This window comes from Cyprinus carpio, chromosome A9 (genome assembly GCF_018340385.1).
Source record: "Cyprinus carpio isolate SPL01 chromosome A9, ASM1834038v1, whole genome shotgun sequence".
In the NCBI taxonomy this organism is placed as follows: domain Eukaryota; kingdom Metazoa; phylum Chordata; class Actinopteri; order Cypriniformes; family Cyprinidae; genus Cyprinus; species Cyprinus carpio.
Window position 1 is genome coordinate 684,340 of NC_056580.1, and position 288,358 is coordinate 972,697.

The 288,358-nt window shown below is 38.4% G+C and overlaps 5 protein-coding genes, 1 long non-coding RNA gene and 1 pseudogene across 9 annotated transcripts; 4 read left to right on the forward strand and 3 right to left on the reverse strand.

The window, feature by feature from the left end:
• The first annotated feature begins 11,687 nt into the window (after positions 1-11,687).
• Positions 11,688-69,268, forward strand: LOC109089726 (activin receptor type-1-like). 2 transcript variants are annotated; one of them, XM_042763103.1, is made up of 9 exons: positions 11,688-11,870; positions 42,689-42,943; positions 46,992-47,194; positions 48,274-48,373; positions 49,737-49,883; positions 50,064-50,339; positions 52,562-52,759; positions 62,252-62,382; positions 68,455-69,268. In XM_042763103.1, exons 1-9 carry the CDS (start codon positions 11,804-11,806, stop codon positions 68,587-68,589), a joined length of 1,512 nt encoding a protein of 503 aa, XP_042619037.1. In that variant the 5' UTR covers positions 11,688-11,803; the 3' UTR covers positions 68,590-69,268. The 2 variants fall into 2 exon arrangements, with proteins under 2 accessions (XP_042619037.1, XP_042619038.1); XM_042763104.1 differs by lacking the exon at positions 42,689-42,943 and having other exon boundaries at positions 11,694-11,870.
• A 4,200-nt stretch (positions 69,269-73,468) lies between these two features.
• Positions 73,469-148,648, forward strand: LOC109065484 (activin receptor type-1C-like). Of its 2 annotated transcripts, XR_006160732.1 has the most exons (10): positions 73,469-73,633; positions 85,676-85,906; positions 133,405-133,647; positions 133,771-134,001; positions 139,151-139,318; positions 140,006-140,162; positions 140,958-141,082; positions 141,702-141,832; positions 144,547-145,995; positions 148,498-148,648. XR_006160732.1 is itself a non-coding variant. In XM_042763105.1 (9 exons), exons 1-9 carry the CDS (start codon positions 73,570-73,572, stop codon positions 144,670-144,672), a joined length of 1,476 nt encoding a protein of 491 aa, XP_042619039.1. In that variant the 5' UTR covers positions 73,469-73,569; the 3' UTR covers positions 144,673-146,407. The 2 variants fall into 2 exon arrangements, 1 of the variants encoding a protein (XP_042619039.1); XM_042763105.1 differs by lacking the exon at positions 148,498-148,648 and having other exon boundaries at positions 144,547-146,407.
• Positions 148,649-150,476: 1,828 nt separating this feature from the next.
• LOC109101791 (uncharacterized protein C14orf93 homolog) lies at positions 150,477-160,371 on the reverse strand. Its single transcript, XM_042763106.1, has 4 exons — positions 160,278-160,371; positions 151,492-151,583; positions 151,252-151,370; positions 150,477-150,888 (listed from the first exon to the last, which is right to left on the reverse strand). The coding sequence occupies exons 2-4, from the start codon at positions 151,553-151,555 to the stop codon at positions 150,511-150,513; spliced, it is 561 nt and encodes a 186-aa protein (XP_042619040.1). The 5' UTR covers positions 151,556-151,583; positions 160,278-160,371; the 3' UTR covers positions 150,477-150,510.
• Positions 152,348-156,380, reverse strand: LOC109055576. The gene is made up of 7 exons (XM_042763061.1): positions 156,060-156,380; positions 155,896-155,948; positions 155,708-155,776; positions 155,466-155,534; positions 155,260-155,328; positions 154,812-155,151; positions 152,348-152,373 (listed from the first exon to the last, which is right to left on the reverse strand). The coding sequence occupies exons 1-7, from the start codon at positions 156,136-156,138 to the stop codon at positions 152,348-152,350; spliced, it is 705 nt and encodes a 234-aa protein (XP_042618995.1). The 5' UTR covers positions 156,139-156,380.
• A 13,632-nt stretch (positions 160,372-174,003) lies between the features above and the next one.
• Positions 174,004-175,793, forward strand: LOC122146229. Of its 2 annotated transcripts, XR_006160893.1 has the most exons (5): positions 174,004-174,299; positions 174,535-174,591; positions 174,704-174,807; positions 174,927-175,068; positions 175,280-175,793. It is a non-coding gene; the product is annotated as an uncharacterized LOC122146229 (long non-coding RNA). The 2 variants fall into 2 exon arrangements; XR_006160892.1 differs by having other exon boundaries at positions 174,927-175,793.
• A 16,570-nt stretch (positions 175,794-192,363) lies between these two features.
• LOC109058600 (cytohesin-interacting protein-like) lies at positions 192,364-197,016 on the forward strand. Its single transcript, XM_042763107.1, has 8 exons — positions 192,364-192,914; positions 193,180-193,229; positions 193,318-193,372; positions 193,778-193,880; positions 194,682-194,775; positions 195,490-195,556; positions 195,785-195,851; positions 196,264-197,016. The coding sequence occupies exons 1-8, from the start codon at positions 192,738-192,740 to the stop codon at positions 196,680-196,682; spliced, it is 1,032 nt and encodes a 343-aa protein (XP_042619041.1). The 5' UTR covers positions 192,364-192,737; the 3' UTR covers positions 196,683-197,016.
• A 44,091-nt stretch (positions 197,017-241,107) lies between these two features.
• LOC122146039 lies at positions 241,108-262,132 on the reverse strand (annotated as a pseudogene).
• Positions 262,133-288,358: the final 26,226 nt, after the last annotated feature.

Below are 288,358 nucleotides of genomic sequence, written 5' to 3' on the forward strand. Positions count from 1 at the left end.
TTGACGAAAGGTTTTCCACCTGCCGGTAGGGGGAAAAAAACGAAGCCTAAGACGGCTGGTGCTCAGGGATACTTCAAAGAGTCAGAACCCTTTGGAGATCGCTGGACTCCCGAATGTACGGAGGCGTTTAGGGAAATTATTTGCAGATTGACCCATGCACCAGTTTTGGCCTTTGCTGATCCGTCCAGGCCATACATCTTGCATGTAGATGCGAGTATGAATGGTCTTGGGGCGGTTCTTAATCAAGAAAGCCCGGACGGGTTGCGCCCAGTCGCGTACGCCAGTCGTAAGTTGAGTGAAACAGAACAGCGCTACACCATCCATCAGCTTGAATTCCTTGCCCTTAAATGGGCGGTGGTCGATAAGTTTCATGATTATTTGTATGGGGCAAGGTTTACTGTCCGTACCGACAACAATCCTCTCACTTACGTACTGAGCAGTGCGAAACTGAACGCCACCGGACACCGATGGTTGGCCGCTCTTGCCACCTATGAGTTTTACCATTCAGTATAAGCCAGGTCGCATTAATACTGATGCTGATTTATTGTCCCGCAATCCGCACGATGACACAGCTCCCATTAAGTGGGCTGAGATCTCGCCATCTGGCGTCAAAGCTGTATGCAAACTCGCTCAAGTTGATGTCCCTTCCAGTACTTCTCGCAGGTTTGTCGATCAGTTAGGAATTCATCCTGATGATATCCCTGTGGCATTCATTTGTCCTGTACAGTTAGGTGGTGAGTCCTTGGAACTCTTATCCTCAGATGACTTAAAGGAGGCTCAGGGTACCGACTCTGTAATTGGAGTTGTGAAGAGGGAACTCGACACCGGTAAGGTAATGTCTACTGTGAAAGGAGATAACCCAGCTGTTATCCTACTTCAGCGACAAAGACAAAAATTACGCCTTTTGGATGATGTTTTGTATCGCGTAACGCAGACAGATAATGGTGAAGAACGTAGACAGTTAGTCTTGCCTGAAGTGTATCGCCTGAAAGTTCTAAGGTCTCTTCATGATGAGTCAGGCCATTTAGGTATTGACAAGACCAAGGAATTGATTAAGGACAGGTTTTACTGGCCAAAAAATGGATAGTGACATCGAGTCCTATGTGAAAAACTGTGGTAGATGCATTGCTCGTAAGACTATCCCACAGAAGGCTGCCCCGTTGAATCAGCTAACCAGTAGAAGCCCTTTGATTTAGTCTGTATAGACTTTTTGTCCCTAGAGCCTGACAGCAAGGGATTTGCAAATGTGTTGGTAATTACCGATCATTATACCCGTTACGCTCAGGCGTATCCCACTAGGGATCAAAAAGCGACAACCGTGGCAAAGGTCCTGTTTTTTGAGAAATTTTTCGTCCACTATGGTCTACCTGCACGGGTACACTCTGACCAGGGGCGAGATTTTGAGTGCCGCCTGATCCAAGAGTTTCTTCCGAATACTAGGCATCCGAAAATCCAGGACCACGCCCTACCATCCTCAGGGTGACCCACAGCCGGAGCGGGTGTTCCGACCGCACATTGTGGTGCTAACAATTGCCTAATTTGCCTGTATATCGTGTGGAAACCCAAATGGTTTGGGCCGTGAGAGAACGTTGCAACAGAGATCATTTGCTCCCATCGGAGGATTTTGTTCGGCCTTGGGTAACTTCACTTGAGAAAGAAGAGTCTATCATAAACCAGTGACAAGGTTTGTTGGTTGAACGAGCAAGGAGAGCATACACAAAAAGCATCAAAGAACAGAGGCTGCTTCAGTGTACCTCCTGTATCTGTAGATTTTTCAGGCAAGTCTTATATAGTTCTGAGGATTGATGAACTGTATTATGGGTGAGTCAGCAAATTTGCAAAGAAGAGATAATGGATTCCTTCAGAAGAAAAGAGCCTGAACATGGTTGTATGCAAGCCGGATAGGGTGGGCGGATGACCTTTTGTCCTGTCCAGTGACGCAGAGTGAGTGTGTAGAAAGAACCACTGTTGATACCTGATGAAATGTTTGGGGAACGATGCTGAGTATGGCGTTACTTAGTTGAAGCAGTTGGACGTCAGAGTCCTGAATGGGGGGGAGACGGAGACGATCCTGTTTCATATGTACTCTGGTAAAGCTGAAGAAAGTAGGCATACTTATCGACTCAGGTAGCTAGGGGAGAACCCGTCAGGCGGCTCGTGTAGAGAACAGCCAGGGGAGTACCGACAAACCGGCCTATTACCTTAGTAAATCGTGGCTTGTCATTCCGTATAAGTTACGAAAAAAACTCAAGATGTTAAAAGCATTTGAAACAGGTTGTCAATGTGTACCTGGCCCCCTCTCGATAAAAATGAGCATACGTTTTAAGCATGGTCTTAGGGGGCATTTGAAAGACTGCATCCTGAAGGGGGGAGAGTGTAACCCTGAATGTTATTTTTCATGGTCTGTATGATTTACTGAGAGTGAAATTATGATAAAAATGTTTTATTTTATTTATTTTTCATTTATGAAATATGGTTGGTTCAAATATGTATTGTTTTACCTTGTCTTTATGTAGAGTTTGGTTGGGGGTATGAGTACATGCGAAAACAAAACGTGGGCAAACATCCTTTTGGGGTTGTAAAGTTGATGTAAATGGACAGATAAGAGACTGACAATGTTGTGAGCCATTCAGAATTTTTCCGAGGAGGGGAAAGAAAAGGAGACGGGAGGAACGTTTGAGGGAAAAAGGACAGCGAGAAGACGGGTTGAGAACAGGAGAGGGAGAAAGACGCGGAGAGTTTAATGATTACCTTTGATTGTTTTAAAAACGAGGGGAAGTTTCCTGTAATCAGAAGTAACTGCTCGCATTTCTTCACTAAGGAGGCGGCTGTATTATGACTGTTGGACTGTTTCATGTAAGTTTGCAGTTTGCATGTTTGGTCGGCAGTAGTTGAAACGCTGATGCATGTTGGCATCTTTCTAGAAGGAAACTGTGTTGTAATCTGGCTAAAAACTGAGCGGGCGTCTTCAAGAAATTATAACGCAGACCTTTTGTTTCCCGGGAAAAATGTTGGTGAGCATCGGGTTTCGAGCGCAAACAGCCACCGCACTTGTTTTTTGTATCGGGCATTTCGAACACAAGAAGCAGACGTTATCGAAACCAGCTTGAGACAAAACCAAGTTGGAGTAAGGGGCAGTTTCACCTTTATCGGCCACTACGCACTCTCAAGGCTAATGGTGGAAAATTTGACTGGTGCTACTAATGATATTGTGACAGTTTTTCTTCCTTTTCCATTTTGAGGGTATTTTGAAAAAGGGTTATTAGGGCTTACACAAGTTATACCAGAGTTAAAGGTTGATGATAGTCAGCACACACAACGCCTCCAATAACTTAGTTAAAAGGGGCCATTCGAACAAGCAAGCTTAAAAATTGGTGCACTAATACTGGTTTTTTCTTCCTTTTCATTTTGAGTACTGTAAAAAAGGTGTTTTAGTAGTCACTGTTAAAAGTAAGGCAATCACAGAGGGTTTAACTGTTTTGATATATATTTTATTTGTTTTTTGTTTTCATTTACATTGTCAAATTCAAATTCTTGATTTATTTCATTTCATTTAAATACAAAGTTTCAATTTCATTGACATTTAATACAACATTTATTGGTTTAATGTTTATTTGTGAGTGTGTGGGTTATTGCAGTTTTAAAAGTAATTTAAACAATTCCTGCACTATAAGTAAATAGACTGCTTGCATAAAGTGATTCCTTGGAGGTTAATTTATATTAGAAGACAGGGTTAAAAAGATCATTTAGAAGTAAAAGAACTTCAGGTCCTTATCAAAAAAATCTCTAGCCTATGCAAAAGAAATGGTTGGTGGATATAGGGGTTACAATAGAATATAGAGCTAGATAACATAATCACAATGGTTAAAAAGTGAGACATTTTAAATGTCATGCCAATATTGGCTCATTTTGATTCATGAGAGCTACACATTCCAAACAAGTTGGCACAGGCGGTCGCAGTAAGAGTCTGGAAAAGTTAAATTGTACATATAAGGAACAGCTGAAGGACCAATTATGCAAAATTTATTAGATCAATTGGATCAACATGATTGGGTATAAAAAGAGCCTCTCCAGACTGGCAGTGTCTTCTCAGAAGTCAAGAGATGGGCAGAGGATCACCAATTCCCCCAATGCTGCGGCGAAAAATAGTGGAGGAATTTAAGAAAGGAGTTTCTCAGAGAAAAATTGCAAAGAGTTTGAAGTTATCATCATCTACAGTGCATAATATCATCCAAAGATTCAATCTCTGTGCGTAAAGGGTCAAGGCCGGAAAACCATACTGGATGCCCGTGATATTTGGGCCAAGGCTCATTTAAAATGGACTGTGGCAAAGTGGAAAACTGTTTCGTGGTCAGACGAATCAAAATTTGAAGTTCTTTTTGGAAAACTGGGATGCCATGTCATCCGGACTAAAGAGGACAAGGACAACCCAAGTTGTTATCAGCGCTCAGTTCAGAAGCCTGCATCTCTGAGGGTATGGGGTTACATGAGTGCGTGTGGGACAGTGCGATGGGCATGGCAGCTTACACATCTGGAAAGGCACCATCAATGCCTGAAAGGTATATCCAAGTTCTAGAACAACATATGCTCCCCATCCAGACGTCGTATCTTTCATGGAAGACCTTGCATTTTCCAACATGACAATGCCAGACCACATACTGCATCAATTACAACATCATGGCTGCATAGAAGAAGGATCTGTGTTCTGAAATGGCCCGCCTGCAGTCCAGATCTTTCACCCATAGAAAACATTTGGCGCATCATAAAGAGGAAGATGCGACAAAGAAGACCTAAGACAGTTGAGCAGCTAGAAGCCTGTATTAGACAAGAATGGGACAACATTCCTATTCCTAAACTTGAGCAACTTGTCTCCTCAGTCCCCAGATGTTTGCAGACTGTTATAAAAAGAAGAGGGGATGCCACACAGTGGTAAACATGGCCTTGTCCCAACTTTTTTTGAGATGTGTTGATGCCATGAAATTTTAAAATCAACTTATTTTTCCCTTAAAATTATACATTTTCTCAGTTTAAACATTTGATATGTCATCTATGTTGTATTCTGAATAAAATATTGAAATTTGAAACTTCCACATCATTGCATTCTGTTTTTTATTCACAATTTGTACAGTGTCCCAACTTTTTTGGAATCAGGGTTTGTAAATATATGTTACAAAATAAGATGTCCGTTTAATTTCTGCAATATTGACCATCATCTGCCGTCTTACAGCATTGGCATTGGCTGTTGAAAATCTTTATTAACAGTAATAATTTCTGAACTGTTTATGAGGCCATTATAAGCAATTCATAGTTGGACTTCCTGAACAGTGTGAGCAGTGACTATGGCCATGATTACACTTGGCGTTAACATCCAAAACACGTTTAGTCATTTAAAAGCTTTATATAGTAACTTATAGGCTATGTACATATTTAAATTATTTAAATTAGGGCCCTATGAAATCCATTTTATTTTTTCCCAAATTCCATTTTTTCCATTTTAAATTTTCTGGATTCTGTTTTTTTTTTTTTTTTTTTTTTTTTTTTTTTTTTTTTTAGTTTTTCTGGACTACTTTTTAATGGTAAAATTACATTTTATTAATAAAAAAGCATGTCTAATTAATTAAAATCATGAAACTTATACATTTTCACATCAATTTATTAAAAGTTTAACAAAAATTACAGGTTAGTAGCCCTATGAAATGTTTTATTTTTTCTTCACCATATGTTTTATTCTTACCTAATTCTGTGTTTTAGCATGTCTTATTATTTAAATGCATAAAAACAAAATAATTTATTAAATGTTTTCTTAAAATAGCCTTATGAAATGTTTTTTTTCCCCCCTGAGAATTTCTGTTGTGTATTTACATTTTTCTGGTTATCAAATGAAGGCAAACAATATTAATTTAATTTATCTTTTATTTATTGAAAATTAAGCAAACTTAATTTTTTGGTAAACAAAGGGTATTTACTATTAAAATTAAAACATGGAAGAAATGTTGTGTGAGTATACCTTGAAAAATTATGTTTGTTTCTTTTTAGTAGTAGTACATTCTGCTGAACAAAAGTAATACATTTCTGGCAAATACTTGTCTTTAAATTAAACCGGACTTTTATTTTGATGGGTCGCCGTGAATACCTTTACAGTTCTGTGTATGTGGTATCACACTAGTTTTACTCAAATCAAGCTAGGGCTGTGCGATATTGAAGAAAAATTTGATGTGCAAAACCTTATTAAAAATGCGATATTCGATATGCGATACGATATTGCTTAAAGTGTTTTAAAAAAAATTTTAATGAAAATTTTATAACCAATTTGTTTCACATTCTTTCTTTTGAAAATCAGAAAATGTAATTTTAACATCAAGGTGAACATATAAACAAATCCATTTATGACACTAATTTTATATCATTGTAACGTTGCTTTCATACACTATAAGTACTTCTTTATTTACCACAGCAAAAACTATAGTCTGAGAAAGTTTAAAAATGATTAAAAGCAAGTGAACAATCAGTAAAAGAAAGAAAGAAAAATGAAAAAAGAACAAATACACAATTTACAAGCATAGGTAAAATAAATAGTAGAATTCAGATACAAAAATTCAATAATTAAGTGTAAAATAATACTGCATTGTGATCACTCTATGAATTACATTTAGATTCACCTTTGTTAAAGCTGTGTTTTGTTGTTTGATTAACATTAGTGACATATTCAGCAGCAGGTGTTTATAAAGGGCTGCTGTCCCTTTAAAACTAACTGCACGGATCCAGTATAATGATACACATCCGATTTCTTTCTCAGCTGTTTACATTCATTTAAAATATAACTGACTGCGTTTACGAGATTTATTATCGAGATGGGTACAATTGACATAATTCTGTGTGCATGTGTATGTTCAAACCGGTTCGAACATAAGGAGGAGATGCGAAAGACGAAACAACTCGGTGTGTGCGCACTTTGCACGTGTGCGGTAGAACTGAAAAGACGCTGTGCAAGATGTGGCTTGTGCGTGTGTGAGTAAGACTGCAAGACGAGACGGCAAAGAGTTGTTTTCTGTAACCTATTGCACTTTATTTTTAACTACAAGCAATTCTCTTCTCTATGTGTCAAAGTAAAACTTTGACCTTTTGCAACGTTTTGATTTAAGTAGCCTATTATTAAAATGATTCAGATATCGCACGCCATTGCGATATGCATATCACGGTATTTACAGTCGCGATATTCCAATAATTTCAATATATCGTGTAGCCCTAAATCAAAAGGTCAAATGCTCATGAAGTCACTCTCAGAGCAGTTCTGGGGATGTTGTTCATGTGTTTACGTCCTCAATTAGTGAGATGGCAGATGCTGAAATCGCCGCGAGTGTCATGCGTGCTTTCATATATGTGTAATAAACAAACCTCACTTCTGCGCCACTCATTAACAGAGACACGCAGAACATGCAGGATTCATATTTAAATAGACTTTTCCATCTTAATATTTTCAGATATTAATCCATTTCGCAATTTGATTTAAGTGTAATGACTTACTTTTGATGAATTCATTAAAAATTTGACAAATTCCCTGACATTCCGCGTTAAACTGTAAATTCCATTTTTATGACTGGATTCCCAAATTCCGTCCGTGTTTTACGCATCGCGGAAATCATAGGGCCCTATTTAAATGCAACGTTTAAATAGTCAAAAAGCACATTATTTTCCACATACTGTACATTATTGTTTCTCCTCTATGCCCTGCCTTTCTGAAATGCATAATTTTTTAAAAAGCTCATCCTTCTGAAAAGCAAGGTGTGCACTGATTGGCCAGCTATCCAGTGCATTGTGATTGGCCGAATGCCTCAAGCGTGTGATGGAAATGTTACGCCCCTTGCCATACTGTGATGCGTGTCCCGGTCAGAACACCAGCGTGACAAGACAAAACCAATAAAACCATTACAAATGAAGCATTTGTTGCATCCAGTGTGGACATAATTACAGATTATAATGACTTATACTGTGTTTTTACGCGTTGCGTTGCATAGCTCCGTGTAAACATAAAACCATGTCTGCATTTGTGATCGGAGAAACGACAAACAACAAGCACTTACTCTGCACCAGCGATTCTCAATTCCTGTCCTTGCGCCCCCCAGCTCTGCATATTTTGCATGTCTCTCTTTGTTAACACACCTTATTCAGATAATCAGCTTGTTAGAAGTGAGCTCTGTGCATGAACTGTTTTCCCATTGACATGGTCCCTACACAGTTCATTGCTCCCTTCTCCCTGAGCAGGGGAATCTGTTGAAGTTTACCTCACTTCAGAACATTCATACACGGATTTGCGCTGCGCAACGTCTTCACACACGGGCAAGTGTGACATCATATACCTCTGTAAATAAATACAATTTAAATTCATGTCTCGCACACTTCAATGCACTTTAAATGGAACATATACATTCGCTTTGAACTGGAATCATGGCGGAATATACTGTGATGTCCACTTACTTTCAAGTAGATCAAACGTCAGAAGCAATAAGAGAAACATACAAAATTTGCAGAGCAGGGGGGTGCGAGGACTGGAATTGAGAACCGATGCTCTACACTGCTCAGAACTCCCGTTTGAATCATCAGTGGCAAATCCTTTACATATGTAATCGTACTTACAGACTGTGAGTCAGAACAGCCGGCATTGTAGTCTTCTGGCCCAGAATCAGGAAACAGTCCTCCATAAAATGCATTGCCCACATCTGTAGGCCTATATTTGGGTTGGACTGTTATTGAACAGTGTTGTAAATACAACTTAACCACTGATTTCTAGTTGTGTTCTCTTTTGGAAGGGCAAACAAAGTATTTTCGCTTTCACATCTTCACAACATGGTGCCGGCGGCAACAGCGAGAATCAAAGTTACACGTGAACATTTGTGCGGTGTTATGCAAATCTTCCCACATCGTGACATAGATATGGGGGGGGCGTGTTTTAACGAGGCATTTTAGGAGGGTGTGGACAAGTCTTAACTTTTATAAAGAATATCTCTTTGGGTTTGAGACTTCAGACTTTGCAACTTTAGGGATCTTATCTATTCATGAACAGCTTGTAACACTCCAAAGAGAAAGGAAAATATGAAATTGCATCATATGACCCCTTTAATTGCTTATATAATATTAATAAGTTTATATAATAATTATTTGAATATATTACATGCATTATGAACAATTATTAATTCATATAATAGGAATATAATTAATAATTAGCTGCAAAAGACGGGCAATTTTGTCTCTAAAATTCTTTCACTGTAAACTCCTTTAAATTGGTACGAGAGATACAGGGCAGTAGCTTTATTGCATCAAATATATGTCACTTGCTCATAGCTCATTGGTCCAGTTTGGTCTTGTGATCTCTAACCCAGAATATAACCTGGGGAGTAGGATGGCCATATATCATATATATATATATATATATATATATATATATATATATATATATATATATATATATATATATATATATATATATATATATATATATATATATAATGTATGTTTTAATCATGGTCCACATTTCCACAGGGTCCAAGTGCATTCAGACTAAATTTCTAGTGTGCAATAACACAGTAGACTCAAAATACTGAGAGCCCCTTTACTTTTTGCACATTTTATTGTTACACGAGACAGTCGTGAATAACAACTTTTACCATCTAGAAGAGCGAATTCACAACATGAGTTACACATACTGACTAGCAAGTCATTTTGTGAAATAGGTGTGATATTACATTTGTGTCTTCATCTGTTCTTTTTATCTGATCTCTGTATTTATCTTGTATAGGATGCATTTAGTTGAGTTAACCTGCTACCAAAGCGATTCAGTATACCGGTTCATTCTCTCTTCAGCTACAGCTCACACAGCTCAAATGGTAATGCCTAATACTCAAAATGATTGGATCATTTGAAACAGTCATATTCCTTTGAGATTTCTTTTTTCAAAACCTTGCATTATCAATAATATAGCTGAGTTTTTTCTCATCATATTTTCGTCTACAGTATGTTTTTATTGGAAAAAATTAAATTGTCATCATGATAAAAAACAAATAATCCAAATATCCCCCAAACTACGGTGGCCGAGAGAGCTCAACGAGCTGCAACTTCAGAAAACACATGCAACGTTTCTATGTTTGGTTGTGTTGTGAGCATTTGCAGTGCGTGTGTTTTCAAATTGATGAAGTTGTTTTCTTAATTTGCAAGTGTTTTTTCTATTTGCAGCACATTGAGCTTTCTTGGCCACCATACCAAACACTATAATTTTTACTCATTTGACATTGATTGCTCAAATGGACAAATGCCCATCCCTACTGGCAAACATCATTATTTCTATTTCTAATGAGACAAATTGCTTTCTTGTCCATGCTCAAACGACAGCAAGAAATGCACGTGCAGCTATCCCATGTGATTACCATTGAATATATGTAGCAGATATTTCAGCTATGCACTGATATGGCGTTGTTTGTAATATACATATCATAAGCAAAATTATAACTTGTATACCAGATAAAAAACCAAGATGGTATAGTGTATACATGCAGCAGCTACTCCAGAGCCCAGCAGTAATGCAGCTATGAGTCTATACTGGTTTTACTTTTAAAATTGTTTTGTCGTTGTTTTCTGTGTTAGTGAGATACAGTCACCATCACTTGGGGTAATTATTAACTGCATAACAATATCATATCACTAGCTTAATTAGAACATAAAAAAAATAAAAATTGAATTAGCATACTCTGAAAGTGTAATTACTATTCACCACATAACATACATCATGAATAGTGAATTCTGATTCCTAAGCTAATGTGTCTTATTAGGTGGTTCTTTTTAGTGGACAAAACACTTATGAATCACTTCAAAAAGGTTTTAATCTGACTCACTTGCAAATTAATTTCTTCATGTCCGACTCCTCAAATACAAAGGAATTTCAAATGGAACTGGTAAGAAACTGGAATTGTTCATTTCGTTCTCATCCCTAACGATGAACTATTGATTTTGGTATATTCAATATATGTCCTTTCCTTTTTGTGTCTCACTTGTGGTTTTGATAACTGTGAGATTTCAGAAGTGCATGCTTATTTATGTTGATTTATGTGAGCTATTCAGTGCAGTTATCATAATTGGCAGGATGTTTATAGTAGAATCGCATAACAATAACAGACCCAACCCTTCATCTCCCTGAGTTTACCCTACTGCCCCAACTCTCACCCTTCTTACCCCATGAGTGCCCCTTTTTGACCCCATTTTGTTCTCTTATTTTTGCAGCAGCATGCAGTCTCTGTGTAAATAAATATGCAGCTGGGTTATTTACTATCAGAGCAGTTGTTGACCGGACATGAGGGAGCTATTAGCAATGTGCTGCAGATTTTGAAAGGCATTTCATCTGGCTGTGAGAGTGTTGTCATCATTGTCTGTTTGGCTTGAGAATGCTTCTCTCTTGGGTATGCATGTATCTCCCTTCTCATCCCTCCCTCTCTTTTATAACCAGTAAGTAGGCTTTAGTCCAGTGGATGTGATCTAAAAATTATCTTCTCTTATTGGCTCATGTACCTCATAAAAAAAAATAATAATAAAAAAAAATATATATATATATATTATAATCTTGTCAGCTAATGAATAATGATCATTCAGTGAGCATTCAGTTGTCGGTCATGAACAAATTCAAAATGAGCATCCCTACGTGAAACACTTTATTTAAAAATACAAAAAAAATTTGTGATGCTTCGTAGCACTGTAATGATGTTTTGCTGATTGTTTTCTTCTAGGTCAGTGATGATGTCTGTTTTTGTTCAGGTCTGTAATGTTAAGAATTGAGATGATTCTGCTGTTGGTGGTCATGTTGGCTTCACCTGCTGCCTGTATGGAAGGTAAGACTGACACACAGTATATTGGTGGTTTCACAGTATATTTTCTGTGTATGACTGGACCTTTAACCCTCTGGGGTTCTTCGGTCACTTCTGACCGAAAAGTTTTACAATAAAAGTTTTTTTAAATCGTAGCTTCATCAGAATGGTATGAAACTTTGTGACTTTTATGGTACTTGGTATATGAGCACACAAAACAATTGGGGACAGGATTTGACAAGGCTAAGTGGTCGTAAAAAAAAATTGTCACATTTAGGGTATTTGCGATCAAAAGTGACCACCATAGGAAATGAATGGGAAATTGGCAAAAATACGAAAATACAGAGATTTTTTTGTGCGTACAATCTACAAATCAGCCACGATGCCTAAAAAAAGTACACAACAATGAAGGGGTGAATCTCTAAAACATCAAGAGTACAAAACAGACAAGAACACACACACACACTTATACACACATAAACATACACACAAACAAATGAACGTGTGTCACTGTAAAAGCTAATTTTGGAAAATGTGTGAAATAAAATCAATTATTTTACCACAAAGTAAGAAAAAAAACACACGGCAATGAAAGCATGAAAGCATAAGACTGTAAGCCATCAAGTCAAGTCATCTTTATTTATATAGCGCTTTAAACAAAAAAGATTGCGTCAAAGCAACTGAACAACATTAATTAGGAAAACAGTGTGTCAATAAAGCAAAATGACAGTTAATGGCAGTTCATCACTGAATTAAGTGATGTCATCATGCAGCTCAGTTCAGTTTAAATAGTATCTGTGCAATAATTTGCAGTCAAGTCAACGATATTGCTGTAAATGAAACAGCGATATCGAAATCAAGATTGCAAAACAGACACACACACACACACACACACACACACACACACACACACACACACACACACACACACACACACACACAGAAATATAAGACTGTAACAAGGAAAATTGAGAATATGTGCAATAAAATCAATGAATCAAAAAAATGGGGAGACGTAGGATCCAAAATGCAAGTCTCACACTGTGTTTCTCTCTTGAACACACAGGCATGTGCGCACACACACACACACACACACACACACACATAGAGTAATGTGACACTAACAGAGAAAATTGAGAATATGTGAAATGAAATCAATGGATCAAATAAAGGGTAGACATTGGGTCCAAAATGCAAAAGCCACACACTGTCTCTCTCTTGAACACATGTAAACACATACACACACACACACACACACAAAGAAAGAGAGAGAGAGAGAGATGTGAGACTGGTAAGACTGTAACAGAGAACATTGAGAACTGTGTTTCTCTCTTGAACACTCACACACACACACACACACACCACACACACACATGCTTGCCGAGGGATGTGAAAACAAGCATCATTTGCACAAAGTGCAATCATCCAATTTGCAAGAGACACTCAGTTGTGATCTGTGACATGTGCAACAAACACAAATTACAGTTAGTATGTAAATATCAGCAAATGGTAACTGCAGGGTGGCACAGCGCAAAACCACTTTCGGTCAGTCATCATTTTCTGTAAAAGGGATACATTTTTGGAATGTCCTACCAACAGAAATAAAAACACTAACCAATCTGAAACCGTTTAATGAAAAAGGTGAAACACTGGCTGAAATTAAACCAAATCTTTGATCACTGATTATTTCACTGGGCAGACACACTTATAAATGGACATATACATACGGATAGAGAGATAGATACACGCACACACATGCACACATACACACACATACAGATAAATTGATATATTTGTTATGTTTTTGTTGTTTTTGGTGTTTGTTTCTGTTCTTTTGATAATGGTGATGTATGTAGCCTAACCAGGGACAGGGGTTGCAAATTAGCTTCAGCTAGAAACCCTATATGCAACACATCGGTTCAAGTTATTGTAACCTGTTACAATGTGTCTCTTTTGCATTGTCCCTGACAAATAAACAAATAAATAAATAAATAAATATGCAGATAATATGTAAATATAGTTAGGATGATATTTAAAACACTTATAAATTTTTTTTAATTGTTTCATTTACCATTTACTGAGGATATGTGCAAAAACAATTAGGGAATTCACAAGCCTTTCTATAGAGAGCTGTACATCAATCTAGTGGTTAACTATGGTATTGCATGACATTATTGCTCACTACTCCCACCAGGAGGCACCAATCTGACTTAAAAAATGGATTTTAAAGGCCTAGTCTCTATTTTAACCTGAAATACAGCATTAATTGAAAAATAATGAAAATTATTTATATATAAATAAGTATAAGTATTATTTTCAATGGGGAAAAATAGATCATAATTATTGCATAAATATTAATTATAACCATAAAATTCTCTCAAAATTCAAAAGAAAAAAGAAAAAATATTATTGAATAAAAATATATTACATTGATTTTACTGGGGGGGAAATATTTGATTTCAGGGGTCCGGTCACTTTTGACCGCGAAGGTCCTGAGTGTGACTCCTAAATGAAGAACCCCAGAGGGTTAAATAAACTGCTGGTCAAAAGTTTGGAATAATTAAGATTTTATTATTTTTGTAAGCAGTCTCTTATGCTCACAAAGGCTGCATTTATTTGATCAAAAATACAGTAAACTGTAGTAAAGGGATACTCCATCTTAAAATGAAAATTTATCATTAATCACTTACCCCCATGTCGTTCCAAACCCGTAAAAGCTCTGTTTGTCCCCGGAACACACTTTAAGATATTTTGAATGAAAACCTGGAGGCATGATGTTGTGAAGCATCAGCAGAGGCGGGATCCATTTGCAGCTTTATTTGGATAGTCAGACAAGACAGGGTCAATCACCAGTAGATACAATGGAGAAGGCAAGGCTGAGACAGAACCAGGTACAGGCACAAGATCAGGGTAGATAGCAAACAATCACAGGAACAGGTCAATCCGAGTCAGGGCAGGCAGAGAACAATCGATAAACGTTAAACAGTCCAGGTCAAAACAAGAAGGCAGAATAAATGTATACAAACGCTCAGTAGTGACAGCCGGTGCAAATCAAGACTTCGCGGTGAGTAGGAGTGAGTGAGCTGCTTATATGTGTGTGTGTATATATTAGCTGCAGGTGTGTGTGTAATTAGTCCCTGGGATGAGGCAGGATGGGAATTGGAGTTCAATGGTTACAGTCAATATTCAGGTGAGAGTTCCCTCTGGTGGTGGGAAGGAGGCAGCACGGGAGCCTCCTTTGTAACAGAGCCCTCCCCCTGCGAGCGGCTCCTGACGCGAGGAAGCAAACGACGCCGGGGTCTACCACGAGGTCGAGGGGCCGGTTTTCCCGGATGTGTCCGATGAAACTCCTCGGTGAGTGTGGGGTCGAGGATATCTCCAGCTCTGACCCAAGAACGCTCCTCCGGTCCGTACCCCTCCCAATCGGCCAGATACTGGAGAGTGCCACCCCAGCGCCTGGAGTCAAGCAACTTGTGCACTCGATACGCCTCCTCGCCGTCCACCAGAATAGGCGGGGGATTCTGCAGTCTGGCTCCCTCCTCCAGCTCTCCTCCCGGACCACCAGCGGGTTTTAGAAGTGATACATGGAATGTTGGAGAGATACGGTAATTAGTGGGCAGCTCTAAACGGAACGAAACTGGAGTTATTTGTCTTAAGATTTTGAAGGGACCAACATACCTGGGACTGAGTTTCTTGCATGGCAGTCTGAGGTGTAGATCTTTAGTGGAGAGCCAGACCCACTGCCCTGGGATGTATGCGGGGCTGAGGCGTCGGTGTCGGTTAGCCTGCTGTTCCTGTCTTCTTACTGCATGAAGTAAGTGGGTATGAGCTCGGTCCCAGACCTCCTCACTGCGTTGCAACCAATCTGTGACTGAGGGGAGGTCGGTGGGCTGGCCAGCCCAGGGGAACAAGGATGGTTGGAAACCCAGCACGCATTTAAAGGGGGTCTCCCCCGTGGCTGGTTTCATGAGAGAATTCTGTGCATACTCCGCCCAAAATAAGTACCTGCTCCAGTCCGCCTGTCGTCGTTGGCAATAGGATCGCAGGAACCGAATAATTTCCTGATTCAGGCGTTCAGTCTGTCCGTTGGACTGAGGATGGTAGCCAGATGTGAGGCTGATGTTCACGTTCAGATGTTTGAAGAAGGCAGTCCATACTCTTGAGGTGAACTGAGGACCCCGGTCCGAGACAATGTCCTCAGGTAAACCGTAGAAACGAAATACATAATTGCACATTAGTTTCAGCTGTTTCAAGGAGGAGGTGGGAAGTTTCGGCAGGGGAATTAGACGGCAGGCTTTGGGAAAATCGATCGATAATAGTGAGTATAGTAGTATTACCTTGTGAGTTGGGAAGATCAGTGATGAAGTCGATGGCGATGTGAGACCATGGGCGTTGTGGTGTGTGGGCAGTGGTTGTAACAGTCCTGCTGGTAGCTGTCTGGGGGTTTTAGACGTGCTGCAGATGGTGCAGTTCTGGACGAATTTGGTGGTATCAATTAACAGAGTGGGCCACCAGAATTGGTTCTGGAGCAGATGCGCTGTGGCAGTGATTCCGGGGGTGTCCTGAACTGGGTGGAACATGTACCTGGGTTAATAGGCGTTCTCATAGGGATTCTGGAACATAGGTGAGATTTGCGGGACATTCAGGAGGTGGCAGGTTCTGAAGATTCAGGTTGTTTATTTCAGTCATGATGTCCCACTGCACAGGGGCAATGAGAAGTTTCGCGGGAAGAATACTGTCATTGACGATTGAGCAGACCATTTCTTCAGTTTGACGAGAGAGGGCATCGGCCTTGGTATTTTTTGAACCAGGTCTATACGTTACAGTAAACTGAAAATCTTGTGAAGAATAATGCCCACCTTGCTTGTCTGGGGTTTAGTCGTTTGGCCGAGCGGAGATATTCGAGATTCTTGTGGTCGGTGAGAACTACAAATGGGTGTGATGCTCCCTCCAGCCAGTGGCGCCATTCCTCTAGTGCTAATTTCATGGCCAGAAGTTCACGATTGCCCACGTCGTAGTTCCGTTCTGCTGCCGTTAATTTGCGAGAAAAGAAGGCACAGGGATATAACTTCGCTGGTGATCCATGGCGTTGAGAGAGTATAGCGCCTACCCCGGTGTTAGAAGCGTCGACCTCGACAATGAATGGACTGGCCTGGATCCGGATGTCGGAGGATGGACGCTGAAGTGAACCGAGTCCTTAGTGCATCGAAGGCCTGTTGCGATTCCGAGGACCAGGTTAATTTGGGGGATTGATGTTTAGTCATGGCGGTCAGAGGAGCGGCGATAGAACTAAAGTCTCTAATGAATCGCCGGTAGAAGTTTGCGAATCCTAGGAAGCGCTGTAACTCTTTGACCGTCCGATGAAGCGGCCATTCCAGGACTGCCTTTACCTTTCTCTCATCCATTGCTACCCCCTCCTCGCTGATCACATACCCCAAGAAAGTGGTGCTTGTTTGATGAAACTCGCATTTCTCAGCCTTTGCGTAGAGTTGGTACTGAATTAGGCGTTGTAACACCGCTCTGACCTGACGAATGTGTTCCTCGAGGGAATTTGAGTACACCAGAATGTCATCGATGTACACGATTACTCCTCTGTTGAGCATGTCCCGAAACATATCATTCATGAAGGATTGAAAGATCGATGGACTGTTAGCTAGGCCGAAGGGCATAACCAAATATTCATAGTGCCCACTAGTGGTTGAGAATGCAGTTTTCCATTCGTCCCCCTCTCGGATGCGAATCAGATTGTAAGCATTGCGCAGATCCAATTTAGTGTAGTACTTAGCCTGGCGGAGCTGTTCTAGGGCTGCTGGGACCAACGGCAGGGGATAACGGAACTTAACAGTGATGTCATTAAGGCCGCGGTAATCAATGCACGGCCTCAGTCCTCCGTCTTCTTTACAAAGAAAAACCCGGCCGAGGCAGGAGACGTCGAGGGTCTAATGAATCCTTTGGCCAGTTCTTCTTCGATGTAAGTTTTCATAGCTTCTGATTCTGGTTGCGATAACGGGAAGATCCTCCCCTTAGGAGGAGTGGCGCCAGGCATCAGATCGATGGCGCAATCCACTGATCGGTGGGCTGGGAGCTGTGATGCTTTCATCGTACTGAAGGCTTCTGCTAGGTCTGCATACTCGGTGGGCAGACTTACTTTCTCCGTGTTCTGAACAGGTAGAGAAGAGTCAGGAAGGGGCGTCCGTGTGATCCTCGCCAGGCAGTGATTCTGACAGGTAGGGTCCCATTGAGTGATTTGCCCCTCCCTCCAGGAGATGTGTGGATTGTGTCTGCGCAGCCAGGGTAGTCCCAGAATGACAGTGTGATTGGGTGAAGGGATGACGTTAGAAAAGTGATGTGCTCCGAATGAAGGGTTCCTATTTGGAGTTTGACCTCCTCTGTGACAGATAAAAACTCTCCCCTCTCCGATGGGTCGGCCATCTAGCGCCTCCACTGCCAAAGGAAGATCACAAGGGGTCAGTTTGATTTTATGTTGCAGGGCAAATCCATGTGACACAAAGTTACCAGCTGCCCCAGAATCTAATAGTGCAGTAGTGGGAATAGCATCATCATGAACGGTTATGATAACCGACAACCTTATGCTCGAGGAAGAGGTAGTGACGTGGGTACTGACACTCACCGTTCGGGGCTTAGATGATGGACGAATCGAGCAAGAGGAGAAACCGCAGTAAAGGCATAGTTGGTTCTGCATACGGCGTTCCCTTTCCTCGGGAGTGAGATGAGTAAATCCGAGTTGCATCGGCTCTGCTGCCGCGCTGGTGTCCGGCGGGAATCGGGACAGGGCTCGGGAAGGACGTCGTGAGCGGATTTAAATTATCAATTTGGATGGTGAGATCAATGAATTCACTCAGGCTTCTCCCCTCATCTCGACAAGCCAGCTCTGACTGGAGTTCTGAGTTCAATCCCCTTCGGAACAAAAGTTTCAGTGTGTCCTCTACCCAACCTGTCTGGGCGGCGAGAGTTCAGAACAAGAGAGCAAATTCAGCCGCCGTACTCCTTCCTTGTGCCAGTGTTAACAATTGATCCCCTGCACTTTTTCCCTCCCTCACCAAAACCGAAGACCCCCAAAAAATCTCTAACCAAGTAAGTAAAGAACACACAAAGGCAATCCGTCCGTTCCCCAAACTGCGGTGGCCCAATCCAGCGCTCTCCCAGTAAGTAGTGAACACACAAAGGCAATGCGGCTAGAGTCTGTGGGGTATAGTGAGGGTTGCTGATTAACGAACAGCGAGCACTGAAGCAAGAACCCTTTGCATCTGGCAGGATTTCCGTCAAATTTCTCCGGGAATGCCAATCGTAGGCTTACTGGTGAAGTTAGGGGGGATGTGGTGAGATTGGAAGCCGGGGCTTGGGAGGCAGCGGTTGCGCTGGTGTTAGTTGCAACCCCTGCAGTGCCTTCACTAACTCATCGGTGAGGGTGGTAAGCCGATTTAGTTGGTGATGATGCAGGGCGAGCTGGGTCCCCTGTGCAGATAGCTCAGTGGAGAACTGCATTAATGCTGCTGGATCGCTTTGTGGCGAAGTCTTCTGTTGTGAAGCATCAGCAGAGGCGGGATCCATTTGCAGCTTTATTTGGATAGTCAGACAAGACAGGGTCAATCACCAGTAGATACAATGGAGAAGGCAAGGCTGAGACAGAACCAGGTACAGGCACAAGATCAGGGTAGATAGCAAACAATCACAGGAACAGGTCAATCCGAGTCAGGGCAGGCAGAGAACAATCAATAAACGTTAAACAGTCCAGGTCAAAACAAGAAGGCAGAATAAATGTATACAAACACTCAGTAGTGACAGCCGGGGCAAATCAAGACTTCTCTCTTATCAACAGTGAGTGAGCTGCTTATGTGTGTGTGTATATTAGCTGCAGGTGTGTGTGTAATTAGTCCCTGGGATGAGGCAGGATGGGAATTGGAGTTCAATGGGTACAGTCAATATTCAGGTGAGAGTTCCCTCTGGTGGTGGGAAGGAGGCAGCACGGGAGCCTCCTTTGTAACACATGAGACTGTCCCATAGACTGCCAAATAAATAACAGTGTCAAGGTCTATAAAAGGTATGAAAGTCGTTGTCAGAATACTCCATCTGCCATCAGACGTGCAATCTGGGTTATATGAAGCAACAGAAACACTTTTTTTAAACAAAGGAAACAAAAATAATTATCACCGTATACTATGTATGCTCTTCTGTATCATCCGCGCCACAAGTATGCACTGTTTCTATGTGTATTTGATTTGAAATAAAACAGAGCATCCATGTGGCGTGGATGAAGAGTATAGAAGAGCATACACAGAAGAGCATACACTCTTTAGCATACAAAAAGAGCATACAAAATTTTAATTTTGGGATGGAGTATCCCTTTAATGTGAAATATTAAGTATAAAAAATAACTATTTTCTATGTGAATATATTTTAAAATGTAATTTATTCCAGTGATGACAAATCTCATACCAGTCTTCAGTATCACACAATCCTTTAAAGAATCATTGTAATTTTCTGATTTGATGCTCAGTTGCTATAGTTTTAATTATTATCAATTCGTTTGCTGCTTAATATTTTTGTGGAAACTGTGATTTATCACAAACCTTTGGGGAATAGTAGTGTATCATGATGTTTCCTCAAACATATTAAGCAGCAAAAACGGTTTTCAATATTGATATTAATAAGAAATGTTTCCTAAAATCTAAATCAACACTTTAGATGAATGACGTATCTGCAGTGTATCACCTGCCTGTGCATCACCGTCATAAATCCCTGACAAGGAATAATAGCTGTGATTAAATATGCATGCATTTTGTTATTCTATTCTAAATATGAATAACTACAGATTTATTTTTTCATCTTGATGTTGCACAAAAATAAGAAATTAGTGTCACTGTAACTGTTATTATCATAAATGATCAAATATCAGTGCTAGAGTTATAAATCTTTCTAATGATACAGTTTGTCAACATTAAAATGCATGTACGTTCGAATAGAACAAACGTCTGAAGCAGTAAGAGAAACATACAAAATGTGCAGAGCAGGGGGGCGCGAGGACTGGAATTATGAACCGCTGCTATACTGCTCAAAACTCGCGTTTGAATCAACAGTGGCAAATCCTTTACATATGTAAACATACTTACAAACTGCAGGGCATGCAAAATCGCTAGCCCGACATCCCGGGACTATTGTGTTTTCCACTTGGGCTACCTAAATGTATCAGCGCCCTGCCCGACAGGCTAACTTGAAAAGTGATATAAAATTGTGTTGTTCACACGCTTGTAGGGGGGAAACGGAGCGTAGTTGATCATTTGCACTTGTTTCTAAGTCTTGCCGATTTAAACATTCAAGCGTTTTAAACCATTTGCACGCATTCGGAGCTTGCGCACTCTCATTCAAAGTGCTCACACAGAGCCGCATTTCAGACAATGCGCATACACAGAATTGATTCCTCTTCCGCGTATCCTTGCTTCTGAATGAACACATATACACAAAATTATCTCAAAATAATTGTCTCTGCAAGTATTCTTGTAAACACAGTCGGTTATGTGAACGTATACAGTGGAGAAAGAAATCTCCTGTGCATTATTACACTGAACAAAATTAGTGGACCAACATTCCACAGGCCACAATCAACAACCTGATCAACTCTATGCAAAGGAGATGTGTTGCACTGCGTGAAGCAAATGGTGGTCACACCAGATACTGATTGGTTTTTGGTCCCCCCCGCCCCCGGACCCCCCAATACAGTGAAACTGTACATTTTAGAGTGGCCTTTTATTGCAGCCAGCCTAAGGCACACCTGTGCAATAATAATGCTGTCTAATCAAGTCAAGTCAAGTCATCTTTATTTATATAGCGCTTTAAACAAAAAAGATTGCGTCAAAGCAACTGAACAACATTAATTAGGAAAACAGTGTGTCAATAATACAAAATGACAGTTAAAGGCAGTTCATCATTGAATTCAGTGATGTCATCATGCTGCTCAGTTCAGTTTAAATGGTATCTGTGCAATAAATTGCAATCAAGTCAACGATATCGCTGTAAATGGAGTGTCCCCGACTAAGCAAGCCAGTGGCGACAGCGGCAAGGAACCAAAACTCCATCGGTGACAGAATGGAGAAAAAAACCTTGGGAGAAACCAGGCTCAGTTGGGGGGCCAGTTCTCCTCTGACCAGACGAAACCAGCAGGTTCAATTCCAGGCTGCAGCAAAGTCAGGTTGTGCAGAAGAATCATCTGTTTCCCTGTGGTCTTGTCCCGGTGGTCGTCTGAGACAAGGTCTTTACAGGGGATCTGTCTCTGGGGCTCTAGTCCTGGTCTCCGCTGTCTTTCAGGGCTGTAGAGGTCCTTTCTAGGTGCTAATCCACCACTATGCATTCCGTTAGTTTTTCAAATTGGTATGTTTCGCCAGGCCGTGATGAAATATAGAGCTGAGTATCATCAGCATAACAGTGAAAGCTAACACCGTGTTTCCTGATGATATCTCCCAAGGGTAACATGTAAAGCGTGAAGAGTAACGGCCCCAGTACTGAGCCTTGCGGTACTCCATACTGCACTTGTGAACAATATGATACCTCTTCATTCACTGCTACGAACTGATGGCGGTCATATAAGTACGATTTAAACCATGCTAATGCACTTCTATTAATGCCAACAAAGTGTTCTAGTCTATGCAAAAGAATAGTGTGGTCAATAGTGTCGAACGCAGCACTAAGATCTAATAGCACTAATAGAGAGATACAACCACGATCAGATGATAAGAGCAGGTCATTTGTAACTCTAAGGAGAGCAGTCTCAGTACTATGATACGGTCCAAATCCTGACTGGAAATCCTCACAGATGCCATTTTTCTCTAAGAAGGAATATAATTGTGAGGATACTACCTTTTCTAGTATCTTTGAAAGAAAAGGGAGATTCGAGATCGGTCTATAATTAACTAGTTCTTTGGGGTCAAGTTGTGGTTTTTTGATGAGAGGCTTAATAACAGCCAGTTTGAAGAATTTTGGGACATACCCTAATAACAATGAGGAATTAATAATAGTCAGAAGAGGATCTATGACTTCTGGAAGCACCTCTTTTAGGAGCTTATATGGGATAGGGTCTAACATACACGTTGTTGGTTTAGATGATTTAACAAGTTTATACAATTCTTCCTCTCCTATAGTAGAGAATGAGTGGAACTGTTCCTCAGGGGATCTATAGTGCACTGTCTGATGTGATACTGTAGCTGATGGCTGCATGGTTACAATTTTATCTCTAATAGTATCGACTTTAGAAGTAAAGTAGTTCATAAAGTCATTACTGCTGTGATGTTGAGAAATGTCAACACTTGTTGATGCTTTATTTTTCGTTAATTTAGCCACTGTATTGAATAAATACTTGGGGTTATGTTTGTTTTCTTCTAAAAGAGACGAAAAGCAATCAGATTTAGCAGTTTTTAATGTTTTTCTGTAAGATAGGTTACTTTCCCTCCAAGCAATACGAAATACTTCTAGTTTTGTTTTCCTCCAGCTGCGCTCCATTTTCCGGGCTGCTCTCTTTAGGGTGCGAGTGTGCTCATTATACCACGGTGTCAGACTGTTTTCCTTAACCTTCCTTAAGCGTAAAGGAGCAACTGTATTTAAAATGCTAGAAAAGAGAGAGTCCATAGTTTCTGTTCCATCATCAAGTTGTTCTGAGGTTTTGGATATGCTAAGGAATTGGGATACATCAGGAAGATTACTTACAAAGCAGTCTTTTGTGGTAGAAGTGATGGTTCTACCATACTTGTAACAAGAAGTGGAATTTACAGTTTTAGCTATATGAAGTTTGCAAAAAACTAAATAATGATCTGAGATATCATCGCTTGGCTGCATACTTTCAACACCATCAACATCAATTCCATGTGACAGTATTAAATCTAGAGTATGATTTCGACAATGGGTAGGTCCTGAGACGTGTTGTCTAACCCCAATAGAGTTCAGAATGTCTATAAATGCTGATCCCAATGCATCTTGATATGCCACACCTTTGAGGTGGATGGATTATCTCGGCAAAGGAGAAGTGCTCACTAGAGCCCCTTTCACACTGCACGTTGGACCCGGAAAATTGCCGGAACATTGCCGGGTCGCCTTCTGTGTGAACGTAAACATGTCCCGGAATTAATTCCGGGATTGATCCCGGGTCGGGGACCTAGTAACATTGCTGGGTTCAGTCCCAGAACGAGCGCTGTGTGAACAAAAGCCAGAACTAATGCCGTAAAGGGTGTGTCGTAGTGATGACGCACGTTATCGCGCGACTCTTTTACCGTGTGTTTTGAAGGCAGATCAACATTCGCGACAAAACAAATATGTGCAAAATGTAACGAAGCAGAGATCAGTTAGTTCCTCACTTTTTGTACTGAAGCTGAGATCGTTCGCCAGCTTAAGTGAACGTTAACGTGCCTAGCATTTTTTACTCGTACATTACACGTCACACCCTGATTATCACGTGTCTTCACGGGACCTTTACTTCCTGTTAATCAACACAAGCACAAAATCCGCAAAATCAATCGAACCCTGAAACAACCAAAATCAAACAACACTTTAACAATCGCAGTAACAAATTACCCGTGTGGCTCTGGACCCTTCTGCTGAACACTTGCTTAACACAGATATAGACAGATTTGTGAACAATATTTGAGAGAAATAGGCGTTTTGTGTACATAGAAAAAAAATAATAAAAATAAGTACATCTCAATAAAAAATACAACAAAAAAAAAACCCTTAGACTAGGAATTTTGTTCAGTATATATTGGATCCGTGCATTTGGTCTTACAGCCTTTAAGTACCTGGTGTTCCATCCAGTCTGGTGCCACCTGTTGTCAGAGAGTGATATTTGAGTATATAAATACATTTTTATTCTGTATTGTGAATTTTATTGCATCGTAAATTTGTTGAATCGTTACATCCTGATATGCTACTATTTTTTGCTGATATTGCTGATTTGTCCATAGTAAAGTTCAGCCGATTCATTTTGGGCTACCAAAACCTGAAGAATGCCTGCCTGAAGGTCTACCAGGGATTTTGAAATTTTGCAAGCCCTGAGACTGTGAGTCAGAACAGCTGGCATTGTAGTCTTCTCTCCCAGGATCAGGAAACAGTCCTCCGAGCGCGCTATTGATATTACAATCATCTACGTGAAGCTTGCGGCGGGTAAACGCCCACTTCACAGCAAACAAAGCAGAGAGACTGTACTTCATGTTTTTTAAATGTTACTGTTCGCTTCGCGCTGCGTGGAATAAGATTTGGGTTACCTCAGAAAGAATAATGAAGCGGCTTGACCCAGCAGAGAACATTAGTAAGTCTTTTTTATTATTAATCTACTTGTATTAGTTTTCATATAACTTGTACACATTTTACTAGTTAGAATTTTTCCAAAATATAATTCCTGACTAAATGTATAATCAAGTGAAACTTTATGAAGTTTCATTTACATCATCTCAATGTTTCACGATGCCAGGATGTTTTTGTTGTTGTTGTTTTTTTATGTTCTAACATATAACATAGACAGCAATAAGATATAAAAGTAATATGAGGTATGTGCCAGGTATATGATGTTCATTTATATATTTCAACATTACACATTACCAGTCAAAACTTGAACAGTAAGATTTTTAATGTTTTTGTAAAGAATTCTCTTCTGCTGACCAAGCCTGCATTTATTTGATCCAAAATACAGAAAGTTGCATTTGCTAAAGCAGTAATATTGTGAAATATTTTTACTATTTTAAATAACTGCTTTCTATTTGAATATATTTTAAAATTTAATTTATTCCCGTGATCAAAGCTAAATTTTCAGCATTATTACTCCAGTCTTACTCCAAGTGTAACAATATACACTATACCATTCAAAAGCTGGGAGTCAGTATATATAGAAATTAAAACTTTTATTTAGCACACAATTGATGATAAATACAACAATCATGTTACAAACTATGCTGTTCTTTCAATTAATCAAAAAAATAAAAAATAAAAAACAATAATAAATATAGCTGCAAGCAGCGATTACCGGGGTTCAAGCACTTTAAGACCTACGGGGTGGTCTCGGCCAACCTGGATGTATGGCTGACAAACTTTGACTCAATGAGATTTTAAATGTTATAACAGTGATTTTATAATGTTTTGGCATCAATCCATAAAACCTTTGAACAGTACTGTTTAAGTTAGCTGAATGAGCTCATTAGTGGTCTTCCTCTGCCATCTAGTGGTTATAAATGGCAATTTCTCATAGAATACTGTGTTTAAATTTTATAACTATTATAGTGTTATTTTTTTGCCCAATCCCTCTTAAATTTTGCATGCTTCTCTAGAATGAAAATATCCATTATTTTACACAGTTCTGATAATTTGTGGGCTGTCTGTTTGTATTAATAGGCCTTTGGGTACACTATGTAAAGAACATATTATAAAATGACCGGTTTATAGTTGTCCAAATGCAATTGTTCAACATTTTTTTGATAATTATTGATCTACAGACTCTAGAGAATTGTACTTCAGTGGTTTTATTGATTTTCAGCTTAAACCCTTGGACTAGTTTGCAAAAGTAGCTTTTTTAAATAATCTTGAATATTTAATTAACAGTTTTATTGACAACATTGGTCCCAGAAGCAAAGTTGTTCAGAATGAGGAGATCTATCATATGATATGAAGATCTAGTGTTTGCGTGAATATATCAACATGTTCTACAATTTCAGGTAATTTTCCATAGAAATCTTGTGTTTTTGAGGCCTTTTTAACTGTTATAGCGCCACCTATGGTCCGATCTCCATGAAACTGTGCATGCTTTTTAAGAGTCATCTGAGATATCTTTTCACCAAGTTTCGTAAAGTTTTGAGTTTTCGTTTAGGTTTTATAGGCTTTTGGGTATAATTGGCCACACCCCTTTAATAAATGACACTGTTACAAGTAACCAAAGGACAAAAATCAACATTTTTTTGATAATTATTGATCTAGAGAATCCAGAGAATATTACTGCAGTGGTTTGGTTCTGATCGGGTGAAAAACCTAGGACTAGTTAGCAAAAGTAGGTTTTTAACATATTTGTGAATTAATGAACGATTTGATTGACAGCAATGGTTCTTGAGGCAAAGTTGTGCATTATGAGGAGATCTATCAAATGATAGGCATACTGTGTGGATATTTGAAATACCACGTGATAACTGAGCCATAAAACTCGTTAGCGCCAACTAGTGGCCGATTTCTTTCAAAATTCTTACAGACCTTTAGGGCCATGAGTCGAACATACCCACTGAGTTTCTTTCTGATTGACCTCCATTAACCTTGTCAAATAGGTGCTCAAACTTCATTGTCCAATGGCGGCCATTTTTTTTGAGATACGCTAATATCCTCATAGACTCTTGTGTCACATTTGACAAAGACGCTGCATACCAATTTTCAAGTCGATCGGACCAACGGTTGCGTAGTTATAGCCATTTTTATGTTTTTACCTCTTATAGCGCCACCAAGTGGCAGAGCTGTGCAATTTTTTTTATTTGACCAAAGTTTTAGCTCCTACAAATGTCCAGCAAGTTTCGTTAAGATATCTCATTTCATTCACAAGTTATAGCCTGTTGCGTAAAATTGGTCCTCGACTTTCGAACGTTTTGGCATCCCATTACAACAGTGAGTCGAAATTTCTACTTTTTTTTTATAATTATTGATATTCACTGTCCAGAGAAAACTTCTGCAGTGGTTTGGTTCCCATTGGGTGAAAAACCTAGGACTAGTTCACAAAAGTAGGTTTTGGACAAACGTCAAATTTGCGAAAAAACGAGGCCTCCTAGACCCAAAATCAGAGTGACCGTTTTTAATTTCGCTTGACCCAAGGATTCCAGAAATGTTAAATTTTTGAGTCTACACTTTCAGCACTGCGTGCTTGAACCCCTAATAATAATAATAAATGTTATTTATAGCAAATCTCATTGGATCAAAGTAAAAATTTTGCGTCAGCTTGTTACATCTAATTACTTTACTTTTTATCAACTTAAAATTTTTACTTAAAAAAATTAACGATCCATTACTTAGCCAAAGCAAAAAGTATCTTTGAATCAAATAAAGTTTTTAAGTTTAATGAAATCTAAAGTTATACTAATGTTTTCTCTTTTTATTAACTTTACTTTACATCTAACCAAATATCCAACCAAATACAATTTAAAATATTAATGTAATATAAAGAAATTTATTTACTTTCAGAATGTGAAATTTTATCATCTAAGATGAATGACTTCAAGCATCAAACTTTTAACAATTTATTTTGTCATAATACAAATATTTTTTACAATGTGTACAGTATACTGATACAAATACACACTGTCTAACAATGTAAAAACATCGTAAACTTGACAATTTTTGTCATAAAACATTTCTACAATGTGTATAGTATTGTTATAACACATACTGTATAACAGTTTTTAGTGTCCTTATACATAGACACATTGGATACAATGTAAATTCAACATAAGAATCAGTTATGGTTTCGAAGAGAAACATGCAATCTTTCCATGAAGTCTTTTCACCTTCATGGAATAATTTTCATTTTTGGGTAAACTATTTAACTTACCCTAGATAAAACACAACTTAACCAAGATAAAACAAATCAGGTTTAGTAAACAGTAGTAAAGTTAAATTTATATAAAAGGCTTTATACAGTACAACATCTTCAAAGAAATTTACCCTCAGCAGAACATTGTAGCTGGGTAAAAGGAATCAAATTTACTCCTGCAGCTTTAAAGAGAGGTTCTGCACCCTTCGGCTCATCTGCTTACTCTCTATGTCCATGATTATTTTTTGAAAGGCCTCAAAGGTGTATTTGAGTACTTCAGGATATTTAAAGTTCAGTGCATAAATGAGTCCAAACATCATGACACAGGAACATGCAACAGAGGGCAACTCATTTAGTACTTCCAAACCGTCAATGACAATGAAAATGTCCAGTGCACGACTAAGAGCATCAGTTTCACGGATCACAAAAAATGCCATGGTGGTCTTTTCAAATTCTCTCTCCGCTTCCTCCCTCTGTTCAGCCTAAAAACATACAAGAACAGAATAATTGGGGGACTGTGGAAGAAAAAAAAAACCCTTCATCTGAAAATGTATTACAAAATTTAGTTAGCTTTCCTACTATGGATGTCAATGTAGAGCCCAAACGTCTGTTGCAAACTTTCATTAAAATATCTTCATTTGTGTGTAGCGTAAAAATAAAATTTATATGGTTTATTACAAGAGTAGAGTAAGTGATGACAAAATTTTGGGGTGAAGACGTACTTTTACACTCTCTTTGGCTTTGAAAATACTTTTAAACACTTGTACAATCAAACGCTCCCATGTGTTGACCATTATAGACAATCACAGACATATTTGTTAAGTGCAGTACCACAATGGCCAATCAGAGACATTTATCAATCTACTCAACAGTGTTCAAAATGCATTTTTGGGTGAACCAACCCCTTTTAAAGGAGCAGTTCACATTCACAATTCTGTCATCATTTACATGCCCTCTTGTCATTTCAAACCTATATGAATTATTGTCCTATGCAGAATTTTGAACAATGTTGGTAACAGAACAGCACAGCCCCCATTCACAAATATTGTATGGACACAAAACCAATGCAAGTGAATGGGGGGCTCTTAACAACATTCTTCAAAATATATTCTTTTGTGTTCTGTGGAAGAAAGTCACACAGGCTGATGTGTAAATGATAACACAATTACTTGAACTACTTTAAAGCGATGTGTCACTACCAAATCAAAATTTCCCCACGGTTTACTCACCCTAAAGGCTAGAGAAGACCTTTAAGACCACAGAGCCATGTCGAGCAGTTCTTTGATTGATGGATGTACTATTTGAAGCTACAAAAAGTCAACAATTCACTCCCATTCTAAATAAATTACAAAACTGACCCTCCAAAGCAATAATTAAAAGGTGCAAATTACTTAAATTTTTCATGTGACTGGATTATTCAAGCTTCATAATAAATCAATAAAAATCATCATAATAATAAAGCTTCATAACAAAGTTAAGTCTATACAAAGCGTCTGAAGCGTACATGTACTTTATATATGGCGCTGTACAGTATAGCACTCCAGCATACCCGAAACAGTCTGTATATTACGTGTCAATGTCAATCCATCTCACCTCAAGCAGTTTAACATTACTTGTATTGTTATTATTATATTTCCACTCGGTTTAACATTGTGATAAGGGAAAGTTGTAAACCTTCTAGCTGAGTTAGAGCCGTCAAACTAGTAATACTAACCGTATGTAAAACAACAGTACAACATAACATTTTGTGAAATCATATATGTATAATGTTAATAATACACCCAAACGTATGTTTAAAATTACTTACCAATTTTCTTGATTCTCGTTTTACCACGCCGAGTTCCATGAGGTGTAACAAGATGAAGGTAAGCTGAACGTCCTCACGCATGACCACGGATGACATTAGAAGTCACGTGACAATGGGAACCAACATTTTACATTTAATTTACAGAAATGTATACTTTACACTAACAAGACTTTTAATTTAAATAAACCAAACTTTTTACATAACACTGATGGCTAGACAGAAAATTAAATGTTTTGAGTTAGATCAAGTAGAACGACTTGACATGACATGCCTTGTGCACTTTTTTCAATGTATTGACTCAAATCTAATTTACTCCCAAAAGTTTACATTCTCTTAAGTCATAAGTCACTGTGTTATGTTAAAGCTCGTTAAGACGAAAATTTTCGACATATTTTGTGTATATATTTTAATATTTAAACGGCAGAAGACAATACTGACACGGGACTCGTGTGCTTGCCTCGGGGGCGCGAGCACAGAAAGCCGTTGTACGATTAACAATTTCAGTTCTGTTTCGTGGCTAATGGCGCTTTTAAAATATCAAGCTCTTCATTTTTCATTGCTTCTTTGATCACTCTAACATGTCAGTAACTGTATGCAATCCGCCCAATGAAAGATGCGTGGGTGTATGTACATGTGACAAAACACACCCATTAAACAGTTAACTTACTCAAAATCATCATATAACGTTACATATTTATCAACTGTAGTAACAGCAAATTAAAGCTTATTTGTATAATTACTCACCGATATTGTGGAACTGTCTGTCATCCGCAGTCTGGATGCGAGGAAAACAAGATGTCCGTCAATCAGAAAATTCTCAAACCCAAAGTCGATTACATCAGCGGTTACTCGGTTTTCACAGAACGCAAAATTATTGATTTGATGTGTAGCAAATAGTTTAAATTAAACCAACAAAACTTAGATTTACTTCCAATTTAGTAAATAATTTTCTTTAGCTCAATAACAAGACAGAAAATTAAATAATTTAAGTCGGATCAAGTATAAAATGTGCTTTAGAGTAACGACAAGGCAGTTGCACTTTTTTCAGTGCAGAATATCAGAATGATTTCTGAAGGATTATGTGACTGGAGTAATGATGCTAAAAATTAGGCTTTGAAAGTCAGCTTTGATTGTTCCTAATAAACGGTTTAACTGCACTCGCAAGTGAATCTCAAGTAATTTTGTGGGATAATATATTCTAAATAAACTACAAACATAAAAATATATACATTTATTTTGTCCTCACATTCTTTCTTTAACTCTTCCCTCTTGGTCACACACCTGGCTGAAAGGCTCATTATGCAGCTCATTATGCGGGCCTTTGTCTTCTCAGGTGTGAATCACACATATATTCATGGTCAATCACACCTACTCGCATATGCCCTTTGGAAACAAAAAGTGTCTTAGAAAATTTAAATCAATCTATTGTTTTCTGTGAGTGAGTAAACAAGATGAATTTTAAATAATTTTGAAGCAAAAATTCTAGGCTACAGGGTTCATGTTTGGCAGTCTTGTGAATAAATGTTTTGTATGTGTTTTATGACCTTATTTCAGTGACTTCAAAATTGTAGTTAACTTTTATAAAGAATATCTCTTTGGGTTTGAGATTTTAGTCTTTGCAACTTTACAGAAGGTAAACTTGAAATCACATCATATGACCCCTTTAAAAGAGGGAAACAAGATACAATTCTGATTTCAACATTATTTATTCTTCAGACAATGTTCTTTAAATAAAATAAGTACTGGCAATATACAAAGTGAACAACATTTGGTTTTTACCACTGAAAATGGGTAATATTCAACAACCTGAATATGGAGCATCATTGAGGTCCCCATATCTATGGGGCTGGATGATACAGGGCCTTGAAAATGTAGATTCAAAAAGAAAAATAATAAAAAATATCTTTAAAATTTCTTAAGTTATAAGCATGCAAACTTTGGAAAATTACTATTTATGCCACTCAGACAGGTATGATCAATGTAGTTGTTTTAGCAGAAGGAAACAAGATACATTTCTAGTTTCAATATTATTTATTCTTAAGACATTCCCATTTAAAAGAAAAGAAGTATCATATCTATGTGAAGTGACACATTTGGTTTTTGACAACTGAAATGTGTACAATTTAACAATTTTCTACTGGAGCCATATTGAAATTGTAATATCTCTGGAACTGAACCATATAGGGCCTTAAAAATGAAGATGCAAAAAGGAAAGTTTGTTAAGACCCAATATTTAAAAGGGCATTACGATATCTTCAATACTTCTTGAGTTACAGGCATGCAAACTGTGTAAAAATAACATTATTATGCTGCCATCTTTCTGAAGTCATTTTTACCCCTTGTAATTTGGCTCTGAATCTCAGGTGAAAATTGCCATTTTGACCCAACTCTACAAAATAGTGGATTACTCCGTAAATATTCATCCATGGCATTTAATATTTAGTCTTTCATCACTATACATGTTTTTTTTTTTTTCCAGAAAAAAATATTAGAAAAAAAAAAATAAAAATTCCAGGGGCCCTCTGGTTGAGTTGACACTTAATGACCCTGCTCTGAAATGGTGAAATATTCAGAATCAGAATCAGAATCAGAATCAGAATCAGAAAGAGCTTTATTGCCAAGTATGCTTGCGCATACAAGGAATTTGTTTTAGTGACATAAGCTTCCAGTACACAAAAAGACAACAACACTGACAACAACACACACACAAAAAAATAAAAAATAAAAACCCTTTGCAGATAAATAAGTGTATAAACAATTGTGCTATAAATGATAATGGAATTGGGATTGAGTAAGATGCAGGGATGTACTAGGATGAAGGGGTAACAAATAAATATAAGGATATTGCACATTTTTATGTATAAGTGGGGAACATTTAACTGTTCATGAGGTAGATTGCCTGGGGGAAGAAACTGTTCTTGTGCCTGACTGTCCTGGTATTTGCGGCTCTGAAGCGAAATCAGATGGCAAGAGTTCAAAGATTGGGTAACTTGGGTTTGAGGGATCCAGAGTGATTTTCTGAGCCCTTTTCCTCACTCTGGATGTATACAGTTCTTGAAGGGTGGGCAGGGGAGTACCAATAATCCTTTCAGCAGTCCGAACCGTTCTCTGTAGTCTTCTGATGTCTGAAAAGTCTTCTGATGTCTGAAGACTTTTAAATATTTAAATATTTAGCAATAAAGTGTCTGCCCTAATATATGCTGAGAATATTCATTGCTGTTGTCATCATCGCTGTCTACATCTCCCCGAGTGCTAAGGCTGACAATGCATTGAACAGACTTTGACAAAAAACTGGCAACTCACAGAACACTACAAATTATTTTTCATGATAGCAGCAGTTGATTTAACCACACCAACCAAAAACCTTCCCCTGTCTCCACTTAGGTCGTGACCACTCTACTATTATGTTAATGCATGCATACAAACCTCTTCAGAAATGGAAGAAACCAGTTTCTAAAGGCATCAGAAGGTTGCCAGATCAGTTTTGATCACACTGATTGGAACATGTTCAAAGCGACTGCCACATGTGAGGGGCCACATAGACCTAGTAGAAAATGAGCACGTTAACATGCACACGAGTAAGCTGATAACTCACAAATATTAGCTTATTAAAATAATCATATAAAAGTTTTCACTGTTTACATGCACATCAGTAACCTGACAAAGCAAGTAAGCTGCATTTACATGACTTCATTAATAAATCAGGTTATTTCCCTGTAGTGACGTCAAAATATAATCCTTTTTTTTGCGTATCTGACTCTGAGTATTCCACACATTCGTCAGTTGTGATTAGGGGTTGCATGACTACTGATTTCTGCTTGTCGATTACTTATTTAAAAAATACTCGAGTTACTCGACTACTCGTGGTTCATGCTACTGTAAATGAATAGACATTAAATAGTTAATTAATAAACGTTTACTGATAAAAACAAATTAATTAATAGCCTAATGCAACAATTACATAACATATGTAAAATGTCAAAACTTTTTAATTATGACATTACATATTTTAATTTTCATGTAACCAGTATTTGTATCTTTAAGTCACAAAATTATTAGTATCTGTTTTCGGATAAAACCATGTGTCGTACAGTTACTTGATAAGACCGTTATGACTATCTTTTTTTCCGTAGTTATCACTGAACAAATATGCTGCGTTAAAGTAAAATAATTATTAATTTCAAAAAATAAATTAATCATATAAGCAGAGATGTCATGACAAACGTTTAGTGATCATTTGAACACAACTGAATGAATTCAAGGCGCACATTTTCATTACGCAGAATTCTCTAAGCGAGTCTTTTTGAACTTACTAAACAAATGTGCGTGTGCCACGCAAACCAGCAAAAGATAAAGAAGCACACAGAAAATATATCTGCAGCTAAGCTGATTATTAGCCTACTTTTAAGAGAGAGAACTGGCTTGGTTTTTGAGAGACTGGGGCGCGCAACGCGGCTGTTTGATTGGTGAGCGCGCTGTTTATTCCATTGATTCATGTATCATTTCGTAGCCTACGGTTTAAATCATTGCCTTTTAAATATATACAAATAATAGACCGTGTACGATGTACTATTATGGGTGATATTACTCTCGCCAAGCTCTGATTTCTGAGAGATGCACGGAGAGGCAACGTCAATGCGGTATTTGATTTGTGCCCTTTTCGTTCATAAAGTTTATATTCATTCACTTCACACACTCTGTTGCGTGACTTTAGAGGTCTGTGTATAATATTGCGCTTATCCCCTGACTCTCCGCTTATCCCCTGTTATCTAGCAAACAGCAGACTGTGCCAGCCTTTAAGTTTTTTAAGCCATTATCCGTGCCATTTGGGCTTTGGGCACACCTCTAATTATTAAATTACATATTTTAATTTGACATGTAACAGAGAGAAAGTGATAGAAAGTAACAGCTACAAGCAATATCGTTGTAGGGAAACTGTGCATGCATTATGGCTAATGCACGCTCGAGTAGTCGATTGTTTCCGACAGCGCCGACTAGTGGTTAAAGTAGTCGATCACTCGACTACTCGACTAGTCTATGTAACCCCTAGTTGTGATGTTAAATTAAGCTTGCAACATGTCAACTTGCAACATGTCGGTAAACTTACAGCTCATATATTATCCTCTCATGCAGTTATAAAAAAAGCATCATTACTAAACAACCACTACTACTTCTGCACCACAAGATAACAAAACATTATCATCATCTTATTAATAAAAAAAAAACTTCACCACATCACTTTATATCACTTTTGTGATATATTTCCTTCTTTCTTTACTGCAAGATGTTTGCTTGGTCTAGATGTGCTTAAGTCTGCACTAACGATGCGTTCCTGTCACGTATCACACATGCACACTTCAATAAGCCAACAGAAAGACGTTTACATGGCGAGCAAAATCGGAGTAAGAGGCAAAAAACTACCTGTTGCGACTGGTTTATGCTTATGCTGTTTATGAGCTTACTCTGATAAAAGAAAACGGGTTACCGCGTTTACATGACCAAGTGTGTTTTTGGCTTATTGAAGAGGTCATATGATGCGATTTCAAGTTTTCCTTTCTCTTTGGAGAAGGGGTGGGCGATATGGAAAAAATATCATATAATGGTTCCCTTTCAAGGGAACTTCGAACTGCGTCCTCTAGGGGTCGCTATGGGGAACACCTCGTCGTGACCCGTGTCTGAAGCATACATTGAAAAAACACCAACGAGTTGGCCGGCGACGGCCTCTGACGTCACTACCGGCACGACTATAAACAGGCACCGGGATAACACGTCATTCTCTTCAAAAACAGTTTGAAGCGTGCATCTGAAAGAACCGGTAAGAGTGCTCTATACCATTCCATCAACCCTGTCGGCATCAATCGACAACACAATACACACATACCTTTCCGCCATATTTTACACCCAATCACACACAATATCTATCCTTCATTCAATTAAATAAAGAGCACGCACGCGATGTCTTTGAGGAGGCGATCTGCGTGCATTGCAAGCGTTTTTTCAAGGAAAAAGCTCTGCTCTCGTTCGTCTCTCTTTCCGAGAAAAAAAAAAAAAAAAAGGCAGCTATCTGCTTCCCGCGGTTCAGGACCCGCCGCTGCTGAGGCACGGAGGAGAATGAGCTCGTGAGAATTTCAGGTGGATCTGTCTGAATGGTTTAAAGAGGGACTTTCCCTTTCGTGCTCATAATGGCGGCGGACGAGAGAGAGCCTCGGGAGGATGATGTTATATCTTTAACACTTTCTGAAACTGAGGTTAGTGCTCTGCTGGGTTTGAGGATGGTGAAGAAGCTGAGGCTGAGCCTTCTCAATTCTCCTGCCCTGCGTATGTAGAGCTGTTGGAGTTTATGGATCACGCCTCGATGAGCTTTATCTTTCTGACCATAGCCCTCCAGCTCAGGTGAGCCTTCCATTTCTGCCTGATCTCCTTCTTCTCGCATCCATCGGTTTCGGAATATAAGAGTTTTGCCGACATCGTGGCGATGCGCGAAAATGGCTATGAGAGGATGCCCCCTGTAGAAAGAGCTTTCATTCTGCGGGGGAGACATCCTCTCTTAATCTCCCTCCTTGCCCTCCATCTCGCTTAAATGGCAAGGCATACGCAGCAGCAGGTCAGGCTGTGGCTTTATTACACACGATGGTGGTGCTTCAAGCATAACAGACTGATCTGCTTAGAGACCTGGATAGAGGCGAAGGCCTTTTTCCTGATCAGGTAGCCGAGTTGCACCACACCACAGATCTCTCTCCAGGCTACCAAGCAGGCCGCCTCTGCCAAGCGCAGGACTATGGCGGCCATGGTGGTGGCGGAGAGACTTCTGTGGATGAACCTGGTAGACATCGGGAAGAAAGAAAAGGCTTTCTTCTCGATGCTCAGGTTTCGCCTTCTGAACTTTTCAGTATTTCCGTTGAGACGGTGATCGAGAGGTTCTGGGAGACGAAGGCGCACTCTGCTGCTTTCAGATCCTTCGTTCCACGAAGGTCCAGGTCTGAGCCCGAACAACATAGGGGTCCTGGCCTTTCTCGATCTGAGGATCAAAGACGGGCACAGAAGGCTAGTGTCGTGACTCGCGCTCCTCCCCCACCTGCGGGCAAGGGTAAGAGGAATTGTGGGTCACAAGGAGGTAAGCAGAACCTAAGGGATGTGATCCAGATGAGGCAGCGTTCTTGTCTGAGTCCGAGTGATACTGAGGTATCTACTTGTTCCCTTTAGGGATTTTTAACTTCTGCTTTTATCCTTCCCTTCCTAATTCCCCTGTAACCACCAGCTCTCCACCTGATCGAGGTTAGGTGGAAACCTCTAACGCATAACAGTCTCCTATGCTGGACCTATAATGTTTTTGGCTGGTTCTATGTTCATAGCAACCACCTTACTGATGGTCCGGACTAAAAGGAGGCGCCCCTTAAGGGGGGCTCCAGCGCAGGGGGGTGGGAGTATAAAAATAACCCTTTCTGTATATACTTATGTGTAAATTGCTGGTGGTTATGTGTCTACTAATAAACTCTGTGAGTTTCCTTTGCAGTGCTCAGTTACAGTGTTTACTAAACACTCATCAGCACCAGCCATCCGGCTTCATGTTCCGGTATTAGGCGGCTGAGATCACAGGTTTCTGCGGGAGCCTCCTTGATCATCAGGCCTGGCACAGCATTGCAGGGAATTTCATGGATGTCCAGCCAGGTCACCCTGAGGGGTCTCCTGGCCGCTTAGGTGCTGTCGCATCCAGTGGGAAGTGAAGGTGGCAGTTACAAAAGTCTTCTTGTATATGCTGCCTCAGGTGATGCTCCCCTCGCTAGAGGTTTGTAAAATTTGAGCTTGCCTCTCCTGTGCGGTTCAGCGCCTCTGCGATGCTTAGGAACGTTTAGGTACACATGCTAAGCTCTGTGTACTTTCTGAAAACCACATGGTGGTCAGTGTGCACGTGAACACTTTGCGCACTTTCTAAAAATCCAAGTATTGGTAAGTGTGCACGCAAGCTCTGCGCACTTTCTGAAATCCTGTATGGTAAGGGTTACGCGCTCCGCCTCATTCCCTTTCTTGAGATGATTAGACCTTGGTTCCTTGGGCTCCATTCAGCCAGTGTGTATTCGTTTATACACTTAAAGCATCACTTCCCTCAACATGAGGGGCTATTTGGGCGATTCTCGTGGTAGTTTAGCAGCGCTCCCCTTTTCCAAGAAGGCTCGCCTATGAGTGCGCTACTCTGGATTCAGGAGTTCTCCTCTCATATGAGACTGAGTTCACTGTTTTCCCAGAGCGCTCCAGCATTATTTCCACAGATCGAGTTGATGACTCTCAAACATACTGTTTTGAGATGCACCATTCCATCTATGAGCTGCTCTATCAGAGTGCCACGAGAGCCCTTCCTTAGAACAGTATTTGAAAATCCATGCTATGGTAAGTGTGCACGTGAAGTCTTTGCACACTTTCTGAAATCCACACTGTGGTAAGTTTGCACGCTAGTATTCTGCATTCTTTCTAAAATCCTATATGGTGAGGGCTTTGTGCGGTTGCTTCGTGCCCTTTCTTGAGTTGGTAAAAGCCCCGTTCATCTTGGGCGCCACTCCACCTATGTATCCTCGGATACCTATCTAAACAGGCTGTTGCTACTGGAGATCTGTTGAGACAGCTCCTTCAGCAAGCTTTTGCAGAAGCAAGCGGTAGCCCCTGTGTGACAGGCAAGATTTAGTATAAAATGCTAGGTTCCTAGCCGTATCCCTTTAAAGGAATCTTTCCTGATTCCAAGCCTTCAGCTCTACCCCGGGCCGATGCCCTAACAATTAAGTTGGGTATGTAGCTTAGGCCTTTGGCCGTAAGGGGTACTGTCACAGACAGCCGTCTAAACGTCCCAGGGGCAACTCCCATGGAAATGGTAGAGTTGGTACTTAGTGGTCGCCATGATTCTGGCCTGCACTCCCCTCAGCATGGCGGCGTGGGTATACTGCTCCCCATAGCGACCCCTAGAGGACGCAGTTCGAAGTTCCCTTGAAAGGGAACGCCTCAGGTTACGAATGTAACCATGGTTCCCTGAGTAGGGAACGAGACACTGCGTCCTCTAGCTCCCTGCCATGCTTCAGACGCAAGCTTCAGACGAAGAAGTGAATGACGTGTTATCCCGGTGCCTGTTTATAGTTGCGCCGATAGTGACGTCAGAGGCTGTCGCCGGCCAACTCGTTGGTGTTTTTTCAATGTATGCTTCTGACACGGGTCATGGCGAGGTGTTCCCCATAGCGACCCCTAGAGGATGCAGTGTCTCCTTCCCTACTCAGGGAACCATGGTTACATTCGTAACCTGAGACGTTTCTTTTAGAAATATCATGATTCACGATTTTATCACAATTCTTTGTGATGTTGGTTTTACTGTTTTGCAAGTTGTCTGAGCATCACAGCCAAACTAATTTCCGTATTATAAAGACAAAGCCTTTCAATGTAACAAAAAAAGGCAGATATCTAGGCCAAAGAGGGCGAAGATAAAAATCTTTGTTCTTATTTTTTAATAACAAAGATAAAAGAATGTCAAAGATACACATTACAACTACACAATATATACAGATAAAACAAACAGTGCTTTATTTTCAGGTACAATAGGTGTATTTAGCAGGAGCATTCAAGAAATTGAATGAACAAATATAAAAATAAAGCACAATATAAACAGATTCCTAAAGCAACTGTATTCAATTTCTTCAGTCAAGAGCAGCAAGTGATTTTTTTTTCTTTTTGTGTTTTGTTGTTTTATTAATGTTAAATGAATAGTTCACCCAAAAATAAAAATTATGTCAGCTGTCTGTCAATTCTGTCACAGATCTTGTTTATTCACCAAGAGCTTGTAACACTCCAAAGAGAAAGAAAAATGTGAAATCGCTTCATATGACCCCTTTAAGACCTGCTCGCATCTAATATACAGGCAAGTATACGTTTTTCTCTCAACTTTTTACTTTAATTTTAGACAACCAACCTACATGTGTTTTGTCAGTATTAGCACAAAAAATAACTTAGCTCAATAAGCAGGCGCTGTTTGACAGGCTTTAGCGCGTGCGCTTTGGGTGTATATGGCGCTCAGAAAAAGCACAGGTCAGACCAGCGTGCGAATGAAACATTTAAAAGCACATGCGAATAATGAAAGAGTAACTCCTGTGAGAGTAACTCTACCACTGAGTCAACACTGATGTGAATGCATGTGGTGTTGTACAGTATATGACGGAGGCACCAGAAATGTAGCTGATAGAATGTGTGCTGTAGAACGATCCTACAATATTTCTTCAAAAGCAGTTTGTGGAGTCATTTTTATCTTCCACAATCAAAAATAATCATATCGCACACCCCTTCTTTGGAGTCTTACAAGCTCTTGGTGCATAAAGAAGATCTGTAAAGTTGCAAAGACTAAAGTCTCAAATCCAAAGAGATATTCTTTATCAAAGACTCTTAAAGACTCTGCCACGCCCCCCTAACATGGCTCATTCAAACACGCCCCCACATAATCTACGTCATTATGTGGAAATATTTGCGTAATGCCACCAAAATGTTCACGCAAAGAAAGAAGGTGTGGTTTCAGTAACCACAGTTAGTGTTGAAGCAGCCATGTCAAGGAGATGCTGTGTGTATCTAGGAGAAAGCAAAACCACTTTATTTGGTCTTCCGAAAGTATATGCATTAAGGAATCTTTAAGAATTAACAGAACAGCAACGCATTTTATGGATGACCGTTTTGTGAACCTAGGGGAGGAGATAATTCTGACTTTGCTACGACAATCTGGTGCTTCTGAATCAGCTACTGTAAGTTTGTTTTGTTATTAGTTTAAGTATTTGCTATTGACTGTTCAAATGCAGAGTTTTGTGTGTTGTGTGTGTGTGTGTGTGTGTGAGCGAGAGAGAGAGACAGGGTCACACAGTGGAGTCAGTTGTCTTAACCATCCATGGCTTGTGTACTGCAAACACATACTAGCTTCATCACTGTGTCTGTCACGCTACTCTGTTCCACTTTCGGGCTTGAACTGATGTTAAACCTAAGGACATTATTAACTGTCTTTACATTTATTTTGAAAGATGAAGCTCATGATTATGGAAAGGCACGTTACATTTCCGATGAGTGCTTGTGGTGCTCGGCCAATCACAATGCACTGGCAGTTGGAAGGAGGGACTTTGTAGAAAATTACTCGTTTGAGAGAGGCGGGGCATAGAGGACCTACAATAATGTACAGTATTTGAAAAAATAATGTGTTTTTTGAACATTAAAGCATGTCAACATATTCTGTTACACCAAATACACAAAATAATGATCTTTAAAAAAACATCATATGACCCCTTTAAGCATAATCAGCTTAAGAATGTACATGTAAGCACACTCAGAGATTTGTCTTTTATGTTACATATTTAAGTGTGTAGAACAGGGGTCTGACAAGAGACATATACATGTATGTGCATTGCTAAAGATGCTACAAGAGCTGCAGATTACGTGGTTATTTTAACAATGGTAGCAGAAACACAAAGAGTGGCAAAATCTATTTATACTTTCGTTAAAACACTGCAGATCAAATGTTTGTGACATTTCTTCAACTATATTTAGAATGATTGTTTTTTTTTTTTTTGGTGAAAAATTCTCAGGTATCACTGGTTTGGCTCTCTGGATTTTGACTGTTTATAGGATTTTTTTTTTTTTTTTTTTTTTACAAAGTTCTAATGCTGCCCAGATGAAAGTTTATACTATTCCTAAAAAGTATTGTCCAGACCTTCATTGAGAAGAAAATATAGAAACCGGACCTCTTGGTAATTTAACTGAATACCCTGGTGATGTAGAATGTTCCAACCTTAAGAAATATAACAATTTGGACGTTTCACTCACAAGATAAAGACCAATTAGTAGTTATGGGTCTTACACAAAAATGTCCTACCATATCTGTCAGATGATAAATGAATTAAAAATTTTTTTTTAACTTTATTATATTTTTTGTCACTGATAAATAGTTTTTTAAAAATTCTGAATAACAGAAAAATTTCAGAGACTGAAATGAAATCATATGATTTTAATTCTAGCCCACATGATTACAATGATACAAATAATAATAAAAAAATCCTTATTTTAGCATCACCTAGTGTCAGACAGATGTTGTATGATGCTTGGACACCTAATAATAATAAGAAGAAAACCAGCACAAAAATAGTAACAGAGTAGTAACAAAGGTGCTTGGACACCTAATAAGCTGCTATTTTCTTGCAGCTTTAGAGTCATTAGTCACTTGGCATTTAGATTTAGGTGACTGGTTCAAAACTGTGTGGCAGCAGAACTGAGTACCCATGAGCTAGCATGAGCAAAGATGATGTCACATTATAAATTGCATACTTCCAATGAGCCCTGTGTCAGCTGAGCAGCTACCATTGAGATACAATGGGCATGTTGACATAAAAGTGCTGTAGTTGAAGAAAGAGGCATATCTAGGTGTCTTGGCTAAGCATCTCATAATTGTAGATGGAAGGAAATGTCTTTCTTGTGTGTTTTCTGCAGATAAAGGCAGCACTGGTGATGTTGAGTGTGTTTGCGAGGGGTTCTCATGCAATGGTGACCAGCACTGTTTTGGCCTGCAGTGTTTCTCCTCCCTGTCTGTTGAGAACGGGATGGCCCTTCAGCACAAAGGATGCATTGTTGGTAGTGAAGAAGTGGCAGTGCGCTGCAAAAACTCCCAGACTGTGGACTCACTGGTGCACTGTTGCCAGGAAACATTGTGTAATATGAATGTTACCGTGGAGATGCCAAGTACAGGTGAATCACTGAAACAATAATTGTTCGTTTTTTCAAACCGCACACCTTAAATGTACAAAAGTGTAATGATGAAAGGGTAAGTAGTCCACTTATGCTATTTAAAATTGGTGAATATCACAAAAATGGACAGACCTCCAAAACAAATGAAAATTTGCATTAATACAATAAAAAAAAAAAAAAAAGCTTTTTATGGTCCTTTCTTCAAATTATTACATATGACTCAGACCATGTTCCTGATAAGTTTTTGTGAGATTTGTCCATGTTGCAGCATGATATTAAAATAGGCTATCTCTTGAATTTTTGAATGATTTACTCTTGGAAGGTTTGTAATCATTCAGACCCATGCAGTTATATCTGTTGCAAAAATGTTATCTTATCATTCATGATTCAAATTAAGAAAGTAGAATGTGTTACGCCTAAGATTCACACACACAAAAAAAAGTACAAATTTAAAAAATTCTCTCTGCATTAAGAAAGTAAAATTGCAAATACAGTTTCACATTGACTTAAATCATTAAGGTAATTTTTTAATTTAATGTTCAATGCATTTAAAAACACATAACACACACACACACACACACACACACACACACACACACACACACACACACACACACACACACTAATTATTACTATTTTTTTTAATCTTCTCTTCTATCTAAATGAGGAGTTAAGGGTGGCCCCTACAGAGCATGAGTGTGTGTGCGAGGGTCGGTCGTGTGTAACAGGGGACCGCTGTATGGGTCAGCAGTGTTTCTCCTCTTTGACACTGAATGATGGGACACCAGTGTCTCAAAAAGGCTGTTTTAAGGTGAACTATAAAAGCACCACAACCTGTAAAACTCCTCCGTCACCTGACCAGATAGTAGAGTGCTGTCAGGCTCATCTGTGCAACATGAACTTCACTGTGAGACTTCCTGTACGAGGTGACACTAAGAGATTAACCTCTCACACCTTCACATCTACAGGTGCATCTCAATAAATTAGAATAATTTAATTCAACTCAAATTGTGAAACTCGTGTATTAAATAAATTTAATGCACACAGACTGAAGTAGTTTAAGTCTTTGGTTCTTTTAATTGTGATGATTTTGGCTCACATTTAACAAAAACCCACCAATTCAATCTCAACAAATTAGAATATGGTGATATGCTAATCAGCTAATCAACTCAAATCACCTGCAAAGGTTTCTCAGCCTTCAAAATGGTCTCTCAGTTTGGTTCATAGGCTACATAATCATGAGGAAGACTGCTGATCTGACACTTGTCAAGAAGACAATCATTGACACCCTTCACAAGGAGGGTAAGCCAAAAACATTCACTGCCAACGAAGCTGGCTGTTCACAGAGTGCTGTAACCAAGCATGCTAACAGAATGTTGAGTGGAAGGAAAAAGTGTGGAAGAAAAAGATGCACAACCAACCAAGAGAACCGCATCATTATGAGGAGTGTCAAGCAAAATCGATTCAAGAATTTGAGTGAACTTCACAAGGAATGTACTGAGGCTGGGGTCAAGGCATCAAGAGCCACCACAAACAAGACGTGTCAAGGGATTTGGCTACAGTTGTCGGATTCCTCTTGTTAAGCCACTCGTGAACCACAGACAGCGTCAGAGGCGTTTTATCTGGGCTAAGAAGAAGAACTGGACTGTTGCCCAGTGGTCCAAAGTCCTCTTTTCAGATGAGAACAAGTTTTGTATTTCATTTGGAAACCAAGGTCCTAGAGTCTGGAGGAAGGGTGGAGAAGCTCATAGCCCAAGGGCCCTATTTTAACGATCTAAACACAAAGTGTAAAGCGCACGGCGCAGGTGCACTCAGGGCGTGTCCAAATCCACTTTTGCTATTTTAACGACGGAAAAACAAAAAAAGAAAAAACCGGTTGGCGCACCCGGGCGCATGGTCTAAATGGGTTGTCCCTATTCTCTTAATGAGTAATGTGTGTTTTTTGGGCATAACGTGCAATAAACCAATCTGAGTCTCATCTTCCATTCCCTTTAAGAGCCAGTTGCGCTCGTGCCATGACGGATTTGCTATTTACACGGCGGAATTTGGCAAGCGTAAAGACAGAATGCGTCTCCAAGATGAAATGGAGCTGCTCATGTGCGAGCAAATAGATAGCCTAATTCTGATACATGCGATGACTATCCATTATGACATGTAGGCATTTCTATATTTAATTAGCCTACAAAAAATTCTTATGCATTGCAATCCTTTAATTTTTAATATTTGGCATGTTTGTGTGCTGCTGTGCATCCTTGTGTTTGATAAGCAGCATGTACGCGCGTTGTGGACCCGCCTATACTAACACGCTCTTTAAATAACAAAGAAAAAACATTGCGCCAGACTTTAGACCAGGTTTGAGTTGGTCTATGGCGCAGTCTGTTTTCAGCTCCTTTAAAATAGCAATGCGCCAGCAATGCGCCTGAACACACCACTTTTTTTGACCAGCACTCCCATGGGCGCACAAATGGGCGCAAATGCATTTGCTAATTAAACGACATGGCGCTGGATGGGAAAATGCGAACAGCACCGGACTGAAACTAGCAAACACACTTGCGCTGCGCCTTGCGTCGCATTGCGCCAGTTGTATGATAGGGCCCCAAGTTACTTGAAGTCCAGTGTTAAGTTTCCACAGTCTGATGATTTGGGGTGCAGTGTCATCTGCTGGTGTTGGTCCATTGTGTTTTTTGAAAACCAAAGTCACTGCACCCGTTTACCAAGAAATTTTGGAGCACTTCATGCTTCCCTCTGCTGACCAGCTTTTCGAAGATGCTAATTTCATTTTCTAGCAGGATTTGGCACCTGCCCACACCGCCAAAAGCACTAAAAGTTGGTTAAATGACCATGGTGTTGGTGTGCTTGACTGGCCAGCAAGCTCACCAGACCTGAACCCCATAGATAATCTATAGGGTATTGTCAATAGGAAAATGAGAAACAAGAGACCAAAAAATGCAGATGAGCTGAAGGCCACTGTCAAAGAAACCTGGGCTTCCATACCACCTCAGCAGTGCCATAAACTGATCACCTCCATGTCACGCCAAATTGAGGCAGCAATTAAAGCAAAAGGAGCCCCTACTAAGTATTGAGTACACGTACAGTAAATGAACATACATTCCAGAAGGCCAACAATTCACTAAAATGTTTTTTTTTTATTGCTCTTATGAAGTATTCTAATTTGTTGAGATTGATTGGTGAATTGGTGGGTTTTTGTTAAATGTGGGCCAAAATCATCACAATTAAAAGAACCAAAGACTTAAACTACTTCAGTCTGTGTGCATAGAATTTATTTAATACACGAGTTTCACAATTTGAGTTGAATTACTGAAATAAATGAACTTTTCCATGAAATTCTAATAGGGGACATAAAGAAAGAAAGATCCATATTTATACTACACACACACATAAAGTATATATATATATATATATATATATATATATATATATATATATATATTATATATTTTTTACATATACTCACACATTAACAAAACGATTTTCCTGCCATTTACATCTTCACACATATTGTATGTGGGTAGTTGTAGTGTCAGCAGCATCCTGCAGCATGACATGCATTTTGTTAATATGTAATTAGTTTGCATGTACCTTTTATGTTGAGCTCCATCCCTTTTCAACCACATCTGAAAAATCTAACCAAAGCAATCAGAATTGCTTGAACAGTACATACAGGGTTAATTAGAGGTGGATCTACTTGTTTAACTCTACAGGACAATGGCCCAGGTCCCCATTCCTGATCTAGCCATATGAAATATATGAAATATCTATGAACTGACACAATTTTAAAACTCTTTAATATTTCTGGGTTTTCCATGACTTTTGAAACCTTACCATTTTTTTCATTGTTTTTGACAATATGGAAAAATTAAATTGACAATGCTCAAGAACTCATTGTGAAAAAAAGGGGATTTTTTTTTTTTTCACACATTATAATGCAAGTTAGGGGCTTAAATGTGCTTAATGTCATGAGAATGTCACATGAGCTGAAATTTGCAATGTAAAATGGTTTCTTTTTAAATCTCTGTATGTCTCTTAGTGGTGGAGGGCCCCAACTATAGTGTGACAACACTGACCATTGTGATTGTGGCTCCAGTCATCGTTCTGATTCTGTCTGGTGTGGCTATCATGATCTTCCGTTGTATTCACCATCACCAGATGGAGCATCTGACTGCTCATGATGCGGAGTATGGCACCATCGATGGTCTGATTGCATCTAATGTGGGAGAGAGCACACTCGCGGTGAGGAAAACCTACACACACCAAAGTCTGTTATCAGTCTGTGATTTAAACACATTGAGTTTATGCTGAAAATTCAAGTAAAAGGTCAAATAAATTTCAAGTATTTTTTTAAGTTACTTGAAAAGGCTTGGGCTCCATTTAAAGGACTACAATAAATAGTTCATATGTGGTTACACTACCAAAAAAGTAAGGACATTTACAATAGTAAAACCGTGAGTGTGTGTGTGTGTTTTTTATATAAGCATAAATGCTTTTTAGCTTATTGATTGAAATGAATGAAACGTCTCATAAATCCATGCAAAAATGTACATCAATTTAACATCTGGAATCCATTTAAAAAAAAAAAATTATAATGGTTTCTAATAGCAACAGGATTTTGTTTATGCTGACATATGATAAAATGTTTTATGAAACTTACAAACACACCATGTCAGAATCCCCAGCATTTCTCTCTGTGTCTAAACACATTTTGTCAGAAAAGTTGCATTGTTTTGGTGAGTTTGTGAGTATTGTGATGTGTTTTTGCTGAGCTGGCTCTTTAGTTGCTGTTGTTGGATCTTTTTCAAGCTCTTTTCAAAGATCTCTGTGGAGAGCTTGGCAACCAAAGCAAATATTCAGCGTTCTAATGTTTGACTGAGAATAATAAAAAGTCTGTGCCAATGCTGGGAGTGAGATTTATTAAAACACTTAAAATCTGTTTTCCAAGGCCTATGAGGTGACTGTCCTGAATCTGATACACTAAAAGTGTTGATTAATTTGTTCAGACAGTGATTCTAAGGACCAGAAAAGTGAATAATTCTGAAGTTCAGTTTTTTAGGATCATGCAGTAATTGTTCTGTGTGTTTTGGAATCCTGCTCCCTAAAAGTCTCTCTTCATGATGCAAACATATGGTTATCATGGTTTTTGTGGTTTTGGCCTCTGGTGCATTTTTTCCTCATTCCCTCATATTGGAATGTGGCTGTTCAGTGAGTGCTCTCTTGTGTATAAGTGTGTGTATTGCAGGGTCCAAATGAACAAATGTAGCTGTACTAGGGTAAATGTACGGCTGTATTTTTCTTTATTTTTGTCTTTCTCTCAGGATCTGTTGGATCATTCCTGTACATCTGGTAGTGGCTCTGGACTACCTTTCCTGGTCCAGAGGACAGTAGCCAGACAGATCACTCTCAGCGAGTGTGTTGGTATGTCCCCACACCATCTTTACATTGTTCTTTCTTATGCATAAGGTGTTTCTTAGATTTTTTTTGTACAGGTTAGTAGCTCATTTAAAACTGATTTAAAGGGTTGGTTGACTGATTTTTTCCTTGGCTTGATTGTGTTTATGGAGTGGAGTGTAAAAAAATGCCTTATTTTTCATTTCGCCGCTGTGTCCATTGTCATTTGAACGGCCAGTTGACTTCCTGTTTCTATGATACTCAGATAGGTTAGCTGGCCCAGTGTGTTGTGATTAATTTACCACGTACTGCACGTTGTCCGGAAACTTCTCTAAAGCCACGCAACATGCACATTTATTGAATGTTCCCGTGGGTGGGGTTTGTGTAAATTTCCCCATCCAGCTAGGTCCTTCTAAAATTACCCCATCAACTTCAGTCAGAAATCTTGGTGTAATCTTTGATGACCAGCTTACCTTCAAAGACCACATTGCAAAGACTGCTCGATCTTGCAGGTTTGCATTGCACAACATCAGAAAGATCAGGCCCTCTAACGGAGCATACTGCACAACTTCTTGTCCAGGCCCTTGTCATTTCTAGGCTCGACTACTACAATGCTGTTCTGGCTGGACTTCCATCAAGCACAATCAAACCTCTACAAATGATTCCGAACGCAGCGGCACGACTGGTCTTCAAACTGCCCAAAAGAGCCTACGTCACACCTCTCTTCATCTCCTTGCACTGGTTACCGGTTGAGGCTCGCATCAAGTTCAAGACATTGATGCTTGCATATAGAACAGCCATGCCTATTTCCACTCACTGCTATGAATCTACATCCCCTCCAGAAGTCTGAGATTCGCTAGTGAGCAATGCCTTGTGGTACCATCACAGAGAGGCTCAGAATCACTTTCTAGAACATTCTCGTTCACCATTCCTGGCTGGTAGAATGTTCTTCCCACCCCTATCCAGCATGCTGAATCCCTGAAAATTTTCAAGCGACAGCTGAAAACTCATCATAAATAATAATAAAAAAAATGTATTTATTCCTTCCCTTTCTAGCTTGTACTTATTTGAACAATGCCTGTGTCTGTTTGCCTCTTTATGAAGAATCGCTTTATGTATTCTCCAATTGTAAGTCGCTTTGGATAAAAGCGTATGCAAAATGACTAAATGTAAATGTAAATTTCTGGGTTTGTGACATAACGAACCCGGGAAGTAGCTTGTTGTAGTACCTACGAGCCGTTTTTGTAGGCATTAAACTGCCAGAATTTTAAAAGATGGTATCTCCGTTTGCACAAAATGACACTGTTACTATAGGGTAAAATTATATATATTTAACAAAACCTTACTTTTGAGAATATGTCCTCAAACGTGTATGTGTGTTTTGTGTCAGGTAAAGGTCGGTATGGAGAGGTCTGGAGGGGTCAGTGGCAGGGAGAAAGCGTGGCTGTGAAAATATTCTCATCTCGAGATGAGAAATCTTGGTTCAGAGAGACAGAAATCTACAACACTGTCCTGCTTCGACACGAGAACATTCTGGGTAAATCATTTAATAATGAAACCTTTAATAAAACCCCTAGATATTATTGTGCTTTGCTTTCATTAGTGTACCTCAGTTTTGTAACATAAAACAACAAATAAAATATAATAATTTCAATAATTTCACTCAACCATAACTTTACCTTAAATAAAGTATACCTTTTCTTTTTTTTTTTTTCAGGCTTTATTGCATCTGATATGACATCGCGTAACTCCAGCACTCAGTTGTGGCTAATCACACATTTTCATGAGATGGGCTCTCTCTACGATTACCTGCAACTCAGCATGCTGGATGCTTCTGCCTGTTTGCGGATGGCACTGTCCATCGCCAGTGGCCTGGCCCATCTGCACGTGGAGATCTTTGGCACACAGGGCAAACCAGCTATCGCTCACAGAGACTTAAAAAGCAAAAATATTTTAGTCAAAAAAAATGGCCAGTGCTGCATTGCAGACCTCGGTAAGAATAACAAAGCAAAATCATTTATTGTATGCATGCTGTTGTTTCATATGCCATTCATATTAGAATATTTAAAATATTACTGTGAAGTATATTTTGGACAATGTCAGCAAACATTAAAAAACCATCATGCGATCTACGGTTATGTGATGTAACTGACAGCAGACAGTTGAATTATTGCACATTCAATTTAATTTCATTTGTGCATTCAATTGTGAACTGAAGGTATAATCAAAAGATAACACATTATGGTAAATGTATGCACGTTCATCTCAAATACGCTTGTGTTAGAAATTCTTTCTCACAGCACCGATTTAAACAACTGTCATTAAATCAACCCTACAGTCTTTCAACCTAATGAATCATTGGTCTTTACACTTGAACGAACCTCAGATTTTTATAAAAAAAAAAAAAAAAAAGGTTAACATCAAATCTTTGTGTTTATTTTTGTATATAGGTATTTTTATATTCATTCAATGATTCATAAATCAAAGAGGGTCGATTAATGGACTTATTTGACTGTTAAAATCTCTAAATATTTTGTTGCTTACTTCCGTCCATCACTCACTTGTTGTCCAGTTTCTAATAGTGAAAATCATTTGTTTGTTCCCTCAGTATTTACCTGTTGAACATGTTGCCCTTTATACGCAAATAACTATAAAGCAGAAGCGGGCTATTTGCTCATGGAGGATGGACACTTTATTTTAGTTGTCTTTATTAAATACACTTCACTCCCTTACTCACTTAGTTTCTGAGTCCATTTCTGCAATACCAGGCTGTTATTAGAAAAAAATCGCAGTTGTTTCCCCCTAAAACCCTAACGAAAAACCCATTAGGTAGCTTTCAGCTAACAAATTCTTCTCTACACAAGTGGAACACGAGATGTGTTTTTGTATAGCTCTTGAAGCTACATACAGCACATTAACAAAATGAACGTTCTTTTTAGTCACCGGATTTGAAAACATGTTGTCTGCATGGGACTAGATGTTTTCACTTAGCATTGCTTTTTCCCCTTGATGTTCAGCCAAAATGTTTTTCAGAACTTAGACGTTCTGAAACTTGTTCATATTTACTTAATGTCTCATGTAACTGAATTGTTGTATATCCCCTCAAGAGGGTGCAATACAACATTTAAGAAGGAAATTAGATTTCCCCATATTATAAATTTCAGCACATGCATCTCAAATACATCTCAGCTTTCACAAATCATAAATACAATCTGGAAATGATTGATTTTGTTTGTCCCCAATTTCCAGTTTCAGTAGGAAGGACATCAGCAAAGGGAAGAAAACTGGATACGTCAAACCATTTTGTGGGATCTTTTAAATCTAAAATGCACACAAGAAAAAAGGGCTGTATAAATACACAAGTGTCTAACCCAGGGACCTGTGCAGAATTCATTGAAAAAGAGTATGCCTTGCTCGGAAATGGTTATTAGTGTAACAAACCTGGTTTTTAGTCTTCTGTCCGATCGCCACCAGAATGTGCCTGTGCTTTACATTGACTCTTGCACCACACAGACTGTCACAGATCACCCTGGGCTACAGTTCCCAAAATGCATCTCACTGATTACATGCACATCTGAGGCCAATTCACACGCTCTACAAAAGGCTCACTCTCTTGCTCATCTGGGCCAAGTGTTGTTAACGTTTAGCACTCAAAAGCGTTAGCTACTTTGCAGAGCCGTTTCCCTGTCTGAGTTTCATTCCGTGTCTTAGCCTTAGTTCAACCATTCTAGTTCCCTGCCTTGGTTCTTAATTCCTAGTCTTAGTTCTACTATTCTGGTTATTTCGTGTCTTAGCTTTAGTTTAATCATTCTAGTTTAGTCCTGTGCCTCGACCTTCTGCCTGCCTTAGTTTATCTCTCTAGTCTTGGCCCTGTTGGACATTGTCTACCCCTTGCCTGGATACGGATGACCCCATTGGACTACCCTATTGGATATTGTTCGCAGATCACAGATCCATGCCCGCCTATGCATCACTCTTTGTCTTGTCTCCTCTGTTCCTATTTGCTGGTGTCTGATCTTAGCCTGTCTTACCATGTGGTCTAATAAAGCTTTGCCTTTGGATCCGCATGTTTCCTGTTCTGTCAGCTCCGTTACAATTAGATAGCACAATGGAACACTGTTTAACCTTTCTTAATGTGTGTCGCGCAAAGCTACTATAGATCATGTACTATGTGATAATGGTTGTCACATTTGGTCACAAATTTGTGTTCTTCAGGTCTCGCCGTGATGCATTTTCAGGACACAAATGAGCTGGACGTAGGGAATAATCCTAAAGTTGGGACCAAGCGCTACATGGCCCCCGAGGTTCTCGATGACTCCATTCAGACAGATTGCTTTGAGTCTTACAAACGAGTCGATATCTGGGCCTTTGGACTTGTGCTGTGGGAAATTGCTAGAAGGACAATAAGTAATGGTATGTATATCTTTACACCTGATTCACTATCACACCTGGCATTCACTTTTTTATGTATCCCTTAGAATAATGAACCGTGGTTTTACTACAGATTAAACCAACAAAGCATTGTTACTATGGCTAAACCATGGTAACCACAAATTAACCAAGGTTTTGTTACACTAACCATAGATATTTGTAGTGGTTACTACTGTATACTTATATTTAAATCATGGTTAACTTTTCGTATGGGGTCTCTGCTTTTGCGCTTGGCTAAGTTGCTTTCAATATGGAGAGTCACGTGATGCAAGGAGGAAAAGATGGTGCTCTGTGTCACTGAGAGAAAATTATCCTGTCAAACAATTACAAGTCAGTCAATTTTAAATAGTGATTTGCATCCTGAATAACACCAAATAAGTAAAATGTCAAAGTGGCCTAAACACTGAACTGTACAGTACCAGAAAGCGAAAATGAAGAAATGGTTGTGAGATGGGTGATTGTGCCCACAAAACGAAGGCACAAAATGAACACATGCTAAGTGCCAAAAGCAAGTAAATGTTCTTTTTGGACAGATCACTATGGTGGTGATAATGCCATTATCAATTAAAATGTAAATGACGGTTACTGTTTTTAGAGGATAGATTGTATGTGTTCCTGCAGATGACATTTTAAAATAGATTGCTTTTGTTTTTTATTAATTATAATTTAATTTAACCCTCTGAGGTCTAAGGGGGTTTTGGGGGTCTGGAGAAGTTTTGACATGCCCTGACTTTTGTGCTTTTTTCAGTTGCTTATAAACATATACATGGCTAAAGTCTGAAAACACTGTATTCAGTACAAACTGGGCTACAATAATATGTAAATAGCATGTATGTACATGATTGTGTTTTTGAGAAAACAATATTTATGCGTGGTTATTGAAAAACTAAAAACTTTTTAGTGACCTCTTTAAATGCTCTGGGGTCTCATTTATAAAACTCTCCGTAGATTTCATCCTAGAAGTGTACGTATGCACAAAAGCTATATTTTGCGTACGCACAAAAGTTTTCAGATTTATAAAACCATGTGTACGCCAGAACCTGCGCAAAAATCCCTTTATAAATCCCAGTCAGGGGAAGATGTGCGTACGTGCATCTCCACCCCGACTCCTCCCCGAAATCACCATATATGGAACTTACAATGCCTAGTTTTACTATGCATAACCTCATCTGCATATAATTTCCATGCATATTCCCATCTACGTGAGACCATATTTAACACCGTTAAAGGTACAAGACATCAAGGAAATATGAGATACATAGTATAAATGCCATTTGTGCCATACACAATTTTTATTGCTAAAAATCAACCAGTATTCTTATGTTTTAGCATAAATATATCAAAATCCATAAAACCAAAACTGTTTAAAATAGTTCTCAGATAAATATTTAAGAATAGAGTTGATCTCATTCTTTTCCACTGTCCAAGTAGTATTTTAATTGTTTTAAACAATTCAAATCAAATGTAATTTCTGGAGTTTTGCTGATAAGGTGAACATCTTTTAGCTATTTTAAGTGTATGAATTGAAGTGAAGTGAAGTGACATGCAGCCAAGTATGGTGACCCATACTCAGAATTTGTGCTCTGCATTTAACCCATCCAAAGTGCACACACTTTTGTTACTTTCAAAAAGTAATTAATTACTATTACTTATTACATCATCAATATTATATTTAAATTACTTTACTAATTAATTACTTTACTAATTACTTTACTAACTACTCAATAAGTAACTTAATTATTCAAATCGCTAATTAGGCTACATCTTAAAATCCCTATAAACCTTAATAGAAATTAAACTCTTTATTCTTTCAATTTGAGTCAAACATAGAATAGTTTAGCCTTTTAGCTTTAAAACAACTGTAATACTTAAACATTTTTATTTAAAAAAGTAACATTCTTTAGTTAACAAATAGAAGTACTCTGAATAATAACATATCTAAATAACAAAAAAGCTTAAGAAAAGTTAAACAATACATTTCAGTTTGGCAAGATGTTCAGGAAAAGCCCAACTAGTAAAATCCATACAGGTTAATCTAAAAATAACACGTTAACTAGTGTAGTGTATAAATTACATAAATTATCTTCTTTGCTGAATAAAGCCGTTTTTCTTCAAAACGCGCTGTTCTTCTGAAGTAAATTCCTTATAGCAGGACTTCTTTCAAAAACTATGAAAATTAGACGAATCTTGTTTTTTTTTTTTTTTTAATCTATTTTTTGTATCTAGATGAGGGTGTTTGCGCACAGGTGACTGCATATAATGAGCTCAGATACGGAAAAAGACTGCACGTTGCTTTAGTTTCATACTGATTACATAATCAGAGAATATTTGTTTTCAATTTGAATTCATTAATTTAAAAGTAGACACTTCAAGCTTTCAGATACGGGAAAGACTGTATCTCGCTTTAGTTTCATACGGATAACATAATCAGAGAATATTCATTTTTTGATTTGAATTTGTTCATTTAAAAGTAGACACAAGCTTTCTATAGACATATTTCTCATGTCTCTGTGCCAAATATTCGCTGAGTTTATGACATGTAGAAAGTTGCTCACGGAGAAATAGACGGCAGAAATCACACCGTTTGTTTTGTTTATTTTGCAAAAGCACAATGTTTTGCTGTTATTGTCAGTGTACACAAATAAAAGTAGGCCCTTTTTAGATTCGAATGATTTTAGTCTTATCTCTATCTGAGTACTTAAGGTTTCTCTGTGAATCAGAAAAAAACTGAAAGTGAACGCGCTGGCATGCAGAGGGTTAAAGACACTGCATTCAATTTTATCTTTAGAAGTTAATTTTAGATTTCAAATTCAATATTGATTTTAGAACTGTTGAAATAATGTACTGTATGTAATGCAAATACTTTAAAAGTAACTGTAATTAAATTACCTAAAAATGAGCAGTAATCCCTTACTTTACCTTTTCAGTGGATAAGTAATTTAATTACAGTAGCGTGTTACTTAGTAACGCGTTACACCCAACACTGCCCACAACCTTAGGGTTAGGAGTCAAACTCTCTAACAATTAGGCCACGACTTCCCCTTTATATTTATCATAGTGTAAATAGAATTGTCTGACTCAGCGCATCACTGACAAAGTAGCCTATTTTAAAAATAAAACATGCAATTATCATTTTCTTCACGTTGTATCCTTCAAATACAGTGGTATTTTTCATAATGTTGTGGAGATGCCTTCACATGGCATCAACACCTCTGTGCAGCTGTGGTTGTACAGTAAGATATTATCACTGGACCTATTCAAACCAGACGATATAGACCGTTCCACCACTGTGCATTCCGCAACTGTGCACTGATTAATGCGCATTTACCATTGTTCTCACTAAAATATTTTCTCGTAACATGAGATATGCAGTTTAGTTTGAAGATGAATTATTGTGCACCTATAGCACTCCTCGCTGTGATTAAAACAGCATGCCACAGGAAAAGTGATCAAGCACATCCACTAAACATGCCTAAATTCATATAATTTTAACTTCTGCGTAATGGCTTTATGTAATTTCAGTTATTATCATTGGCAGGCTAGCTTTGGTGGCTAACCCTGGGCTAACCCTGCCCTCAAACGCTTCCGGGTCCTCGCTGTTTTTCTAGAATTTCTGCGAATCGGTCCACATATACTTAACGGGACTCTTGGATTACTTAATGGATTACACATTGCTTCACCAGAACAGTGCTGTGTCAGGAGAGATATGCTTGCGGTGTGTTGGTGTTGACGTGGGACCCTGTGCGCATGCGCAACGCTTGGCCAGTGATCGCACTGGTCCGGTTGACTGTTTTATGCTGCCTACAATATCAGTATGTCTCGCTCATTATTGCTATTGATCTTTACCATTGCACTACTCCATTGTAAATCTTCCATTCATCATGTACCAGGATCATCTGTTTTTTCAATTCCCCTCTTCTCTATAACCTCATCTGATTTAACTGTTTTTTCTAGAGACACAATTGCCTTTATTGTCACACAATGCTTAGGTTCACCTCCTTTTCATATTCAGGCAGTGATATCATTGCTCGTTCCTAAATCTCTGTATTCACTGTACTATGTTCATAATCCTATCCCTTTATTTTATTTTCCTAAGTGCACTAAACGGCCAGTTTTCATAGCCATTATCCGGGCTCTTATCCTCCTCCTTTTATTTTCCTCAGGCGACGTCAAGTTAAATCCTGGCCCTGTAACCTCTGTTGAAAGCGTAACGCCTCACATATTTTCATTTGATGACTTCTGTAATCGTAAAAGCTTCGGTTTCATGCACATTAACATTACAAGTCTCCTCCCTAAAACTGACTGCACTGACACACTCAGCTAACCCTGACATCTTAACTGTGTCTGAATCTTGGCTTAAGAAATCCACAAAAAATTCAGAAATATCTATCCCAAACTACAATATCTTTCGTCAAGACAGATCTGCAAAAGGGTGCGGAGTTGGATTCTATTGCAGAGATAACCTACAATGTTCCATTGTTCTATCTAGGTCTACCCCCAAAATGTTTGAGATCTTAATTTTAAAAATCCACTTTTCCAAAGATAAGTCACTTACAGTAGCTGCTTGTTATAGACCTCCTTCAGCTCCCATTTGTCTTATAGAATGAATTGATTGCCCCATATTTATCTTCTGAGTTCTTACTATTAGGAGACTTAAATTTGGACATGTTAAACATCCCAAAAAATATACAGTCTAAGCTGGATGCACTCAACCTTACACAAATGATTAATGAACCCACTAGATATAATTTAAAATCTGCAAACAAAAGCACTTTAATTGATATAGCTCTGACTAATGTGCCTTCAAAATATACTCCAGCGGTCTTCAGTCAGGATCTAAGTGATCACTGTCTCATCGCATGTGTTCGTAATAGGTCTGCAGTTAAAAAACCTCTTCTTATCACCATCAAACGCTCTCTAAAGCACTTCAGTGAACAAGCCTTTTTAATAGATCTTGCCCAGGTATCCTGGAAGGACACTGACCTGATACTATATGTGGAAGATGCCTGGTTCTTTTTTAAGGATGCTTTTATTTCTATCCTGAATAAGCATGCCCCTTTTAAAAAGTTCAGAACTAAAAACAGATATAGTCCTTGGTTTACTCCGGAATTGACCGCCCTCAGCAAGCACAAAAACATTCTATGGCGGACTGCACTTGCCTCAATTAATTCTCACGATATGCAGCTTTTTAAGGAAACCAGAAATCGATACACACAGGCAGTGAGGGAAGCTAAGGCTAGCTTCTATAAACATAAATTTGCTTCTTGCAGTACCAATTCTAAAAAGTTTTGGGACACAGTCAAATTAATGGAGAACAAGAACATCTCTGCCCAACTGCCCACGGCTTTAAAGCTAGGAGACATCGTTACCACCAACAAGTCCACTATAATAGAGGGATTCAATAAGCACTTCACTATGGCTGGCCATGCATTCCACCTGGCTGCATCTACCCAATTCTCTTTTGCTGAAATTCAAACTGAAGATGTCTTGAGAGAGCTACAAAACCTCAACCCACACAAATCAGCTGGACTTGACAATCTGGACCCCTTCTTTTTGAAAATATCAGCTGCAATTATTGCTTCACCCATTACCAGCCTTTTCAATCTCTCAAGTGTTTCATCAGAGATACCTAAAGACTGGAAAGTTGCTGCAGTTGTTCCCATATTCAAAGGGTCCCCTATAGACCCAAACTGTTATTGACCCATCTCCGTCCTACCCTGCCTTTCAAAAGTCTTTGAAAGTCAAGTCAACAAACAGATAATAGGTCATCTTGAGTCACATCATTTCCTCTCTGATATGCAGTCTGGCTTCAGAGCTGGTCATGGGTGCACCTCAGCAACACTAAAGATCCTAAATGATGTTATAACAGCTCAAGGCCAAAAACAACATTGTGCTGCTATTTTTATTGCCACAGCTTTTGATTCTGTCAATCACAGTATTCTTATTGGGAAACTTAAGGCCCTGGGTTTCTCAAACACATGCCTTTCTTGGTTTTCTAATTATTTCACTGATAGATTTCAGTGTGTTAAGTCTGAGGGTCTGCTGTCTGAGCCTCTGGCTGTATCTATGGGGGTGCCCCAGGGCTTGATCCTTGGCCCGATGTTATTTTTCTGTTTACATCAATGATGTTGCTCGTGCTGCGGGCAACTCTCTTATTCATCTCTACGCAGACGACACCGTTCTGTACACTTCAGGCTCAACTTTGGAAAACGTTTTAGAAAAACTCCAAAAGAGTTTTGAAGACATTCAATTAGCCTTCTGTGATCTTCAATTGGCTTTAAACTCTAATAAAACAAAATGCATGATTTTTAATCGGACACATTCTGTATCTTCGTGCCCAATAAACATCACCACCCTGAATGGGTCTAAGCTGGAATATGTGGAGAAATATAAATACCTAGGGGTCTGGCTAGACCCCTCGCTTTCCTTTCAAACCCACATAAACCATCTCCAGTCAAAGATCAAGTCCAGGATTGGGTTTCTATTTTGAAATAAAGCTTAATTTACTCTTCCTGCAAAACAGGCCCTTGTGAAAATGACCATCATCCCAATGCTTGACTTTAGTGATGTTGTCTACAGAACTGCTTCTAATTCTTTACTCAAGAAATTGGAAGTTGTTTACCACAGTGCTATTCGCTTTATTACTAAAGCCCCATACAACACCCACCACTGCACTCTTTATTCACTAGTTGGATGGCCTTCGTTACACAGCCGGTGCCTAAATCACTGGTATCAGTTAATTTACAAGTCCATATTAGGCAAAACACCATCTTACCTAAGTACTTTAATAACCATATCAGTGCCTGTATTTAACCTGCGTTCGAGTAAATATATCTCTCTAGACCCTACAAAAGCCCGCACCTCTTTTGGCCACTCTTCTTTTAATTTTTCTACTGCAAATGATTGGAACACTTTACAAAAGTCTCCCAAATTAGAATCTACTGTTTCGATCACTACTTTTAAAGTTTTACTCTCAAATTTACTGACGGACCACTGTACATGTTGATGCTCTTTGCGAATAAAGTCTTATGTATTTTTTGCACATATTCAACTGAATAGCTGTCATTGCATTTATTTGCACATTATCAATTTACCCATGTTGGACTATACTATTATCCTGCTGCTATTTTTCTTGCACTGCCATTTTACATTTTTAAACTATTGTACATTATCCAGTACTTTTAACTGAATCTGAATGTCTTCTATATTTATGACTGTGTATTTGAATGTCGGTATGTCATGTGTAACTTCATGTTGCCTTGTACCCTGTGTCTTATCTCGGCCAGGTCGCGGTTGCAAATGAGAACCTTTTCTCAACCGATTAACCTGGTTAAATAAAGGTAAAATAAAAAAATTAAATAAATAAAAAAAATCTCCATAATTGAGAGTGGAATATTTAATGTAAATGTGTATATCAAAATGAAAACAGATTTTAAAATTGTTGTTTACTTCATTACTTTTCTCACTCCAGGAAAAAGAGTACGCATGGTCTAGAATGTCCGTACATTGCATACATATTTACGGCAAGTTTATTTTTTATCCCGATATGTGTGTGGAAAATTGCATACACATTTTCTATGCCCATTTTGTGCATACCCAACATTTATAAATGAGAACCCTGGTCTTTAATGGGGAGTTTTGCTCAGCTCGTCTCTATGGAATCCCCCACAGCTGCTCAAGAGCGTTAAGATTGAGTGAAATACATGTCCACTGAAGGATTTTCACCTTGGGAGAATGAATATATTCATTGTCATGCTGAAAAATGGCCAATAATGCAGGGAATGAGAGTAGGGTAGCAACTTCTGTTTCAAGTTTTTGTATTACATCACACAGTAGTGTGTGAATTCATGCCAGCATTGATAAAACACAACTCCCTCACACCTTCAGCACTCATTCATCCCTGTATTAACGCTTTACTACAACTGAACGCCACTGTGGGTACCAAGCACTTCTCACTGTACTCCTCCTCTAGCAACACCAGAACATTTTGGATGCTTTTGGATCCAAAATGATTGACTTGGTCTCTTGAGACCAGAGTATGGATTCCCAGAAGTCTCAATTTTATAAATATGGGCCCTGGAAGAGGTTAAATAAGTTTATTTTGCTTTGGCTACAGTTGGTAGTTCTGGTGTGGATAAACAACCATGTCACTTCTGCAGGCTGCGTCATACTCTGTGAGATAAAGATGTCACTCTTTTCATAGCTTTTGCCGGCTTTGAGACACTTGCATGTTATTTCTCCTGCTCTTTTTCTAGCAAAAATTCACTCATCAAACTTAAAGTGAAGACCTGATTATTTCAGGAGCCTTATCACAAGTCCATTGTTTTTGAATGTCGGTGATACTTCTACTATATTTTTACACTTAAAACAATAATTTGGTATTCCTCTTGTACCAATGTCCTCTTTTATGCTAAGAAATAAGTCACCTGACAGTTCTCTCCCAAGTGGTTCCACTACTGCCAGCATTAAGTCTGAGTATGATTCAGTGGGCTATATAAAAAAATCCAAATCCAAAAATAATATGTCTTTAAAAGTTTTGGTTTAATATTCTTACCTGTTGATAAAAAATAGCCTTAAACCTATACACTTTTTTTAGTTTTATTTAGTAACTTTCAGGAGGGTTTACTCATTTTTGCAACACACAATTTTATCACTTTGATAAGAAAATCTTATTTTGGTGAATAATTTTGGCATTCTTTTTTGGTAATTAATCAAGCAGACTTGTTGGAACATTACAGCTCCAAAGAACCCTAACATGTCTTCTAAGTCAAGAGTAATTGCTGAATTTATGTTTTAGAGGGTGTGTACTCATTTATGCTGTGCACTGTAAATCTCAGCGATAAATCATAAACTATTACTTCGCATACACAGGTGCAATACAGGCAATTAAAGTTACAGTTATAATAACATAGGACATTAAAGAGACCTTTCTACTGACTCTGAAACACACAGAAATTGGCTAGAAATAAAAGCAGTTGAATGTGAGAGGATTTTTTTTTTTACGTCTTTGTATTATCCTTAAAATGTAGGGAGACTGCAAATGGCATAAGGTTACTTCGGTCCATCACTTCACTATTAGTGCAAAGTTGAATAACAAAACTGCACGTTTTAGTTTAACTTTGTCTGTGTATGATTGTGGGTGCACGTTACTGGGTTTCTACTGCCTTTACATTGAAAGGGTTGTTACAGTAATGTCTTCAGAGGCCTGTCTGATTCCCTCTGTGTCTCATCTAAAATGGATCCCTATTGCTCTCTTTTGTCTAATGGCTTCGGTACTCTCTATATAATCAGCACTGCTTGCGTTCTTGATGAAGCTGAATTTTGTATTGACAGACACATTACAGTTAGCACAATTGGTGCTCAGTGATTATCTGTGTAATTTGATAACCAGTGTAAGTTCTGATAATAATGGCTGTTCATTTTTTTTTTTCATGGGGGAGTTCCAAATGTGTTTCGTATTCACTGACTGTGCAGGTATTGTTGAAGATTACAAGCCCCCATTCCATGACGTAGTGTCGAGTGACCCAAGCTTTGAGGACATGAAGAAGGTGATTTGCATAGACCAACAGAGACCAAACATCCTAAACAGATGGTTCTCAGACCCAGTAAGTACCAGCTCATATACCTTTACAAATCAAGTTAATCAAGTCATAATCTTTGAAGAACATTACCTAACCAGATCAAGTGGCGAGCAATGTATTCCCTCATCGAAAGTAAAAATGTAATCAGTCAGAACATACTGAATAGAAAAGTCATAGTTAGGGTTGGTTAGGAATAAAAAAACTCATAACAAGGACAAAATTGTTTTATTGCTTTTTGCTTTGTTCTTGTATGATATCTGGACAGAGTGTTAAGGGTGGGCCATATTAAAGGTATGAATCTTCACTGGATTTGATTAATTCTAAACATAAAAATTAAAATAAAAAAACTATTCTCAATGGAACTTGTCCTTCCAACTAGGGGTTAGCATTGTCACAATATTAGAATTTTAGTAACCATTACCAGTACCAATAAAATGCAATCATTGTTGATGCCAATTTTAATACCAGTTGTATGTAATCAGGTAACATTACTACTAAATATAGCTTCAAAATAAACTAAAGCCAGTATTATGAAGAACAAAGAAACACATAAAAAATGTAACCCCTCTCTCCCGGATCCTCACCGCCACACCTCGTTCTTGTTCCGAGTGGGCCTTGAACCCAGGTCTCCGGCATGGGAGGCGGACGCACTAACACGGAGGCTAAAAACTGCAGCCACTAGCACGTCTCTTGAGATCAGGCGAGTGAGGTTTACCTGCACAGCACCTATTCGCTGGCCTCCGTTACACAAGCAATAGTCAAAGAGTGTTTTGAAGTATATATGAGTGCTTCAAGTATCTAAAACAGGGACTTTGAGATCCACTTTCCTGCAAATTTTAGCTCCCACCCTAATCATACACCTAAACAAGCTAATCAAGGTCTTCGGTGGCCTGTAGCACGAAGCGAGATGAACAAATATGCAGAGTAAGTTTTGAGTTGACAAAACCTGACAAACCCAACCCGGTTGTACAACCCTCAGTGTAAACTTCCTCTGTCAACTCATGTTTGACCCAGAGTTGTGAGGCGCATGCACCTGAAAGTGTGACATGTGCAGCAAACAGCCAATCCCACATCAGTTTGATTGGAGAGTCAGCGTAATTCACGTCTCTGTTGAAGATGAAGAGAATGTTATGAAAAAATACTATGAATAGAAACACATTTAAAAGGCATGAATAAACACTACTGTAGTGAAAGTTTGAGAAGGCAGCTACTGAATACAGGTGCATCTCAATAAATTAGAATGTCGTGGAAAAGTTAATTTATTTCAGTAATTCAACTCAAATTGTGAAACTCGTGTATTAAATAAATTCAATGCACACAGACTGAAGTAGTTTAAGTCTTTGGTTCTTTTAATTGTGACGATTTTGGCTCACATTTAACAAAAACCCACCAAATCACTATCTCAACAAATTAGAATATGGTGACGTGCCAATCAGCTAATAAACTCCTGCAAAGGATTCCTGAGCCTTCAAAATGGTCTCTCAGTTGGGTTCACTAGACTAGGCTGCACAATCATGGGGAAGACTACTGATCTGACAGTTGTCCAGAAGACAATCATTGACACCCTTCACAAGGAGGGTGAGCCACAAACATTCATGGTCAAAGAAGCTGGCTGTTCACAGAGTGCTGTATCCAAGCATGTTAACAGAAAGTTGAGTGGAAGGAAAAAGTGTGAAAGAAAAAGATGCACAACCAACTGAGAGAACCGCTGCCTTATGAGGATTGTCAGGCAAAATCGATTCAAGAATTTGAGTGAACTTCACAAGTAATGGACTGAGGCTGGGGTTAAGGCATCAAGAGCCACCACACACAGACATGTCAAGGGATTTGGCTACAGTTGTCGTATTCCTCTTGTTAAGCCATCCCCGAACCACAGACAACGTCAGAGGCATCTTACCTGGGCTAAGGAGAAGAAGAACTGGACTGTTGCCCAGTGGTCCAAAGTCCTCTTTTCAGATGAGAGCAAGTTTTGTATTTCATTTGGAAACCAAGGTCCTAGAGTCTGGAGGAAGGGTGGAGAAGCTCATAGCCCAAGTTGCTTGAAGTCCAGTGTTAAGTTTCCACAGTCTGTAATGATTTGGGATGCAATGTCATCTGCTGGTATTGATCCATTGTGTTTTTTTTTAAAAAAAACGTCACTGCACCCGTTTACCAATAAATTTTGGAACACTTCATGCTTCTTTCTGCTGACCAGCCTTTTGAAGATGCTTATTTCATTTTCCAGTAGGATTTGGCACCTGCCCACACTGCCAAAAGCACCAAAAGTTGGTTAAATGACCATGGTGTTGGTGTGCTTGACTGGGCAGCAAGCTCACCAGACCTGAACCCCATAGAGAAAATGAGAAACAAGAGACCAAAAAATGCAGATGAGCTGAAGGCCACTGTCAAAGAAACCTGGGCTTCCATACCACCTAGGCAGTGCCACAAACTGATCACCCCCATGCCATGCCGAATTGAGGCAGTAATTAAAGCAAAAGGAGCCCCTACCAAGTATTGAGTATATGTACAGTAAATGAACATACTTTCCAGAAGACCAACAATTCATTAAAAATGTTTTTTTTATTGGTCTTATGAAGTATTCTAATTTGTCGAGATAGTGAATTGGTGGGTTTTTGTTAAATGTGAGCCAAAATCATCACAATTAAAAGAACCAAAGCCTTAAACTACTTCATTCTGTGTGCACTGAATTTATTTAATACAAAAGTTTCACAATTTGAGTTGAATTACTGAAATAAATGAACTTTTCCACAACTTTTTTTTTTAGATGCACCTGTATATCAATGCGAGTGAATCAACTGAATTTAAATAATTTATATTACAAGGAGCTCAAAAGAAAACAAGCTTCATCAGTTTAAAAAGCTTTATATAGTGAACCTTGTATTTATATCTATATAGTTAGAGCCTATTCATTTAAACGCTAAGTTTAATATTAACTAATGTTAACTCATAATTAATTATATGAATATATTATATGAATTATACATAATTATAATCTATAAAAGATAAATATAATAAACAATTAGCAGCAAAAGATGTGTCTCAAAAATGTTATCACTATAAACTTTAATTTTTAGTGAGAGATAAACGGGGTGGCTTTATTGCGTCAGATATGTTACTTTGCTCAGAGCTGATTGGTCCATCTTTGGTTTGCGATCTCTAATCCAGAATAAAACCTGCTCAGGAGCAGGGGAGCAGGGGAGCAGGGGAGCTGTGTAGCATAAATTACCATGTTGACTAAACTCGCTCAAAACCAACCATCAAACCCACTTTCTTGAGCCCGAAAACTCAAGAGTTTGCTCAAACTAAATGCAAACTTACCTGGGTAAAAACTGAAACCGGCTTTGTGCTACAGGCCACTGGATTACCACAAAGTTTCAGGTAGGTGTGTTTAATACAGGTTGGAGCTAATCTCTGCAGGAAAGTGGATCTCGAGCTCCAGAGTTGACTACCCCTGATCTAAAAGTTTCCAGGCAACATCAGTAAGTGGTTTTCTCTTCACACATATACATATACAGTGGGTACGGAAAGTATTCAGACCCCCCTAAATTTTTCACTCTTTGTTATATTGTACACATTGTACTCATTAATGTACACACAGCACCCCATATTGACAGAAAAACACAGAATTGTTGACATTTTTGCACATTTATTAAAAAAGAAAAACTTAAATATCACATGGTGCTAAGTATTCAGACCCTTTGCTGTGACACTCTATATATAACTCAGGTGCTGTCCATTTCTTCTGATCATCCTTGAGATGGTTCTACACCTTAATTTGAGTCCAACTGTGTTTAATTATACTGATTGGACTTGATTAGGAAAGCCACACACCTGTCTATATAAGACCTTACAGCTCACAGTGCATGTCAGAGCAAATAAGAATCATGAGGTCAAAGGAACTGCCTGAAGAGCTCAGAGACAGAATTGTGGCAAGGCACAGATCTGGCCAAGGTTACAAAAAAAATTCTGCTGCACTTAAGGTTGCTAAGAGCACAGTGGCCTCCATAATCCTTAAATGGAAGACGTTTGGGATGAACAGAACCCTTCCTAGAGCTGGCCGTCCGGCCAAACTGAGCTATCGTGGTAGAAGAGCCTTGGTGAGAGAGGTAAAGAAGAACCCAAAGATCACTGTGGCTGAGCTCCAGAGATGCAGACGGGAGATGGGAGAAAGTTGTAGAAAGCCAACCATCACTGCAGCCCTCCACCAGTCGGGGCTTTATGGCAGAGTGGCCCGACGGAAGCCTCTCCTCAGTGCAAGACAAATGAAAGCCCGCATGGAGTTTGCTAAAAAACAAAGAAATAAGATTCTCTGGTCTGATGAGACCAAGATGGCCTTAATTCTAAGTGGTATGTGTGGAGAAAACCAGGCACTGCTCATCACCTGTCTAATACAGTCCCAACAGTGAAGCATGGTGGTGGCAGCATCATGCTGTGGGGGTGTTTTTCAGCTGCAGGGACAGGACGACTGGTTTCAATCAAGGGAAAGATGAATGCGGCCAAGTACAGGGATTTCCTGGGTGAAAACCTTCTCCAGAGTGCTCAGGACCTCAGACTGGGCCGAAGGTTCACCTTCCAACAAGACAATGACCCTAAGCACACAGCTAAAATAATGGAGTGGCTTCACAACAACTCTGTGACTGTTCTTGAATGGCCCAGCCAGAGCCCTGCCTTAAACCCAATTGAGCATCTCTGGAGAGACCTGGAAATGGCTGTCCACCAACGTTTACCATCCAACCTGACAGAACTGGAGAAGATCTGCAAGGAGGAATGGCAGAGGATCCCCGAATCCAGGTGTGAAAAACTTGTTGCATCTTTCCCAAAAAGACTCATGGCTGTATTAGATCAAAAGCGTGCTTCTACTAAATACTGAGCAAAGGGTCTGAATACTTAGGACTATGTGATATTTCAGTTTTTCTTTTTTAATAAATCTGCAAAAATGTCAACAATTCTGTGTTTTTCTGTCAATATTGGGGTGCTGTGTGTACATTAATGAGGAAAAAAAAACTTAAATTATTTTAGCAAATGGCTGCAATATACTGTAACAGAGTGAAAAATTTAAGGGGGTCTGAATACTTTCCGAACCCACTGTATATATATAAAATGAATACAATTTACTCACCCTCAGGGCATCCAAGATGTAGATGAATTTGTTTCTTCATCAGAACAGATTTGGAGAAATTTAGCATTATATCACTTACTCACCAGTGGGCCATCTGCAGTGGATGGGTGCCGTCAGAATGTACTCAAACAGCTGGTTTTAAACATCACAATAATCCACAAGTAATCCACAATACTTCAATCCACTGATTAATGTCTTTTGAAGTGAAAAGCTGCATAAAGCTACATAGAACTATTTTGACACAACATGTCACCTGTTTACAATCCCTTAATTGATCTCACAGTCTTGTACAGCTGACTTTGAAGCAGCCGTCTGTCAGTAAGTGAGTTTTGTGGTGGTTTCATGATGGTTTCATGATGGTTCAGAGAATAATTGTTTTCTCCAACCACTAGGTGGTATGTCATCATGAATTATGGTATGAGTAATATTATGTCCTGGTAAATGTACACAAAATAGTAAATTTTGCTGGAAATTCAATGTGAAAATAGGTTTAATTTAATAAACATGCAGTAATGTTATTATTGGATATTCTAATTCAATTTATTGCATGTGAAAGATATTTAATTTCATTTCATTTTTTAAATCATTCCACTGGACACAAAAACAACATTATTAATTGTAACAAATGTATGTGTGTCATAATTTAAATATAACAAATAAATGTATAAAGTAAAACTAATATTATATATTAAAAAAATATATATATTATTCCTATAGTGATACTGTAAGTTCATACTCTAAATTCTAATTTAGATTCTGAAATGCTGAAGTTCACACCACATTTTAATCTGTTATATGAACATGTGTGATGTCGTGTAAAGAAAGGATTGCTCTCTAATGGCCTCAAGGATATATCCAGTGCAGTATAAATATTATTTAGCAAAATCTCTATTTTCCTCTATTTACCTCCATTCCTTTGTGTTTTTTTATCCCTCCCTTCGCATGATTCAGTCTCTTGTTTTGTTTTTGTTTTTCAGACTTTAACATTAATCGTTAAACTCATGAAGGAATGCTGGTACCAGAACCCATCAGCCAGACTTACAGCATTACGCATCAAAAAGACTCTGACAAAAATGGATCATTCTTTGGACAAAATAAAAGAGGACATATGAACTACTTCTTATGGAAGACCTTAAAGGCCTTTTACCCTGCCTAGTGGATGTCTCATCTGGAGAACAAACCCGAAAAGAGATAATCTTGGTTTAGTGCTCTTATAGAGGCACATCATATTTATTTTGAATTTAAAGTGGGGCATATTTTGGCATCCAAAGATGTTGTAGCGGGCATTTAAAAGACTGCAGACTGCTTTTCATATGGGAGTTATTTCTTATAGCACATAGGATTTTCCTTTCTCGTTCTGTCACATACAGTAACTACAGCTGGGCATTTGAAGAAACCACTTTAATGTTACAATTTACTTAAAAAATATGTAACCTTACCAACTTACAAATCAGACAGTTCTAGTTCATAATACAGCTACACCATATTCAACTGCAACTCTACAAAGAAAAGAGATATTGCTTTTTCATCCTGGCTCTTTATCATTGTCATTTTTAGTGTAAGTAGACAGTAAACATTACTCAGTCAATCTGTCCTGAACAAATTATGAGTTTTAAGGTTGCAACTCAGTGTCTTTATGCACCTTCTCTTGTGTAATGTGTTAAATCTGAAAGGTTTTGTATATCACTGCACATTTAACATTATGTATTTGTTTTTTGTAAGTTTCATATTGTTTGTAAATACAGATGCTGAAAGAGTAAAACAACCTAAATAAACCAACAAGATCCTGAATTCAACGGATATCTGTTAAGTGTTTTTGTTTATCAAATAATTCAAATAATTATTTAACAGATGAGAAACAGACAGACATGTACTTGGATCACCCTAGAATCTTTATTTATAGATCATTTAATAGAATTTTAAAGAAATAGTTATTTAAAACAACTAATAAATAAAAAGAGGAAGAATGGTTAAGAGGGTTAAAGATTTAGCCTAAATTAAGTTGTAACTAGTTTGTTGCAGAATGTTTGTTTGTTTGTACTTATTAATCATGTATATAAATATACTTCATGCTGTAGAAAGGCTCGAAGTGTTACTCGTTGGGTATCACTTTTTTTTTTTTTTTTATATGTGGAAAATGTGAAACAGGCTTGCACCCAGTTAAACATTGTTAGCCCAGTTAAACGTCTCAATTACTTATGGTAACCCTCATTCCCTGAAGGAGGGCTCTAAGGCTGTACCGTGTACTATACACATACGAATACCGCTTAGGTCTCAGCCTTACACAGTTCTCACGGATTTATCGTGAAGGCCTGGTGCCGGACATTCCGCCGCATCCGGCTATCGAGGGTGATGGAGGATCTCAAAAGGGTCTACAGTATGGACACTCTGGAGCAGTTTTAGCAAGCCGACACTAACCGGGGCCTCTCGGGGCCACTACCCGTTTGAGGTGAGAACACAGGAGGATACCGCTCCACACGAACGCTATAGAATCTAATGAACATGTTAGGGGTCGCCCTGCCCCCAGCTCTACACATATCTGCCAGCAAGGCGCCATGAGCCAGCGCCCAGGAGGATGCAACACTTATAGTTGAGTGAGCTCGCAACCTGAATGGGCAGCACACACCCTGTGCCTGATAAGCCAGGGTGATGGCATCCACAAACCAGTGGGCCATCCTCTGCTAAGAGATGGCAATCCCCTTCTGCCGGCCTCCGTAACAGTCAAAGAGCTTGTCTAAGGTCCTGAAGCTTTGTGTTCGGTTTGTGTAGCATCTCAGTGCTCCGACGGGACAGAGCAAAGCCAGGGCTGGGTCTGCCTCCTCCAGGGGAGGGAGAGGTGCCTTCACCATCCCCCAAAAAGCAGCTACCTCTCTCTGGGTTGCCCGTCCCGGGGCCTCTCGCTCTTCCGCTCACCACCAGGTTTGACGGGGGCCAGGACAGGTAGGGGGGCGCACATCGCACGACCCAGAGAACTCGTGGTGACTTTTGTCGCTCAGAGCGTGAGGTCAGTGGCTGTTCAGAGTTCTGTCAGAACTTCCGTATCGTGACCACCCTCGTACAGGTCCTTCAGTGCCTTGGCCTGGTGCACCTGCAGTAATGCCATAGCGTTTAAGGCAGAAGCAGCTTCCCCAGAAGCCGTATAGGCACTGCCAGTTAGACCAGATGAATGCCTACAGGCCCGGGAAGGAAGCACCAGGTCTCCCCACCAGCAGGCAGTTTTGAAGGCAAATGGGGATCCAACCATATTTCTCTCTAAAGCCACCGGGTGGTAGTGGCTTAAGTGCTTGGACCCATTATTGCTGCTTCCAATTATGTTTAGTTTTATTATTGAACCTGCATGGATTTGCACTCTCTATAGCATCCCAAAGATTCATAGGGTAAAGGAATTCTATCTTTTGTTTTTGTGAACGCTAAATGTGGAGGGCAAAATCAGCAACAACATTTGATAAATGTGACACCCCTTCAAAACAGAGTTGTTCTGAGTAAGCTAGTGTGGTTGTGGCTTTACACATCTAATAGTTCTCCTCTTAAATAAATAAATAAAGAATATGGGTGTGTATATATATATATAGCATATTTTAATCGAAACCATGAACATCTAACATGTCTGTTACTGTAGGTCCAACTTTATATTAGGGGTGTTTAAATTAGGGCTGTCAGTTTAATGCGTTAACTTAATTAATTAGTTATTTAAAATAACACAATAATATATTAGATAAAATATTTTAACGCAGTTAACATAACACACTGGCCCCACCCCCAGACCTTTATGTCTTCTTACATTTCATACAGTTGACTGTTGACAAACTTGACGCAAGGCAACAACTCCATAAATGCAATTATGCCCTAAAGTTCAAGATTTTGGAGGCAATTACTGTTTTTGTCATGAATAGCAAGAGTGCAAATATTATTTTATGCAACAGTTAAGTAAATAAGTTAATATTGGGTTATATTAAAAAAAAAACATTGTGTGTTTTTGCCAACGGAAATATTACCTATGAAGCCACCACAGAGCTGTTGTGCATCTGTGAGTGTGAGCAACAGAGCGGTGTTTAGTTTCTGAATTAATCCCCGTTTTGAACGAATCAAGTGAACCAATGATTCAAAGGCACATTCACAAAGAGAGCCATTTACTTAATTGACCATATGCATGGAGCGCTATTTAGAACTTCCGGATAAAGATAATCCAGCTCGTAATCTTCCAGTGAAGCTCATTTTATATGTGCTATATTAAGGTAGAGACTCTCACAGAAACCTCTCCTGCCTCATTCTTATCAGAAACTGAGAAACAAAATAATTCAAACCCCATAAATAATGATTGCGGAATTAACATGCAGTTTCATGTTATTAAATAACATATAATTTTATATCCAGAGTCTGGTAATCCCAGGAAAGTACCCAGACACATAACTGTACATTTAAATGCTGACAAATAAACACTATCATAATTGTTAAGGCAGTTAGGCTAATCTCTTAAAGGACATCATAATGGTATTCTTGATAATCAATATCTTACCTTCATAGCCATGAACACATTTTTCAAATCTTTATTATTTTTCAACTCTGTGCAGTAAAATTCACTTTTAGTAACGGTCTTGGTACGGTTACTGCTGCGTAAATTTTTTTTCAGTTAACAAAATACAATCAACAGCATATCTATCTCACAAATGACCAGTCGAAAATTACCACAGTGACCGTAAGCCTAAGAAAAGTAAAAAAATAAATAAAAAATTGAGATTCTTTCTGTGTTTAAATCATGTTTGAATGGCAGAAACTGCTGTGGCCAAAGGCTTGTCATGTTTTCTGAAGAATAATCTTGACAACAAATTCAAAGACTGTCAAGATAAAGACAGACACAAAAAAACTCTTTACTTGCATGGGAAAATTGAAAATTGTTTGACTTGATATGCCATACTGAATGTAATGTAAAGAGACTGTCTCCATTATTCTGTGATCTGCTGAAACTCCTCACGGGTTGTCAGGCTATACCAAATTTTATCTCAATATGCCAAAGCATTGTGGAGATACTCACAAAAAAAAGCTAAAGCTAATATTTGTAATGTCTTCTTGATATTTTCTCATTTAACACAATAATAGCTTTAAATAATCTTTTGTGGATATTTTCACAGCCAAATTTAGTTTGGGATTAATTTGATTAATTAATCACTGCACTATGTAATTAATTAAATTAAAAACTTTAATTGACTGACAGTCCCAGTTTAAATAATATATACTTAATGATAAAATTTATTATTATTGTTCAGTGTACCTGTTGAGTTCATGTTGAGTAGAAAAACACTTTTCTGTTATTGGGATAGGAAACAGATAAGGTTAGGGACAGGTTTGGTGGCATGGTTAGGCTTAAGGGTTAGAGGTAGGGTCACTAGTGTAATTATACAGAAATTAATTACAGATGAAATTACAGGATGGTATTTTCAAATATAAGTACAATGTAAAAACATGTATGTACACATGTACATTGTATCAAATGATTCTTGCAGCATTGTTGACTTGACTGCACAGTCACTATCGGAAGAGAACTAAACTGAACTGGACAATGACATCACTGAATCAACAATGAACTGACTTTAGCTGATAAACTGACTGTTTTCTATTGTCCTCTTGCATTATCAGCACACGTTTTTCCTGTTTAACACCGTAAAGCTGCTTTGACACAATCTGCATTGTGTAAAGAGCTATATAAATAAAGGTGACTTGACTTGATTAATTTAAATGTAAGTACATAGTAGTTAAGGACACTAAATATAAAGTGGGTCCATATGTTATCATTAAAAACAATAAAATATATATAAATATATAGCCATTCTATAGTTACTTTACCAAGGTTATTGGTGCTTCACAGTCATGGCGTCTCTCTCTCTCTCTCGCTCTCTCTCTTTATCTCTCTCTGTAATCCTCTTACAATAAGCCACAAGAGGCGGAGCAAGTCTCTCTCTACGTGTGTAGTTGCTTTGGGGTTTTATTTTGAGTGGAGCAATGCGAGCAGTCACTGTGGAAATGCAGCAGAATAGAGTCGTGATGATTTTGTCTATAAAGGTGGATGTATTGATGCACGGAGAGTGACAGATGTCATGTCTTATCTCAGGTGCTCAGAAGCGGTGCTTTTACTCTTTGCATTTGTGCAACTCACTGCAGGTACAGTTTCTGCCTTGCTAGTTCACTCTGTACTCTATTAAACTTGTTTTTAGACCAAAGGTAGAAGTATATTTGCGGCTTCAACATTAAGTAAAGCTGAGTTCATAGTCATAATAATATGTTCTGTTATCATAATATTTAGATGACATTACACTGCTGTGAACCTATTGACTGCCTCATTCTGCTATGATTGTGCTTAACTAAGTTTTTTTAGACTGATTCAGAGCATTATCTAATGAACTCGTTATGGTCAAAAGATCAGACCAGTGCCTAGGGAAACAGGTGTTCACAGGTGTGTCCAGTTCACTTTAAAGAATTTAAAGGCTATTTACTTAGGAAAACACGTCTCTAAAGGCTAATTTACACTGCACTGACAGACACTTACCAACGGAGCTTGTTTTCACTGACTGAACATGTTCAATCTGCATTTATGATGTTCTGTAATCTGGTTATTGTCTGGTTAGCATCTGTCAGTGGAGTGTGCGTTAGTTCTAAGAAAGCATTTACATTTTACAGATATAAGTAAATGGCCAATTACAGTATGATATATTTATTTCAGTGCAGTTGGAATGAGAAGGAGCAAATACATGAAAAGAGTTATTTGACCTTTGTGAGGCAAAGTATTAGTGAATATTCAACCTAAGTATTTCGATATTTCGATATAGATTGCCATAAAAAATTAAGATTAAGGTAGCAGTAATAATAATGACAACAATGCAGTGTAAATTACGATTATAAGTCTTGTTTGTTTGCCTTCTGCAGTTTGTCTAGCACAAAAGAGGCAAATAAGCTAAACAACAACAACAAAAAACTTGGCAGGGTGCCTCAGACAAACAAAAACTCTATAAAATACAAAAAACACTTTAAAACCACTTTACCACAAATTTGTGATGATGATCTTCAATAAGTTTTTAATAGCATTTTACCAGTTTGTTGTGATAATTACAAATGAAAGTGAAAGTGAAAGTGACGTGACATTAGATTGCACAAACCGTCTAGAAGATTCAAATGAAAGTGAAAGTGAAAGTGACGTGACATTCTAAGTATGGTGACCCATACTCAATAGTGCTCTTTTAACCCATCCGAAGTGCACACACACAGAGCAGTTTGTTGGGCAGCCATTTTATGCGATGGGTTCTGCCTGCTCAAGGGCACCTAAATGGTCAAGGTGGAGAAGAACTTGGTGGACAGACAAAAGGCTGACTGTCGAAAAATGTATGGACCAAGGCCACGACTTCCCCAAATAGATAGTTTTGGACTTTGGTGGACAGACAAAAGGCTGACTGTCGAAAAATGTATGGACCCATCCTACAGGCGATACAGGCAGTTGCCTGGAACCCTAAAATGCCTGGATGATCTTGCGGTGAGAAATACATGTAACAGTCTTAGTACGGTTACTGCTGCGTAAAAAAATTTTCAGTTAACAAAATACAATCAACAGCATATCTATCTCACAAATGACTAGTCGCAAATTACCACAGTGACCGTAAGCCTAAGAAAAGTAAAAGATAACAGTATTTAAAAACAGTGTTTTAATCTGTATAATTTATTTAAGTTGTGTATCATTGCTGAAGTATTGATATTATTATCCACAGATTCTAAATCTTCCTCAAGTTATCAGAAAATCCACAAAATAGGTAACAGAATGGATTGCTTTGCAGCTATTTGAGATTCTTTCTGTGTTTAAATCATGTTTGAATGGCCAAATTCGTTAAAGCATTAAATGAGAATGGTTTGGTCTATCAAAAAGCTCTTGATACATTTTTTGGCAGCATAGTCTGGCGATAATCTGAGTCAATTTTCATGAAAATTAAAAAAACTTAAAAACTTAAATTAAAAAAATTAAATAAAATCATGTAAAATGATGTCATAGGATACATTTGACTTGGCATGAGCCAGCGAATCAGAAATTAAATTATTAAAAAATTATTTTGTTTTTATAAACATTATCATTGTCATTTAGCAGTCACTTTTCATCCAAAGTGACTTACAAATGAGGACAATAAAAGCAATCAAATGGACAAAAGAGCAATAATATGTAAGTGAATCCTACACATAAGTGCAACTCTGATAAGTGGCATTACAGGGTTTGAAATAGAGACTCCACTCACTTGCTATCAAGTCAAGTCAAGTCATCTTTATTTATATAGCGCTTTAAACAAAAAAGATTGTGTCAAAGCAACTGAACAACAATAATTAGGAAAACAGTGTCAATAATGCAAAATGACAGTTAAAGGCAGTTCATCATTGAATTCGGTGATGTCATCATGCAGCTCAGTTGCTATGGTTAATGATCAGACTTTCCTCTATCTGTGTGCTTCTAACTTTCCTATGAACTGTTCAATGGCTGCCATAGACTAAAGAGCAAAAAAAGAAGAACACTTGCAGTACAATAACAATAGGTGCCTACATAACTGCTGCTTGGCCCCTAATAATTTGATACATTTCTGTAGAGCTTTTCTTAGAGACTCCAAGCATTTTACATTGTCAAAGCACTTTAAAAGAGTCACAGCATTCAGACCTGATACTTAGGTCTTAGAGTCTTTTAGTTTAGTGGTTAGTGATCCAAACTCCTAATTCTGAAGATCAGAGTTTGGTTCGTAGAGGCTGTTGCATTGCATTGTAACTATTACATTGTAAAGCTTACTAAACCTCTCCTCTGGGATAAATAAAGCACGCTTGTTCATCCCAGATAATACCTTGACATAAAATGCAATAAAGAATATGTTTGAATGTTTGTTTTTGCACATTTCAGCTAACCACAGTGATGTCTTCTGCTTATATTTTTTTCTCTGTTTAATGTTTCAGTTGAGGTATTTGTCATAGTGTATTATAAATGGAGACATTTGCTTCATATTTATAATTCTATACCATCAGCTTGTTATATCAGAACCCTTATGTCAGTAGACCTAATCTATTTCAACAGCTAATTGATGGAATTAATTAATTCATTAAATAATTATTTATTTATTTACAAGTGTGTTCACATACTGAACAGTACCTATAGCTGTTATGTACAAATGTTTATCTGTATTTGTAAGAAATATTCTCCCCTTTTATACTGAGCATATTTCAGATTATAACTTCAGATTTATGAGCTTGTTTTCAAGAGTAGGCTACATTTAGCCTACATTTAGCCAATGATTGTGTCTGTGCTGTATTTGGCATCTCTATGATGAATGAATTGGTTGACTGGTATATTAGGCTTGTAACAATTTTATAACAGAAGTTCTGTCTAAAATGAATTAGTTTACATTCTGAAAGACTACATGGAGGTGATCATTTTTTGTCACAATGCATCTTAAATTAATCTACACCACAACAATTAGATTAGAAATAAGTGATACATTTTTACAGTTACTAAGAAATTTTTATGTACTTTATATATCAGTCCATAGACCTAGATTACATCTGTAAACCTTCGGTTGAAAAGAAATGCCTCAGAAAGAGGCAGCGCACACATATACAGCCATACAGGTGTGTTACAGACACCCTTAGACTTAGATTATACTAAGCTGCATTATAGAGCTTTTCACTGCAGTCTGAGAGTAAGAACCTGCTTACATAACCTAAAAACCTCCTGTCACACAACACAAATAGCAACTGGCCATGGGTTCTAAAAATATAGGTTAACAAGATTACTTGTATCACTACTTGTATTCCACTGGTTTATTTAAGGATGTTTTTTGTTAGGCAAAAAAAGAGTCAGTATCCTCACTGATCTTGGTGTTGGGGTGTTGGATACACCATTGCAATAACACTTCAATGTCAAATGACTCAAAATTGTATAATTTTGAGTTTGTATCACCTCTCATTATTTATAAGTTGAACTGTGGAGTTTTTGCTTTTACGTAAAATTAAAAACTAATAGTTTAGATTTACTGTATTAAAAACACAGGCCCCAAAGTCACTCGTTCAGAAGATGTGTAATTGTGCCCCCGATTGTATAACAGTGAAAACATGAAAAGCAGTAAAAACTTGTCTTTGGCGGGGAAGCATTGTCTTCTAAAAGATGAGATAACTCGTCAATGGTGGGGAAAAAGTTAAGACCAGACCACATTTTATGAGTAATAAATGCAGAGATCGCTAAATTTTCAAATTATGGGGGAAACTAATGGGAGTACTGGTGTATATTGAGCAGACATAAATCATCCTGGCAAAGATGAAGAATCCTTAATGAATGCTAGTACTTGAGGGACATTACTGGCCTGTTGTTTCATATTAAATCCTCCTGTGGCTACGAGATTTTGTTAATTTGGATGATTTTGCCCTGGCTTCTTCCTGGCAACTGAAACACTAAAGTAAGTTGTCCACACAGAATGGTTTTTTATGCTTTCTCAGACATATTCACTTGAGTGACTAGAGAACTGATCTCGATCGAGGTCTCTCCAGAGGAATCGTAAGAGTAGGCTGTCCTCTGGTAGGCTGTGCTCTGGTAGCACCTGCACATTATGAAACATGCCTCTAATGTCACTATGACAGTATGTTCATAAAACCTCAGGAGGGCAGACATCAGAGAAAAGCCTATTATGGGACCAGGGAGGAGCAACTGGTTGATATTCTTTCCTTCATGTTGAAATGAACAGTTGAACATGACTCTGTTCTTGATGTTATCCTGCCTCAAATGGTGGCACTCTTAGACCACCATTCTTTAGAATGATCCACTTGGTTAGGAGGTATCTCTTGTGCATATTCTGCCTCCTTTAACTTGTTAATCTCCAACTGGTTGGCTGCTGCCTTTGGATCTCTGGCTAACCACTGCCCTATTCCTCTGAGAAAAGGCAGAGTGGTATCTGAGGAGGCTGGTTGGAGAATCATTTTTCACTCATAACAAGGGTGTGGCATATCTGGCTTCTCCATCTACCGTAACACTAGTAGTCTTGGACTCGATCAGATAAATAGCCTCTTGATTTTGCTTCAAGTAAGCAATGACTTTCTTACAGTGGTAAGGGTATCTTGTTGCAATCTCCCAACTTGTCTGTACAGGTCAGTATATGAGCCTGAAGTAGCTGTGAAGACACTCCTGGCTCCAACGGTGATGCTTAATGTCTTGGGTAGGACTTGGTTGTTTACCCTAGGCGGGTCTTGATAGATGCAGGGCTGTTAGGCAGGCCTAGATGGACTGGCGTTCTGGGGTAGAAAGTTGAGGATAATCCAACCCTGTAAAGAAGGAGTTATTGGACGGCTTCTGTCTGTGGCAATTGTAGACCCTGTAGATGGTTGTATTTAAGATGATGTGATGAGGTCTTCGCAAGGTATATGTCTCTGGGGCACATCTAGTTGACGTGGTCTCCGCTGACATTCAGAGCTGTAGAGGTCGTCTCTAGGTGCTGATCCACCATCTGGTCTGGATATGTACTGGATCTGGGTGGCTACAGTGTCCATGTGATCTGGATACAGACTTATCTGTGTGGCTATGGTGACCTCAGAATAAGAATGAAATAGACTAATATTAGCACAGATGCCATTCTTCTTACGCTGTAACAAGTACATTGGGTGTTATGGGAATTGTTCCCAGTTCCGATTGATCTAATTAATGAAGCCTAACAATCATTTAATGGATTTGAATTATAGTAAAGTGATGGGTCTTTAATCTGTATTTAAACTGACAGAGTGTGTCTGCTTCCCGAACAAGTAGATTGTTACAGGGTTTGGTCGCTAAGTAGGAAAAGGATCTGCCACCCGCAGTTGATTTTGATATTCTAGCAGGGAGGGATTTTGACTTGCAAAGGCCCCGGGACCAATTATCTCCAAGGCCCCCCATCCCACCATACAATTCCCCCCCCATTCTTTCTCTGCACATTTGCAGTAATAAAAAGTGGAAGTTACGATCATGAATATTCAAACCGCTATCAAAAAAATATTTGCCACTAAACAACTCTGTGACAAACATCACATAAAGTTTAAACATTAGATCATCATGTATAAGAAAATGCAATTTAAGAAAACACACAATTACACACAATTGCCCTTTTTGCAGGCCCTGACAATTATACAAACCAGCATGGCTACTGAAACAATTTCTTACAGGAATTTCTTTCTTGTCTTCCTCCTTGCAAAGTCATCCACCACTTCATCGAAACTGAGATCTTATAAGAGTTCGGACTCCATGGCCATGAGCGACAGAAAGCTGAGATGTTCTTGGTACATTCCCGTTCTCAGATCGTTTTAAACTCGAGACATTTTAGAAAATGAGCGCTCTCCCTCGCAATTCGTAACTGGCAGTGTTAGGAAAAGTCTTAACGCAATGTACACGTTTGGAAAAGTTGATTGTAAATTCAGATTAATCATTGGTGTTGTTTACAGTTGGTCTAAAGATTCTAGTCTTAGAATTTAAAAAACAGCTATAGCCAGTCGTCCAGACAAAGATTTTATTAAACGTTTAATATTTGCACCAGCAACTATCGATATATTCTGGAGATGCATTCCCTAGGCTGTCAAACATCATTCATCCTTATTTTTCTGATTTTGTCAAGCACATCTTCTTTTTTTAGTGTTTCCTTTGTAATAGGCGATGCGTTAACATTGCAAGTTAATTGTTTTAGGCTATTCATTTTGTTCTGCAGATGGAAAAATGTGAAACTGCATTCTGTAAAAATCCGGAATATGATGTGATTTATCTCTTTTTTTTTCCAATAACATTAAGCATCCTTTTATTTCAACCTGGAGTCTAATAAATGTTAAACAGGAAGAATAAAATCGTAGCTTATAAACTGTACTTTTAATTATGAATATATAGGCTTCCTAGACTGTTTTAAATAGGTCTAGTCCAATGAATAAAAAATCAAACATTTGTAAATAAAATAATTTTACTATATATACACTTTAATTATATCAAATATATTTGAGGATATATGATGAGGAAGTATCTCTACAACTCTCAAATGAAGTCATAGAGTTTCCGGTGTTGGCTGTTGGGAGCGTTATTTACTGTAAACTGATCAAATTAAAATGAAAATAAATACAATTTTAAATTATTTTTGTTTTCGGAATAAATCAAGCAGTATTTTATATTTTGTTCTAACAGGTAATAAAGAAAATTAGCATTTTTGCCCAGAACGAACTAATTAGTTTTTAAGGCCTGATTTGACAATAACAGCCTACATTATAGTTTGATTTATAGCAAAAAAAAAAACAAACAACAACAACAACAAAAACCCCCCTAGAAATGTGCTACATTTAGTTACATTAACTAAATTAATCAGGAAATTAATGACACATTCACACAGGGCTGCATTTCCCAAAAGCTTCGTAAGCCTAAGAAGTTCGTAAAAATAAGACTGATCTTAAGTCGTGGCCTAGTGGTTAGAGAGTTTGACTCCTAACCCTAAGGTTGTGGGTTCGAGTCTCGGGTTGGCAATACCATGACCGAACCCCCAACTGCTCCCCGGGTGCCGCAGCATAAATGGCAATGACTTGCTGACGTGCACGAAAAACAGCAATGTATTGGACCCAGAAATAAGGCTACTACAATTACGAGCCATGCAGACAACTGCATTTTCTACTGCAAAATATAAGTAGATCAAGCTAGCCTATATAAATACCCTAAAACAAATGTGTTCATTATCAGCAAAACAGCATAAATTAGATTTTTTAAAAACCATTAATATAACCTATTATTTGGTCAGTGTAAAAGAATGAATCAACTAATTCTAAAAGTATTTTATACAATTTTGTTTTTATGGATTTTTTAATATATTTATTCTAAAACATAACAAGGATATTGGATGATTTTTAGTAAGGTAAATTGAATGGCAGAAATGGCATTTATAGTCCGTATCTCCTTAATGTCTTGTACCTTTAACGGTGTTAAAGATGGTGTCACGTGGATGGGAATATGCATGGAAATAATATGCAGATGAGGTTATGCATAGTAAAACTAGGCGTTGTAAGCTTCATATATGGTTTCGGGGAGGAGACGGGGTAGAAATGCACGTACACACAATCTTTCTCTGACTAAGATTTACAAAGGGATTTTTGCGCAGATTCTGGCATACAAATGGTTTTATAAATCTGAAAACTTTTGTGCGTGTGCAGAATCTAGCTTTCGTGCGTACATACACTTTTAAGATGAATTCTATGTAAAGTTTTATAAATGAGGCCCCTGGTCCTGGAACTATACTCTGATTACTATTTTGGAAATTATTATGTGTTAAATTACTCCTTTACTAAAAAAGAAATCAAATTACAGTAACACATTACTAAGTAATGAATTACTGCCCAACACTGATGGCAAAGTGGTTAGGAACAGGATTTGAAATTAACACCCGCCAACCCGCCAAATGCAGGTAAAAATCAGCTGTGGCTGGTAATGTTGTCAAATCACTAGCCAATATGTAGGGCTACTTTTCTTCACTCTTTAAATCCTTGGGGAAGTTAATGTAAGCCAAATCTGCGCAGATTTAGTGCAAATACTGAACTTGTGAGTCATCATGATATATTAAATACAGACTAATTGAGCAGCATCTGCACATACTTAGCTTACTTGAACATACACATGCTGGTTTCCTTTGCATTGAAGCAATATCGAAGACTCCAAAAAATGACTTAGACACTCTGTGATTTTCTTACTGTCCAGCTGAACTGTCCTGATATCATGCACGTTGATTCCAGCAACGTCTTAAATTTGATCATATCAAATCTAAGGCCATAAAAGTCTTAAACGGTACAACAAAGTCTTAATTATGATTTCAAGAGGTCTTAAATTTGGGGATGGAAAGACAATAATTGCGATATAGCTTAATGTGACGATTAAACTTCAAAAGGCTATGATTTCATTTTTTGTGATCAACTTTTTTTATTGTTTTTTATTCAACAAAACATCCATTCAAACAAACAAAACAGGGAAGGGGGAGCAACAGACATATTCATATTTTTACAATCTGAAAAAAAAACCTTTTATGGTACTTCTTTTATATAATCAAAAATTTTGAAAGAAAAACATTGCCATGCATCGATGGTACTAGGTTTAGCCTTGTTCATTCATGCTATTAAAAGGATATGATTTCATTGAACAAATATGAGCACTGCATGTTTCAAAGTCCAACGGCAGGACACTAGCGAAGTCCCAGTGCATGTCCTGTGAACGGCATCCTATGAATACTAAACTGTTAAAGGAAAATGCATCTTGCACGGTACTGCATCTTAAAGTGACAATATATGTTTCTTAAAGTCAATATATGCATTCATTTTGGTAGTCCTAGCTAGGTACATGGCAAACAGGCTAGACCCTACAAAAATGATCCTGCAAAAAAAAAAAAAAAAAAAAAAAATCTAAACATATTTAGACAAGGAAAATGTATTTATGTAACACAATTCTTACACAATGGTAATTAAAAGTGCTTTACACAAAACGGGATTAAAATAATCATAAAATAAAAACAACAGATACATAAAAAATACAAATAGCATTATAATAAATAAAAATAATAAAAGCAAAGAATAAAAATAATTTGTCTGGATTTAATCGTGGCTACTCTTTTAGCACATCTGAGCTATTCTGGAAGCTGGTTCCAACTGCAGGTGGCATAATAGCTAAAATTGGACTAACCTGGCTTTGAGTGTTGGCATGATATTTCTAACTGACTTGATTCTAATGATCTGAGTGGTCTTCTAGGTTTCTATTTAGTGTGCATATCTGCACTGTTTTGAGGTCCTTGGCCATTGAGTAATTTATAAACAAGTTTTAATGATTTAAAATCAATTCTTAATGTAACTGGAAGCCAGTGTAAAGACCTGAAGACTGGTGGGATATGCTCAGTCGATGGGGTGACAAGGCTAGGTAAATCTATTTTACAAACAACCTGTAAATTGTACAGTTTAAAATGGTAAAACAAATAAATTAACAAACAAACAAATAAAAAACAAACAAACAAATCTGTCCTTTTCTGTAGATTTAATAAGTCCACACTTTTTCTAAAATCTGTTTTGTACGTTTACTCACAACATCAACCATGGCCATATTGAAGTGCCTGATCCAAACAAGATTTCAGCTGAAACGGACCATTTATCTGGTCAACATGTTGTGTGACAAAACATTTATTCCCTGATATGTGCAATGCATTTTCAAACCAGACATAGACATATTTATTTTTCTATACTGTCAAAACAAGCAACACAACTATCAATGGAGGATTTCATTTTGCCATACAACACCGCAAAATGGCTTGATTTTATGTAAAATATTTTATATGAATGATATATTCATTCATATATTTATGGATAATAATGATAATAATAATAATAATAATAATAATAATAATAATAATAATAATAATAATAATAATAATAATAAATATGCTTTTTTCAATTCATTAATTTTATATAATAATGGTTACATATAATTGTTTTCACTGTATGGAGGGCCAAATTACTCAAAATCAAATAGTTAAATAAATGTTGAATTATATAAATAAATCGTTAAATGCTTAATGAAATATTTAAACACACAAATAAATGCATAAATAAATGCAGAAATGCATAAATAGTTAAATACATAATGAAATATTTAAACAGAAATAAATGCAGAAATGCATAAATAAATATTCATTCATTCATTCATTCATTCATTCATTCATTCATTTCTTTATTTATTTACGTATTTATTTATCCATTCATTCATTTTTTTATTTATTTGTTCACTTGTTTATGTATTTATTTATTCATTTATTTCCTCCCTGCACATTTCATTGTGGGCACGTCACTCAGTGGGCGGCGTCACCTTTCAAACTCGATTTATTTGGTCTTTCTAATTTGGGCGCCTTTTTTTTGTTTTTCGCATCACGAGCTATGGCCGAGGATGTTACGGTAAAAGATCTGTTGTTGAGTTTTGCAGATGAAGTTATCAATCAAAAATGACAATTTTAATACAAGTAGAAAATATCTGGGAGATGTTGGCTGCCGGAGTAAACAGAGCGTAAGCAGCGCATATTTTTTTCGGCACCCTCAGAGTATTCACACCGCATGTAGAGGTGGCGAGGCAGTATTGTTTTTGATCAAAACTGACCTGATTAACATGAAAAATAACACATTTTCGAGTAATAAATACATTCATGTTTCACAATCACCATATGCAAAAATAAAATGCATGAAAACACATCACTACTACAAGTTTTCTGCCCAAACTTCAAAGGCCTGTTTAAATTAATAAAACTAGAGGCATTTGTTAACTTTAAGATTACTTTTTATAATGTAAACTACCTATATGCAGCATGTTATTTACATATGTGTGTAAGACAGAGGGGCACAAGACGCATCACAACAGAGTATACTGGCCATATCATACAGTACATCAAAGCACATGGCACACCGTGTTCGGAGGAGAATGCTGGAAAATATGACAGCTCGCGCATCCAGTGTGAAACAGGTGCATAAAGCCAACGTTACTATCGTTGACAGCACTGATTTCAGCCAACATCTCCCAGATATTTTCTACTTGAATTAAAATTATGTCATAGTCAATGTTTTGATTGACAACTTCATCTGCAAGAGTCAACAACAGATCTTTTACTGTACCATCCTTGGCCATAGCTTGTGATGTGAAAAACAAGAAAAAGGCGAGTTTGAAAGGTGACGCCGCCCACTGAGTGACGAGCCTACAACCATAACCCTGAAAATGAAATGTGGAGGGAGGAAATTAATGAATAAATAAATAAATGAATGAATAAATACATAATTAAACACATAAATAAATGAAGAGATGAATGAATGAATAAATAAATAAATATTTATATATTTATTTAGGCATTTATGCATTCATGTATTTAATTATTTCATTATGTAATTCATAATTTATTTATATATTTCAACATTTATTTAATTATTTAATTTAGAGTAATTTGGCCCTCCATATTACTGTGCCTAAGGAATTTTATCTAAATAAAAGGATATATATGTATATATATATATATATATATATATATATATATATATATATATATATATATATATATATATATATATATATAAAATTTATTTTATTATTATTTTATTTTTTATATTTTTTTTTGCCAAACATCAATCTGTTAATCTTTTTTTTCTCAGCCTTGAAGTGTGTGTGTCACTTGTGTGTAAACCACACCTGTGAGACGGAGGCAGAAGGAGCATGTTGGAACTCAGTAATGCTTATAAATGGGAAGGAGAAGGCAGTGAAGTCTTGCATGTCCCCATCACAGCTCAAGGGTCAGGTGTTCTGCCACAGCTCCCGAAACGTCTCCAAACGCAACTGCTGCTTTACAGACTTCTGCAACAATGAGACGCTGCACCTCAGTCCAGGTATGACAGGCCATTTTCATCTCATTCTGAAAATGTCTGGTTCTAAAGAGTGCTATATAGATTTAAGCATTGTTAATAGTTTTGTTTTGACTGTAAGGCTTTTGTGTGCAGAATAACAAATCTTTTTTGCTCAGTAAATGGAAACCAGCAACGTCTTAAAACCATCATGTCTTGGTCTCTCAATCACAACACATTTGAAGTGTTTATCCTTTTCTTCCACCAACATGACATAACAAGGCTGGCTGGGTTACTAGCGGATAGCCGAAAGTTATTAATACTGTGTGTATCCTAGCAGGGCAGTTGAAATCCTCTGTGTGTGCAGCTAACAGGTTGAGTCACACAGGACTGTTGCCTTGAGATTGGTGCACCAGAGTAAAGGTCAGCAAAGGCAATCCTTTAAAAAAGGACCATTTTTTTTAAATGGTCCTTTTTAAAAGATTATCATATTTTCCAACTTTAAAGTAGCAAACGTAGCATAGCCACAAAACATCATGACTACATTCAGGGACTCCAGTATTCATATTAGTGGTTTCTGAATTTTGAGGTTTTCATTGGGTGAACTATTGACTTATTTTGAACTGGAATGACTCTGATGATGTCATTCCCACAAAAGATGGGGAATTGTCAAAGACTAAAAGTTTTAAATTGGAAGTTAGGATAGTGAGCAGACAGTGTCTAAGACAGTGAGACAGTAGGCTCATGGATCAACTATGGATCAACAGTTTTAATGACATCATACTGCGCTTCAGCTCATCAGATTTTCATCACACATACATTTATATGTATATCACACACACATTCATAAAAAAAAAAAAAAAAAAAAAAATATATATATATATATATATATATATATATATATATATATATATATATATATATATATATATATATATATATATATACTGACGACGGCGATGTTGATGACATAGAGGCAGCTTGAGATCCAAATGCTAGAAGTATCATAGATGAAGAGACAAGCAGATTTTGTGCAAATGTGAGATCAGTCGATTACCATGATGGTGGTGTAACCGTTAGAATTGGGCAGATCTGTGATTGAGTCTATTGATAAGTGTGACCAGGGTCAATGCGGGATTTGCAGGGGCTAGAGCAGGCTTGCTGGAAGTTCGCAAGGGGTTTTCAAACAAGCACAGACTTACAAGCCTTGGCAAAATTAACGGCACCCCTGTTGATATTCAGCCATTAGAATGCATTACATTGTGGTTCGGTGGATTCCAGGATGTCTAGAGCTTAGTTGTTCTTGTTCTTTTTTATTTTATGTATATGAGGTTGTTTGGTTTAGTACCGATTGAATAATTAAGGTTAAACTACTGTTACTTGTCTGTATGTTTACATCAGGGATAGGCAACTTCGGTCCTGGAGGGCCACTGTCCTGCAGAGTTTAGCTCCAACCCTAATTAAACACACCTGAACAAGGCAATCAGTGTTTTCGGGATTACTTGATAGATACAGGCAGGTGAGTTTTATCAGGGCTGAAGCTAAACTCTGCAGGACAGTGGCCCTCCAGGACCGGAGTTGCCTATCCCTGGTTTACATTATCCTTGCCTGTAAATCGATATTATTGATACATTGCTTGTCATATTGTCTGACAGTCAGATTGTGTGTGTATGAGTGAGCTGGTGTTTATTCTTGTTGTTGGTTCCATGTATAGCATAACTGGTAACACTTTATAATAACTGCACACTATTAATCATTAATTAAGCATTAGTAAACAGATAATTCATAATTTATAAAGCATTAATAGACATTAATAAGTAGTTTATAAATACAGATATAAACGCTGTATTATTGATTTAAAAGCATATCTATAATGTGTTTAATAACTTTATTGTCATACTTTATTCATGATCAATTTATCATTTCTCAATGAAGTATAGCATTATTTACAAACCAGTTATTTAGGAGTTGCCAGTGATTCATAAGATCACAAGAAATTGTAAGTAAATGTAGTACATTCAGGTAGTTATAAAGCATTTAGTAGTGGTCAGTTAACTATTTATGTGAGCTCATCTAAAGTGAGGACTAGTTATGCCTTGTAAAGCATTTATAAAGGATATTTAAAGGCTCAGTTATCTTCTAAACAGGAAAAAGGAAACAAACTCAACACAGTGATACAGAACATAGAAATATTAACAGCCTTTAAATCTCATTTGTAAATGCTTTACAAGGCATAAATAGTTCTCACTTTAGATGAGCTCACAAAAATAGTTAACTAACAACTACATATGTTTTATAACTACCTGAATTAACCCTGAATTACAGTAGAAATACATGTTAATAAACTATTTATTAACACTCTATAACTATATGTCTGAATAATATGTATGAATGCACATTTAAATAGAAAAACAATCATTTACTTACAATTTCTAAGTGATCTTATGAACCACTGACAACTCCTTTATAACTGGTGTGTAAATAATGCTATACTTCATTTAGAAATGATAAATTGATCATTAATAAAGTATGAAAAAACAATTATTAAATACATTATAGATATGCTTTTAAATCAAGTATAAAGCATTTATATCTGTATTTATAAACTGCTTATTAATGTCTATTAATGCTTTATAAATGATGAATTAACTGTTTCCTAATGCTTAACTAATGATTAATAGCATGCAGTTATTATAAAGTGTTACCGCATAATTTTTAATTGAATGCTGATTTTTTATTTATTTTTAATTTTTTTTGTATTGGGATAGAACTATATGTATTAGATATAGCGTAAATTTATATGTAGTTTAGGGCATGTATGCATTATTTATAGATTATTTATTTTATATTTTTAGAGTGACAATTTTACCAGCAGTCCAGGGACTGCATTCTGGCACATTGTAAATGTATGTATTATTAATGTGCATTGTCCCTGTCAAATAAACCTGGAATAAAGATTAAATAAATAAACCCTTGAGCAGCTCACTCTTATAGGTGAACGCTGCTTGCAGTTGAGATACTTCTGCTGAATCCATGTTAGGCGAAGTATTCTGTGACGATGATGATGGTGACGACATGAAGGCAGCATAGGATCCAAATGCTAGAAGTTTAATAGCACTCAGTGAGCCAATCCAAATCACAAGAACATATTGTAGATGATGAGATTTTGTACAAACATGGGATCAGTCCAAACAAACAAACAAACAAACAAAGCAGTAGGTGTAATCCAGCAAGCATTAGTCAAGCAAGGCAGGCACAAGGGTCATAACGATAGGGCAAAATACACAGAAAATAATGCTCGGTAAGCCAGTACTTCGCAATGAAAGAATGCAACAGAATGGTTTAAATAAGTTGCCACACAGGAAGTAACTAACGAAGAAACAAACAGTTCAGTATTCGGGAGAGGGCTCCCTTAGGTTTTCGGAAGGATGGCTATATTTGAATATACACCTCTATCTGAATTTGTTTTGAATTTGTTATATGTACAGTGTGTGTGTGTGTGTGTGTGTGTGTGTATAGTAATAGTATATTAATACACACACACACACACACACACACACACACACACACACACACAGTACATATAACAAATTCAAAACAAATTCAAATAGAAAACAGTTCATTTAAATTGAAAAATATTTCACATACTGTTTTTGCTGTATTGTGGATCAAATAAATGCAGCACTGGTGAGCAGAATAGACTTCTAATAAAAAAAAAACAACAACAAAAACAAACAAACAAACAAAAAATCTTACAGATCTCAAACTTTTATATATATTTGGCTTACACTTTATTTTAATAGTCCATTTTTAGATGTCCTACTCACAATGTGTAACTTTGCCACTAAATTTCATTGTATCCAACTCATTTTATGACTTTAAATAATCTAGAAACTCTGATTAATGTTTGTTGCAGAATTCTGAACAAATTTACATGTTGAATGTAGGTCTGATTTGATGGGGCACTACCCCACCTGGCTCTATATTAGCCACAGCTGCTGAAAAGTCAATCTCACAATTGTGCAGTAATTTACTGCATTTCACGAGTTCACATTTACTTATAATTAAATAAAGGTTATGCGTATTTGGCGTGATGTCCGGGGAGAGAGCTCCGAGCCCGGCAATACTCCCGCGCCCGGGGAGTCCGGCCCAGCCCAAAGTGCTCCCCTGAGTGCTTCTACCTGAGCTGGGGTAGAAACTTGGCCGAAGGTGTGAGATCGGGTTGTCGGAGGGATTCTGAATGTCGAGCGATAACGAAGGTAGGACGTCCTCTTGAGCTGATTGGTAAATGGTGTAATCACTAATGATGAACTGGCCGTGTTAATTATCCGTGCATGCTCCTCCTGAAATTTGTTTATGAAACATCACTTCACGAGTTCACATTTACTTAAAATTAAATAAAGGTTATGCATATTTGGCGTGCTGTCCGGGGAGAGAGCTCCGAGCCCGGCAAGACTCCCGCGCCGGGGCATCCACCCCCCCCCGTGTGGGGAGAGGGGTCTGAGCTCGGAGTCCGGCCCAGCCCAAAGTGCTCCCCAAAAAGCAATTAGAACAGATACGCACATTTACTACTCCCCAAAAAGCAGGGCTTAATGTTAGATGGGTGCTGGACGTCCTTTGGTATATAATTGTTGCGGCAGTGTCTAGGAAAAGAATTTGACTTCCGTGGAAGCGTCCACTTGAAAGAGAGAGATGACAACTCCTGCACAATAAGCAAATATTGCGGCAGTAGGGAAGATAGAAAAGGCTCCTGCGGGAGTTGACACTGCTGCACCAGTGGGGAAATATGGAAGAGCTCCTGTGGGAGCAGGCACTGCTACGGCAGTGGGGATATATGGATAGAGGCTCCTGCGGGAGCAGCTACTGCTGCGGCAGTAGGGAAACACAAAAAAGGCTCCTGCAGGAGTGGGAACTGCTACGGCATCTGAAAAGAGAAAATAGCTTCTGCAAAAGCTAGCACTGCTGCAGCAGATTAAAATACAGACAAAGGCTCCTACTGGAGCGGGAACTGCTGCGGCAGTGGGAAAATAATGGAAGAGCTCCTGCGGGAGCAGATACTGCTGCAGCATCTGAAAAGAAAACTCCTGTGGGAACTGCTACGGCATCTGAACAGAGAAATTGGCTTCTGCTGAAGCGGCTGCTGCTGTGGCATCTGAAAAGAAAAAATGGCTTCTGCGGAAGAGAACACTGCTGCAGATTCAAATAAAGTTGAAGGCTCCTGCTGGAACAGGAACTGCTGCGGCAGTGAGGGAATTTAGGCAAGGCTCCTGCGGGAGTGGGAACTGCTGTGGCAGTGGGGAAATATGGAAGAGCTCCTGCAGGAGTGGACACTGCTGCGGCAGTGGGGAAATACGGAAAGGCTCCTGCGGGAGCATACACTGCTGCGGCAGTGGAGAAATATGCAAGAGCTCCTGCGGGAGCGGGCACTGCTGCGGCAGTGAGGAAAAACAGAAAGGCTCCTGCGGGAGCTGACACTGCTGCAGCAGTGGGGAAATACGGAAAGGCTCCTGTGGAAGCATACACTGCTGTGGCAGTGGGGAAATATGGAAGAGCTCCTGCGGGAGTGGACACTGCTGCGGCAGTAGAGAAAGATAGGAAAGGCTCCTGTGGGAGCGGATACTGCTGCGCCAGTGGGGAAATATGGAAAGGCTCCTGTGGGAGCATACACTGCTGCGACAGTGGGGAAATACAGAAAGGCTCCTGCGGGAGCATACACTGCTGCGGCAGTGGGGAAATATGCAAGAGCTCCTGCAGGAGCGGGCACTGCTGCGGCAGTGAAGAGCTCCTGCGGAAGCAGGAACTGCTGCAACAGTGGGGAAATGGAGAAAAGCTCCTATGGGAGCGGGAACTGCTGCAGTGAGGAAATGGAGAAAAGGCTCCTGCGGGAGCGGGAACTGATGTGGCAGTGTGGGAATTAGGTAAGGCTCCTTTGGGAGCAGGAACTGTGTGGTAATTAGGTAATGCTCCTGCTGGAGCTGCAGTGGCAGTGGGGAAATCTGTAAAAGCTCCTGCTGGAGCGGGCACTGCTGTGGCAGTGTGGGAATTAGGTAAGGCTCCTGTGGGAGGTGGAACTGCTGCGACAGTGTGGGAATTGGGAGGGGCCCCTGCGGGAGCGGGGTGCTGCTGGGACAGCGGGAGTGGGGATGGGCCGTTATAGATGGATTAGATGATGTTAACCCTCTGGAGTCTAAGGGTATTTTTGGGGCCTGGAGAAGTTTTGTCATGCCTTGACATTTGTGCTTTTTTCAGTTTCTTATAAATATCTAAATGGCTAAAGTCTAATCTCACTGTAATCAGCACAAACTAGGCTATAATAATATGTGAGCAGCATGTATGTACATGATTGTGTTTTTGAGAAAAAAAAATGGTTATGCGTGGTTAGTGAAAAACTAAAAATGTTAAATCACTTGAATAAGGCAATAAAAAAAACACATACAGAAAATTGGTTCCCGGGAATTTTGAGAACTGGAGCTTGTAGCCTAGAATTTTTTTTTTCTAAATGATGTGAAAATCATCTTGTTTACTCACTTACAGAAAACAATAAATTGATTTAAATTTTCTAAGACACTTTTTGTTGGTAAAAGTCATATGCGAGTAGGCATCAACTATCATGAATTCACACCTGAGAAGACAAAGGCCTGCATAATGAGCTGCATAATGAGCCGTTCAGTCAGCTGTGTCACTGAGAGGGATGAGTTACAAGAAAGAATGTGAGGACAAAATAAATGTATATAATTTTATGTTTGTAGTTTATTTAAAATATATTTAATTATCCCACAACATAATTTAATATTCACATGTGAGTGCAGTTAAACAGTTTAATTAGGAACAATCAAAGCTGACTTTCAAACTGAATTTTTTGCATCATTACTCCAGTTACACAATCCTTCAGAAATCCCTTTTAACAATCTTATTTTCTACAAAAAAAAAAAACATTTATGTTATTAATATTATTATTATTATTATTATTATTATTATATTATTATTATTAATGTTGAAAAGAGCTGAGAATATTTTTTTTTTTAGGTTTTTTAGGGGGGATAAATTGAAAGAACAGCAATGATTGTTACATTTGTTTACAGTTACATTTATTGTTACATTTATATTATTTACATCATCAAGCTTTTGAATGGTATAGTAGGTGTATATTGTTATTGAAACTTCATAATATTTCACTTGATGATACATTTACACAAAAAATATATTTTAAAAAAACTTCTTAAAAAGTCTAACTAGTAAAATGTTTACACGTTATGCGAAAACTACTAGTACAAGTATATAAATAAATAAAAAGAGACTTACTCATGTTTCTGATCTCTGCTGAATAAAGTGCTTCATTCTTTTTTTCTGAGGAAATCCAAATCTCAAATCCTCAAACCACATCACATATTTTTGGGGTGAATTATGTCTTATTCCTCTCATCGCGAAGCAAACAGTAAAATAAAAAAAACTTGAAGAACAATCTCGCTGCCTTGTCTTCTGTTGTGTGGGCGTATTCAAAAGCCGCGCGCGCTTCAGTGAAACATTTGAATCTCAAAAGCGCGCTCGGCGCGTGGGGCGTGTGGTCGCATTAGAAGATAATGAAGGGAGACATGAAAAACGGACATCGTGTGTTTTCATATGGATTACTTTATCACAGAATATTTGTTTTCGGCAGCACTTATTTAGTTTAAAAGTAGACATGTCAGGCTTTCTATAGATATCTCTCTCATGTCTCTGTGTTGAGTATTTACTGAGTTACAGTTCATTTTAATGACGCATTTGTAACTGAAGATCAGCGCAGACAAAGGCTGCAGACAGCACTCCTTGTTTGTTATCTTTATTTTATAAGTGCACAAAGTTTTGTTGTTATTATGTCTGTATACAAAAAATAGTAGACCCTTTACAGATTCGATTGATGTATTGCTCTTATCTGTACGATCAAAACTGAAAGTGTAATTTAAGTTCTTTTCGGGGTTATCAGGAGAAAATACCCCAAAACGCGTATACGCGTTAATCGACTTCAGAGGGTTAAAGGTTGTTAGCTATGGTTGTTCAGGAGTTTGAGTGAACAGGGATGGACGGGTGTTAAAGTGGTCAGCTGTTGAGGGTTCGGTGAGCTTCTAGATCTTCAAGGCCTCTGCCCTCTGACAAAATCTGTGTCCTGATGTTGCTGGCTACAGGGGGTGGTTCCAAGGCGAGAGTGTTCGGAGGGATGGGCAGGGGTGTAGCGGAGGATGGAGAGAAAGAGGGGCAAGCATGCGGGGGGGAGGAAGGATAACTGCCGGAGCCGCTTGCGGGGGCATGCTCACACTTGGGACCAGTGTTAATTTAGTCAATGAAGATGAATAAAAAAAATATTCATCAACTAACATATTTTCATCCCAAGATAAAGATAGACTAAATCAAGAATGCCTGTCAAGGTTAACGCTGCTTGGGATGGCTCCAGGGGTGGAAGAAAGGGGAGGAAAGAGAGGGGGAATGGCGGGGCCTGCGCCATTAGCGGAGGCATGCTCATACTTGGGACGGCTCAGGGAGGGAGCGCTGAGGGGAAGAGGTAGGGGGGAGGGGAATGGCGGGCTTCAGGGGGAGGGGAATGGCGGGCTTCAGGGCCTGCGCCAGGAGAGTTTAGAGGGATGGGTGGGGTGTGGGAACGGAGAGGGTGGGGGGAGCATGAGAGGAGGAGGAAAGATAACTGCTGGAGCCGCCTGTGGAGATTTGCTCACGCTTGCGGAGGCGTGCTCACACTTGGGATGGCTTCGAGAGTGGAAGAGGGGAATGGCAGGCATTGGGGGCCTGCGCCATTAGCGGAGGCATGCTCACACTTGGGACAGCTCTGGGAGTGAAAGAGAGAGGGAAAAAGAGACGGGAATGGCAGGCATCGGGGCCTAAGCCAAGAGTGTTCGGAGGGATGGATAGGGCAGAACAGAGAAGGAAGGGGTGCATGAGAGGAGGAGGAAAGATAGTTGCTGGAGTTGCCTGCGGAGACATGGTCACGCTTGCGTAGGCGTGCTCACGCTTGGGATGGCTCCGGAAGTGGAAGAAGAGAGGGGGAAAGAGAGGGTGAATGGCGGGCATCAGGGCCTGCGCCATTAATGCAAGCAGCCTCACACTGGGGTTAGACTGTAGGGCTGCAGGCCATGAGTAGGGGAGGGGGTTGTGAATGGGTCTGCACCGCTATCGGAGGCATGCTCACGCTAGTGTCTGCTACGGGAGCTGGAGGCCACTGAAAAGGAAAAAGGGGTAAGTAGCAGCAGGAGGAAGGTCTGAGATGTGAGGGTCTGTGTTGCAAGCGGAAGCAGCTTGCCACTTGCTTCACGTGCTGTAGGCCACAGGAAGGGAATCCTAAAGACCCTGTGTGCAGCCTGTGTGCAGTTTACTACGGGAGCTGGAGGCCGCTTAACAGAAACATGGTTATTAGTAGCATGAGGGAGCAGAAGAGTTCTGGGCATGTTTACAAATGGAGGCTGCCTCACATTTGCTTCAGCTGCTGTAGCTGTAGGCCGTGGGAAGGGCTTGGGGTGTATGATGACTTGAAGAACCTGTGTAGCCTGCACTGCTAGCAGAGGCAACCTTATGCTAATGTCTGCTACGTGAGCAGGAGGACACTGAAAAGAAAGGGGGTTAGAAGTAACAGGATGGAAATACTTGGATGTGCGGGCCGGTGTTGCAAGTAGAAGCAGCTTCATGCTTGCTTCGGCTGCTGTAGTTGTTGGCTGTAGGAAAGTAGAAGGGTTAGTAACATTTGACGGGGCAAGCTTAAAATGCCTGGGTAGCCTACTGTGTAGCCGGTTTAGCAATTGGTTGCCTGATTTGACAATTCCTCAAGCCTTGTCCACATTAATATGTTCCTGTTGAAAAGCATCTTTTCCTCTCGTTTTGGCCTTTCAGCCTTTTTAAACACTCTCCAGAGCAGATAAATTTGAGAATGCTGTTTTCACGTTGTAGTATGGACTGTGGAAACAGAGGCTTTTGAAAACGATGAAGCATGTTTAGTCTTGTAACACATCAGGGTTTCCCACACATTGATTTATTTGTGGCGGGGCGCCATAGCATCAAAACTTACCGCCACAAATAGATTTCCCAAAAGGCTTTGAATTTATTGAATAAACATGAGCAAAAACCGATAAACATGAGCAAAAACCGATGCGGGTGTTTTTATATCACTGTATTTCAGAAGGAAACCGACTGTATTTAGAAAATTTTTGATTTCATTCTCATTTCATTTTGCATGTAATGCTTGATAAGGCAGCGTTTGTGAGCTCAGCGCTGTTTTGCAGCCGTTACCGGAGAATCCTGTATCTCTCCTGCTCTTAATGCGCCTCCTGCTGGCAGAAAATGAATTTGCATTTATATGTATATATGGGGGCGGGGGAGTGCCGCCACAAATAGAGTGTAAGGCTGTGGGAAACACTGCACATCGTACCAATAGACATATTTGTAGCAGTAACGTTAATTTGTAGTTATGTGCTATTCACTTTCATGCTGTTTCTAAAGATATTTACTTTGTACTCTTTTCATATTGCAGTCCTAAAAAGACAACAGAAAATGTACTCACGATTGCTGTCCTGCGGAAAACACGAGGGCAGTTGCGTTTAAGATCAATTCTGAGTGAGTGCGCCAGTTAATGGTGAAATATTTCCATAAATAAATTGATCCTGCCAGAAGAATTGCATGAAACTTATGTCTGTATCATCTTGGTGAGGTTTATACATGCACAGTAAGGCAAATGTAATGCCTTCGGACATTTCAGTGTGGATGACAACTCTAAAAATGTATTAAATTGCAACACACGGTCTGCGCCGCTAGTGGAGGCAGCCTCAAACTGCTCTGCGGCCGAAAAAGCTGGGGTTGAAATGCTGAGCCGCGGCAGGAAGCGAGTGAGGCTTTGCTGCCGTGCGATCTGGGGTGCGGCCCAGGCTCGTTGAATGCCTGCTGCTGCCGCGATCCAGCGCTCGAGGAGAGCCGGGTCTTTGAGCGGGACAATGGTGGTGTTGAGCGAGGCGAGCTCGGGGCTTTGCACGGTCTATTGGCCACAGCGTGTGGCTGGTCAAGAAGAGCAGTTGTCGCGATAACGCCTGGTGCTCGGTGGCCTTGTTTGGCGGGGTAGGAGTTATCATGAGGCCGGCAAATGCGGCAGATCTGAAAAAATCCCCTGTATAGATCTCTTCGTTGGACGGAAAATTGGGTCTGTGATAAGATGGCAACAGAGCGCACCGAATGCTGAAAGTCGAGCCATAACGAAGGTAGGACGTACTTGATTATTTATAGGTGTTTCCTCTTGAGCTGATTGGTAAACGGTGTAATCACTAATGATGAACTGGCCGTGTTAATTATCCGTGCATGCTCCTCCCGAAATTTGTTTATTAAACATCACTTAATGTGTGAAAGTCACATCATATCTTGTAGCCAAAATCTAAATCAGTAACTTATGTTCTTAATTAGCGCTTATGTTCTTAAATATATTATATATTATATATTACACTGTTATTTAGAAAAATAATATTCCCACAGTTATGTTTTTTTAGGAGTTATGCCATATTATGACAAACATTTAAATTAATTTTATACAAATGAATTATTACAGTTCATTAATATTTATTGACTAGAGTGAAATCAATGTTATGTAGTGGGTGCATTCTGAAATGTAAAGGTTCATTTCCATTATCTGCTTGTGCATAAGACATTGCTTGTGTTTCTCCCAATGAAAGAATTGGCTAAAAATTAGATTTTCCATGAAACTATTCCAGTCTTGGACAATGGACAGTGAATGTTCTGCCTCTGTTGTTGTGCAAATACATTTTCACAGTTATTGGTGCTGGAGTTCATTAGGTTGCAGGTCAAGCATTGTGAAACTTAAGGCCCTGTTGAAAATATGACACACAGCATCTGTAACATCGCAGGGCACAGAACTACAATTTCTGTTACCATGGTTACTGCTATTACTGCATCTTAAGGCCTTGCATAAGATCTGAAAGCCTCTATAATAATAGAGGAGGTTGTTTTGATGCAGTTTCCACAAGCAAGTTGTAAATTTTCAATAATCTTAGTACTTATCTCACTATCTCAACAGATCATTAAAATTAAAACTTTCAAACATTTCAGTAATTTCATAATTTTTTATTAATTTAATTTATTTGCATTAGTACAAAACAAAATCACAAAGTATCACAAAGAGTTTCACAGTACGAAATAAATATTAACTGTAATAACTGTAATGAAAGAATGAGATCAGGTTTTGAAAGATGTGAAAACTGCATAAGATGTAATTCAGCTGAAAAAAGGGAAAAATTATGCAATTGCTTGAACAAATGTGTGTGTGTGTGTTTTTTTTAAATTTAGGGTAAGATTTAGTTTAGGTGGTACATTATTTTGGAACACGATACAGTATTAACTTTAGTGCCACTCACCAGACATTTACAATAAACAACATAAGAAAATTCTGCCATATTCACGTTTATCATTTAGGATAAAACTGAATGCAGTTTTTAGTACCACTCACTGGACTTTTCGCTTTGAAAATGTTGCAAAACATCTAAGAAACAATGTAATATCTTTTTGTAGAAATGTCGACACACACGTTTCTCGTTGCAAATTATGAATGTCTGAAGATTTTAAACATGGGGTTCCTTTGGATTTACTCGTATCGGACAAATCTAAAAAAAAAAAAATTATTTTTCTTTGGTGAGTGTGTCTTTATGGTCATGACAACGCACTGACCAACTGATTGATTTATTTATTTATAAATAATATAAGCTTGGGTTCACATGTCAGGGATGGCCAACTCTGTCCTGAAAAGTTTAGCTCCATCCCTAATCAAACACGCCTTTAATTTTCAAGCAGTCCTCAAGACTTTGCTTACATTTTCTCCAGGACCAGAATTGCCCATTTCTTTGTTAGACATAGAGAGCATTTGGTGGCACACTGAAACTGGTCCAGAATATAGTTGTTTGCATAAAACATTCCGCATTCACACATTCATACATTAACTCTGTGTGAGACACAAAATTTATAATATAATACAAATCAAGGGTTGTGAAAGATTAAGGCATTTTTTTACACACATAAGAGGTCATTGTGCTATAAAAAAACCTACATGGCTCCATTGTTGTTTCCTCTCCTCAGTTTGTCAGTGCTGTTTATAATGTTAAGGTTTTCTAACTTTTTGAGATGCTTAATTCCTTCTATAATTCTTAAAAATACAACATTTTGTTTAGAAATCAAATGGGTTGGATATGTTTTGTAGTCTACACCAACTAACACATATGACCTCTGTACTGGAGCACACTGTGTGCATGCTTTCACTATCCCCTATTTCCTTTGTATGAGGGGTGCCCAGTGTTCCTGGTAATCTACCTTCCTGCAAACTTTAGCTCTAACCCTAATCATATGAACCTCTATCCATCCATCTATTCTCTAATCTTGTCCTCTCTGGGGTCGTGGAGATGCTGGAACATACCCAGCATCTCGGGCCACAGGCGGGGAAAACATCCTGTACAGAGGAGATGACCAGTGTATCATATGCCCGCACATAGAAAATCTGATAGAAAGATTAGAAAGAATTAGAAAGAAGCTGAAGTGCAGAATGATGTCATCAAAGTTTTTCATCCGTCATGGTGCTAGAGATTTACTCTAATTTTCAAAATTTTGGACAATAAGAATTCTTTGTGAATAATGCAGAGCAATGCTCAGTAACAGATGACATAAATGCATACTAGACATAAATACAACCATATACAGGCAGAGTGATACAACCAATGAAAACTACGAGTACTAATAGATGAGATATCAGCACTCAAATAAGACCATTAGTTTACTTTTGTATAAGAAAAAATATGCAAGGAATAATTGACAGTGGACCCCTGAATTATGGTAATGCAGCCATGCCACAAAGTGGAGAGAGAGAGAGAGAGAGAGAGAGAGAGAGAGAGAGAGCAAGAATGACAAAGATAGCATACTCTCAAAGTGGACATTTTTGGTCATTTTTGTACTATTGATTATCATATTTATTTGCTCAGCCAATGCAGTTATATATTTATTTTTATTTCATGTGAGTGGTTCTTGACCAGAACAAGATACAGTATAGTAGACCTTGACATGAACTGATAGCTCAGTGCTTTTCACTGAGCCCAAAACATATTTGTTTCACACTTGTGAATATATAATTCGGCATTGATTTGTTGTGCTGTTTTACATTGCATTTGGTTGTGAAAGGACCTAAAATATGAGCAATAGCAATAGTGATTCTTTCTTTCCTTAGCAGAAACCACTAAATATCAATATGACAGTTATAAATTACTGAATCCTTAAAGCCTTGTATGAATGTGTATTTTGAAACTATCTGGTGTTTATTAATCCTGCAGGCAGCTGAGCTCATCTATGAAATGCACCTTTCTGAAATACTGTATGTGCTGCTCTCTATGTATCTCTACAGAGACTTTATGAACTTTCCTTCACTGGTGAATAGTTACTTTGTGTCCCAAGTCAACTGACTTACTGGCTGTTTTAGTAAACAGGGAGGCAAAAGGGAAAATGTATTTTGAAATACCTTACTCTGGTTGTTGTCACTGGTGACTCTGTACAAATGTGGTCAGGTCATGGCCCACTGGCCAATTTCAAAAACTTTTTAAAGACTCAATTAATGCTCACATAGTCTGCATAGTGGCTTATAGTACTAACTGTAATGCATTTATGACAAAGTTTTGACCCAATATATAAAAAGTATAATTCTATAGACATAGACAGCTGAAAACTACAAAGTATTTGTGCTGGTTTTCTCACCAACTCTGTGTCTCAAAGACTGTAGCTAAAAGTTATCTCTGATTCTTATTGTTGATGGCATCTCACTCCTCAGCCTGCAAGTAACGTGTTTCTAACAAATAATTTATTTCAGTCTTACTAATAAAATTAAGTGTTGAGTGTGAGTTTGTGATTTGAATAATATGATTTGAATAAATTCTGTGGTGCTGAGATGCAGAGGTTTAGATGATGATTAGTGTCATTCACTATTTGGCCTGACTGGAAAGAGGTCAGATTTCATATCCAGTACATTTCACAACCAGTTGTCTAACTTTTCTCCCCAGAGCCTATGACAATCAAGCAGAGGTTGTGATCAGACAGAGTCATATTCGTCTGGGATGGATTGGCCATAGGGAGCTTTTGCCAAAGTTGTCAAAAATATTTATTTATAATCCTTTTTTTATATTGGCTTGTCTGTCCTTCTATCTGATAGACTGTGCAATGAACAGCACATTCCAGGCCACTCTCTGAAAAAGTGGAGAAAGGATTTGGTTTGGTCATTTTGATTGGATCTTGTTGGAGAGCACAGTGGCTTTCAGTTTTTTTTTAAGAGCAACCTTTTTAAATTGACGCAACCCATATATGCAACCATGTACATGTAGTGTAAAATAATACAAATATATGTATAGCTCTGGGAGCATCAGGCCCGATCAATCACCGATGGTGCTTCTGAAATTAGTGAGGGTGCTTTAGCCTTCATGCACATCTATTTTGACTCTCGAAACTTACAGCATGTATGTGGCTATTGATCCTCTTATTATCATAAAAAACAAAACTTTTATTCAAATTGTAAATGGATTTATATATAGCCAAGAAAGCTTCCTTTATAATCAGTGGAAAGCTGTCACTCAATTCAGTTTATTGCGAAGTTTGTGAATCTTTCCTGCCTTGCCTTGAGTCTTGAACTTTGTTACATACATATATATATATTTTCTTAAATCATCATGGTGACCAATTTTTTAAGTCTTGTAACCCAAGGTTTAAATACCTGTGGACTAGCATAAACAAATTTCCAACTCCATCAGATAAGTGTGCTGCGACATCTGGCAGGCACCTTTTAGAGGGCAAGAAGACGATCTGTGGCGTCTGCCTTTTACTCATCTCATAACTGAATCCTATGCTTTTTGCATTTGACTGCCATAAAAAGTCCTTAGCACCTCCAGCTGCAGCAGCAGTGACTAGAACAGAGAAAGACAGGATTTATCTATGTTTAACTATGTTTGGAAACCTTAAAATTGATGTCAACTACAACACATTCATACTTACCCAAATTCACCTGGTAACATACAAATAAATTCAGTTTTTTCTTTATAATGTTTGTACTCTATAACCTCCAAGGCATTCCCCCAAGAACTAAGTTTTCCCTTAGGACCATTTTCTTGGTGGCATTTGCAACAGCAGTAGGAACTCTGAAGTGATGTAAGCCATATGACTACTGTTGTCACGATAATGGGATTTCTAAGTTTGATACGATACCTTGAAAAATATTGATATTTTTAATACCATTTTCAGTACCACTGGGAAAAACTGACACAACATTAAGGGCATAAATTTTTAGATTTTTATTAAAAGATAAATATAGCAAGGCTAGAACATTTTTACATTGTGTGCACCAGAAGGGCTGCCAGTTTTGCATAGTTTGTGCTCGATGTTTAATAATGATTTGAAACGTAGCAAACTGGCAGTAGTAATGAAAATATTTATCTTAAACTCTGTTAGGAAAACTAGCAGGTACAAACCTTAATTAAAAAATTTAACAATCAATTAAAAATAAATGTATACCTGTATTACAGTATACCCACATTTGACAAGCGGTTTGGAAATGGATGAATGGATGATTAAGCTGGTGAGACGGGGGAATTCATTCAGCACAACTTTCTAAGGGCATTATAAGTAATCTCTAGCTGTTGAGTGTACATTGGTTTTACACTCTTTATTGCAATGCATTATGGGATTCAATGAGTGCACTTGATTTTCCACTATTCTTTCAGACACTATTATAAATGACTGGCACCTCAAACAGTGTCCTATTTAAGGTTGTAGGGGGCGATTTTGGACACAACATCAGTATATTACTCACGGCAGTAATATAACATATGACTTTGCAGGAAATCCCTAATATGGACAAAGGCATCCAGCTATTGCTGAATAAAAATAAGGTACAAATGCTTTGACTGAAACGCTTCAAACATGAAGATAATAAACACACGACTGCAACAATATATGGTTTACCTGTGTTCTTCAAGCCATCTTGGGCATTCTCAGAAGATATGTATATGTATATATGTATATATATATATATTTAAAATGCATTGCTAATAGCCATAGCATTTATTATAGTACACTATAAAATAATATATTTTCTACCCCATTCTGTGATAAGAAGCCACATTGGACCACAAAATAAAGATATGTTATATAAAAACCTGTTATTAAATGTGAATTTGGTTGTGCAACAGGTTTATGATTCTTATTACACTGCAGTGTGCATGAGCTCACTGTCAGAGAGAAGAGAGAGAAAGCACAACTGATAGTATCGGTGTATTGATACTGCAGACAAGGGGTATTGTTTCGGTTACTTTAGTAATGATATGTATTGAACAAATTTGTATTATTGACAATACTATGACCAACAGACCATCATTTAAGCATGTCATTCAACAACATCAGCAACTGGAGAATGGAGAGAGAGAAGTGCCTGGACTTCAGTGTTGGTCCATCTATCACGGTTTTCTGTTTTCGTGGAGTTAGTTAATTGAGTAAGTAAATATAAACTGTGTGTTTACACAACATTTTAAAATGGTGTCTGTGTTTTGTATGGCATGTTTTTGCCAATCTGAAGTAGGAGCTAATTTAGTTCCCCCAAATTTACAGGTGTTCCTGTAGCTAAAATCATTACTAGTTCCTGCGAGCCAAACACCCCCCCCCCCACACACACACAAAAAACAGGCGCTTTATTTGAACCAATAGTTATAGGAACTATGAAAAATGTCCCTGTGGTGTGAAAATGGAAAACCATCATTGCTAATGAGCATAGCAAGTCAAGTCAAGCTGTCACCTTTATTTATATAGTGCTTTATACAATAAAGATTGTGTCAAAGCAGTTTTACAGTAGTAAACAGGGTCGATAATGCATGAGGATGAAAAAATGTTAGCCTGAATGCACTGTAAGTTGCTTTGGATAAAAAGTGTCTGCTAAATGCATAAATGTAAATGTCAATTTTGGGTCAAGTAAGCAAGATTGATGGTCAAAGAGATGCATAGCATGACCATCACATGTAAACCAATGATAATAATCATGATCTCAAGGTCTTTGGATTGGTTTCCCTCACCCAGGACAAAGACCAGGCTCCTTCTAGACCTTTTGTCCTTTTGTTCCTCACAAAGCACACTCACACGTTCACAGAATGACAGAGAGACTGCCTTTTTCATACGTAGATGCAACTAAAACCATCTTAAAAGGACTTATAAACATATATCAGTCCATTGCATAACTTCATAGCATGTATGTAACCCACACATTTGTCTGTAATGTTCTAATCACTCATTGTGTATGTATTTTGAATAACTATTGAATAGTTTATAGGATTATATTCATGTTGGGTATGTATGAGTGTGAAAATGCATGCTTTAAATGTTTCTATCAATCAATACTTTGTCAAATGTATCATATTGTTGTTATAGAAATTATGTCCAAAATTATACTCTGCAAGAGCGGGAAAATTTGGACCACGTGACTGATAAGATAACATTTGATTTATGAATTGGGAGGAGAAATATACAACGCCCGGAGCAAAGACAATATCTAATTGGTTAAGACACCATTTGGGAGGTGTCCCACAGCACGGTTTAAATACTCAGGACACCATCAAATTTTGCCTTTTAGCTCTTTAGCTTTTTGGTCATGGCTTGTAGTCGTGCTTTTAGCTTTTTAGCTTTTAGCTTTTGCTTTTAGCTTTTTAGCTTTTAGCTTTTGCTTTTAGACCACTTTTTAGTCATGCTTGCTTTTTAGGTTTTTCATCCATGCTTTTATATCATCCCGCCTGGACTATTGTAATAGTCTCTATGTAGGCATTGGTGAGGCATCTCTAACACGTTTGCAGAGGGTACAAAACGCGGCTGCACGTTTATTAACAGGGACACGCAAACGAGACCATATTACACCTATATTAGTTTCCCTTCACTGGTTGCCAGTTCGTTTTAGAATTGATTTCAAGATTTTACTTTTAGTTTTTAAATCATTAAATAACACTGCTCCTAAATACCTCTCAGATCTATTACAGCCATATGCTCCATCCAGAGCACTTAGGTCTGCTGGGCAACTGCGTTTAGTGTCCCCCAATGCAAGATTAAAGAGCAGAGGTGACCGTGCCTTTGCAGTAGCAGCCCCGAAACTCTGGAATGATTTACCTTTGTACATTAGGCAGGCACCTTCACTTGCTGTTTTTAAATTACATTTAAAAACATATTTGTATAGTACAACATATAACACAGTATGAGAGTTACCTGTTAGGAGTCCTTTTAAGTGTGTGTTATAAATCATTATTGTATTTATTGCATTTATTTTATTGTGTTTTTATTTATTATATTTTATTCTTTTTATGCTTTTTAGTTCTACTGTTTATTTTATATTGTATGTACAGCACTTTGGTGAACACCTGCTGTTTTAAAAAGGTGCTCTATAAATAAACTTTGATTTGATTTGATTTTGCCTTTTTGCCACCGCCTTTTGACGCTGCTTTTTAGCACTCTTTGAGCACCAAAACCATGAGGAAAAATGCCACCTAGTCTCGTCAAACTTTACTTCTATTCTTTTACTTTAGTTTATTTTCTTTTCCATTGAGAGTTTCGTGTTCTGAGTTAAGTTTTGTAATGCTGTGTCTATGAGTCCGACCTCGAGTGCCCGCCTAAAAACTACAACCAGCCCACAACGCTGCATCTTCAGACAACTCCCAACCACAGGCTTCCCAAGACGCCACTTCAACGACTACTGAACTTCCAGCCAATCAGTAACCTCGGGAAACCCCTTTTTCGATGACAACAAAGGGAACCCCCTTTACACAGGCAATGCAAGTAACTTACCTCCAGTTTCTGAGCTGAACTGGTGCATCCAGCTGAACTGGTGCCTGCACTTAACCAACTAATACTAGTACTTACCTTTTCTTTTTCTTGTCTATCATATTTATTAAAAAAAAAAAAAAAAAAAAAAAAAAAAAAAACCCTGGCTACGTGTTCTGTACTAGACTAACTGAGACTTGTCATAGCACTTGTATACTGTTGTTGTTCTCTTGTTGATCTGATTGTTTCTACTGTTCTCATTTGTAAGTCGCTTTGGATTAAAAGCGTCTGCTAAATGATTAAATGTAAATGTAAATGTAAATGTAAATCTAATATAATTTTAACTTCCTGGAGGAACTCAATGTTAATTAAGTGATTGATGGTTGTTCATTTCTATGCAATTTCACATATTGCTGTAAAGGTCTCAGGTTACGCATGTAACCATGTATCCTCGAAGGAACAAGACGCTACGTTGGAGAATGCTTTGGGAATGCCTCCAGCATGACCGGCTCTTAACCCTCTGGAGTCTAAGGGTATTTTTGGGGCCTGGAGAAGTTTTGTCATGCCCTGACATTTGTGCTTTTTTCAGTTTCTTATAAATATCTAAATGGCTAAAGTCTAATCTCACTGTAATCAGCACAAAACTGGGCTATAATAATATGTGAGCTGCATGTATGTACATGATTGTGTTTTTTGAGAAAAAAAAAATGTAATGCGTGGTTAGTGAAAAACTAAAAATGTTAAATCACTTGAATAAGGCAATAAAAACACATACAGAAAATTGGTTCCCGGGACTTTTGAGAACTGGAGCTTGTAGCCTAGAATTTTTTTTTTCTAAATGATGTGAAAATCATCTTGTTTACTCACTTACAGAAAACAATATATTGATTTAAATTTTCTAAGACACTTTTTGTTGGTAAAAAGTCATATGCGAGTAGGCGTCAACTATCATGAATTCACACCTGAGAAGACAAAGGCCTGCATAATGAGCTGCATAATGAGCCATTCAGTCAGCTGTGTCACTGAGAGGGATGAGTTACAAGAAAGAATGTGAGGACAAAATAAATGTATATAATTTTATGTTTGTAGTTTATTTAGAATATATTTAATTATCCCACAACATAATTTAATATTCACTTGTGAGTGCAGATAAACAGTTTATTAGAAACAATCAAAGGTGACTTTCAAACTGAATTTTTTGCATCATTACTCCAGTCACACAATCCTTCAGAAATCCTTTTAACAATCTTATTTCTTATAAAAAAAAAAAAAAAAAACAATTATTAACATTTATTGTTATCATTATTATTATTATTATTATTATTATTAATGTTGAAAAGAGCTGAGAATATTTTTTTTTCAGGTTTAGGGGGGATAAATTGAAAGAACAGCAATGTTTGTTACATTTGTTACAGTTACATTTATTGTTACATTTATATTATTTACATCAAGCTTTTGAATGGTATAGTAGTGTATATTGTTATTGAAACTTCATAATATTTCACTTGATTATACATTTAGTCAGGAATTATAGTTTGGAAAAAGTCTTTGGAAAAAGTCTAACTAGTAAAATGTTTACACGTTATGTGAAAACTAGTACAAGTATATAAATAAATAAGAGACTTACTCATGTTTATAATCTCTGCTGAATAAAGTGCTTCATTCTTTTTTTTTCTGAGGAAATCCAAATCTCAAATCCTCAACCACATCACATCTTTTTGGGGTGAATTATGTCTTATTCCTCTCATCGCGAAGCAAACAGTAAAATAAAAAAACTTGAAGAACAATCTCGCTGCGTTGTCTTCTGTTGTGTGGGCGTATTCAAAAGCCGACGCGCGCGCTTCAGTGAAACATTTGAATCTCAATAGCGCGCTCGGCGGCGGGGGGGCGTGGTCACATTATAAGATAATGAAGGGAGACGTGAAAAACGGACATCGCGTTGTTTTCATATGGATTACTTTATCACAGACTATTTGTTTTCGGCAGCACTTATTTAGTTTAAAAGTAGACATGTCAGGCTTTCTATAGATATCTCTCTCATGTCTCTTCGTTGAGTATTCACTGAGTTACAGTTCATTTTAATGACGTGTTTGTAACTGAAGATCAGCGCAGACAAAGGCTGCAGACAGCACTCCTTGTTTGTTATCTTTATTTTATAAGTGCACATAAGTTTTGTTGTTATTATGTCTGTATACAAAAAATAGTAGACCCTTTACAGATTCGATTGATGTATTGCTCTTATCTGTACGATCAAAACTGAAAGTGTAATTTAAGTTCTTTTCGGGGTTATCAGGAGAAAATACCCCAAAACGCGTATACGCGTTAATCGACTTCAGAGCGTTAATCATGTGTGTAATCAGTCCAATGGATGGGCGAGACGCCATAGGCGGGTGACATCAGAGACCAGGAAGCTTAAAAGCACGTATGGCGAAGCCTAGCTAGGGCGAGAAAACAGAAGAGCCTGGAGTGGCTCACATATCTAGGCCGTAGAACCTGTCAAAGGTTAAGGGCGTGGACCAATCCGCAGCATTGCAGATGTCCTGCATAGGGACACCTGCTAAGAAGGCCTTTGAGGTCGCCACACTTCTAGTGGAGTGAGCCTTGACCCCCAAGGGCGAGGGGAGGGTCCCCAACTCTCTTAAGAAAAAGATATCACCAGCAGAAAGGCAGTCTTTATAGTGAGGTGGCGATCAGAAATCTCCTCAATTGGCTCGAATGGAGGATTACAGAGAGTCTCTAACACCACAGCCAGGTCCCACGTAGGGACACAAGAACGTACTGAAGGCCTCAGCCTCAGTGCACAATGGAGGAAACATGTAACTAGGGGGTGTATTCCAACAGATTGGCCACCGAGAGGGGAGTGGTAGGCCGCAATGCCTGCCACATAGACCTTCAGGGTGGAGTGGGTCAACCCTGCAGAGAAATGGGCCTGCAGGAACTCCAGCACTGTACCAATCGGGCAGTTAACTGGGTCGAGCTGGCGGTCTCCGCAACAAGATGTGAAAAATTTCCTCTTCAAGGCATACAGTTTCCTTGTGGAGGGAGCTCTGGATTGGAGGATGGTCTCAATATGTCCAAGGCACGTAGGCATTGCTGCGTGACCTTGATCATACGAAGTGGGTTTGCCCTCAGGGATAACCCCTTGGTCTTGAGCCACCACTGTAGGGGTCTCATGTAAAGCTGGCCAAGAGGTGTCATGTTGAAAGCAGCTGCCATCAGACCCAGCAGTCTTTGAAACTGCTTGACAGTGAGTGACCAGCCTTCTATCACTCTTGCAACTGCGGTCAGGATCAACTCGATCTGAGCAGGTGACAATCGTGCCTGCATCATGGTTGAATCCCACACCACGCCCAGATAAGTGGTCCTCTGTAATGGAGAAAGCACACTTTCCAAGGCGTTTAGTCTTAACCCCAGCACTCTCATGTGGGCGAGAACTACATCTCGATGTTGAACCACCGTCTGCTCTGATTGAGCTAAAATCAACCAATCGTCGATATGCGGATGCCCTGGTGTCGCAGTGGAGCCTGAGCTGCATCCACACACTTTGTGAAAGTGCGGGGTGAGAGTGCAAGGCCGAAGGGAAGAATATTGGTACACTTTGCCCCCAAAAGCGAACCTCAGGACCTTCCTGTGAGTGGGAAGGATGGAGACATGGAAGTATGCGTCTTTTAGATCAATCGTGACAAAGCAGTCCTCGGACCTGATCTGAGACACGACCTGCTTGAGAGTGAGCATCCAGAACTTCAGTCGCATGACTGAGCGGTTCAGCTGATGCAGATCTAAAATGGGACACAACCCTCCATCCTTCTTTGGAACTATGACGTACCGGCTGTAGAACCCAGACTCCCTGTCATGAGGAGGGACCACCTCAATGGCCTCCTTCCTCAAGAGAGTGTCTACTTCCTGTACCATGACCAGAGCCTGCTCTGGGCCCACCAGTGTGGGAATAACCCAGTTGAAACGAGGCGGTGGAGAACCAAACTGGATTCTGTAGCCTCTTTCTACAGTGTGCAGGACCCACTGAGACACATTTTGCTTTAGTTTCCATGCTGCTAAATAGTCTACTAAGGGAATCAGTCTCTCGAGACTGACCTCTGGTATACTCAGAGCAGCTAGCTTGGTGCCCTGTAACGTCTCTCCGCTGCCACCATAGGTGCCATGGACCGGCCAGTGGTGCGGGCAATCTCCTTGGTAGCACGGAGAGACAATCATCAGTCCTCCTGAGCTCCTTAATATCCTCAGAGTTTACGTGCTCACGCTCATCTAATTCCTTGAGCAAGTCAGCTTGGTATGCCTGTAACACTGCCATGGTGTGCAGACAAGCACCAGCCTGACCCGCTGCCGATTACCCCTTGCCCACCAGCGCTGAAGTGGTACTCAGCAGCTTGGAGGGCAGCGCTGGAGCCTTTAAAGACGATGCTGCGCTGGAAGACAGATAGCTCGCGAGCATCTGTTCTAGCAAGGGCATCATCTTATAACCACGCTCACTCATCTCCACTACATTGCCATAGTAATCGGAAGCGGGAATGAAGAGGCGGGCCGAAAATGGCTTTCCCCATGATCTCCACACCTCGGTGTGCAAATCGGGTTAAAAAGGCAGGGTCCGTTGTGGAGGTGGTGGCTTAGTGTGCAGAAAGCACTCATCTAACTTGTTTTTCTGCGGTTCAGCCTTTTTCTCGTGGGCCAATCGATGTTCAACTTGGCCACAGCGTGAGTTACCACCTCCAAAAGCTCCTCTCACTGGTGTGACTGAGGGGGTGAATCATCATTGACGCCCACCACGTCAACCTCCTCCTCGGTGGAGCGCAGAGCCTGCTCCCCGGGGGGGAAGTAGCACCAGAGCGTGCTTCTGATCCCAGAGAACGGGTGCTGGATCTGGTGGGTGAGGAAGAAGATAGGGACTCGTCTTCAGTGGAAGCGGGGGACCAGCTGACACTTCAAAGTTTACTGTTCAAGAACCAAAATTATTTAGATTGTTATGATAATAAAGACATATAAGCTCAAACATGAAAACAAAAATAAAAATATTAAAAACATTTTTTAAATGTATAAAAAAAGTTGATGTAGGATATGATTTTAGAAACATAATGAAACTAAAGCCACAAGTCTACTAATGCTTCATTTGAAAATTCATAATATAATCTGTAAAACTGTGAGTTTTCTAAAACATTTTCTAAGGCCATCCTCACTTTCTCTCTTCCTGCAACTTGTGTGAATGTGTTAGTGCGTGTGCTTATGTGTTAGATTAGTTTATATGTCTTAGATTTATCCAATTAAGCCTTATTCATATTGAAAAGAGAAGTATCTTGTGTTTTGTGCTTACAAGTTAATGTCTTAAACTGCCGATCTTGTTACTGTGCTAATTAATAGTGTTTTCACTATACTTTGGATATTAATATCCATTGCAGAGTTGATATTATACAGCTCGTTCAGTGAATTGCTGGCCGTCTCAGTGATCAGCTCTAAAACAGTGATTCTGTCCAAATTTCCTATAAAATCTTTAATTATTCCCATTAAGCTAAATTGACCTGTTTCTCTTATATGTATTGGTGGAGAATGCAGGCAGCTTATCTTAATTGTGAGCATAAACCAAGTAATCTTTTCTATTGCTGCTGATGAAAGATGAGAAGGTTAGTCGAGACGTGTGTGTGATGTAATTAGTTAAACTGCTGTAAGTGAACTTAAAGTTAACATCTAAGATCGTACAATAAGGTTGAAACTGAGTGTGTTCCTCGTTTTCTGTAATGCCTTGTTTATAGCTGAACTGATTTCATTGCGTGTTCCAGTGCCATTCAATAGCTATACTCCCTGCAGGGAATCTCAGTCACCATTAGCTGAATGGAGCGAAACAGCAGTAATTAAAAGGGGAATAAATCGGTGGATAAAAGAATAGTTTTGAGTGGGTTCCTCAATCTATTTATCAAAGCTTTTTTTATTCATAGTTTGATTGCCAGTGCGTGTTCCATTGTCACATCATGCTATGTTATTCGACTCCCTAGGTTAAACCTTTGATAATAATGCTTGCCTGTATGTGTCTGTTGTTCAGTAAGTGATTTTAAGATACATGTAACACTGCGGGTGTCCGAGTATGATGGGAGTGTTTTAAAAGCTTGATCAAGTAAATTTTAACTTTGTACCAACAGCGAAGAAAACCTGTTGTGTTTACGTGCCCAGAGAAACTGGCACAGAGATCTAAAGATCCACTGAGATCACCATCACCATTTCCCTTAACGGTGGCATGAATCCGCTATTCTGAATTAAGTTAAATTTAACTCTGAATGAACTGAGAGTTTAAGCACCACATCGCAAAACCAACTAAAAGTGGTGTTGTTATTTGTACAGTGTTGAAATGCGCCGACATTTCATATAACATGCTTAACTGTACTTGCAATGCAACGATTTACATGCTAGCAGACTAGAGCTTATTTTGGTTGCCATAGTTACGATCGTGACATTGAAGTCTTAACCCACTTCCGGAGCAACTCTGAACTGCGCATGCGCAGCACATTGACGGTATTGTAAACAGACTCCACGGTGTTGCTGAGCTAACGAAAAGGTTGTGTTTACATTGAAGTCTATGCTCAAGCCAGTTGCCTCAAAGGTTAGTGGTTATCATTAACATCCAGTGCTTGAATACAGTATCTTTTTGGGCAATGCTTAAGTGATTTAACCCTTTAAACACCTAAACTAATACACTTTTGTCTCTTTCTCTTTCTTATTTCTCCCTTTTCTCACTTCTTACCATTTTATCTGCATTTTACTAGAAAGGGAAATACTGACTCACAATTATTAATTGTGTCAAATTCAAATTTAATTAAAACATTACATTTATTTGGAATCATTCAAATTTTCCCCTCAAATCATTTCATATGATCGTTATTTATTGTATTCCCTCTTATACCTAATCATTTTAGGTAAAAATGAGCCTTAAACTTTGAAAGTTTAAGTAAACTTATACTACCTAATTGATTTTATTACCCTTATAAATAAATTATATTCAGACTTATGCTTACTCATTATTTTATTGTGTTTTACCCCTTTTCTTCCTGTTTTGGTTATACACTCAGCCACTATTTATTTATTGATTTCCTTCTTTATTTAATTTCATTTTTACTTATTTTGCCCATTTATTGCTTTTTAATTTTACTTTGTCTTACCATTTCCTTTCTTCTGTGTATCTTAGCTTGGGAACGACACACCTGAGCCCTTAATAGGAGACATGGTTATCCCTCACTACGAGTTCAAACAAATTAAAAAGACAACTCTCTTTCACATAAATTTTATTTTTGTTTGATTTTTGCAACTAAAAACAATTCTCTACTTGTAGTAGGGTATAACAGAAACAGAGCCTGCTAGTGGACCCAATCCACTCAGTTTACTGAGTCTCCTTCCCTTCTCTCCTATTCTATCCTGCTTTCTTTCCTCTTCTCTTTTCACATGTGTAGGGACTTTTAAGAACCATCTATCAATTCTAAATGAATGGAATACACAATCTTGTCAAAGAAGACAAATCATTTGAATGAATTTGATTGTAAACAACCCATCCTCCGTTCTTCCTAACCTCCCTACATTTGGAAACGCAATCCAAATTTTAGCATCTCATCCAACGCTGAGATCAATTTAATAGAGATAAGTGTTGAACAACTGTAACCTTCGTAGCCTCCCCGGTGAGCGGTCCAACTGTAAGGTGCACGGTGACAATCCTGTCAGACTAAGCCAGAAAGCCTGTCAGCCAGAACAACAACCACGAGGAGCTAGTCAAGATCACCAGCTCCAGTTATGCCTTCACAACCCAGCTGAAATTGAGAGACAAGCACATCACCCACATTCAAGAGGAGCTGACATGTGCTCAATGCTGCATAGACAAGCTGGAAGTGAAAGTTCAAGATCAACTCAAGCACCCAACGAGTGGGAGCAGGAAACAATGGAACAAGTAAAGAAGCTCCAAGCAGCACTGGCAGTAGCTCAGCTCGACCAACAACTTGCAAAGGCTGCCCAGAAAGACCTAGTAAATAGACTACAGTATGCTGAACAGCTACTAGAGAAAGCCAAGAATCACATCAGAGACAAGAATGCTGAAATCAGTACCTTGAAAGACCACCTTGAAAGGTACAGAACTGAAATGGACAATCTGACCCAACAACTAGATTATACTAACAATGAGCTCTACATGGTCTGAAAAGAACTTGAAGATGATTATGAGCTGAAACAAGAACCAAGAAAAGAGAAGCATCTCTCAGCCTCACCACTGCTGAGCAGAGCAGAGTCCCATATCCAAGAACTGGCATATGACGAAAGGTGTGAAGGGCCACAACCCAAAACCTCACCTGCCTTCGCCACACAACCCTTTCCTGCCAACTAAAGAAAACCTCCCATCCAAGCAGACCTTGGATCTGCACATGGGATGACCGTTAAAAACCTCAACAAGCTGTCTTAAAACATCGGCAAATTCAACCCCAACTCCACAGAGGGCCACAAGATCCAGGCTTACCTGCAAGATATCGAATTTCATCTGAAAATGAGACCTCATGTGACCGACAGAGACAGGTTATACCTTCTTAGTGGCACATCCAGTCCCGAGGTACGAAACTTCGTAGATCGACAGCCCAGTCAAACAAAGTCAAATTACCAGCGACTTCGTGAGGTCCTGATTAAAGAGTTTACAGACCCTGAGTCTAAACATGGACTGTTACCTGCCTTTGAAACCAAATAAGGTCAACAAGAGACTCCACAGGCTTACTACAACCGACTCCGACAAGCCTACTTTGGTGTACACAGCAAACCTGACCTTGAAGAGGATGTGAACTTCAAAAACCTCTTCCTAAGAAATCTTCCCCTGGAGTCAGCCACCATCTAGGCATCATGGCCTGTCCGTGCTCCATGACCATCCAACAGTTGCGTAACCTAACAAAGAAGGCCCACAGCAAGCAGAAGATGGCATCAAAGAAAGGTAACAAAACATTTACATTTACATTTATGAAAGCTGTCACCAAGGACTCAAGCTTTGCGTGAGAGAGGAGGGGCACTGTAAGAGCCAGGGCTGGCGGCGTGTGATGGGGCACACCTGATTCAAATGGAGCCCCATCACCGTCGCTGTTTAAATGCAGAGCGCGCATCTCCTCGAGAGACCGGTCTATTCCCCGTGCATGCACACTGGTGTCCTCATGGGTCCAGGAAGGGTGCGTAGAGGGACTCCCGCGCCACCAGAGACGTGAGCTGCTGGACCCACGATCTGGATGAGAACCGCACCCGTTACACTGCCGTCGGGCCAGGATGCCGGGCCTCTAGTTCCTTCAAGCGCCGCAGCCAACGAGATGGATGCAGCTGCTGGAAGAAGCCCCTCCCGCCCTGGACCAAAGAGGGGAGCGCGTGCGGCCGCCGGACTCTGCCCCTTTCCTTGACCCTTCCTTCCTGAACACTACCTGTCCTTCATATACTCCGCAGCACGACGAGGACACCAGATTCCCTGTTTATTTTGGACACCCTTCCCCTTTGGACACTTTTATTCCCTGTTTTTGGTTATCTTTTTGTTAATAAAAGCCTCTCCGAGGCCTGATGCCACACCCACTGTGTCTGTCGTTTGCTCCTCCTGCCACAATAAGAACAACTGGAAACCTAACCAGACATCCAAAGGTAATCGTCTGACTCATCTAAAACCAATTTGTTTGGGTAAGTGACAACAAAACCCACCTCAGTACCACTCAGACATGCACAGTGATGAGTATGCACAAGAACAAGACAGCTTTCCATCAAAAGACATGGAACAAGTCATGAGACAACTGAAAGAGTTCCTTCAAGAGCAGTTTAACACATATGACCACAAAGTTGAGTCATGCTCGCTGTGACCAGCGACAGAATGGAAGGGCAGTGATCACCTGGTATGCCACCGTATCAGAGATGACAATCACCTGTTCAACCACCGAGAAGAGCAAGTTTCTCATGGCCAACTGTTAATGAAAACTCTGAGGTACAAAACCACATCACCTCAGTCACCCATTGCTCACAAACAAACTGTCAAATGAACTCCAACTCCAAGAACCACATTCCCGTCTGTGCAACAGCAAAAAACAAAGCACAGAAGGTCAGAAAGTCTGCCACAACCAGAAGGCATCACAAGAGGAATGCAACATAGGAGAGAAAGTTTGCACCCCAGCTTCACACAGCCATGCCGAACTACCTCCAACTGTCTGTTAAAGAACTTCCTGCCTTGCTGGACTGACCCCCATTAGATCATGGACACGCCCTCATCCAAGCCAAGGATGCAGAGAGCCAGTTTTCACTAACATACACGAAAAGGGGGGAGACAACACAGACTGAAACAGATCTGACCACACATACACTACACCATTAACACACATAACATTACCCACAGCCACATCTACTGATAACACATTAAACAACATTTTCTTCCACTTTTTTTCATCTATTAACTAAATCCTTGCTTGATCTCACAGGGTTTCATTTAGTTCTTGGGGCCAATTTCAATGCGGTGTGGGACAGCAGCATGGACAGAACAGGTGACAGCGAGACTAGGGAACATCATCTTGTGTCTGAGGCGTTGCGCCACTGGGCATCCGAAACAGGCATGGTCGACATCAGCCATTTGTAAAACCCTTATTTAAAAGACTTCTCATTTTACTCAGGGAGACATAAATCCTTCTCGAGATTAGATTTTATCTTTGCCTCAAAAGATTTATTTCAAAATATTCAAAATGCGCATTACATTCCGGCTACCTGATCTGATCACAAACCCATATATTGTTCGGTCACTGTCCGCCCATCTTCCACTAAAGCCCCCAGGTGGCGTTTTAATGCTTCCTTACTGTGAGATGAAACATTCAAAACTCAGTTTGAAACAAATTTTAGTGAATTTTTTGGAATTTAATGTCCGCTCTCTTGTTGATCCAAGGATACTTTGGGAGGCGGTAAAAGGCTTTATAAGGAGTAACACCACTTTATACGCTTCAACACGAAACAAAGCATGTGCAGCCAAATTGGAAGCTTAAGAATTAAAATATGCAACCCTTGATGCTTCCCTGCAACATAATTTTAACGATTACTCAGCCCTACAGAAGGAAATGATTAAAAAAGAGATTAATTCTCTTCTGAGGCGCCGTTCAGAATTCCTCATGCACAAAACAAGACAAACTTACTATTTTAACTCCTCAAAACCCAGTTGTTTACTAGCAATGAAACTCCAGACGGATGAGCAATTTGCTGATGTTTTTTGCATTAAAGACAAAGACAGCACTATACAATGTGACCCAAAGAAAGTAAATGCTTCTTTTGCCTCCTTTTATCAGGAGTTATATAATTTGGAAGGTAATTTTGACAAACATGTCTGCAATAATTTCCTGAATGACATTAAACTATCCCGCCTTAGTATTGATGACTCCATAAAGCTTGATCATCCTGTCACATTGCAGGAGTGTGAGGCAGCTGCTAGGGTCATGCGCAAAGGTAGATCACCAGGGCCAGACGGAATTCCACCTGAATTTTACCTTACCTTTTGGCCCCTGATCGGCCCGCTGTTATTGGATATGATCCATTACTCAATCAGAGTGGGATCATTTTCTAGGGATGTTAATTCTGCATTAATTTCTCTGCTTCTTAAAAAAGGAAAGGATCCAGTTGAGTGCTCCAGCTACAGGCCTCTTTCACTTTTAAATGCAGATTTAAAGATTTACGCAAAATTACTGGCCCGACGGCTTCAAGGTCATATGACAGAACTGGTTCATATTGACCAGACAGGGTTTATAAAGTCTAGACTTGCTGCAGATAATGTTAGAAGACTATTACACATTATAGATGGTGCTCAAGGCTTAAGTTCCCCTGCTGCTGTCCTTTCACTAGATGCAATGAAGGCCTTTGACCGCCTGGAGTGGCCATTTCTGTGGTCAGTGTTAGAGTTCATGGGGGTTGGTTTGCTGTTTATTAATATGATTAAGGTGCTGTGTAAAAATCCAACAGCTGTGTAGTACTGACGGGCAAAATTAGTTCTTCACCCTTTGCTGTCTTGATCGAGAGGATCAAGACAAGTCCCTCTAACCCTCTGTTATTCACCCTTTCTCTTGAACCACTGGCGCAAGCCATCCGTGGCTCACCCACAATCTCTCCAATTTCCATTAGAGGAACACACCATCATGTCTCACTGTATGCTGATGATGTCTTATTGTATATAAACAACCCAGTGCAATGTATCCCACATGTTTTGTCAACCTTTGATCTTTATGGCAAGCTTTCTGGTTTCAAAATAAACTGGCAGAAATCAGCTTTGCATCCTTTAAATCAGGCAATGTGTAATGCTCCCATCCCTGCATCTATTCCAGTCACTAAAAACTTCACTTATCTGGGGATAGACATCTCTTCCTCCATACAGACAATTATTAAAAACAATTTTTGTAAAACACTTAACAAAGTTGTGGCAGATCTGGACAGGTGGTCTAACCTGCCAAATTTGCTTCGTGGCAGGGTCAAGTCAAGTCAAGTCACCTTTATTTATACAGCGCTTTAAACAAAAAAGATTGCGTCAAAGCAACTGAACAACATTAATTAGGAAAACAGTGTGTCAATAATGCAAAATGACAGTTAAAGGCAGTTCATCATTGAATTCAGTGATGTCATCATGCAGCTCAGTTCAGTTTAAATCATATCTGTGCAATAATTTGCAATCAAGTCAACGATATCGCTGTAAATGAAGTGTCCCCAACTAAGCAAGCCAGAGGAGACAGCGGCAAGGAACCAAAACTACATCAGTGACAGAATGGAGAAAAAACCTTGGGAGAAACCAGGCTCAGTCGGAGGACCAGTTCTCCTCTGACTGGACGAAACCAGCAGTTCAATTCCAGGCTGCAGCAAAGTCAGATTGTGCAGAAGAATCATCTGTTTCCTGTGGTCTTGTCCCGGTGGTCGTCTGAGACAAGGTCTTTACAGGGGATCTGTCTCTGGGGCTCTGTGGCAGGGTAGCCATAATTAAAATGAATATTCTGCCCAGAGTCAATTTTGTCAGCTCAATGCTCCCCCTTCCCCCGCCCCCTAAATATTGGAGCACATTACAGTCAGCAATAACTAAATTTAAACGACCTCGCATTAAGCTCACCACTATGCACCAAAAAAAAAAGGCCGGTGGCTTGTCTCCCAAATTTTAAGCTCTATGAGTGGGCCTTTACACTTAGACCTCCCCTATCCTGGTTTCAATCTGATGTTCAAGTGTCTTGGCGAACTTTGGAAGAACGGATGATAGCTCCATACTCTTTTACTAACATTCTGCATTCTAAAATCTCACCCCATCACTGCCGTTTGAGATTTGGTCCTATGATTTAATATTTGCTATTGGTACGGAGGAGGGTGGAGAAATTGACTGGTTGCTCTTCTGTTTGGGACCCACACTCAATATTTAACAATGAGAGATTGTTGATTGGCAGTTGTCCTATTCGATCTCCTGATTGGGAAAAAAAATGTTCGTACACTTGGTGATATTTATGGGGAGGGGGGGTTACTCACTTTTCAGAACATATGTATTAAGCATGGTATACCACGTACCTCCTTTTTCTTTTATTTGCAGCTGGGATCGACTTTAAAAAGCAGTGGTGCCCCTTTACAGGCCCCTCTCACACCACACCTACTTCGTAAATTGTTTCACTCTGCTGGGAGTACAAGGGGTTTTGTGTCGAGACTTTACCGGTTCTTGCTGCGGCATGCTTATAGACCTCTGGCGTTGTACACGGTGTGGAGGAGAGATGCTCCAGATTTGGAACCCACATTTGATTGGAAAAAGTGTGGATCAGTATAGGTTTAGTATCCAGAAACCCCGATCATCAGCAAATTCATTATAATTATGTACACAGGGTATATTTAACTCCTAGGAAGCTTCATTTGATAAAGGTTATCGACATTCCTACGTGTACTTTCTGTTCCTCCAAAGAGAAGAAACAGTCGAGCGACAGATAAGGACAGTAGTTTGTAAGTGTTTTTGCCTCGTTTTCTCATTAGACTACTGCGTGATCATCGTTGCTAGGGAAACTTTGCTTTAATTACTGTGTGTCTTACCGTGGTAAATACGTGTGAATTGTGGCGTTTGGTTTTGCGTTTGCCTATCGCGGGACTGGACAGTTTCGGTCTGCTAAATAGGGAGGCGTGACAATAGCCAGTAAGCCGGTAAAAACTACTTAAAGAGCTGTTTTGTAAGCGTTTGTCAGAAGAAACAGTCGAGCGACAGATAAGGACAGCAGTTTGTAAGTGTTTTTGCCTCGTTTTCTCATTAGACTACTGCGTGATCATCGTTGCTAGGGAAACTTTTCTTTAATTACTGTGTGTCTTACCCTGGTAAATACGTGTGAATTGTGGCGTTTGGTTTTTGCATTTGCCTATCGCGGGACTGGACAGTTTCGGTCTGCTAAATAGGGAGGCGTGACAATAGCCAGTAAGCCGGTAAAAACTACTTAAAGAGCTGTTTTGTAAGCACTTATCAGAAGAAACAGTCGAGCGACAGATAAGGACAGCAGTTTGTAAGTGTTTTTGCCTCGTTTTCTCATTAGACTACTGCGTGATCATCGTTGCTAGGGAAACTTTTCTTTAATTACTGGGTGTCTTACCCTGGTAAATACGTGTGAATTGTGGCGTTTGGTTTTGCGTTTGCCTATCGCGGGACTGGACAGTTTCGGTCTGCTAAATAGGGAGGCGTGACTAGCTGACTTCAATCACAGGTAATCAGGCAAATATATAAGTGGTAGGTGTCACCGCGGCAGCGGTCGCGGCAGCCCTCGTGTGAAGCCTCCTCGTGTGAAGACCGACGAGTGTAAAGACCATCGACTCTACCTGCGCGACTCCACCGAGCAAGGACACCGACAGGGCGCTTGAGTATTGCTTTTCTCCCCTTCAATTTTTGTACAGCTCGTCCTCAAATACTTATTTTGGTCACTTGTAGTCACTATGTGCTTTCAGATCACTACTAACACTCGGAGAGCACGCTATGTACGTCAAAGGAAGGCCTGCCTGACAAATCTAAGGCCTGTCCCTCTGACCTCTACTCCAACGCTCTCTATTCAAGTTGGTCTCTGGAACTGCTAGTCCGCTGTTAACAAAGCAGACTTCATTTCTTCTATTGCTACTCATTCTGGTCTCAGCCTCATGGCACTGACTGAGACCTGGATCAAACCTGAGGACACTGCCACTCCCGCAGCCCTCTCCACTCATTTCACTTGTTCCCACACTCCTCGTACGACTGGGAGGGGTGGAGGTACTGGTCTCCTTATATCGAAAGATTGGAAATTTGATCTTCAAGCACCACCTACAGGTCACGGTTCATTTGAATCACATGCTGTTACTGTAACCCACCCTGTTAAAATCCACTTTGTGGTCATTTATCGTCCCCCAGGTCAATTGGGAAACTTCTTGGAGAAGTTGGAAGTACTGCTATCAAACTATCCTGCAGATGGTACTCCTCTGGTACTGCTTGGTGACTTCAACATCCACCTAGATAAACTCCAGGCTGCTGACTTCAACACTCTGCTCGCCTCATTTGATCTCAAGCGAGTCTCTACTACAGCGACTCACAAATCGGGCAACCAACTGGACCTCATCTACACGCGCTGTTGCTCAGTGGACAACACTTTAGTTACTCCACTGCACACCTCAGACCACTTCCTCATTACTGCTAATCTAGCACTTACTCCTGAAGCGGCACACGCTCCAACGCGGGTCACCTTTCGACGGAACCTACGCTCACTCTCTCCATCTCGTCTATCCTCTGTGGTTGCATCCTCACTTCCTTCACTCTCGCAGTTTTCAGCTCTGGACACGAACAGTGCTACGGACACTTTTTGTTCCACTCTGACCTCTTGCTTGGACAACTTTTAACCACTGTCATCTAGACCAGCACGCACCACCCCATCTGCCCCCTGGCTGTCCGATGTACTCCGTGAACATCGCTCTAAACTCAGGGCTGCAGAGAGGAAATGGCTTAAATCAAGAAACTCTACCTACCTCAGTGTGTATCAGTCTCTCCTCTCTTCTTTCTCTGCAAACGTCTTCACTGCTAAAACATCATATTACCACGACAAGATTAACAACTCTCCACACGCTCGGACACTCTTCAAAACCTTCTCTTCTCTTCTTAATCCGCTTCCACCTCCTCCTCAATTGACTCTTACAGCTGATGACTTTGCAGTTTTCTTCACAAATAAGACAAGAACCATCAGTGACCAATTCTCCACACCGCAGACTGAGGATAACTTCACAACGACTAATGCTCACTCATTCTCCTCCTTCTCTCCACTCTCAGAGACGGACGTTCCCAAACTTATCCTGTCCAGTCATCCTACTACTTGCCCACTGGATCCGATCCCCACTCACCTCCTTCAAGCGATTTCTTCTTCAGTCATACCTTCACTTACTCACATTATCAACTCCTCTCTTCACTCTGGAACATTTCCCTCAGCATTTAAGCAGGCTCGGGAAAGCCCACTGCTGAAGAAACCATCTCTAAATCCAGCACTTCTAGAAAACTACAGACCGGTATCCCTTCTTCCATTCATTGCAAAGACACTCGAACGAGCTGAGCTGTGTTCAACCAGCTCTCTATGTTTCTTGTACAGAACAACCTCCTGCACAGCAACCAATCTGGCTTCAAAAGTGGCCACTCAACTGAGACTGCCCTGCTCTCGGTTACTGAAGCCCTGCGACTGGCAAGAGCAGCTTCAAAATCCTCAGTACTCATTTTGCTGGACCTGTCTGCTGCTTTTGACACTGTTAATCACCAGATTCTCCTGTCCACCCTCAGAAAGATGGGCATCTCTGGAACCGCACTACAGTGGCTTAACTCCTACCTTTCTGATAGATCCTTCATGGTGTCTTGGAGGGGTGAAGTTTCTAAGTCACAACAACTTGCTACTGGGGTTCCTCAAGGCTCAGTACTTGGACCGCTTCTCTTCTCCATCTAAATGATGTCATTAGGATCTTTCATTCAGAAGCATGGCTTTTCCTATCACTGCTACGCTAATGACACTCAACTCTACTTCTCATTCCAACCAGATGACCCGATGGTAGTTGCTCGCATTTCAGCCTGTCTGAGTGACATTTCTAGCTGGATGAATGACCATCACCTTCAGCTCAACCTTACTAAGACTGAACTGCTGGTGGTTCCAGCTAACCCATCGTTTCATCACAACTTCTCTATACAGCTGGGTTCGTCAACCATAACTCCTTCCAGGACAGCCAGAAACCTAGGAGTTGTGATGGATCATCATTTAAGCTTCACAGACCATATTGCTACAACGACCCGGTCCTGTAGATTTGCCTTATTCAACATTAGGAAGATTAGACCCTTCCTGTCAGAGCAATCCACCCAACTTCTTGTCCAAGTTCTTGTTCTCTCCAGACTGGACTATTGCAATGCTCTCCTGGCGGGCCTTCCTGCATGTACTATCAAGCCTCTACAACTGATCCAGAATGCAGCAGCGAGGGTTGTCTTCAATGAGCCGAAAACAGCCCATGTTACTCCTCTCCTCATCAGGTTACACTGGCTACCAGTAGCCGCTCGCATCAAATTCAAGGTACTGATGCTTGCCTACAAAAACGACCACTGGCACGGCGCCAACTTACCTAAACTCACTAGTTCAATCTTATGCACCCTCCAGAAGTTTGCGCTCTGCAAGTGAACGATGCCTTGTGTTGCCATCCCAAAGAGGTTCAAAATCACTCTCACGGACTTTTTCCTGGACTGCTCCCAGCTGGTGGAATGACCTCCCGATCTCAATTCGAACAGCCTTCGAATTGAGATCGGGAGGTTGAATTCGAATGAGTCTTTACTCATTTTCAAAAAACATCTAAAGACTCATCTTTTTCGCCTGCACTTAACCAACTAATACTAGTACTTACCTTTTTTTCTTTTTCTTTTCTATCATATTCCAAAAAAAAAAAAAAAAAAAAAAAAAAACCCTGGCTACGTGTTCTGTACTAGACTAACTGAGACTTGTCATAGCACTTGTATACCGTTGTTGTTTTCTCGTTGATCTGATTGTTTCTACTGTTCTCATTTGTAAGTCGCTTTGGATAAAAGCGTCTGCTAATATGATTAAATGTTAAGATTAGATTATGCTGTACGCCTGCTAAACTCATTTTGAATAATTTGTCAAGGTTAGGTTTGACACTGGATAAGAGAAGAGCAATGCTTGCTGTACTAACGGCAGCAAAAAAAACTAATTGCCACACGATGGAAACCTCCACATTTACTCTCTCTTCGAGCTTGGGTTTTAACATATTTGGATATTGTTTACTTGGAGTTGTCGACAGCTAGAGTCCACGGTACAAAAGAGTCAGCAATAGAGGCTTGGCATTCACTGCTGACTATTCTCCATGGGCTTCAGATGTAATATGTAACTGAGATTTGGAGATCTGGATCCAGTGGGTGGTTGGGTTATTCCTGGGGTTTTATTTTATTTATTTATTTATTTATTTATTTATTTATTAATGTTAATCATATGCATCACTATATATGCTTATGTATAGGTATGTATGTGAATATATATATTTATACTCTATTTTTGTGGCGTGTATATACCTGCATGTATTGTCTCTTTAAAATAAAAATTTGATCACAAAAAACAACATTTTCTTCCCACAAGTGGAATATCCTAATTTTAGCGTAACATAAAGTTACATATACCCACCACAAAGAAACATGCAGCCATCCTCACAATAAGTAGAACACCTGAAACTAAGTTAAGGTACATGACACACTAGCTGCACATGAGTTCCTAATCCAACAGTAGTTGTAAGCCTGAAAACCCACAGCAGTTTTGTTTTTTTTCTTCTTTTACCTATCCTTTTCCTTTCCCTCTTTCCTTAGTAGGTGAAACACCTAGACACCCGGCAAGGGTCAAAGGTCTGATATTAGGATCAACTTGCCACATCTAATATCCGCCAGCCACTCTAAACTGAATGTAAGCCAAAGAGCTCCATGCATGATAGGTCAATTCATTTCATTGCAAATGATGTTCTTAGAAAATTAATGATAAACGTTTTAAATTAAGACAACCAAGAAGAACCAAACAAAATTAGCCACAAAATTCAAATCAACATACTGGAACAAATTAGAACAACAATTTCCAAAATGATCTAAACTGTCCTCAATGTACTAAATTAATTGAACCACCTGTACCTAAATAACCTGATGCATGCACCAGTAAAGTAAATGTCATGGAGGTGTTGTCTTGTTGTTTGCTGTGTTTGTCTGCTTCTTCTGCCTTTGATTCTCCAGCGCTTGCCGATGTCTTCAGCTCAGCACAATCGCTGACCGAAGGGGGGATATGTAGGCTATCAGACCTCGAATCAGACAATTTAAGATTCGATCAGATTGGTTTGAAACAACCCAAAGAGCCAAATTCCACAAAGAGGTGCTTTATGACGTTAGACCACGTCATAAATCTGTCCACGATACCCTAGCGCCACAAGTCTGAAACAAGTTCACTAACTAGCAGCTTGAACAGCTTTCAACATTAAAACAAAATAACAATTATTGACAATTCCAATTGGGAAGATTGTCAATTTTGGGGCAAATAAGCAAGATTGATGGTCAAAGAGATGCACAGCATGACCATCACATGTAAACCAATTATAGTAATCATGATCACAAGCTCTTTGGACTGGTTTCCCCCACCCAGGACAAAGACCAGGCTCCTTCTAGACCTTTTGACATTTTGTTCCTTACAATGTACACAAGCACATTCACAGAATTACAGAGAGACTGCCTTTTTCATACACAGATGCAACTAAAACCATCTTAAAAGGACTTATAAACAAATATCAGTCCATTGCATAACTTCATAGCATGTACTGTATGTAACCCATAATAACTATTGAATAGTTTATAGGATTATATTCATGTTGGGTATGTATGAGTGTGAAAATTCATGCTTTAAACGTTTCTATCAATCAATACTTTGTCAAATATATCATATTGTTGTTATAGAAATTGTCCAAAATTATACTCTGCAAGAGCGGGAAAATTCAGACCATGTGACTGATAAGATAACATTTGGTTTATGAATTGGGAGGAGAAATATACAACGCCCTGAGCAAAGACAATATCTAACTGGTTAAGACACCATTTGGGAGGTGTCCCACAGCCCAGTTTAAATACTCAGGACACCATCAAATTTTGCCCTTTTAGCTTTTTGGTCATGGCTTGTAGCCATGCTTTTAGCTTTTTAGCTTTTAGCCTTTGCTTTAAGTCATCACTTTTTAGTTATGCCTGCTTTTTAGGTTTTTTTTTGGCTTTTTGCCACCATGTTTTGACGCTTCTTTTTAGCGCTCTTTGAGTGTGCTCTGGCTTACACGCCAGCTCCTCCAAAACCATGAGGAAAAACACCACCAAGTCTCATCAAACTTTACCAATATTCTTTAACTTTGGTTTCTTTTCTTTTCCATTGAGAGTTTTGTGTTCTGAGTTAAGTTTTGTAATGCCGTTTCTCAGAGTCCGACCTCGAGTGCCCGCCTAAAACTACAACCAGCCCACAACTCCGCATTTTCAGACAACTCACAACCACAGGCTTCCCAAGACGTCACTTCAACGACCACTGAACTTCCAACCAATCAGCAACTTCAGGAAACCCCCCTTTTCAATGACAACAAAGGGAACCCCCTTTTAACCTCATTGAAGAACTCAATGCGAGGGTTAATTAAGTGATTGATGGATTCATGTCTATGCAATTTCATGTATTGCTGTAAACTTGGGATTTCACATTTTCATTCTCTTAAACTCATTATTTCCTCACTTTCTCTCTTCCTGCAACTTGTGTGAATGTGTGAGTGTGTGTACTTATGTGTTAGATTAGTTTAAATGTCTTAGATTTATCTAATAAAGCCTTATTCATATTGAAAAGAAAGGTTTCTTGTGTTTTGTGCTTACAAGTTAATGTCTTAAACTGCCAATCTTGTTACTGTGCTACTTAATAGTGTTTTCACTATACTTTGGATATTAATATCCATTGCAGAGTTGATATTATATGGCTCGTTCAGTTAATTGCTGGCCGTCTCAGTGATCAACCGTTAAACAGTTATTCTGTCCAAATTCCCTATAAAATCTTAAATGATTCCTGTTGAGCTAAATTGACCTGTTTCCCTTACACCTCCAACTTATGTGGAAACAGACACACTATGTTCAGCGGATAGAGCATGTTTCAAGTCTCCATCCCAGAGTGACAAATGTGGATGGACCAAGAATTGAGTCTCTAGCCCAAAGAGTCAGAAGATATACAAACACAAGGTTAAGCTCCAGCAAGCAAACCTACATTTCAAGTTAACTTTGTCTGCATGTTCCTGATTATAAAAGACCTTCTGCACCTGCTTCAGGGCCTCATTTGCGTGTTCTAGATTTTAAGTTCCTCATGGTACTTTAGAAGATCAGCATCTCACAGTGCTTTGTGTTCAAGGCTGTTGAAATGGCTTCAGGCTCCTTTCCCCACTGCTCCATTAACCAGTACAACCAGTAGAATATGTCACCACCACCAGACTGCTCACTCGACTACATAAAAAAATGTATATCATTAAATATTATCAGTATATGGATTTCTAATGTTATGTATGTAGCTGATAAGATTTAATAACAAATAATCTTTCATTTATTTGTTTTGATGCATAATAAGGTTCTTTACCTTATTAGTTTCTGCAGTTTGTCTTTCCATAACAACACCCATCTTGCATTTTATGCATCTTATGCAACTTTATGCACTGACCATGTTTAAACATCACAACATTTTACTGTAATATGTAGTTCGGCTCTGTTTACTTTGGTAGGCAAACAGCTTTAAGTTCCACTCTGGAAACTGTCTAGCCATGTCCAAGCAACCATTTAGAGGATCTTAGAAACCATATATCTGAACAATATCACATGCATGAACAAGCCATATCTCAGCAACAGAACATCATGAAAATGTTTTAATTTCCTGACTGGGGCAGGAAAGTAGTTATTGGTATCGCTCTAGAAACAGTCTAACCACACCATAGCAACCATCCACCTAAGCAACCACATGACAGCATGCAAAAGACCAGAAAAATCATAGTAACACAGGGTTGGCCTCTATTGACCTAACAACCATAAGATCACCCTAGCAACTGCCTGGAATCACATATCTATGCCCTAGCAATGAGGTCCACAAATAAATCTTAGAGTTTCACAAACACTAATTAAATTCACAAATTAATAAAATGAGATTTGCAAATAAAAAAAAATACATATTCACAAATATATTTTTGTCACAAACAACTTTTGAAATTTTGAAACATTTCTAGCATCAAGACGCTGACAATCCACAAATGCGTGGACTCCACCCACCGTGTACTCAAGCCAAACAGATAACAGCCACACTTCTCTGACCAATCGTAACACATTCCCGCTATAAACAATCACGGTTTTCTTTTCAATCAGGGCGGGAGCAGATTCATTTTGCACCCCTGTAAGGAACGGCATTCTATGGACACTTCATTCAAATTGAGCTGAAGTGCTGTTTGTGTGGTTAAAAAAAATTGTTTCCAAAAGATTGTTCAGGCTTCTTTAGATTTCCATCAGGATCACAACTTATTATTTATTACACAACTTATGATCATTCACAGATCATGAGCATCAGTAATACCCTTGCGACGTATCAAAAGCAAATATATTTATAATAATCAGCATTATTGTTTACACAAGATGAGGCACGATGAAGGACAAATGATTCGCACATTCGCTTTGATGCATCCAGTAGCAGTTATAGCTGTTGCAGTGACAGCAAGCAGAGTAGGCATGGCACAAGAGATGGCACAATGGCTTATTCGATCTTTTAAATCACAATGATGACAAATATAGAATCAGAATCAGAAAGCGCTTTATTGCCAAGTATTCTTGCGCATACAAGGAATTTGTTTTAGTGTCATAAGCTTCCATTACACAGAGACAACAACAACACACAGAAAAAATAAAAATAAATACACACGTAAATATAAATAGACAAACATAGAAAAATAAATCGAAAAATAAATAAATTGTATATACAGTTGTGGTATAGCTGATAGAATGGAATAGAATAGAATGAGATGCAGGGATATACTAGGATGGAGGTGGTAACAAATAAATATAAGGTTATTGCACATTTTTATTGCATAAAGTTGGGAACATTTAACTGTACATGAGGTAGATTGCCTGGGGGAAGAAACTGTTCTTGTGCCTAGCTGTCCTGGTATTTGCGGCTCTGAAACGCAGGCCAGATGGCAAAAGTTCAAAAAGGGGATAACTACTGTAGGATGTGAGGGATCCAGAGTGATTTTCTGAGCCCTTTTCCTCACTCTGGATGTATACAGTTCATGAAGGGTGGGCAGGGGAGCACCAATAATCCTTTCAGCAGTCCGAACCGTTCTCTGTAGTCTTCTGATGTCTGATTTTGTAGCTGAACCAAACCAAACAGCTATTGAAGTGCACAGGACAGACTCAATGACGGCTGAGTAGAACTGTTTCAGGAGCTCCTGTGGCAGGTTAAACTTCCTTAGCTGGCGAAGGAAGTACAACCTTTGTTGGGCCTTTTTACATTTACATTTACATTTAGTCATTTAGCAGACGCTTTTATCCAAAGCGACTTACAAATGAGGACAATGGAAGCAATCAAAAACAACAAAAGAGCAATGATATATAAGTGCTATAACAAGTCTCAGTTAGCCTAAACGAAGTATACGTAGCAAGGGCTTTTAAATAATATAATAAATAAAAAGAAAACAGATAGAATAGAAAAAGAAAAGTACAAGCTAGTGTTAGAGGTCTTTTTTTTTATAATTGTATAATAAATGAAAAGAAAATAGATAGAATACAAAAAGATTAGAAAGGGTAGTTAGATTTTTTTTTTTTTTAAATAGAATTAGAATAGTGAATGCAAAAGTTAGAGGGTCAAATAAAGATGGAAGAGATGTGTTTTAAGCCGATTCTTGAAGATGGCTAAGGACTCAGCTGCTCGGATTGAGTTGGGCAGGTCATCCCACCAGGAGGGAACATTTAATTTAAAAGTCCGTAAAAGTGACTTTGTGCTTCTTTGGGATGGCACAATCAAGCGACGTTCACTTGCAGAACGCAAGCTTCTAGAGGGCACATAAGTCTGAAGTAATGAATTTAGGTAAAGGGGTGCAGACCCAGTGGTGGTTTTGTAGGCAAACATCAATGCCTTGAATTTTATGCAAGCAGCTATTGGTAGCCAGTGCAAATTGATAAACAGAGGTGTGATGTGTATTCTTTTCGGCTCATTAAAAATTAATCTTGCTGCCGCGTTCTGGATTAATTGTAAAGGTTTCATAGAACTAGCTGGAAGACCTGCAAAAAGAGCGTTGCAATAGTCTAGCCTGGACAGAACAAGAGCTTGAACAAGGAGTTGTGCAGCATGTTCCGAAAGAAAGGGCCTGATCTTCTTAATGTTGAATAAAGCAAATCTGCAGGACCGGACATTTTTAAGCAATGTGGTCTGAGAAAGTAAGCTGATCATCAATCATAACTCCAAGGTTTCTGGCTGTTTTTGAAGGAGTTATGGTTGATGTGCCTAACTTGATGGTGAAATTGTAATGAAACGATAGGTTTGCTGGAACCACAAGCAGTTCCGTCTTGGCAAGGTTGAGTTGTAGGTGATGGTCCTTCATCCAGCAAGAAATGTCTGTTAGACAAGCTGAGATGTGAGCAGCTACTGATGGATCATCAGGATGGAATGAGAGGTAGAGTTGAGTGTCATAGCATAGCAATGGTATGAAAAGCCATGTTTCTGAATGACAGAACCTAATGATACCATGTAGACAGAGAAGAGAAGTGGTCCAAGAACTGAGCCCTGAGGCACCCCAGTAATTAGATGTTGCGACTTAGACACCTCAACTCTTCAAGATACTTTGAAGGACCTATCTGATAGGTAAGACTCAAACCACTGGAGTGCGGTTCCTGAGATGCCCTTTGTCAGTAGGGTTGAGGATCTGGTGGTTAACCGTGTCAAAAGCAGCAGATAGATCAAGCAAGATAAGTACTGAAGATTTGGATTCCACTCTTGCCAGTCTTAGGGCTTCAACAACTGAGAACAAGGCAGTCTTGGTTGCTGTCAAGGAGGTTGTTCTGTGTGAGAAAGGTAGAGACTTGGTTGAATACAGCTCGTTCAAGTGTTTTTGCAATGAAAGGAAGAAGGGAAACTGGTCTGTAGTTCTCTAAAAGAGATGGGTTGAGGGTGGGTTTCTTAAGTAGTGGAGTTATACGAGCCTGTCTAAATGACGAGGGGAAAACACCAGTGTGGAGGGATATGTTAATGATGTGAGTGAGTGCAGGTACAACTGCAGGAGAAATGCCTTGAAGGAGATGAGATGGAATAGGATCAAGCGGACAAGAAGTAGTCCTTTTTAACAATGGAGTCAATGTGATTGTCCCACTTCAGGTCCTGAGAGATGGTGGTTCCCAGGAATCTGAATGACTCCACTGCAGCCACAGTGTTGTCTATGATGGTGAGTGGGGAGAGTGCAGGGGGATTTCTCCTGAAGTCCACTATCATCTCCACCATTTTGAGCATGTTCAGCTCCAGGTTGTTAAGACTGCACCAGAGCTGCTCAACCTCTTGTCTGTAAGCAGATTTGTCACCGTCCTGGAGGAGACCGATGACTGTAGTGTTGTCTGCGAACTTCTGGAGCTTGACAGAGGGGTCTTTAGAGGTGCAGTCGTTGCTGAACAGGGAGAAGAGCAGTGGGGAGAGAACACATTCCTGAGGTGCACCAGTGTTGGTGGAGCGGCTGTTTGACATGAATTTCCCCAGTCTCACTAGCTGTTGCCTATCTGTCAGAAAGCTGGTGATCCAATGATAGTGTTGAAAGCCGAACTAAAGTCCACAAACAGGATCCTCACATAAGTCCCTGTTTTGTCCTGATTCCCATGTTGACTGCATCATCCACGGACCTATTTGCTCCATAAGCAAACTGCAGGGGGTCCAGTAAGGGTCCAGTGATGTCCTTCAGATAAGCCAGAACCAGTTTTTCGAACGACTTCATGACGACAGATGTTAGAGCCACAGGTCTGTAGTCGTTAAGTCCTGTTATCTTTGGTTTCTTTGGAAGGGGGATGATGGTGGAGCGTTTGAAGCAGGAAGGGACTTCACATAACTCCAGAGATCTGTTGAAGATTTGTGAAAAGATGGGGGCCAGCTGGTCAGCACAGGTTTTTTTAGACAGGCCATCTGGGCCTGGTGCCTTTCTTCTTTTGTACTTCCTAAAGACCTGGCACACATTGTCTTCATTGATCTGTAGTGTGGGGCGGGGATGTGGAGAGAGATGATCAGAACGGGAAAAAAAGGGATAACTTTTAGGGCATAAGAACATATAGGGCATAACAACTATCTGGGGCCCACTGGGCCTACTGAGGCATATCACTAGTGCCATCAGTCCCAGGATTTCCAGACGAAGGAAGCCATAGTAGGACTGAGAATGACAAGCTATACAGTGTCTCTTTCCCTACTCAGGGAAACAAGGTTATATACACGACAGAGACGCTGTGTGAGTAGTTGACACTATGGAAAAAGTATACCACAGCATCATACTATGAAGTAACTGCTGGTTTATCAGGAGGACAGAGAGGACAGAGCCAATAGTAAAACCATTGGTTCTAATATGGAGTGGGCCCAATGGAATCACAGTATACAATATAAACCCACATAGACCATCTGTCCTAATCTGAACTCCGACAGAGATGGAGCAACTGGACGTGAGAAAAAAATTGAATTTTGCCTGTATCATGTGAGTCCAGATCCACCCCTAGAACAACCATCTGTTGTCCTGGCAACAGTACTCTCTTCCCTTAAAATGATTGAGAACTAAATCCTGATGACAAATTGCCAACTCCTGTGATTGCACCAGAATAAGCATAAAACCTGGGGTTTAAACAATGCCATTTTTCTTCAGCACCAGAAAATAGCGACTGTAAAAGTCCAGACTCCCTCTAAAAGGGAAGCACTTCATCTATGGCCCCTATCTCCAGAAGGGAGAATATTTCCTGCCTCAGTACTGGAGCTTCTCAGGAAGCAAGAGTCATGGGGAGTAATTTCTGTTTCCTGACCATTTTTATGGATACATGAGTGTTTTATAGATATAAGCAAATAATTTGTATATATGGGCAAGCATTTCATAGATTTATGTACATGGAAAATCAGTGGAGAATTTATTGTGGCCAAGCCATCTGTAATAATAAAAAAAATACCCTGTATTATAGCACTGTGAAGAGGATCATTGGCATATTACTCCAAAACATAAAATTAACATCATATCGTATGAGGCAAGTACACAGTATTGGATGTCCCCTATAAGAACTGATTATTCCCCTCCCAAATTATTAAAAATTAGGTCTGCATACGTGTTTAAAGTGGAATCATTTCACATATCTCCAAAATGCCGAAGTATTGTTTCGTATGAGGGATGGATATGGTATGGGATGTGCCCTATAATTTTTGGCACTTCATTTTTTTTCTAATCGTTGTAGTGTCTTTTCGCCTCTGGCCAAAATTGTCAAAACCCCAAATATAATTAAACACGTCGAAAACTGACTACATCTGACATGGTTCTTATTAAATCAAGATCTGATTTACATCTAATGCAATCAACATTTAACAAATATCTTCACTGTATAAAAAACATTGCATGATATGACCAACGTATGTGTATGTGTGTGTATATTGCTGTAGAGCCACCGCCTGAGGGGTCTGGGTGGAGTCAGCTGGAACTAGCAGCCGTAATTCTTGTGCCATCATGCCTGGTGTGTGTAGGTGTCATTCTGGGAATGTGTGCCATACAAAACCTGCAGTGCAACCACATCAAAGCCCACAAACAGGATCCAGAGGAGCCCCTGGATGACCAGGCTCTGGTGTCAACTGACAAATGCCTAAAAGAGCTCATCTATGACATGAACACCTCTGGCTCGGGATCAGGTAAGAGCTGGCTGTGCTCAACAAAACAAAAAAAGATTATGCAAATATGAGCTTTGAATAGAAGCATGGACATATATATAGTTGTTAACCCTTTAACTCACAGCTTATGTTATATTTTTTTAGGATTGCCCCTATTGGTCCAGAGAACAATTGCTCGAACTATTGTCCTCCAGGAGAGTATTGGGAAGGGGCGCTTTGGGGAAGTGTGGAGGGGCAAATGGAGTGGGGAGGACGTCGCTGTGAAGATCTTCTCTTCACGAGATGAGCGTTCCTGGTTTCGTGAAGCTGAGATTTATCAGACTATCATGCTACGACATGAGAATATTCTGGGTTTTATTGCTGCTGATAACAAAGGTATCATTGTGCGATTTTGGTGTCTGAATGCATGACAATACATGAAGAACAATGCATTTTTTTGTTATTGTTATTGTTACATAAGTCCATTATAATCATAGAAATTCCCATATAATTGAGTAATCATATTTTTCTATTACAACATTTTTGTATGATTTCATGACAGGAATTTCCTTTCATTGGTTTACTCGGCGATGCTTCAATAGTTGACTCTGTGGTAAGCAGCCAGGTAGCATGCTCTTCTTTATCCTATAATGAGTTTGTTGGACATTATTTATCACGCTGTGGAGGCAACTCAGCCTCGGGCTCAATCCAAGATGGATGAGCGATTCTTGGCTGGCCTTTGCATACATTCATCTTATAGGCTTTTGATTTTCTTACAGGATCTCCATTGGGTAATATTAATTAAGATCCTGAAAAGAGTGTATTTTTCCTTTGGTACAGATCACAAATTATGATGGTGTTGCAGGCAGATGCCCTTAAGGACATGGATGAGGGCTCTGGCTTGACTGCTGAGGGGGAATGCGTTTTTATCCCTTGTGGAAGTTAGCAAATTGTGTTCTGTTCTGGGCACAGAGCAATTTTCCTGTTTTTGAGGGTGGTCCATGTCTCAGGTTGGCTAAACCTGAGAGCAGACTTGCTCTCAAGGCACGGGTTGAGGTCCAGGGAGTGATGGCTCCACTCATAAGTACTAAGTCTGATCTGGCAGAGATTTGGCAGGGCAGAGGTGGATCTGTTTTTTTTTTCAAACAGCCCAGTGCCCTCTTTGGTTCTGTCCCCTCCATCACCTCTGGCTAGAGATGCTGTGGCATAACACAACCTGTACATTGTCTGCCGATATGGCTGCTCTCATTGGTTTTTCTGAGGGTGAAGGAAGACAGAGTGCATCTTTTGTTAGTCGCTCCATTTTGGCCATCCCAGGTTTGGTTTTCAGACCTGTTGTCTCTTCTGGAGGGATTTCCTTGGGAGATTCCAATTAGGCCAGATGCATTTCTCAGGCTTGGGGCACTATATGGCATCCTCGTCCAGGGATGTTGAATCTTTGGGTTTGGCCTCTGAATGGAGCACTCTGACTGATTCTGATCTCTCTTCTGAGATAACTCTCTGCCTTTAAGTGGCAGCTTTTTGTTCCATGGAGCAAGGGTTGGATTTGGTTAACTGGTCTGTTAGTTCAGTGCTTGCATTCCTTCAAGAGTTTTTCCTCTGTGGGTGCAGCTTCAGTTACTCTCAAGGTAGATTTGGCTGCAATTGCTGCTGAGCATGTTCGAGCCATTGGAGTCAGCCTCAGATGTTTTGGACTCTTAAAACTTTTTTGGCTCTCTCTTCTCTCAATAGACTCTGGCCTTTAGAGAGATTTACTGCCCTTGTTAATGAGCCCTTCCTGTATGGATTTTGCTCCTGATCTGGTGAAGGTCTTGTTATGACCTATGTTTCTATTAGTGGTGGGCCGTTATCGGCGTTAACATGCTGCGTTAACGTAAGACTCTTATCGGGCGATAAAAAAAATATCGCCGTTAATCTATTCTCAAAGTTGGGTTGGGAGCTGGGTCTATATTACGCAAGCTATGATGACTTTCACCGTGATAGTTTAGTGCGGATGTATACCTAGACGAATTGCACTGTATGGGGCGAGAACGAGTCTTCGAACTTGTGTGTATGCCTACTGTGAAATTACCAAGCTTCCCCAAAAAAAAACCTCGACAAGACTCACGCCTGTTTCACACATACTCCGTCTGCAGTGCGTATGCAGTCTGTGTGCGTTACGTTTGTGGTGCAGAAGCAGCACGGACTCATTGTGCTTTCACACGACGCGTTTGCAGTCCGCTACTGATCCGCGGCTGTTTAGTCCACAAACACAATATTTGTTCATTATTCTATATTTCAAACCATGTTAAAAAAAATAAAAATTAAAATAAATTGTGACTCTTATCACAGAACAATAACAATCTTTCATAATTATAGACATTAGTTTAAACTTAATAAATATAAACAACATATTATTCATGCATTTGACTTCTAGGTTTGTATAATAAGTTGATCAAGAAAGCGGCAAAACATTTAAACACAACAATTAGCCTACTTTTCTTGTTGGGATATTGCAAATATTTAAATTTAAAGCACCACTGACAGAAACAGTTGACTCACGTGCCTTTTGCATTTAAATCTTTATTACAAGCAATCGCACGGTTCTTAATGAACTTTGTTTTTCTGCTTCCATAAAAGTGCATAGGCCTATATCATGTTGCCTCGTTTATCTAAAGGTGCTCTTTTTCTTGTTTTAAACCTAGCCAAAAACCCATGTGTTGCGTGTGAAACACAGTAGGCTTTAATTAGTATACATTTATGTAAAATTACTGCATTTCCGTGTCAATCCATGTTAATTTTTACCGCGAACAATGCGCTGTCATTTTAATTCAAACCATGCAGCACAGCAAAAATAGACTCGGTACGTAAACGATTGCTGCACTGCTGCAGACGCACCGCTCCTGGAACGCACTGACGGACCACAACCGCGTGAACGCTAGAATCGTAAAAAAAATAAATAAAAAAAGTGCAACGCATACGCACTGCAGACGGAGTGTGTGAAACAGGCGTAAGGTTGTTTGCAACTTGTGCAATGCGGAATTAGTTTACTGTATGAGTTCCTCCAGTCTCAAGTACCACCTAAACACAAAGCATCCCTTAGCTAATGCGGAAGATGCCGGGCCAAGCAATGTAGCGCAGGGGAAAAGTCGTCGTCAAACTACTATGTTTGAGTGCAGCACAGCTCTATCAGTACTAACAAGTACATCTTATTGAACATAATTTGAATAATTTGAATCGATTAATCTAGATTAATTCCAAGATTACAGTGAGATTAATCTAGATTAAAAAAATTTATCTATGCCCACCACTAGTTTCTATATATAGTCAAGGTTGTATTTACTTCGTATTGCTCCCAAGCTGTTTTGTTACAGTCCGTTTCTTCTCCACCCTTTGAGTCTCGGAAGAGTGAAAGGTTGCACAGACATTAAAGGTTTACTCTGACCATACGAGCCAGTGGAGCAAGTCTGAGCAGCTATTTGGTTGCTAAGGTGGCTGTAGCAGGGGAGGATATGTGTGTAGTAGCAGGCTGATAACCCAGCAGTTACCATATTATTATGGTGCTGTGGTATTCTGTATTCATAGCATCAGCTACTTAAGCAACATCGAGTGAACCTATGAAATAGAATGACTTGGTTACTTATGTGTTCCCATAGTCTCAAATCTTCAAAATATTATGTGTTCCTGAAAGTCATATTATATCTAGTAAATAATAATAATAATAATAATTCAGTTCAGTGCCACAGTATATATTGTTGCAATCAAAATTTGATTTTGCTGGTGAGAACAAAATTTTATGCAAACAAACAAACAAACAAACAAACAAACAAACAAACAAACAAACAAAGGCATCAGTTAACTATTAGAGAAAGTTTATTAATACACATTTGAGTGATTTTAGAACATAAAGTTGATTAAAAAAAAAAAAATCTGAAAAACAACAAAAACAACAAACTAAAACAAAAATGTGCTCTAAACATTCATGTACAAAATTATTCAACCTCCAAAAGTCAAATTTGCTGCATAATCTTTTATTCTTTATAACATCCAATAAAAAAATGCTTGTAAGTGCTTAGAATCTTCTGTCATCCTTTCTACTGCAATCTTGGCCATTACTCACTTGAAAAAGGTTCCAGATCACTGATTTTTGGTTTTCACTTCTTGCTTCAAATTTCACCAAAATTTTTGCTGAGATTCAGAAATCTGAAGACTGAACAGGCTACTCAAGAACATTCTATGACTTGATCCCTGAACCAAACATAAGTAGATTTGGATATAGAGTATACTTTGGAAAGGTTGTCCTGCAAGAAAAGTCCATTGATTATCAAGCTTCAGTCTCTGCACCGAAGGCATCACACTCTTTGCATCATCTTTTTTTGCACCAGACTGCTTATCCATGGGTCCAGAAAGTTCCAGTTTGGTCACAGCACTCCATAAATCATTCTTCCAGAACTCTACAGGTCTATCATATCTAGCCTTTTATGTTCTTCTTGGTCAAGAGTGGTATTTGGCAAGATGCCCCTACATGAAGGCTCTACTCGTCTAATTCTGTTTCTAAAGGCTTAATTGTGTTTTAAGACAATTTTGTTTTCCTACCAGTAAAATTTGTGACTTAAAAACAGGAATTTTGCACAGGTGTTGAATAATTATGACATAGCTGTGTTATTAAAAAATATTACAATATATATTGACATTATCACTTGCTGATAAACTTTATACATTTTTTTTTAAATAAAATTCTAGATCTTCTGAAAAGTTTGCATTTCTAAAGTCTCTGGGGGTTGAATAATTTTGATTGCACCTGTATATTTAAAATACATTTGTGAAATAATAATGCTAATGATTAAGAAAAGGTGAAATATTATTCCATGTACAGTCACATGTACAGGTGTCAGGAAAATACAGTAAATCAAAAGTAAATGAAATTTCAAGGGCTTTTTTTAAAGTTATGAAACCAACATGAATACAAAAGAGTACATTTCTAAGAACTTTTGACATAGGTTTTCAAATAACATTGAATGTGTTTGGATGTCCTGTATTGTATATCTATCTATCTATCTATCTATCTATCTATCTATCTATCTATCTATCTATCTATCTATCTATCTATCTATCTATCTATCTATCTATCTATCTATCTATCTATCTATCTATCTATCAGGGGTGGAACGGTACACAGATGTCACGGTTCGGTACCTATCTCGGTTCGGGGGTTATGGTTCGATACGATTTTGGTACAACAGGAAAAAAAACAAACAAAAAAACAATCCATATACACCATCCTATTTTTTAATACACCCCCTTCTGGATTGGGGTGAATTGCCTGTATTCGTTGTAAGGCCTCATGCACCGAACCGAGATGTCCTTACCGTGACGGTTCCGTATGAATACATGCGTCGTTCCACCCCTACTTTCTATCTATCTATCTATCTATCTATCTATCTATCTATCTATCTATCTATCTATCTATCTATCTATCTATCTATCTATCTATCTATCTATCTATCTATTTATCTATCTATCTATCTATCTATCATCTCTTTATTTATTTGTTGTCTTTCTTCAGATAATGGCTCATGGACACAACTGTGGCTGGTGTCTGAGTATCATGAGCACGGGTCTCTCTTTGATTACCTGAACAGATACACAGTATCAGTGGAGGGGATGATAGTTTTGGCACTGTCCATTGCCAGCGGCATTGCCCACCTGCACATGGAGATTATTGGCACTCAAGGTGTTAATCACACACAGTAGGAATATAGGAACAGGCAATGAATCATCAGTTTGATTTTTTGTTTTTGGTCTTGTTTCTCTGAGGGAGAAAAATCTTTAGAGAAAAACACTTAGCTGCAGAAGTCCATCCTTCTTTGGCAGCACAGTACAATAAATGTGATAAATGTAGTTACATCTTAAGTGTAATACTGATCATAGAATAAATGTGATTAATAAGTAAGACAAGTCAGTAAAGCAGAACTTGTTGTCTGGCTGGTCTTGGTTGTAATTCAACACATTGTAGTCTTTGAAGCCCATGCTAGAATATTTGTTAGAAATACACGGAGTGGTCTGTGAAGTGTCCCTCGATGTTTGGCTGGTATTACCAGATTGTTTATGGAGCTTGTTAATGGAGACTGCAAGATATCCAGCCAGTTTTGCATTATAATAATCTAGTCTTGAGGATATTAACTAGTTTTACTCATCTCTAAATATTTGGTATTAATACTCATGTAATAACCTGCATGTTAACACAACTAACACAGTTAGCCACAGCTATAAATTAATAAAATGAAATAAAATTGTCACTTCTTTAGGACTGGTTGTCTTAAATAAATTTGAAGACTAAAGACGACCTTTTTGCATGAAAATGCCTTGTCAGGTATATGTTGTATGCTGTTATTAAATTGGCATATTGCTCTTGGGACAGGGAAGCCTGCCATTGCTCACAGAGACATAAAGTCAAAGAACATCCTGGTTAAGAAGAATGGAACTGCCGTGATTGCTGATCTTGGTCTTGCTGTCAAACATGACTCAAACACCAACAATATTGACATCCCCATTAACCACAGAGTGGGCACCAAGAGGTTAGACAATATTTTTCTTACATAAGGTCATTATTACTTATTTAAGTATTGAATCATAAACACTTCCATGTAAGAGCCAGTCGCTCTATTTGTGTTTGTGTGGTTGATGGCTTTGGATATTTGAAAGCCATTTTTCTTCGAGCTTCTTTTTTTTTTCTTTTTTCTTTTTTTTTTTTTCAGAGAGACTTAGCAAAGCACACTTGGATATTTTATGTCTAGTCTCAGAGATATGTGTGATTTCAGATGCACCCGTCACTAAATCTTCTGTAAAAACATGACAGATTGTTTTGAAAGCCAACCACATGGTCTGCTATCTAAGTGGGCAGTTCTTGGCCATAGTAAGTTGTAAAGTGGACTAGGCTTTATGCTGATGTTCAGAAGTCTGATTCTATGAGTGTAGTTTGTAACTATACTTATTTTTCAAAAAAGTCAACTGTCTCAGTAAATACAAAAGAGGATAAAAGTGTTGGTTGCGTGTGGTGACAGATGCTATAATATGACTATTAAAGACTACTATTACTGCCATCGTCCGTGTGTTTTACGCTTTTATACTTGTGTATTCAAGATATCTTGAGTCATAGAGCACATGTATCTTTGCATGTATGTGTATCTGTGTGTGTTTGACTATAAATTAGTTTTAGTATGTGTGTGTGTTCTCTGTCAACTCTGTATGTACTTTGTGTCCCTGTATAAGACATTGTTTGCTTTCAGGTGTATGAGGACATCTTGATGGGGGTTAATGCGTTCATGTGGTGTGGGTACATTACTCTAATGTGAGTGTGTTTGTTTCTGCAGGTACATGGCTCCCGAGATCCTGGATGATTCCGTAAACATGAGCAGCTTTGAGTCATTTAAGCGTGCTGATATCTATTCAATGGGCCTGGTGTTCTGGGAACTTGCTCACAGATGCTCCATCCAAGGTGCCTTGCTGTGTTGAAAAGTTTTCAGATCCCAATAAATATACACCAGCAGTGGACTGAATGATGTTTTGAGTGAAGAAGGGTTTCTTCTATACTGAAATGGCTTGCGTTAATATATATATATATATATATATATATATATATATATATATATATATATATATATATATTTCATAAAGTAAATTATTGACAGACAGACAGATAGACAGACAGACAGACACAATCAGACAGACAGATAGATAAAGAGATAGATAGACAGACAGACAGAGTTGATGTTTATTATTTTAAACAACAGTATACTATAGACCTGAGACTAAACCCATAGCCTGTGTGCTACTACTACTGTTACTATTCATTTCACATGTAAAAAGGTTAGCCAATCAAAATGGAGGGTATTTCACAGAAGCATGTTCAATTGTTAGGTTCAGAGATAGTGAGAAAAATGGTCATGAGATACAATATAATGAGTGTTTAGGTCTCAACTACGGAAGAAACAAAATATATGACATGCCCCCTTTAAATGTTGCATATCTACATCCAAACTTAAAATCAATACTTCTTTAAAAAAGATAAATAAATAAAAATAAATAAAATAGCATGAATGCTTTGTGCTCTGCAGGGATTTATGAAGATTTCCAGTTGCCTTATTATGAGCAGGTACAATCAGACCCATCAATGGATGATATGAGGAAAGTGGTGTGTGAACAGAAACTCCGACCCAGCATTCCCAACCAATGGCAGAGCTGTGAGGTTTGTGTGATAAACTTACCATTCATGTGATAATATGCAGTATTTGCAGTATATGCAGTATATGCAGTATATGAGTAATCTATTGAGCAGTATACATGGATTTTGTAATGCTTCAAAGGTTGATATTATACAACTTCAATAATTTCCTTTTGAGAACATTTTAAAAGAACATGGTAAAAGAAAATGATTGTCATTTTAAGGCTATTACTTGATAATTTGTGTTTAAAGAGTAAACATAAAGTTTTTTTTTTTTCTCAAACAGCCATACGATCAGATATCAGATCAGATGAATGTGTAATATGACACAAATTGCTTTGAATAATTTTTATTGTAATATCAGTTTGATGATACCCTTTCAACAGCTGTTGATAAGTAACTCTGCAACTACATGTCAGCTAGCAGTCATTGGAGTATTAGTAGTATGTCTGCTAAATATATGCTGACACTTTTCGATGGTTCCCCAACAGACAAACTGACTAACTTTGAGTAGCTTTGCAAGTACGTCAACATTCTACCTACCCTAACCTTAACCTAAGCCTATTGATACTCTAATGAGAGTTAGTTGACATGTAGTTGAAAAGTAGCTTATAGTCAATAGACTAAGGGGACCATCAAAATAAAATATAACCTAACATATAAACATTGCTTTTTTTCAGTTGAAATTATTAACTAGCTCACAACAAAATTAAATTAAGCCTCACAGTGAACACTCAAATAACACTCCACACCTAAACACTTACAAGATGTAGTAAGATACAGTGCAGATCTTAAATAAACAATGTCAAGATATATAGTCCATTATAAATGTCAAAGTAGATTTAATATGGTGTTCATTTTGTGTTATAAATAATCAGAATCTTAAAAGTTATAACCACAAATGTGTAAACATTATAATGTATTATAACTGTTGTTATGCTTATTTATAAGATGAAATAACATATAAGTTTTTTATAATGTATTATGCATTCATTATAATGACTTAAGACTACCCTTATAATTTATCATAAATATGGGCTTCACAGAAAGTGTTACCATATTAATTTGTAAAAAAAAAAAAAAAAAAAAATGGCACCAGTTAAAGTTTGAAAGTTTGCAGAAAACATTCTAATGGTAAACAGAGGCACTTGCAATGCCTGCAGGGATAAAATACAAAAAGAGCTGCTCACTTCTGGCATCACTTGAGTCAGTCTGACACTCATAAGTCTATTCAAGGTCAAGCCCTTCTTGCCAATGAAACCCTCAAAGTGTCTCATCCTCTAAATATACTCGTGCTGAGTTTGACTCCAACCACAGCCCCAACATTCACAAAGAAATTTATAAAATCTGAAGTATAATTATGATGTAAAATGACCTCCAAACCAAACTCCAGTGTTATTCAGCCATAAAAAGAACCAAAAAATTGGCAAATTACTTATCAATTTAACAATTAAAAGAAAGACAAATTCTTACAAAATATAGACTCAGTGACCACGACTTAGAAATAGAGAAAGGAAAACAAAAATCCAGGATTCCTAAAGAACAGCGACTATGTAAACACTGTGTATCAAACAGAGGATGAGAAACACTTTTTTTATTGTCTGTCCCAAGTACAACACTACAAGAGAAATATTCTTTCCACAATTTGCAGCATTGAATTTTTAATTATTTACTCTAAATGACTCAGAGAAACTTTGCTATATACTCAGAGAAGATAACATGGCAGATTTAACTAGCTGCAAAGTATGTATATATCATACACATGTAACGATCAGTCCACTGAAGGCGAGTGTAGATGAACCCAAGTGCAGTTTATTTACAAAGGTGTAATCCAAAATCCAAACAATAATCCAAACAAGATACACAGACTTGACTAAAACAGACTTGACGTGGCATGAACAGACTTGACTCACTGACAGCAGGTTGCAACATTACGTTAATACACAACAAAACACAATGGCAAAAACATGACTACTTATACAAACAATGAGGGTCACATGACAAGAACAAACCAATGGGAACAAGACACATGACTAAAGCAACCAATGAGAACAAACAGAACTGATAATCACATGACCAGACAATAACCAATGAGAACATGACACATACACAAAGCAGAGATACATGAGGGCAAGGGAAGCATGACACAAACAGCAAAATCAAACAATAACAAAATAAAAGATATGAAAACATGAACATGAAACAAAACCCAAAACAGACATTACAACACACCACACAAAAAGGTTAATTCATTGTATCAATTTGCTTTATTTGACATATTCTTCATTGTATATAATTGTAATTATTGTAATTAATATTAGAAATACTGTCTGCTGTTATTTTTATTTATTTATTTATTCTCTCATTTATTACACATTTATTGTATCCTTTATTAATTTAGTGGTGTAATTATATTCTGTAATTTACACATACTTAAAATGCTTTCACACACACACACACACACACACACACACACACACACACACACACACACACACACACACACACACACACACACAGGCTCACACATATTCGTATGCAAGTAAACAAACAATAAAAATGAATGAATGAATGAAACAAAGAAAGTACAATCTTACATATGTAATCCTTGTTCCCTGAATATGACATAAGATATATGTTTTCACATAGATGAAACATTGTTTGAAGTTTCATCTTCAAGATTAAAGTAGTCAAAAGTATAGAATCACTCATGTGCTGTATGTTTGTGTTTATGCCAGGCACTGAGGGTTATGGGAAAGATCATGCGGGAGTGCTGGTATGCCAATCCAGCTGCTCGGCTAACAGCACTACGTGTCAAGAAAACTGTATCTCAGGTAACTGTGGTCAAGGACAATAAAGAGTAACCCAGCAGCCTGGTGCCCCTCTCATCTCTGTCTGTCAGTGTTATTGGGACATTTAAGATGCTCAGCTGAGGTGCCAAAGATTCTAGGAGTTTAAGAGGGAAATATTATCTTGTGTTGACACCTGAGCATTTGAATAATTAATGAAAGAGAGTGTATTTTTGTCTCTTAGTCAATAGATGGAGATAGAGTACTGATATACTGCTACCTCGACTGATCTTGTAAGTGCCAAATGCTTTGAGTTGCAAGTTATGCTTTGTGCCATTAATGTTTTGTTTGCTGTAACTTACAAATATAAAGTGTATTTTTGAACAGAAAAAATGTATTATGAACAGTGTCAAAATGTCTACACACACACACACACACACACACACACACACACACACACACACACACACACACACACACACACACACACACACACACACACACACACACACACACACACCTACAAACAGGACCAACATAAGTGTTGATGTCAGACAGCGTAATGTGGTCTGCAAAAGTTGTTTTTTAGCCAAGCTTTGTGCAGATTGTGGTTTCCTGGCACTATTTTTTTTTTTCGACAGCTCACATCACTTTTGATTGTACTGTGTATCTGCAGAAACCTGAAGGATGATTTCCTGTAAGCCCTGTAATTTCTGAATCTAAAGATAATAGTTTGTGTTTTGTGCATGGGAAGATGTCTGGGAAAAACCCTGTTGTCTGAAGAGGGAAAAAAAAAAACTGTATGTAACTGATCATCCAAAAGCCAGATTCTTCATCTGGAGCAGGGGTCTCCAACCTTTTATACACTACGGACAGGTGAAAATATTTTTGTGGACCAGCTGGGCATCAGTGGGGTGCTTGAGGTGTGATCAGTACAATCATGAATTATTATTATTATTATTATTATTTTAAATTTACATGAAATCAACAAAATTATGATTCATTAAGCTGTTGATGTGGCTGATAATTTTAACAACTTCATTCTGAAGTTCTGGACATTTTACGCCTATATGGCTATATTGTGTGTAGATTAAAGTTAGGCACAAATTCTCTGACTCGAGTAGTGAGACCAGACAGCCGTCCATTCATAGATGCTGCTCTGTCTTTACATATTCCAATTCAAAAGGATCAAATTTGCCTGATATGTAGTCATTCAGAGACTTGAAAATCAAGTCTCCCCAGTTGTACTAGATGGCATTAAACACATCCACATCTTCATGCACATTGGCTTCACATATATATTGCACATAAACCAGTAGTATTTCCTTGTTGTCAACCATTGGTCAATTTGTCGAGCTGCAGCACATACCACGAGCACAGACCACCTGGTGTCTAAAGGTGTAGCTATATTTGTGGACATGGTGGCGTTCAGCAGTTGATGTTGCTCTGCTTGTTCATGTTTTTCCATTCAAAGTAATTTTGAAATTTTGAGGGTTTCATTGACCCTTTAGCTAATATATTCACATTATGAACATGGGTTTTGGAGCTGCCCATAGCCACAAAAACATATTTTAGATACGTCATCACATTTTTGATTAAAGGCCTCCCTTTTCTTATCAGTAGGTGTGTAATCACCATTCCATGTACTTTTTCTACCTCCTTCACTAAACAAAGGGATGCTGCAAGAATGAAACTGATGTATTCTGAAATAACGGCCTCTCTGTAAATTCAGATAGTGGCACTTATTCAGTAAATGATATAGAAACGTTTTGCTGCACAGACATTTTCCCCAGATTGTTCATGTGACCAAGTAGCAAACTCCATGGTGCGTTTAATGGGTTGCATCCCTCAGGGTTGGGGACCTCTGAACTAGGGAACTTCTGAATGCCAATGTGAAATATATGACTGTGAAGAAAGTGTACATTTTATACTGTTAATACTTAAGTAAATGCTCCAAGCTGCTGAAGAATAGTAATCAACAATCAACAGACTTTTAGCTTACAGATTTTAACTGACAGAACAGCCCAGCATAACTGAAACCAAACATAACCTGCTGTGTATACAAATAGTCATGGGAGTGTATTGGAGCATTGTCATTTCTTAAAGTTTATAACTGCATAACTACTTGTCTGCTAAATATTGTGCTTTAAGTGTGTGTGGTTGAACACTTCATGTCTTTGTGATGTTAGGCTGTTCACTAGGGATTTCTCTATAAGCAGTCCCAAGATGTGTGTTTGTGCATCTGACTGTGTGTGATAAATATGCCTTGTGAGGTTTTTGTGCATACATAGTTCTACTTTTTGTACAGTTGTAATCTGGAGCATTCTTTTCTGTAAATTATATCACTTCAAATGTCTGATTTATGTTAAAATTGCCTCTGTTGATGTGACACTAACAACTGTTGATGTGACTGTGTTTATGGGCTTTTCAAACTCAGTGACGTATATGCATATGATGCATGTGAAATTTTAGTCTCAATAAGTCTTTGGACATCATTTGCTAAAAGGTTTTCATAAACATCCACTGCATGAAAAGAGGTGTATCCGTACAAGAAAACTTCTGTATACTCCACTGATTTTCGGAAGTATCTACTAGTTCCACTGAGGGTAAACTTCTAATTCCACCAAGTTAGGAAACTCCCGTAATGATACCAATTCGGATGTATCTTGCTGAAGGGATATCCCTGTGGTATATGCAGCCATTTGTTGCCATGGCAAGTAATCCCCTGAAGAATGTTGTCAGGAGACATTTTCACACCTCAAGAGCCCTTTCACTTCACACCTTGACACACCTCTGCTGTCCTTATTAGTGTTTTTTCTCAACATTGATTGGTTGTTTTAAAAAAAACACACCCCAAACCCTGACAACTATTGGGACAGTGACCTGTCAATTTCCTGATACTAGTATTTGATTGCTCACGGTTTTCATTTAGCCCAACCCAAGCCTCATAGTATAGTGACTTGATTGTTTTTTGGCCAGCTATGTTAATAAACCATAACCACCCCACCCAGTATACAACCCAACCCACTCAAAAATGGAAAACAGAATGGATTCAGAATTTCTTTTTATTAAAATTAAAATCAAAACACTTAAAAGCATTAAATATATAAATAAAGCATTAAATATATAAATAAAACTATAGGAAACTGTACAGGGGAAAAAGTACTTTTATAAAATTTAACCAAATACAAGCAATATTATAACAGTTACAAAATATAAAACGAAATAATATGTACACAAAGCAAAGTACTTTTATAAAATTTTACTAAACAAGCAATATTATAACAGTTACAGAATATAAAACTAAATAAACTACTTAATATGTACACCAAGTATTTAAAATGTAACCAAACACAGCAAACACACACAATATTAAAAGAAAATAAGGTTGCAGAATATCAAACTAAATAAATCTAACCTAATAAGTATACAAAGAATAAGATAAAATAGAAGAGAATAGGTGAAAATGTGCAGTTTGTGGTGCAATTATTAAAATTGCAAAACCAGTGCAGTTTAGTTCAAGTTGAAGAAAGGAAGGTCCATCATGTCCATTTCCATCAGCCTTAACACGCTGATGATGCAAAATAGTGTAGCGCATGTCTGCCTCCAATCTGCGCTGAAGCTCCTCACAAAGTTCTGACAATTGTGGGTTCCTGTGAGATGGAGACCTCACAATCCACACTGGCCTTCCATCAACAATGGCATCCTCCTCGTCAGACATCAGCTCCACTGTTGCAGTCTGCCAAAGCTCTCTCTCTGCATCGGTTTGAACAACCTTGGACCTGGAATCCAGCAACTGCAAAACACACAATGTGTTAACCACTAAAAACACCCAGAAATGTATCAAAACTAAAGGAATAGTTCACTCTAAACGAGCTGGCAACATCTGGTGTCAATAAGGTGTAGCTATATTTGTGGACATGGTGGCGTTCAGCAGTTGATGTTGCTCTGCTTGTTCATGTTTTTCCATTCAAAGTAATTTTGAAATTTTGAGGGTTTCATTGACCCTTTAGCTAATATATTCACATTATGAACATGGGTTTTGGAGCTCCCCATAGCCACAAAACATATTTTAGATACGTCATCACATTTTTGATTAAAGGCCTCCCTTTTCTTATCAGTAGGTGTGTAATCACCATTCCATTACTTTTTCTACCTCCTTCACTAAACAAAGGGATGCTGCAAGAATGAAACTGATGTATTCTGAAATAACGGCCTCTCTGTAAATTCAGATAGTGGCACTTATTCAGTAAATGATATAGAAACGTTTTGCTGCACAGACATTTTCCCCAGATTGTTCATGTGACCAAGTAGCAACTCCATGGTGCGTTAATGGGTTGCATCCCTCAGGGTTGGGGACCTCTGAACTAGGGAACTTCTGAATGCCAATGTGAAATATATGACTGTGAAGAAAGTGTACATTTTATACTGTTAATACTTAAGTAAATGCTCCAAGCTGCTGAAGAATAGTAATCAACAATCAACAGACTTTTAGCTTACAGATTTTAACTGACAGAACAGCCCAGCATAACTGAAACCAAACATAACCTGCTGTGTATACAAATAGTCATGGGAGTGTATTGGGAGCATTGTCATTTCTTAAAGTTTATAACTGCATAACTACTTGTCTGCTAAATATTGTGCTTTAAGTGTGTGTGGTTGAACACTTCATGTCTTTGTGATGTTAGGCTGTTCACTAGGGATTTCTCTATAAGCAGTCCCAAGATGTGTGTTTGTGCATCTGACTGTGTGTGATAATATGCCTTGTGAGGTTTTTGTGCATACATAGTTCTACTTTTTGTACAGTTGTAATCTGGAGCATTCTTTTCTGTAAATTATATCACTTCAAATGTCTGATTTATGTTAAAATTGCCTCTGTTGATGTGACACTAACAACTGTTGATGTGACTGTGTTTATGGGCTTTTTCAAACTCAGTGAAGTATATGCATATGATGCATGTGAAATTTTAGTCTCAATAAGTCTTTGGACATCATTTGCTAAATGGTTTTCATAAACATCCACTGCATGAAAAGAGGTGTATCCGTACAAGAAAACTTCTGTATACTCCACTGATTTTCGGAAGTATCTACTAGTTCCACTGAGGGTAAACTTCTAATTCCACCAAGTTAGGAAACTCCCGTAATGATACCAATTCGGATGTATCTTGCTGAAGGGATATCCCTGTGGTATATGCAGCCATTTGTTGCCATGGCAAGTAATCCCCTGAAGAATGTTGTCAGGAGACATTTTCACACCTCAAGAGCCCTTTCACTTCACACCTTGACACACCTCTGCTGTCCTTATTGGTGTTTTTTCTCAACATTGATTGTTTGTTTTAAAAAAACACACCCCAAACCCTGACAACTATTGGGACAGTGACCTGTCAATTTCCTGATACTAGTATTTGATTGCTCACGGTTTTCATTTAGCCCAACCCAAGCCCTCATAGTATAGTGACTTGATTGGTTTTGGCCAGCTATGTTAATAAACCATAACCACCCCACCCACTATACAACCCAACCCCCTCAAAAATGGAAAACAGAATGGATTCAGAATTTCTTTCTATTAAAATTAAATCAAAACACTTAAAGCATTAAATATATAAATAAAGCATTAAATATATAAATAAAACTATAGGAACTGTACAGGGGAAAAAGTACTTTTATAAAAATTAAACCAAATACAAGCAATATTATAACAGTTACAAAATATAAAACGAAATAATATGTACACAAAGCAAAGTACTTTTATAAAATTTTACTAAACAAGCAATATTATAACAGTTACAGAATATAAAACTAAATAAACTACTTAATATGTACACCAAGTATTTAAAATGTAACCAAACACAGCAAACACACACAATATTAAAAGAAAATAAGTTGCAGAATATCAAACTAAATAAATCTAACCTAATAAGTATACAAAGAATAAGATAAAATAGAAGAGAATAGGTGAAAATGTGCAGTTTGTGGTGCAATTATTAAAATTGCAAAACCAGTGCAGTTTAGTTCAAGTTGAAGAAAGGAAGGTCCATCATGTCCATTTCCATCAGCCTTAACACGCTGATGATGCAAAATAGTGTAGCGCATGTCTGCCTCCAATCTGCGCTGAAGCTCCTCACAAAGTTCTGACAATTGTGGGTTCCTGTGAGATGGAGACCTCACAATCCACACTGGCCTTCCATCAACAATGGCATCCTCCTCGTCAGACATCAGCTCCACTGTTGCAGTCTGCCAAAGCTCTCTCTCTGCATCGGTTTGAACAACCTTGGACCTGGAATCCAGCAACTGCAAAACACACAATGTGTTAACCACTAAAAACACCCAGAAATGTATCAAACTTAAAGGAATAGTTCACTCAAAAACGAAAATTCTGTCAATGTACTCACTCTCATGTTGTTACAAACCTGTAAATGTCTTTGTTCTGATAACCACAAAAGATGGAATGTTTATAATCCAACCAATCATGAGCCCCATTGACTTTAAAGTAGAAAAAAAAATACTATGGAAGTGATTGGAGCTCATGATCAGTTTGATTTCAAACATTCCTAAAAATATTTTCTTTTTGTGGTTATCAGAAGAAAATAACAGAATATTCAATTTGGGGTGAACTATCCCTTTAAAAACAAGTTGATGAATTTCTACACTTACCCGTCTTTTCCTTTGTCGGTTTTTAGCTCCTGTTTTAATGGCATCTCTTAGCTGGGACTTTTCTGGCCGAGACAAATTGTACTTTCTCCGAAGTGTTTCAAAGTATGTCTTGCAACACGCTGAATAAAAGAAAATTCAGATAAGTGACAGAAACTACACTATTGAAATCATAAGATGGACAAAATATAAGAGACTAAAATTATGGACATTAAAATTGTTAAACAAACATTTTAAAATTACCTTGTATACACTCAGGGTCTGCATCTGCAAAAGTTGTTTTCAATTCCTCTAGCAGATAAGTCATGACTGCTTGGTTACGAGGCAAACTTATTCTGTGTGGAAAGAGAGAAGTGTGTCATTAAATACATTTAAAAGGAATATGTAAAAACCCCATAAACAGCATGGCCCACACAAAGGCCAAATAAACACAAAAAAAAAACAACAATAAAAGAAAGATTGCAGAACATACATTTGTGGGTTGTTTTCCGAATTGTGAAGGCGCCTTACAGCTCCCTTACAAAAATAACCTACAGGAATCCTGCAGGATTTTCATTTTTTCTGCAGGTATCCTGCAGGGATTATAAAATCCTGCAGGATTTTTCACTTGTACTGCACATCAGTCCTGCAGGAATTATAAAATCCTGCAGGATTTTTTTTTCACTTGTAAAAATCTGCAGGAATTATAAAATCCTGCAGGATTTTTCACTTTGTACTGCACATCAGTCCTGCAGGAATTATAAAATCCTGCAGGATTTTTAAAAAAATCTGCAGGAATTATAAAATCCTGCAGGATTTTTCACTTGTACTGCACATCAGTCCTGCAGGAGTTATAAAATCCTGCAGGATTTTTTAAAAAATCTGCAGGAATTATAAAATCCTGCAGGATTTTTCACTTGTACTGCACATCAGTCCTGCAGGAATTATAAAATCCTGCAGGATTTTTAAAAAAATCTGCAGGAATTATAAAATCCTGCAGGATTTTTCACTTGTACTGCACATCAGTCCTGCAGGAATTATACAGTCCTGCAGGATTTTTCACTTGTGTTGCATGTTTCTGTTGTACTGAAGGGTTCATTCTAGAACATGTAGGAATGTCCTACACATACTGCTGCACATACTGCGCTGTACAGCACAAGTGAAAAATCATACAGGAATTAAAAAAAAAAAATTCCTGCAGGACTGCCGTGCACCTCACGCAGAAACAAAATGTTTGCTTACAGGAGTTTTCCCTGTAAATGAAAAATAAATAAGTCAAAAAATAAATATAAAAAAACCCTACAGGTTTTGGATTCAGGATAGGTTATGTCTAGACTAGAGAATAAAACTCTGATAGTTGCTGTAGTTTTATTCATACAATTTTTATTTAATTAGATTCAAGTACATTTCATGGAACTATTTTGGATATATTATGCTCTGGCTGTTGGCAGCAATGAGACAAAATGAGTCTTAACAAGTAAATAAATACGAATAAATAGGCAATTATAAAAAAAAAAACATTTCTCTAAATCATTTAAAAATTATACATTTCTGCAAACATCCACGACATGTCAACATTCAAGAGATATGAGTCTGTATACTGTACATTTTTACCTTATAACATGAAGATGCAACTATTTTGTTTTTAATCCAACTCCCATCTATTTGGTTGGATGCAAAAAAAATTATTTGCAAGACCTGGCAGGTCCTTGAGGTAGACACAGGTTGAATGTATGTCTGTGCATTTGATAAGTTCAACTGAGTCAATCCCTCTTTCTTTTAAAATGCTTTTTGCTGTTATCCCTGATTCTCTGTCTTTGCTGATGTCATTACTTGTTGTTTTCATAACATCAATGAAGGCATGACCCTCTTCTTGCACATTGCCTACGTCTATAAATGATCGTACTAATGCTATAGACCCATGTTTGGTTTGAACTGCATGGTTGATTCTTTTAGATAAAGATTTAGCTCCTTTTGAATGAATTCGCTTGCCATTAACCACAGCCCTAGAATAAAAACTGAAAGCTTTATTTGCACTAAAACCTGACTCTTGAAGGATATGAGACTCTCTTGGGGTTGGCTGTCGTACATGTGGGCATCCAAGAAACATCACGCTAGAACTACCAATACACTTTGTCACAATACTGGTGCCTCCCAACATTTTTTCAACAAAGCTTTTGCTTTGCTGTGTTTGTTCATCATTGAATACAGCAGCAATGAGTCGTGGAACATGTTGGTAAAGGTTAAACATGTTAACAATTTGTTCTGCTACAGGCTTGTGTGCCATGAAAGAGTTTCTGAAGGTGTCCATTCTGGGACTCATATAAGAATGCACTGTGACTCCATAAAGGACCCCAATTTTTCACAGATGCTGCTGCATGTACAAGTATGTGGACATTATAAGACACATGACACTTTCCATACTGAGACTCAAAACGGCCCACAAATGCTTTTAAAAGGCCATCAGCTTTGTCAATGTCGTGGGGGGAAATTGAATCTTGAAGGAGAATGTATGTAGCCTGTACTAGAAGTAGTAAATGGTCAAGATATTGTCTGGGTAAAATGCCGAACAAACAGGGAAGGCTGTAAAATAAGAGAAAGTGTCTGTATTCCGAAGCTTTCCAATATTTACGCAAAGAAATTGAACGGGGTGGTCTTGTTATACTTGTAGGTGGTTTAATGGCAAGTAACCTTCTTTCAATCTGCTCGTTTTCTCTTCCAATGTACCAAGGCTCTGTATGGTATTTGGAGTCAAACCATAGGGTAGTCAGCTGGCGACAAACACCAAGTAATATGCCATGCATGTAATCATATGCAAATCCAGAAACCATATTAAAAAACATCAGCAGCATTAGAGGAGATGGACCTTTTACACCATTTATGCATGTTCCAGAACCAACAGCTTGCTGAGCATCTTCAGTGTGTTTTCTGTGTGATCTCAGCTCTGGCCCTGTTGACTGCAAAGGATACACCCTTGTAAACCCATTACCCTTTTCTACAACTTCACCCTTTTGATAACACCAGTTACAACCATGCTCTCCATTAAATTGCTTGACATTCTGTACTGCACAACGAACCACTGAATCACAAATGCAAAGCAAACTGTATACATGGACTACTGCTTTTTCACCTTTCCACTGACAAGGTAACCCTTGGTTTTCAAGACTACGCAATTCATCAACAAATGATTGCAGAAACGAGTTCATTTCTGGCTTTTTTGGCCCAAACCACAAACCGCCAAGAATGACATGCTTTGCCCTCAGATTAGGGGGGAGCTCGTTGATTGTGACTTGAAGAGGCCAGATATGAAAAGGAGAAGATTTGAAAATTGGAACACCATCAACATTCCAGGACACTGAAATATTCGCCAATTTTGGGTCATTCAGTGCATCAATCGATTTGTACATAGTGCCATCAAATATGTCTTCAACATTTTGTGAGTTGCGCTTTGTCCTTGACCATTTGTAATTCAAAGACTGACAAAAATCTGTATCTTGAAATTTACCTCTTAATTGATCTGAAATAGATAACTTGATAAAGACAGAGCCAGATTTGATTAAGTTTTCCATGTCCCCTGGGGTTACCATTGCATGAAGCACAATGGGTGGGGATTTCACTACCAAACAAATATTGGCAGGATGGGCAAATATACTGGACTTCAAAAGTGTCACAGTGAAAGGATTTCATGAACTTGTATAAGCTATCTGGAACACCATTGGTTGAATCAGGACAGTGGAGATTGATAAGATCTAACAAGTCACTCAAAGCCACTTTGGATGTTGTATGCCTGAGGCTGTAGGCAAGTATGCACAGCAGAGATTCTTCATTAGTGATTTTGGCATTTGGATATATTTTTTCCTCACTGGCACACTCCTCTCTTTCTTCTGTGCTTCCCTCACAAACTGCACTGTGGTTTCTGACAATCTAGAAAGTAAATATTGAACTAATTACAAGCTGACACATAAAGAAGTGTGAGCTTTAAAAAAAGCATGAGGCTATAGACTAGATACATATTCTAAACTTTATTCTCACATGAGTCTGTGGAAAGTTCTCATCAGCTGTGCTAAAAACATCACCCTCGTCATCAGCAGAAAAGCCTTCCTGTCAGAAATTGTGCATTTATTGCACATTAAAACAAAATCCATATGAACACCGATATTTACAAATGTATGCAAAAAGCATTACAAATGTATGCAAAAAGCATTGGATTAAAAAAAATATTAGAAATTCATTCTCACATCAGCATCTGAAAAGTTTCCATCAGCATCGCTGACGACCTCATTCTCGTCATCAGTAGAAAAGTTTCCCTGTGAGAAATGTACAGGTACTTGGACCACTAGTTTTATGCATGTACTTAAATTTTGTAAATGTTCTGGCTGATAAAGGATCAAAGAATTGCCAACCTTATGACAACAAGGAAGCACAATTCTAAAGAAGATTAACTTTGAAAAATAAAAAAAATAAAAAAACCTATTCTCACATGAGCATCAGGGCAGTTCCTGTCAGATTTGCTGATATTGTCACCACTGTCATCATTGGAAATGTTTTCCTATAAGTATGAAATTATAAACATACAGGAGCATGTTAGACATGGTTTCTTGACTACAACAAATGGCCATGAATTTATTACTGAAAATGTTTTTTAGGCCAACATTAAACCTGAATTACTTCAACTATATCGGGAATAAGCCATGTCTTGTATGATCTTCTCTTTTTTGCTCCTGAAGAAGAAAAAATAGCAGATTTCTTGCTTATTTGATTAATGTAAGTCAATATGTAATTGTACAATAAGAAACAAATTGCTTAAAATACAGTTATTTGCATTCAGCAACCTATTATATTCTGTGTCCATCGCCTTTTTGTAGCTGCGGGAACAGGTGCCTTTTCATTTAAGTACACTTTATACTCCATATCCTTCAAAAAGAAACACGTCAGTGTTATTTCTTTGTAAATATAATAAAGAATATATTTTTTGCATTACCCGAATAGCTTAATCCAAATGAGAACATTTCCTAAAAATGACTACAATAACGAATCTGGGTATTTGACAAAATTGACTTAGTTAATTGGAAGACATATTTTATTTTAGAAGGCTATTTTTTTAAAGAAAAGAAAAGTTTGGTCGTAAAAGTCTTAGTGTTGTCTTTCACCCTGAAACAGAGCTCGTGTAATTTACATAAAGAACCGGTAAATTAATCTTTTCACTGAGGTGACGTGTTTCATTGACGCCCACTTGCTTCACGTAGCCGATTCACGTGACATCATTGCACGTCATTCATCAACTGTCACTTTGTATCGTGAAGGTAAGTCCGCCTTTTATTATATAATTATATCGTTATAATGCTTTAAATTACTGTTTTGTTATAAATTTCTAAAATAATGTGTATTTGTAACACTAAAACATATGAAGATGTTTTTTTCTTTTCTTTCTTTTTTTTTTTTTTGCTGTCGATGGTACATTATAGGCCAATGTATTATATTATAGCCTATAACTACCATATACCGCCTACATCAAAACTTTTTTTAATAAATGACTATAAAAAGTAAGCCTCAACTATTGCTAACAAAAAACATTACTTTTTTTTTTGCTAATAATTGATATCATTGTACCTTTTTGTTACCTTAGATTAGAAATAAATTATCTGCACCGGACGAGACCGTGAGTCGCTGGCTGGCCTGGTTGCGTTAAAGGTAACACTGTTGTCATGGATACAATCAGCTGAAGGCAACAGATGAATGTGAATGATGAGACTTTAGAGTTTTGTAATTAATAATTATATATATATATGTGTATGTGTGTGTATATATATATATATATATATATATATATATATATAAATAAATATGTATGTATATATATATATATATATATATATATATATATATATATATATATATATATATATATATATATATATACATACACATATATATATACGAATTAAAATAAATAATTTATTTATTATTATTATTATTATTATTATTATTATTATTATTATTATTATGAATATAATGAATAAATGTATTCATGTTCGTTCAATTGTATGTATGTAAATACGTATGTATGTAATTATTTATTTATTCAGAAAATGAGCAAAACATGGGTTCTGGTGGAATGGAGGGAGGAGCCTCCCACCTATGATATTGTCCCTAAAAAGGACATACTAAAAAAAAAGTTTGAACCTGGAGATGTTGTGGATGTGGCTTATGAAGAGGAAAGTTCCCCAGCCACAGTTATAGATATTGATGGTAAAAAGTTCAGCAAACAAGACTTAATCATGATATAGAAGATATGTATTTCCTACTTTATTTTTGTCCCTTCAGAGAGCAAAGATACCCTCAGGAGGAGGATGTTTAGGCTAGAGGGGAAAAGAAAAAAACAGCCATGTTTGCAAAATGATGCAAAAAGAGTAGCAAAGAAAAAAAAAACGTACACTCCAACTCATTCCCCATCTCACTCCAAAACGTCCTCATCATCTGATCAAGAGCCTCCAGTCAAACATCAAGTAATACCTACATCTTTTAAATGGCTACTCTTATTTTTCATTATGCTTATTTAAATCACAAATATTAATGACACCGATATGACACTAATGACACTAATATTGTGTGTCCATCTTTAGGTCATCCACCGAAAGGACAGTATGTTAATGCAAGAGATTAACAGCATGGAGAGTCAAGCTGGAGAGCATTCAAGCCGAGAAACTCAACTTGAGAGAGAAATTCTCAAATTAAAAAAAGAAAATGAGAATCTAAGAGCACTTAATATAGCTCTGCAACAAGGTATTCTTTTTTTCTTCATGTATTTTTGTCTATCCATCTATATATTAATTTATCAGTCAGTGTGGTTGTCTGTTAGTAATCATTTATTTTGTATTTTTTAAGAAATTCTTCCAATGCTCAAGTGCAGCATGAACCAGCACACTCTTGTTGCTCAACAACCACAAGATTCAAGTCAGAAGAATCCCCCTGAAAAGGTGAATACAAATATATTAGTTTGTTTATATAGCCTATATTCACGTAAAGTGTTGTGCAGAAGTCATAGAAGGCATGTTAACTTCTTCATGTTTCATTTTACTTTTGTAACAAAATACACATTTGGTATGATCACTCCCTTGACTATAAAACAGCTGGCACACTAAACCAAAATATATCACTTTTTTGTTGAAGAATCTAACAAGCCTAACACTTTTGCACAGTATGTAGTCAAAGTTATATGCTTTTAGATACATGTCCATAACTTTTTTTCTTGACAGACACAGGGGCTAGGAATTAGTTCAGCTGTCCTGACAATTTGTGGACGGGGGGGCACATCATGTTCTGCCATGGTGAAAGATCTGGCAGTGGCAGTGTTTGGGAGAGAGACACTGGCCACACATGGGCTGTCTGGAAGGGCTGGCAATGCTAACACAGGCGCTATGGCAAAGCCAGCTTTTGACCAGGACAAAGTTGTGCTGATCCTAGGTGAGAAAAAATGTCCTGCTTTTTTTCTTTACGCAAACATGATGTTGCAGTTATAGTGCAAAATTGTAATAATGTTATCACATATGATAAGTGGAATTGCATTTACAGACACAGTACAAAAAAAAGTTCCCTGATGTTTCAAAAAAGTTCATCAGGGCAGCACTAAGAGAAAAGTTAAATGATGAGCACAAGTTACGAGTAAGGTAATAATTTGTCATACACACAACACACTCGCTCATGCTCTCTCTCTCTCTCTCTCTCTCACACCTCATACACCCTCATGCTCTCTCACACACAAACACATACTCATACACTCCCTCTCTCTCTCTCTCTCTCTCTCTCACACACACACACACACAGACACGTTAATGATCTCTCTTTCTCTATCTCTCACACACACACACACACACACACAAACAAACACGCTCATGCTCTCTCTCTCTCTCTCTCTCTCACACACACACACACACACACAAACAAATTTTTAAATTTCTCTTTTTTTCTTGTTTTTCAGGAAAACAGTGTAGAGGCTTCATTTGGCTGTGAATTGGTCTCTGCTTCGCTCTGCTCTTACAGTTTCAATAAATACAATAAATAATTTGTGAAAATACATTGTTTGTTGTGAAGTTATTCCCCCTGCATTAATCCTACAGAAGACATAAGAAGACCTGTATAATTGCATATATATCCACAACAGTCCTGGAGGAACTTTGAATATTATATTTTAAAACCCTGCAGGGATATAATTCCTGCAGGTATTCCTTCATAAAATTCCTGCAGGTATTCCTTCATAAAATTCCTGCAGGTATTCCTTCATAAAATTCCTGCAGGTATTCCTTCATAAAATTCCTGCAGGTATTCCTTCAGGAAAATGAGCTGAAAATCCTGTAGGAAATCTGCATAATATTCCTGCAGGATTCCTGTAGGTTATTTTTGTAAGGGCTTCCTGTAACATTGAATGAAAAACGCTTTAATATATGCACACATAACGTTACATTGGCTGGAAACAAAAGTTTTCAAACGACGTTGTGTAACTTACAGACGTGACAAACTGTTAAAAGGCCGGACAACTACAACAACGAAAGGGTCAAAAATAATTGACCCTCATACGTCATCAAGGTTTAATATTTCGGGTTCAATTTCAGAAAAGCAACCGTTACATTTCAAGGTAAGAATGAAACTACAATGATTGTATGTCTTAAAAGAAATAAATCTTAATTTTCTAATGTATTTTAACTGAAATGTGAGAACCTCGATGACGTATGCGGTCGACCAACGCACCTTCCGGAGAACGCACCTGAAAACATGTTCGGGCGTGTCCGGCGGGACTGGCACGAATGGCCACCCTAAGCGTCATAGGTTCATCTCTAACGTTTATAACAAACCAAACCGTTTGAAAATCGGTAGAAAATGGAGCAAGTTATGGTTATTTAAAAGTGCATGCACCATTAAAACACAATACTACGAGTGAGCGAGCGAGCTCCCCGTGGTAAGATGGCCGCCAAATGCGGTGCGGCCCAAACATCTAGCCTTTATTATACATGTCTTTACTACTATATTGTCCGCTAAAATAAAACTCAACTTACCGCAATGCCCACGTTGTGCGCCCTCTTTATCCTTTTATGTAATGGCTCTTCCCGCGGTCTTTGTTCCTCTTGCGGTCTTTGCTCGTCAAACTTTCGCTCAAGAGCACAAAGATGTGGATAGCATCTTCGAGAAGAACAGTGTTTGCAGCTTGCTTCTCCATCAAACCCTGAAGCTGACGAGACAAAGCGTTCTGACCGGAGATCAGCTGTTTCATTATATCATTTATGCTCAGTGGGCATGCTGCTGGTTGCAAAGCCCTATTACTCACGGGAGTAGTAAACTCAGTTTTCTTTTACACGCCATCACAAACAATAGTCAGTTTCACCAAGTCGCAATTCGCAAAAAATGACTTCCGTACACAATGCCGACAATTTAAATTGTGTTCGCGCGAATGATACTGTAATGTCATTGTTGCATTCCCTTACGTCACCGACATAATGGCCGGAAACAGACTGATACTGCTGCAGCATTTCTCCCTGTGGAGCGTATTGCAGGCAGATGTGTACTTAGTACATCAACCGTGCAGTTAAGTCACACTAAAGAGAAAGTCTCGGTTGTAATTCCACTATGCACTGTGGTAGAGATTTAGAAATTTGTTTTGTCATTGTTAATGTCTATTTTCATTTTTGTCATTATCTGTAAATGTCAACCTTTACAATAAACCCTTTTTCTTGATATACTAAAACAATGTTTGTTGTATTCCTCTTGACTAATGTAACCCATGAAGAGTCAGACATATAAAAGTAATTTTTACACATTAAAAAGGTAATCATGTCTATTGACTTTGTTTATTTGAGAACATTTTTGAAACAGTCAAAATAAAAAAATTAAATTATATTACTAACAAGCGTGTTTAGGGGATAAGGTGTGTTGCGGAAAGTCGCTTGGCTGTGTCGCTTGATATGATATACCATAAGTTATTTTGATATAGCAATTAAACTTACATAAAATTTATAATATGTGTCCCTGGACCACATAACCAGTCATACATTTTTTTTTTTGAGTTTTACTTTATAAATATTTGGCAATGATACAACAATAAAAAACGGCAAAAAAAAAATTTTTTTTTGAGAAAATCCCCAGTTGTCCAAATGAAGTCCTTAGCAACAAATATTAGGCTACTAATGATAAATATATTTTTGATAAATGTAGTGATCTTCACACAAACACCAATAAATATATTAAATATATTTAATAAATATATATTTACATTACTATTATTTTTATGGAACTTTTTTAATATCCTAATATTTTTTAACAACAGAAAAATCAATTATTTTGATCCATTTAACGTATTGTTGGCTATTGCTAATTCTACAAATATAACCTACATGTGCTACTTATGAGTTTACTTATGTTTTGTGGCCCAGGGTCAAATGTGACATGGATATATTATAAAAGACCAACTTTGGCCTGCGTGCCCTAGTTTTGTCACCTCTGGACTAGAAGTACAGTAGCTGACAGGTATCTGCAGATATTTTTACCCGATATTTTAACCGACTTTTAGATTATGGACCTGTCTATTGATTTTCTTTGTTTCTATTTTAAAATATTTAATGAAATGTTAGGGTAGAATCATAATAACAATAGAAACAGTGAACTTCAAATCATGAGACATCAGCAAAAATAAGCAGCTTTAAATTTCACTTACTTATGAATATGGTACTGAATTTATCAACATCCTAGCTAGCAAAATGTGTTACATGATGTTTTTGAAACAAAATGTCTCATTTGAACTGCTTCTTTTATACAATGAAAGCAGCATTGAGAGATACGTGCACAACATACTGTCATAGGGCAGTTGGAGACATGTTTTCAAAGTGTTGAAAATATATATTCTGAAATAACATTTGGTTGCATTCCTCTAGACTACATTAAACATGAAAAGTCAGAGACATAATTTTCACATATTAAAATGGTAATTGTGTCCATTGAATTTCAGTTAATTTGAATGATGCTAAGTTTCTTAAATAGACTAATTAAATTATATTAATAATAAACGTATTTAGCAAACCACAGTTTTTATGTTCCACAATACTGTATGTGCTGTCTTTACGAGACATTGTTACCCCCCCCCCCCAGCTCTGAATCAGAGAAGGCACCTCTACCTGGGGGTCATTAACATATAAAAAGCCCTTCACACCTCACACCCACCCCTCCTCACAACCAGCTGTAAGGATTCCTGGAAACTTCCACCAGTTCCTATATACATCCACATATGTAAGGTTTCTGGATGTTTCACGAGTTTACTTCTGTGTATTACCTTTCCAAGCACTCTGCCTCATTTATCTGGCAAACCTACAGTTTAGCAGAGATTTCCCACCCGGTATTTGTCCGTATACAGCTTTTTTCATGCAGTGATCCATATTCAAATGTTTATTCAATCTCTACCAAAAAGAATGTGTTTTCATTAATTTTGCCTGTTGAGGAATGGTCTTGTTTTATCCTGTTTTAGTCATTTGCAGAAGCAAAAAAAGTCTTAAATATGAATCAGAGGAAATGTCTGGAGGACACCAAATCCTTAAAAACTTTGTAAAATCAACCTGATGCTGTTGTTAAATGTTGTAGCTCACTATTTTTTAATTTGGGTATTCAATCTGAGATCCTAACTGTTTCAGACTTTACAAAGTGTTGTCTGTGAGAGTGCTTTTGAGACAGAACAGAGACATTTATATGAGGAGGGTGGAATAGATTATTTAATATATGTCCACTAACATGTCTTTTTGTGAGCAGCATTGTGTTTTGTCTGTGATAGAGTATTAGAGTTTCTGAAATGTAACCATAAAGCAATAAACTACTTTTAATGATTCATCTGTCCCAGAGTTTCTGATTTTTATTTGGTGTTTAGAAAAAAAACAAAAAAGTCTTAAAACGTTTTTTTATTTTTATTTCCACAGTTCTACTTTAAATGTTGTCAAGTTGATTAGGAAAACAATAATAAACTTGGATTATGTAGCCCACTTTATTTGATTTTTCCTTTTTTCTTTTTCTTTTTTGCCATATAGTGTCACCAAACGTAGACCGTTAAACAGGTCCATTAGTTAACATTATTTAATGCACTAACATTAACCAACAATTAACAATGAATTTGTTTGTTACAGTATTTATTCATCTTTATTAACATTCACATTATTAAGAATACATGTGTCCCTTCCGCTCAGGTCCATTACAGTTTGTTTACAAACGCTATTAAATTTTTTTTCAATACTTCTAACAATTTTTTCTAAACTCTTAACGCACCAACACACCTACAACACACAACTGACAAAACTTCTGACTCAAAATCACACATTGCAAACTAAACTCAAACACTAATTTTTAAATTACAATAATAGCCTAACACAATACACTACATCTACCAAAACACTGCAAACATGTCTCAAAATAAAATTATTATTCCAAAACACTAACACATGTTCTCTTTCAACAGGAACATTTAGTCAATCATAGCACAGTGTCATAAAAACACTAACATCAAATGGATTTACAGAAACTGAGTTATTTTAGGTGTCAGGTCTGACCTTATACAATATCGACAGTATATTGCTTTGTTCGTAGATTGTGTGTTACACTACAGTTTCTTTTTGGGTTTAGTAAATGCATGTATTTTGTTTGTTTGTTTATTTGGGGGGTCTGGGCTACAGAGACAGAATTTCTGCAGTTAAAGGCTTTATTTGCAACAGGACATTAGAAAAAAACTAAAAAAACTAAAAGGAAAACAAGAATGCAAGAAAACAAACAAAAAATATTTATGTACAATAAAGCTGTCATTAATAATGTGAAAATACAAAATACACAGACAGAAAAAGCCACAGAAGAATAAAAAAATAGTTTTTTACAATTGCTATGACAATTTTTTCAATACTTTTAACAATTTTCCTAAACTCTTAACACAGTTCATTCATTTCAATCGCATGACCATATGATATAAAGTGAAAGAGGACTTCTTTGGGCTGATCTTTTGTGGAAAAGTATTATTCTTAAATTCTGGAATAGTACTTACTAATTACAGTTAAAAAAAAATTAAAAACAACATGCTACATGTATTGTGTTACAGTTTTTTTAGCACAACATCCTTCTGTGTATGCTATACAATTAACACATTTCTTGTTGTTTTTACACAAAATGCAGTTAAAACAAATTTTAAATGCTTGAACTTTGTTATGGTCTTGGTTGAGCTTGTGTGTAAACAATGTAATTTTGCTGCCAAATTTTCAAATGCTTTCACACTATATGTCAGATCAGATAACATAATTGTCTAAAACTAAATTATAGGCTAAAGTCAAAGTGAACAGCTGTTCATAATGTGAACTGAAACACAAATATGTCCCTGTATTTTATTCCATTGCTAATGAAAAAAAGCTGATTGAAATTATGAAAATATATAATTCACAGTTTATTCCCATCTAGAACACCCACTCAGGTGTTGAGGTTCTTTCAATCACATGGCCATATGATATACAGTAAAAGAGGACATCTTTGGGCTGATTTTGTGTGGAAAAGTATTATTCTTAAATTCTGGAATAGTACTATTCTAAAAAAAAAAAAAAAAAAGTGTTGGGTGTAATGCGTTATTAATGCAGCGTGAATGCAGCATCTTTAACCCTCTGCACGCCAGCGCATTCACTTTCAGTTTTTCCTGATTCACAGAGAAACCTTAAATACACAGATACAGATAAGACTAAAATCAAGCGAATCTAAAAAGGGCCTACCTTCATTTGTGTACACTCACAATAACAACAAAACCTTGTGCTTTTTGCAAAATTAACAAAACAAACTGTTCAATTTCTGCCATCTATTTCTCCATGAGCAACTTTCTACACGTCACAAACTCAGCGAATATTTGGCACAGAGACATGAGAAATATGTCTATAGAAAGCTTGTGTCTACTTTTAAATGAACAAATTCAAATCAAAAACGAATATTCTCTGATTATGTAATCCGTATGAAACTAAAGCGAGATACAGTCTTTCTCGTATCTGAGGTTTAAGTGTCTACTTTTAAATGAACGAATTCAAATCGAAAATGAATATTATCTGATTATGTAATCCGTATGAAACAAAAGCGAGGCACAGGCTTTTCTCATATCTGAAAGCTTGAAGTGTCTACTTTTACAGTTTTTCTCAATCGATTTGGTACATTTCTCCAAACTCAGGTAACAGCTCTCAAAACAGTTAACACAGGAAACTAAACACACTCTTATGCTGGCGAAACCATTAAGTATTCACTGCACAATGAAACACAGCATTTTATTCTAGTAATGCATTTATTAAAATTCAATATTAACATCAAAACTAAAAGTGTGTTTTCTGTTGATTTTATAACAAATTCAGCTGAAGATACACAAAGAAATAAATGAAAATACATGTTTTTCATTAAGTTCTTTAATGAGGAGTTCAGGTGTATAACAATAAGTTGTCAAAACAAACACATATATATATATAATGCAAATAAGTACATAGGTAAATAAAAAATAAAGTGATAAATGTACTGCATTCATTGAATCAATTATTTTATTGATCATGCCTCTCAATTACATCTGGCCAGACAATTTCATCAACATCACAGAAAATATTTTCATGAGTCATGCATCGTGGGAAAAAACGCCTTTAATGCTGTTTCCATCCTTGACATGCTTGTGCCCCAATATCTCCACAGGCCTCTTCCATCGCTTACTTGGTTGTAAGGGTTGCGATCATGTACTTTCCATCTCAAAGAGGAGAAGAATTCCTCAACTGGATTCAGGAAAGGAGAATATGGTGGAAGAAACACCATCCTGAATTGTGGGTGATTCTCAAACCACTCTCGCACTAGTGCTGAATGGTGGAATTGGACATTGTCCCAAAACAACTACAAAATTCCGCACCATTTGCTCCTGATCACCCTGCGGAAAGAGGATTTCATTGAGGAGGTTTAAAAAATGTAGGAGCCTTGCTGTGTTGTATGGTCCCAAGAAAGCATTGTGTGCCACAACACCAGTTGTAGAAATTTCTGCACAGAATGTGATGTTGCCTCCTCGTTGTCCAGGGACATTGACTGTAGCACGATGGCCAATCACATTTCTCCCTCTTCTCCTTTTTTTTTTTAAGATTGAAGCCTGCTTCATCAATATACAGGTACTCATAATGAGTTGCACTGCTATCCAACTCCAATATTCTCTAGAGTAAAAAGAACACAAGGTAAAATATAGTAAATTTGTGTTTTACAGTAATGGCATTGATTGCAGTCAATACTACTGTGAAATTGTTGCTGAAGTTTGAGTTCACACTTTGAAGCAGCAGTATACATAGTGTGACGAGTCAGCTGCCTCCTCCCTGGTAATCACCGGCACCCCGTCCTAAATCGCCGCCCTTCACCAGGCTCCCGATAGGAGTGGGTGTGGGAGAGAGGAGGGGCGCTGGACGAGTCAGGGCTGGCGGCGTGTGATGGGGCACACCTGAAGGAAATGGAGCCTCATCACCGCCGCTGTTTAAAAGCCCAACGCGCCTCTATCTCGGGAGACCGGTCTCTTCCCCGTGCATGCACACTGGTGTCCTCGTGGGTCCAGGAAGGGTGCGTTGAGGGACTCCAGCGCTACCGGAGACGTGAGCTGCCGGACCCCCGCGGTCCGGATGAGGACCGCACCCGTGTACACGGCCATCAGGCCAGAATGCCAGGCCGTCCATCCCCTGAAGGTGCCGCGGCCAAAAGAGAAGGATGCGGCCGCTAGAAGGAGCCGCCGCCCCTCGCGCCCCGGACCCACAAGAGGGGAGCGCGTGCGGCCACCGGACTCCGCCCCTTACCTGGACCCTTCCCTCTCTCCGTGAACACTGCCAGACCCCCACGAACCCCGCAGCACGACGAGGACACCAGATTCCCTGTTTTGGACACTCTTCCCCTTTTGGACACTTTATTCCCCCTTATTTTGGTTTTTCTGTTAAATAAAAACCTCTCCGAGGCCTGACGCCACACCCACTGTGTCTGTCGTTGGCTCGTCCCGTCACAATAGATATGCCTAAATCATTTCACATATAGTAGCATGGAATAGTTTATGGACACATACTTAAAATTCAGGAAAAATATATCTTTGAGTTGACAGTAAAATTGCAGTAATTGGGTTGCACATACTTGAACAAACTGGAATTGCAACTCCTTCACTCTAACGGAGTTCCTCTCAAAGGGCACTTTGTATACTTGCTTCATTCAGATAGCATTTCTTCTTAGAACACGGTCAATTGTGGAGAGACTGCATTGGTGGATATTGTGGAACAGTTGATTGTCCTGTGTTATTCTTTGCTGAATTTCTTTGAGGCGGAGGGTGTTGTTCTGGACCACCATGTGAACAATGGCATGCTCTTGTTCAAGTGAAAAAAGCCTTGTTCGTCCACCTGAATGTTCTCTAACTTCAATTCTGAAAAAGGTTTGGACAAGCAGGAACATTTACTGTAGAGATCTAGACCTATGTCAAACAAGACTACATGGACTCTCATTGTAAAAGTAGAATGATATAGTTACTTACCGGTTTTCCCTCTGAAGTGTACGGATAATTGAAGCCACTGTGGATCTGTTTATATTGGGCTGAACTCTCTGGCCAGCTTCTCTCAGTGAGAGACCATGATTTATGACATGGTCAATAAGTGTGGCTCTGATTTCATTTGAAACACGCATGTACCCTACCCTCATTCTACCTCTCCTCCCTCCTTTTACACCTTGGCCTCCTCTTGCTCTTTGCCCTCCTCTTCCTCCCTGTCCACCTCTTCTTATATTTTCTTTTACCACTATACCATTGCCCTCCAATCTATCCATCTCTTCAATCTCTTCTCCTCTTCCTACATCCTCAGCTCTTCTCGCTCTTCATCCTACATCTTCAGCTCTTCTTCCTACATCTTCAGCTCTTCTTTCTCTTTCTCTATCTCCTCTTTCTCAATCTCCTCTTCCTCTTCCTCTTCTCCCTCTACCCTGGGCACCACCTCTCACTCTTAACCCTCTGAAGTCGATTAACGCGTTATGAGGCATTTTCTCCTGATAACCCCGAAAAGAACTTAAATTACACTTTCAGTTTTGATCGTACAGATAAGAGCAATACATCAATCGAATCTGTAAAGTGTCTACTTTTTTTTTGTATACAGACATAATAACAACAAAACTTTGTGCACTTATAAAATAAAGATAACAAACAAGGAGTGCTGTCTGCAGCCTTTGTCTGCGCTGATCTTCATTTACAAACGCTTCATTAAAATGAACTGTAACTCAGTGAATACTCAACGAAGAGACATGAGAGATATATCTATAGAAAGCCTGACATGTCTAAACTAAACAAGTGCTGCCAAAAACAAATATTCTGTGATAAAGTAATCCATATGAAAACCACGCAATGTCCGTTTTTCACGTCTCCCTTCATTATCTTCTAATGCGACCACGCCCCCGCGCTGAACGCGCTATTCAGATTCTAATGTTTCCACTGCTCATACTTCTTTTTTTTGTCTCACTGTATCTCCTCATGGGTCTTCTTTGTTCTTCTTCTCTTCCCCTTTTGTGGTTGTTGTAATTACGTAAGACAGCTGTGTGAACAGTTAGGAAATTGGCTTTTTCTGTGTTGAGTGGATTCCTAACTCATCAGATAACAATTTGGCGTTAATTGAAGACACAAGGTGTGCAACTGACTATTTTACAATTCACAGAGTTTTGTTTGTTATGGTACAAAAATGCTTATGATCTTTGCTTGTGATCAGAACAATGAAAAAGTTACAGATGTTTTTCCTGATATATTAAAGATTTGGTTGGCTGTATGAACTGCTGTGATAAAATTTGGGATTTCTGTGCACAGTGTTTTGAGAAAATTATGCTTTTGATTTGTGATTTGTATGAAATGAAGGAGAATTTACTATCTGTTTAGAGCAATTACAAAGTGTACTGATCACTGTGTTAACTGTTTTGAGAGCTGTTACCTGAGTTTGGAGAAATGTACCAAATCGATTGAGAAAAACTGTAAATTAACGAATTCAAATCGAAAACAAATATTCTCTGATTATGTAATCTGTATGAAACTAAAGCAATGTGCAGTCTTTTTCCGTATCTGAGCTCATTATATGCAGTCACCTGCATACAAACACCCTCATCTAGATACAAAAAATAGAAAAAAAAAAATCAAGATTTGTCTAATTTTCATCGTTTTAAAAGTCCTGCTATGAGGAATTTACTTCAGAAGAACAAGTACAATATATTGTTTATAATGTGAAAATACAAAATATACAAACAGAAAAGGCCACAGAATAATAATAATAAAAAAAAAATTATCTAATCTGCCTGGTCTTCTACGTTTGGTCACATGGTCTCATCCACATCCCACCTGATATCTTCTCTGGCAAGGCAACTTGGGAAGAATCTTTTGGTGTGCCTTTTCCTTCCTTGTATTGTTCAGCTGTGATGTCTTGGCATTCAGCATCCATTGGATCCTGGAGGGACATTTGGAGGGACGATGGTGAAAAACCTTCCATTTCCAGACACAGTAAAACTCCTCAATCAGGCTGAGGAAAGGGGAGTAAGGGACAAGGAAAAGAGACATCATTCTCTAATGGGTGTCAAACCAGGCTCTGACTGCTCTGGGAATGGTGGAATGCAAGTGGACTCCCACCTGTTCCCTTTCTCTGGCACCAGTATTTGGTGCAGATCTTCTAAAATTTATGCAGGAGTGCAGTTCTCAATACATTTACATTTACGTTAAGTCATTTAGCAGACACTTTTATCCAAAGCGACTTACAAAATGAGGACAATGGAAGCAATCAAAATTAACAAAAGAGCAAGTGCTATAACAAGTCTCGGTTTGCTTACAGTAACACAGTACACAAAGCACTTCTTTTTTTTACTGTAAATTATATAATAAATAAAATGTGTTTTTTTAAGAAAACAAGTTAATGAATAGAGTGTAAGTCTAATATAAAAAAACAATCATTAATTAATATATTACCATTCTAAAAGGGACAAGGTTTTTTTATTTTTATTTTATTTTTTTATTTTTTTAAAGAAAAGTACTATTCCAGAATTTAAGAACAATACTTTTCCACACAAGATCAGCCCAAAGAGGTCTTCTTTTACTATATATCATATGGTCATGCAGTTGAAAGAAACTCAACACCTGAGTGTGTTTTCTAGATGGGAATAAGCTGTAATTTGCATAATTTCAATCAGCTAATTAGCAATGGCATAAAATACAGGAGACATATTTGTGTTTCGATTCACAATATGAACAGCTATTCACTTTGACTTTAGCCTATAAGTTAGTTTTAGAAAATTATGTTATCTTATCTGACATACAGTGTGAAAGCATTTGAAAATTTGGCAGTAAAATTACATTGTTATGGCCTTGGTTGAGCTTGTGTGTAAAAGAAGTTCAAGCATTTTAAATTTGTGTTAACTGTATGCATTTTGTGTCAAAGCAACAAGAAATGTGTTAACAGTTAGCCTAACATCCATCTGTGTAGACTATAAAGTGTTAAGAGTTTAGGAAAATTGTTAAAAGTATTGAAAAAATTGTAAAAAACTATTGTAAAAAAACTTTAATACAGTTTTTTTTTTTATTGCTAAAACACATTTCTTGAAACCATCACTTATTTTCTCAAAACCTTAAGCACAAATCCAAACCTTCAAACTAAATTTACAGAATCCTTGACTCTTCTTGGGCCTCAAACCCGGGTCTCTGGCATGGGAGGCGGACACACTAACAAGGAGCCTAAATGACTGCAGCCACTAGCGTCAGCCGCTAATGTGTCTCTTGAGATCAGGGGAGTGAGGATTACCTGCACAGCACCTACTCGCTGGCCTTCGTTACATACACACATATATATACACACACATACATACATATGAATCATAGGACTTCATCTACGTCACAGGCAGGCAATGGGGATGGTGTAGCGGATCCAGCCTTGATAAGACAACACGTTTATGACACCACAGGCCAGTTCTTCGACCCTAACATGGTGGTCTTGCAATTCTACACAAGATTCCCTTCCACTCTTCTTTTGCCGTTCTTTTGAATTTTCCAACTGATTATGGTGGCCACAGAGAATCTGGTAAAATTAAAGTACTTTTTCTAAACTCTTAACACAGCAACACACCTACATCACACAATTAGCTAAATTAATTAAGTAAATTTTCTGCCCAAAACCACATTTTATTACATAAATACAAACTCGACATTTCAAAATGCTGAATACCTTTTTCTACATATACAACTCTATCAAAACACAGCAAACCCGATTGAAAATGGTATCATTAATTCAAAACATTAGCACTACTTTTCTATCCAATAGGAACGTATAGTCAATCATAGCACAGTGACTGTCAAAATACTAACATTTCTTGTCTGAGACAAGGTCTTTACAGGGGATCTGTATCTGGGGATCATCTAGTTTCCTGGTCTCCACTGACATTCAGGGCTGTAGAGGTCCTATGTAGCTGCTGATTCACCATCTTGGCTGGATACGTACTGGATCCGGGTGACTGCAGTGACCATCTGACCTGGATACAGACTGGATCTGGTGGCTACGGTGACCTCGGAATAAGAGAGAAACAGACTAATATTAGCGTAGCTGCCATTCTGCTAACAAGTACATTTGCTGTTATGGGAAGTGTTCCCGGTTCCGGTAGACCTAATTAATGCAGCCTAAAAATCCTTTAATGGATTTGGATATTAGAAGCATATTAGTGTGTTATATGAAAGCCAGGTTAAAGAGATGGGATGTGGAGGACTATAATGTAACTTGCTAAACCATTCAGGGCTTTATAAGTAATAAGCAAGATTTTAAAATCTATACAATGTTTAATAGGGGGCCAGTACAGTGTTGACAGAACCGGGCTAATGTGGTCATACTTCCTGGTTCTAGTAAGAACTCTAGCTGCTGCATTTTGGACTAGCTGGACTCGTAAAAAGCAATGACTCGTGTTACATCCTGGCTGCAGGAGGACTGCCTGCAGCTAAATATTTCGAAAACTGTAGGTATGTTCTTCAGTAAAACCAATAGAGCTTCATTTAATCCTGACATAATAGTTGCTGGAGAAAAATTACGAATCGTAAATCAATATAAATATCTCGGCTTAGTAATAGATTCACATCTCTCCTTTAAAGCCCATATTGAAAAATTATGTAAAATAATCAAGTTTAATCTTGCAAATTTCCACTCAATTCGAAATGACATGTCAACCGAAGCTGCACTAATTTTTTTACATTCCATGATTTTCAGTCACCTCAACTACTGCTTTACAAGTTGGTCTCAAACAAGTCAGAGCGCAAAAAGACCTTTGGAAACATTATACAAACAAGCCATTAAAATCATTAACAAAAAACCAAGGCACTATCATCACTGTGCAATTTTAAATAAACACAGCCTTTTAAACTGGAACAGTATTTATAAGTTTTTAAATCTGAATCTCATATACAAAGTGACACATGATTTGGCACCAGCTCCTCTGGCTGAGTTCATCAGCCAAAGAAACAGCTCTGAGCACGTTACTTGAGGCTCTGCCAGAGGGGACTGTGTCATCCCTCTGCGCAGGAGCGTTTTCAGTCCCTCGGCCTGGTCAGTGAGGTGCGCTACTGAATGGAATTTTATACCTGAGGAGGCTAGACAGCTCAACACTTACAAGGCCTTTACAAAAAAATAAAAAAATTTGGCTCATTAACAATTATGTCTGCCAACATTAAAAGCCGAGCCTATTGAGCTGTATTATATATTTGATATACTATAGCCTTTTTGAAAATGTGTTTTTTGTGTGTCTTATTATTGTAACAGGTACAGTGTACCTTAGGTTATTTTACAGTGTCATTTATATTGTAGTTATATTGTAGTAAATTTGCCATAGACTTGTAAATGTATTTTCTTGTTCGTATTTTAATGCTTTTTTTACATCTTGGCCAGGGGACTACAGATGAAAAATAGCCTTTTGGCTAATTCTGGCTTTTTTAACCATGATTGTTCATGTGTTTTATGAAATTGCACTGTCCCCTTTTAAATAAACCATTAAATCAAATCAAACCATTAAATCACCCAATAAAGCATTACAATAATCTAAACTTGAGGTCATAAACACATTTCTGCATTTGACATTGAGCGCATAGGTCGTAATTTAGATACATTTTTGAGATGGAAAAATGCAGTTTTACAAATGCTAGAAACATGGCTTTCTAAGGAAAGATTGCTATCAAATAGCACACCTAATTGATGACGAAGAATTGACAGAGCAGCCATCAAGTCTTAGATATCATTCTAGGTTATTACATGCAGAGTTTTTAGGTCCTATAATTACAGTTTTTTTACGATTGTTTACACACTAAAACAAAAATTCCCACACAATTTGCAAAATTCTTCTCCAATGAGCAAAACACCTCCACAGATTTGCACAACATTACACACAGTGTTTGCTTCACCCTTTTTGCAAACCATTACACACAGTGATTTGTAAAACTCTACACACATTTCCACACCTTAGACACAGATAAGGATTGTGAGGTTACTTCCTTGTCATTACAAAGCCCCAGATTGCCAATGACCACACTAATGAACGAATTGGATAATCACATCCACCAGGTGTGGAAGCGCACGTGCTAATTTGAAAACGCAGGACTCAGGTGTGCTATAAAAGGCAGCAGGTGAGTTCACCTGTCTTCAGCAAAAATGGAAGGAGCTAGAAGAATAAGAAGAAGAGTAAGAATGAGAGGGGGAGCTCAAAGAGGAGATGAAGGAGGAAGAGGAGGATAATTAGGAAGAGGCCTAGGTAGAGGAAGAGGAGAAGGAGAATAAGGAAGAGGCCTAGGTAGAGGAAAAGGAGAAGGAGGTGGAGGAAGAGGTAGAGAAGGACTTGAAGAGTTGATAGAACCTGAACAAAGAAGACGAGGACCAAATTTGACTCAAGAAATCCGTGCAACACTTACTGACCATGTTATCAACTATGGACTGACACTGATGGAAGCTGGACAAAGTTCAACCAAATCTCAGTAAAAATACTGTTGCGTAAGTAATTCGGACATTTCATCGAGAAAACAGGTAAGCTAACCACACATTGAAACTGAAGCTTGCTGTACATATCAATATTGTTTACTGTGACATTTGACAGTAGGCTGCATGTGTATTTTATTTTTTTTTATATATATATATATATATATATATATATATATATATATATATATATATATATATATATATATATATATATATATATATATATATATTATTAATAATAATAATAATAAATTTTTTTTTTTTTTTTTTTTTTACATAGAATTGAGGGTCGAGGACACCAAGGTGGAAGGGGCCCTATGTTCACTCGTGCACAATTGTGAGCATGGTTTTGACCAATAATTGTATCAGGCTGCGAGAAATCCAAGCCAATATCATCAATGATGACCATATTTTCAATAACATCCAACGAGTCTCTCTGTCAACATTAGGTTGAATCCTCAAGAAAAATCAAATATACATGAAGCAACTGTATCGGGTACCATTTGACTGAAATTCAGAGAGTGTGAAACATCGGTGCAATGAGTATTTGGAGGTATGTATTGTTCATCTTACTATGGTGTGGTATTGTGCACTGCTCATAATGTTCTGGCACAAAAAAATACTGTGCAATAGATATTGAATAGCATCCTATTGTCTTTTACTGTGTTTCAGAGATTCTTGCAAATGGATGCTGCAGAAATTCTACATGAATTTATATATGCGGATGAGGCTGGATTTAACCTTGCGAAAACAAGAAGAGGGAGTAATATAATTTGACACAGGGCAATCACCAATGTTCCAGGGCATCGAGGGGGTAACATCACCCTTTGCACTGCGATTACACACGAGATTGTCACAGCATTAAACCAAGTGGACCAGATGCAGTACATTGTTGTTTGGGAAAATGTCTCATTCCATCGGGCTGCTCTGGTCTAGAACTGGTTCCATGAGCACCCTGAATTTGAAGTCTTATACCTTCCCCCGTATTCCCCCTTCCTAAATCCAATAGAATTTTTTTTTTTCAGCATGGCAGTGGAAGGTGGACCTGTGGCCCTATGACCATTTGCCCTTCGTTCAGGCCATGGAGCAGGCCTGTGATCATATCGAAGCAGCTTCTGTGCAGGGGTGGATTCGTCACATGAGGCGATTCTTCCAATGGTGCCTTGCTAATGAAGACATAGCCTATGATGTGGATGAAATCTTATGGCCTGATCCAGCCAGACAGAGATGATGAATAGTTACAGTATTCTTTTTGCTTTTTACATGGTTTTTCTTCAGAGTCAAAGTGTATGTACTTCATGCAGTAATTTTTATTTGTCTACAGATTTTGTTTAATTGATTTCATTGTAACTGATTATGGTAAGAAATACTGTAAGTATTGTCTGTAACATCAGTGTTGTGCAGTGTTTGGTAAGTTTATAGTAGGCTTATTTGTATACATTCTCCCTATATCTCAAACTATTTATGAAGAATGTTGTGGGTTTTTCACTTTTTTTTTTTTTTTTTTTTCATCTAAATTATCCCTTTACATAACAATGGCTGGCCAAAAATCTAGCACATGCTATTTCCTAAAATTATTTATTTATTTATTTTTTTTTTACAAATGTTTATTTATCACAGCAGTGTGAAACTGGCTGCAATTGTGTCTGATCATTGAGGACTGTGTTGGTTAAATGAAAACTAATAGCATTTTCACAAATATGTGTATATGTTTTGACTGACGTGTGTAATTTTGCAAACAATCTAGGAATTATGCAAATTGAGTGTGGTGTTTGGATAATTGTGATTATATTTTTAAAAAAAGAACCTGGTTTTCAAAATTGCGTGTAAACAATTGAAAACTGTAACACCTGTGTTTTTTTTTTTTCTTCTGAATTTAGCAGTAAGAGATTACTCATCATCCAGTTTTTTTATATTGACTATGCATTAAAATTTTTATATTGCACCAGGCCGCGACGAAATATAGAGCTGAGTATCACCAGCATAACAGTGAAAGCAAACACCGTGTTTCCTGATATCTCCCAAGGGTAACATGCAAAGCGTGAAGAGTAACGGCCCTAGTACTGAGCCTTGAGGTACTCCGTACTGCACTTGTGATCGATATGATACCTCTTCATTCACTGCTACGAATTGATGGTGGTCATATAAGTGTGATTTAAACACTTCCATTAATGCCAACAAAGTTTTCTAGTCTATGCAAAAGAATGTTGTGGTCAATAGTGTCGAACGCAGTGCTAAGATCCAATAGCACTAATAGAGAGATACAACCACGATCAGATGAAAAAGGAGAGCAGCCTCAGTACTACGATACAGTCTAAATCCTGACTGGAAATCCTCACAGATATCATTTTTTCTCTAAAAAGGAATACTACCTTTTCTAGTATCTTGGCTGATGGCTGCATGGTTACAATTTTATCTCTAATAGTATCGATCTTAGAAGTAAAGTAGTTCATAAAATCATTACTGCTGTGCTGTTGGGAAATGTCAACACTTGTTGATGCTTTATTTTTTTATTAATTTAGCCACTGTATTGAATAAATACCTAGGGTTATGTATGTTTTCTTCTAAAAGAGACGAAAAGTCATCAGATCTATCAGTTTTAATGCTTTTCTGTAGGATAGGTTACTTTCCTGCCAAGCAATACGAAATACCTCTAGTTTTGTTTTCCTCCAGCTGCGCTCCATTTTCCGGGCTGCTCTCTTTAGGGTGTGAATGTGCTCATTATACCATGGTGTCAGACTGTTTTCCTTAATCTTCCTTAAGCGTAAAGGAGCAACTGTATTTAAAATGCTAGAAAAGAGAGAGTTCATAGTTTCTGTTACATCATCAAGTTGTTCTGAGGTTTTGGATATGCTAAGGAATTGGGATACATCAGGAAGATTACTTACAAAGCAGTCTTTTGTGGTAGAAGTGATGGTTCTACCATACTTGTAACAAATTTACAGTTTAAGCTATATGAAGTTTGCACAAAACTAAATAATGATCTGAGATATCATTGCTTGGCTGAATAATTTCAACACCATCAACATCAATTCCATGTGACAGTATTAAATCTAGAGTATGATTTTGACAATGAGCAGGTCGTGTTGTCTAACCCCAATATAGTTCAGAATGTCTATAAATGCTGATCCCAAATGCATCTTTTTCATTATCAACATGGATATTAATATCACCAACAATTAAAACTTTATCTGCAGCCATCACTAACTCGGATATAAAATCAGCAAATTCTTTAATAAAGTCTATATGGTGACCTGGTGGCCTGTATATCGTAGCCAGTACAAACATCACAGGGGATTTATCATTAACACTTTGTTCTCTGGATAATGTTTTATGAAGCACCATTACTTCAAACGAGTTATACTTGAAGCTCGCCCTCTGAGAAATACTGAAAACATTGTTATAAATTGAAGCAACACCTCTCCCTTTACCTTTTGGATGTGGCTCATGTTTATAACAGTAATCCTGGGGGTAGACTCATTTAAAATAATGCAATCATCAGGTTTTAGCCAGGTTTCTGTCAAACAGAGCACATCTAGGTAATGATCAGTGATCATATCATTTACAAAAAGTGCTTTTGTAGAAAGGGACCTGATATTCAATAAGCCAAGCTTTATCATTTGTTTATCTGTATTGCATCTGTTTTTTATTTGTTGAACCTCAATTAAATTGTTACTCTTAAATTGGTTTAGACGTTTTTTGTATTTTCTAGTTCGTGGAAAAGACACAGTCTCTATGGAGAGATTTCTAGGTGAAAGAGTCTCTATATGCTGAGAATTAACTGACTTCTGTGACATTAGGCGGCTAGCAGACGGTCGGTTTAGCCAGTCTGTCTGATTCCTAACCTGGGCCCCAGTTAGTCAAGTACAAACTCTAAGACTATGTGCCATATTTCTAGAGAGAAGAGCGGCACCATCCCAGGAGGGATGAAGACCATCTCTTTTCAACAGGTCAGGTCTGCCCCAAAAGCTCGTCCAATTGTCTATGAAACCTATGTTATTCTGCAGGCACCACTTAGACATCCAGCCATTGAGTGACAACAGTCTGCTATGTATCTCATCACCACGGTAAGCAGAGAGGGGACCAGAGCATATTACAGTGTTATCGTGCTTGCAAGTTCACACACTTCTTTAATGTTATTTTTAGTGATCTCCGACTGGCGAAGTCGAACATCATTAGCACCGGAGTGAATAATAATCTTACTGTATTTACGTTAAGCATTAGCCAGCACTTTTAAATTTGCCAAGATGTCAGGCGCTCTGGCTCCCGATAAACATTGGACTATGGTGGCTGGTGTTTCTATTTTCACGTTATGACTGATGATCAGCTGACTTTCTGAAACCACATTGCTAAAACTGCCCGGTCCTGCACATTTGCTTTATTCAACATCAAGAAGATTAGGCCCTTTCTTTCTGAACATGCTTCACAACTCCTTGTTCAAGCTCTTGTTCTGTCCAGGCTGGACTACTGCAATGCTTTCTTGGCAGGTCTTTCAGCTGGTTCTATCAAACCTTTACAATTAATCAGGAATGCAACAGCAAGATTAATTTTTAATGAGCCAAAAAGAATGCATGTCACACCTCTGTTTATCAATTTGCATTGGCACTGTGCTTGCATAAAATTCAAGGCATTAATGTTTGCCTACAAAACCACCACTGGCTCTGCACCCCTTTACCTAAATTCATTACTTCAGACTTATGTTCCTCTAGAAGCTTGCATTCTGCAAGTGAACTTCACTTAATTGTGCAATCAATAAAGAGGCACAAAATCACTTTCACAGACTTTAAAATTAAATGTTCCCTCCTGGTGGAATGACCTTCCCAACTCAATCTGAGCAGTAGAGTCCTTAGCCATCTTCAAGAATTGGCTAAAAACACATCTCTTCCATCTTTATTTGAGCCTCTAACTCTAGCACTCTCTATTATAATTCTATTCTTAAAAAAAACATGCCCCTTCCACTCTATTTATTTACTAACAGCTTATTTTCTTAAAAAAAAAAAGAAACACTAGCTTCTCTGAGCTTTTTATATTCTTTCTATTTGTTTTCTTTTTTTAATTTATTAACAATTAATGTAAGCCAAAAAAGAAAAGCCATATAACACTAGCTTGCTCTATTCTTTTCCTATTATATCTTTTTTTCGTTTTCTTTGTATTTATTGTATGATTTTTTTAAATCATACAATAAATACAAAGAAAACGAAAAAAAGATATATAAAAAAAAAATATATATAAAATATAAAATATAAAAAAGATGTATACGTTACATATCTGTGGTTTGGTCCAACATTTCCCTGAATCAGTAGGCCTCTTCAGACGACTCATCAGTGGTGTCACATATCTGAAGATCTGATGAGATTTCTTGAGATGAGAGTGCAAAATGATGTGGGTATTAGTGCAGACCTTTACCACTGAAATCAGTTAAGTGTGAAGCCTCAAAAATCTAGATTATTACAATTCTGTGGAACTACTGCAATTCAGTTTTCAAAGATTTTTAAAGTGTTAGACAGTGGTTCCTTTGGTGATCCATTGCTCTGGTGAGCCGGAGCTTGCATGGTAATGCTAATACTGGATTATAACCATGTAAGATTATAATCATGTAGTAGCGAAGCTTCAAGGCATGTCATGGTAATCATTGTCCACTAAGCAATTTTGTGAAAATTTTGCATGTTTTGACTTGAAAAAAAAGTATATATATTTATATAATTTAGTGATAATAGCAAAAAAGTAAGAAATCACTATAGATGGATAAAATGCATCTATGCACTGTAGTTCTTTAATATTTTGCTATGTGTACTGAATTAAGCTAGCTGAGACTTGTCATAGCACTTGCATATCATTGATCTTTTGTTGATTTTGATTGCTTCCATTGTCCTCATTTGTAAGTTGCTTTTGATAAAAGCGTCTGCTAAATGAATAAAGGTAAATGTAATGTAATGTAAATTGAGGTGGAGAACACCAAGCATGTAAAACTTCTTTCAAAGGCCTTTAAAGTTTGCTCTTCTTATCAGTGATTGAATTGCTTCAGAAAACTTCAAACCACTGGAGGTTACCTTTTATTTTACTTTTATGTCCTTTTGGGAGCTTGAAATGTTTGGACCCCACTGACTTTCTCTATATGGACAAGAACACCTTGAAGTGTCTTAAAACATCTTCTTGTGTTTTGCAAAAAAAAAAAAAAAAAGAAAGAAAGAAAAAAATCATACAAGTTTGGAATGGCATGAGTGTGAAACTATATCTTAAAAACAAACAAGCAATGTTCCTGAACTACAAAGTCACATTATCACCTTTTTATGAAAATAACCTACAGGGGTGTTTTACGTGACTCTTTAGATCAAGCTGGGATTGGAGGAAGTAATTTCCCTCTCATTTCTTATGTGTGCTCTGACCCAAAGTTACCTTTAGCTGTTAACCCTAAAACATCCTGACTGATGACTAAACTAGGTAGTTCTGCTTCAATAACCTACAGAAATGACAGTTTCAGTCTAACCGTTAAGCAGTTGTGTGTGCATTTTTTGTGCATGTGTTGTTTGTCTGTTTTTGACTCTTGGCTGATTTTAGTATGCACTGGAAAATACGTTACATATCTGTGGTTTGGTCCAACATTTCCCTGAATCAGTAGGCCTCTTCAGACGACTCATCAGTGGTGTCACATATCTGAAGATCTGATGAGATTTCTTGAGATGAGAGTGCAAAATGATGTGGGTATTAGTGCAGACCTTTACCACTGAAATCAGTTAAGTGTGAAGCCTCAAAAATCTAGATTATTACAATTCTGTGGAACTACTGCAATTCAGTTTTCAAAGATTTTTAAATGTGTTAGACAGTGGTTCCTTTGGTGATCCATTGCTCTGGTGAGCCGGAGCTTGCATGGTAATGCTAATACTGGATTATAACCATGTAAGATTATAATCATGTAGTAGCGAAGCTTCAAGGCATGTCATGGTAATCATTGTCCACTAAGCAATTTTGTGAAAATTTTGCATGTTTTGACTTGAAAAAAAAAGTATATATATTTATATAATTTAGTGATAATAGCAAAAAAGTAAGAAATCACTATAGATGGATAAAATGCATCTATGCACTGTAGTTCTTTAATATTTTGAATCATTATTTCCCCATTTAGGTGCTTTGAAATTTTATGTATTTTATTTTTCAGTTTTCTCTTTATTTATAATGAAGCAGTGTATAGTTAGCAAATAAATGTGGTATAAATATAAAAAAATGATCTAGAAATTCATGTTATGTTGGTATCGGTATCAGCAGATTCTCAAGGTTGCCTTATCACTATCTGTATTGGACATGAAATGAGTGCTGTTGTAAATTTTTAAATTTTTGTAAATTTTTGACATATTCTCGAAGATAAATATATTCAAAATATGCAAAATATTTACTAAATACAATAAACATTTTATTTTATTATTATTATTTTTTTTTTGTAACAACATGCACTGGACACTGTTCTCCATTTTTTGATGTAGTGTCTAATGAATGATATGTAGTGTGTATATTACAGTTTTTGTAACCGCTTATGCGCAAAATCTGACACTCAAACATCAGAACCACACGCCAAATCTGCAAAACCATACACTAATTCTTGGTCTCTGACTCAGTTTTCAATTTCATAAAACACTTTTTGCAAAACACAACACATAATTATCTATGTAACACACACAAATCTAACAGAAAGTACATTGATTTCCTTTTTCAAACACAACCAATCAAAATGCCACACTAATTCATCAGTGCCTCACACTAACTAAATGTGCAAACACTCATTGCTTTACTTACAGTTTTTCTCTGAACCAAATTCTCAATAGCCTAAACCAATTTGTCAAATAAATCACTCTTTCTGCAAAACCTTAAACAAGCCCAGGCAGTTTAGACGATCTCACGCACTCGTTTTGCAAAACTCTAAACACATTATCACTCACTGCAACACAATTTGCACTGTGATGAACTTGTGATGCAAAACCCTGAACACAAGAAAGCAAAAGTTAAGCACAACTGCAACATGGTTGTCATTTACACACAATAATTCAAAACTGTTCACACTTGTTTCTAAATATGTGAATGTACAAAATATAAGCCAGTTCAAAGTGCACAGGGGGCATGGGTGCATTGATCAATCTGAGAGGTACAGAAGAGTGCGTATAGAGGTGGAGGAAAAAGAGGATGAGGAAGAGCAGGAACGAGAACAGTCATAGAAAGACCATGTGATAGACCATGTTCATGTGCATGGAATGACAGAGGCAGAGGCACTTTTTTTACACTTTGAACTTTGAAAGGAGCAAGAGGAGGAGTTTGAAGGAGAGCAAGGGGGACAAAGGACAAAGAGCAGGAACAAGAAGAGTAGTCTCTGATGAAATTAGGGCTACTGTAACTGATCATGTGATCAACCACGGTTTAACAATGACAGAGGCTGGACAGAGAGTAGAGCCTAATTTGAGTCGATTTACAGTGGTGGATATAATTAAAACCTTTAGAAATGAGAACAGGTATGTAACAATCTACTGTAATGTACACATAATAGCTATTTTAGCCTAACATACGGTATACTATAATACATATTAGTACCCATGCACCCATGCTCTGCATGATTGGTGAGTTATCATAGTATACAACAGTACAGTAAGAAGACATTCTGACTTTAATGTATAAAATAGTATGTATTATGTCACAGTTTATGGCATACACTCACACTGTTCTTGAATCTTCTACAGAGTGGGAAGGCGAAGGTTTAATGGTGGGCAAGGTCACGTTTAATGAAGAGCACGAGACGACTATCGTGAATTTGGTTTTAATGCTATAACAATTCGCGAAATACGCAATCATATTACAAAATGCTTGATCATGATGCTTCCGTCTCAGCAAAACCAGAAGAAGGGGGAGATATGTCATTGGAAAAAGCGCCATTGTCAATGTCCCTGGACAACGTGGTGGAAACATTACAATGTGTACTGCAATTACACAGAATGGTGTCCTGCACCATCATGCAACACATGGCCCCTGTAACCTCTTCAGACCCGAGAAAGAATAGTTTTTTTTTCCCCATGTCTTTACATTGTTTAGAGCATTAAAAATAATGTAACATTTTTTTTTTTTTTTTTTTTTAAAGATATTTCATTCATAAGTCCTCGGCAGAGGACATCGGGACTCAATTTCTTTAAAAAAAATAAAAAGACATGAATGAACATGCATAGGCATAAACAATTGATTTTTTAAATCACCAATAGATTTTTAGTTTTCAAGATTGTTTTTTTTTTTTTTTTTTTTTTTTTACCAAACTTTGTATAAATATGATTCTCAACTATGTTATAACAGAATGTTTTAATATACCATTTTTCTTTCTGCAAAATGTGTGTATTTTCCATTATATACAATGTATCTATAAACTAAATCTAATTTGCATATTAATTTGGTTTTGGGGCAACATGTAATGAAAAGAGAAGTGTAATAATGGGAGTAATAATTGACAAGATTTTCATAATAATATATAATATTTCATAGAATATTCAAATATAATTTGTTTCCCTATTCATTTGTTATGTCTCCCAAAATGCTTATAAACATGCTTTTGGTCCCAGTGTATGTATGAAATCAATGTCCTGTTTCATAACAGAAAGTCATATTTTGATTCGAAACCCCAAAACATTTTCCTAAGATGTTGATTTATGACACACAAATTAAAAATTAGACAGATTTAAATGATAATTACAAAATATTGTCATATTTCCATAACAGTGTCACTAAATTAATTTTAAACATGTTTGATGACCAAAGAGAGGAAGTGGTCATGGTGAAACATCCAATTATATCTTTGAAAAGCCCTAAATGTGCTCTGTACAGGATATCCAGACTTAAAAATGTGGCATGTACAGTCTCAGAGAAATTCACAAAAATATAATGTCCTCATATGATGCCGCAGGGTCTTAAGTTAACACTGAACCCATCATACGTTTTCTGGATGCTATTCATGATATGCTTGTTCAAGGTCTCCAGGCAAGATTTGTCATCATCTGGGATAATGTCAGCTTTCATCGCACCAGATCCAAAACTGGTTTCACTAGCTAGGACCACGCCATAAACAAGCTATAAAACTGTTAGTTGAACAGAGAGTTGGGGAAGAGTAGAAAGAGGATGAAGGGGTCGAGGGAATGGGATGATGGTCAGGTTGGTCAGGGCATCTGGAATTGATGGCTCAGCAAGACTCAGGGTGGAGGAACCGTCTCTAGCATATATTTAGGCCGGACAATTAGGATCCCCCCGATACAACCTGAAAGAAAGATAATGTGGGATAAGGTTGGCTGAATGGATGAGAAAGGGAGGGAAGGGTGGGTCGAGAGAACAAGACTAGCAGTATGGTATAAGGTGACCCGATATATATGAAGGCTTCAGGAAGTCAGGTAATTGTTTGGGGCGTGCTCCTGCTCAAGACTCAGGGTGGGGGTACCATCTCTAGCATATATTTAGGCCGGACCCCCAAAGTTGGGAAGAGCTGATTTAAGGGTGAGCTCGGAATGCCTGATCATACGGAGAGGATGCGGAGGCTAAATAGTTCAGGCGTTCGATGGTTAATGCAGGTTCTTGTTTTCATAGCCTTTGTTAGTACTAATGTGTGAGAATGAGAGAAAGCTGGGCAATAATAGCCAGTGGTTATTCATAGGAGTAGTTGATCCCTGACAAGTAGGTTTAGAAATGCACGTGTGGATCTTAGGAAGGAATGAGCGTAAGATATTAAGTTGTGAATGGACAGCGGGTCAGTTGATGGGAAAGGAAGCTTTGAGACTGTTCCGGCTGGAGAGGTATTCTGGAGATCATGCTTGGAGCAAGGCAATTAAGAATGGCTTCTTGGTGTCTGATATGTGGTATGACCAGGGAGGGATGCATGTTTATTCTGGAGCCAAGTCTAACTTCTGCAAATGGGAAATGAGACGAACAGTCGGCTATGAGATTGAGGAGTCCTGGTATATGAGTTGCTCGGAGGAGGAATTGTTGTTGAGTAGAGATTAAGTGGGCCTATGCATGAACTGCATAACTGCCAAACATAATCATCCCTTGTTTATAGTTTCAACTTCTGCTGCATAGTCTGAGCGGATGAGTAGACCCTAAAGGATGGCTGTTATGACTATGGGATATATTTCATAATGCTGTGGAGACTGCTCTTGACTGTAGATTGTGGGAACTGAATTCCGGAGGCTGTTCGGAATCAATCCAGCAGCCACCATATTAACTGCTGAAGTCTATTTAGGGTGATGCATCAGTGTACAGTTGGATGCAGCCGGGATGAGAGATATAGATATTATGTAACGTAATGTTGTTCCATGATGAGAGGTGTTGTTGCCGGAGGTACATTTCCATTGCGATGGTTGCTGCTTTTGACAGAATGTCTGATGCGAAGGATTTCCCTTGAGGTATTATCTGGATGGCATTGTTAAGGTGGCCTAGAAGTCCTGGTAGCTGACGCTTAATACATCTGTCTAGCTCAGATGAAGTGTGAGGCTTTGAGGTCTCTACTCTGACAATGGAAGGCAGAGTTCAGTGAAAATGTAGATTGGTGTGGATATCCTAATTATGGTGGTGCAGATGAAGGTGCAACGATTTGAAGTCTTTGAGGAGGTGAAGAACCTAAAGGAGTCTGTGGTTGTTAGTAAGAATCCATCGTCGCTTCGGAAAGAGAGTCCAACATTCTAGGGCTGCTTCTGCAATCGAATGTGGCTCACAGTGAATTAATGGCACCTTCCCAGAAGCCTCACTGGATTCTTGATGGATAGGCAAGACTTGGCATTAGTGATATCGGCTTTGCTGAGCCAAGCTCCGTGGCTTGCTAAGTGAATGAGTATTCTGAGGTTGTGATGATACTGTTAATGGTTGGAATGTGAGTGTCGTGGAGAGAAGATAAGTTGATTTGATTCAGCCTCTTCTGCTACTGGCCTGTCAACTATATCAGGTTCTTTATAGGAGTGTGGAGGTGCTTTGCAAGTCAGTCTGCTGGTGTTGATTTCAAATATGAAATTATGTTTGGTTTCTGTCCAACTACACATGGTTGATGTATTTCTTTTCTTTCATACTATGTAATACTGTATTCACAACCACAAATGCTTACAGTAAAAAAATAAATAGTTTGGTTTCAATCTTGCTTTCATGTTTACCATGATTTTTTCAACATCTCTTTGCCGATTACTTTCAATCTTGTACAGAAATGTACATAGGAGCTCATGAAAGAAGAGCTTTAGGTTTTGAATAACTATGTGTCTATGATATATCCAAAAAATTGAATATTATGGAAGTGTTTGCAACATAAGACAAATGATTGCTTTTGAAATCTGTTTGTGATATTTTGAATACAGTGCTTCATTTTGCAAGAGATGTGAGGCTTTTTGCATTTTGTGTGTGCAATTCTTGGATTTGTATTGAGCCCCACACATGACATGCAAGAAAAAATAAATAAATTGTGCGCACGATTTACCAACTCGTTCCCTCAATGTACTAAAACGTGCACACGATTACTATTGCGTTCCCTCGAATTACTTTTGCAACACACCTACATCACACAATTAGCCAAATAGTTAATTTTCTGGCCAAAACCACATTTTGTTAAATAAATACAAACTCTACATTTCAAAATGCTGAATACCTTTTCCTACATATACTAACTCTATCAAAACACAGCAAACCCAATTCAAAATTGAGTAATTCGGACAAAATATTAGCACTACATTTCTATCCAATAGGAACATATAGTCAATCATAGCACAGTAACTGTCAAAATACTAACAGTTGATGGCTTTACAAAAACTGCATTACTTTTTTGTACATGTTTGACATACATGTTTCAGTTCTACCTGCATATAGACAATATAAAAATCCATTGTTTTTTATAATTTAGTTACCTTCAACTGAAACCCATTTTACATTTTTAAGTGTTGAAGTGTTCATTCTTGGCAAAATACTATCTAAAACTGAATGAGTCATTACTTTATAGAATGCACAATAGAAAAAAATAGCATCATCTATGCAGAAATTCAATTGGAACCTTGATTAAAATTGCTCTCCAGTGGGTGGGGTTTGGATGTGGATGGTGCCCCACGGTAGCTGATACCAGTGATCAACAAAAATTACAACATACATGGCCTTTGGTTACTATGCAAGCTTGTTTCCATCACAGGATAAAAAAGTAAAAACAGTAATTGTGAACTTTTTATCTCACAATTTGGACTTCTATTCTTGGAATTGCGAGTTTATAACCAGCAATTCAGACTTTATCAGAATTGTGAGATAAATTCAAAACTGCAAGAAATAAAAGTCAGAACTGTGAGATGAAAAAAGTCACAATTACCCTTTACCCTTTATATTCCATGGCAGAAATAAGCTTTCATAAACAAAAAAACAAAAAAACAGAAAAACAAAAACAAAACAAACAAACAAACAAACAAACATAAAAATGCACAGTCCAGCACACATTCTTACCCCTCCTTCTCCCTTACCTATCTTCTTCTGTTCTAACTATTCCACTCCCTCTCCCAGGCACATTTTTTTCTCTCTCTGATTCTTTGTGTTGTTCTGCACCCACAAAACCAATTCAAAGAGGTCTTTTTTACTCTATGTTGATGTAATTGAAAGAGCATCAACACCCGACTATTCCTCCAACTGATACTGGAATCAGCTATTTCTAAATATTTTAGTGATCTGTTATTTAAAAATGCTTATCAGTTGTTACAATATTTTATATAGAGATAATTTTCAATACTTTTGAATTGCTGTTGTTGCAGACGTAGAGGCTTTACACTATATTTAAAGTTTGGAACATTTTGTCTTCATTTCTGTCATGCTGTGTTTAAGCATTTGTAAAAAAGATAAGAAAGATCTATGATTTTGTTATGGGGTAAGCTTGTGTTAAAAAATGTAAGCATTTTAGAAACGTGTTAATTTACTGAATATTGTGTGAAAACAACATGAATTGTGTTAAAGGTATGAAAGGTATGATTTGTGTTAACACAAACTGATGTTGTGCTAATTGTGTGTAGTGTTTTGAAAATGTGACTACAGATTGGACAAAAGGATGTTAGCAATTGAAAAAACTGTAACAAGTATTTAATTATTTATTTTAATACAGTAAATGTATTTTGTCCAGTCTTTCACCCACAACATTAGTATTTGGTTTAATATGGATGAAGTACATGTTAGGAACCACTGGAATACTTCACAATATCCATGCAATACAAAAGAAAAACGTCTCAAGGTTACGAATGTAACCATGGTTCCTCGAGGGAACGAGACGCTGCGTTGGAAACGTTATGGGGAACGCGTCTAGCGTGAGCGACTCTGAATATCGTGTGTAATCTGTCCAATGGAAGAGCGTGACGTCACAGGCGGGGTGACGTAAGCGACCAGGAAGCTATAAAAGCACATGCCGTGCAGCGGGCATCAGCTTCGAGTACCAGCAAGCGCCAGCAGGGGTGCCGGGGTATGGCATTGAGACGCAGCGTCTCATTCCCTCGAGAAGCCATGGTTACATTCGCAACCTTGAGACGTTCCTCTTCAGGAACTCGAGCTGCGTTGGAAACGCTATGGGGAACGAGGTGCCCACGCTGCCAGACAACCAAATCCCTGCCTAGTGTGTATCCGAAGAGCACAGCTTAGGAGAGAACGGAAGCGCCTGGAGTAACTGGCATGTCTAAGCCATAAAATCTTGCAAATGTAGAGGGCGTGGACCACCCTGCAGCGTTGCAGATGTCCAGCATGGATACACCTGCTAAGAAGGCCTTGGAGGCCGCCATACCCCGTGTGGAGTGAGCCTTGGCTCCCAACAGCGGGGGAAGACCAGAGGACTCATAGGATACATTGATAGCCTCGACTATCCAACGACTAAGAGTCTGCTTAGATGCAGGAAAGCCCCTTTTGGGGGGACTGTAGCATACTAGCAATTGGTCCACATACAGTTTAGCTTCTCTTGGTCGGGCTCCCGAAAGGGAGGAGGACAGAAGGCCTGCAGCACTATAGGTTGGTCTTGAGCCACCACTGTAGTGGTCTCATGTACAGCAGGCCAAAAGGTATGATCGGATGCAACCCCCCATCCTTCTTCGGAACTATGAAATACCGGCTGTAAAACCCGGATTCCCTGTCTTGAGGAGGGACCACCTCGATGGCCTCCTTCCTCAATAGGGTATTCACTTCTTGTTCCATAACCAGAGCCTGCTCGAGGCCGACTAGCGTCGGAGTAACCCCGTTGAATCTCGGCGGTGGAGAGCCGAACTGAATATGGTAGCCTTTCTCTACTGTGCGCAGGACCCATTGAGATACATTGGGCAGTAGTTTCCACACTGCCAAATAATCTACTAAGGGAATCAGTCTCTCGAGACTGACCTCTGGTGTTACCGGGACAGCAAGATCGGTGTTTCTTTGACCTGGCTGTTCCTGAGACCCTCTGCTACGCACGCGGGCGGAAAATACTGAGAGCAGCGCTCACTGGAAGCCGCTGCGCCCTGGAACTCTGGCAGGGTTGGCAGACTGACTTCCCAAGGGCACCGAGGCGAGACGGGCGCCGTGTAATGTGGTGTACCCTGCTCTACCCCAGCAGGGGCTGCCCTCTGAAGTCCTGAGCTCCTGGCATCAGGAACTCTTGGCCAAGGACTTCTTGGCTTCGATCTCTGCCCTGAGATCTTGTTTAGGCTTAGAAGTCCCCGACGGAGAGCGTCGCTGGGACTCTCCTTCCCGACGCGGAGCTTTTGAGCCTCCCTATATGAGGAGCTGGTATGCGGCTGGGGCATCTCCCACCCAGATGCCCCAAGTGAGCGACGAGGGAGGAACTTATGGAACGCCGCCGCTTGTTTTCGTGCCTCCTGAAACCTGTCGACGACTGAGCTGACAGCGTCGCCGAACAGGCCAGAAGGCTGAAGCGGTGCATCCATGAGGCAGACCCTGTCTTTCTCCTTCATCTCAGACAGGGTCAGCCATAAGTGTCTCTCCGTGGCCAACATAGCTGCCATAGACCGCCCAATCGCTCGGGCGGTCTCCTTGGTGGCGCAGAGGGAGAGATCAGCGGTCCGTCTCAGCTCTGATGTATCTTCAGACTTGATCTCCTCTCCCTCGTCTAGCTCTTTAAGCAGGTCGGCTTGGTACGCCTGTAACGCCGCCATGGTGTGCACGCACTAGCCTGACCTGCTGCCGCATACCCTTTGCCCACCAAAGCCGAAGTTGTTCTAAGCGGCTTGGAGGGCAACGCCGGAGCCTTCAGAGACTATGCAGCCCCGGGAAACAGATAGCTCGCAAGCGTCTGTTCCACCCCTGGCATCGCTCTATAGCCACGCTCTCCCATCCCCACCACATTGCCATAATAATCAGATGAAGGGATGTAGAACGGATGTAGAGCGGGCTGAAAACAGATGTTTCCACGATCTGGTTATCTCTTTGTGCAGATCGGGAAAGAAGGGAAGGCCCCGGCTTGGAGGTGGTTGCCTCGCCCGCAGAAAGCATTCATCTAGCTTACTTTTCTGCGGTTCAGATGTTTTCTCGGCGGGCCAATCGATGTTGAGCTTGGCCACCGCGCGAGTAACCACCTCCAAGAGCTCCTCATATTGTGGGGAGTGGGGTGGCGAATCCCCGCCGACAGACTCCACATCAACCTCCTCAGAGGAAGAGAGGCGGAGTGTCGATCCCTCTTCCTGGGGGGAAGAAACCGCAGAGCGTGCTTCCGAACCTAGGGCTTGGGCGCCGGATCTGGCAGAAGTGGAAGGAGATAGGGACTCGCCCGTCTCCATTCCCTCTGCCAGATCCACCTGCGAACCCCACGAGTGCAGCTGCCGCTCTGCCTCAGCAGACGCGGGGCCAGCACCGCGGGGAACGCTGGCGAAGGCTCCCTCCTCAAAGAGAGCCCTCCGGGATCAAAGCAGCCGCACTGGCATGTGATCACAATGCGGACAGTCGGCCCCCTCGAGGGCCAACTCAGCATGCTTCGATCCCAGGCAGACCACACACAGACTGTGTGTATCCCCACTCGTTATATATCGCAGGGAGGAACACACAGCCTGAAACGCAATCCGGATTTGCCTTTTTGATGTTTAGATTTTGCCTTGCTCTTAGACATGTTTCTGACTAGGGGACAGACAACAGTAAATAAGACTCACAAGACAAACTGAGGATATTCACACACAGAGCGCTTGCTGAAAGACGCGAAGCTGACGCCAGCTGCGCGGCATGTGCTTTTATAGCTTCCTGGTCGCTTACGTCACCCCGCCTGTGACGTCACGCTCTTCCATTGGACAGATTACACATGATATTCAGAGTCGCTCACGCGTTCCCCATAGCGTTTACGACGCAGCTCGAGTTCCTGAAGAGGAACTAATAATGTACTAATGTTACACTTAAAGTACACTTTAAAACTATACCTTTAGAAAGTAAAAAGTTGGCCAAAAGTATTGAACTAGTACACTTAAAAGTAAACTACTAGTATATTTATTTTAGTATAACTACTACATAAAGTATTTTTGGAAAATAAACTTGAACTTAAGTTTAATTCAAATAATTAAAAGAGTACTTCTTTGTTTTTTTTTTTTGTTTTTTGTTTTTTAGGAATACTGTATATCATTTGGAGAGAATCACATGAAGTCCCTTGGAGGAGTATTTAAATTCTCCTGTTATATTCAATAAATCAATAAATAAATAAATAATCTAAATGCCCAACTTCCTGTTAGATTCCTGTTTTAAATGTAAAAATTATCCTGCACGATGAGAATAATATATGTATCGAGTGTGGTGACGCTAGGTAAAACTGTCACCACCACTTTAGTCAGATGGGGCGCTACAACCCCACCCCTTACCACAACCACTCCCATGTTTCGGCTTTGCCTATGCCTAACGGCTGACAACCCTCTGTTTCTGATACTGCTTAGAAGTTTTTTTTATGCTCAAGCACCACTCATATTGCTTTCTAGATTCAAATTGGATGTACACCTGATGATATACAAAATAAATTCAGGGCCAAAACCTCAGCGAATCAGGTGGTTTGATCTGTTGAGGGTCTAATCTCTTCTGATTCTCACTATTGCAGCTTTCAGAAAGGTCCTCTGTGTAGACCACAAAGCAAAAATGATTGTCCACAGAGAGAGAGAGAAAGAAGTAAAAGCTGTGCAGCACTGTGGAAACAGGTGAGAGATGAGAGAGATTTGAAACTACTGTGGTTTTTCATGCATGTTTGTTCTCAGACTCCTGCAAAATTCTCAAAGGAGCTAAAGGCTGAGGAAGGAAACAGCCACAAGCAGATGCACCATTTCTGTCCACAGCACACTAGACAAAGATGAAAAAAGTGAAAGAATAAAGAAGAAAAAAGGAACCATTGAAAATTGTTGACATACACCCACACACTGATTCAGACGATGTCTTTAGTTCCTGACACTCACGTGACATGGTGTATCCGCTGTGTATGCTGCAGACAGGTCACACTGAAGCCTGCAGTTGCATGCAGTGTGGTTCAATAAATAAGGAGGCATGATGACATCCAATAAAAACTTTAAAGCACCTTTAAAACAGCAGAGCAGCCTGGACAGCTACATAATCGACAACTCTCAAAAGAAGAAAAACTTACTGTGGCGACGACGCTCTTTCAGCAGTGCCAAAAATTCGAATACTGAAGAAATCAAAGATGGGACATTATCACGCAGTAAGGTGGGACAATCAAGATTTTATTATATAGGTTTCTATGACAACATGAATGCTGAGAGGTTATATATATAACTCTACAACTGTAGGTCTAACATTTATTTTGTCAAAATATTCTTAAGGAATGTTAATGGATTTCAGTTGCAAAAATATTTTCAAAAGTTGTTCGGACATTTAAAACATTCCTGCAGGAATTCTTGCAGTTTTTCAAAATTTCACATGGTTTCTCATTAGTAGTTTATAAATTTCACCTGAGAATTACTCTTTTCAGCTGCTCAGAACACACTCAACATCTTTAGTGGATTATACTGATCCTCAGAGGTAAGACTGATTTACTGATTCACTCCATTGTGAATTTCTGATGTCTCTCATGCAAATAATCATCACACATGTCTTCTATTTTGCGCAGAACAATGGTTATATTGGAGAAACAAGACAATGAAGCCTTTGGATTCGAAGTTCAGGCATGTTTTATACTCATAACCAATGTTTCACACTGCATCAAATGCACTTTTTTTCCCCTCACATAGGTGCATTTTCACATTAATAAGTAAACTTTGGCGATTCATCATTACATCATTCATCAATAACTGCGGACCTGATCCGCTAACATATTTATTAAACAAAATGTCCCAATTCTGCCTCTGCATTTTGAATGATATATATTGTTTTGTCTTTCAATATGTAACAAATATTCTTTCGTTAGATGCTAAATGCTACTTCCTTTGATATTTTGTGTCTAAATTCAGAAATATTTTAATAATGGCTTTATTGTCCAGATACATTTTGAGGCCATTGTACATGCACAACCAAAACCAACAGAACAAGCTCATTAAATACTCCATTGGGATGTATGTTTCTCTGTGCAGACATACGGTCTCAAGGTGAAGAACAGCAGTATGGTGGAGATGTGTACATTTGTTTGCAATGTGCAGGATGGCAGTGCAGCTGAAATTGCAGGTTTGACTGCTGGTGAGCAGGTTTTCCACATCCTCTTCTTAGAGTGTTACTCATTCCACCCATTTGACCTGACCCTGTTTACACGGCACTTTCCCACCAGCCTACATGTCATCTACATTTAACACAGCTGATGCATTGCTCTTTTTGTTCTTTATGGACTGTTATTTCATGCTTATATATATTTATATATATTTATATTTATATATATGCATTGCATTCACTACTCCCATTGCATGAAACGTTGCAGAGCAGAGCATGTGTCCATGTGAGTGCATTACATTTGGAAATCTTAGCAGGCATCTCAATCAATTTTTAGTCCAATAGTTTTTACTGTTTTAGTGTCAGTTCCTTCCCTCCTTACCTCCTTTCTTTAAATAAAGTAATAAATGGAGGAAGTAACATTACCTAAAGGTGAATTTAACTAATATTAAATTATGTGTCGTTAGTATAGCCAAATGGAATTAGTAAAATAATGACAAGTTTCCCAAATTCTGTCTGCCATTGATGGCCACATGACTCTTTTCACCTCTAAACAAGCATTAAGAAGGTTAAATTTAAAACGAACAATTATATGTTTGTTTGTGTGTGTGTGTGGTGTGTTGTGATTGGCAGCTCTGAGTACAGGGTGTAAGTTATATATATATATATATATATATATATATATATATATATATATATATATATATATATATATATATATATATATATATGTATGTATGTATGTATGTATGTATGTATGTATGCATGTGTTTATTTATTTTTTAATCTCTCTCTCTCTGTCTCTCTCTCTCTCTCTCTCTCTCTCTTTGATAGGTGACATCATATTGTCAGTAAATGGAGTCAGTATTGAGGGATCTACCCACCAGCACATTATTGAGTTGATTCGAGAATCCACTAACATGCTGAAGTGAGTATAAGTATCAGAAACAGGATGTTTTTTGTGCTATGGTCATGAGTGATGCCTCAAATAATGCAGCTTAAGAAGATATGTGCTATTAAGTGATCAGACTCATGAAAGATAAAGAGGATGAAAAACTAAAATCTTAGGGAGACCTGGGGCCAGTTGCACAAATTCCTACTTTGACAGGATAAACTGAAATTCATGACATTTCAACACAACTTCTGCTCACAAATTTATAGGCTGCTTTATAGGCTGCTTTTTGATCATTGAAGGTAAAAGACATATTATGCAAATACACACTTTGCAGAAAGCTCGCAACCTACTAACTACGGCAAATGTAGGTCAAATGTGATGTAACCAAAATTAAGTACAAAATTAGTTACAAACTAGCTAGTAGTTACAAACTATCCACTGTGGACATTTTCATTCAATTTAAGTAAGAACTTACAAATAGCTGGTGCAACCCTGATCCATATCTAGGGACAAAAATATTACTAAGACTTGACAATAACTCTTTTGACTTGCCAAAAACTCTTCTGTGCAATCACCTAGCAACCACCCAGAACAACCTAGCAACCAACAATTAACAAATGAAACAATTAGTTTATATATTGTGTGGGTCTGATATAACAAATGCAACAAAATTGTCAAAAAAAAAAAAACTTTTTGACCATCATATATTAATTAATTTTTTTCTCTCTTCTTGTGTTTTTATCTGAAGTTGGAGACGGTGAGTGGGAATGTTGTGAAGAGAATTGAATTAGAGAAAAAGATGCGCTATCTTAAGGTGTGTATTTTTGGATGATTGTGTGTGTTAACCACATGTACACAAAGCTAAAACTTTACTCAGAAAGACTGAGAAGTCTCAGGCAGTCTGTATTGTGTATAATATAGTGTATGTGTTTCTATGAGTGCTGAAGCGTTTAAATGAATGCTGATCACAACATACTGTACACACATTCACCAGAATGACTCATAGATGCTGATCTTGTTTCTGTTTTTTCCCTCGGCACAGCAAACCCTTCGTGAGAAATGGGTGGAACTGCAATCTCTCACACTTCAGGAAAAGCGTCTTACTCGAGGTGAGAAAAAAAAAAAGCCTATATACACAACTGTTCAGACAGTTAGAGACCACTGTCTTGACAGAAGAGATATATCTCCCAGAGAGAGTTCCTGTTGAATTTGCATCATGGATTTGAAACAAATGAATTTACAAAAATAATGCACAAATTATAAATGTTTAAAGGTTTACATCCCCTTGGTTCTTTTTATGAGGTAGCTTCCTCAGTGATTATGTATGGTTTGTGATAGTTGTGCATGAGTTCCTGTTTTTTTTTTTTTTAAAGCTGTTTAAACAAAGTTGTTAAGAAACCCTCACTATGTCCAGCTGTGTCCTTTGTCTGATATACTCTGATGCTGAACAGGCTGATGTTTTACCTGATGTTGAATAACTCAGAGCCATTAGGATTACAGGTGTCTCTGTCTGTGTTCCAGGTAATCTGAATGAGAGCGCTCAGCATCTGTCTGTTGACTCTCTGATGTCTCTCTCATCTCCAACTGGCCGCTCTGGGCAGCGTTTTTCCAGTGACAGCAGTTGCCGCAGCATAATGACAGATGATAGTGAGGATGGAGCCTTTGTGTCATCAGTATTTGATGACTCAAGTCCATTCAGCCCAACTGAGCCAAACGGAGGCTTCTTCCAGCTGGAAGGGGGGGCCTTGCAACCCCTGACAAGAACACGCAGCATTAGCCTGACCAGCAGTAACAGTTCACTCTCCCCAAGCTGGGAAAATTCATCTTCTTCCATCTTTGGGACGCTGCCAAGGAGAGGCAGGAAAGGTAGTGTCCGCAAGCACCTTCTAAAGTTCATACCTGGACTGAATCACTCTGTAGAGGAAGAAGAGGGCAGCTAAAACATAATTTCTATCACAATTGACTGCTGATCTCATGAATCCTTTGACCTTGGGCAGCAGGAGATTTAACCAGTTTGAAATCTTCTGTTCTCAAAACGTTATAGAAAAAATGCCTATACCAGTACTGATGGGCATTCATGACTTTCCTGCTTCAAGTGTTGATGAGATGAGGGGATGAGTCTCACATGAGCATTACGGACTGCATGCAGCAACCTTTGTGTTATTTTATGTCTTTGTTTTCCTTTTTTTTTTTTTTTTCTCAAGGGACCAAAGCATTATGACTTCCCCAAGATTCAGCACTGAAATAAACAACTGGCATTAACCAAACTGAAAAGCAACTGCATTGAGATAATATTTAGAATTGTGCACATTGGTTCCACTGCTTTAATTGAGCAGTTTAGATTTCAGTCCCACAAGCTCATGAATGTGTCCTAGTTACTTGATCTTGTATGTAACTAATCAAGATCTCGTAGTCTCACATCTGATATCTATAGCACATATCTATAGATCTCGTACCTGCTGTAGCATTCAAATGTGTGGGGGCTTAGTGGTTGAAGACATAGGGGTGCGAGGAAGCCCTAACTCAGCACAGGCTTGTTGTTTCTTAATGTTAAGTATGCACCTTGCTTCAGTCCAAAATGTTTTAAACTTAACACAATGCATTTGTTTGTTACATTTTCAGTCTTTCTTCTAAAGCCAATTTTCTCATTCAGATTAACTGCTGTCTTGATGAAGCAAGAATCTGAAAAAAATGTAGCTACCTGAATAATAACATATCTGGTATATTTAGAGTGATACTACAGTATACTACAGTATTAGGGTCTAATACTAGTAGTATTAGGCTGATGATACAAAGTTTTGAGCAATTTTGCTGGGCAACTTTTTTTGAGCAATGTTGCTTGGGCACTTTCACATTGAGAATTGATAACTAAGGTCTATCTGGATACTTTAGGTCGGTCGTAGGCCGTGTGTCTCATCTGGTTGCCCATTGACGGCAACATAGATCAAAGTTGCCCATCAACATTGCTCAAAAAGTTGCCCCATGTATCATCAGCCTTAGAGTAACAGAATGCTCTAAACCTATAAATTTAAATGGGGATGTTGCATTGCAAGACTCTGAGACTTGTTACTGCCAGAGCAAAATATAAATGAATTTTATGCATGTTCAGGGGATATATGAGAATATGTTTGTGCTAAATATGTTTGTGGATTAAGTGTCTGCTAAATGACAAGCATTTGATTCACTATGCCTGCAAGCTTACTGTGCCTATATAGGATTAGGTTTGAGGTTAAAGCATCTTGCATTCTTCTTGCAAACCTAATGCATTCTTATCAACCTCATTTCTCTCTGTTTTTAGGGTTGTTAAGTTTGTTTAGGTAGTTAATGTTAAGATTAAAAATGTTTGACAGTGTTGTTTCAGGACAAACAAAACATTTCCTGCTTGAATCCATCAGCCTGTAAGCAAAAATTGAGACCTTGAAAATACACACAGAATTGAATAATGCAAAAAAATTATGTTGCTGCACATCAAGATCCCATAATTAAAACAATTTATGGTATAGAATATTTAAGACAATTTATAGAATATATCTCTTATAGAGTATATTTTTATTTATACTCTGTTAGAAGTCATGTAATCCTGATCTCAGATTAGTTCAGATAAAAACTAACAGGAAAAAGGTCTGCTCTGTAGTGAGTGAGTGACGTGAACATTAAGTGTTGACTTGAAAAGACTGAGATGACAAGTGAGAGAGCTCCAAACCACAGCAGGTATAGAAATTCATAACAGGATGTGGGCTGATAGAGGTGCTACCATACCACCTTTTTCTTTCTTTCTTTCTTTCTTTCTTTCTTTCTTAAGTGATCCCTGTAACAGGCAGTTTTATTTAAAATAATTTGAAATCTATTAATATTATAATATAACAAATAAATTATAAATATATTTCAACTAAATTTAAATATATGAATAATTATTAATTATATTAAATACATGATAAATGTGAAAACCAATGTTTGGCATTTGATTCTTTTTCTTTTTTTCTTTTGTATTTTCTATTTATTTATTTACTTTAATGGTAATTAATCACATTAAGATGGGGATATTCTTATCAAAAAATAAATAAAGAATATAGAGAAAATAATTATCTCTTGCTATTGCTGCTAGTCACCTGCCTACAACACAGGAAATATGTACGTACTTGAAACAGAAATACTCTCCTCTAAATATGGTTCTTTATTCTCTCTTTTGTTTCATTTTACCATTTTGATTGGACTTTAGCATTATGTCCTCATTTAGTTAGCTGGTAAGTGCTTTTATTAGAATCAATAATCGGATGATATGCATTTTCACAGTTCTCTTATGTTATATGATCTTTTTATGTTATATAATATTTAATATTGTTTAGTATTCTATTTTGATGTTGTAGCTGGACTCAAATCTTTTTTTAGTTGTGTTTGTGTCTCTGTCCACATTACATTCAGACTGGTCTTTTAGGAACCCAATCAAATAAGTTCTTTCATACCACAATATTGTGCAACCCCATTTATTTAACGATATAATTAATATAATTATTAGCTTTTTATCAGTTCATAATTCCCCTGCAGGTCCTTCACGAACCCATTTGAGAAGTCGTCAAGCCACCTTTATTTGTATAGCGCTTTATACAATAATGCTCAAAGCAGCTTTACAGTGTCATGTACCCAGATAAGATAAAAATAAATAACATATTGATTTGACACATTTCCCAGACTCAGGACACTAGGTTATCAAAACAGTTAACACAGTGATTTAAAACACTTTGTAACTGTCTTAACAAAAGGTATGTTTTCATTTATTATTTTTATACAAATTACACGCATGATTTTCTCAAAACTGTGCACACAATTCTCAAGTTTTTCCATGATTCAGACACTCAACCAAAACTTTTACTTCAGAAGAAATGCAGCTCTTTTTATTTTTTATTACTATATTACCATGTTCAACAAACACAACTCTTTAATTTGTCATATTATCAAATGCTGATACAGTATATTTTCTAGTGGCCCCAAACAGGGTTACACAGATAAACCAGGTTCTGTAAATAAGGTCAACACACCACACAGTCAAGTCAAGTCATGTTTATTTATATGCCACTTTATGCAATGCAGATTGTTTCAAAGCAGCTTTACATGGATAAACAGAAAAATAATGATTCAAAGATGCAAACAGAGGTCAATTATGCTGTGCAGCTATAAAAAAAACAAAAAAAAAAAAACAAAAAAAAAAAACAAGTCATTGTTCAGCTACAGGTCAGTTCAGTGTTGATTCAGTTCCACTGAATGACGGTGTAAAGATCATCAATTATGGAAAGTAGTTCAACTTAGCTGTAAAGCAGCTCTGTAGAAAACAGCTCAGGGCTGCGTTACCCAAAAGCTTCGTAAGCCTAAGAAGTTCGTAAAAACGATAGTACGAGTGATCTTTATATTACGGTCCTTTTTTCTAAAAGCATTGTAACTTAAGTAGCACTTGAAAATCAGTGTAGAGCTACGAGTGCTCAGGAGTAATCGTAAAGCCCTAAGTGCATTGTAAGAAGACTTTTGGTGGTCACTTGCAGTACAATCGGAAGATTGCACCTTTAATTTTATTCAAGTGCAATGTGATTATAATACAGGCTAAGTATTTGATTGTACTTTATTGTACACTTTATTACTTGTTTTTAAAAATTAATTTATAAAGGAAATAAAAAAATAGAAATGCACATCTAAATTTAATGACTGAAAAAAGTAGTAATGTAGGAAATATGCTTCAAAGACTGGGGAAAAAAATCTTCAATGACTTGCTGACATGCACAATATACATAAAACATTATGTATTATTATGTAAAGTAGGCTATAATATAATATAATATAATATAATATAATATAATATAATATAATATAATTCATTTTCTCTATGCAAATTATGTTTCATTTTCTCTATGCAAATTATACAAGCTGTCTGGAACGCAGCATTAGGTTAACATTTCAATAAACGAGCGTGTACCAATTACGAGCCATTCTATTAGGTAACATTTCGGCACTTGACAAACGGATAGTGACTCCTAAGTAGCACTTAAAGCACAGCTACGTGCGATTGCTTTAAGTGCATTTTTGGGAAACCCACGTGAAACAAAAACAAACTATCGCAAAATGACTTGCAGAAGCGCTCTTAGCACTAAAATCAATCTTTATCAGGAAACCTGGCACAGTTCAGTTCTCTTCATTTCTCAAATATGTCATATTTTGCAATTGTGTTTCTCAAATTGGCTTTCCAGCTTCCTACAATTTTAGGTTTTTGTAGGACCATTCCATGTTTTATAAAAAAAAAAAAAAATAGCCTTGGTCTAATGGTCGAGTGGCTTTAAATAAATCTTGTTTACTTTAAGGCTCAGGACATAGTCCAGGACCGCTTCTCAGCACACATATTACCTTACTATAATAGTAGATTAAAAACAGTATGTGATGAGGCCTGGTTGTTAGTACTCAGTGCTTTATATAGGTTTCAGAAAGCCAGGTCTAAGCCACAATTAGCTATTCTAAATTAAGGCCTGCTCCTGACTCCATTTAAACCTTGGTTTGAAAACTGCCCATTTGGTATCCAGAGGTATCCAGTGGTGGCTGAAGGTTTCCTGGGCATTCACGTCGACCATTTACACAGATTTTACCTCGCCAGTCTGATCATTAGCCAGGGGTTATGACTAGAGCCCGACCAATATGGATTTTTTGGGGCTGATACCAATACTAGAGAGTAAAAAAAAATAAATAAATTGTTTATTTTATAGTACAGTAACAGTCAAAAGTATGGAGACTTTCCCATTTGTGTGTCCAAACATTTGACTGGTACTATACATATATCAATATAGATCACTTATCAAACACTTATGACAGCTATGTAATGGAGGCAGGGCATTTAACAATAAACTTTATCCAAAATGAGTGACATCAGTGCACTGAACAGTAAAGTTGAAGTTTATTCAGCTTTAATTAAATTCAATTCAACTTTATTCCGCTGAAGTTTATTTAACTTCGGAACATTCATTCACGGATTTACGCTACTGTCTTCACACACAGACAATACTTACTAGAGAAGTGTGACATTATATACCTGAATAAATACAATATAAATTCACATCTCACGCACTTAAAGGGATACTCCACCCCAAAATGAAAATTTTGTCATTAATTACCCCCATGTCGTTCCAAACCCATAAAAGGTTTGTTTGTCTTCGGAACACAATTTAAGATATTTTGGATAAAAACCGGGAGGCTTGAGACTGTCCCATACACTGCCAAGAAAAAAAATACACTTTCAAGGTCCAGAAAAGTATGAAAAGTATCGTCAGAATAGTCCATCTGCCATCAGTAATTCAACCATAACGTTATAAAGTGAAGAGAATACTTTTTGTAGATGAAGAAAACAAAAATAATGACTTTATTCAACACCGTAGCACCATTTTGGAGAATCTGAGCAGTATGTAGGCAGCGTACACTATACTGTGTCAGCTACGGTGATGTGGGGAGAGACATGGCGGTAAGTGATTAATGACAAAAATTTTCATTTTGGGGTGGAGTATCACTTTAAATGCCCTTTGAATGTAACGTGTACATTCCCTTGGAATTGGAATCATAGCGGATTTTCATGTGAAGTCCACTTCGCAGGACACTTACGGTCGAATAACACAATGCTTGAATGCTGCTGCCTGAAAATGAGACCTGCTTACTGAAGTGGAAACGTTGACTGGTGTCACTATCTTGCGAATGCGCCAGCAGATCTCCACCAAATTTCGGGGATCTCTTCAGCTTGAGGAGCCTTCTCGAACGCCAGCCTCTGTGCCTCGGTAGCCCCTGCTCCTGTCTCCATTTAAAAATCACTAGATCTCTTGGCACCGGACAGCGAATTTAACCACCCATAAAGGCTGATTTATACTTCTGCGTTGGATATACACCATAGGATATGCATCGGTTTTCATTTATACTTCTGTGTCATTGTCCGTGTCGATGTGCAGCACATATGAAAACCGCTAGTCTGCAGTATCCACGGGCATGTTGCTTGTGTAACCCGCAGACCACGGCAAAAGCTGAAGAAGAAGCAGCTTGTCGGAGAAGCATCAGCCGTGACGCCGGCAAATAAATATTAAAGAACAGATCATTTATTTAAAACTACAACTACTACTTTTCCATAGATTTAAGCTTTAAAGCAGGGGGGTTGGAGCTGAAATCTGCAGGACAGTAACTCTCCAGGAGCAGGGCTGAAGACCCCTGCTTTAAAGCATTTCACCCAGGTCACCAGTAGCAAACAATGGAGCCTGCTCTGCTGGACAAACTAAGTAATAAAACCATTTCAAGCATTTTATCTGCGTTATATGTTCTGTAAAAAAAAAACAAAAACATATATATATATATATATATATATATATATTTGCCGATATCGATAATATATATATATATATATAAAAGCATTGGTTGCCGATATCGATATATCAGCAACAGGCTAATATCAGCCGATAATATCGGCAAAACGATCTATCGGTCTGCTCTAGTTATGACTAATACTATTCAATAGGCTGCCCATAGAGTAGAGAGCTGACAGGAAAGCATTGGGTGGAGAGTGGGGAGCCGGATTGGAAAAGGACCTCGAGATGGGAATCACACCTGGGTTGCCACAAGCACAGTTGCGCTGTATGTCTGCACACTAATCATGGGCTATCGGCGCCGATCCCAATAGTATTTTTTGTTTAGCCTAGTAGTTAATCTAACTGCATACAACATAACTAAAGTCAAGCAGTTAGTCAGAATTCTAGAATCCCACCTGATGTGCCCCTTGCTTCACCTAACCTGAGATCTGCTATCTACTAACCCTGAACACAGATTTTGCGGTGACATAAACCTTCACTTAATCTACATGAGAAAATAATTGAAGAGTACATCAGAATAATATCAAATGTAACAATTTATAATTAGTCAGGTATATGTCAATTACATAGTCAGTTCAGAGATAATCAATACAAGACATCCAATTCTCAAAGATAAATCTGAGTAAAAGATGCATAATGTGGAGTGTATTGTGGCGGGAGGAGGGGCGAAAGGGGTGGCGGCTTCTTCTCAGTGGCTTCTTCCCTGGCCCACGGCGCTTGAAGGGATTCCCCCTACCCGGCATCCAAAACCGTTGGTGGTGTCACGGGTGCATCCTAAATCTGGACCGTAGGTCCGGCAGCTTGCGGCTCTGGCGGCGCAGGAGTCCCTCTACGCACCCTTCCTAGACCCACGAGGACACCAGCGTGCAGACCGGTCTCTCGAGGAAAGGCACACCTGGCATTTAACAGCGGCAGTGATGAGGCAACATTCAGTACAGGTGTGCCGGCTGTTTATGCGCCCCTCCTCTCTCACACACCCACTCCTGTCGGGAGCCTGGTGAAGGGCAACGATTAAGGGACGGGGTGATGCTGATAATTGTGGGAGGCAGCCGACTCATCACAGTATGAAACAGTCAGATGAAACAGCCTTGTTCTGCCTCCAGTCACTGTGAGTGTGAGTTTCTCCCCCATGTCAGGTCAGGAAGCAGACAGGTCAGGAAGCAGACAGACTGGTTAAACCGACCGCCTGCTAGCCACCTCATGTCACAGAAGTCAGTTAATTCTGAGCATATAGAGCCTCTTTCACCCAAAGACTGTGTCTGTTCCCTGAATTAGCAAATACAAAAAACGTCCAAAACAATTTAATTGTAACAATTTATCAAATCAGTTCAACAAATAAAAAACTGATATAATAAAGATAAACAAATGATAAAGATTGGCTTAATGAATATTAGATCCCTTTCCACAAAAGTGCTTTTTGTAAATGATATGATCACAGTTGCTCTGTTTGACAGAAACCTGGCTAAAACCAGATGATTCCATTATTTTAAATGAGTCTACCCCCCAAGATTACTGTTAGAAACATGAGCCACGTCCAAATGGTAAAGGGAGAGGTGTTGCTATAATTTATAGTAATATTTTCAGTATTTCTCAGAGCTCATTCTTTTGAAGTAATGGTGATTCAAATAACATTACCCAGAGAAACAAGTGTTTAAGGGGTCATATTTTTCCTTTCTCTTTGGAGTGTTGCAAGCTCTTGGTGCATAAAGAAGATCTGTAAAGTTGCAAAGACTAAAGTCTCAAATCCAAAGAGATATTCTTTATAAAAGTTAAGAGTCAGCCACACCCTCCTAAAACAAGCTCATTCTAACATGCCCCCACAAGATTTGCATAACGCCAGCCAAATGTTCACGCAAAGAAAGAAGGCGTAACTTTTATCGTTGCTGTTGCCGCCGCCATTATCGTGGAGACGCTGTGTGTTTCGTTGTGTAAGCGAAACTACTTTGTTTGGCCTTCCAAAAGAGGACACAACTAGAAATCAGTGGTTAAGTTGTATATACAACACTGTTTTGGAACAGTTCAAGCCAAATATTCAGATGTGTGCAGCGCATTTTATGGAGGACGAGGACTGTTTCCTGGAAGAATAGCCTACAATGCCAGTGTCTGTTTCTATAAAGAGGGGTAATTCCAACTTTACAAGGACAGTCTGGCACTTCGGACTCACAGCCTGTAAGTATATTTATATATTTAAAGAATATTAAGGGAGTTAAGGGAGTGCTGTGTGTTTTTCCCAAAACGTAGCTAAATAACAACATCCCAAACTCTTCTATTCAGCTGCAAGGGCTAACCTGCTATCAAGCAGACAGAGATATAGCACTGACTGGTAAAGCTCACGGAGGCGGCTTGTGTGTGTATATTAACAAAGAATGGTGCAACAATGCTGTGTTAGTGTCAAAACACTGTTCGTCACTGGTGGAGTTTATAATTGTGAAGTGCCGACCCTTCTATCTGCCGAGGGAGTTAACGGCCATTGTTATCATTGCTGTGTATATACCCCCTTGTGCAAATGCTAAGGACACACTTCATGAACTGTACAGCGATATCAGCAAAGAACAAACAAACAACCCTGATGGCTTTTTCATAATATCCGGTGACTTTAATCATGCAAACTTAAAGACAGTTTTGCCAAAGTTCTATCAACACGTTAACTTTGCAACAAGAGAAAACAACACATTGGACTGGTTTACACGATAGAAAGAAATGCGTACAAAGATGCACCCCGCCCCCATCTCGGGTAATTAGACCACATCTCTGTTATGCTAATACCAGCATACAGACCACTTCTCAAACTTGCAAAACCGGTCCAAAAGCAGATCACAGTATGGCCAGATGATGCTACCACAGCACTACAGGACTGCTTCCAGGACACAGACTGGAACATGTTTAAAGAGGCAGCCACCTACCATGACCACACAGACCTGCAAGAGTACACTGAAACAGTGACTGCTTGCATCAAAAAGTCCATTGATGATGTTACAGTCACAAAGAACATCAGCACACGTGCAAACCAGAAGCCATGGATGACAGCAGAGGTTCGTGGGTTGCTAAAGACCCGAGATAACGCATTCGGAAACAAAGCAGTCCCCAAAACAGCAAAAGCAACCTGTCCTGTGGCATTAAGAAAGCAAAGTGGTTGTCTACACAAAAAAATCAATAATCACTTTACTGACAGCAAGGAAACACGGAGTCTGTGGCAAGCTATTCAGACCATCACAGACTACAAGTCCCTGCCGCAGGCCTGTGATGATGACACATCCCTCCCAGATACACTCAATGAGTTTTATGCACGGTTTGAAATGCAGAATGACAAACCTGCAGAAAAACTGCCCACACCTCCCAACGACCAGGCGATCTGTCTGTCTCCATTCAATGTAAGGAAGACCCTATCTAAGGTTAACCCACACAAGGCTGCAGGTCCTGACAACATACCAGGCCAGGTACTGAGAGACTGTGCTGAACAGCTGACAGATGTTTTAACAGACATCATTAACAACTCACTAAGCCAAGCAGCTGTCCTCACATGACTCAAGTCAACCACCATCATACCAGTACCAAAGAAGTCATCTGTCTGAATGACTACCGTCCCATAGCACTGACCCCAATCATGATGAAGTGCTTTGAGAGGTTAATCATGCACCATATCAAATCCAATCCCCCCAACACACTTAACCCACTACAGTTTGCATACCATCCAAACCACTCCACAGATGATGCCATTTCCTTCACCCTCCACCTGGCTCTTACCCACTTTGAAAACAAAGACTCTTATTTTAAAATGCTCTTCTTCGACTTCAGCTCAGCATTCAACACAATAATCTCACAACAACTCATCAACAAATTAAACCTGCTGGGCCTAAACTCCTCCCTCTGTGATTGGATCCTGAACTTTCTAGCCGGAAGACCTCAGTCAGTCCGCTGCTTTTCACGCTGATGACCCATGACTGCACTGCCAAGTTCAGCTCCAACCACATCATCAAGTTTGCTGGATGGACTTCAGAAGAAAATTTGTTGACCACCCCCTACTGACCATCGACAGCTAGACTGTGGAGAGAATCAGAAGCACTAAATTCCTAGGGGTGCACATAACAGAAGACCTCACCTGGACCACCAACACTACATCACTCTCCAAGAAGGCGCAACAGCGGCTCCACTTCCTGCGCCGACTTAAAAGAGCAAGTCTCCCTCCACCCATCCTCACCACAAAAAAAACAAAAAACAAAACAGAGGTGTTAATTATTAGACCAAAACCCTCCACATGTAATAATCTAAAACACTGTCTAACACTTGATGGCCGCTCTGTTAATTCGTTGTCATCAGTTAGGAATCTAGGTGTGCTTTCCTTTGGAGACCATGTTTCTAGCATTTGTAAAACTGCATTTTTCATCTTAAAATTTACATCTAAATTACGACCTATGCTCTCAGTGTCAAATGCAGAAACATTAATTCATGCATTAATGACCTCAAAATTAGTTTATTGTAATGCTTTATTGGGTGGTTGCTCTGCGCACTTAATAAACAAACTCCAGCTGGTCCAAAATGTAGCAGCTAGAGTTCTTACTAGAACCAGGAACCATATTAGCCAGGTTCTGTCAATTCTGCGATGCAGGGCCACTGCTGGTCAAATGGGTACCCTAAAGCAGGATTGTATTGCTGTGCCCTCCTCCCTCAAAAGTAAAAAAAAAAAAAAAAAAAAAAAAAAAAAAACACCTACTAAAATAGTACTTTAATAACATTTAAAAGTAAATAAATAAATAAATAATATTATTTACAAATTACAAATCTAGACAGTTACCTATGGCTATAATTTTAATAATATAGTTTGTCTAATTGATTTTATAGTCTCAAGCATTCAGAAGTCATGCAAAAGAAAATTAAGCAGTTTACTACGATAAAACCAGGATTAATTTTGTTGTGGGTTGTGATGTCCACATGTTTTTTTGTTGAAGAAAAGGCTGTGCCATCTATATGTAGCAAAAAGGTGGCCAAAAATTAAAGATTAAGTGGATATTTGAATTAAATGTTTGGTCAATAGCCTACAAGGATGTAGCAACAGCAATTACATGGCCTTTGGCTCCCTTTGCAGACATTAGTAATAACATGTTGTTGTTTTTTTTTGGATTTCCCTTACTGAATGTTGTATCCATGGGCATTTTGATTCAGTGTTGCCAGATATTGCTATTAAAACATTCAAAAACCAAAAAAGGAAAAAAAAAAGAATAAAAATAAACCAAAATTATTTCAAATATTTTGCAAATAAGATAACACAAAGATATCGCTGACCCTAAACTGCAACTTCATACTTTATTAACTTTCTAAAGTGTCGAATTAAGGAGAAAAGACAAGTCAAAAACGCTTATAATGGTTTGGTTTGTGGCACGATGTATGTTATAATACATTGTGTATACACTCACTAAACAAACAGTGTCAGCTTAGAGTTTATGAGCACTCTTTGCAAGCTTTCTAGTCTATAATCCATTTAAAATGTATAACTTTGTTTTTCGGCCACATGCACATTGCAAAGTTTCAGGAATAACGTCTGCATATTTATGCGGGGTTCACTCTCGAAGTAGCAGTGATTAACGGTGATAACCATAGCAATAGACGGGACAAAATATGTGAAAATGCGCATTAAGACTAGAGCACCTCACTCATTTCAGAAACACCCTCAATGATTATTTCTGGAACCTGGTTGATACGCTTTTATTGCAAAACTATATACAAACACAACAAAATACAAATGCACTAAATAAAACAATTGAATAAATGCATATTTACAATTTAAGCACTTAACTAAAATAGGTAGACTATTAATAAAATAAATAACTAGAGAAGGCTGACTATAATTGCTTCTGTAAGGGGGGCTGTAGACCATAGGAGGAAACTTCTGTCTCTTGAGAATGGGTCCGTCAAAATAATGCAGGCATACACATAAACTGGAACTTTACTGCCTTTTATTTGACAGAGCTCAGGAATTAATTTAACTAGCAGCTCACATCACATTGTAGGACCTTGGTGAACAGTCACACCAATAACTGAAGAATCGGCGACTTCTGCCAAAGGAATTAAAAGAGCCTATTTCCTCCCATCTGCACAATCTGAACTCCATTAATTATTAACTAAAGAGGAACAATGCTCAGTTGATAACGTGATTCCACAACAGAGGACGTCTGTCTCGCTCATCAGAAAACTAATCATGAGCTAATCATGTGACGTCGATATCCTGGAAAGGTTTCCTGTCAGCCTTGTTGTTTTCCAATTAAAAGAGTTGACAACATTAACTTTTTTTCACAAGATACAAGGATCCTGTGTATCAAGAAGCATCTCATGATCACAATGTATGAAAACCCCATGCGGCCCCACAGGAATCATTACTAATTAATGGACCTCAACACAAAGGATCCATACAGGATCCATCCCATGACTCTGCTTCCTGCTTGGTTGTGAAGTTTTCTACAAACTGAACTTTTCAATAAATGATCTCAAAAGGACAACCATTGAGAAATCTGAAGGTTTAAATATATTCACAAATAATATGTTTTATGTCTTGTATATGTTTGATGTGTTCAAATGTAATCGGTGCAACTTCAATCAATGTTTTACTGGTTTTAGCAGATAGTGCTATTAAATGTGTGTAAGATATGGAAAGTTTAGTGTTGAACGAAAGCTCACGTTATTTGATTAAACTTGGAGCTAATGAAATGTCCAAATTCTGTATTGGGTGCATATTATGACACTTTATAAGGTATTAAGCAAAGTTCCACAATGGAGTTAATCTCACATGACGATGTCACAGAATGCTTAATCAATGCACAAAGAGAAACAGTACGGGGCATGTCTAAGTTCTGCAACAGCATCCCATTGGAAGATCGCGTCGTGGGATGGACCAACTCCTCTTGGATAAAACCCCAATGCCTGAACTAATTCAGCGCACACTTCCTTCTTTGCCATGGCTTGAACTACCTACTCCAGCGCTGCTAGCGTTCTTGTCATCCAGAACTCAAAACCACTCTGTTTGAAACTTCGTGAGTGCCGAGAATCTTCGAAGTCCTGCAAACAATGAAAACTCTCAGAAGAAATCGAAGCTTCTACGTAACCAGGCAACCAACCAATCACCAGGAGGGTTTTCCCAAAAGACGTCATCCAAACGACGGATCTGCAACCAATCCGAGGCGAGGGGATTCCCTGAGACGAGGCAACAAGCGAATCTCCAACTCCGCTTTTCAGAGCAAATGCAAGTAAAACAAACAAACTTCATTCCTTGCTGAAATAAGTGCAGATTGATTTTAAGCAGTAAAGATAAGACACATCTCTGCTTTTGTGATTTTCTTGGTGCGATCTAATGAATAACTTACTCCTGGGACTTCATTCATATTCCGTTATCATCCTCTTCAGTAACTGCGTGTGTGTGTATGTATGTGTGTGTATGTCCATTTGGTTTTAGATCCATGCAATAGAGTAGCTCAATAAATTCTTGTTTCATTTATAAAGAAGTATTGTCTTGTGTGGTGTATTTTAAGATTAAACTTTGCCCAGATCCTGAGCTACCTAGCTTGTAAAGTATAAATTATCATCCTGTTTGTATTCTAATTAATCCATGAAGTAATATAAACAGAATTGTAAGGATATACTGAATTTTACGTTCGCTGGACGAACTGTTGATGAAGCATAAACTAATTAAATTTGGAATCAGTTCAATTAGACCAATTCGAATCTTTAGATTCGATTCTTCTCAAAATAAATGAGCTAATATTTCCTTACAACATGCTTTTTCTCCCTCCACACACTCCCCACGAATGCCCTGTCTCACATGACAACCACTGTGCATGTCATCGCGCCAACCTGTCCATCATGTCACATACATAAACCAATCAGATTATCCTGCTTGTATAACAATTTACACATAATATAAAATAATCAAAATAAATCTCACATTTTTCCCCACCTTAGAAAAAGAAATGTCCTCATTTCAAATATAGCAAGAACAAATAAATCTCACATTTTGAAATGTCACAGTTAACATAAGAGATATAGCATGCCATAATACAATATCAAACAGTTTGTTATCATTGTACAAAAATAAAATGTTATCACCTTGTATTTCATCCCCTGAACGAGTGACTACACATTTTGACGCAGGTTCCCCACTTACTGAGGAGGTATGTTCAACCAACTGAGGTGGCTGCTGGACAGCATGAGGAACTTGTGCTATGCGACCTGAAGGCCTACGTATATGAGGAACAGAAGTGAGTACAGGAGCCTCATTTTCACCAACCCACAGCCCTCCTGATGACAAAGGGAGAGACCCAGATAAAGCTGTGTAAAGTGGTCTCAACTCCTGAACTCTTTCATCATTATCTTGACCAGCACATGTGGAAGTAAGTGCTGGTTCTGTCCACTTAGACCTGTAGGGCTTCAAACATTCATAGTGCACTACCTTAGGTTCTGCCTTTACATTTCTCACATTCAGCACCGTGTAAATAATACCAGCCAAGTCCACCGTAACCATCCGATTTGATCCTGTCCATTTTGGCCTGAGTTTCTTTCTCTGTGTGGTTGGATCATTTATCCACACCAGGTCACCCACTTTAAAAGGTCTGAATTTCTCATACTTATTAAAGTAGTAGTCACGCTTAAGTCTCTGATCTGCACTAGTGTTAAGCACTTCTCGAAACACAGTTTCTATACGTTTGACTAGAGCTGAACCATAAGTCTGGAGAATGTCCACGGCTCCATCTGATGGAGAATCAAGGTACATGTGTGCCGGTAAACGAGGTTCATGACCATGGGCCAAGAAGAATGGTGAGTACAAAGTACTAGAATGAGGCGTAGTATTAAATGACAGTACAACTGCAGATAAGTACTCGTCCTATTCACTACCACTCTGAAAAAGAACCTTCGCTAACTGAACCTTTAATGTTCAATTGAACCGTTCTACCATTCCGTTACCACGAGGGTGGTAATGTGTAGTTCTCTTTTTACTGATGTTTAATCTCTTACAGATGTCCTGCAAAATCTCTGACTCATACTGACGTGCCTGATCAAAGAACAATTCCTCTGGAACACCGCGTTCAGGTATATACTGGTCACACAACAACCGTGCCACTGTACCGGCTGTTTGGTCCACCATAGGATATGCGTTGACGTATTTAGTAAAGTGATCTTGCACCACCAACACATACCTATTACCGCAGGAAGTGACAGGCAGTTATGTGATATCAGTACATACAAACTGAAAAGGTTGTACAGCACTAATAGACTGGAGAGGTGCCCTTTGCTGAGGAACAGGCTTTTTCCGAGATATACAAGTTTAACACCAGTCACAATGCTGTTCAATGGCACTTCTCATTCCTGGCCAAAAAGCACAAACTATGAGCTCTTTTCAGTGGACGTTCAGCACTGTAGTGTCCAGATCAAAATGAGGGAATGCCATGACAAGTGGAGATGTCAATGGGTCTTTTAGTTGCTGAAAGGCTACTGAACACTCATCGGTCCACTCAAAAAGCACGTCTTTGTGGGTTAGTCTGTGTAGAGATTAAGCCTTAAAGGCATAGTCTCACACGAAACACTTATAATAGCTACACAAGCCCAAAAATGCTCGCACCTTAGTAGCTGATTTTGGAGTTGGCCAATCTCTTACTTTCTCACTATGAGCTGGATCAAGAGACAGCCCATCCTTTGAGACAACATGACCCATGTACGTTACAGACGCATTGCATGAATGACACTTCGCAGGGTTAAGCTTGAGACCTGCTTCCCTGAACCTGGTCAAAATGTCTGTGAGGTTTTTCATGATCCTCAAAATCTTTTCCCATACAAATGATGTCATCCAAATAAATGACACACTTTGTCCAATGCAGCCCTCTAAGGACTGACTCCATTAGCCTTTGAAACGTGGGCGGACTATTTTTAAGGCCCATAGGCATCACTTTGAAATGATACAGGCCATCCCCTGTGGTAAAGGCCATCTTTTTCCTTTCATTTGGATCTAATTCTAGTCAAGTCAAGTCAAGTCACCTTTATTTATATAGCGCTTTAAACAAAAAAGATTGCGTCATAGCAACTGAACAACATTAATTAGGAAAACAGTGTGTCAATAATGCAAAATGACAGTTAAAAGCAGTTCATCATTGAATTCAGTGATATCATCTTCTCAGTTCAGTTTAAATAGTATCTGTGCAATAATTTGCAATCAAGTCAACGATATCACTGTAAATGAAGAGTCCTTAACTAAGCAAGCCAGAGGCGACAGCGGCAAGGAACCAAAACTCCATTGGTGACAGAATGGAGAAAAAACCTTGGGAGAAACCAGGCTCAGTCGGGGGGCCAGTTCTCCAGATGAAACCAGCAGTTTAATTTCAGGCTGCAGCAAAGTCAGATTGTGCAGAAGAATCATCTGTTTCCCATGGTCTTGTCCCGGTGGTCGTCTGAGACAAGGTCTTTACAGGGGATCTGTCTCTGGGGCTCTAGTTGTCCTGGTCTCTGCTGTCTTCCAGGGCTGTAGAGGTCCTTTCTAGGTGCTGATCCACCATCTGGTCTGGATACGTACTGGATCTGGGTGACTGCCGTGACCCTCTGACTTGGATACAGACTGGATCTGCTGGCTACGGTGACCTCGGAATAAGAGAAAAACAGACTAATATTAGCGTAGATGCCATTCTTCTAACGATGTAGCAAGTACATCAGATGTTATGGGAAGTGTTCCCGGTTCCGCTTGACCTAATTAATGCAGCCTAAAAATTCTTTAACGGACTTGGATATTAGAAGCATATTAGTGTGTTATGTGTAATTCAGGTTAAAGAGATGGGAGCCAGTGCAGTGTTGACAGGACCGGGCTAATATGGTCATACTTCCTGGTTCTAGTAAGAACTCTAGCTGCTGCATTTTGGACCAGTTGGAGTTTGTTTACTAAGCGTGCAGAACAACCACCCAATAAAGCATTACAATAATTTAACCTTGAGGTCATAAACGCATGGATTAACATTTCTGCATTTGACATTGAGAAGATAGGCCGTAATTTAGATATATTTTTGAGATGGAAAAATGCAGTTTTACAAATGCTAGAAACATGGCTTTGTAAGGAAAGATTGCTAACAAATAGGACACCTAGGTTCCTAACTGATGACGAAGAATTGACAGAGCAGCCTTCAAGTCTTAGACAGCATTCTAGGTTATTACATGCAGAGCTTTTAGTTCCTATAATTAACACCTCTGTTTTTTCAGAATTTAGCAGTGAGAAATTACTCATCATCCAGTTTTTTATCTCTATTATGCATTCCGTTAGTTTTTCAAATTGGTATATTTCACCGGGTCGAGAAGAAATATAGAGCTGAGTATCATCAGCATAACAGTGAAAGCTTACACCGTGTTTCCTGATGATATCTCCCAAGGGTAACGTGTAAAGCGTGAAGAGTAACGGCCCTAGTACTGATCCTTGAGGTACTCCATACTGCACTTGTGATCGATATGATACCTCTTCATTCACTGCTACGAATTGATGGCGGTCATACAAGTACGATTTAAACCATGCTAATGCACTTCCATTAATGCCAACAAAGTGTTCTAGTCTATGCAAAAGAATGGTGTGGTCAATAGTGTCGAACGCAGCACTAAGATCCAGTAGCACTAATAGAGAGATACGACCATGATCAGATGATAAGAGCAGGTCATTTGTAACTCTAAGGAGAGCAGTCTCAGTACTATGATACGGTCTAAATCCTGACTGGAAATCCTCACAGGTACCGTTTTTCTCTAAGAAGGAATATAATTGTGAGGATACTACCTTTTTTAGTATCTTGGACAGAAAAGGGAGATTCGAGATCGGTCTATAATTAACTAGTTCTTTTGGGTCAAGTTTTGGTTTTTAGACGAGAGGCTTAATAACAGCCAGTTTGAAGGTTTTGGCGTGTGGGATTACAAATTTATAAAATGTTAAATCTAGGTTCCAATGTAATAGCATATAAACTGAAAACGTTTTGAGGTAAAAAAAAAAAGGATCAAAGCCCATGGGTGATACTCTTAGGCACCTCTGCATTTGAAAGACACTGTTATGCTGATGAGATCAAAGCTGGGAGTTTTTCCGGTGTCGGGGTGATCCCTGTATTGCATTTGCATGCTTTTTTTAGGTTGTCTCCACCTCTATGTATCCCTCCCCCTAAAAAATTTATATAAACTACAAATGTATAAATGACTAGTTAGACTTTTGACGACTGCAGCATCATCCAGCGCGTTCTCAATAAAGAATTCTGCTGAAGATTAATAATAATTAATTATAGTCAGAAGAGGATCTATGACTTCTGGAAGCACCTCTTTTAGGAGCTTAGATGGAATAGGGTCTAACAAACATGTTGTTGGTTTAGATGATTTAACAAGTTTATACAATTCTTCCTCTCCTATAGTACAGAATGAGTGGAACTGTTCCTCAGGGGATCTATTAGGGCTGTGCAAAAAATCGAATGTGATTTTCATTCGCATTTCCTGAGTAAAGGCGCTCCTGTGATTAGTAGTATATCTCCAGCACGTGTGTTCAGATCAGGATTGCCAGGTTTTCAAAACAAAACTTGCTCAATTGCTTCTCAAAATTATTCCAATCGCTTTTCGTTCTGGGAGATGAAAATACAAGTTTTTGGCAGGGTTCCCTTGCTAATGATCACATTTTAGGGGCTAAATATCACGTTATTGGTATTGGGGTCGCTTCAACCCGCGAACATGAAAATCAACCACAGACTTGGCAACACTGGTTGGCATTTACTACACAGAGTCGTAATTCACTGACAATCTAGACAAAATCGATTTTAAAATCGCAGGTGATTCTTTGTTGATTTTGAAAGCGATTTCGTGTAGCTTGTCGGTGGACTACGGCTCTGTGTAGTAAATGCTGCTACACCTGAACCAGTGTTGCCAAGTCGGCGGTTGTTTTTCATGTCCATGGGGTTGAAGCGACCCCAATACCAATAATGTGATACTTAGCCCCTGAAATGTGAATTTTACCAAGGCAACCCTGCCAAAAAAACATATTTTAACCCCGGGATGCAATTTTTATCGGGGAACCTCCTGGAAATGTGATTGGGCTAGTTTTGGACTAGTTTTGAGAAGCAACTGGGCAGGATTTGTTGTGAAAACCTGGCAACCCTGATCTTAACGCACGTGCTGGAGATAAACTACTAATTACAGGAGCGTCTTTACTGATGAGATGCACATGAAAATCACATTCGATTTTTTGCACAGCCCTAGGATCTATAGTGCACTGTCTGATGTGATACTGTAGCTGACGGCTGCATGGTTACAATTTTATCTCTAATAGTATCGATTTTAGAAGTAGTTCATAAAGTCATTACTGCTGTGATGTTGGGAAATGTCAGCACTTGTTGATGCTTTATTTTTCGTTAATTTAGCCAGTGTATTGAATAAATACCTGGGGTTATATTTGTTTTCTTCTAAAAGAGACGAAAAGTAATCAGATCTAGCAGTTTTTAATGCTTTTCTGTAGGATAGGTTACTTTACCGCCAAGCAATACGAAATACCTCTAGCTTTGTTTTCCTCCAGCTGCGCTCCATTTTCCGGCTTGCTCTCTTTAGGGTGCGAGTGTGCTCATTATACCATGGTGTCAGACTGTTTTCTTTAACCTTCCTTAAGCGTAAAGGAGCAACTGTATTTAAAATGCTAGAAAAGAGAGAGTCCATAGTTTCTGTTACATCATCAAGTTGTTCTGAGGTTTTGGATATGATAAGGAATTGGGATACATCAGGAAGATTACTTACAAAGCAGTCTTTTGTGGTAGAAGTGATGGTTCTACCATACTTGTAACAAATTTACAGTTTAAGCTATATGAAGTTTGCACAAAACTAAATAATGATCTGAGATATCATCGCTTGGCTGCATAATTTCAACACCATCAACATCAATTTCATGTGACAGTATTAAATCTAGAGTATGATTTCGACAATGAGTAGGTCCTGAGACGTGTTGTCTAACCGCAATACATTTCAGAATGTCTACAAATGCTGATCCCAATGCATCTTTTTCATTATCAACATGGATATTAAAATCACCAACAGTTAAAACTTTATCTGCAGCCAGCACTAACTTGGATATAAAATCAGCAAACTCTTTAATAAGTCTGTATGGTGCCCTGGTGGCCTGTATACAGTAGCCAGTACAAACATCACAGGGGATTTATCATTAACATTTGTTTCTCTGGATAATGTTATATGAAGCACCATTTCTTCAAACGAGTTATACTTGAAGCCCGCCCTCTGAGAAATCCTGAAAACATTGTTATAAATTGAAGCAACACCTCCCCCTTTACCTTTTGGACGTGGCTCATGTTTATAACAGTAATCTTGGGGTGTAGACTCATTTAAAATAATGTAATCATCGGGTTTTAGCCAGGTTTCTGTCAACCAGAGCACATCTAGATTATGATCAGTGATCATATTATTTACAAAAAGTGCTTTCGTAGAAAGGGACCTGATATTCAATAAGCCAAGCTTTATCATTTGTTTATCCGTATAGCATCTGTTTTTTACTTGTTGAACCTCAATTAAATTGTTGCTCTTAAATTGGTTTGAATGTTTTTGTATTTTCTAGTTCAGGGAAAATACTTCTGTGATGTTAGGCGGCTAGCAGACAGTCGGTTTAGCCAGTCTGTCTGCTTCCTGACCTGGGCCACAGTTAGTCAAGTACAAACTCTAAGACTATGTGCCATATTCTAGCGAGAAGAGTGGCACCACCCCAGGAGGGATGAAGACCATCTCTTTTCAACAGGTCAGGTCTGCCCCAAAAGCTTGTCTAATTGTCTATGAAACCTATGTTATTCTGAGGGCACCACTTAGACATCCAGCCATTGAGTGATGACAATCTGCTATGCATATTATCACCACAGTAAGCAGGGAGGGGACCAGAGCATAATTAGTGTCTGACATCGTGCTTGCAAGTTCACATACCTCTTTAATGTTATTTTTAGTGATCTCCGACTGGCAAAGTCGAACATCATTAGTGCGGCATGAAGAACAATCTTACTGTATTTACGTTAAGCATTAGCCAGCACTTTTAAATTTGCCAAGATGTCAGGCGCTCTGGCTCCCAGTAAACATTGAACTATGGTGGCTGGTATTTCTATATTCACGTTCATACAATAGAATCACCAATAAATAGAGCACTTTCATCAGGTTTCTCAGTGGGTACATCACTGAGTGGGGAGAACCTGTTTAATGTTTTGATTGGAACAGAAGAGCTGTGTTTTGACCCGCAACTATGCTGCCTCACAGTCACCCAGTTGCCATGCTGCGATGGTGCTGTTACCAGAACCGAACAATGTACAGGACTCCCTGAGCTAGACGCATCCAAAGCCATATCTAGAGCCCTCACATTCTTACTGTCCTCAATTAAAGTTTGGATGTGTGTCTCTAATTTTGAAATCTTCTCTGTCAGCCTAACTATTTACCTGCATTTATCACATGTGAATCCCTCGTCACCAACAGAGATAGATAAACTATACATGTGGCAAGCGGTGCAAACAACAATAGCAGGAGAAGCCATTACTCACCATGCTTGATGAAAGATTCTTATCACAGTTGTTTGATGAACTTGTGAAAAACCGGAGAGAGGAGAGGAGAAAAAACAGTGATAGGCACGAATAGAAATGCTAATGACAAGCTAACGAGTGCTAACGCGATGCAGGTGCACTGCACTTGCGGATTTAAAATAAAAGTGAACGATCAAATTAATCAGATATAAAGGCCAGGAATAAAGCATTTAGAGAGCTCAAGAAACTTCATTCTCAGGATGCATTGATCCAGTATAAAAGAACCCAGGCATTAGTGAGGAGGACAATAAGAATACAAAAAAGAACCTTTTGGAGGAAATACTGTAACTCTATTGGAAGGGAAGTACAGCTGTCTGATGTGTGGGGCATGATTAAAAGAATGGGGGGGATTAGAAGAAATTATGAAATACCAGTGTTGGATAATGGTAACAAATTGGCGGTCAATAATTTAGAAAAGGCAGAACTTCTTGCACAAACATTTGAAAGGGTTCATAGTTCATGTAATCTCACAGATGAGGCTAGGCAGTGTAGAGAAAGAATCATAATGGAGAATCCCAATATAACAGAGAAAAGGGAGATGACAGGAGAGTCGTTGGATCTACCGTTTAATATGTCTGAGTTAAGAAGAGCAATTATGGGTGCTCGTCAGACCACTCCAGGGAAAGATGGTGTTTGCTATGGAATGCTGGGACACATGCCAGATAGTGCACTGGACAAGGTGTTGGGTTTGTTTAATAAAGTTTGGGATATTGGCCAACTTCCGTTAGATTGGAAACAAGCAATAATAGTGCCCATTCTAAAACCTGGAAAAGATCAGTCAGACCCTTCTAGTTATAGACCTATTGCATTAACGTCACACTTATGCAAAATTATGGAAAGAATGGTCACAGATCGTTTAACGTATTATTTAGAGAGTAAAGCTCTTCTGTATCCATATCAAAGTGGGTTTTCGTAGGGGTCGGAATACAATGGACTCAGTATTGTGCTTAGAATCAGACATCAGGAAAGCACAGACTAACAAAGAAATATTGATAGCTGTGTTCTTTGATGTTGAAAAAGCATATGATATGCTCTGGAAGGAAGGATTACTTATTAAGTTGAAGTCATTGGGTATTGGAGGTAGAACATATAATTGGGTTATGAACTTTTTTGTTTGACAGGGAAATTCAAGTAAGAGTTGGCTCAGAATACTCCAGTGTATATAAGGTGGAGAATGGCACTCCGCAAGGTAGTGTGTGTAGCCCACTGCTATTCAACATAATGATAAATGACATCTTCTTTCAGCTTGAACAAGGCGTAGGGAAATCCTTGTACGCAGATGATGGGGCTCTGTGGGTAAGAGGCCGTAATGTTTTGCACGTCAGTAAGAAAATGCAAGCTGCAATAGTTGATGTGGAAAAATGGGCAAATAAATGGGGATTCAAATTGTCTGTAGAAAAAACAAAGGTGATTTGTTTCTCAAGGAGGCATAAAGTCACGCCGATTTCCATGATGTTGTATGAATAACCACTTGAGCTAGTTAAGACAGTTAGATTTCTTGGGGTTTGGTTTGATGAGAAGCTCACATGGAAAACTCATTTAGACAAAGTCAAGAACAAATGTAAAAAGGTCATAAATATACTTTGCTGTCTGTCAGGACAAGAGTGGGGAGCAAGTAGAAGAGCCCTACAAAATATATACTGGGCATTAATGAGGTCGGTTTTTGACTATGAATGTATAGCGTACATGTCAGCTGCAGAATCAAACCTTAAGAAATTGGATGTAATACAAGCTCAGGCTTTGAGAATTTGTAGTGGATCTTTTAAAACTTCTCCTGTATCAGCAATGCAGGTTGAAATGGGAGAAATGCCATTAGGAATCAGGCGAGTAAAATTAATGATGGCATATTGGGTTAGTATCCAGGGGCAATGTGAGTCGCATCCTGCCAAAAGTATTTTAAAAGATTGCTGGGAACACAATAAGACAAATTTAATAAGTTTTGGGTGGATTGGTGATGCAAAGGCAGAAGTCATAGGATTAAGACAATTAGATTACAGCTCTACAGTGATACAGTCTTCAATTCCTCCCTGGTTATTCCCAACACCATATGTAGACCTAGACATACAGCAGGAATTGAAGGATATGTCAAAGAAACTTCCTGAAAGCAGAATAGTACAGAATTATTTTGATTTGCATTTCGCAGATTCCATGTTTATATTCACAGATGGTTCCAAAGATCCTGATACAGGGCGTGCAGGTGTAGCAGTTTACATCCCAGCAAGTGAGTTATATATTAAGAAAAGAATATCGGATAATGTGGCAGTATATACCACAGAATTAATTGCAATATTATTGGCTCTGCAGTGGATAGAAGAGAGGGAAACAAATAATACTGTTATTGCATCTGATAGTTTGTCTGCACTTATGAGTATTAAATCTGGCAAATCATTATTCAGATCCAATATCATCAATGATATATTCCTTATGTTATACAGGATGGAGTTAAAGGGGCTATCCACATGCTTTCTTTGGGTTCCTGCTCATGTCGGTGTGGAGGGGAATGAGCAGGTGGATATGCTGGCCAAAGGATCACTCAAAACTAAACATGTAGACTTAGAAACCCCATTAAATAAAGAAGAAGAAATTAAGTCCATTATCAGGAAGTATGCACAGTCCGTTTGGCAAGGGTATTGGGATAACAGTGAAACTGGAAGGCATTTATATAATGTACAGAGACAGGTTGGTGCTGGGAGGATGGTGGGCTGGAAACGGAGGGAAGAAAGTTTAATAACTCGTCTGAGAATAGGTCATACAGGTCTAAACCTTTCATTGTATAAAATAGGTAAGCACCCAACTGGGAAATGTACTTATTGTAATCAACCAGAAACAGTGGAACATGTTCTTCTTCAGTGTAGGAAATATAATATTAATAGGGAGCACCTCTTTCAGTCACTACGGAAGGCAAATCATCATGACTTTTCATTGTCAGGTCTCTTGGGGAAAACAGCAGGTCAGATATATTGTTATATAATTAGGTTTCTTAAAGAAACTGAATTAATTAAAAGAATCTGAGTCTAAAAAGTATTATTTATTTATTTATTTTATTTATATATATGTATATATATATATATGTTTTTTTGTTTTTTTTTTCTGCTTAATCTCTCGTTCCACACTCCAGTCCAGTTAGTGGCGGTAATGCACCATTAAATGGTTTGCCAACCGCCATTAAACACCAGAAGAAGAAGAAGAAGAAATTAATCAGATTAGATGGGCTTGGCTGAGAGATGCATGTGAAACGTGTGTAACGACAGACGGCTTTTTGAACGGAGGACACGCGTGTGAGCGAAACAAATGTGTTTGCTTGAGGAACTTCAGCAGCGTCAACGTTTAGCGCGTTAACATTTCTGAAATATCTGACAGATCTTTAGGACTTCACACAGAATGACAAAGTCTCATCGACTGCTCGTTCTTTAATGAAGAGAAGACAAGGAGCTATATTGAAAGAGATGGGAAAACACGGCAAAGCAGTGATAGCAGCGGCGGGTAGGCAAAGCTGTGCTGTGAATGGGCCAGAATGGGGAGAATCTGATGAAACCGAGAGTGAAGATCATATGGAGTTTAATCAGAAAATTAATAGACAAGTAGATAAACGGGGAAGCGCGACTGTAAAAGTGGGGTCAAAGAAATTTAAAAAGATGATGAGTAATTCTGATGAAAGGAATGGTAATATGGAGGGGGATGATGCTGAGTTCAAGGTAATACTTAGATTTAGTGAAGAAAAAGGAGTACATGACATGAGTCCAGTGAAGTTGACTACAATATTGAAAAATAAGATTGGAGATGTCAAGATGGCTAAAGTTTTGAGAGATGGGAATTTACTAATGATGTGTATAAATGAAGAACAAAGAGAAAGGGTGTGTAGAATGAAAGAGATAGGAAGACATAAAGTGATAAGTGTGAGTCGTGTGGAGAAGAGATACATGCGGAATAGAGGGGTGATTTGGGGGATACCTGTGGATGTTAATATGGAGGAAATAAAAGCAAACTCGAAAGGAGGAAAATTGAAAAATGTAAGCAGATTACATAACTTTAAAAATGGGATAAGACAAGTGAAAGTGTGCTGCTGGAATTTGAAGATGAAATACTTCCAAATAAAGTAACATTAGGATACATGTCATATAATGTGAGAGAGTATGTCCCTAAACCTTTGAGATGTTTTAACTGCCAGAGGTTCGGGCATACAGCTATGAATTGTAAAGAGAAAAGAAGGTGCGCTAGATGTGGTGAGGATCATGAGTATGAGAAATGTAGGAGAGAAGTACAACTGAAATGCTGTAACTGTGGCGGGAATCACAGTGTGGCGTACGGAGGATGTGAAGTGATGAAGAGGCAGGTAGAGATTCAGCAGATTAGAGTACAAAATAAGATCTCGTATGCAGAGGCTGTTAAGATGGTGAACTACAGGGAGGAGAGAAAGTTAGACAAGACAAATGGAAAACTGAGCAATAATCATCAGGAGCAGACAAAAGATGGTCAAGTACTGATTGATTTAAAGAAGTTAATTATTTTCATCGCAGGAGTCATCAATGCTACAACGGAAACAAAATCAAAAACGGAAAGGATAAAAAAAATAGTCAAGGCAGCTGTGAATCATCTAAACCTTACTGACTTGTCCTGGGAAGAGGTGAGGAATGAATTAAGTGCTCAGGCTAGTCAGGAGGTTTCAATTGTTGGCTGACATAATGGTTCTTATACTACAATGGAATGCAAGAAGTTTAGTGGCAAACGGGCAGGAATTTAAACATTTTATCAATTCATTACCAATTGCACCTGATGTATTATGTATACAAGAAACATGGTTGACACTGAATTTAGATTTTAGAATAAATAATTATATTAGTGTAAGAGGAGATAGGGAAAATGGTATAGGAGGTGGATGTGCTACATTTATCAAAAGGAATATTCCTTATCAAGTTATCGCAAAAGGAAGGGAAGAAGAGTATATCATAAAAATATGGACTAATCAAGGGCAGCTTTCTGTTATAAATTATTATAATCCGTGTAGAAAACTAGTTTTTGATAAATTATGTCAGATTGTAGGAAAAGTGGGTAATCAGATTTTTTATGTGGTGATTTTAATGCTCATAGTTCATTATGGGGAGGAGGAAAAACTGATTTAAATGGACAAATAATAGAACAGTTATTGGAAGAAAATGAGTTGGTGTGCCTTAATGATGGGAGGAAAACAAGAATAGATGTTCACACAGGCAAAGGTTCAGCACTTGATTTAACACTGGTGTCAATAGAGGTGGCAGGTATTTGTGAGTGGGAGATATGGGAGGATTCGACTATAGGTAGTGACCATTATCCTGTTTTATGTAAAATATATGTAGGAAGTGATGAGAGGGTAGAGGAAAGAGAGGCTAAATGGATATTTAATAAAGCTAAGTGGGAAAAATTTGAGTATTTATGCGAGGTGGAAAGTAGTGAAATAGATCTAAACCAAGACATAGATAAAACTGATGTTAAGTTTAGGGAAGTAGTTTTGAGAGCGGCTAAGTTATCTATTCCAAGAAGTAAAGGGAAAATGAATAGGAAAGCAATTCCATGGTGGACAGAAGAATGTAGTAAAATCATTAAAGAAAGAAACAGGGCATTTAAGAGATTGAAGAGAACGCACAACTTTCAAAGATTAATGGTGTATAAAAACGCTCAAGCACAAGTTAGGAAAGTAGTGAAAAAGGCAAAAAGAAATAGTTGGAGAGAATATTGTAGTAGTATAGGTAGAACAGCTCCATTGGGGGATGGGTGGGGAATGATAAGGAAAATGAGGGGAATTAGAAAAGATTGGCAGTATCCAGTTTTAAAATCAGGAGAAGTCATAGCTGTAACAAATGAGGAAAAAGCTGAAATAATAGTTAAGGCCTTAGTGGAAATTTATAGTTCTAATAATTTGTCAGAGGCGAGTAAACGGGGGAGGGAAGAGACTAGAGATGCATATCCAGAAGCACTAAGAAGAAAGGAAAGTACAGAGGATGCTATGGATACTCCATTTACATTAAGAGAAATGAATCGTGCAATAGATAAGTCAAAAGTAACTGCCCCAGGAAAAGACCAGATATGCTATAGTATGTTAAAGCATTTAGGATTTTTAACTCAAATGAAACTTTTAGGATTATATAATAAGGTCTGGGTAGAAGGCAGATTACCTATAAATTGGAAAGAGGTGATTATTATACCTATAGCAAAACCAGGTAGGGACCCTACAAATCCAGCGAACTATAGGCCTATTGCTCTCACATCGCATGTTGGGAAAATAATGGAAAGGATGATTGTAGAAAGAATGACTTTTTATGTAGAAAATAAGGGACTTTTATCTCTTTATCAGAGTGGTTTTCGGAAAGGACGGGGAACAATGGATCCTGTGGTTTGCTTGGAAACTGAAATTAGAAAAGCTCAAATAAGGAGTCTGTTATGGCAGTTTTTTTAGATGTAGAAAAAGCTTATGATATGGTATGGAAAGAGGGATTATTGATTAAATTATATAAAATTGGCATTAAGGGAAGAACTTTTAATTAGATTAAAAGCTTTTTATATGAAAGGTATATTCAGGTTAAAATTGGTACTTCATTGTCCAATAAATTTAGAGTGGAAAATGGGACTCCGCAGGGTAGTGTGATAAGCCCATTGCTTTTTTCTATCATGATAAATGATGTGTTTTGTAAAATAAAGTATGATATCGGGAAGTCATTGTTTGCTGATGATGCGGCCCTTTGGAAGAATGGCAAGAGTTTAACACTAATTCAAGAGAAAATGCAGGAAACCGTAAGAGTGATTGAAGAATGGTCTTATTCATGGGGTTTTAAATTTTCAGTAGAGAAGACAAAGATGATGATTTTTACTCTGAAGAGGGATAAGGACGCTAGGATTTTGATGTATGGAAAACAAATTGAACAGGTAAATAGATTTAGGTTTTTAGGGGTAATATTTGACTCCAAATTAAACTGGACAGAACATGTAAGAAAAGTAGAGGAAAAATGCAAGAAGATTTTAAATATAATGAGGTGCTTAACTGGGTCAGAGTGGGGCGCTAGCAGAAGAGCATTGAGAGATGTATATGTTGCTTAAATGAGACCAGTGATAGAATATGGAAGTGTAGTGTTTAGATCAGCGTCGAAAACATCAATAAAGAAACTAGAATTTATTCAAAATCAAGCACTGAGAATCTGCTGTGGGGCTATAAGGACCTCTCCAGCTTGTGCAGTTCAAGTGGAGATGGGTGAGTTACCTCTAAATTTACGATTCAAACAGTTGATTATGAATTATTGGGCAAACCTAAAAGGCCATAATGAAAGAAGGCACCCAACAGTAAAGTATCTAAACCCATGTTGGGAAAGTATAAAGGGAAAGGTAGAATGTTTTGCTTGGGCATCTGGAAAAATAGCAATTGAAATGGAGTTACAGGAGAGAAAGTTCAGTCCTACTGTCCCTTATCCAATCACACCACCTTGGCTGTTTCCACCACTAATTGTTGATCTACATTTTCAAGAGGAAATAAAAAGACATAAATGACAGACTAAGGTCTGTATATAAATCTTTTATAGCAGTATTCACAGATGGATCAAAGGATCCTAAGAGTGGTCTTACTGATTTTGCATTCACTATTCCAGAGTTGAAGATAAGTATTAAAGAAAGAACTTCTGATCATCTAACAGTGTTTACGGTTGAGTTGTTAGCTATTTTAACAGCATTACAGTGGGTAGAACAAAATAAAATTGACAAGGTTGTGATATGTTCAGATAGTTTATCTTCATTGATGTCTCTACAGTCTTTATCATCTAATAACAGACTTGATATTGTATATGAAATGTATGAAATTATGTACAGACTTCAGCATATAAAAACAGAAATCAGAATTATGTGGATTCCAGCTCATAGGGGGATTGAGGGGAATGAAGCTGCAGACGCGTTGGCTAAGCAAGCTCTGAAACATGATAGAATTATGGAAGTAGCATTTAGTAAAGCTGAAAGTAAAGCAAAAATAAGGAATAATATTATGAAGGACTGGCAGAAACAATGGGATGAAGGGAAGAAGAGACGCCATTTATACAATATTAAACAAGTGGTAGGAAGAATGAAATCAATAGGTAGACATACAAGAGAACATATAATTATTTCGTGGTTGCGATTGGGGTATACTGGGTTGAATAAAACAATGCATTTATTGAAAAAACATCCATCAGGTATGTGTGAGTGTGGAATGGAAGAAGAATCAGCGGAACATGTGATTAGCCAATGTGTCAAATATGAAAATCAAAGGATAAAATTAAGAGATGAATTAAAGAAATATGGAGTGAACACATTAAATCTTAAAAACCTATTTAAAGTTGGAGATCAGATATATAAATATTTTTGAAAGAAACTGGTTTAATGAAAAAATTTAAGTCCTTGGGGATTATTGTATTAATTTATTCATTGGTTTCCTTAATGTTATAAAGGGATTTATTAATTTTTTTTTTTTTTTTTATTATTTCTTTTTTTTTCTCCTTAAGTATACATTTCTGGTCCACACTCCAGCACAGTAGGGGGCGGATATGCATCTTAAACGTTAGTTGCCACCCGCCATTATAAATACAAGAAGAAGAATCAGATTAGACTGATAGATAATATCAGAAATATGGTGGGAATTAAGTTATATTTTATCACTTAAAACAACATAGAGTGATAGTAAGATAAAGATTCTACAGAAAAACAAAGCTACACTATACTACGATCACAAAACAGCAGCAAGGCAAGCAGGAAGCAGGAATAACACTGTATAACAGCGACCTGCCAATAACCCGAAGACATGTCCATGGTAGAAAAATACTGAGACCCTGACAAAATATCAAGACTATCGTCTGTTCGAGGTAGCGGGTGTGCATCAGTATTGGTTACAGAATTCAATTTGCGATACTCAACGCAAAATCTGTAGGTATTGTCTTTCTTTCTCACCATTACTACAGGACTTGACCAAGGACTATGACTATCCTCTAGTATATCTTGTGCTTTGAGTTTTTCTACCTGATGGTAAATTTCTGCCTTGAGAGCAGGAGAAGTCCTGTAGGCTCGCTGGGAAAGTGGAGTATCATCTATCATCTGATCACTCTCAGAAATTAAATGGAATGTACCAACTGGAGTACCACAGTACAGAGAAATGTCATCTGCAGAGGGATTGACCACCTTCACATAAATTGAACCCTTATCTGCTTTTGTCACAGTCCATGCAAACCCGATCTTGGAATCTCCATGATAGTAAGGCTCAAACACACCTGTGTAGCCATTTGGCTGCAAACCTGTGTAGGGTGATGCAAGTTTTGCGGTGATTACAGCCTCTGACAGAGAAGGAACAATCGCAATGGTAGACACTGTCACATCTACAAGTGTAAGGGAATGCTGGTGTAACCCAGAGTGATGAGAGTGAGAGAGGGGAAAAAAAAGAAAAGTAAATTAATAACTAAATTCATGAATGCAAAGTTTTCATAAATGATCAAAAAGTGTTTTTTTCTTGTTATTTTTCTTATGTTGAGAATATAAGAATTGTACATAGTTGAATGTTATGTTGCCTTTAAGAGAATGTGAGGTGGAGTTCACTGCCGACCTATCAGGAGAGACACAACGTGAAGCAAGGGGATGACGTCACCAGCGCACAAAGAGAAAAGGCTTGTTTGAGATGCGCCTTGCCTCTCCTGAAATGTAGGTGAGAGTAGGCGGCTGCAGTAACGGGAGGGGTCAAAAAAGACCTTTGAAGTCGGACACTTCCTGAATCTCGCTGTTTTGTTGCCTGCAAACGTCAGCAATGGAGGAGATCACGTTCGCATTTTTTATCGCAGACGCAGTGGATGTAATCGAAATACCACAGTTTAGTCATCATGTGCATCAATTCCTTTGTTCTGCTGAACACAAAGGAGGAAATTTAGAAGAATGTTTGCAAACAAGCAGGTTTCTGCCACCATTTCATGTCCATAGTATTTTTCCATACTATGCAAGTCAAAGCTGTTTCGTAGCAAACATTATTCAGAATTTCTTCCCTTGTTTTAAGCCAGACCCTGACACTTCTCAGATGAAACCACACAAAGATGGGGCATAATGGCTAACAGTCCATTTAGGTATGTATGTGTGCATGTATATTTTTAATGGATTGATTTATTCATTCACACAAACATACAATAGAAGAAAGTGATATTACAAGGAAGAATTCTAATTAAGAGAAAAATTAAATAAAATAAACGCATGTCCTAATTCTTATCTTCATTAGGCATGTTTTGTATGTAAATATGTAAATATAAATCTAATTCATAGAATAAAGAGAAAACGTATCAGTTGACATTCTCAGCCAATGAGCATGAAGCTGTGTCATCAGTCAGTCGTTTCCCATCATGCTTTTGAAGAGCGCAGTCAGTGGAGAGCAACTGCGCTCGACTGCTCAGTCCGACACAGCCGCCTCGCCATCGCGAGAGTTTTTTGGCACACATCAGCATGACATCAGACCAAGGCGGACGTAACTCGGACACTTTTCTAACCGGCATGCATCTCACGGTGATCACCGGTGATCGGTTCTGCGCAGATTTTGCTCATCTCAAACAAGCCTAAAGAGAGAGCAGAGACGCAAACAGAAAGGTCTGCAGAGATCATTCTGACTGAAAATATTAGTAATTGTAAACTGAAACCAGATAAAGCGTCTAGAAAGAAATTGATTTTCCTTTGAACTGAACTGAAGATCTGTGAAAAGATGGGGGCCAGCTGGTCAGCATAGGTTTTCAGACAGGCTGGTGTAATGCCATCTGGGCCTGGTGCTTTTCTTCTTTTGTTCTTCCTGAAGACCTGGCGCACATCATCCTCATTGATTTGTAGTGCAGGAGGTGTTAACAGTTGTGTAGGGAGATGGTCAGAATGGGTGTGGGGGGTTTCAAATCTACAATAAAACTCATTCAGGTCGTTAGCAAGTCATTGCTACGTTAGCCAAAGGTAAAGTGCACACTCATTGTTTCCCTGGTGCTCGTGTTCTCAATGTTTCTGCGCAGATACCCGTGATCCTGAAGGCCAACGAGGACCCCAGAGTGGTCGTGCTTCACGCCAGGGTTAACGACACCACGCAGCGGCAGACGAGACGCTAAAGAGGGACTTCAGGAGCCTGATCGAGACGGTGCGCAGCTCAAAGCCCGCAGCGACGATCATCATGTCAGGACAACTGCCCACGTATCGACGAGGACACAAAAGGTTCAGTAGACTTTTTGCTCTAAACGAATGGTTATTGTCATGGTGTAAAAAACAGAAACTGCTCTTTGTTAATAATTGGAATCTTTTCTGGGAGCGTCCTAGGCTTTTTCGCACTGATGGCCTACACCCCAGCAGAGTCGGAGCAGAACTCCTGTCGGACAACATCTCCAGGACTCTACACTCCATATGACTAGTAAGCCAATTTTCAAATAACTGCTATAATGGCTTTTGTTCTACCCGCTTAAATGTTAGAAGTACTTGCGCTGTCCAATCTATTAAGACTGTGTCTATTCCCCGAATAGTGAGGTCAAAATATAAATTTAATGTAGGATCTAGAAAAAATCTGAAAAAAATCATGATTAAACCAGAAAAACGTAAAATAAACGAACAAAAATAATTTCTAAAGTTTGGGCTCATAAACATTAGATCACTCACACCCAAAGCCATCATTGTAAATGAAATGATCACAGATAATAGTTTTGATGTACTCTGCTTGACTGAAATCTGGCTAAAACCAAATGATTGTATTGGTCTTAATGAGTCTACTCCACCAAACTACTGTTATAAACATGAGCCCCGTCAGACTGGTTGTGGGGGAGGTGTTGCAACAATATATAGTGATATTCTCAATGTTACCCAGAAAACAGGATACAGGTTTAAATCATTCAAAATACTTTTGCTTAATGTTACACTGTCAGATATGCAAAAGAAATCTATCATATCTCTTGCTCTGGCTACTGAGTAGACCACCAGGGCCGTATACAGAATTCCTAAAAGAGTTTGGAGATTTCCTCTTAGACCTGTTGGTTACCACTGATAAAGCGCTAATTTTCGGAGATTTTAACATTCACGTTGATAATACAAATGATGCATTAGGACTTGCGTTTTACTGCCTTATTAAACTGTTTTGGAGTAAAGCAAAATGTCACCGGGCCCACTCATCATTTTAATCATACGCTAGATTTAATTATATTGCATGGAATCGATCTTACTGATATAGATATCGTACCTCAAAGTGATGATGTTACTGATCATTTCCTTGTATCGTGCATTCTGTGTATTGATGATAGTAACTATATGGCCTCGCGTTATCATCCGGGCAGAACTATTGTTCCAGCCACCAAAGACAGATCCACAAATAACCTGCCTGATTTATCTCAACTGCTCTGTGTACCCATAAATACACATGAACTAGACGAAATGACTGGCAACATGGGCACTATCTTCTCTAATACATTAGAAGCTTTTGCCCCCATCAAATTGAAAAAGGTTAGAGAAAAACATACTGTGTCATGGTACAACAGTAATACCCACTCTCTCAAGAAAAAAACTCGTAGTCTTGAGCGCAAATGGAAAAAAACTAATTTGGAAGTTTTTAGAATTGCGTGGAAAAACAGTATGTCTAGCTATAGACAGGCTCTAAAAACTGCCAGGGCAGAGCATATCCACAAACTTATAGAAAACAACCAAAACAATCCAAGGTTTTTATTTAGCACAGTGGCTTGATTAACAAATAACCAGATGCCACCCATTCTAAATATTCCCTCACCATTGAATAGTAAAGACTTTATGAATTTCTTCACTGATAAAATAGATAACATCAGAAATACAATAACAAATGTAGATTCTACAGCGTCTAATACTTTAGTTTTATCCATCGCACCCAAAGATAAACTGCAGTTCTTTACAACTATAGGACAGGAAGAGCGAAATAAACTTATCACTGCATCTAAACCAACAACATGTTTATTAGATCCTGTACCCACTAAATTACTGAAAGAGTTGCTACCTGTAGCAGAAGAACCACTTCTCAATATTATTAACTCGTCGTTATCTTTAGGTCACATCCCAAAACCATTCAAGCTGGTGGTTATTAAGCCTCTTATTAAGAAACCACAACTATATCCTAGTAAACCGGCAAATTACAGACCCATTTCAAATCTTCCATTTATGTCTAAAATTTTAGAAAAAATTGTCTACTCAGCTGTGCTCCCTCCTGCAAAAAAATGATCTCTATGAAGAATGATCTCTATGGGGTTTCAGGCCCCATCATAGCACAGAAACTGCACTTGTTAAAATTACAAATGACTTGCTTCTTGCGTCAGACCAAGGCTACATCTCATTGCTAGTTTTACTTGATCTTAGTGCTGCGTTCGACACCATAGATCACAACATACTCATAGATAGATTACAAAACTATACAGGTATCCAAGGGCAGGCTTTAAGATGGATTAGTACCTGTCCGATCGCTACCACTTTGTTTATTTAAATGGGGAGTCATCTCATTTATCACCAGTAAAATATGGAGTGCCACAAGGATCTGTCCTAGGTCCTCTGCTATTTTCAATATACATGTTGCCCCACGGTAATATCATTAGAAAAAATTTACACAGAATCTCGTAGATTACAATTTGCAATTAGACGGATGTACTGTTACTTCCTCTACTGTCAAAAATCTGGGTGTTATATTAGACAGTAACTTGTCTTTTGAAAATCATATTTCCCATGTTACAAAAACAGCATTCTTCCATCTTAGAAACATTGCCAAGCTATGAAACATGTTACCTGTTTCTGATGCCGAAAAGCTAGTTCATGCATTCATTGCCTCTAGACTGGACTATTGTAATGCACTGCTAGGTGGTTTTCCTGCATCCTCAATAAACAAGCTACAGGTAGTCCAAAATGCAGCGGCTAGAGTCCTTACCAAGTCAAGAAAATATGATCATATTAAGTTTTGTATCAGTTACAAAATATTATGACTTACTTATAAGGCCCTTAATGGTTTAGCTCCTGCATACCTAACTAGTCTTCTACCACGCTACAATCCATCACGCTCCCTAAGGTCACAAAATGCTGGACTTTTGATAGTACCTAGGATAGCAAAGTCCACTAAAGGAGGTAGAGCTTTTTGGCATTTGGATCCCAAACTCTGGAATAGCCTTCCTGATAATGTTCGGGGTTCAGACACACTTCCTCTCTTTAAATCTAGATTAAAAACACACCTCTTTGGCCAAGCATTCAAATAATGCATCTCATAATTTTGGACTGCAGTTATATCTGATCACATGTGCATTATTATTCTTTAGCTTGGGTTAAACTAATTTTACTTGGCTGGAACAGCAGCTACGCTAATTATGTCTATATTTGTTTCTCTGTTTTGCCACGGGATTTACATCCCGTGGTAACTAGGATTTACACAAACTCCAGTCTGGATCCAGAACACCTGAGAAGAGATGATGCCAACCCCTCAGAGGACCTCAGATGATGCTAACCCAGAGACAACATACAAAACTACCACATTTTGCTATAAATTTGATTGCATAATTGCTGTTAATAGTGTTAATCGTCTGTTTGTTTACGTTTTTTATTGATTTTTCCAAACATTTCTGCCATATGCATATAAACTGACAGTCACCACTGATAAGCTACTACTAAATATTGCAGAAACTTAATTTTCTGTAAAGTTGCTTTGCAATGATTTGTATCGTAAAAAGCGCTATACAAATAAACTTGAATTGAATTGAAATTAATTGTTATTACAGTCTCGGTGAGTTCGTCCAGATCGGTGGTAGTAGCTTCAAAAACATTCCAATCAGTGAGGTCAAAACAAGCTTGTAAATCCTGCTCTGTTTCATTGGTCCATCTCTTCACAGTCTTTACTACAGGTTTAGCAGATTTAAGTTTCTGCTTGTAGCTCGGTATAAGATGAACCAAACAGTGATCAGAGAGTCATAAAGCTGCCCGTGGAACAGAGTGATATGCATCGTTTATTGTGGTGTAACAGTGATCTAGTATGTTACTGTCTCTGGTGGGACATGTAACATGCTGTCTGTATTTTGGCAGTTCATGGGAGAGATTGGCTTCATTAAATTCCTCAAGAATGATTAAAACAGAGTCTGGCTGTTGTTGTTCTGTCTCTGTGATCTGATCGGCAAGTTTCTGTAAAGCCAGGCTTATGTGCGCTTGTGGAGGGATGTAAACACTCACCAGAATGAACGAGTGAAACTCCCGTGGTGAATAGAATGGCTTGCAGTTAATGAAGAGTGTTTCAAGATCTAAACAACACTCTTCTTTAACACTGTTACATCTATCCACCACCGATCATTGATGTAAAGGCATGTCCCCCTGCCACACAATTTCCCTGTTGATTCTGCATTGCGATCTGCTCTAAACAGCTGAAAGTCCGGCAGATGGAGCACGCTGTCTGGAATGGCGTCATTCAGCCAGGTTTCCGTGAAACACAGAGCAGCAGAGTCTGAGAAATCCTTAATTTTCAGAGAGAGCTGAAGGAGTTTGTCCGTTTTGTTGGGTAGAGAGGGGAGATTTGGCAGATGGATGCTAGGCAACGACGTTTGAAATCCGTGCTTCCTGAGTCTGACAAGCGCTCCAGCTCGCTTTCCCCGTCTGCGCGTCCTGTAGCGTTTGATCAGCCCCGCTGCTCCGCCGACAACAACGAAGCTGAAGTTGATCCACTCTCTCTTTCAAACTTTCCAGGGTCCGTTGAAGTTTCATGAAGTCATAGCTTAGTGAAGTCATGTAGCTGAGTGAAACGCAGGAAGTGCTGTAGACATCGTGGAGCAGGGAGAGGTAGGTACAAGTCTGTGGAAGAATGTTGAGGGTAGATCCAGGAAAAACTCCTGCTGCTGAAGAAGTCCACTTTTGTGGGTGAGACGGCAGCAGTACCTTGCTGGCTTGGTGTGCCTGTTCAGTCTGCAGAGCCAACGCAAGAGCAGCATCCAGTGTATCTACACCTTGTTCATGAATGCAAAGCTGTAGATAAAGTTCAATTCCAGCATCAAAACGTCTGAATTTTTCTCCATTCTTTGCATTAGCCTCATATGTGGGAAAAGCTTCAAATGGCTAATTTCTGCTGCGAAAACCTGGAGAGCCTTGCCAGGCAGGAGTTACATAACTTTGAAATGTGGAGAGATAAATTTCTGTTCCAAAAACAGCTTTCATTTTCTCTTTCACTTGTTTATAGTCTTTCTTTATGTCATTAGGCAAACTGTCCCAGTAGTTAAAAGCAGTACCACCAAGACAAGTTGGCAAAAACTTTGCTAACCTGGCATTATCAAAATCAGCGCTAGCCTCCACAGTCACTTCAAATCACCTGCACCAGAGAAAATCTTCTTTCCCGCCGCCCAAAAAGATAGATGGAAAATGTCCATTAAAGCACTGCACTGCATGTGAACTGCTCGCGCCAGGCAAATCACGTGCTGAGTCTGCTTCACTCATTATAGTCCACAGTTCAGAAGTCACAGTATCCCACGATAATATAATGTCCCAAAAAGTCCATTAAATGAAGCGACGATTACCCTATAAATTTCGCATTGTCCTGTGTCTTTAAAGTTCCCGGTCAAACCGACGCTGTAATCCCGTGATCAGACACTGCTGAGGTAAGCTCAACCCATCAGCAGGACCTGTATCTGCTCCTTTGTGTGCAAGGAGGAACAGGATGAGCACTGCCAGAGCCCTACAAAATGACCTCCAGCAGGCCACTGACGTGAATGCCTCTGAGAAAACAATCAGAAACAGACTTCATGGGGGTGGCCTGAGGGCCTGACGTCCTCTAGTGCGCTCTCTTCAAAGATGAGAGCAGGTTCACCCTGAGCACGTGTGACAGATGTAAAAGGGTCTGGAAAAGTGGTGAAGAATGTTATGCTGCCTGTAACATTGTTCAGCATGACCGGTTTGGTGGTGGGTCAGTGATGGTCTGGGAAGGCATATCCATGGAGGAACACAGAGACCTCTACAGGCTAGACAATGGCACACTTACTGTCATTAGGTATCGGGATGGAATCCTTGGACCCGTTGTCAGACCCTACGCTGGTGCATTGGGTCCTTGTTCCTCCTGGTGCATGACAATGTCCAGCTTCATGTGGCGAGAGTATGCAGTCAGTTCCAGGAGGATGAAGGAATTGATGCCACTGAATGTACCCCACGCTTGCCTGACCTAAATCCAATAAAACACCTCTGGGACATTATGTTTCGGTCCATCTGACGTCACCAGGTTGCACATAAGACTGTCCAGGAGCTCAGTGATGCCCTGGTCCAGATCTGGGAGGGAATACCCCAGGACACCATCCTTCGTCTCATTAGGAGCATGCCCTGACGTTGTCAGGCATGCATACAAGCATGTGGGAGCCATACAAACTACTGAGTACCATTTTGAGTTGCTGCAATGAAATTTCAGCTTAATGGACTAGCCTGCTGCATCCTTTTTTCACTTTAATTTTGAGTTTAATTTTGAATTCAGCCCTCTGTAGGTTGATAATTTTAATTTCCATTAAACAATGTGGCATCTTTTCATTCCTATCAAATTACCCAGTCCATATCAGTATAGATATCCTGCATGATATTTTTCTCCATTGAGATCTGATGTGTTTTCAAAGCGTTCCTTTAATTTTTTTGAGCAGTATATATATAGTTATTAATATTTTTGCACATTTTTATATATTGCATTTTATTTTAAAGAACATCTGCATTTCTTTTTTTTTTTTTTCTTATTTCACTTAAGGAGATAATTCATGGAAAATGTGTCATGTTAAGTGGAAGATTTCTGCCAAGATTTTACCTGGTAGAAAAACAAATAGTATTAAAATGAATGTCATGATTCCCACTATGGCCACTAAATGGAAGCAGTGGATCATGTATTGTTTCCTTTACCATTTCCACTCCGTAATATAGTTCTTTTCACATGTTTTGCTAATGGATTTATATTTAGAAAATATAAAATCACTATTACAACATTTAAAAATCTATTTTTTGCCCTCTTAGGCAGTGGCAGAGTCAGGATGTTTTCATAGGGGTGGCCAGGAAGGGGGCAGCAACCAGTCTGGGGTGGCACAGAAATCTTCATTATTTCAATATAGAAATGTATCTGACTATAAAGTACTGGACGGTTTTAGTGCCTAAAACACAAATGAATACAATCAATTTGTACTTAATTGTAATTAGAGTTGTGACGTTCGCGAACGAACCGATTCTTTTGAACGGCTCATAAACATGAACGATGGGAGCCGAGTCGCTGCTGGAGGAGAGCCGTTCTTTCTGTCGTTCTTTTTTCCTATGCGTGTTTCACACAGATGCACACAAATGAGCTCCTCCGCGAGACAGAACAGTTATAGGGGGAGGGGCGAACCCAGCGCAGGCCAACCCTTTATAGCGTGATGATATTAGTTATTAGTTGTGCACGCATTAAAAATGAACATTAAAAATTTTCTTTTGTGATACTGTTCTTGTATAGAAATTTTTCACTAAAAGCTGTTTTGCACAGACATTCATTGTAGCCCACTTTGTTATTGTTCATTGACTTGAAGGGGCTGATGTCCTATTTGCAAAGTTTACAGTAGTAATAGTATGTAGTATGTAGACATTTCCATTTTATTTATCCTAATTTTATCTACTTTAAATATTTTTTGTTTTCTATCAAAATGTCCTTGTGTGATAACAATGTTCTTGTGTGGAAGTGTTTGTAGTAAAAGCTGTTTTGCACAGAAAATCATTGCAGCCGGCTTTTTTTTTGATGTTTATTTGTGAGTAGGTATTGTATGAATAACATAAGTCAACGTAGCTTTACACACACACACACACACACACACACTTTGTACTAAAGGTAAATCCAAAATAGTGATGTCACTGTCTAAGCAGAGGGATTTGTGCAACCCTATGGAATATAGTACACACATGACAAATGAGGTAATAATCAATATTTCAGAATAATTCAAACTCAGATATTGGTGTGTGATATCTGAGTTTTAATTATTTGACTACAAATCTCACCTCATCATTCCTCCCAGTGATTATTTCCAGGATAAACTGAGATGCCCCCAAGCTGGCTTCTTAAAACTGACTAAATATTTAAAAAGAGCCAAAAGAGCCGTTCTTTTGAACGGCTATTTGAAAGGAACGGATCGCGAAGATCCGGATCCCCTCAAAGAGCCATAAATCCCATCACTAATTGTAATTGGGCAGAGGTGGAAAGACTACAAAAATATTCTACTCAAGTAAAAGTACCATTACATTAATAAAATTTTACTTAAGTACAAGTAAAGGTACCAGTCTAAAAATTTACTCAAGTAAAAGTAAAAAGTAGCTCATTTAAAATTTGGGACAGGGCCTATTAATCTCAAACTAGTTGTTTTTAATTAAAGGAATCAGTTATTTAGAATAATAAGACATTTGGGCTGTTACCAGGCAAATCAGTATCAACAAACTCATCTTTTCAATGCAGAGGAAATGCAGAAGCTTCATCGGAAGTGGCATTTAGATGTATTTACACACTGTTTAGTGCAGGAAAGAATGCATTTAACCTGCAGTTACAAATGCATAAATAATGTTTTGATATACAAGACATAAAATGTTGAATACTCGTTTGAAAAAATAAAATCAAAAGATACATTAAATGTGAAATTAAAATGGCCAGTATGTGTCAGCAAGTCACTGTTAATACGTGAGTCATTGCGATTGAACCTAATCATTTAAACGGTTGATTCATTCAGGAACGAAACACCGTCATGTTGCTCAGAGACAAAACTGTGCTTTGGTGGCTGTGTTTGGAATTATTATTTGTTGTAGAAATAGAGCAAAAACAGGCAATATGGTGTCTAAAACGCAAGTCTCTAAATTAACTTATTTACTGACCTGTTGTAAAAAAAAAAAAAAATATATATATATATATATGTAAACTTTCTGCCCCTATATCTTCATTATGTAATCATGATGATTTTTGGAGGAAAAGACGGCATTCTTTGTGTGATTTTGATTTACTATATGAAATGATATATGTAAACTTTCTGCCCCTATATCTTCAATTTTGTGACCATTCTAAATGCATTTTACAAGACTGAATCACACAGTGAAAGAACGCACTATAAATGCGCGCGCACATCATTAAAACAACAATTATGATATTATCGCAGACGATATATATCGCACACTGTCTTTTTGGCTAATTTGTGCAAAACCTCTTGCTAAAATGTCAAATCTTCATTTTAACCACCAATGCAACGATGCAATTATTTAGCTTACCTCTACATGCCTGCAAAGGGTTGATGTCTTGTCGAGATTTTATAAGCTGCTAGTTTGGTCTCCCTAGGTAAGCACAGCTTACACTGCATAATAAAGCATAAATATGGCCAGGGGTTCACTTCATTTCCTTCGAGCTCAACTTCAGAATATCACAGGGTTTCGGTTTCAGCGGTGTCTGCACCACTTACGCCTGTTTTGTCTGTCTGCATCTTTCTTGTGATTTTAGCACCAGTTTGCCCTCCTGCCCATTATTTACTGCAGTAGTTTCCAGGGAGCAAATTTTTTTTTTTTCTTTTTTTACTCAGTAATTAATGTGTTTTAAAATGTAGCGAAGTACAATACTTCAAACAAAATATACTTAAGTAAAAGTAAAATTACAGAATTTAAAAATTACTTTAAAAATTGCAAGTACACAATAAAGCTACTCAATTACAGTAACGCGAGTAAATGTAATTCATTACTTTCCACCTCTGTAATTGGGAAAGTTGTGAATTACATCAAGTAACACTGAGTGAATGACAATTTATGTATTATTTTGATATTACCTAGACGCCGGGTATTTTAAGAAAAGGGCTTAAACTATAGCTTTATTGCTCAGTAAGCCTGGTTCTGGGTCCAAAAACACCCCCAAAATCTTGTTCTCCATCATTGCATAGGCCCAATCGTGGATGAGACATGCAGATAAGTATAGTCAACCTTCACTGAATTTTATATAATCAATGAGCTCTGAACAAATTATCAGTCAGTGTTTAACATTCTGTTAGTTGTCTAAATGAATTCACTGCAGCACTTTTGTCATACCTAAATCGAGCTCTGTACAAAGGAACATAATGTAAGAATGTAAAATGAGTTCCCTTTCGATACTTCACTCGTGCTGCATCTGCTTAAAGACGCTATAGGAAAAACAATTTTTTTCTCCTGAACTGAAGCCTTATGGTGCGTTCAAGTCTTCCTGGGAATTTCGTACGTACGAGGAGGGAAGTCGTGCTGATGACGTGAGGTGCGTTCAAGTCAGTTTCGTCGGAGCAAGATGGCGCTGTACCTTCTTTTAATGAATAGCAAGAAATTACAGCAAGGTTTAATAACTTATAGAAAAATGCTAAACGGAGAGATAAAAAAAAATGTTAAAGCCATGTGCAATGTTGCGAATAAAACCATTTCTCGTCTAAAGTTGCACAAATGTTAGGATTTTTAGTTGTAATTCATTAACTTGCTGCTTATAACAAGATTAATGATGATCATGATAAATGACAGTTTATAGACTAGTAAACATTGAAATTCAATTAAAATTTACCATCAACTACAGACGTTGCATCCATTGATTCCGCCATGTTAATCACTGACACGCCCCCAACTCGTACAGATCGGGGTTTAAAGAAAATCCCGAGCTCCCCACTGGTATTTACGATATTGTGGTGGCGTTCATGTGCATTCAACTCGTAAATACGATCGATACGAGATGACTTGAACACACCATTATTTAATCACACAGTGAAACTGCATGGCCATCGGCAAAGCCCGCCAGAATGAGTGGGGCCTCTGGCTATATAAGCGGCCGCTTCGCCACAGGATTCAGATTTCTTCTCCTTCAGTGACCACTACTTCACTGATCTCAGCTGAACTGCCTGCTCGCCATTGACACGCATTGCAAGCGGAACGCAACTGCTGGTTTCCTGCTGCAGAACAACACTTTTCCTGCCACCATCCAGTGAGATAAAAGAGCAAATTTCTGAGCAAATTTCCATGGCGCTGATGCAAGTGACGTTCCATCATTACAGCTCGTGCAGGGCTCCCCTGCATGCTGATGACGGTCACGGCAAGTGCGTCGCGTGTCTGGGGAAACCCCACGCTGACGCAGCGCTCGCTGAGACTTCATGTTCTCATTGCGAGAATATGAATCTCTCCTCTCTGCGCTCGCAAATTGCATTCTTTTCTGAAGGAAGAAACAGCAGGGCAGAAGAGTGCAGCGCTAGGATGAGAGTTAGCTTACCTCACTTTCTCCACCCAGAGGGGATTCCCCCGTCCTCTTCACGCAGCCTGATCTGCGTCCCTCTGCTGCCGCGAGTGACCTGATCTTGTTTGCTGGGAGTGATGAAGAGCTGCTAGATGACAGCATGTCTTTAACAGCCTAGGACGCAGAGGAGTTGTCGGGCTCACCAGACCGCGCCCCCTCGACGCAGTCAGAGCCCAGCCATGTGAAACTCAGTGTGGACACCAAACTTATCCGTGTTCTCTCGAAGGCCGTTGAAGAGCTGGGCTTGAAATGGTCTCTTCCCGAGGAACCATCCCACAGCCATCTGGACGAGTGGTTCCTGCAGGGGCGCCATCAGGCCCCTCGCCAGAGATCCCCCCCTTCTTGGCTGGAAGACCTGCCAAGAGAGCACTGCAATAGTCTAGCCTGGACAGAACAAGAGCTTGAACAAGGGGTTCATTTGGCAGGTCTTCCATCCAGTTCTATCAAACCTTTACAATTAATGCAGAATGCGGCAGCAAGATTAATTTTTAAAGAGCCGAAAAGAATACACGTCACACCTCTATTTATCAATTTGCACTGGCTACCAATAGCTGCTCATCAAGGCACTGATGTTTGCATACAAAACCACCACTGGCTCTGCACCCCTTTACCTAAATTCATTACTTCAGACTTATGTGCCCCCTAGAAGCTGTGAACGTTGCTTGATTGTGCCATCCCAAAGAAGCACAAAGTCACTTTTACGGACTTTTAAATTAAATGTTCCCTCCTGGTGGAATGACCTGCCCAACTCAACCTGAGCAGCTGAGTCCTTAGCCATCTTCAAGAATCAGCTTAAAACACATCTCTTCTATCTTTATTTGACCATCTAACTTTAGCACTCACTATTCTAATTCTAATCTTTAAAAAAATCTGCTAGATGTAAATCCACAAAATCTTTTTGTATTCTATCTATTTTCTTTTCATTTATTATACAATTATAAAAAAAGACCTCTAAAACTAGTTTGCTCTATTCTTTTTCTATTCTATCTGTTTTTCTTTTTATTTATTATATTATTTAAAACCCCTTGCTATGTGTACTGCGTTTAAGCTAACTGAGACTTATTGCACTTATATATCATTGCTCTTTTGTTGTTTTTGATTGCTTCCATTGTCCTCATTTGTAAGTCGCTTTGGATAAAAGCGTCTGCTAAATGACTAAATGTAAATGAAAACCTTGCTACAAACTATTGCTATAACGCTAGGCTAACCGAGACTTGTCATTTGCACTAATATACTGCTGCTCTTTTGTCAGTATTGACTGCTTTTATTGTCCTCATTTGTAAATTGCTTTAGATAAAAGCGTCTCTCTCTCTCTCTCTCTCTCTCTCTCTCTCTCAAAAAAAAAAAAAAAAAAAAAGAAGAAATATTACTGAACAAAAATATATTACATTGATTTCACTGAAAATAAAATAAAAAAAGTTACATTTCAGGTGTCCGGCCACTTTTGACATCAAACAACACAAGTGTGAATCCCAAATGAACAATACCAGAGGGTTAAAGAGGTTTCACACTGATTGACTACATTGACAGTCCAGTTTTAGGGGAAGCAATGGGACATGCCAACTGAGATTTTAGTGCTTCCGCTAAATTGTGAAAAGTGAAAGGTGAACTTAGAATGTACAGGTTCTAAGGGGATTTCCATTTAAGACAATATCAACCAATTTAAATAGGGTAAATTCTTACTCTGATTTTTCTAATGTTTTGTTAATTTTTTTTTTTTTTTTTGTATATTGGAATCCATGGCATGATTATATTAAGGTATACTATTAGACAAAGTAATATTGGTCTAATTTTGAAAATAGTAGTGGTCATGACTTCTGGCTACAAATAATTTTACTCTAATTTAGTGTATACTATCTGAGGGACTAAACAAAGTACTTTTAGATAAGAGCAAGCCTTAAGGCCATTTACTGTAAATAGTATACAGTGGGTATAGAAAAGTATCACCCCCTTTAAAATAATCACATTTTTGTTGCTTTGCAGCCTGAAATGAAGATGAACAGTTTTATTTTAATTTTATCCACCTGTATTTACTCAGTGTAACTTATAACATCTAAGTGAAAGATATTTAACGCCAACATTTCTGGCTTTACAGAAACTCGCTGATCAGATCACAGAGACAGAACAACAACACCCGGACTCCGTTTTAATTATTCTTGGGGACTTTAATAAAGCCAGTCTCTCCCGTGAACTGCCAAAACACAGACAGCATGTTATATGTCCCACCAGAGACGGTAACATATTGGATCACTGTTACACCACAATAAAGGATGCATATCACTCTGTTCCACGAGCAGCTTTGGGGCTGTCTGATCACTGTCTGGTTCATCTTATACCAACCTACAAGCAGAAACTTAAATCTGCTAAACCTGTAGTAAGGACTGTGAAGAGATGGACCAGCGAAACAAAGCAGGATTTACAAGCTTGTTTTGACCTCACTGATTGGAGTGTTTTTGAAGCTGCTACCACCGAGATTAGAGATTAGAGCAGCTAAAAAGACCTACGCTAAAAAGTTGAAAGACCAGTTTACTTCCAATGACTCAAGTTCAGTGTGGAGAGAACTGAGAGCCATCACAAACTACAAGACACCATCCCCCAGCACTGAGGCAAATCAACGACTTGCTAATGACCTGAATGAGTTTTATTGTAGATTTGAAACCCCCAACACCCATTCTGACCATCTCCCTACACAACCATTAACACCTCCTGCAATCCCCCTCTCCACAGCTCCTGCTCGTCAAATCTGTGAAGATGATGTGCGCCAGGTCTTCAGGAAGAACAAAAGAAGAAAAGCACCAGGCCCAGATGGCGTTACACCAGCCTGTTTGAAAACCTGTCCTGACCAGCTGGCCCCCATCTTTTCACAGATCTTCAACAGATCTCTGGAGTTGTGCGAAGTCCCTTCCTGCTTCAAATGCTCCACCATCATCCCCGTTCAAAAGAAACCCAAGATTACAGGACTTAACGACTACAGACCTTTTGCCCTAACATCTGTCGTCAAGAAGTCATTTGAGAGACTGGTTCTGGCTTATCTGAAGGACATCACTGGACCCTTACTGGACCCCCTGCAGTTTGCTTACCGAGCAAACAGTCCGTGGATGATGCAATCAACATGGGATTGCACTTCATCCTGCAACATCTGGAAAAAACAGGGACTTATGTGAGGATCCTGTTTGTGGACTTTAGCTCAGCTTTCAACACCATCATCCCAACAGCCCTCCAGACCAAAATGACACAGCTCTCTGTTCCTAGCTCTATCTGTCAGTGGATCACCAGCTTTCTGACAGATAGGCAACAGCTAGTGAGACTGGGGTAATTCATGTCCAACAGCCACTCCACCAACACGGGTGCCCCTCAGGGCTGCGTTCTCTCCCCACTGCTCTTCTCCCTGTACACCGACGACTGCTCCTCTGAAGACCCTTCTGTCAAGCTCCTGAAGTTTGCAGACGACACCACAGTCGTTGGCCTCATTCAGGATGGTGACGAATCTGCTTAAAGACAAGAGGTTGAGCAGCTGGCTGTCTGGTGCAGTCTTAACAACCTGGAGCTGAACACATTTAAAACAGTGGAGATGATCGTGGACTTCAGAAGAAACCCCCCTGCACTCCCCCCACTCACCATCATGAACAGCACTGTGGCTGCAGTGGAGTCATTCAGATTCCTGGGAACCACCATCTCTCAGGACCTGAAGTGGGACAATCACATTGACTCCATTGTGAAAAAGGCCCAACAAAGGTGAAACACAAAAGTGAAAAGTGACGTGACATTCAGCCAAGTATGGTGACCCATACTCAGAATTCGTGCTCTGCATTTAACCCATCCGAAGTGCACACACACAGAGCAGTGAACACACACCCGGAGCAGTGGGCAGCCATTTTATGCTGCGGCGCCCGGGGAGCAGTTGGGGGTTCGGTGCCTTGCTCAAGGGCACCTAAGTCATGGTATTGAAGGTGGAGAGAGAACTGTACATGCACTCCCCCCACCCACAATTCCTGCCGGCCCGAGACTCGAACTCACAACCCTTCGATTGGGAGTCCGACTTTCTAACCATTAGGGTTGTACTTCCTTCGCCAGCTGAGGAAGTTTAACCTGCCACAGGAACAGCTGAAACAGTTCTACTCAGCCGTCATTGAGTCTGTACTCTGCACTTCAATAACTGTCTGGTTTGGTTCAGCTACAAAATCAGACATCAGAAGACTACAGAGAACAGTTCAGACTGCTGAAAGGGTTATTGGTACTCCCCTGCCCACCCTTCAAGAACTGTAAACATGCAAAAGTTCAAAGATGGGGTAACTTGGATGTGAGGGATACAGAGTGATTTTCTGAGCCATTTTCCTCACTCTGCATCCCTCACATCCATGTTACCCCATCTTTGAACTTTAGCCATCTGGCCGGCGCTTCAGAGCCGCAAATACCAGGACAGTCAGACACAAGAACAGTTTCTTCCCCCAGGCAATCTACCTCATGAACAGTTAAAGGGTTCCCCACTTATGCAATAAAAATGTACAATATCCTTATATTTATTTGTTACCCCGCCATCCTAGTACATCCCTGCATCTTACTCAATCCTATTCCATTATCATTTATAGCACAATTGTTTATACACTTATTTATTTGCAAGGGATTTTTTTATTTAATTATTATTATTATTTTTTTTGACTGTGTATTGTTGTCTCTGTGTACTGGAAGCTTATGTCACTAAAACAAATTCCTTGTATGCGCAAGCATACTTGGCAATAAAGCTCTTTCTGATTCTGATTCTGATTTTAAAAAAAAATCACTGAATTGGAAAAAGGTTCAGCCCCTACTAAGTGACGTGACATACAGCCAAGTATGGTGACCCATATTCAGAATTCGTGCTCTGCATTTAACCCATCCAAAATGCACACACACAGCAGTGACTTGTAAATTACTTGTAAACTCAATCACTTGTAGCTAATCACCTTTTCAATGGCACTTTCAACTGTGATCAGCTGTGGTAATTTTTCTTTTCCGACATGGTGTTTTACCACATAAAAAACACCATGGGGGGGGGAGGGGGGTCTTTTTTTACACCCACTTTAGTTTGTGATCGTAAGAACCACATACAAAGATGAGTCTTTGAATCTGAAATAATGAGCACAATCTAAAGTGAAGGGTTAAATTGGATGATCAAATATGTCAATAAATTATCATATGACTATTAATTCATTGGCATTCCAATCTAAATTCAAGGTCATAATAAAGTAGAGTTAGATAGGAATTTATTAATCAGAATGAAATACTTTAAACTGCAATAGCTGAAGGTTTATTCACAGTAGTGCACAAAAATGACAGAACATGCAGGAAACCTTCTGCCACGCCATTGGATAGGATCGTCTGGTCAATAGGTGGCACTTATAGGTATGCATTGCTAACATTTCACAATACAATATACATGTTTTCTTGTTCGATAAACTGTTTCATTTGGTAATATGTCACAATACGATAGTAAAGTCTAATTTCATAATGACTTGATTGAACATAAAAATGAAATGCTTGTGTTAACAAGCAACAGGAACTTTATCGTGAAAATATTATAAGGGCATTTCAAAATGGTTTTTATTGTGAAAAAAACCCTATGTATCATTTGATATCCATACCAGAAGTATGTAAATACAAACAACCTGGATTACCCAAAAGAGAAGACCTGATTCTCTGATGTGAACCCCAAACCCTTATGATTCAGAATGTCAAAAATCAAACAACAAAATCACATCTGTATTACACAATGTGCATTAAGTGGACATTAAATGGACCAAACCCTTTCATCAAACCACACATATTAAAAAAACAACCAAACAAAAAATTGCAAATCCAGAGGTGAAAGTTTTTGTGGACAATACGTGAGTAATATTCTGGAGCATCTCACTCAGCGTAGTAGTGTGTAAACTGCCATTTTTGAAAATTATTGAATGGATCACAGTCCGTAAGGAAGATGCTGTCAGCTTTAACTCCAGCTTCCAGACAGATGGGTCGGGAATGACCCTCTATCATCACATGCTCCGTATATATATATATATATTTTCCAGGCTGGAAAAAAAGTAAGTGAAACTCTGTGTTATGATTTGTCCAAAAGCCAAATTCAAGCTAAGTCAGTTAATAAAACTGGAAGTGTGGGCTGCACAGGTGCCCTGCTTTTTAAATAAAGCTACTGACAAATCTGCTGTTTTTAAAGATGGGTTAATGTGAACCTTGCGTTGATCCAAATAGCTTAAAATACATCAGAGAGATACACAAAGATGGGAAAGGCTATGGGAAGCATTGCTAAAGACCTGGGTGTTCAAGAATCCCACATTAAAAGTCTGCAAATGTAGAAATTCTGGACTGCTGCTACAGCAAAAGACCCCCTGAAAACTCTACAATTTGCAGAATACTTTTTTTTTCATGTGTAAACTATCAGAAAGACGGTGAAGAATGCTGTCCAGTGATGTTCAAGACAAGAAATAGAAAACCACTGCTGCCAAAAAAAGAAATATATATATATATATATATATATATATATATATATATATATATATATATATAGAGAGAGAGAGAGAGAGAGAGAGAGAGAGAGAGAGAGAGAGAGAGAGAGAGAGAGAGGGAGAGGCATCTCATATATGTTTGCCCAAGACCACATGGATGTTCCACAACACTTCTGGGAAAATGTTCCGTGGGCAGCTGAGACAAAAGTTAAACTTTTTTGTCAAAAATGCATGTTTTGTTTAGAGAAGAAAAAAATGAGCTCAACCCCGCAACTTCAAAACCTCTTCCCAACTGTGATGACTGTTGGACGGAGTTTCGGACTGTTTGGTTTCATGGTTTCACACTGCTTTGCTGCACGAGGGTCTGAACACTTATGTGGCAGGCCTAGCGGGGAGATGGGTTATGGCCATGCACCACCACCCACAGAATCAAGAAAGACCTATCAATCTGTCAGTCCTTTCCGTGTCCAGTCTTGGTGAGGTTTTCAGTGTTAAGTAAATTTAGACGCAGGCTCCACTCCTGGTGCCTTTCTGTCAGTGCCTTTAAATTTAATCTTTGCAAACTTACTCCATTTGAATCCCAAAGACTAATGGTTCCTACATGTTATTCACGTCGGCATTAATGATGTTCGACTTCGCCAGTCAGAGGTCACTAAAAATAACATTAAAGAGGTGTGTGAACTTGCAAGTATGATGTCAAACACTGTAATATGCTCTGGTCCCCTCCCTGCTTACCGTGCTGATGAGAGACACAGCAGACTGTCGTCACTCAATGGCTGGATGTCTAAGTGGTGCCCGCAGAATAACAGGTTTCACGGCCAATTTGGATGGGTTTTTAGGGCAGACCTGGCCTGTTTTTTTTTCCTGTTTTATACTGTAAAGCTGCTTTGACACAATCAATATTATATAAAGCGCTATACAAATAAAGGTGACTTGACTTGACATGATGCCTAGTGGGTCAGCATTGTTTATGGCCGGAACTATGTCTTAGAACCTCCTTCTTATAAGGTGTACCAAGACATTTTACAGGAGAATGTCAGGAGTTAATGAGCTTCAGAGAGGCTGGGTGATGCAACACGACATGGACCCAAATCACACAAGTAATAACAAATAAAGGGTGGCTGAATGATGCTGTGGCATATATCAAGACAATATTAATAAACCGAAAACAGATTTGTGGGGAGAAATCCCAAAAATAATTGGTCAAAAGTCTTCATAACTTAGATGTGGAGGTTTTACTACTGCTAAAGGAGGACCTACAAGTTACTAAATCCAAGATTTCACTTACTGTCTCCACTCTGCACTGTGAATCATTACTCAATGTATTCAATGCAAATACAATGTAAATTTGAGTGTTATTAATGTAGTCAGATTCCATTTATCTATAATTGTGAATTAAAGATCAGACTACATTTTATGAGTAATCAACGCAGAAATACAGATATTTTTAAAAGGTTCACAAACGTATTCTTGCCACCTTATGCACAACCACACATACCTTACTGCCTACATGTTTTGTTGAAACAAAACAGCTTTTGATGAAAACAATTCTTCAACAATACTGTAATTCACATAAAATTTTGTAAAAGCAAAGAACAGTTTATGTATGGGCTTACAGTGTCAGTTCAGTGTCCTTTATTTAAATTAGGCTTAACATTAACCATGGGAGAAGCAAGTGATCCAATTTCTGTTAAAGGGGTCATATGATGCTTTTTTTAAAGATCATTATTTTGTGTATTTGGTGTAACAGAATATGTTGACATGCTTTAACGTTCAAAAAACACATTATTTTTCAAATACCATACATTATTGTAGGTCCTCTATGCCCCGCCTCTCTTAAACGAGTAGTTTTCTACAAAGTCCCTCCTTCTGACAAGCTCAGTCTGCTCTGATTGGACAACTGACCCAGTGCATTGTAATTGGCCGAACACCGCAAGCACTCGTCGGAAATTTAACGCCCCTTTCCATAATCGCGAGCTTCATCTTTCAAATTAAATGTAAAGACAATTAATAATTTCCTTAGTTTTACCATCAGTTCAAGCCTGAAAGGGGAACAGAGTCACGTGACAGACACAATGATGAAGCTCGTATGTGTTTGCAGTACACAAGCCATGGACAGTTAAGACTGACTCCAGTGTGTGACCCTGTCTCTCTCTCTCTCTCTCTCTCTCTCTCTCTCTCTCACACACACACACACACACACACGACATGCAAAACTCTGCATTTGAACAGTCTATAGCAAATACTTAAACTAATAACAAAACATACTTAGTAGCTGATTCAGAAGCGCCAGATTGTCGTAGCAAAGTCATAATTACCTCCTCTCCTAGGTTCACGGAACGCTCATCCATAAAATGCGTTGCTGTTGTAAGTAATCTTAAAGATTCCTAAATGCATCTACTTTCGGAAGGCCAAGTAAAGTACTTTTGCTTTCGCCTAGATACACACAGCATCTCCCAGACATGGCTGCATCATGGCTGTTACTGAAACCTGCATTTGCGCTGCATTACGCAAATATTTCCACAGTGATGTAGACATGTGGGGGCGTGTTTGAATGAGCCATTTTAGGGGGGCGTGGCAGAGTCTTAACTTTGATAAAGAATATCTCTTTGTATTTGAGACTTTAGTCCAAAAGAGCTCGTAACACTCAAAAGAGAAAGGAAAATTTTAAATCGCATCATATGACCCCTTTAAAACATTTGGAACAATTATATTTGGATAATATTTAATATTTCCTGTCCCACCATTCACACCATTTATTAATGGACCTATCAATGGTACTATCCCTATAGATTAGATTTTGCGCTGTACTTACCAAACCTTTAGACTTGTGCATCCAGCGGAGATGTGGGCTTAGTGATGTCACATGGTTCCATGATAATCTGTTTTTCCTTAGGAGCCAAACAGGAAGTGTTCTGTCGAAGCATCCTTAACCAGGTGTAGCTGAAGTGTGTGACTGTGCAAGGCATGAGAAAAACAGAAAGATTATGCAGCAAAATAGAATATCCACATAAATAAAACATCTTATTTGGATTTACCTTATTTGTGATATCACATTTATCAAAAAATTAAATATCATTGTGAAATAACAAACATTTTCTGGTTCCAACATTGAAAATCTGAAAGAAAAAAAAAGCCCTTTATGTTTGTAAGATTAGTAACATAGAAGTATTAGGTGTATTCAGTGAATGAAATATCTTTTTGAAGTGATAGTGGTATAAAGTTTTTTTTTACTACCTACCAGTCCTTCTGCTTTAACCAGAGGGGCGTCCAGATCTGGGTAGACATTCTCCAAGTACCATTTAAAAGCTTTTTACACTTAAGTTTTTTTTCTCAGCTCAATCTGTTCTGTCAGATTTCCTATCTCAGTTTTGTCCAGCAGGTGGTGGTAACCATGGCCATAAAAGAGCTCTTTATATTCATCCAGCCACACCTCTGCAACCCCTGGCCAAGTTTTTCTTTCGACTGTCTTCACACGATTTTTGGGGAAATTGTAAGGGTTATCACCACGGAAGATGTGGCCGACACGTGAACAGGGGATGATTTCAATCTCGCCAAACCACACATCCAGATCTACAGCACAAATAACACATTACCTGTTGCCACTAGTGAACAATTATTTCAGTATGGCTCAATAAAAGCTCAAAAAAAGGACTTGTATCAAATGTATTTTTTTTGTATTATTATTATTATTTAAGGTCCATAAACTATTAACAAAAAGCTGAGACATTATTCTGTTTGCCCAAAATGTATGTAAGCTTTATTTACTAAAGGGAAGATGCTTTTGACTCTCATTGACTCTCACACAACATCCTAAACACTGTGTGTACATTAAAAGTTAAAGGTCTGGTTTCACAGATGGGCTTAGACTAAGCCAGGATTAGGCCGTAGTTCAGTAATACCTGTCAACACTCCCGTTTTTTTCCCGGGAGTGCCCCGTATGTCACACCCATCTCCCGCCCCCCTCCTGTTTTGTTATTTCTCCCGGGAAACTCCCATAATTTGTATGGCCCTACCTCATAATATGAATAATCACATCAATACATTATTCCAAGGTTGTCCAGTTGCCAGATCTTGTATGAAACGTATCCTATTCACACAATAGATACATCATACCATTTTTAAACCTATTCGTGACCTCAACCTGGCAACCTACAGCTCTGTTGCGCAGTTGATATCTGTGCAGGTAGACGGGGGAATTTAAATCAAGCGTCACTAAAAATGGCATTAGAAAGCTCAGGTGATGCTACGGCAAAAAAAAAAAATATATCCAAAAATAAAAAAACCTGGTCGGAGGAATTTAATTTCTTATCACAAAGCAGCATTGATAATTCCCACGCTTTTTTTCTGCAAAGTATGTCGCACTGATTTCAGACACGGTGGGAAAAACGACGTAACGCAGCACAATAAATCCCAACGGCACAATCGTGCTGTGGAGGCACAAAGGGGCACACCCGCGATTTCAAACTTTATCACTCCCTCCAGAGGGGTACTTACAGCAGCAAAGTCTGCTACTTACAATTATAATTCTGGATGTAAGAAACACTAGAAACACCTTCATGTTAAATACATGAAAGTACTGTACTTCATGTATTGAACACATGAAGGTGTTTGCATGTACAAGTACATGAAATTTCTTGTTACATGTTCCACATGCACCACAGTCTTTCCTTTTATGTAATATAAAATTTGTTATAATAAAGATAAATAAAAGAGAAACATGAATAAGTCTCATTATCACAATTTTTTTTATTAATAATTATGTATTATGTATTTATGTGTATTTAACTTGCCTCTGACACGCCCCAACCCAACCAACCCCCATCTGTCGACTGACCCGGCCCCCCCCAAACCCCCCACCCCCAACCACCTCGCCCCCTGCCGAGTCTCCCGGATTTCTGTATCCAAATGGTTTTGACAGGGATGAGTTCAGTTAGGACATGTAAGTAATTTTTTATTAACATGCCTTATAAAAAAAACATTACGGGTGCGCCATCTTGAGACAAAACAAAGGCACGTGTTAATATTTTAACATCAGTCAGTGCATTTTTTCTTTCAGTTGAACCAGTTCAGACTTACATTTCCAGTCTGAGACTAGGCTTAAAGCCTTGTCTGTAAAACCGGTGGAAAAATGTCTGACACAATTTGACTTTATTTACAACTTTGAAAGAGATTTCCATGTTTTCCCCCCACCCCAGACATCCAGCGCCTGGGGTCATATGCCCCCAGCTCTAGAAATAGCTCTTGTCTATAGAGAAAAGACCCCCCTGCCTATAACAGAACACCTGTGGCAAGACAAAGAAAAACACACAAAACCTACTGGCAACCTTTAAATCTGCGGTTTAGAGATATATATTACATATTTGTTACAACATAAATGCATTATAACCTATACTTTGTTAGTGTGTATCTGCTTAAACATGACTACAACTTATACACTCACACAATAATGATGTTCCATTCATGTTTAGTTCCATGTCTTCAACACTGGGGCGAGACCACAAAGACGCTTAAAAATTTACAACTTTTAAAACATTTTTCATTCTAACAACAAACCAGAATTCAGTGCAAAAAATTTCCAATACTGGTGCAGACAATTTGGCCATTTCTAGAATCTTTCTATTGTGATCAATGTCAATGTCTATGGTGGTTACGCCCTGGTTTGTTCACCTTTTCCATAGGGACTCAGTTGTTCACAGTACTTTTTTTTTTTTTTTTTTAACTGTAAGCTTTTGGAAGACCTTTTTTTTTGTTACATTGACTATATTAAATTAATCAAACTATATTAAAATAACATAGATATATCATATAGTCTAACCTGTTGACCATGTACAACAGATTTTCAATCTACGAGAACTAAAAGTATTCTCTTATCCTGTGGCTCTCCCTCTGTGGACAATGTTAGTATTATCTGCCTTCATCTCTTGTCATTTCCTATTGATCTATAAATGGTTGGTATTTAAGAAACTGCTGTTACCCTCTGAGCAAATTCATGAAATTTAAACGTGTACTCAGAATATCTAGTTGTGCATGTGGCTGAACTTTGGACACTGCATTTACAACATAAGATTCACAAGATTTGTGGTGACACAAATATATTTGCCTATATGTCCGCAACATCGGTAACATTTTATAATAAGGTTTCCATTTGTTACCATTAAATAACTACATCAGTTAACATGAACTAAAAAAGTTTTATCTGTTCATAATTAAATTATTGGACCTGAGCTAACATGAACTAACAATGAAACAGTTGTACTTTTTGTAATTAATGTTAATTAAAGAATGAATAAATACTGTAACAAATGTATTGCTAATTTTTTTTTAGTTAATATTAGTTAATGTATTAATTAACATTAACCTTTTTGTAAAGTGTTAGCAAATTATCAAAATTGTTTTGATTGTTAGGGGCATCTCAAGATGGTGAATATTCTTTTTTTTTTTTTTTTTTTTTTTACTCAAAATGGTGGAAAACTTTACACGTACATAAAAATAAATAATAAATACATGAATAGCAACTGATTCATGAAACAACTTAAGGAATTGGAAGAGAAATTAATTTAGATTTTATACCACTATAGCTCCAGAGTCATTGCAAAAACACACATATGGAATAACCTTGTGGTCGATTCTGACCAAATTTAATAAAAACATTAAAGCAATAATTTTGTTTCCCAAAATTAAAATTTGCTCAAAATGTTATTAGCTTCAGGCCATCCAAGATGTAGATGAGTGTTGATTCTTCATCGGACAGATTTGGAGAAATCTAGCATTTCATCACTTGCCTGCTCACCATGAATCTTTGCAATCTTCTGCAGTGAATGGGTGCCATCAGAATGAGTGTCCAAATAGCTGATAAAAACATCACAATAATCCACAAGTAATCGACATGACTCCAGTTCATCAATTAATGTCTTGTGAAGTGAAAAGCAGTGTGTTTGTAAAAAACAGAGATATTTTAAAAAGCAATATTATGAGTACTCATATTTTAGCCTGATGCAATGCAAGAAAAGGGTCTAAAGTTAAAAAACATCTTGATTTATTTGTGTTTACTCAAAACCCCACATCTTTTCACTTCACTAGATGTTAACTGATGGACTGAAGTCATGTCAAGTTACTTGTGGTTTATTATGATACCTTTTGAGTCAGCTGTTTGGACTGACGGCACCCATTTACTGGAGAGGATACATTAGTGAACAAGTGATTTAATGCTTTGATTTGTTTCCTGATTACATTATGGCATTGCTTGTAAATTTCAGCAATTTTTTCTTTAATCTTGCCAAATTTTGTGGTCATGCTCCACCATTCAGATTTAATGTTACAGGGTGCTCAATTTTGATTGGCTGCTGATGGCCACGTTTGTTTGTTTAATCCATCCAAATAAAATTCGAAAAAACACGTACTGCCAGCACCATCCCTAACTGCCGTGTTCCAGAATTTAATGAAGACTTTGACCCCTAATGATGTAAGGATTTGTTGTTTTTCTTTTAGCTTAATAACATTCAAGCTCAGTTTGACAAAATCAAGGGGAAAATATAATCTGATTTGCTGTCATTTGTGGGGAAACTTAAATGTTTACGTACAGATTTTAATCGACGAGATAATACAACTTGTGAATGACTGTGTTTGTAGTAGAATCGGGATATTCATTAAAACCCTCTAAAATATAAATATTTGTTGTCTTTGTAACCTGTAAAAAGTACAACTAAACTAATCAAAGGACAGATCTTAACAAATAAATAAATCATTTTGGTGTCTGAGTCACTACGGTCACAAACCTCATCATTTTGGTACAAATTTGAAAGATGTACTTATTATACATAAAATTACTAGAGACAGCAAATCCGATCAGTCAACTTGCATATGAATATATATTGTGTATGCCATTTCGTCGATGTTAAACCTGATGGGGTCTGAATCCTTGACGTGGTTCTTTCTAATATATTCCTGAGGTAACGCACTCCAGCCAAACACCAGCGGCCATCTGAAAATGCCCCTTTGGAAGTGATCAACAAGCATGTAACTGCGTAAACAAAAAATAAATGAATACATTATAGTGCATAAGTTTTAACAGTGGAGGAATGATACATTGGAAAGGGATATTGAGTCTCATAGGGACATGGATATGTGCTAAGGTAATGTAGTAGCACCATAGTATACTTTGTGCCTTGTACTAATGGGGGAGCACAACATTTTATTTAATTGCATGACTGAATATACTTCCTTACCTCATGTCCTTATCACTGATGACCTCAATAACAGGACAGACCACTTTTTTGCGGTCCAGGTAAATTCTTCTCAAAAAAAAAAAAAAAATACACAAAATACAAAACAGATACGAGATAAAACACACCTATACAAAAAATTTCTCCCCATTATAAAATTAAAAAACACAACCAATAAGGCCAAACACTAAAACAATATGCATTGTTTATAGTAGAAATGTCCATTCTATGTATTCCAAACAGATAAAAATTGAGCACAAATCCATGGACTGAAGCTTTGCCACTAAACTAAATTGAACTGAATGGGAGTGTACAGTACCTCTAGCAGCAGCGGCGGCCCCTGCTATCCTTGCTCTGATTAGGCTTTGTCTCTCTTTCAGATGGATGATTCGATACTTTAGCGAACTGACGTAGGGCTGGGTATCGATTCAGATGTTCCAGATCGATTCGATTTTCGATTCACAAGCTGTCAAATCGATTCGATTTCGATTCTCGATTCGATTTTCGATTTCGATTCTCTATACTCGAATCAACTCAATGAATATAGATTTAATACAAATTACTATATTTATAAAAAAAGAACAGTGACATAAGTTTACAAGTGGGTAATTAATAAAAAGAAATTAAGAGCCACAAACCTGTATATTAAACTCTTTTATTTTAGGTATACTTGGGTACATTAAAACAGAACCTATCTCTAATTTTCAAATGCATCCAATTATGTTAAAAACAATACAATTTTGATGCCAAGATGAAAAAATGTATGCTGAAAAAAAGCCAGAACAGTCGCATTCCTTGAACAAACAGGATCAAGTTATTTAATTTTTAAGATAAAATAATCATACAATTTTACATATTTGCTGTAACATTGAGGCTGCAAGCCTATGAACAATGTAGTACAACTAATACAGGCTTATTGGTGATTTAACTTTTTTTTTTCTTCAATATTATGGAAGTCAACTTTTGTGTTCAACAGAAGAAAGAAATTCATACATGATGAATACATTCATAAATTACACTTTTTTACAACTAACCTTTAACACTAGTACTAACAGTAGGCTCAAAGTACAGTAACATTGCCTCATTGGAAACTGTAATTTTTTTGCAAGAAAATGAGTTGATCAACATGCTCTGGGAGAAGGCAACTTCTTTGAGCTGTAATAATGTCTCCAGCTGTGGAGAAAATTCTTTCAGCTGGGACACTGGTCCCTGGAACACAAAGGTTAGCGTTTTGCCTGGAGGGACAAAAGTGGGTACACTCCTTCATGCTTACAGCCACTTAACTAGATCTTCTGAGAGAGTTATAGGTGTAACTTCTCTGTATTTGCCAACTTCTTCTCGTGCCCTATCTGCAGCAGTAGCACAGACTACTGTAGCCACTGGTGCATAGGCTGCCCCAAGCAGATCCAACAGCGCACATGATTCTTTTGACCTCTTTGGTGGGGCTGGGGAGGGGTCACCTTCACCAAGGGATTTTTGCTCCTGTACAGGTGCACTGCCTCCATTACCACCACTATCAGATCCTTTCTGCTGATAGTTAGAAACAAGGAAAATGTCAATTAAAATTACATTTCAATTTAATGTTGCCCATTTTATTATTTTACTTCAATTCATTATATTTTATATGCAGTTGCAAAATATTGCTTCCATACCTCTGACTTTTTATGTGAAGTTGGCATCAACGTCGACAAAGCACCTGAAACTGCCATTTTAAGCACTAAATGATTGAATGACAGGTTCGCCTCTCGCTCCTTGGCTGCATCCGAAAACTTAGGCAGGTGACTTGCTGCCTCGCTGCCGTATCAGGCAATGACTTTGCAGGCAGCGTTTTTGCACGAAGGCACCTCACGAAACTGATTGTGGACAGGCTTCTGAGGCAGTGTAAAGGTTAAATGATCTACAGCTAAATATAGAGAGCTTTGGTCATAACTAAGTGGATATTCATCATTACTGCAATATTATTTTTCTCGCTAGAAATTACATCAAAAGTGGAAAACTTTGATCAAAAACAAACATTTACACACAAACTGACCACCGAGCGCAACTTTCAGACGCCATCTTTATTTTTTGGCTTAACTGTCACTGAATGTAACGCACAGGATTGTGGGATATCAAAGGCAGCGAAGGATACATCTATGCTGCCTTCAAAAATCGGGCCAGATGAAGGCATCTCAGGAGACAGGAACTGAAGCTAACATTGAATTCGGACGTGCCTTGATGCCTTCCTACCTTGGAATGCGTCCTTAGAAGGCAGCATTTTTCAGTTTTCGAATGCAGCCCTTGTTAACATCGCGCAAGGCAAATAAGAGGGTGACATCTAGTGGAGAAGACTAGTAATTAGATTAACGTTAATCTTACGTTCAATGTTTGTGGAAATAAATATGGTAAAAAAATCGATTCGTGGCGTTTGAGAATCGATTTTGAATCGACCACATTTTAAAAAACGATTAATCTAAAAATCAATTTTTTTACCCAGCCCTAGAACTGAGACATATAACATCCAACTGTTCCTTCAGGTAGTCTAGAGAAGAAACAGAAATAAAATTCCTCACAGAGAAACAAAAATCCAGAAATGTGAGGACTAACAACTTCAAAAATTCTGCTTCAAATTGGATGCACTTTTTCTCTCTTTTATGACAATTTTAAAGCAAAACTTTTTACTTTAACTTTATTTAACTTGAATGACCCTTTCCCACCATTTTTTTAAACCCGTTCAGAAATGTATAGTAAAATCAAAAAACGTCTACTTTACTTTATTTTTAATTCATTAGGTGTACAATTTATTTTTATACAAAAATATACAAAAACACTTATGCAAGCGAATCGTGCCCACAGCTAAAGTTTAGCTGCTAAACTGTGAACACTAGGTGGATACGTTAGCCGAGTGCTAACGTGACTAACTGATGAAACAATACAGTTTGTAAACCAAAATATGTCTACTGTAATTTTTGAAGAACGACAGACAAAAGACGCTTGGTCTTAACTTTTAATCAGAACGCAGAACAGTTATATCACAGGAGCACCAGCCGAAATCACTCATCTCTCCCGCATTAACCCTGTAACTGCCAGTGCAGCACAATAAACAGCAGTTTCACAATTATTATAAAGTCTGTGTGCTACACTACATTCTTTATTATTAAACAAAGTAATTAGACAACGTCAGTCTACAATAATCGACATATTCTTAGGTTCACTGCGAATTTTTAGAACTACTTCAGTAAGACAGTAATATCGTGCTTTACCTGAAAACCTAAAGCTGCACTAGGTATACATCACATATTGGCACAAAAAAAATATATTTTGAGCCCCTCAATTGAAAATGTACCCCTAACGTATCAATCGTACTACTTACAGGTCGTGGTTCAGAGAGCTTGTTAGTCCAAATTAAGAAGATTAGAAGCCAATGAAGATAAAAGCCCAGATTAGAGAAGCAGTTCTTGATAAAATGACAAGCACACACAACAAAAGGCTCGAATTGTATTTCTGTAGTATCCTTGAACACAGCGTCTTCTCAACATGATGTAAACCCACTAACTAGCGGAAGTGTTTGTGGGGCAGATCAGACTCTGTTCGTATTTTTTTGCGGGCAGGCAGGGATTATGCAAATGTGTACCCAGTGACGTACAAGCAAACAGGCAAAAGAGTCGAAATTATAACGACTCGTTACGGCGATTCAGAACCGACTCTCTCTTTTGAGAGACAATATCTTTATTTATCATGCACTTTTTTGATTAACAACTTTGCAGATTGTTTTCATTTAAGGATAGCTACGTTATAAACTGCAAAAGAGAGATTTTTCAAAAACCCATCTGACCTGCTCTTTAAATGTAAAATAGCACTGCATAGTCTTCACTGTAAAAATTAAATGTACAATCAAACCAAAATTTATTCAGACAACTTCAACATTTCTCACATTATCACAGTTTATTTGTTATAGTTTAGAAAAATGTTAAGAATAAAAATATGACAAGAACTCAGAGTTAAACTATCAGAACAAATTCATCTTGATAACCTCAGATAACTTTGATAGAAAGATATGTAATGAATTTACAATCAACCAAAACTTCAGACAACTGTTAGTATGACAATATTTACACAACTATCAATACTTTGTTGACAAATTACCAAACAATGCTTAATTTTGTTCAGCCTGTGGTGTAAACATGTTGCATTATTATTAATTCAGGAAAAAACACGCAAGCAAAACATGGCTTTTTTTTTTAGCAATTTCATTAGTAGTTCACTGTATGAAGATTTTTTGGGTATAATATGTTACAGTTCACTTTATTTTTTCTATACTCACATGAATTATAGTGACCTGAACCTACTAGTAAAAAATATATATATCAAAAATTATATCTGGTGTCTGAATAATTGTTGGTTTTGACTGTGCATTAAATCTTGTTAAACCTACAAAGTAATTCAGTCAAGAGCAGTGAGTGATTTTCTTTCTTTCATTTTCTTGGATTAACATTACAGCAGCTATTAGCTAAATTAGGCAAGGTCACTTTAAGAGACAATGAATGCATCCAATATGATAGCCTATACATCCGATTTTTTTCTCAACTGTTAACTTTCACTTAAGACATAACCGACAGTTTTTTCGAACATACTTTCCAAGACGGTAATTCTGACATTTCGTATGTTTTTGTCGGTACAAGCGCAAAAAGAGGCAAATTCAGTGTTCATGCGTTTTGAAACGCCTCTCTGCGTGAGCCCTGAACACCAGAGCACCATGGGTGCTGAATTGGGCTCTTTCACATCCTTTTCTGTTTGTTTTAAACAAATTCGATTTGTTATTTGTTCGTTCAGGTTTCAGGAGGAACTTCGAGGAGAACTTCGCAAATGATGAGCTCGGTTCAGTGGGTTGCTGTCTGTGAGACGCGGCTCTCTGCTTGTGAACACAGCGCGTGAGTAACCAGCTACCAGTTGAGCTTTTACGCGTCTTGTGTTTAAATGCTTTAAACTCTTTTGAATATTTAAATTGGCAAGTGGCTTAAAAACACGTGAAAATTATAAGCTTTTTGTCCTGTCCTGATCGTCTTTTTAGACTGGCTTCAGCCAGACGGTCGAGATTTGCCGGGGCCCCCCCCTCAGCCGTGGGCCCCTATAATCGTCACCACCTTTCACCCCCCACTTGCGACGGCCCTGTGCCCATTATACCAGGTGGAAGTCGTGGCCTAATGGTTAGAGCGTTTGACTCCTAACCCTAAGGTTGGGGGTTTGAGTCTCTGGCTGGCAATACGACGACTGTGGTGCCCTTGAGCAAGGCACTGAACCCCCAACTGCTCCCCGGGCACTGCAACATAAATGTGTGTGTGTTTCACTGCTGTGTGGGTGCACTTTGGATGGATTCTATGCAGAGTGCGAATTCTGAGTATGGGTCACCATACTTGGCTGTATGTCATGTCACTTTCACTTTTCAATTTCAAATTCTCTTAAAGAATGAATGATGACATCCACACTTATATTTTTATTTTAGGACTTGTGATGTTTTGCCATAGATTAAGCAAGTACAGTTTTGAAAAAGATTTACTTTTCAGAATTTCAAATGAGCAAAGTAGTACCTTAGAATGAACTACCTACTGTATGGATATCTGTGATGTCTATGGATATCATAAGTTTGGATCAACCAAAATGGATTTCAGTGCTATGTGTAAAGCTTTTAACTATTAGATGTAAACCCTGTCAATGAACTCACTTGATTCAAATCATTTCTTTAAATTGTGAGCAAATTTCTTCAAACCTTTGGTGCTACAGTCATCCCACCAGAATGATCTCTTTCAGCAGGTGTGGAGGAGACCTGTTGAGCACACTGTGTACCGAGCGCAGCAGAGTGGACCAAACCTCATCCACAAAAACAGAAGATCACACTGGTACTGGGCAGGTCATCATGAACAAGGTTTTCTGAACATCTAAACAACATATATGATATGGAGTTGTTACACATATACTGTATCAGTGGTACATGTTCTTGCTATAACATAAAATGTGCCATGAGCTGCAAGACAACAACAAAATTAATCTATGGTTCACACTCACATTCGAGGTCTGGTGTCTGGGATGGCTCAGTCTATTGGTATCTGTTCACTCAGGAATACATTAAAAAATCCTTCACTCCAACGTCTTCGACTCTCCAGTTCTTTATCTCTGGGAACTCTTGCAGGCTGGCCAAACTGTCCCACAGCCCTCGGATCTCTGGGCCTTTCTGTCACATCTAGGGCCATAACCTTATGATGCCCTCCTGACCTCCTCACCTGCACACTTGTAGAGTGCAGTACTCGTAATGCCTCCTCTGCTGGGTCCTTCAGTCCACTTCGTTTTTTAATAATATCTGGTTTCGTTTTATGTTGAAAGTACTGACATTTTTCACTGTATGGTCAAGAATGTTCTTCGGTTTATCACTCTCTGCTGGTTTCAGCAATTCATTACCCAAGTTCTTTTGTAAACCCACATCTATATGTACTTCATTTTGCGACATCACTAGTATGTCATTAATGTGATTTACTTTTTTCACACTCTTTTCTTTGAGCACAGAAGGATGCATTTTCTCCTGGACAGCAGGCATTTGCTTTAGTAAGTAAATATGCCTTAACGTGTAGATTTGTTTTCTGTCTGTCCATTAACAGCAGCTTTTATTTTGTTTATCTTTGCAGTTATATTGTTCACTTTGCCATAAATAACAGTTTTTGACTCATTTATTTTTTCAGGGATGCTAATAATTGTTCCTTTCACATTTGAGTTCACAATGGTTTGATTTTCTGGTCTCACTTTTGGCCACTTTCTGTAAACCTGATCACTTTCCTTTCAAACCTGTTGCTATTTTTTTTTTAAAAATCTCTCTTGTCTATGTTTACTTTTTGCAATGAATGTTTGAACACATCCTCTACATTGTCTTTCCTCCCTTTCCTGTTTTAGTACAATCTTTCTCTCTTTGAGATCCTGATTCGCTTCATTCATGGATATCCGCAGTGCTGCGATGTCAAAAAGGAGCCAGATTACAGATGCGATAACACACAAAAGCCAAGACCCTCCCACTGCCTCTTAAATATTTCCTTAACCCCATTATTTAATGCTACAAAATCTTTCCAAGTCTTTTCAGTTCACTCTCAGTTCAGTAGTGAAAGAGTGATTCCACATTCTAAAACGGAGGTGACTTCTTGAAATTTTAAGAAGTCGGAAACAAATTAGAAACAGAGACATGCTTTTTGTTAAATATATTGGTCAAGAAGGAACAAACGCAGCGGGTTAAATGGAATCAGTTTTAACAACATAGCAGAGAACGACAGTGGTGGAGGAGGCAGGAGCGGGTGGGGGGCGTGGATATTTGTGAGATATTTGAAGATCTGTTTCTCACCAGTATCCACTCTACAAAGGCGGCGAAATTCTTCTGAAGGTCATCTTCGGAGGACGGTGCTCTGCACACAGGTTTTAGTCTTGCATTGTAGAACGCGCAGAGCACGTCACCTGGGTAGCTGGTGTAAAGAGCTACCTCCAGGAACAGTCTTGTAAGACCCTGGAGAGATCTTTCCCCCTGCTCCAGCAGGAGGAGGATATATTCAGGGCGGGCGAGGGGGATCCATAAGGGCACAACAGAAACAAAAAACACTGGGAAAACACGAAAAACAAAAAAAAAAAAAAAAAAAAAAAAAAAAAAGAGGGAAGACACGGAAGTAACAGTTTTGGGTCAGTTCTTCTGTCACAGTTTGCTGTTTAGGAAACACGCAGGAGGCACGAGTAAACAAAAACAGTCTTTAATCCATGGAACACAGGGTACATCCACACTGGAGACGGCAAGAAACACACAAACATGACGATTAACCGACAGAAAAGAAGGAACAAAAAGTAACTTAAATACACAGGATAATTAACAAACACAGGTGCCAGGAATTATAATAAAACTAAACGAGGACAGGAAAAAAGACCATATAAGGAAAACCAGGAACAAAGACGGGGCAAAACATATTTTTTTTCTTCAAATATGTGAGCCTAAATTATATATTATAAATAAATATAATGAATGAAAAGTAGACAATATAGGCAATGTTAATATATATTATAATATACTAATTAATATTAAAATGTAATATATTAATAAATTGGGGAACACTCCAAATAGTCTAAAACACTAAGAACATTCTGAAATTTCACTAACATTCTGCTTGGTAGTCAGTAAAAAAAAAAAATTACAAAAAAATTATATTAGAAAAATGTAAAAGAAGCATTTTGAGCTGGTGGCTTAAATAATCTTGTAAAGAATGGTAAATTAGTAAATCTCTGTTACCTGTTATTATTACAACGTTGTAAGATGTGGTTGAACTGGTAATTACTGTGGTTGAACATGGTATCTTGAAATGAACCCTGTAACGCAGACATCTCCTTAATTGAGATCTTTTCAGACTCTGAAAAAGTGACTCTGGCATGTCCTGAGTTGAGCGGAACGATCTTTCATTACGTCTTTATAACATGCTAATTGGGATTTTTAATTAAAATTACAACAGTTGGTCTTTCATTTGCATAGAGGTCATGTTTAGCTAATGTGTCTCTTGTCGAAACAGACAGCCAGCATGACTATAGTTAAATCTGACCCAGTGACATTTCCTGCTTCAAATTATGCACAATGTGTGAATAAAATTAATTAGAGAATTCATTAAGAAACATGGCTTATGGAAACGATCGTAATATTTTAGTTATGTGAGGTCATTTTCTTTCATTGTTGGAGCAAATTTGTTTCATAACATTTCCTGCTGTATGATCTGCCTGTGTTAACTGTGATGTATGCATTTTTTAGAGGGCTTTAATTAATTATGATTACATTTTATACTAAATGTTCATCTTGTTTGGACAGATGGCTCCCATTGAGAAAACCTTTCAAACAATTAATTTGAAATCAATTGCTTCCTTTTTTCACTCCCTTTAACTAGTATGGCACTGTGTGGGAAATGTGTATGCTATTTCCTGCAGCTGTGATTGGATGTAAATACCTGTAATGAGCGATCATCTCCCACTTCCCTCTGCTACTGCAGCAGTTAAATAAATGAATTTGGCTCTTGTAATGGCTGTTGTTAGTTGCCTATCCATGTTCACACTGCAGCACCCGCCTTCATTAGTCCTGGATTACTCTGTTTGTGGTTGAGATTGTGCAGCTATAATGACTATAGCTATAGTCTTTAAGCAGGACCTCACCTCAAATATGTAAATCACTCTTTTGCAGGCAGAGACAAACCAGTCCATCAGTTTCTGCCAGTTAGTGTGAGTGACAGGGAGTATCACACACAACAAACATGTGACAAATATTTTAGTTATATTGTACATGATTACATTTAATGTTATAAATGGACTTACTTTGTTAAGTCACAATATTTGCCCACCTAAATTTGATTTAATTTTTTTTTTCTTTCTTACCATATGAAAACAGTGTGCCATTTTTTAATTTGCAAATGCTTATGATGCTTCTAAATAATCAGAACTAAAAATATAATGCAAAAGACATAGAACAGTTGTAGTATAAAATACGTTAAATGTTAAATAACAGATATATTGTATATATCATCAGAGGTCCACAAAACAGGTCCACAAAACAAAATTGTGTATGACCAGTATGTGAACACCTTCTAATTAAATGGATATTTCTGTTAGGAAATTCTACAGATTCAGGTGATTCGTGGTTAGTTCAAGGTGAGGTGTGTTAAATTAAGAGTAGAAACTTTGCTGGATAGCAGGGTGATTCATTCCTTCTTCAGCTATTGAACACTCTGCCTCTAGATGGCGGCTTAGTTCTTCAGGTAAGCTAATATACCCAGTGTACCCAAACATTAAATTTAGTGCTGAGAAATGGTCACATTCTGGGGCATCAATAGACCATTTTTTTGTGACATGAGCCCCAGTCAAATATTACTTTTAAATATAATTACTTGCATCATTACTTAAAAATATTTATAAGACAAATTCTTGTCTGACAACGAAGATTACCATATACTGACCTGAGTATGCATTATATGTTTTCTTTTAGTTGTTTAGTTACACCATAGTTTCAGACCCAGTGCTAGCAGTTTCAGGACAGCAGCAGTGTCAGCCACAGGGTGGAAATCAGGGTGGAGCTTATTCTAAGGTTAGTTCACCCAAAATTTTGGTGAACTGTCCTGTTAATAGATTTGCACCTGTTAGATTATAACGGTTTTCATATGGATTTTAATTGGAGTGATATCTACAATATTTAATGATAATGCTGTTATATAAAGTGACTTAATTTATGGCATAATATGATACACAATATTAAATATTTTAGAACATATTAGTCAGTGTCAATGGATACCAACGCAAAAGTTACTATGTTCATGTTACAAATAGTATTTAAAGACACAGAGTATATATTTCATGTCAAATACACTGCTATGTATTTAATAGCAATTTTTGTATTTGTAGTGATGCCAAATTCACAAATGTTGATCTTAGTCAGTCAAACAGGTTTGCAGCAAATTCTGAAATGGTTTACAGTTAATTTTTATTAATTTGGACAGTTGACTTACGGTCTGAATCATTCTGAAGAAGTTTCTCACGCCAAAATACAGTAATAAGGGGATACTTTATAAGACAGAACCTACAGGAAACAAAACTAGCAAATGTCTTCTAGCATTTGTCAATGAAGAAGCAGCTCTTTATTGTGTCTACAGCTATTGCACAATTCTACTGCAGGTAAATCAATTTATCTCCATATATATCCATAATAGGATCAAAATATGGGAAAATATAATATCAAAATCCACTGATGAAGGCCTATAAACGGTCCTGGTCTCATATGAGACACTCGTAGAATCCAATTCATTAGTTTGTGAAATGCTTTTAGAATCTTAAAGAAAAAAGCCATTTTAAAAATGTAATTTAGAATTACAGTTTTAAAATAGTTTTTTTTAAAATTTGCACAAAAAATAACACAATTTGCACATATCTTTAACAGAAACATGTTGTCTTCCTGTCATAATGCATTAATAAGTGCATAGGCTACATTTACTCCAGCAACAACTGTTAAATATTATAAAATAATAAGTAAGCCTACATTTTTTAAAGGGGTCATATGATGCTGCTAAAAATAACATTATTTTGTGAATTTGGTGTAATGCAATGTGTGTTTATGCGGTTTAAGGTAAAAAATGTACATTATTGTTTTTCCTCTATGCCCCGCCTTTCTGAAACGCATCGATTTTTACAAAGCTCATCGTTCTGAAAAAGCGAGGTGTGCTCTGATTGCCCACTGTCCAGTGAATTGTGATTCGCCGAATGCCTCAAGCGTGTGACGGAAGTTACGCCCCTTAACATACTATGCCATCTCCAAAGCAAGCAGCTTGAAACTCACCCTGTGTCTCAATGTGCCTATTTATACTATGCCCTTAAAGTATGTACTCTTTTGGTGAAGAAATAGTACACACTTTTGAGTGTGTAGTAGAAGAGTAGGCAAGCTTTGGGACATACTATCACGTCACAATTGTGTCTTAAAGGACACGCATCCTGTCACTGTAAACTGGCCTGTCAATCAACTCGTCACAGTTAACATTCTCCACATTTCATTTAATTTAACTTCCTACCATACTGGAGAGAAAAGAAGTAGCTCATTGATCTGCCAGTCGCGGGTTTTTCATGTGGAGAACTCTGCTCATATTTTCTGCATAATGATGCATTTAAAAGTTAGCGACCAAACGGATGTTTATAAAAGTTCACATTGCTGTTGCAGATATTACATGGATAACAATATTGACAATATATATATATATATATATATATATATATATATTTATCAGGTTAAATATTGATTATTAGTAACTCAAACCCCTTTATGTAAACCTCTATACCTAATCGTCGATCGCGCGCATCCGCCACATTTGTAGTTTTTTAATGCGTTTTATTCGCAGGGTTGCCAACTCTCACGCATCTGGCATGACACTCATGCTTTCAGCATCAATCTCACACTCTCACGCACACGCAAGAAATGTCACGCCAAAATCCATTTTTCTCCCCTCTCAATCCGTTAATTTTCTGTTGATGACTAGACCACAGCGTATTAATGACAGGAGAGGAGTTTAAGGCCCACAGCTGTTACATCTCCCTACAAAGTTCGCCCTGCAGTATTCTCTGATCGTTGATTGGCTGAAAAACCTTGCCCCTGGTACGTCAGTTGTGTGTGAGAAGTTCAGAGAGAGTTCGGGGCATAGGTTCGGAGTCGGAGTCGGCATGTGTGAAAATTTGGAAGACAATCAGGTAAGCCTCATACCAGAGCCTTTACCTGGTGTCATAAGTCAAGGTCGAAGCAGTCGAGAATAGATTTATGGTTAGTTTCCCGTACACTTGAAGACAATCTGAATACTGATATCTTATCTACCCCGTTAACTGATCACAAAGCAGTACAAATCTATATTGATTTACAGCCAATATCGTCTTCTAAAATTTATTATTTCTATTGGAAACTTAATAGCTCTGTACTTAAGCATGAAACCGTTACTCTTAAGGTAAAGAAATTAATTTATTTATTTTGCACTAAAGCTAAAGCAGAACGCGTTTATGGCAAACATTGGGAGTTGCTTAAATTTGAATTGGGCAAGTTTTTCAGAAGTTATTGTAATAAAGTTGCTAAATAATAATTAGGATGGATAGTATGAACACTGAGATGCAGGGTCAGTCCAGCTGCTCTTCTCATGCACATCCCATTGTCGGTTCTCTTTTAGCAGTTCAGTCAATGTACTGTTAGGAGTAACTGAATAAACTCATGATATTGGTTTTATTTTGCATCAGAGGGAATGTAAGGCACGTTTATAAACCAAGTAATTTAAGTAATTTGTGGGATTAGTGCGTACTGGAAACGCGAACCATTTCAAACGATTCAGTTCGATTTGGTGAACTGGTTCACTAAGAATATCCAGTTAAATAGAAAGATTTGTTCATGATCCGGACATCACTAGACGAGACAAAACCAATAAAACCCATTACAAATGAGGCATTTGTTGCATCCAGTGGAGACATAATTACTGATTATAATGTCTTTTTATGCATTGCGTTGCGTATTGCGCTGTGTAAACATAAAACTATGTCTGCATTTTTGATCTGAGAAACAACAAGTCTTCTCTACTGCTCAAAACTTGCATTTGAATCATCATTGGCAAATGTACTTACAGGTTGTGAGTCAGAAGCACCAGACTGTCCTTGCAAAGTTTGAACTGACCAACTTTATAGAAACAGTCGTTGTGCCACAGATGCATTACAGGCTACTGGTTCAGGGAACAGTCCTCATCCTCCATAAAATGTGCAGCACACATCTGAATATTTGGGTTGGACTGTTCTGGAACAGTGTTGAAATACAACTTAACCACTGATTTCTAGTCGTGTCCTCTTTTGAAAGGCCAAACAAAGTATTTTCGCTTCCACAACGAAACAGCGACTCAACAACATGGCAGCAGTGGCAACAGAGAGAATAAAAGTTTCTTTCCACCTTCTTTCTTTGCGTGAACATTTGAGCGGCGTTATGCAAATCTTCCCACCTAGTGACGTAGATATTTAGGGACGTGTTTGAACAAACCGTTTTAGGGGGGTGTGGTTGACCCTTAAATTATATAAAGAATATCTCTTTGGATTTGAGACTTTAGTCTTTGCAACTTTACAGATCTTCTTTATGCACCAAAAGCTTGTAACACTCCAAAGAGAAAGGAAAAATTTAAATCGCATCATATGACCCCTTTAAAAGACTTTGATGAACAGTAACCACTTACAGTGAGTGTAGTATGAATATTCTACTCTGTAAAAAGTACAAATGCAGTTATTACCTCTAAGAGCTATTTCTACCTGATCTGACCCATAAAATACTTCCTCTATTTTACTCATATCTAATGCTGTCAGCAGATTCAGCAATAATTTTTTGTGTAAAAACTATTCATTTAGATGTTACAAAAACCTCACAAAACATTTTACAGTGCAGCACCGTGACACAGGAAACTAATAAACATGGAATAATATATGGGTATGAGACTAACAAGTAATATCCGCTCCTTAAATATGATCAGCAGCAACACTTGAGTAAAGCAGTACAGTGACTGTGGCCTAAGTGTGTGTTAGTTGGTCTGATACAGTGGCAGGTGTTTGCATGGCAGCAGTGTTAAATGTCAGTCTGTAATGCAAGCTGGACAGCATCTCAGAGTTTAGACAGAGGCTTTATTGGCCCCTCCATGCCCTGTGGCCAGCCTGAAGCCTCATGAGCAGGCTGACTTCTAATGCTACAGAGTTTGAACATTACTCATTCTCAAACACCTGTTTATCCATTTGTGCAGGAAATATAATATATCCTTTTCACAAATTAAAGCATTCGTATACAGCATTATTTTAAATTGGATTTTGTTAGTTGAAAGTTGATGTTGCCAATTCATTTACAGAATAAAATAAATATAGTAGTATGGCAAGCATTAAACTGTTATATAAATTTACATAACAGTTAATAAAAGAATAATCTGTGACATTTTATTTTGAATATAGATGGAGTAAGAATAAAATGATCTGTTTCATTTGTGGTTTGTTCATTCTGCTGGATTGTTGTGGGGAAAACAAATATAAAGATCAAACTCACTCATCCCCCATCACAAAATTATGCCAAATATTATTTAACTGAATTGGAATTAGAGATGCCCTCAACAACTGACATCCAGACTATCAAACATCTAAAACCCACCGATTTGTATCCACAAACCCATGAAAGAATTTACAAGTCGAATACTTCTACATCAAAAGCCAGTGGACATATGGTGGTTTTGAAGGAACCTGATGCCCTTTGTTACATTTGTTTGAGGCCTACTGCCAAAAATGTCTTTTTATTATCATACAACGGAGAAGAATAGCACACGATGTGTCTAAATTAACTTTCCCAATTTGGTAGTATATGAAATCATTTTTATCCTTTATGTTACTTTTTCGTATGCCTTTTGTCTTGTTGTGGAATCTTTTTTCTCTCTGCCTCATTCATCTGTTTTGCCCTTTCCTTGATCTGATAGCATTAAACATATAATTAAGCCATAAAGGAAGGGCTGATGAGCGTCGCAGATGGTAATTGCGTCCTACGTTTGAATGAAATGATATGCATTGCTACAATTTACAGCCTGTTCCTCATATTTTATTCAGAAACCTTTTATCTCTTTTCCTTCAGAATTATTCTGCAATAAATTTAGACATCTTATCAATAGTGCAGTGATAGAGGCAGAAACCTGGAGACATGGGGGTGGTGGGTGTTGGGTGGGGGGTTGGGGTGTTGGAAAAGAAAGGAAAATGTCCAACATTTTGCACTGTTTGAAATAGTCTTCTAATAGGAGTTCTTTCTGTATCATGTCTTGGGTTGAAGATTAGCTGGACATTAACACTTTTTAAAATAGCTTTTAATTTATAATTGTTTTAAAGTGAGCTTTGTGCTCCTTAAAATCATAGCATGACATTGGATCCTGTTGTATAATGTTCCCGAAGTCTCAAACAGCGAACATGGTGCTTGGAATGGCAAGAACATATGTTTAATTCCCAGGGAATTTATGGAGAAAAAACAAACAAAACAAACAAACAAAAAACCTTATACCTTGAATCCAGTCTAAGTTGTTTTGGATAAAAGCATCTGTAAATGTAAGAGTGAAGCGTTTGAGGATGTCCATTACCAGCTCATCTTGTCTGAAAGCAAAATTACTAGATTAGCTATGCATATAACATCAGACTATAATAGACAGCTGCTTGTCCAAGGAACTCTTTAAACTAGTTAAGCAGCCTATAAGTAGGGACATAGGAGCAAGTGGGGCAGTATCCAACCAAAATATTCATCCATATTCAAACCTCAATATAAAGAAGAAGTCAGAAGTCAGAAAGAGCATTATTTGCAATTTGGTTGTACACACAAGGAATTTATCTTGGTATTGAAACTTCCAGTACACACATATAAACATAACAAGACACATGATAACATTTAAGGATAAAAAATAAACTTAAGCAATACTAAATTAACTTTATGCAACAAATATTGTTCAGAGATTCTAGATTTTTTTTAAGTAAGGTGAGCTTGATATATTTAAAATAAATCATGCAGAAATATGGAAATACAGTGTACTCTAATTGAGATTCGTAGGGGCAGAAAGGAGTATGCCCTGCTTCTTTTTACATTACCAAGTCAGCAAGTTAGTCAGATTATGAACACATCCATTTTTCTTTAACAGGGGGCGGGGATGTGTGGAGTAGCACACTGAAATAGGGAGGATATGAATACTTTAGTTAAAAGTACTAAATAGCCTGTTAATGCTTATTTAGTGTTTATGTTTATTCTGAGTACTGACATAGATTTATTTTCTTCTAAATCAACATTAAATATTAAGGTAATTCTAAAATTTTTAAATTCTACTTCTCCCAAAGTAATGTGTCATTAGCAATTAATTGGGTTAAAAAATGGTATACAATATTCAATAAAATATTAATGAATACAGATATTTATCATAAATATGTCTGCAAAGTTGTTTGATAGAAAATTGAACAGGTTTAGTCTAAACATTTTCCTAAAAAAAGAAAGAAAAAGAAAACAACAACAACAACAAAAAAAGCCAGATAAATAATATTAAAATGTTTGGTACATCCGTTGATGATAATGAGAGAGATCTTGTTTAGTTGTGATGCCCTGCTAACTTCTAGCATAGATAGGATGATGTCAAAAGCTGTGATCTACTCAAATAAAACATGACTACTACATATGACTACTAAATATTATGATATTTAAATGCCACAGAAAAATTGCAGAAAATTTATATATTTTTGAAGTATCATCTAGAGTTCACCAATAGTTGACCATGCCTTAAAGGACCAGGGACCCTTGTAATTCTATATGTTGGTGTCTACAGCATGTGTGTTTGTATGCGTGGTGAGCGTGATTTTACCAAGTACAACATGTTCCTGGATCAACATCCTTGTTGATCCTGGAACAACATTCCAATCAACCAATCAGAACTGAGGGATAACTTTTCAGGAAATATTTTTTTAGGCTTATGATCAGGGTTAGATGCTTCTACACCCTTGTTAATCAGCTATCATTTTACACTGATTTTAGGAATAAATTATGGGTAGGGTTCAAAAAGATGCTGATCCAGGAACATGTCTTACTTGGCAAAATCACGGCGACCTTGTACGCGTGTGTATGCATGTGTCTGTGCTCTTACAGACACCTCTGCATACACTGGTAAACATTTTCCTCATTTTGAGTCACATTGTGGATTGAGTGGATTATCTTTGCAGTGTCCCTAGAGGAGATTTAGCCTTCAAAACATCACAGTTTCTCATTTGGTATTCCACCATACAACCCCAAAGAAACCATGAAAGTCGTTAACACAACACCTTTAATAGTGATTTTGATATTGCCCTGTCCAAACTGCTTACTCCTATACAGGACAGACTTTCTTTTTAAAACTTTCCTCCTTCAGTGAGCTGAACATGTTTTTGGGCCTGTAGCCAACACAAGCTGATAGTATTGAACTGTCCCTGGTGTCATCCTGCTCTCCACTGATACTTGAGCATGGGTAACACAAGCCATATAGATTTAACTCGCTTGTCTGTTTGACCTGCCAAGTGATGAGATATGCCAGCTGGCGGGCTTACACCTTGGGGTTGTGGGAGGCAGGGATTGAGGGTGCATGGGGGGGATCGAGCTCTGCACCTCAGGCCCCTGCTCTTTAGTCATGGTGTTACTCCATTACCTTTAAGTACTGGTGCTTATGTGTGCTGGCTAACTTTAACAACCCTACGACCACTCTCAGCCTAGAATCCACTTCACCCAGAACCCTCTGTGCTTTCATTGCCTGGGGATATGGCTGTGTAACTAGTAATAGACTGTAGAGGAGGTGAAGCAAAAAAAAAAAAAAAACAGAAAAAAAAAACAGAAGATAATGCATTTGATCGATCAGCATGAAAAAATTAAATATGAGAGATCAATAAAAGTTTATAGATAACAGAACCAAACAAGTACATTTATTTCCTGTCTGTGATTGAAGCTCTCTGGCAGAGAAGAGGAGCCGGTCCCTGATTCTGTGTGCAGTGGGAACAGAACCCCTTCTGCTGCTTTATTGTTCACAATCTGTATTTAAAACTAATATAAGCCTGCTGTGCATAGCCCAGGGCTACAGCCACATAACCTGATATATATGGAGCTCTTGTGTTCCTATTGTATTAGAATGTGAAAAAATACCTTTCCCTCACATTTCTCATTGGATAGCCATTTATTTTTGTTTGTGTTTGGTGGCTATAATGATTGGTTTCTGTGGGCACTGGAGTAGTGATTTGTAATGCTTCTCTGTATGATGTAGCCCAGGCATATTACAAAAACTGATTCTGGAGAATGGTGAGGCAGAAGATGAAGCGGGGGTGGTTGGGGGTTGGGGTTTTGGGGGACTGGAGGTGAGGGGGATGCCAAGTTTATACTCAAACTTTTTATTCTTGTTCTTCTCGTCTGTGTGTTGCAGGGGTTAATCCGTATATACCCTCCAGACACAAGAGCCCTTACAGTGGTGTGCATTGAACGAAGGCTTGTGTACATCCATAGATATAGCACAGACAGAAAGAGACAGCATGGGCACACAGATAAATATTTACTTAAGGAAGCAAAGCTCCAGGCAAGCTCCTAAATCTTGAGGAGTATACAGACCTCATCGGAGACCTGACTGATATTTTATGACTGGTTCATAAAGGGTAAAACACCCGTTGAGAGATTTATTGCAAAAATGAAGATGACTTATGTTCCTTTTCAGTCGGTCACTCTCGACGTCACGTCGGTGACCAACGAATTGGGATATCGTTTCGATAGAGTTTATCACAGCGTGAGTTTAATTAGGCAGCAGGTGCAATGCATACCAGCTTTTCGCTTCGGAGCCGAGCGACAACATGGTTCTGGTCTACTGTGTCGAGAACTACAAGTTCAGCACACTCTCTGAAGCTTTGTGTGTTGGCGAGACGGCGCTATAGCGGTGGTCGTTCCAGAGTCGAGTGGGTTGCACACTTCAGGCTGTGCTACCCCCTGTTGTGCTGCAAGCGGCCATCTCCCCTGTGCACCTCAGCACTAAAAGAACATTTCCTAAAAGAGCAATTTTAAAAACCATGTTTCTGGGTGCAGTCATTACCTGGCACCGGGTGATGTCCACGATGGATGTTTCATGTTCCCACTGCAGGGAGATGACCATCTCGGAGTTGAAAACCAGGCACCGCTACCTCCAGGGGGGTGGAGTACTGTTGCCGCAACCTGGGGCTCGTTCTGGAGGCCAACAGATGAGAACTACTTCCAGCAGTAGCGCGGTTAGTTTGAGGGTTACATTGGTGGCAAACCCCTCAGGGAACCAACCCTTGGGGGACCATCACTCCTCTTGCACCTCCACCAAGGATTCAGGCATGCTGCTTCCCTCCGGGGGAGCCGGGCATGGGCCGGCCGCCCCGACTGTCCATGCCCCCGTCAAACCTGGCGGCATATCACAACACCGAGGCAGGATGCAAATGCAAGGTGATTTATTGACAAGATATGAAGTAGGCCAGACAAACAGACAACAATGGAGTCCAAACACTGAAGGGGAGTGGCGACGATCTCAAGCTCAGATGGTGCGTGACGCAGGGAACTCACAGGACAACCAGTGATGATCCTCGGTGATCCGGTGCTGTATTTCCCAGTGAAGGTGCTCGTGATTCCAGTGCTGAGTGCAGGAAGACACGACGAAGAACAAAGGGGAATCCACGATCCAACACAGCCAGGGGAACAGCACAAAACACAGGGAAGAACCACAATGATCTGACAACATGATACACCAGTTACTGCACTTAACCCTCTGGAGTCGATTAACGCGTATACGCGTTTTGGGGTATTTTCTCCTGATAACCCCGAAAAGAACTTAAATTACACTTTCAGTTTTGATCGTACAGATAAGAGCAATACATCAATCGAATCTGTAAAGGGTCTACTTTTTTTTTGTTTGTATACAGACATAATAACAACAAAACTGTGTGCACTTATAAAATAAAGATAACAAACAAGGAGTGCTGTCTGCAGCCTTTGTCTGCGCTGATCTTCAGTTACAAATGCGTCATTAAAATGAACTGTAACTCAGTGAATACTCAACGAAGAGACATGAGAGAGATATCTATAGAAAGCCTGACATGTCTACTTTTAAACTAAACGAGTACTGCTGAAAACAAATATTCTGTGATAAAGTAATCCATATGAAAACAACGCGAAGTCCGTTTTTCACATCTCCCTTCATTATCTTCTAATGCGACCACGCCCCCGCGCCGAGCGCGCTTTTGAGATTCAAATGTTTCACTGAAGCGCGCGGCTTTTGAATACGCCCACACAACAGAAGACAACAGCGAGACTGTTCTTCAAGTTTTTTTTTTATTTTACTGTTTGCTTCGCGATGAGAGGAATAAGACATAATTCACCCCAAAAAAGATGTGATGTGGTTGAGGATTTGAGATTTGGATTTCCTCAGAAAAAAAGAATGAAGCACTTTATTCAGCAGAGATCATAAACATGAGTAAGTCTCTTTTTATTTATTTATATACTTGTACTAGTTTTCACATAACGTGTAAACATTTTACTAGTTAGACTTGTTCCAAAGACTTTTTCCAAACTATAATTCCTGACTAAATGTATAATCAAGTGAAATATTATGAAGTTTCAATAACAATATACACTACTATACCATTCAAAAGCTTGATGTACATAATATAAATGTAACAATAAATGTAACTGTAACAAATGTAACAATCATTGCTGTTCTTTCAATTTATCCCCCCTAAAAAACCTAAAAAAATATTCTCAGCTCTTTTCAACATTAATAATAATAATAATAATAATGATAATAATGATAATAATAACAATAAATGTTTTTTTTTGTAGAAAATAAGATTGTTAAAAGGATTTCTGAAGGATTGTGTGACTGGAGTAATGATGCAAAAAAATTCAGTTTGAAAGTCAGCTTTGATTGATCCTAATAAACTGTTTAACTGCACTCACAAGTGAATATTAAATTATGTTGTGGGATAATTAATATATTCTAAATAAACTACAAACATAAAATTATATACATTTATTTTGTCCTCACATTCTTTCTTGTAACTCATCCCTCTCAGTGACACAGCTGACTGAATGGGTCATTATGCAGCTCATTATGCAGGCCTTTGTCTTCTCAGGTGTGAATTCATGATAGTTGACGCCTACTCGCATATGACTTTTACCAACAAAAAGTGTCTTAGAAAATTTAAATCAATATATTGTTTTCTGTAAGTGAGTAAACAAGATGATTTTCACATCATTTAGAAAAAAAAAATTCTAGGCTACAAGCTCCATTTCTCCAAATTCCTGGGAACCAATTTTCTATATGTGTTTTATTGCCTTATTCAAGTGATTTAACATTTTTAGTTTTTCACTAACCACGCATAACATTTTTTTTCTCAAAAACACAATCATGTACATACATGCTGCTCACAAATTATTATAGCCTAGTTTGTGCTGATTACATTGAGATTAGACTTTAGCAATTTAGATATTTATAAGAAACTGAAAAAAGCACAAATGTCAGGGCATGACAAAACTTCTCCAGGCCCCAAAAATACCCTCAGACTCCAGAGGGTTAAATAGACACATATAATGGAATGCAGGTGGTGCTGTTAATCAGCCGTGATCAAAGACTTGGCCCACAGACACATACCTGCACACTAAACAAGCCGAGAGAGAGACAGCGAATTCATGAACCGTGACACGGCAAGCGGAAGAGCAAGCAGCCCTGAGACAGGCGACCCAGAGATGGAGGATCTGCTCTTTGGGAGATGGTGAATGCACCACTCCCTCCCCCGGAGGAGGGCCGGGTAGAGAATCTTTTGTTTCCGTTTTTTTTCCCGCCATTGGCCTCACTGCCGACGGTAGCAAAATTCTTGATGAAAGAGCAGTGAGCCTTGCATCCCACACTCACACCCCTCTTACAAGCCGCCCGAGTTGGGTCCCTGTGTTCCACCTAGCTGCCCCACTGCGGGTACGGCTGTGGTTCCACTGGTCCCGCTTGTACAGTTTCTAGGCACCTGGTCAGCGCTACCCAGCCCTGTGGACCTATTCTGCGGGCAGAGATCGCAGTCCTACTGGTGAAGGATACGATATAGCCGGTCCCTCCAGCCGGTGTGAGGTCTGGGTTTTACAGCCCTTACTTCATTGTACCCAAGAAAGGCGGTGGGTTACAGCCAATCTTGGATTTGCGAGTCTTGAACCAAGCCCTTCATTGGTTACCATTCCAGATCTTGACGCAGAAATGCATCTTCAGGTGCGTCTGTCCCCGAGATTGGTTTGCAGCGATCGACCTGAAGGATGCGTACTTTCATGTATCGATCCTTCCGGGGCACAGACAATTTCTGCGATTTTCGTTCAGTTGTGCGGGCACAGGGACCTGGTGCTCAGCACCTCAGCCTGTTGGGCCTTCGGGACAACTGGGAAAAGAGCAAACTCTCCCCGACGCAGAGGATCTCTTTTCTCTGTATGGAGTTGGATTCAGTCGAACAAACAGCGCGCCTCACAGAGGAACGTATGCGGTCGGTGCTAAAGGGCAGGACAAAGGTCCCACTGAAACTTTTTCAGAGGCTCGTGGGGCATATGGCGGTCACAGCGGCACTTACACCTCTCCGCTTGTTACATATGAGACCACTCCTGCACTGGCTTTATGGCCGAGTCCCGTGGTGGGCGTGGAAGCCCGGTACTCACCAGGTCCAAGTTACACTGGCCTGTCGCCAAACCTTCACCCCGTGGTCAGATCTTACATTCCTCTCGGCAAGGGTGTCCCTAGAACAGATCTCCAGGCATGCTGTGGTTTACACAGATGCCTCCACCACTGGCCGATTCACAATGAATCCATGAGAACCGTGGAAGGCTGGGTTACATATTGAGACCTAAGCGGTACTCATATGTGTATAGTCTACGTTATAGCCTTAGAGCCTGTGCTTCCCCGGCAGACTTCTGCCTTCCCAAGAGGGTTACAGTCACCTCCAATTTCTCCATATACACCTAAATGGATGTTATATGTGTATTTGCTTCCGAAAACTCCTTCGGGAAGGATGGAGCTTCCGTAGCGTCCCTGTTCCAAGTGGAACATGCACGTTTTTCCCAGTGCTATTCAGTCTCACACATTGAGGTAGTGCTTTGACAGTGTGAGTGGAACTACTTGTTCTGAGCCCTGGCCTACACCAAGGTGGCTCGCTCAGGGCACTGGAAGGGGCAGCACCCGTGGTGCTTTGGTAGGGACCCCAATTCTTCGGTCACCGAATCCTTGTAATATCAGCTCATGAATAAATATAACAATTTATAGTACATTCAAATATTTTGGTTATGTTATATCCATTTAGGTTGTAATAGCCATTATGGTTATAATTAGGATGACCATTTCTATAACACCAAAAATAAGGATCTGCAGGATACATGAAGCCAGGATAAAAACTGAAAAATGATCAAAAACCTGTAAGTATCTTTAGACCATGACAAAAAGTTATGCAGTTTTAAGTTGATTGGTCAAACCATTCTCGAATAATAAGCATATTCTGTGAAATGTCGAACTTACTGTGAATTTAGCATCTAAGCATGCAGGCACAAAATTTAAACCGATTTTGCTAAACAAACAATACATTTAATATCAATTCTTTAAGATTAAATAAAAAATCTCATTTTATGCCTTGCATAAAATAATGACATTGAACAAGCTCAGTGTCAATTAATTTTCAGCTAATTCATTTTGTGTACATCACAAAGGTACAACTGATGTATCCTTCACAACAGGCCACAGGAAGTGAAACGATGGGTGCTACTTAGTATCCTTTAAACTGAGATGTCCTTCAATACAGCTTTATGATGTGGCAGCTTAAATATGCGACCTTGCAAGGATTCGTGCTTCTTTTGTTAGAGAAATGCCCGATGATATTTCAACTCTCCGGTTAAATCAAATTTGTTATTTGATATTCACTTTTTAAATTATTATTTAATAATAGTTAGGCCTAATAATAATAATGATAAATAAATAAATAAATATTCTTATTAAAAACAATAATCAACAATTATATTCAGGAAAGACAATTTTCCTTGAGTGCGTTTTGACAGTGTCAAGATATGAGATATATGCATAATAAATTATCACTATGGGAGCTGTAATACATTATAATGTAGATATAATGCTGTTCATCATGCGTAATAAATGATCATATATTCTTACACGTTATACTAATAAGTAAGTATTATAATGTATTATACAGTATATGTTGTTATGATTATTCATGATATTATACAACACATTTTAAAGGGGTCATATGATGCTACATGCACTTTTACAAGTTGTTTGAACTGAAATGTGTGTTAGCAAGGTGTGTAAACAACCACCCTATAATGATAAAAATCCACCCGGTGTTTTTTTTTAATCTGCTCAAATCTTTACCCATCTGTGTGACGTCACAAAAAAAGCCCCTCCCATGATAGTTTGATTAACAGTAGCGTTTCAGCACAGTCTGGACTGGCGTCTTAACTAAGTAGTCATCATAGCAGTCATCATTTACTCCCGACATATGAGCTGCTGAAGATGCAGTGGATTACGTTTGTTTTTGAAGGGAATGCAACCCGATCTACCGAAATGTGACTATGTTCGCGCAAATCATTCGTGATCCAGCTTAACCTACAGAAGAAGTGAGTGTAAGGTTTTTTAATGGATCTTTGCAAATCGCCTTTCCTAATAATGTGCTAATTAGCAGGTTTCAGGATGAATGCGGCTAAAGTAAAGAGTCCCTCAGAGAGCAGCTCGGAAGAGAGGGGCGGGGTCAGCAGAGCTCATTAACATTTAAAGGAAAATGCTACAAAACTGCGTGCTCTGAAAAGAGCTGTATTTGACAGGGTAAAAAAGGATTTTTTTTTACACGTCCATTGAGAAATTTTAACCAAACTATGTTACAGACTTTTCATTAAAACCCTAAGGAATCATATCAACTTGTGGAAAAGGGGCATCCTATCACCCCTTTACGGTTTTCAAATCACATGAATGAATGCAAGTGGAGTTGTTCTACCGCAGAGGTGGTTGCTTTTCCACTGTCTGGCCAGTGCAATCCAGGGCTACCAGCGAGCCGGGCAGGGCCAATGCTTCGTTTCCACTGCCGGACCTGCACTACTCTAAAAGCCTGCCCTTAACATGCCTTTCTGAAGCAAACGGCACACAACATCATTTCACCAGCGAGGGGAAAAATTAATAAAAACTATCACAAAATTAACTTGACAGAAGCGGACATTTCGTCCTTATAAAGATTTTAAAAGTCTCCAGCATTGATTCTTTACCAATGATTTACGATTAAAAGTGACAGTAATTTATTAATTTGTGTCAGAAGTGTGCATCAGTGATGTTAAATCCATCTAATACGTTTAATTATTTCACATAAAATGACAAAACACATACTTGTTCAATTGTGGCTGCTCTATTTATTTTAATCACAAAAATGCATAAAACAACTGTTTTTTTTTTTTTTTTTTTTCAAAAAGTCCATTTAATTCCATTAAGTCATTTTTTTCTCAGTCCATTTAATTCCAAAGGCAAACATGAATAAAACCATAAAAAAACAAGGATAAACCCATATGTTTGTGTCAACCTCTTTAGAAAGATGAAAAAATTATATAAATTTTTCAGGAAATAATATAATGTGAGGAAATTTGGGCGCTGTCCTGTTTCACTAGGCTACTGTTATCCTTTCAGCCAAATTATGTGAGGTGCATGTCAGGAGAAGTAGAATAATAATTACTAATTTGAATCAGTACATTATAATGAAAACAGTCCCTTAAAAATGAAAAAAAGCAGGTTTTTGGTCGTTAATGTAAACCGATAAACTCCTGGAAAGTCCAAGGATCCAGTAAGTGAATTCAAACAGTTGTACAAAACAACGCTAATGCAGAGAAAACATGGGCGATTTCATCAGAGGTTGTGGAGAGAATAGTGATTCACCTCCAGATATCAGTAAATTATTATTTTCATTGTGTATTTAATTTAGTTTAAAAGCAATAATGTTTTATAATGGACGCAGGCTCCCTGAAGTGTTGTGCAGTGGTAAGAAGTTTAGCGAATTAGTGGGGGGGACTTCTTTTTTTCCACTTCAAGCACTGCTAATAGGTATTATTAGAATGTATTATATCTGTTGTTATGATTATTCATGATATTGAATTTGCATTTTTAAAGGCCATTATGTATTGTAATGCAGTATAAATACAGGTTTCACACACACACACACACACACACACACACACACACACACACACACACACACACACACACACACACACACACACACACACACACACACACACACACACACACACACACTACAGGACTTCAGGTTTAGAGGACAGTGCGACAGTGTCCCCTTGTCCTGGTGCATTTATATTTGGCCCAGGTTGGGCAAAGGGCTGAGACGCATATTGTTTGTGTTCATTTAAATAAGGAGAAATGTCAACTTTCCATGGCTGCAGGCTGCTTGCATGTTAGATGATCCAGTCATTGGAGCCTGTGGTTGTGGGGTTGTGGCTGGTCCTTCCAGGTCAGTGTCAGCCATGTGGCGGTTTCGGGCCATAATTGACCTTTTGACAGAGCACAGGGAGACAGCTCCTTTCCCAGGGCTGGAATAATCACTTCGGATCTCCTCGTGCAGAAAACTCACCTCAAGTAATTAAAAATGCATGCAGTTTGTTTTTTGTTTAAAACAAACAAACAAACAACAACAACAACAAAAAAATTACAGAATATAATGTCCCTCGTCACAGCAAATAAGTTCCCAAAGCTTCCAATTTAATCTGAAATGTCGAAATACATAATCTTTTATTTGTGCAAGTTTCTGTCCAACTTCCATTTAGTCAACTCTATTTTAGAGTTTTTGAATATAAATAATAAATGAACTAATTACAAATAATTAAATAGCACATGATCTTCCATAGATCTATTTATGCTACTTTACGATATCCCCAGTGTAAGGTGAGTACAGTAACTGAATTAGGTCTTAAGTGTGTGTTCCATGTGTGATCAGTGAGCCACCACGAAACACACACATATCCCCAGGTCCGCCCTAAGGGTGCAGAGCTTCACCCGGATCTCTGACATCTGATTTGTTAACTGTGTGACCCATGGCAATTTCTTTCCCCTCACCCCACTCAGACCTTTTGTTTATCATTCTTTTTCCCCTACACAATATGGTTTTGGCCTTCTCTACCTTCATTCTGTTATTACAAAGCTTGCAGTGAGGATGTGGAAAGCACTGTTAAAAGGTAGGATAACAATTATGGAATTTAAAGAGTAGAAAATGCATAAGACACCACAAGACCACTGAAAGATGCAGAAATGCATTGTAACTGAAAACAAAATACTCCATCATATGATACCAGATACCAACAGCATGCAAACTACATTCTTTACCGCTATCATTAATTCACAAGTTTGTTTTCTTTTTCAACACATAGCATTTTTCAACTACAGTATAATTCTGTCACCAAAATGTATGTTTGCATATAGTGAACTAAAGCCTCTCATATAACAAACCAAATGCAATTGTATAATTTCAGAGAGGGAGAAAATTGCTTCAAGCATTTTTGTTTATGACTTTAAAATGTTTACAAGACATAGAAAAATAAAGACACAGCTTCAAACGCTACAGGCTAGACTGTTGAGAATAGAGTATTATGATATTAATTAAAACACAAGTCGGCCTTCCCCCCTCTCTGCGTATAGCCCACGGGTATACAATGTTGCACACTTGATTGAATCAGGTAGTAGCAGTCAGCTAGGCATTTTGTATTTTGCACTTGAAGGGCTGAGAAAAATCTGAGTGTGGCTCCATTATTCTCAACTTGATGGGGAAATGCTTAGTGATGGCAACCAAAAGCTGACAGCTCAGAAGGAGGCACTACATAGTTTGGAACTTACATTTTTAGATGGATATCATGTTTGCAGGTTTACAGTTTGATGGTATATGAATTTAGAGGAGACCAGAATCTGGAAGCTTAATGTCGAACCCTACCATGTGTAAAATATCTATTACAATCGTTTTCAGTTGGTGGAACATATGTATGTAAAATATGTATTATGAAAAAAAAAAGTATACAAATTGTAAAATGTTAAATAACAAAAATAAAACAAACCATATAATTAAGCCTGTACAACAGCACAGCAATTAGGCTGTATGAAGAAATGACAATAAAATGCTTTATAGTTGGGACTATGCGGTACATATGATATTCAATAGCCTACGTTTGAACGTTTGATTTTATCAGGGCATTTTTGTTTATTTTTGTGTATGTCCAGTCAATGTAAAATATGCATATGTCCTGAAAACAAAACCAGTTTCAATCCACCATCTAATAGACTACATGCAACTGGTTTCCCTCTGGATTTGGATGTGAGTATTAATAAGATGTTATGTATTATGTGACTCTTTCTGAAATGAGATCATGGATCTAAATTGATTGTTTAAGAATGGTATTTCATCCAAAGCATTTCTATAATTAGATTATACAAATTCACTTTTGTGTTTCAACTATCAATGCGATAAGTAGCTTATGATGCTACTTTCCCCACTGTAGAATGATATTATTGACGGGCACTATATCCTTTTCTATCAATGTCCCTGTTAGGACCCCGCTCATTATTGCTCTTAGTTTGTGTGATGGAAACAGACAGAAAAACTCCATTAATGAGTCCTCTCCTGCTCATTAAGGATATGTCCTGCTGAGCTGTGAGTATGTAAAGTTTTAATAAGCACAGTGACAGGATGAAAGCACATCTACTTAGTTTTAATGTAGAAGAAAAGAAAGGTAATATGACACAATAGAGCAGAGAGATGGCTGTAATTAGATGCACACGCATCACATGGCTCTGTGCCTCCTGAAGACTACAGTTCATGGCTAACAATGGAAGGCTAAAGCTGTCAGATAAAATTTTTAGGCAATGAATTGAGGTACAGTAGATGCTATTGCTTAAATGCAATGCAAAATATACACAACTAAAAGCAATATTATCTGAAAACGTGTGTGGATGCACACGTAATAAAAAATAAAAATAAAAATAAAAAGTTACTCAAAATCTATAATGAGAGTGAGTGATGTGATGAGGCCATATAATAGATATAGCATTGCATTGCTTGCTTTTAGTAGAAATTGTAGGTATTGGCATAAACTGTCTTTTACTGTCCAATTTCAAGTCAGCTTCACACTTAGCCAAACATTAAGGTCTGTGTGTTTGCATATTCTGGCCTTACTCTTTCTCACACTATTAGTTTCTCCATTTTCCTTTAATCTCTTAGAAATCTCTTTCTCTTCTTTTCTTGCAAGATCTCTTTTTCCCTCTATTTTTCACTGACCCCAAATCTGGCTCAGTTTGATGTAGTCCAGATCGTAATGGATGGTTGAAATATCACAGGATGCCCCAGGCTTACACATTTCCTTTTATGCTGCAGGTACAGAGAGAGTGCAGTGGAACAGAGCATCTTCTCCTCCTCCAGGCTGATATGGTCTACATAGGGCTGTAGTCAGCCACTCAGCCTCTATTTTTACTGTCACATGCAGATCGTAGGGTTAATTAGGTCTTAATCCGGTGGAGCTTCTAATATATAAAACGCCACACTTTTTTAATGGGACAAAATGGTTGAAAATGTAAGCACAAGTGGTGTTTTATCAATAATTTGTTTTTAAATTAATCTAGTAAAGTAAATAAATTTTTCATTGTCTTCTATGCACTTACCCCCCCCCCCCCCCCCAACATATAATTGCCTTGGTGTCTTTTTCTGCATTCAAATACCAGCAATAGCACCATTACATAGCATTTGAGTGAAGGCTTTAAAGAAGCAGTTAATTATTTATTTTATTTATTTTTTATTTAGTCAAAAACAAACAAACAAACAAACAAACAAAAACAATGAAACAAACAAGATAAAACAAGGTGACACTTTATTTTACCGTATCCTTGTTACACATTACACGTACTTACTATAGTAATAACAACAAACTATGCATAATTACATGCAACTTACCCTAAACCAAACCCTCATCCTAAGCCAAACCATACAGTAAGTACATATGGTTAATTAAGATTACTCAGTATATAAATGTATAATTACATTGTAACGCTGTACACTGTAAAATAAAGTGCAACTTAAAACAAGATAAATTTACTTGAGGACCATTTTTTTCCAAGAACATATCTCAAGTTTATTTTTCATACCTTTTAATTGAATTAATTGAGTTTTCTTCAAGTTTGCTCTGATATATATATATGCTATAAATAAAGGTTATGATATTATTATTATCATTATTATTATTATCACTGATAGAAAGCTGAAGTGTTTTTAACTTTCACTCAGTCATTAATCAGTATAGGTAATTAAAAAAAAAGTGTTTAGACCCTTGTTGATTCAACTCGAAACCTCTGAGTTAAACCAATTCTAAACCAACTCTAAATCATCTGCATGGTTAGTCAGAGAGGATCTGGTTCAGAATAATGGTCAGGTTAAACCCTGCGTTTTCCTGTCAGTTCTAAGAAAAACTTTTACCTTTAAACAATAAGAGGTTAAGTAATAACAACAACGGAGTCAACAATTGAATGGATTCAAATTAATTATACCAGTGTCTTTTAAATCTTTTAATTGCTTTTGTTTTGTTGTGATTCTTGCTTAAAAATAGCAGCATAACCTTACAGGCTGTTTTTAATCAAGAAGGTGAATCAGTGACATACAAAACTAGTTCTACACACAAGAGCATTTTAAAAGGAGTTAAAGCTTTAGAATAGGGTTTTTTTTTTTTTTTTTTTGTATAAGCTAAATAAATGACTAACTGACCATTGAGATGAATTAACAGGCATGGTAGTGGTCAACAAAATTTTCAGAGGCCCATCGTTGATTATTCCATATATATGTTTTACCAGTAGCCAATTCTTTTTTTAAAAGCCTAAAAATTTAAAAATTTTTGTTCATTAAACATTTTGATTTGAAAGAACAGCTGTTGCTGCATTCAATGCAATGGATATATTTATATACATGTAAATACTGTTTGACCTACTCTCTTCTCTGTGATCAGCGAGTGTTGGAAACAGAAAGGCCCGGATTGCACCTGGTATCAAGATGTGTTTTTGTTGATCTCATTACAAGTGGATAACGCTACATATAGGTGTAAACAGGGTATGAAATATTTTAACCCTGTTCAGTTTTGACCACTTCGAAAACGCATTCATTCAGATTGCTTTCGTAAATCCTCATGCATTTGAACAGCCACAAATACATCCTCCTCCCTGCCTACTGACCTAATTCTTAAACATCACAGATTTAAACTTTACTGTAAATTTGGTTTGAATGCAAAAAAAAAAAAAAAAAAAAGAAGAAAGAAAGAAAAAAAGAAAGACAGAGTAAAAACAACAGTTATATTACTAGTCCTGATTCTAACACAAACCCACAGAGTTTGGCGTAGTTATGCAGCTATCAGAGCAGAAGCAAAAGCTACTCCGTATCCCTTTTCCATGGTCTCTTTTCATATTTTTATGTAACTTGCACAAGTTTATTTTGCAATATTAGATCAGAAGCCCATATAAAAGACCTGCTCATAGATCCTCTCCTCAAAGCTATCAGTACAGACCTGGTAAAAAAGTGGACAAAAGAGACTAAAGAATAAAACACCAGGCATACACTGGAATGTTTCTTCCTCGTCGACTTGTTATCCAATCAAAAATCTTAATGCCAGGTGTAAACAAGTTACAGTACATAGCTTTGTGTCCTGGAATAACTAGGATTTTTCTGCTTTTCTATAAGCGCCACCTACTTTCCGAGAGTGAATCTGCATTTCACCATTTAGCCCACCTGTTTTTTTTTTATGCATTGGTCTGAACGAAAAAAATCGCAAAATTTCAGGTTGATCATTCATGTTGTTGTCAACAGGCCTATAACAAACAAACAAATAAGTATGCTTTCAGTAAACAGCAGAAGGACCCTTGAAGAAATGGTAAATGTATTGCGCAAATTCTATCTGAAAGTGAGGTGTACTGGGTTGTCAGCCACAGTAGACCGCTTGAAGAGAGGCTGTGTGATATTGATAACCAGGCTTGTGTTTTTAAACCCAGCCTGAACAATAGCTGCTTGCCCTGCTGTGCCCCACTGCACAACAATATCTGCTCTCAGCACACATCAAAAACAATCACACCACAACAAAAGCCTTGCTGCCTGTGTGTGTTGGCAGCTCTGTGCAGCTCTACACTGCCAAAGTATTTTTATACCAACATTCTTAAACTAATATTCAGTTTATATTCAGTTATATTCAGTATTATTTTTATCTGCTTAAAAATTCTAAGCTAAATGTACAAACTGAAAAAAATAAGAAAAAAATGCAATTTGAGTGAAGAAGGTAGTTGTCACATTTTCTAATAAAAACCTGAGCATTGTTTGTCTGTGCAAAACATGCCACCAAAGGGTGTGGTGGGTGGTTACAGTTTCTCGTATCTGGTCCAAAGTATTAGGGCTCTAATTAGAATAGACATCCCCCAAACATTAAGCAATTTAGTGCTCAGTCATCACCCATAGAAGAAAATTATATTATCCTTTACTTTCTTTTTTCTCCCATGTAGTTTCTCAGAAATTGCAAAAAATAATTTTAAAATGCTTTTAATAA

Bases quoted from the DNA above. Each gene is read 5' to 3' on its own strand.
- LOC109089726 (XM_042763103.1), top strand. From the start codon at position 11,804: ATGTTAAGAATTGAGATGATTCTGCTGTTGGTGGTCATGTTGGCTTCA. The intron at 47,195-48,273 runs GTGAGGAAAACC...TCTTTCTCTCAG, and splicing joins TGGGAGAGAGCACACTCGCG to GATCTGTTGGATCATTCCTG. The intron at 62,383-68,454 runs GTAAGTACCAGC...TTTGTTTTTCAG, and splicing joins ACAGATGGTTCTCAGACCCA to ACTTTAACATTAATCGTTAA.
- LOC109065484 (XM_042763105.1), top strand. From the start codon at position 73,570: ATGTCTTATCTCAGGTGCTCAGAAGCGGTGCTTTTACTCTTTGCATTT. The intron at 85,907-133,404 runs GTATGACAGGCC...ATATTGCTGTAG, and splicing joins GACGCTGCACCTCAGTCCAG to AGCCACCGCCTGAGGGGTCT. The intron at 139,319-140,005 runs GTGTTAATCACA...CTCTTGGGACAG, and splicing joins GGAGATTATTGGCACTCAAG to GGAAGCCTGCCATTGCTCAC.
- LOC109101791 (XM_042763106.1), bottom strand. From the start codon at position 151,555: ATGACTTATCTGCTAGAGGAATTGAAAACAACTTTTGCAGATGCAGAC. The intron at 151,371-151,491 runs GTAATTTTAAAA...TCTTTTATTCAG, and splicing joins AGACCCTGAGTGTATACAAG to CGTGTTGCAAGACATACTTT. The intron at 150,889-151,251 runs GTAAGTGTAGAA...TGTGTTTTGCAG, and splicing joins ACCGACAAAGGAAAAGACGG to TTGCTGGATTCCAGGTCCAA.
- LOC109055576 (XM_042763061.1), bottom strand. From the start codon at position 156,138: ATGGAGTATAAAGTGTACTTAAATGAAAAGGCACCTGTTCCCGCAGCT. The intron at 155,329-155,465 runs GTGAGAATGAAT...AATTTCTGACAG, and splicing joins GAAACTTTTCAGATGCTGAT to GAAGGCTTTTCTGCTGATGA. The intron at 155,152-155,259 runs GTGAGAATAAAG...TTTACTTTCTAG, and splicing joins AGAACTTTCCACAGACTCAT to ATTGTCAGAAACCACAGTGC.
- LOC109058600 (XM_042763107.1), top strand. From the start codon at position 192,738: ATGATGACATCCAATAAAAACTTTAAAGCACCTTTAAAACAGCAGAGC. The intron at 193,230-193,317 runs GTAAGACTGATT...TATTTTGCGCAG, and splicing joins GATTATACTGATCCTCAGAG to AACAATGGTTATATTGGAGA. The intron at 193,373-193,777 runs GCATGTTTTATA...TTCTCTGTGCAG, and splicing joins CCTTTGGATTCGAAGTTCAG to ACATACGGTCTCAAGGTGAA.